Source organism: Homo sapiens, chromosome X (assembly GCF_000001405.40).
Source record: "Homo sapiens chromosome X, GRCh38.p14 Primary Assembly".
NCBI lineage: Eukaryota > Metazoa > Chordata > Mammalia > Primates > Hominidae > Homo > Homo sapiens.
Window position 1 is genome coordinate 47,444,656 of NC_000023.11, and position 255,729 is coordinate 47,700,384.

The 255,729-nt window shown below is 45.4% G+C and overlaps 7 protein-coding genes, 4 long non-coding RNA genes, 1 other non-coding gene and 2 pseudogenes across 64 annotated transcripts, besides 31 other annotated features; 6 read left to right on the top strand and 8 right to left on the bottom strand.

Moving 5' to 3' along the window:
* On the bottom strand, positions 523–38,567 carry ZNF41 (zinc finger protein 41). 44 transcript variants are annotated; one of them, NM_001324150.2, is made up of 6 exons: positions 38,440–38,567; positions 25,090–25,187; positions 22,755–23,105; positions 11,617–11,743; positions 11,266–11,361; positions 523–4,819 (listed from the first exon to the last, which is right to left on the bottom strand). In NM_001324150.2, the coding sequence occupies exons 3-6, from the start codon at positions 22,824–22,826 to the stop codon at positions 2,775–2,777; spliced, it is 2,340 nt and encodes a 779-aa protein (NP_001311079.1). In that variant the 5' UTR covers positions 22,827–23,105; positions 25,090–25,187; positions 38,440–38,567; the 3' UTR covers positions 523–2,774. The 44 variants fall into 44 exon arrangements, with proteins under 44 accessions (NP_001311079.1, XP_047298438.1, XP_047298434.1 ...); XM_047442482.1 differs by lacking the exon at positions 25,090–25,187 and having other exon boundaries at positions 22,755–23,015; positions 38,469–38,567; XM_047442478.1 differs by lacking the exon at positions 25,090–25,187 and having other exon boundaries at positions 11,617–11,759; positions 22,755–23,015; positions 38,469–38,567.
* Positions 30,954–31,125, top strand: LOC124900499 (uncharacterized; annotated as a pseudogene).
* Positions 38,002–38,301: an enhancer, noted in NCBI's record as "active region_29593". NCBI's record gives its function as "activates an Ori minimal core promoter by ATAC-STARR-seq in GM12878 lymphoblastoid cells {active_cell/tissue: GM12878}" and the evidence as "EXISTENCE:reporter gene assay evidence [ECO:0000049][PMID:35858748]".
* Positions 38,061–40,572, top strand: LINC01560 (long intergenic non-protein coding RNA 1560). Its single transcript, NR_126059.1, has one exon. It is a non-coding gene; the product is annotated as a long intergenic non-protein coding RNA 1560 (long non-coding RNA).
* Positions 38,292–38,581: a silencer, noted in NCBI's record as "silent region_20804". NCBI's record gives its function as "represses an Ori minimal core promoter by ATAC-STARR-seq in GM12878 lymphoblastoid cells {active_cell/tissue: GM12878}" and the evidence as "EXISTENCE:reporter gene assay evidence [ECO:0000049][PMID:35858748]".
* Positions 52,281–69,206, bottom strand: LOC124905183 (uncharacterized). Its single transcript, XR_007068224.1, has 2 exons — positions 69,047–69,206; positions 52,281–52,525 (listed from the first exon to the last, which is right to left on the bottom strand). It is a non-coding gene; the product is annotated as an uncharacterized LOC124905183 (long non-coding RNA).
* Positions 65,140–69,005, bottom strand: NUS1P1 (NUS1 pseudogene 1; annotated as a pseudogene).
* Positions 68,115–68,616: an enhancer, noted in NCBI's record as "H3K27ac hESC enhancer chrX:47372169-47372670 (GRCh37/hg19 assembly coordinates)". NCBI's record gives its function as "activates a minimal SCP1, AML or CMV promoter by ChIP-STARR-seq in naive H9 embryonic stem cells {active_cell/tissue: H9 hESC(naive)}" and the evidence as "EXISTENCE:reporter gene assay evidence [ECO:0000049][PMID:30033119]".
* Positions 68,617–69,116: an enhancer, noted in NCBI's record as "H3K27ac hESC enhancer chrX:47372671-47373170 (GRCh37/hg19 assembly coordinates)". NCBI's record gives its function as "activates a minimal SCP1, AML or CMV promoter by ChIP-STARR-seq in naive H9 embryonic stem cells {active_cell/tissue: H9 hESC(naive)}" and the evidence as "EXISTENCE:reporter gene assay evidence [ECO:0000049][PMID:30033119]".
* Positions 71,721–71,921: a silencer, noted in NCBI's record as "peak7378 fragment used in MPRA reporter construct". NCBI's record gives its function as "represses an SCP1 promoter by STARR-seq MPRAs in K562 erythroleukemia cells {active_cell/tissue: K562}" and the evidence as "EXISTENCE:reporter gene assay evidence [ECO:0000049][PMID:32103011]".
* Positions 79,003–79,072: a silencer, noted in NCBI's record as "silent region_20805". NCBI's record gives its function as "represses an Ori minimal core promoter by ATAC-STARR-seq in GM12878 lymphoblastoid cells {active_cell/tissue: GM12878}" and the evidence as "EXISTENCE:reporter gene assay evidence [ECO:0000049][PMID:35858748]".
* Positions 79,133–79,182: a silencer, noted in NCBI's record as "silent region_20806". NCBI's record gives its function as "represses an Ori minimal core promoter by ATAC-STARR-seq in GM12878 lymphoblastoid cells {active_cell/tissue: GM12878}" and the evidence as "EXISTENCE:reporter gene assay evidence [ECO:0000049][PMID:35858748]".
* Positions 96,535–96,829: an enhancer, noted in NCBI's record as "tiled region #9461; HepG2 Activating DNase unmatched - State 12:CtcfO". NCBI's record gives its function as "activates a minimal TATA promoter and a strong SV40 promoter by Sharpr-MPRA in HepG2 cells {active_cell/tissue: HepG2}" and the evidence as "EXISTENCE:reporter gene assay evidence [ECO:0000049][PMID:27701403]".
* LOC124905184 (uncharacterized) lies at positions 111,281–116,784 on the bottom strand. The gene is made up of 2 exons (XR_007068225.1): positions 116,429–116,784; positions 111,281–113,892 (listed from the first exon to the last, which is right to left on the bottom strand). It is a non-coding gene; the product is annotated as an uncharacterized LOC124905184 (long non-coding RNA).
* Positions 111,391–111,892: an enhancer, noted in NCBI's record as "H3K27ac hESC enhancer chrX:47415445-47415946 (GRCh37/hg19 assembly coordinates)". NCBI's record gives its function as "activates a minimal SCP1, AML or CMV promoter by ChIP-STARR-seq in primed H9 embryonic stem cells {active_cell/tissue: H9 hESC(primed)}" and the evidence as "EXISTENCE:reporter gene assay evidence [ECO:0000049][PMID:30033119]".
* On the top strand, positions 116,550–127,253 carry ARAF (A-Raf proto-oncogene, serine/threonine kinase). Of its 3 annotated transcripts, none has more exons than NM_001256196.2 (16): positions 116,550–116,596; positions 118,254–118,408; positions 118,571–118,674; positions 120,142–120,244; positions 120,330–120,484; positions 120,588–120,695; positions 121,984–122,125; positions 122,229–122,256; positions 122,331–122,476; positions 122,575–122,777; positions 124,063–124,239; positions 124,332–124,378; positions 124,884–125,002; positions 125,238–125,369; positions 126,223–126,357; positions 126,668–127,253. In NM_001256196.2, the coding sequence occupies exons 2-16, from the start codon at positions 118,313–118,315 to the stop codon at positions 126,800–126,802; spliced, it is 1,830 nt and encodes a 609-aa protein (NP_001243125.1). In that variant the 5' UTR covers positions 116,550–116,596; positions 118,254–118,312; the 3' UTR covers positions 126,803–127,253. The 3 variants fall into 3 exon arrangements, with proteins under 3 accessions (NP_001243125.1, NP_001645.1, NP_001243126.1); NM_001654.5 differs by having other exon boundaries at positions 120,597–120,695; NM_001256197.2 differs by lacking the exons at positions 121,984–122,125; positions 122,229–122,256; positions 122,331–122,476; ... (5 more) ...; positions 126,223–126,357; positions 126,668–127,253 and having other exon boundaries at positions 120,597–121,320.
* Positions 116,617–116,916: a silencer, noted in NCBI's record as "silent region_20807". NCBI's record gives its function as "represses an Ori minimal core promoter by ATAC-STARR-seq in GM12878 lymphoblastoid cells {active_cell/tissue: GM12878}" and the evidence as "EXISTENCE:reporter gene assay evidence [ECO:0000049][PMID:35858748]".
* Positions 119,175–119,469: an enhancer, noted in NCBI's record as "tiled region #4668; K562 Activating DNase matched - State 5:Enh". NCBI's record gives its function as "activates a minimal TATA promoter and a strong SV40 promoter by Sharpr-MPRA in K562 cells {active_cell/tissue: K562}" and the evidence as "EXISTENCE:reporter gene assay evidence [ECO:0000049][PMID:27701403]".
* On the bottom strand, positions 127,246–175,202 carry SYN1 (synapsin I). Of its 2 annotated transcripts, none has more exons than NM_133499.2 (13): positions 174,697–175,202; positions 162,486–162,543; positions 162,290–162,381; positions 160,568–160,724; positions 160,323–160,412; positions 132,784–132,846; positions 131,843–131,985; positions 131,677–131,751; positions 131,476–131,578; positions 130,473–130,619; positions 130,033–130,120; positions 129,347–129,935; positions 127,246–128,306 (listed from the first exon to the last, which is right to left on the bottom strand). In NM_133499.2, the coding sequence occupies exons 1-13, from the start codon at positions 175,071–175,073 to the stop codon at positions 128,279–128,281; spliced, it is 2,010 nt and encodes a 669-aa protein (NP_598006.1). In that variant the 5' UTR covers positions 175,074–175,202; the 3' UTR covers positions 127,246–128,278. The 2 variants fall into 2 exon arrangements, with proteins under 2 accessions (NP_598006.1, NP_008881.2); NM_006950.3 differs by having other exon boundaries at positions 127,246–128,344.
* Positions 130,145–130,652: an enhancer, noted in NCBI's record as "H3K27ac-H3K4me1 hESC enhancer chrX:47434199-47434706 (GRCh37/hg19 assembly coordinates)". NCBI's record gives its function as "activates a minimal SCP1, AML or CMV promoter by ChIP-STARR-seq in primed H9 embryonic stem cells {active_cell/tissue: H9 hESC(primed)}" and the evidence as "EXISTENCE:reporter gene assay evidence [ECO:0000049][PMID:30033119]".
* Positions 130,653–131,159: an enhancer, noted in NCBI's record as "H3K27ac-H3K4me1 hESC enhancer chrX:47434707-47435213 (GRCh37/hg19 assembly coordinates)". NCBI's record gives its function as "activates a minimal SCP1, AML or CMV promoter by ChIP-STARR-seq in primed H9 embryonic stem cells {active_cell/tissue: H9 hESC(primed)}" and the evidence as "EXISTENCE:reporter gene assay evidence [ECO:0000049][PMID:30033119]".
* Positions 131,252–131,752: an enhancer, noted in NCBI's record as "H3K4me1 hESC enhancer chrX:47435306-47435806 (GRCh37/hg19 assembly coordinates)". NCBI's record gives its function as "activates a minimal SCP1, AML or CMV promoter by ChIP-STARR-seq in naive H9 embryonic stem cells {active_cell/tissue: H9 hESC(naive)}" and the evidence as "EXISTENCE:reporter gene assay evidence [ECO:0000049][PMID:30033119]".
* Positions 132,795–133,089: an enhancer, noted in NCBI's record as "tiled region #5152; HepG2 Activating non-DNase unmatched - State 10:DNaseD, and K562 Activating DNase matched - State 8:EnhW". NCBI's record gives its function as "activates a minimal TATA promoter and a strong SV40 promoter by Sharpr-MPRA in HepG2 and K562 cells {active_cell/tissue: HepG2 | K562}" and the evidence as "EXISTENCE:reporter gene assay evidence [ECO:0000049][PMID:27701403]".
* Positions 134,791–135,311: a transcriptional cis regulatory region, noted in NCBI's record as "genic|chrX:47438845-47439365 region (GRCh37/hg19 assembly coordinates) targeted for CRISPR interference". NCBI's record gives its function as "negatively regulates HDAC6 gene expression in K562 cells {active_cell/tissue: K562}" and the evidence as "EXISTENCE:mutant phenotype evidence [ECO:0000015][PMID:31784727]".
* Positions 134,925–135,098: a silencer, noted in NCBI's record as "fragment chrX:47438979-47439152 (GRCh37/hg19 assembly coordinates)". NCBI's record gives its function as "represses an EF-1alpha promoter that drives an FKBP-Casp9 reporter gene in an ReSE screen in phorbol 12-myristate 13-acetate-treated (for megakaryocytic differentiation) K562 erythroleukemia cells {active_cell/tissue: K562(+PMA)}" and the evidence as "EXISTENCE:reporter gene assay evidence [ECO:0000049][PMID:32094911]".
* Positions 137,429–137,578: a silencer, noted in NCBI's record as "silent region_20808". NCBI's record gives its function as "represses an Ori minimal core promoter by ATAC-STARR-seq in GM12878 lymphoblastoid cells {active_cell/tissue: GM12878}" and the evidence as "EXISTENCE:reporter gene assay evidence [ECO:0000049][PMID:35858748]".
* Positions 137,639–137,738: a silencer, noted in NCBI's record as "silent region_20809". NCBI's record gives its function as "represses an Ori minimal core promoter by ATAC-STARR-seq in GM12878 lymphoblastoid cells {active_cell/tissue: GM12878}" and the evidence as "EXISTENCE:reporter gene assay evidence [ECO:0000049][PMID:35858748]".
* On the top strand, positions 137,781–142,134 carry TIMP1 (TIMP metallopeptidase inhibitor 1). The gene is made up of 6 exons (NM_003254.3): positions 137,781–137,819; positions 138,753–138,881; positions 140,281–140,360; positions 140,550–140,676; positions 140,888–141,012; positions 141,866–142,134. Exons 2-6 carry the CDS (start codon positions 138,761–138,763, stop codon positions 142,034–142,036), a joined length of 624 nt encoding a protein of 207 aa, NP_003245.1. The 5' UTR covers positions 137,781–137,819; positions 138,753–138,760; the 3' UTR covers positions 142,037–142,134.
* Positions 142,635–142,929: a silencer, noted in NCBI's record as "tiled region #5754; K562 Repressive DNase matched - State 18:Pol2". NCBI's record gives its function as "represses a minimal TATA promoter and a strong SV40 promoter by Sharpr-MPRA in K562 cells {active_cell/tissue: K562}" and the evidence as "EXISTENCE:reporter gene assay evidence [ECO:0000049][PMID:27701403]".
* On the top strand, positions 142,774–142,850 carry MIR4769 (microRNA 4769). Its single transcript, NR_039926.1, has one exon. It is a non-coding gene; the product is annotated as a microRNA 4769 (primary transcript).
* Positions 175,215–175,509: a silencer, noted in NCBI's record as "tiled region #11481; HepG2 Repressive DNase matched - State 12:CtcfO". NCBI's record gives its function as "represses a minimal TATA promoter and a strong SV40 promoter by Sharpr-MPRA in HepG2 cells {active_cell/tissue: HepG2}" and the evidence as "EXISTENCE:reporter gene assay evidence [ECO:0000049][PMID:27701403]".
* Positions 175,216–175,425: a silencer, noted in NCBI's record as "silent region_20810". NCBI's record gives its function as "represses an Ori minimal core promoter by ATAC-STARR-seq in GM12878 lymphoblastoid cells {active_cell/tissue: GM12878}" and the evidence as "EXISTENCE:reporter gene assay evidence [ECO:0000049][PMID:35858748]".
* On the bottom strand, positions 178,627–185,650 carry CFP (complement factor properdin). 2 transcript variants are annotated; one of them, NM_002621.2, is made up of 10 exons: positions 185,474–185,650; positions 185,114–185,254; positions 184,869–185,019; positions 183,447–183,622; positions 182,816–182,986; positions 182,486–182,677; positions 182,118–182,291; positions 181,673–181,864; positions 181,403–181,514; positions 179,558–179,785 (listed from the first exon to the last, which is right to left on the bottom strand). In NM_002621.2, the coding sequence occupies exons 2-10, from the start codon at positions 185,187–185,189 to the stop codon at positions 179,620–179,622; spliced, it is 1,410 nt and encodes a 469-aa protein (NP_002612.1). In that variant the 5' UTR covers positions 185,190–185,254; positions 185,474–185,650; the 3' UTR covers positions 179,558–179,619. The 2 variants fall into 2 exon arrangements, with proteins under 2 accessions (NP_001138724.1, NP_002612.1); NM_001145252.3 differs by lacking the exon at positions 185,474–185,650 and having other exon boundaries at positions 178,627–179,785; positions 185,114–185,275.
* ELK1 (ETS transcription factor ELK1) lies at positions 190,865–205,949 on the bottom strand. 3 transcript variants are annotated; one of them, NM_001114123.3, is made up of 7 exons: positions 205,768–205,908; positions 205,266–205,371; positions 196,577–196,820; positions 194,240–194,683; positions 193,096–193,527; positions 192,358–192,459; positions 190,866–192,272 (listed from the first exon to the last, which is right to left on the bottom strand). In NM_001114123.3, exons 3-7 carry the CDS (start codon positions 196,784–196,786, stop codon positions 192,174–192,176), a joined length of 1,287 nt encoding a protein of 428 aa, NP_001107595.1. In that variant the 5' UTR covers positions 196,787–196,820; positions 205,266–205,371; positions 205,768–205,908; the 3' UTR covers positions 190,866–192,173. The 3 variants fall into 3 exon arrangements, with proteins under 3 accessions (NP_005220.2, NP_001244097.1, NP_001107595.1); NM_005229.4 differs by lacking the exon at positions 205,266–205,371 and having other exon boundaries at positions 190,865–192,272; positions 205,768–205,949; NM_001257168.1 differs by lacking the exon at positions 193,096–193,527 and having other exon boundaries at positions 190,865–192,272; positions 192,358–192,397; positions 194,624–194,683; positions 205,768–205,949.
* Positions 205,371–206,351: a transcriptional cis regulatory region, noted in NCBI's record as "promoter|chrX:47509425-47510405 region (GRCh37/hg19 assembly coordinates) targeted for CRISPR interference". NCBI's record gives its function as "positively regulates PLP2 gene expression in K562 cells {active_cell/tissue: K562}" and the evidence as "EXISTENCE:mutant phenotype evidence [ECO:0000015][PMID:31784727]".
* Positions 205,683–206,092: a silencer, noted in NCBI's record as "silent region_20811". NCBI's record gives its function as "represses an Ori minimal core promoter by ATAC-STARR-seq in GM12878 lymphoblastoid cells {active_cell/tissue: GM12878}" and the evidence as "EXISTENCE:reporter gene assay evidence [ECO:0000049][PMID:35858748]".
* Positions 207,141–214,525, bottom strand: UXT (ubiquitously expressed prefoldin like chaperone). 4 transcript variants are annotated; one of them, NR_045560.2, is made up of 8 exons: positions 214,460–214,525; positions 214,175–214,281; positions 213,127–213,208; positions 212,917–212,984; positions 212,528–212,635; positions 209,374–209,438; positions 207,426–207,489; positions 207,141–207,240 (listed from the first exon to the last, which is right to left on the bottom strand). NR_045560.2 is itself a non-coding variant. In NM_004182.4 (7 exons), the coding sequence occupies exons 2-7, from the start codon at positions 214,270–214,272 to the stop codon at positions 207,187–207,189; spliced, it is 474 nt and encodes a 157-aa protein (NP_004173.1). In that variant the 5' UTR covers positions 214,273–214,281; positions 214,460–214,525; the 3' UTR covers positions 207,141–207,186. The 4 variants fall into 4 exon arrangements, 2 of the variants coding, with proteins under 2 accessions (NP_004173.1, NP_705582.1); NM_004182.4 differs by lacking the exon at positions 209,374–209,438; NM_153477.3 differs by lacking the exon at positions 209,374–209,438 and having other exon boundaries at positions 214,175–214,525.
* Positions 213,869–214,372: an enhancer, noted in NCBI's record as "H3K27ac hESC enhancer chrX:47517923-47518426 (GRCh37/hg19 assembly coordinates)". NCBI's record gives its function as "activates a minimal SCP1, AML or CMV promoter by ChIP-STARR-seq in naive and primed H9 embryonic stem cells {active_cell/tissue: H9 hESC(naive and primed)}" and the evidence as "EXISTENCE:reporter gene assay evidence [ECO:0000049][PMID:30033119]".
* Positions 214,097–214,176: a silencer, noted in NCBI's record as "silent region_20812". NCBI's record gives its function as "represses an Ori minimal core promoter by ATAC-STARR-seq in GM12878 lymphoblastoid cells {active_cell/tissue: GM12878}" and the evidence as "EXISTENCE:reporter gene assay evidence [ECO:0000049][PMID:35858748]".
* On the top strand, positions 214,178–215,456 carry UXT-AS1 (UXT antisense RNA 1). The gene is made up of 2 exons (NR_028119.1): positions 214,178–214,525; positions 215,240–215,456. It is a non-coding gene; the product is annotated as a UXT antisense RNA 1 (long non-coding RNA).
* Positions 214,357–214,616: an enhancer, noted in NCBI's record as "active region_29594". NCBI's record gives its function as "activates an Ori minimal core promoter by ATAC-STARR-seq in GM12878 lymphoblastoid cells {active_cell/tissue: GM12878}" and the evidence as "EXISTENCE:reporter gene assay evidence [ECO:0000049][PMID:35858748]".
* Positions 214,357–214,874: a biological region, named in NCBI's record as "H3K27ac hESC enhancer GRCh37_chrX:47518427-47518928".
* Positions 214,373–214,874: an enhancer, noted in NCBI's record as "H3K27ac hESC enhancer chrX:47518427-47518928 (GRCh37/hg19 assembly coordinates)". NCBI's record gives its function as "activates a minimal SCP1, AML or CMV promoter by ChIP-STARR-seq in primed H9 embryonic stem cells {active_cell/tissue: H9 hESC(primed)}" and the evidence as "EXISTENCE:reporter gene assay evidence [ECO:0000049][PMID:30033119]".
* Positions 214,455–214,794: a silencer, noted in NCBI's record as "fragment chrX:47518509-47518848 (GRCh37/hg19 assembly coordinates)". NCBI's record gives its function as "represses an EF-1alpha promoter that drives an FKBP-Casp9 reporter gene in an ReSE screen in K562 erythroleukemia cells {active_cell/tissue: K562}" and the evidence as "EXISTENCE:reporter gene assay evidence [ECO:0000049][PMID:32094911]".
* Positions 217,496–217,939: a transcriptional cis regulatory region, noted in NCBI's record as "candidate enhancer chrX.881 targeted for multiplex CRISPR interference". NCBI's record gives its function as "positively regulates ELK1 and UXT gene expression with high confidence in K562 cells {active_cell/tissue: K562}" and the evidence as "EXISTENCE:mutant phenotype evidence [ECO:0000015][PMID:30612741]".

Below are 255,729 nucleotides of genomic sequence, written 5' to 3' on the forward strand. Positions count from 1 at the left end.
TGGCCTGGACAAGTGACTTTTGACAAAAGTCAAAATATTGAGAAAGGGTAGTATTTTTAAACAAATGGTGTGGAAACATTTGAATATCCATAAGCAAAAACAAAACAAAACAAAACAAAAACATAAAAGAACTTGGATCCATATTTCACACCATATAACTCAAAATACATGCTAGATCTAGATGTAAAACTTAAACCTTTAGAAGAAAACACAGGAAAAAATCATTGTAATCTTTGGTTAGGCAAGGATTTCTTAGATACAGCACTCAAAGCACAACCCAGAAATGAACAAATGGAAAGAACGGACTTCATCAAAATAAGCAGTTCTGTTCTTCAAAAGACACTCTTAAGAGAATGAAAAGACAATCCAGAGACTGGGAGAAAACCTTTGCAAGGATAATGGACTGATAGTGAAGTTACACCCAGAATATATTTTTAAAAACTATCAGTGCTCAACAATAAAAAAACCCAAATAACCCAACTGATAATGGGCAAAAGATTTAAACAGACACTTCATCAAAGATTCTCAATAAAAGATGATCAATATTATTAATCATTAGGGCAGTGTAAATTAATATCACAATATAACTTCACATGTACTAGGATAGCTATAATAAAAAAGACTAATAATAATAAGAGTTGGTAAGGATGTGGAGAAACCGGAAACCTCATACATTGATAGAATGTAAAATGGTGCAGTCATGTGAGGAACAGGCCTAGGTCTCAGGTCTCAGCCATCACTCATCTATCCTGGGGAGATACTACAATGGTTTGGAGGACAAGAAAATAAAACCGAAAACTAAAACTGACATATCACTATATGCCCACCACTAATGGCTATAGTAAAAAAGATGGAAAATGCCAAATGTTGGCAAGTATGTGGAGCACTAGAACTCGCATACTGGGTTGGTGGGAGTGTACATTGGTACAACCACTTGAAAACTGGTTTTATAACATATAGCTGAACATATGGATACACTTAGGTACATACCTAACAGGAATACATACATATGTTCACCAATACACAGCAACACAATTCCTAATAGCCCAAGCTGCAAACAACCCAAATGTCTACAAACAGTAGAATGGATAAATTATATTGCAGCATATTCACAGAATGGGATACAACATGACAATGAAAATGAATTATCTACAACTATATGCAACATATGGATGACTCTCACATACATAATGTGAATGACAGAAGACAGATGCTAAAGAGTATATGGCTCAATTATATGATATATAATTGACTCAATTTATATAAAATACAAAACAGGCAAAATGAATCTATGCTGTGAGAAGCCAGGATAATGTATACCCTTGGGGGCTTGCCTGGAAGGGAAAGTGGGGAAGGCTTCTGGGGTGCTGGTCATGTTCTGTTTCTTGATCTGAGTATGTTCAGTTTTTGAGAATGCACTGAGCTGTATGTTTATGATATATGCATTTTCTGTATACATTATAGTTTAATAAAAAGATTTTAAAATAAAATAAAAATACAATTGCATGCTAGAAAGAAAGTTCCTTTTTATGAGTATTGTAAAAAATGTTTAAGGGAAAATGAGAACGTGTCTATATATCAGTGTTAAAAAAGAGCAGTGCTCTTTCTTGAGAAGTCTTCCAGTTATTCAACTATGATAAACTGTAATTATGTCTTAGAATAACTAATTGCAATGCAACATGACTTTATCACATAGCAGTCTACACAAAACTACCCTTAATGTGCATGTAGGAAATGAATATACCTTAACCAAATAGGAAGAAAAACAAAATATTAGGAAGTGAAACTCAATTTTTCAACCATTCTTTTTCAGGAAATCCCAAGGAAAGCAGGGGTGTTGGTGGGTTAGCCTGAAAATCTAGAGTGCCGTGGATCAGTTCCATTGTCGTAGGGTCAGTTACTGAGGGAATCAGGAATCTATGGCCTGCAGCTTATGCAAATGACAGCTTTGGGGACATAGGTTAGAAGGCATGCATACTTCTTATAGGGTATGACTCATCTGCTCTCCCAGCAGGGAATTAATAATGAGACAACTACTACCTTTATATGTCTGTATCATTCAATGACTATATTTCTGTAACATAGCCTAGAGCTAGGCCTAATTTCTCAATTCATAAAGTTATATCTTTAAATTTAAAAATTCCATTGCACTTAAAATATATATACCATGAGGACTTCCCAAGGGAAAAGAAAAAAGTTTTTCATGGAAATCTTTTCTATGTCTTAAGTGCCAATGATCACAAAAACAGATATCTGCATTCCCAAGTAGGTTTTCTGCCTTGATGTCAGTGCCCTGCCAGTGTTTGGACAATGAAAACTCTTCTCCTCAACCTAGAAATTTGAAAAAGTTTTTCCCAGTAGTGAGTATTTTTATGTCCCAGGATATGCTGAACCAATCAGTACTGAATTTAAAAAGTTCTTTATCCAAAAAGTGAAGCATAAGAGATGACGAGTCATCTCCTCAGGTCTTAATTCTACTATTTCCAGGAGCTCAAGAGGTCTGTATGAATCATGTCACCAAACATGACTTTCGCTCAAATGCTTTCTCTAAAGGCTCTTCCTATGCATAGAATTGCATATACACTGTGGTGATGCAGGAACTTGTCTTTCCAGTGGACTGAAGGATACTTGGCTCTGTTTGCCTTCAGTTCACTCAAGCCTCAGTCTCTCATACCCATTTCCCCCTGTACAATGATTGCAGCAACAGGCCTTCCTCCTCCCTGCTATTAGATACCTGATGCATACCCAGTTGTGATTTCCAGGTGAAGACTTTCTCAGTCACTGGCTTTATAGCGTTTTTCTCCACTATGCATTTTCTGGTGTTTAATGAGATTCGATCTGTCAGTAAAGGCCTTCTGACATTCTGTACAAGCATAAGGTTTCTTTCCTGTATGAATTATCTGATGCATACTTAGTGTGGCTTTCTGGATGAAAGCTTTCCCACATTTACTACATTCATAGTGTCTTTCTCCAGTATGAGACTTCTGATGTATATTGAGGCGTGACTTCCAGGTGAAGGTTTTCCCGCAGTCACCACATTCATAGGGTTTCTCCCTAGTGTGGATTTTCTGATGTGTTATGAGATTTGATCGGTCAGTGAAGGCCTTTCCACATTCAGCACATATATTGGGCTTCTCACCTGTGTGGATTTTCTGATGCACACGGAGTTGTGACTTCTTAGTGAAGCATTTCCCACAGTCGCTGCATTCATAAGGCTTCTCTCCAGTATGGATTCTATGATGCGCAATGAAGTGCGATTTCTGGATAAAGGCCTTCCCGCATTCAGGACAAACGTACGGTTTCTCTCCTGTATGGATTCTCTGATGCACGCTTAGTGTTGATTTCTGGATGAAGGCTTTCCCGCAGTCCTTGCATTCATAGTGTCTCTCTCCAATATGAGATTTCTGATGTATTTTGAGGCGCGACTTCCATATGAAGGCTTTTCCACAGCCATTGCACTTATAGGGTTTCTCTCCAGTGTGAGTTTTCTGGTGTTTAATGAGATTTGACTGGTCAGTAAAAGCCTTTCCACATTCAGCACACATATAGGGTTTTTCCCCAGTATGAGTTTTCTGATGTGTGGTGAGGTTTGTCCTGTGAGTGAAGACCTTTCCACATTCTGTACATATATAGGGTTTCTCTCCGGTGTGAATTCTTTGATGCACATGGAGTTGTGACTTCTTAGTGAAGGATTTCCCACAGTCACTGCATTCATACGGCTTTTCTCCAGTATGAATTCTCTGATGTGTGTTGAAATGTGATTTCTGGATGAAGGCCTTCCCACAGTCAGCGCATACATAAGGTTTCTCTCCCGTGTGGATTCTCTGATGCATCCTGAGTGCTGATTTTCTTGTGAAAGCCTTCCCACATTCATTGCATTCATAGTGTTTCTCTCCGGTATGAGTTTTCTGATGTATACTGAGGTCTGAGTTCTGGGAGAAGCCTTTTCCACATTCACTGCATTCATAAGGTTTTTCTCCTGTATGAATTCTCAGATGTCTAAAGAGGTCTGATCTCTGGAAAAAGGCTTTTCCACATTCACTGCATTTGTAGGGTTTCTGCCCGGTATGAATTTTTTGATGTGTAATGAGGTTTGATTTGAGGGTAAAGACTTTCCCACATTGAGTACACAGATAGGGTTTTTCTCCTGTATAAACACTTGGATGTACATCAACCTGGGGTTTCTGGGGGAAGACTTTGTTGCTTTTGTCACATTCACGGGACTTTTCTCCAGCATGAATTCTCTGATGCTCAAACAGATGTGACTTCTGAGTGAAGCCCATTACACATTCAGTACACACATAAAGCTTCTCCTCAGGATGAATTTTCTGATGGTGGGTGGGAGCTTGTTTGTGGCTGAGATGTTTTTCATAGTGGTCATGTTCACAGGAATTTGCTCCTGTTTTAGCATTCTCATTCTTAGTAGAGGAAGGGCTATGGGGGAAATTGTTACCATTTCCAAAAATCTTGCCAAGGTTCTTTGTTGCACTGTTTCTATTATGATTATGTGAGTTTAAAGTATGCTTCAAAATTGTGTCACAGTTATGGAGTCTTTTAATTGAAGGAACAAGCTTGGTAGTCACATGAATTATTTTTTCAATGTTTTTATGTTCATAGCCCCTCTCCTTAATCAATACTTTCACATGACTTAAAAGGTTATTCTGGTTTTCCTGACGTTGCTCTAGCTGGTCATTATCTTGCCACAGTTCTTCTAAAATAGAACATAATGAATCTTCTCCTATGGGTTGATCAAATCTCTCACAGTGGAAGAAAATTCCTCCAGGAATTCCCTGTTGCTGCATTTTCCCAATAGCCTCACCTAAAAAGAAAATGAAAGAAATGAAAACGACACAAAGAACAATCAGCAGAGGCTAGAGGGGACATGTAGTTCAGACAGGATGAACACAGATAAATGGAAGAGCCCATAGGACAATATAGTAGTAATAATGTAGCAACACAACATTCTTATAGAACACTTAATAAATGCAAAACAACTGTATACCATTTATGATGCACAGAGACTGTTACAAGTGCTTTACATGAAACAGCTCATTTAACTAACCCTATGAGGTAGCTAAACCCTATGAGGTAGCTACGATTATCATTTGTTTTACAATTTAGAAAACAGAGGCACAGAGAAGTCATGCAACTTGCTGAATATCGAATAGCTAAATAAGTGGGAGAGATGGGATTTGAACTCTGGGAGTCCAGCTCCACTATGTAAGAGGCCTGGATTGTGAGTAGAGTAACCAGAAGAAACTGCAGCCTGTGAGGGGAAGCTTGGCATGGAAGAAATATTTCAGAATTTATGTTCTTAATACATATCAGCTCCACCACTTTACTAAGCTCTCTGCTTCTTCTTGCTTTTCCCTCTATACCATTATGAGTGGAGCCCTTCAAATTTAATGTTAATTTGAACATTAAATCTATATGCCTCAAACACCAATTCCTTTATATCTATAGGAAAACTAGTTGCAACATGCCATCCTGACATAGACAAACAGTAAATAGACATTTGCACTCCAACTTTATAACCAGCTGCAAGTTTCTTTCTTTCTTTCTTTCTTTTTTTTGAAATGGAGTCTTGCTCTGTCACCCAGGCTGGAGTGCGGTGGTGCGATCTCGGCTCACTGCAACCTCCGCCTCCCGGGTTCAAGTGGTTCGCCTGCTTCAGCCTCCCGAGTAGCTGGGATTACAGGCATGCACCACCACGCCCAGCTAATTTTTGTATTTTTAGTAGAGACGGGGTTACACCATGTTGGCCAGGCTGGTCTTGAACTCCTGACCTCAAGTGATCTGCCCACCTCGGGCTCCCAAAGTGCTGGAATTACAGCTGTGAGCCACCGTGCCGGCCCCAGCTGCAGTTTCTATTGGTTCCAGGAATACATGCTTATAACAAGGCGTGTAAAAGAGGAAAGGGAAAGCTATCTGTGGCAGAATCTGCAGGCCCTCCCCTGAGATCTATTCTCCCCTTCTTTTACAGGAATAGAATGTAGCTGGGCCTTACATCCACTGGCCTCGCTATGTTCTCAGCAGTGGAATATGAGCAGAAGTGATATATGCTACTTGCAGGCCAGCCTTAAGACAGTGGGCAAATGTCCTCTATTTCCTCTTCCCTCTTCCCACTGGACTACACAGTGACCCATCATTAACCAGGCAGGTGACAACAATGCCCCAGGAGATGCCAGAGGAGTGACTTAGAACATGGTCCCTGAATGACCCATCAGGATTAGAGTTGACTTGTTGAACTGGACCCATTCACCTCAGAATTATCATGTAGGGGAAGACATACATCTATATTTAGCCTCTTGTTTTGTTCCTCTGTGCATATCCAAAATGTATTGTCTTTCTAAATATTAGCTCTAATTTTGGTATACCTCTAGGGAGCTTATGTTTGCTATGAATTTGTAAAGCAGACACTGTACCATTCATATTGATACTCAGTTTGGCACAGTTTTATAACAGAAAGGACAAATACACAAAGGGTGAGAGTGTTAACATTTCATGCAGTCATCTTCCCTTTCCAAATATAATGTATGTTCCTTTGAATTCCTCTGAGCAGACACTTGAAAATTTCATCTGAAAGAGGAAAAATCTCCTCCTCTGCCTATATCCCCAAATTCAATAAATTCATTTACTAAATATTTTCTACATGCTCCACTTCAGGAAACTGAAGAATAAGTATGCTGGTTATCAATGTTTTGCCTCTCAGTTCCAAATTCACCCTTCCTTGCCTGCTCAACAAAAACGGATCTGGCCCCAGTTACCCTGATGTGATTATTACACATCGTATGCTGTATCAAAATATCCCATGCAGGCTGGGTGCGGTGGCTCATGTCTGTAATCCTAGCACTTTGGGAGGCTGAGGTGGGTGGATCACTTGAGGCCAGGAGTTTGAGACATGGCAAAATCCCGTCTCTACTAAAGATACAAAACTTAGCTGGGCATGTTGGCATGTGCCTGTAATCCCAGCACTTTGGGAGGCCAAGGCAGGCGGATCACCTGAGGTCAGGAGTTAGAGACCAGCCTGGCCAACATGGCAAAACCCTGTCTCTACTAAAAATACAAAAATTAGCCAGGCATGGTGGCATGCACCTGTAATCCCAGCCACTCGGGAGGCTGAGGCAGGAGAATTGCTTGAATCCGGGAGGTGGAGGTTGCAGTGAGCCAAGATTGCACCACTGCACTCCAGCCTAGGTGACAGCGAGACTCTGTCTCAAAAATAAAAAACTCCAAAACTCCCAAATATCCCATGTACCCCATAAATATATATACCTATGTACCCATAAAAATTAAAACTTTAAAAAGTGGATCTCGATCTCTTTAAATATTTTTTTCTTCTGCCAGCTGGCACGATATTAAACTTTGTCAGTGTAAGATGCTAGAGAGACACTGCAGGATGAGGAGGGTTTGCTTCCTGGTTCTAGGGGGCTCACTCAGCAGGCTCATCCAGCAGGGGCAGGCTGTCTAGCACCAGGCTCATGTAGTGTGGGCATCTTTGCCAACATCTGGCTCCTGACGCACATGTAGTGTCCCCAGTACCCAGGTCTCGCGGTCTTCTCTAGAGCTCGGCTCCTGCAGTGTGGGTGACTTCTCCAGCACCCAGCTCCTGCAGCTCATATGGCTTCCCAAGCACCTAGTTCCTGCAGGCCCCCGCAGTGCTGTACAGTCAGCAGCACCCAACACCCCCCAGTTTACTCTCAGACGATTTGTAGTGGAATAGCTCCAGTGAGTCACCTCCGCATCAATAGCTTTCCCTGGAATCCTAGAGGGCAGGTTTCCAGCAAGTTCCACCAGCACAGCACCACAGCAAGTATTCTACCTGCCTCGAGCCATGGTTGTGCCCTCCCTACAAGGTCTGAATTTCATCCCTGGGAAGTAGGGAGCCTCTTCCTTGGATGCTTGCTCACAACCCTAGAAGAACCTGCTGTGCTTTCTATCTGCTATTCCTTTATTCTTCAGAGTTTCTTTTTTTGCTAGCAAATCCCTCATTATTCCAGTCCCATGGCTCACTGCAACCTCTGCCTCCTGGGTTCAAGCGATTCTCCTGCTTCAGCCACCTGAGTAACTGGATTACAGGCGTGGGCCACCACACCTAGCTAATTTTTGTATTTTTAGTAGAGACGGGGTTTCACCATGTTGGCCAGGATGGTCTTGAACTCTTGATCTCAGGTGATCCACCTGCCTTGTCCTCCCAAAGTGCTGGGATTATAGGTGTGAGCCACCACGCCTGGCTGCAAAGAATCTTTATGTTAACCATTCTCTGTTCACATTAGTCTGTGGTTTCTCCCTCGGTAAGACCCTGAGTTATACTACAAGAAATAGGCTCTTCATGTATACATATTTCAAAACATCATGTTGTACATGATAAATACATACAATTCTTATGTGTCAAATTAATAGATTTTTCTATAAAAAGAAATAGGCTCTTTTTTCTTAAATTATTTTTTTGAAATAGAGATGGAATCTTGTTGTGTTGCCCAGGCTGGTCTTGAACTCCTGGCCTCAAGTGATCCTCCCGCCTCGGCCTTCCAAAGTTCTGGGTTTACAGACATGAGCTACCACACTCAGCCTGAAACAGGCTCTTAATTCCGGAGACTTTCTAAAAACATAGAGGTAAAAGCCTCAGTTACCCTATACACTAAAATCCTGTGATTTTCTCAGAATTCTTGTGGGATGGAGGATGAGAAAAAGGAAAGAGCCATACAGACTAGAATAATTAAAAGCCATTTTGTGAGACAGGTGAGAACTGATCACAAGGTGGAAAATGTCTCATCTGAATAGACAGAGCACAGAATAAACAGATTCAGGGAGGACTATCAGATATGGTCAACATTAAGAAAATATTAAAAATGGAGTTGAGCAGAGGTTACAGAAAATATACAGATACGAGTTGAACTGGAAATATGTGGCCATGTTGTTTATTTCTTTGAAAGAAGAGTTTAATTGTCATATACTAGGTAATGGAGAACAATTGTAGGTTTGTTTCATAATGCTCATGACAAGAGAAATAGAATGTTTTAGGTAAAGATATCTGTCATTAGCATTTAATATGAACTAGTAAAAACAATGGAATCAGCAAATAAAATCAGGAATAGAATAATTACAATTCAGGCAGCAGAAAATATGGAGCTGGCCGGGCGCGGTGGGTCACACCTATAATCCCAGCACTTTGGGAGGCTGAGGCAGGCAGATCACTTGAGGTCAGGAGATCGAGACCAGCCTGGCCAACATGGCAAAACCCCATCTCTACTAAATATACAAGAATTAGCAGAGTATGGTGGTGCACATCTGTAATCCCAGCTACTCAGGAGGCTGAGGCAGGAGAATCGCTTGAACCCAGGAGGCATAGGCTGCAGTAAGCCGAAATGGCACCGTTGCATTCCAGCCTGGGTGGCAGAGTGAGACTCTGTCTCAAAAAACAAAAAAAGAAAAGAAAAAGACTGAACAGGAGAAAAGGTCCCTAGGGAAACCTTGCTTATGGGGAAAATGAGGAAGAGAAGGCTGAAAAAGGGGCAAATAATAAATGGGATGCAGATCAGTAAGAAACAGACAATTGAGGAGGCACAATTGAAACCAGGGCAATGTTATGAACAAGGTAATTCATAGGAGGGAAGCTCAAAGAGGTATCAGGTAAATCATGAAATGTCCAAATTAAAAATTAGATACCCTACTGTTGCATCACGAGGTTAAAAAAAAAACAGAGAGCTACCCCTTTATACCCACTATTGACCAAAAAATGAGAAACTCTGGTACTACTAATTGTTAGCAGAAACACTGGGGAAGCCAGAACACTTGTACAGTGCAGCTAATCTGAGAATAATATGGTGGTACTCAGTCCTATTCTGGATGAGGTACTCCATGATTAGGTGCAAATCCTCTCTTCTCTACACATCCCTGAGAAATTCTCATACCCTGTAAGGAAACATTTATGTAGAAGTTGATTGCAGAATTGTTTGTATTAGATGGGACTTGGACACAATGATCAGCCTCCATGACTAGGTGAGTGGTTAAGTATGATGTGGTGCTGGGGACATTGTGAAATACTATGTAGCAATTTGAAGAACAAAGCCAGACAAACACACTAAAATATGGAGAGACCATAGGAATGAGTGAAAAAAAAAGGAACAGAATTGAGAAACATAGTACAATATGTTTAATATATAATAAAAATACATACTCATAAACCAATACTTCAGGCTTTAAGAGAATATCACACAATTTCAAGGTTCAAACACATTAGATCAGCTGCCCATGGGAGGAGGCATAAAGAATGGATATGGAGAATTGGAATAAAAGAAAAGACCTGGCCAGGCGCGGTGGCTCATGCTTGTAATCCCAGCACTTTGGGAGGCTGAGGCGGGCAGATCACCTGAGGTTGGGAGTTCGAGACCAGCCTGACCAACATGGAGAAACCCCATCTCTACTAAAAATACAAAATTAGCTGGGTGTGGTGGCGCATGCCTGTAATCTCAGCTACTAGGGAGGCTGAGGCAGGAGAATCGCTTGAACCTGGGAGGCAGAAGTTGCAGTGAAACGAGATCGTGCCATTGCACTCCAGCCTGGGCAACAAGAGCGAAACTCTGTCTCAAAAAATAAATAAATAAATAAAAATAAAAATTAAAATTAAAATTAAAAAAAAAAAAAGACCCATAATCCCAGCAAAGACCTGTAATCCCAGCACTCTGGGAGGCCGAGTCAGGCAGATCAGTTGAGCCCAGGAGTTCGAGTCCAGCCTGGCCAACATGGTGAAATCACGTCTCTACAAAAAATACAAAAATTAGCTGGGCATGGTGGCATGTGCATGTAGTCCCCACTACTTGGGAGGCTGAGGTGGGAGGATCGCTTGAACCTGGGAGGTGGAGGTTGCATTGAGCCAAGATCATGTCACTGCACTCCAGCCTGGGCCACAGAAATTTTAAAACACTTGGATGTATAAGAAAAGACTAAGATGGGGGGCAGGGGTAGAGTAGGAAGAATAAAAAGGTCCTAGATAAGACAGGGTGGTATGTGATACAGAGTACAGAGACTAGAGACAGCTCTCTTGCCAAAAGGCCAATCAAAGAAGACAATAATGTGGCAAGGGTCATACATGGAAATGGCATTTAGGTATTTGAGGGCTATTGTCAACTATCTCCAATTGACTCCAAAAGTTTAGAACTTTCAAGATGGGTTATCTTCAGAGTGTTTCAAAGGCATCGGGCTTTCCTAGGGAAAGTGATACTGACTTCCATGTCCCCATCTGTCTGGGTCATGCTCACTCACCTGAACAGCTCTGATGTGGGGCTTCCCCCTCCAGCATCCATGGCCCCTCTCCTTGCTCCAACTTGAAGGCAGCCTCTGACTTGGGAATTTGGTACCCTGTTAACAGGACATGATACACGATTGGGTCCAGCTGATTGGGTTTCAGGGGCCTTTCAGTGACACTTTCCCTTTGCTTTTCAGAAAAGTAAACACATTTCACTGGGAACAGAGTAATAATCACAGAGGTGAAAAGGAACTGAATCCCAGACAAATCCAGGATGACACCATCACATAGGTTAGGTGTCGGGCAGCACTCAGCAGCCAAGAATGGAAATACCCTCATTAGCAGATGCATAGGGCGGCCGTGCTTACCCACTGAGAGCAGGTGGCTGTAGTTCTCTAGTGTCACATCCCAGTACAGGCGTCTCTGGGCAGGGTCCAAGTGCTGCCACTCCTCCTTGCTGAAGTCCACAGTCACGTCCTCAAATGACACTGAAGCCTGTAACGACACAATGCTGTTCAAGGCAGCATGGTCAGCACTGGGGGATGGAAGAAGGTAGATAGCAAGTTGTTTTTAATGCTTTTTACCATAATGTATCATGTAGGGTTTTCACTAAGTACTTAGTTTTGTATTTTATTTTGTGAGAGCTAAAAAACTTATTAAAGTATCTTGACATTTGTTGTGTACTACATTAATTCATTTATTCATTCATTCTCTTTTCAAAATGAGGATTTTAAATGGGCTCTCTTTAAGTCCTCCAGCTAACTTAAAAACAAGATACTGGCCGATTATGTGTCAGATGATGTGCTAGGCAATGGTGATAAAGAGTTGAGTAAAATATAAAGCAACTTAAAGACTTGGATAACCAACAGCAGACACAAAGGGAGCTTTAGGAATTTGGAAGAAAAGTATAGGAGGTATAAGGTTAGATTTCATAGAGACAGTGGGGCGAGAGTTATCTAGAAGGGAGAAGCATGAGCAACAGTGTGGAGAAAGGAAAATAGAAAAATACATGGTGGATTCTGGGAACTGCAAGTAGTACCATATAAAGGAAAGGAGTCTGTATAGTATATTGAGAAGGTGACTATGAGGAAAATCCAGTAGAGATATACTAGCATCAGAAAAAGGAACAAGTCTTTTTTTCTAATAGAGAATGGACTGCAATTTATATGCAGGAAAAGACATGATGGTAATTGTGTGATTTCAAACAGTATTCAACATACATCAGGCTGGGCATGGTGGCTCACTCCTGTAATCTCAGCCCTTTGGGAGGCTGAGGCAGGTGGATCACCTGAGGTCAGGAGTTCGAGACCAGCCTGACCAATATGGTAAAGCCCCGTCTCTACTAAAAATACAAAAGTTAGCTGGGCGTGGTGGCGCACGCCCGTAATCCCAGCTACTTGAGAGGCTGAGACAGGAGAATTGCTTGAACCCAGGAGGTGGAGGTTGCAGTGAGCCGAGATTGTATCATTGCACTTCAGCCTGGGTGATACAGAGTGAGACTCCGTCTAAAAAAAAAAAAAGGATTGATCACGAGGAATGTTTGAAATGGGTGAGTCCAGATCAGTCTGGAGATGCACTACAGAGTTTATGTGAGAGAATAAGACAATCTGGACTTAAGGCAGTGGTTGTCATGGGCAAGTAAAAGAAGGTGTTGGCTGGGCGCAGTGGCTCATGCCTGTAATCCCACCACTTTGGGAGGCTGAGGCAGGCGGATCACCTGAGGTCAGGAGTTCGAGACCAGCCTGGCCAACATGGCAAAAACCCCGTCTCTACCAAAAATACAAAAATTAGCCGGGCACGGCGGGTGTCTGTAATCCCAGCTACTCGGGAAGCTGAGGCAGGAGAATTGCTTGAACTCAGGAGGCGGAGGTTGCAGTGAGCTGAGATCACGCCACTGCACTCCAGCCTGGGCGACAGAACGAGACTCCATCTCAAAAACAAACAAACAAACAAACAAAAAGAAGGTGTTCATGCTGTGTTTTAAAGAGCCTGAATTATGGGAGTGAGAAAAAGAATTCTAGGGCAATTCTCAGTTATCGGTTTTGTACAACCATGCAGACAGTGGTGTTATATACTGAGAGGGGCTAGTAGATTAGGAAGGGAGTGGGGAAGAGAATGAAACATAATGTTACATTTTGTCCATGTTGAAATAAAGGTGGTAAAACATGCAGGGAGTTATACAATAAGCTTTTGGGCTATTATAGAGGTAAGATTTGGGAGTTCTCATATAGAGCTGGGAAACAGATGAGACGAACCAGGAAGGGCACACAGATAGAGACGATACAGAAACCATCTCTTACAGACCATCTCTAAACCAAGTGTATTTAAGTCAGAAATCAGTAATAAGACGAAACTTTTCTGAAATCATCATTTTAAAGTTTAAAAATACAGTTCAAAATAACTGATCGTCTAAGAAGATACACTCAATATCAATGTAATCAGTACATGTAAGAATTTATTGGATTAAGAAATGGTAACTAAAGTGGAAATTAGGGTCTCCAGTGCTCATATTACAAAAGAATAAAGTCCAAAATTCCATGCATTAAGCATTGAAATAAAGACATTATAAAAATAACAATAGAGTAAAGCCCAAGAGAAAAAATCTTTAAAAAGCAGAAATCAATACATTCAATGCCATCCCAATTGAAATCACAACAGGATTTTTGTAAAATCTGACAAACCAATTCTAAAATTTCTGTGGAAGTGCAAATGGCCAGGAATAGCTAAGGCGTTTAAAAAAAATTATTTTGTATCTTGTTTTCAGAGACATGGTCTCACTTTGTCACCCAGGCTAGGGTGCAGTGGCGCAACCACAGCCCACTGCAGCCTCAACCACAGGCATACGTCACCATATGCTGCTTCGTTTTTTTTTTGTTTTGTTTTTTTTTTTTGTATTTTGTAGAGACAGGGGTCTCCCTATGTTGCCTAGGCTGGTCTAGAACTCCTGGCCTCAAGTGATCCACCTGCCTCAGCCTCCTAAAGCACTGGGATTGTAGGCGTGAGCCACTGTGCCCGGCCTGCCAAGACACTCTTGAATAGTTAAAGCAATGTGGGAGGACATGCTTTACAAGACCTCAAGACTTACAAAGCAATGGAAATTTAAGACATTGTTGTCCTGGTGCTAGGATAGACAAATAATCCATTGCAACAGAATATAGAGTACAGGCCGGGTGCAGTGGATCAGGCCTGTAATCCCAGCACTTTGGGAGGCTGAGGCAGGTGGATCACTTGAGGTCAGGAGTTTGTGACCAGCCTGGCCAACATGGAGAAATCTCGTCTCTTCTAGAAATACAGAAATTACATGGGCATGGTGGCACGTGACTGTAGTCTCAGTTACTTGGGAGGCTGAAGCAGGAGGATCACTAGAACCTGGAAGGCGGAGGTTGCAGTGAGCCAAGACCGGGCCACTGCACTCCAGCTTGGACAACAGAGTGAGACTCAGTCTCAAAAAAAGAAAAAAGAGTACAGAAACAGACCCACATATACAGTCACCTGATTTATGCCAAAGGTGTCCAGGCAGATAGTGAGGAAAAATATTTTCAACAAATGTTGCCAGGGCCTGGGCGTGGAGGCTCACACCTGTAACCCCAGCACTTTGGGAGGCTGAGGCAGGTGGATCACTTGAGCTCAGGAGTTTGAGACCAGCCTGGACAACATGGCAAAACCCCATCTCTACAAAAAACACAAAAAATTAGCCAGGCATGGTTGCGTGTGCCTGTAGTCCCAGCTACTCAGGAGGCTGAGGTGGGAGAATCACCTGAACCTGGGAAGCTGAGGCTGCAGTGAACCATGACTGTGCCACTGCACTCCAGCCTGGGTGACGGAGCAAGACCCTATCTAAAAAAAAAAAAAAAAAAAAAAAAAGAAAGAAAGAAAAGAAGACAAGGTTGTGTATAGAAAAAATAAAGTAAAATCTGAGCTCTATTTCACATTACATGCCAAAACAATAACATTGTTTGAACCTGGGAGGCGGAGGTTGCAGTAAGCTGAGATCACGCCATTGCACTCCAGCCTGGGTGACAAAAGCGAGACTCCATCTCAAAAAAAAAAAAATCAATTCCAAGGCCAGGTGCAGTGGCTCATGCCTGTAATCCCAGCACTTTGGGAGGCCAAGGCAGGAGGATTGCTTGAGTCCAGGTTTAAAACCAGCCTGGGCAATATGGCGAGACTCGGTCTCTACAAAAAAATAAAATATATAGCACACATATAAAAATTAGCTGAGTGGGGTGGCAAGCACCTGCAGTCTCAGATACTCAGGAGGCTAGGCTGGAAGATCTCTTGAGCCTGGAAGGTGGAGGCTGCAGTGAACCATGTTTGTGTCACTGTACTCCAGTCTGGGTGACAGAGTGAGATCCCATTTCAAAAGTATATATAAATTCCAGATGTATTATAGACTTAAATGTGAAAGGCAAAAACTATAAAGCCTTTAGAAGATAATACAGATGGCTATCTTCATGACCTTGAATTAGGAAAATAGTTCTCAAACATGAACCATGAAAATTGATAAGTCTTTCTACAACAAAGCTTAGAACTACTATTCATTTAAAACACAGCATTAAAAGAGAACAAAGGGAAAGTCACAGAGTAGAAGATATCTCCAACATACATTATCAACAAAGGGCTCAGCTAGAAGATGTAGAGAACTTGTACAAACCAATAAGAAAAAAAGAGACCACCTAGTAGAAAAATGGGTGAAGCATTCATTTTACAAAAGAGGAAATCCAAGGCTTTAATAAACATAAAAAAAGGTTTAACCTTCTTAGTAGCCAGGGAATACAAATTAAAACCACAAAGGATAGCATTACACAACCCCTAGAAAGTCTTAAATGAAAAAGACTGATAATACCAAGTGTTGAAGAGAATATGGTGCAAGAACTCTCATACTGCTGATGGAGGAGGTGGGAATTGCTACAACTGTGCTGGAAAGTATTTTGGCCCTAACTGGTAATGTTGAAGACATGCAGGCAATATGACACAGTGAGTCCACTCATGGAAATATATATGCCCACGTGGAATATGTGCACATGTACAACAGGAGATGCATTCAAGAATATTTATAGTGGCGTTATTCAAAATATGTATAATATTTCATGATAAAAAGGTTTAAAAACAGTGATTTTAAAAAATCAGTATTCAATATATGTACAGTATCAACTGTCTTCGTAAAAAAAATTAAGGATATTTTCTTTTCTTTTCTTTTTTTTTTTTTTTGAGACAGGATCTTAACTCTGTCGCCCAGGCTGGAGTGCAGTAGCTTGATCTTGGCTCACTGCAACCTCTACCTCCCGGGTTCAAGTGATCCTCCTGCCTCAGCCTCCCTAGTAGCTGGGATTACAGGCACCCACCATCACGCCTAACCAATTTTTGTATTTTTAGTAGAGACAGGGTTTCACCATGTTGGCCAGGCTGGTCTTGAACTCCTGACCTCAGGTGATCCACCCGGCTCGGCCTCCCAAAGTGCTGGGATTACAGGCTTGAGCCACCGCGCCTGGCCAGGATATTTTCTTTTTTTCCTTTGTTTTTTTGAGACAGAATCTCACTCTGTCGCCCAGGCTGGAGTGCAGTGGTGCAATCTTGGCTCACTGCAACCTCTGCCTCCCGGGTTCAAGCAATTCTAGTGCCTCAGCCTCCTGAGTAGCTGGGATTATAGATGCCTGCCACAGTGCCTGGCTAATTTTGTATTTTTAGTAGAGATGGGGTTTCACCATGTTGGTCAGGCTCATCTAGAATTCCTGGCCTCAAGTGATCTGCCCAGTCGGCCTCCCAAAGTTCTGGGATTACAGGTGTGAGCCACTGTGCCTGGCCTCTTTTTTTACTTTTTTGAGATAGGATCTTGCTCTGTTGCCCAGGCTGGAATGCAGTGGTGCAATCACGGCTCACTGCAGCCTCAAACTCCTGGGCTCAAGGGATCCTTCCCGCCTCAGCCTCCTTAGTAGCTGAGACTACAGGTGCACACCACCATGCCCAGCTAATTTTTAAATTTTATTTTTACTTTTTTGTAGAGATGGTGGTGCAGGAGGGTGTCTCACAGTGTTGCTCAGGCTGGCCTCAAACTCCTGGGCTCAAGCAACCCTTTCACCTCTTAAGTAGTTGGGATTACAGGCATGAGCCACAGCACCCAGCTGTAAAAACTTTTGCCCAGGCTGGAGGGCAGTGGTGCAATCATGGCTCACTGCAGCCTCAAACTCCCGGGCTCAAGGGATCCTTCCGGCCTCAGCCTCCTGAATAGCTGAGACTACAGGTGCACCCCACCATGCCCAGCTAATTTTTAAATTTTTAAATTGTATTTTTACTTTTACTCCTCCCTGTCCATCTGAGTGTTTCCTGTTCCCCGGGACTGTTCTCTGTGGCCCTGCAACTGCTCTTCCCTCCCTCTGGCTTTCCCCGCTTCCCTTGCTGCTTCCTGTACAGCTGTTTGCTGCCTGCCCAGATCTGTCCCTGCTCCCTTTGCTGGTCGTTGTTCCCTCTGACTTTTCCTTGGTCCCTCTGTTTCCTATTCCCTCTAAATGTCTCTTGTTCCTTCCGAGTACCCCCGTTCTTTTATCGCTTTCTTTGACTCTACCTGGATCGCTCTAACTATTCATGCCTCCTGTTTCCTGTTCTGACTGTCCTGTGTTCCCTTTGTTGTCCCTCCAGCTGATCCTTGTTCTGTGGCACCATTCTGATTGTGTGCTAGTCTACCTGACTGTTCCCTGGTCCCTAAGGGCCTTTCTTGTTCCTTCCAGCTGTTCCTGGCTCACACAGACTGACTGCTGTTGGATTCTGCTGACTAATCTCTAGTCTCCTGATTCTTCCCTGTCCTTGGACAGTTCCTTGAGTACATTTCTTTCTTTCCATTCTTTCCTTCTTTTTCTTCCTCCCTTCCTGTTTCTGAGACAGGGCGTCACTCTGCCACCCAGGCTGGAGTGCAGTGGCACAATCACGGCTCACTGCAGCCTCCACCTCCCAGGCTCAGATGATCCTCCCACCTCAGTACCACCCTACCCGGCTGATTTTTTTTTTGTATGTATATATATATATATATCACACACATATATATATATACACACACACACACACACACATATGTGTACACACACACACACACACATACACACACATATATTTATTTATTTTGTAGACATGGGGTTTCACCATGTTGCCCAGGCTGGTCTTCAAACAATCCTCCCGCTTTGGCCTCCCAAAGTGTTGGGATTACAGGTGCGAACCACCGTGCCTGGCCATTGAATACATTTCTACTATGCTCTCCCGTGATGTTCATGCATCTGGTCTGTGGACCACACTTTGAGTAGTACCTAACTAGCTAGCTTATGCCCTTACCCACTAAAGTGCACTATTGCGTGTTCTATGCCACAGCTGGATTCTGTACTTCCACTGCCTCCATTACTCAACATTACATCTAACTATTGGCTGGTTCCTCTGATTGCTTCCTGGGTAGGGTGACCAAGTGTCTCAGTTTGCCCAGGAATGTTCCTGTTCTAGCACTGGAAGTCCCATGTCCCCTCAGTCACAGGCAAACCAGGATGGTCCTGGGAACTCTGGCTGTTTCCCAGACTCTCCAACTGTGCCTTCACCCCAGTAACTACTGCATGGGCCCTCGGGCTGTTAACTCGCTTCAGTTATACCATTCTTTCTGGCTCTCCTCTAGTCTCTCTAGCTGGCCACTGGTCAATCAGGCTGCTACCCACACTGGATACATGTTTAATGCTCACTTGACTTGTTCCCTAGTTCCTCTGGTTACTTCCCAGGGCCTCTGGTGGACCCTCAGCCCCAAGCACATTTTGGCTGCTCCCTCTGGCTGCCCCCCAGCCTCAGTGACTGTTCCTTGCTCCAGGTGTTCCACAGTACTCTAGGCCATTCTGCAGCTTCAGAGGCTCTTCTCTCATCTTTCCACCTGTTCCATGGGCTCTGTCCCTTCCCTGATCCCTCTGCCCATTCTACAGCCTCAGCAATTGTCTCCTGCTTCCTCTGACTGCAATCCATTCTCTGGGTCGTATTTCACATTTCTTGTTCCCTGGTATCACTGTCTTTTGCCTGTGCCCTCAAGCTCTCTTCTAAACCAAGGAACTGCTTCCTGGTTCCTCGGGAAGTTGCTTGTCCCTCAGGCTCATACCCAGTTCCTTGGATATGTTTGCCTTTTCCATTTTATCTGATTCTTCTGCTTCCTCACCCCTCTGGATACTGACTGCTCCGTCTGGCTGCTATTTGGTTCCTCTATTTCCTGATACCTCCTCCTATTTCATGATCCTTCTCACTGTTCTTTAACCCTCGGCTCTTCCCTGCTCCTCAGTGATCACCACTTCTCCAGCCTCAGAAACTGTTTCTTGGTCTCTGGCTCCAGCGTCTGACTCATGTCCTGTTTGCTTCATTATTCTTCCACCTATACCCTGGACCCCTTGGCTATTCTTCATCTCTAGTAAGTGCACCATGGTACCTGTTCCTTATTCCGTTGTGACTCCTCCCAGCCCTCTTTACCTTACTGATCCCTCTGCTTCTTCTCCATCTTCAGCCACTGTTTCTTGGTACAACTGGCTGCTCCTCAAACCCTGGGGATATTTTTATTGGTTCCTAGGTATCTCTGCCTATACCCCGCTCCCTGATGTTTAATGAAAAAACCAAGAACCTAACCAATAAATAAGTCAATAAATAATATTCCCCCCAGGGTCTCGGTCATTTCCATCTCTTGAGGTGGGTCAGAGATCTGTGGTTGGGAAAGAAGAGATGAATGGAGAAATGTGCCTTGCAGAGCCCAGAATCATTCGTCTAGAAATCCCTACTATTGGCTGGGCAAGAGGCCATGTGCAGGAGTGGGGAGGACCACATTGTCATGGCCCTAACCTGTGGGTCCGTGACTGACATGATTGAGCAGAGCTTAGACAAGGTTGAAGTGTACTACTGTCAAGCATTGATTCCCTTGCTATTTAATGACCCTATACCTTTGACTCAAAAACATAATTTCAATGACTTGACAGAAAGATTTATTTATTTACTATTTATTTTGAGATGGAGTCTCACTCTGTCACCCAGGCTGGAGTGCAGTGGTGTGATCTCGGCTCACTGTAGCCTCAACCTCCTGGGCTCAAATGATTCTCCAACCTCAGCCTCCCAGGTAGCTGCGACTACAGGTGCACACCACCACACCTGGCTAATTTTTGTATTTTTGTTGAGATAGGGTCTTACTATGTTGCCCAGGCTGGTCTCAAACTCCTGAGCTCAAGTGATCTGCCCGCCTTGGCCTCCCAAAGTGCTGGGATTATAGGCATGAGCCACCATGCCCAGCTGGCAGAAAGATTTAAATGTAGGAATTTTATCATAGCAGTTTTAATCACAATAGAAAACTTGAAATACCCTAAATGCACATTATTAGTGGACTGGTTGTGGGGGGATGGGGAGACATTGGTCAAAGTATACAAAGTTTTGTTAGAGGGAATAAGTTTTTGAGATCTATTGCAGTTTGGTGGCTATAGTTAATAATGATGTAATGTTATTTCAAAATTGCAAAGGGAGCAGATTTTAAATGTTCACATCACCAAAGAAATAAGTCTTTGAGGTAATGGATATGTTAATTAGGTTGATTTAAATATTCTACAATGTATACAAATATCAAAACATCACATTGTACACCATAAATATACATAATTATTATTCGTCAATTAAAAATAAAATATGCAGGGTATGGTGGTGACTCAAGCCTGTAATTCCAGCACTCGGGGAGGCCAAGGCAGGAAGATCACTTGACCCCAGGAGTTTGAGCCCAGCTGGGTGTGGTCCCATGTGCCTGTAGTCCCAGCTACTTGGGAGGCTCAGGTGGGAGGATCGCCTGAGCCCAGGAGGTTGAGGCTGCAGTAAGCTGAGATTGCACCACTGCACTCTAGCCTGGGCAACAGAGGGAGACTGCCTCAGAGAAAAAACATTAAAATAAATAAATAAAATTAAAAAAATAGTGAACTGGCTAAATTATGGACATCATAAGTGTATGAAGAAAAATACTTGCTGCTTAGCAAATTATGTTAAACTGCCCAGTTAAAAATGAGGTAACCAAAGAGTATGATTCTGTTTTAAAACTTTAGCTATATATGTGTATGTGTATAGTATGTAGCACACTCTGGCCCCACACGTATACTCACACACATGCACACATGCACATACAAAGGAAAAAACAACTGAAAGGAAATACAGCTAAATGTTAACACTGGTTAACTTTGGGTAATGTTGGAACGACAAGTAATTTTTTAGTTTCTTCTATTTGCTAACGTATACTTTCTAATATTTTATTATGAAGTTATAAAATGACCAAAAAAAAAAATTTAAAAGTTTAATATTATCCTAATGACTGCATGACCCTGAGTCCCTGAGATAATGAACCCTTCCAGAGCCAACAGCATCCACAGGTAGGTCTGAAAGGAGGGAGCTGTCGGGCAGGGTCTGGCTCGCTCGTGGTCCTCCTCGGCTTATAGAATCTCAATGGGAACTCTGATCTGAAAGGGAGCTCTGAGCGGGAAACCTGATCTCAGCTGTGGTGCGGTGAGGGTGGAAGACACAGTCAGGAGACCTGGCTCCAGTCTAGTGTTGTCACCGCCAACTTGAGAGGCCTGGGCGAGTCATGTGTCTTCTGGGGCATTTTATTCATCTTTTTTTTTTTTGAGTCTCACTCAGGCTGGAATGCAGTGGCATGATCTCAGCTCACTGCAACCTCCACCTCCTAGGTTCAAGCCATTCTCCTCCTGCCTCAGCCTCCCAAGTAGCTGGGATTACAGGCATGTGCCACCACATTCAGCTAACTTTTTGTATTTTTAGTAGAGATGGGGGTTCGCCACGTTGGTCAGGCTGGTCTTGAACTCCTGACCTCAAGCAATCCACCCACCTCGGCCTCCCAAAGGTGCTGGGATTACAGGCATGAGCCACCGTGCCCGGCCATTTTATTCGTCTTTGAAAGAAGGGACAGCCAGAACGGCCCCAGAGACTGTGGTGGCCCTACTACCCTGCCAGTCTCTAAGTTCCAAAGAAAAAGGATTTTTCTCTACCTAAATCAGGATAGAGGAGAAATCGCCAGATCCCCAGAGACCTGGGGGAAAGGGGCACTGGTGGGGATCAGCCGACATCTGTAAAGAGCCGATGGAGAGGGAAGGGTTGGTGCTGTGGTGGGGGATGGAGGCTCCCTGGCTATGGATAGTGGCTGCTTCTACCTGGACCTCACCCTCATTTGCCCTGCAGGGAGCTGCCCCCACTCCCTAGGCTGTAGGGCTCACCTTCCACATTCTCCCTCTCCTCTAGTGTAATCAGCCACATTACACTGTCCACTGAAACACACGGGGCTTTGGATGTGGCCTCATCAGCCAAGTGGTGCTCACTCTCAGCAAGAGGACCCTGATCTGTCTCCAGGGTGGCAGGTCCGGAATCTGCCACTTCCTCTGACTCACCTGCTTCTGCCCTTAGGCCCTGGGGACAGGTCAGGGTATCTCTTCACTGAATGAATTCTTGCCTCTGGGGTCCTCTCCCTCCTCACCTCACATGAGCTGCCACGTCCCTCTGCAGCCAGGGCCGGGGACCATGGGGGAGAGTCCCCATTAGCTGCCATGTTCACGCTGGGCCTCAGCCCTCAGGCTCTCCTGCTGACAACCCCACTCTTCCCCAAGCTGGAAGCTGAGCTGGCATCTGTGGACTCAACCGGAGCTGCTGGGGCGAGGCAAGCAGGGGTCAGAAGGAAGATCCTGCAGTTTCCACTAAGAAGCCTGGCCCCCAGACTCTGCAGAGGCTCCAAGAAACCCTGGAAAGACAGTGTCCACATGGTCATCACTCCACGTTCACTCACAAATGTTTTCTGGTGGTGCCCAGGGGCCGCTCACTGTGCTGGATGCTGCGGAAGAGAAAAGTTCGGTAAAACCCACACCAAGTATTAAAGCAAAACATGGGGAAAATTCACAAGATCTGGTGTAAAATGAATGAGGGTTTGTATTTAAGCTCTTCTATGTTCTAGCTAGAATTTGGGGAAGTCACTTTATGTGAAGTTTCTTCATCTTTAACAGGATGAAAATACCTATCTCATAGGGTTGTTAGAATTAAATGAAATGATGCTTCTACGCACACCTACTTGGTACCTGGAACATGCTCAACTCATATTAAATAGTGCTATTATTACAAGGTGCGAGGCATGTTTTATTAGGTACCTCATTTAATTTTCACACTCATCCTGTGGACTAGGCATTACTATTATTACTAATCCCATTTACCATCAGATAGAGCTGTTCAGAAATATTAAGAAATTTGCCCCAGGATCACTCAGATAAGGGGGAAGGACAAGGATTCAAACCCAGGTATGCCTGGCTCCAAAGCATACTTTCTTAACTATTGAGCCATTTGGTACTCTATACATGGCAGAATCACAATAAACACTGTGGTTCCTGCTACCTTCAAAGTGCTCTGGCTGAGGGGTGACCATGCCACTTGAGCATAAACTGAGCTTCTGTGTAATTCAGTGTACATTCTATGCAAAGGATAGAGCCCATCTTCTTCTGTCAAAGATGAAAACTCATACTTATCCCTTCCCATCAGGCCCTGAAAACCTGCAGGTCTGCACAGGCTCCCAAATCCCTATAGCCCACACCGTTGACAAAAAACTGTGTCCCAAATGGTGTCATCAACTGGTTTCCACAGGCTCCTCAAATTATCACCAACCCAGGCAGCACACCATCAATAGGATCAATGACTCCCATAAAACCCTCAGTAATAGAAGTTCTAGTCCATTACAAAGCAACTCACACAGTACTATGATAACCAATGTCCATAGGTCCCAATCCAGGACTGCTACAGGCCCCCCAAAACTGACTTGTAATCCCTGTGAATCCCAGACTTGCAATCATTCACCACCTTAGCACCCCAATCAATAAACTCTCATGGACTGAATCGATGACCTCAGATACTGACATTTCCAACACTTCCAGGCAGAACCAACACGTCATTTACAAGGAAAAGGGATCACAATGGCACTAGATTTATTTGCAACAACAGAAGCCATGTTAGAAGAAAACTCTACAAATCATTGAGACAGAAGGACTGACATCCAAGAATTCTAAACCTGCCCTAGCTAGATACCATTCTTTTGTCAGAGCAAAAGAAAGACAATTTTAGCCGGGCGCGGTGGCTCACGCCTGTAATCCCAGCACTTTGGGAGGCCGAGGCGGGCGGATCACGAGGTCAGGAGATCGAGACCATCCCGGCTAAAACGGTGAAACCCCGTCTCTACTAAAAATACAAAAAATTAGCCGGGCGTAGTGGCGGGCGCCTGTAGTCCCAGCTACTTGGGAGGCTGAGGCAGGAGAATGGCGTGAACCCGGGAGGCAGAGCTTGCAGTGAGCCGAGATCCCGCCACTGCACTCCAGCCTGGGCGACAGAGCGAGACTCCGTCTCAAAAAAAAAAAAAAAAAAAAAAAAAAAAAAAAGACAGACAATTTTAGATATAAAAGCATTTCTAGCATTTTATGCCAATATTCCAATCTCAGGAGAACACTCAAGGGAATAGTCTAAACAATGGTAAATGGAATAGAAACAGAAATGTCAAAACAGGAAAGCAGTTTTGAGAAAGGATTCTTGCAATTGATATATAATTATATCTGGATAAAGAAAAACAATGTAATTGGGCATTTGTAGTAAATAAGGCTGTTACTATTAACTATGTGGAAATTTAAAAATTCCCTGGCCGGGTGCCATGACTCACGCCTGTAATTCCAGCACTTTGGGAGGCCAAGGCGAGCGGATCACGAAGTCAGGAGATCAAGACCATCCTGGCTAACACTGTGAAACACTAAAAATATAAAAAATTAGCCAGGCGTGGTGGCACGCACCTGTAGTCCCAGCTACTTGGGAGGCTGAGGCAGGAGAATCGCTTGAACCTGGGAGGCGGAGGTTGCAGTGAGCCGAGATCGTGCCACTGCACTCCAGCCTGAGTGAGAGAGAGAGAGAGACTGTCTCAAAAAAACACAAACAAACGAACAAACAAATTCCCTGGAAAATTTACTGAGTGAAATGAGGAGAAGGCAAATTACAAATTTCCATGGGCAGATATTGGTACCATATTATTTGGATTTAGTAATATAGAAAATATATACAATCATATTTGTAAGGAAGGTAAAGGCAACTACTAGCAGAAATTGATTAAAAAATAATCAAAATTCCAAACAATCAAAATTCAAAAGTAATAAAAACCTAAAAGGAAAGAGAAACATGACTGAGGCCGGGCGCAGTGGCTCACACCTGTAATCCTAGCACTTTGGGAGGCCGAGGCAGGCGAATCACGAGGTCAGGAGTTCAAGCCCATCCTGGCCAACATGGTGAAACCCCGTCTCTACTAAAATTACAAAAATTAGCTGCGTGTGGTGGTGTGTGCCTGTAATCCCAGCTACTCAGGAGGTTGAGGCAGGGGAATTGCTTGAACCCAGGAGGCGGAGGTTGCAGTGAGCTGAGATTGTGCCACTGCACTCCAGCCTGGGTGACAGAGCGAGACTCCGTCTCAAAAAAAAAAAAAAAAAAAAGAGAAACACGACCGGCCAGGCACAGTGGCTCACACTTGTAATCCCAGCACTTTGGGAGGCTGAGGCAGGCAGATTACCTGAGGTCAGGAGTTTGACACCAGCCTGGTCAACATGGTGAAACCCTATCTCTACTAAAAATACAAAAATTAGCCGGGCGTGGTGGCAGGTGCCTGTAATCCCAGCTACTCGGGAGGCTAAGGCGTGAGAATCGCTTGAACCCAGGAGGCGGAGGTTGCAGTGAGCCGAGATCGTGCCACTGCACTCCAGCCTGGGGGGACAGAGTGAGACTCTATTTCAAAAAAAAAAAAAATAGTAAACAAAAAATAATAGGAGAAAAAAAGGAAAAAAAATAATAGGAGGCATAAAATCAAGTATGTTATAATGCAAAGAAATTGAAATGAGTTGAATTCTGCTACAAAAGACAAAGATTATGGGACTGGGCTAAAAAACAAAATATAGTTGCAACATGTCTAAAACAAAATGATGAAGATGTGAAATGAAGCATTTGATAGAAACACACCATATCGTTGATCATTCTTTCCTTAATGGTTGGCTTGTTAGGAAACCTTCACCTACCTCAGGGTCATGTAAAAGTTTTATCATTTTAGCTTTCACATTTAGGTCCACAGTCCATCTGGGAAGGATTTTAGCATGTGGTATGTGTTAGAGTCAAGATTCATTTCTTTCATATGGAAGCAAGATGATCCAGCACCATTTATTGAAAAGCCTACGCATGGCCGGGCACAGTGGCTCATGTCTGTAATCCCAACACTTTGGGAGACTGAGGTGGGTGGATCACCTGAGCTCAGGAGTTCGAGGTCAGCCTGGCTAATATGGTAAAACCCTATCTCTACTGAAAATACAAAAATTAGCCAGGCGTGGTGGCAGACGCCTGTAATTGTAGCTACTCGGGAGGCTGAGGCAGGAGAATTGCTTGAACCTGGGAGGCGGGGGTTACAGTGAGCTGAGATCTCACCACTGCACTCCAGCCTGGGGGGATAGAGTGAGACTCTGTCTCCAAAAAAGAAAAAAAAAAAGAAAAGACTATCCTTTCTCCACTGCTCTGTAGTGTCTCCTTGTGATCATATATGTGGGGGCCATTCCTGAACTCTGTATTTCCATTGGTTTATTTGTCTATTCTGGGACCAGTGTTATAGTCTTAATTAATGTGCTTTATATTAAGTCCTGATAAAGGATACCTAAATTGGACTACATTAAAATTAAGGACTTCTGTTCATCAGAAGATAAAATTAAAAATGTAAAGGCAAATCCTACAGTGGCAGAAGGTAATTGTAATACCTATATTTGACAAATGATTAATATCTCAAATATATCAAGAATGTCTAGAAATCACTAAGAGCCACAGAAAAAGGGCAAAAGGAACAGGCATTTCACAAAGAAAATATCCAAACAGCAAATAAGTTTATAAAAAGATGCTCGACTTCACCAGTTGGCAAGGAAATAGAAGTTAAACTACAATAAGATAATCCTCCACATAATCCTCCATATCTACAATAAGATAATCCCACCAGAAATTGCCAAAATGAAAAAGATGGGAAATAAACAAGAGTGGGCAAGGATGTGGAGCAGCCAAAACTCATAGATTGCTTGTTAGGATCATAAACTAGTACATACACTTTGAAAAACTGTTTGGTAGTATCTATTAATGGTGAATACATGCAACATCCTATGACCCTGCTATTTGACTCCAGTTCTCTCTCACTCAAGAGAAATGCAAATATATGTTTACTAAAAGAGATGATAATGCTCATGGTAGCTTTATTCAAAACTAAAAATTATGTAAATGCCCATCAACATCAGAATGGATAGACAAGTTGTGTTATATTTATACAAGGAAATACTACACAGCAATGAGAAAGAATAAATTGCCATACTCAACAAGCATGAGTCTCATCCCATGAACACTCTGTTAAACTAAAGAAGCCAGACTCAAAAAAGCAATGAAGCAATGCCATATGATTATGTTTAAAAACATGGCTTCTTTTTTTTTTTTTTTTTTTTTTTTGAGACAGAGTCTCACTCTGTCTCCAGCCTGGTGTGCAGTGGTGAGATCTTGGCTCACTGCAACCTCCACCTCCAGGGTTCAAGCGATTCTCCTGCCTCAACCTCCCAAGTAGGTGGGACTACAGGCGTGCGCCACCATGCCCAGCTAATGTTTGCATTTTTAGCAGAGATGGGGTTTCGCCATGTTGGGCAGGATGGTCTCAGTCTCCTGACCCCATGATCTGAGTGCCTCAGCCTCCCAAAGAAAGACACATGGCTTCTTTAAAACTTTTTTTGTTTTTTTTGAGATGGCATCTTGCCCTGTCACCCAGGCTGGAGTGCAGTGGCATGATCTTGGCTCACTGCAACATCTGCCTCCTGAGTTCAAGCAATTCTCCTGCCTCAGCCTCCTGAGTAGCTGGGATTACAGGCGTCTGCCACCACGCCTGGCTAATTTTTACATTTTTAGTAGAGACGGGGTTTCACCATATTGGTCAGGCTGGTCTCGAACTCCTGACCTCGTGATCCGTCTGCCTCGGCCCCCCAAAGTGCTGGGATTACAAGCATAAGCCACTGCGCCTGGCCTACAAAAAAAATTTTTTTTTAGAGACAGGGTCCTGCTCTGTCACCCAGCCAGGAGTGCAGTGGCATGATCACAGCTCACTGCAGCCTCAAACTCCTAAGCTCAAGTAATCGTCCTGCCTCAGCCTCCTAAGTCGCTGGGACTACAGGTGCATGCCACCACACCCAGCTAAAAAACATGACTTCTTGAGAGCTAGTAACATTTCTTCATCTAGGTGGTGGCTATGCAGGTTTGTCTGGTCTGTTAAAAAATCATCAAGCTAAATATGCACAATGTGTGTACTTTTCTGTATTATATTTCAATGAGGATTTAAAACTATACAATTTACTAGGCAAATACCAAGAAAATGAAAGAAGATCTGAAAATACAATTATCGTGGGGGAAATTAAGGTCCAAAGCACTCAACAGATTAACAAAAAAGGGGAATATCTTTTAATAATAAAAGAAACAATAAAGAAGTACTAACTGGCATAAACCTTCAGGATCATTCAACGCATACAAATAAAACCAGCACAAATGCATTAAACCACATGAAGTCTTAAAAATCATAATTGTTTTTGTATTATATTTAACAAGTGTTGCTATTAAGGTTATGCCAGTTTTCAAAAGGAACTCAGGAAATTTATTTTTATGTGTTAAAATGGCATAGATATTATCTTCTTTAAAGTTCAGCTATAAACACATTTAGAACTGGTACCTTTTAAAAATGGTACATTTTAACTATTTTCCTTTCTTTGAATTTTGGTCTTTACCAAATGTTGGAGAGGATGCAGATAAACTAGATCTCTAACATATTGCCAGCAGGAATGTAAAGTGGTACAGCCACTCTGGAAAATAGTTTGGCAGCTTCTTTAAAAACTAAAATACTTATCACTTGATCCAGCAATTGCAATTCTGGGCATTCATACCAGAGAAAGGAAATCTTATGTGTATACAAAAACCTGTACAAGACTGTTCGTTACAGCTTGATATGTAATAGCCTCAGACTGGAAACAAGCAAAATGGCCCTCAATAGGTGAATGGCTAAACAAACTGTAGTAAATCTATAATATGGAATACTACTCAGCAACAAAAAGAAATGAATTATCGTTCTAGCAACAGTTTGGATGGTTTTCAAGGACATTATGCTGAGTGAAAAAACCAACCTGAAAAGATCACACACATTGGGCCAGGCGCGGTGGCTCACGCCTGTAATCCCAGCACTTTGGGAGGCCAAGGTGTGTGGATCACCTGAGATCAGGAGTTTGAGACCAGCCTGGCCAACATGGTGAAACCCCATCTCTACTAAAAATACAAAAATTAGCTGGGCATGGTGGCAGGCACCTGTAATCCCAGCTACTCAGGACGCTGAGGCGGGACAACCACTTGAACCCAGGAGGAGGTTGCAGTGAGCCAAGATTGTGCCACCGCACTCTAGCCTGGGTGACAGAGTGAAACTCCATCTCAAAAAAAAAAAATCACAGACTGTATGGTTCCATTTATATAACATTCTCAAAATGGCAAAACTAGAGAAATGAGAAACAGATGGTTGGTTGCCAGGGGTTAGGGATGGCAGTGGGAGTAAAGACTATAAAAGGTCTGGGTACAGTGGTTTGTGCCTGTAATCCCAGCACTTTGGGAGGCCAAGGTGGGTGGATCGCTTGAGGCCAGGAGTTTGAGACCAGCCTGGGCAACATGGTGAGACCCCCATCTCTACAAAAAATTTAGAAAGTAGCCAGGCATGGTGGCATGCGCCTGTAGTCTCAGCTACTCAGGAGGCCAAGGCGGGAGGATCACTTGAACCCAAGAGTTGGAGGCTGCAGTGAGTGATGATGGCCCTACTGTACTTCAGCCTGAGCAACACAGTGAGAACCTGTCTAAAAAAAAAAAAAAAAAGAGTAGGCCGGGCACAGTTGCTCATGCCTGTAATCCCAGCACTTTGGGAGGCCGAGGCGGGTGGATCACGAGGTCAGGAGATTGAGACCATCCTGGCTAACATGGTGAAATCCCGTCTCTACTAAAAATACAAAAATTTAGCCGGGTGTGGTGGTGTGCGCCTGTAATCCCAGCTACTCGGGAGGTTGAAAAAAAAAAAAGAAATTAAAAGAAGACAACAAAATATTCATGAGAACCCTGATCAAGGTAAAAGAGAAAGGAAAAAAAATATATATATATGTATATATACACCCACACACCTCACAAGCATGCACAGTTTTAGGAGTGAAAAAAGAAGCTATTGCCACAGGTATGGAAATGATCAAGGTAAATTAATGAAGCATTATGCACAGATGCACAAAAACATAACATCTCTAGCAAACATACACTACCAAAATTAATCCCCCCCACCAGAAATCTGTAGAGCAATAATCAGAGAAAATAAAATAGTTAAAATTTGCCATTTTAAAAAAGGCATCAGTTCTAAATGTGTATATAGTCGAACTTAAGAGAATGTCTATGCTATTTTAACACATAAAAAATGGAAATCTCCTGATTTCCTTTTAATAACTGGCATAACCTTAATACCAACACTTGTTAAATATACTAAAAACAAGAAAACTATAAGCAAATTTTTTATAGTGGCAAAAATTCTAAATAAAATATTACTAACTCAGGCCTCCTGGTGCTTACCACAGGCTGTGTTCTTACACTGACTGTATAGAAAAAGAAGTGGGCCTGCCTTCTCTGTTCTTGTACTGACTGTATAGAAAGAGAAGAGCTCCTACCCTATATACACCTCTGCCCAGGCTCTAGTCCTGGTCTGAATTGTGAATGGAGGGACATGGAGTTGAGGAAAAAGAAAAAAATACATTACTAACTCAAATCTGACCATGACTCATAAGGAAAATTGCCTTTGACCAACAGAATTATCCCAGGAAGGCAAGGATGGATCCACATTATATATCAATATCATTCATTACAACAACCAATTTAGGAAAATAACACCATTAGGCTATTACATCAAAAAGGCATCTGACATAATTCAAGAGCCATTCCTAAGAAAAATACAAATCAAGATAGGAACATATGAAAACTATAAGGACACCATCAGGAAAGTGAAAAGGCACAGAGGCTGGGCTGGGCACAGTGGCTCACATCTGTAATCCCAGTACTTTGGGAGGTCGAGGCAGGCGGATCACTTGAGGCCAGGAGCTCGAGACCAGCCTGGCTGAAGTGGCGAAACCCTGTCTCTACTAAAAATACAAAAATGAGCTGGGTGTGGTGATGCGCACCTGTAATCCCAGCTACTTGGGAGGCTGAGGCACGAGAATTGCTTGAACCCGGGAGGCAGAGATTGCAGTGAGCCGAGATGGCACCACTACGCTCCAGCCTAGGCAACAGAGCGAGACTCTGTCTCAGAAAAACAAACAAACAACAACAACAACAAACACCCACAGAAAGAGAGGAAATACATGCAAATCGCATATGTGACAAGGGACTTCTATCGAGATTATCTAGAGAACTCTTACAACTTGATAATACAAAGACAATTCAATTTAAAAATAGGCCAAGGATTTGAATAGATATTTCTTCAAAGAAGATATACAGATGGGCAATAAGTACAGGAAAAGATGGTCAACATCAGTGGCCACTAGAGAAATGGAAATCAAAACCACAAGATACCACTTCACACCTACTAGGAAGGATAGAATTAAAAAGACAATAAGCATTAGCAAGGATGTGATAAACTGGAACCCTCATACATTGCTGCTGGGACATAAAGTGGTGCAGCCGTTTTGGAAAATGGTTTGGCAATTCTTCAAAATGTTAAAAATAGAAGGCTGGGCGCAGTGGCTTATGCCTGTAATCCCAGCACTTTGGGAGGCTGAGGCGGGTGGATCGCTTGAGGTCAGGAGATCGAGACCAGCCTGGCAACATGGTGAAACCCCATCTCTACTAAAAGTACAAAAATTAGCTGGGCATGGTGGTGGGTGCCTGTAATCCTAGCTACTTGGGAGACTGAGGCAGAAGAATCCTCAGCCTCCTGAGTAGCTGGGACTACAGGCACGCGCACCACACCCAGCTAATTTTTGTATTTTTAGTAGAGATGGGGTTTCACCATGTTGGCCAGGCTGGTCTCGATCTCCTGACCTCATGATCCGCACGCCTCGGCCTCCCAAAGTGTTGGGATTACAGGCGTGAGCCACAGCACCCGGCCTTTTTTTGGAGACTGAGTCTCGCTCTGTCACCCAGGCTGGAGTGCAGTGGCACGATCTCTGCTCACTGCAACCTCTGCCTTCCGGGCTCAAGCGATTCTCCTGCCTCAGCCTCCCAAGTAGCTGGGATTACTGGCGCCCGCCGCCACGCCCAGCTAGTTTTTGTATTTTTAATAGAGATGGTGTTTCACCATGTTGGCCAGGCTGGTCTCAAACTCCTGACCTCAGGTGATCCACCCACCTCGGCCTCCCAAAGTGCTGGGATTACAGGCGTGAGCCACCGTGCCCAGCTGGAATGCCACATTCTTACTATCAAGGCCAGGAAATTGAGAGCAAGAGAATTGTGTACAGATCTTATGAAAAATAACTTTTTTTCTTGGAGAAATAAGCCAAAAAAATTTTTTAAAACTCTTATGTTTTAAGCCTCCCCACATAACTGAGTTGCTTTTTCACAACTTAAGTATTCTTTGTCCAATCCAGTATATAAGTGATTGACTCTAACTACTACTTTGGGTCTTCATTTCTTTATGAAGGCTCCTGTGCCACATAAAACTTGTATTAAATAAATCTGTACACTTTTCTCTGTTGATCTGTCATATGTCAATTTAACTTTCAGGCCCAGACAAAAAGAAATCCTAAAAGGGAAGAGGTAAATTTCTACCTCACTCCTTATACCAGTCATTCCACTCCTGGGTATCCACCCAAGAGAAATGAAAACATATGTCCATACAAAAACTTGTACGCAAATGCTCATAGCAGCATTATTCATAATAGCTAAAAAGTGGAAACAACCCAAATGTCCATCGACTGATGAATGGATAAACAAAATGTGGTGTATCCATACAATGAAATATCATTCAGGAATAAAAAGACATGAAGTACTTCTAAAATAAACTGATAGAAACAGATAGTAGAATGGTGGTTGCCAGGGGCTGAGAGGAGGGGGTAATAAGAAGTTGCTATTCAACGGGTTAAAATTTCAGGTATACAAGAGGGAAGTTCTAGAGATTGGCTGTATATTGCACCTATAGTTAACAGTACTGTATTGTGCACTTAAAAATTTAAGAGAATACGCCACATGCGGTGGCTCACACCAGTAATCCCAGCACTTTGGGAGGCCGAGGCAGGTAGATTACTTGAGGTCAGGAATTCGAGACCAGCCTGACCAATATGTTGAAATCCTGTCTCTACTAAAAATACAAAAAATTAGCCAGGTGTGGTGGCACGCACCTATAGTCCCAGCTACGTGGGAGGCTGAGGCAGGAGAATTGCTTGAACCTGGGAGGTGGAGGTTGCAGTGAGCCGAGATCATGCCACTGCACTCCAGCCTGGGTGACAGAGCGAGACTCTGTCACAACAAAACAAAACAAACAAACCAAATTTAAGAGGGTGGCTTTCATGTTAAGTGTTCGTACCACAACAAACAAAATAATAAAAGGAATAAGGTCCTAATACATACTATAACACGGATGAGCTTTGAAAACATTAGGCTAAGTTAAAGAAAACAATCATGGCCGGACACAGTGGATCATGCCTGTAGTCCCAGTACTTTGGGAGGCTGAGGTGGGCGGATCACCTGAGGTCAGGAGTTCAAGACCAGCCTGGCCAATGTCTCTACTAAAAATACAAAAGCTAGCCGGGCGTGGTGGCAGGCGCCTGTAATCGCAGCTACTTGGGAGGCTGAGGCAGGGAGAATTGCTTGAACCCAGGAGGCGGCAGCTGCAGTGAACTGAGATCCGGCCACTGCACTCCAGCCTGGGCGACAGAGTGAGACTCTGTCTAAAATAAATAAATAAGGCAATCATAAAAGACCACGTTTTATGATTCCATTTATATAAAATGTCTAGAATAGACCAATCTATAGAGACAGGAAGTAAATTAGTGGTTGCCTGTGGCTAGGGGTGAGGGTTGGGAATGAGGAATGATTGCTAATGGGTACGATGTTTCCTTTTGGGATGATAAAATACTCTAAAATTAGATTGTGATGATGGTTGCACAATTCAGTGAATATGCTAAGAACTGCTGAACTGTAAGCTTTAAATGGGTGAATTTTATGGTAGATGAATGATACAATAAAGCTGTTAGAAAAAAAAAATCATAGCTAGTAAGTGCCAAGCAGGGTTGCAAAGCCAATGTCTGGCAAGGGGTAGGTATTCAATAAATGTTTATTGAATAGATTAATGAATAAACACCTTTCACATTCAAATAAAAAATGCCCAAGTTATTTTCATTAACATTAGCAACAAGATAGCAAATACCCTCTATTAAATGTCACTCAACATTGTTCTGAAAGCTCTAACTAGTGCAACAGAAGATGAGGTGATCAGAATAAATATTTGAAAGGAAGAGACAGTATCATTTTTAATTGGATGGAATACGATAGCTAGGAAAAGTAAGAGACTGTAAAAAGCAACTACATTCATATGATAATTTGGTAATTGGATTGAATATGAAATAAAATTATAAAAATAGATTTTCCCTATGGAAATAGAAAAAAAATATGCTATTCACAATGATGATAAAAACAAAGGTAAAATATCTAAGGATGAACTGTTAAAAAAAAAAAAAGGTGTTGGACCCATAAGAAAACTATAAAAATTATAGTTTTAGTGGTTATTTTTGAAACTAGATAAAATAGTTTTAACATTTACATGGAAGAATAAGGCTGGGTGCGGTGGCTCATGCCTGTAATCCCAGCACTTTGGGAGGCCGAGGCACGCAGATCACGAGGTCAGGAGTTTGAGACCAGTCTGGTCAATATGGTGAAACCTCGTCTCTACTAAAAATACAAAAATTAGCTGGGCAGGGTGGCACGCGCCTATAGTCCCAGCTACTTGGGAGGCTGAGGCAGGAGAATTGTTTGAACCCGGGAGGTGGAGGTCGCAGTGAGCCAAGATTGCGCCACTGCACTCCAGGCTAGGTGACAGCAGAGCAAGACTCCATCTCAAAAAAAAAAGAAGAAGAATAAACGCACAAGAAAATTAATTAAAGCAACCAAAAAGAAAGCAAGGGGGACTAGTTCTACATGATGTTAAAACTATTTCTAAAGTCAATATGATTTTTTAAAAAGGAGTAGATACATATATCAGAAGAACTAAACAGAGTTCAGAAATAAAACAATACACATTTGGGAACTTATGTGACAAAAGTGACATTTAATTGAATTAGAAAAGGGTATTCATTTAACGACTGGTGCTGGAAAATTAGCTATCCAAATGGAATATACGAACTGATTCCATCTCATACCATACACCAAAATAAATTCCAGTTAGATTAAAATTTAACTTTAAAAAATTGAAATAAATATATTAAAAATAAATTTAAGGCGTATTTGTTTGAACATGAAATGAGGAAGTCACTAGGCAAGACAAGACACTCAGAACCTGTAAAGGAAAAAGGCAGATATATCTTAATAGATGATTTTTTAAAAATCAAATGTGAAGACACCTTTCAAAGTCAAAATATAGAGATAGAGGAAATATAGTTACAATATAGGTTAATATTCACAAATTAGTAAGAAAGACAAACCACCTAAAGGAAAAAAAGGGCAAAGGATATGAAAAAGTTTAAATATATATTTCAATGGCCAATAAGAATGAAATAATGTTCAGTCACTAGTTGTCAGGAAAACGCACATCAAGGCAAACTAGATACCCTTGTGTTTGGCCCTCAGAATGGGGTAAATTAAAAAAAAATCCAATGTGGAACAGGATTTTGGAAGAAGCCTTCTCATATGTTGCTGGTGGGAGTTCCAATTTTACAAAAGTTTTGGAAAGTAGTTTGGTGGTATGTATTGAACTTAAAAGCATCATTCCTGCACGTAATGATCACTCAGGTGACAGCCTCTAACCACAATTTAGAAATCAATAACAAAAATGTCAACGTTTTGGGAAATCAAAATCTCATATCTAAATAACCCAGTGGTAAGAGTGAACATTGCAACTGCAATTAGAAAACATTAGAAGGAAACTATAGTGGAGATGCTACATATCAAAACTTGTGGGTCAGATGCTCACGCCTGTAGTTCCAGCACTTTGGGAGGATGAGGTGGGAGGACTACTTGAGGATTGCTTGAGGCCAAGGAGTTCAAGACCAGCCTGGGCAACATAGCAAGACCCCAATCTCTACAAAAAATTTAAAAATTAGCTGGGCAAGCCTGCCTGTAGTCCTAGCAACTTGGGAGGCTGAGGTGGGAGGGTCACTTGAGCCTAGGAGGTTGAGGCTGCAATGAGCCATGATGGTTTCACTGCACTCCAGCCTAGGCAACAGAGAGAGATTCTTGTATCTTTAAAACAAAAATCAGCCTGGGCAACATAGTGAGACCCCGTGTCTACACAAAATAAAAAATTAGTGGGTGTGGCAGCACATGCCTATAGTTCCAGCTACTTGGGAGGCTAAGTTGGGAGGATCGACTGAGCACAGGAGGTTGAGGCTGCAGTGAGCCATGATCGTGCCACTGCACTCCATCTCTGGGCGACAGAGTGAGACCCTGTCTCAAAACAAAATAAAACCGAACAGCAGCAACCACAACAAAACATGTGACACGGAGCTAAAGTGTTCTTAGAGAAAAATTTATAAACTGAATGTTTATATTATAAAATAAAATGACTGGATAGTAAGATAAGCATTAAATTCAGGACTTTAAAAATGAGAACAAAATTAAAAAACAGAAAAGAAATAACGAAGTTAAGGGCAGATATTAATGACAGAGAAACAAAGATACAGGAGGACCAACAAAGTCAAAAGTAGGTTTTGAAATAACCTCATCTCAGACCTAAAGACCACCTATCACTGACCCCAGGAAGCTGCATATCTGATTCCACAGCCCCCCATCACTAGTCCCAAAGAAACGCATCACTCACCCAGCAGGAACCTTGGTCAATCACCCAATAAACCCCATCCCACACCTCACAGACCTCCAGTAGTCACCCCGCACAGCCCTTTCTTACCCCCACGGACTTCTCATCACTCATCTCACATATACCTTATCACTCACCCTAGAGACCCTGTATCACTCACCCCACAGACCCCCTTATTATTCACTCCGGTGTCCCCAACACTCATCCCACAGGCTACCCATCAACTTTCTCTAGTGACCCATCACTCACCCACAAACCCCAATCACTCATTCTGCACCTCCCTATAAATGACCCCAGAGAAGCCTCCTTACTCATCCTACTGAGCATCTTCGAGTACAAAATCCATGTCATAACATCCCCATAATTATCTTAATGCTTGATCCATGTCATAACATCTCCATATTTATCTCAATGCTTAAGTGGCCCTAAGTCCGTCTGTTAAACTCACTCCCAGAGCCTTAAGTCCTGAAAACTGCTTCGAGGAACCCCGGCGCTTCTGGACTTGATCTGCACATGCTTAGTGTCAGCTCCGAAGCGGCCGCTCGCCCACAATTACACCTGGTGGGTGCCCTTACACCGCGCCGGTGCGTGCGTGCGCGTGCGCGTGTGCGTCGAAGGAGAGGCGGGCTTTCCAATTTCCTTCAGTGACTCTCAGGCAAGGAACATGGCTGTCTCCTTGGGAGTGTCTCTACGGGAGCCGCCATCTTGGAAGGGCGGTCATTTCTGCCGCGGAGCCCGCGGTCCCCTACTCGATATACCCCTGTGGGATTTTCCAGTGGCCGAGGCACTGGGCCATGGAATGTACCACCAGGCTTCTCCCCTCCGCCGCAGCCTCTAGGAGTTAGTCACCTCCGAGGCCCCGGCGGGCGAGGCGCTTTGCCTCTTCCGCCCTCAGGGTGCCCTCGGCCTCAGGCCGTCCCTACCGGGGAGCCTCCGCCTCTTTAAATATCGCCCAGCCCCCACCCCCAGGAGCAGGTCGCGAGACGCACCCGCCCCCGCCCCTGCCGCCGCACTGCTCTGTGGGACGCGGCGACCCCTCTCCCGCGGCGGCCGGGACCCCGCGCCCACCGCGTCTGGAGCCCACCTGGCGGCCCCACTGGCTACATTTCCGACCTGGACCCCGGCCGGCTGCGGGAAACACTCGGCGTCTCGGCTGTCACCGAACCTGTGCAGTTGCCGCGGGGGGAGTCGTGCGTGTCAGATTTAGGCCAGGAAGCGGAAGTCGCCAGCAGCGAGAGTTTAACCTCTGTGGGCGCAGAGGGTTGCGGGGATTCAGCGCCCGGGACCGTGGATCTGTGCAGGGAGTCATAGGTGTGTGTGACATCAGTGGTGGAACATTTTGGCTCGTTTTCACAATTCAGTCATTATCCTTTCTGCTTTCCTCCTGGAAGCATTAAGGTTGAAGTTTTCTTCTAAAGATCAAAGTTTTGATTTGTTATATTAGTTCGGATTTGTTTGATTTTTGTTTGTGTTCGGTTTCAAGTGCTGATTTGTAACTTTTCTCCCCCCCCCACACACGCCTTTTGACCCCTGAATTATTTAAAAGTCCATTGTTGGAGTGGCAAACATCCTCCGAGACTCAAAGGGCAAGGCCATGGGCGCTTTATTCCGGCTGCTGCTCCAGGAACGTGGGAAAGCAGCGGAGTTTTATTCTAGGGGAAGGAAACAAAGGCGGCCGAGTGCCAGCTGCACGTTTGGTGGGATTTGGTCATCAGGGGTGGACATGCTGCCCAATGGAGCTGTCGGCAGTTTGACCCAGCTTGGTCCGTCGCGTCCTGTTCTAGGAATCGATTATTCAAAGAAGGAATTTAGAGGGACTGCAGAAAATGTTACAGGTCTTAACACCATTTTGCATTTCCGCAAACGAACAAGAAGTTAATCCCTGTGTTAGTGATTTCTAAGCCCATTTGCCTTGTGGCCCAAGAACGTTGAGTTTGAAATTTGATGAAACTTGCCTTAAGGCTCAAGTACGAGGCCAGCTTTCAAAAATGGTTTTGTGCCTTGATTGAAAACACTGTATCTTCTAGTTGTTGGATTTATCGTACTCTGCGGCTCTATTGGTTCAAGCTTGTGCGTTGGGCCTTTTAAAATGTGTGTTTCCTGATAATTCCCTTCAGCTTGTCAACTGGGGGTGATGTGGCAGGGAGAAAGAGAGAGAGGAGAGAGAGAGACTGTACTGGCAGGTTTTCCTTGTGCTATTCAATTTTTGCTTCCTATGTTTTGAAGTTTTATTATTAACTGCAGGTTTCATTACTGAATAGATATAGCCAAATTCCTTCCCCCAAAAGATTATAAAGTTTCCTAGTCCTACCAGCAAAATCATTAAGTTCATTAAGGCAAATCCCCTCCAGCGCTGGATGTTGATGCTGTCTTTAATTTTGTATTTTTCTGACTACTTTGTGCAATTGAGGATTGTTTTGGTCTATTGGCCATTTGGCTTTTCTCTTTTGCAAATGTTCATATCCTTTGTCCAGTTTTCTTTAGGGTGATTTTTCCTTTTCGTATCAATTTGTAAACAGTGTACAAATTACATTGTACATTAGGGATATTAACAGTCTGTCAGTTACACTGTACATTAGGGATATTACATTAGAGATATTAACATCTTTGTCCATTAAGGATATTAACCATCTGTCAGTTACATTGCAGTATTTTTCCCTAAACTCTTTTTGTCTTTTGCATTTTATGTTTTTTTAAATGTGCAATTAGAAAAATTTTATATGGGCTGGGCACAGTAATCCCAGCACCCATCTCTACTAAAAATAAAAAAAAAAATAGCCAGGCGTGGTATCTCAACTAAAAAAAAAAAAAAAAATTGCCGGGCATGGTGTTGGGCGCTTGTAATCCCAGCTACTCGGGAGGTTGAGGCAGGAGAATCGCTTGAACTTGGGAAGTGGAGATTGCAGTGAGCTGAGCTCGGGCCACTGCACTCCAGCCTGGGTGATAGAGCAAGACTTCATCTCAAAAAAAAAAAAGAAAGAAAAATTGTATGTGTAATATGTAACTAGTGAAATGTAGCCTCTGATCAGATATGTCTAAACTTTCTTTTATGGCTTTTGTATATCCCATCTTGCCTAGTTTCACTTCCCTATTCCAGATAGAAAGATAATCTTAACATGTATTTCAGTGTTTTTATTGCTTTAATTTTTTCTACTTTAATCTAGTTGGAATTTACTCTGGTATATGGTATGAAATCAAGATCAAGCTTGAACAAGAAGCCTGTGTCACACTTTTTTCTGTGTCAAATAAAAAGAGACTTTAATTAGAAAGACAGACTATTGCAAAAGGGAGAATGCTCCCATCTCAGAAACCTGAGAGCATCTTGAAACCAAACAGAAAAAGGCTTTTCTTGTAGAGGGTAAGGAGGCAGGCAGAGATAAGCAGAATCTGTGGAAAGGAAGCTGCACAAACAAGGGGGAATGGCCAGTGGGGTCTGCCAGGAAATTGTCCCACAGTGGTGCGCCCATTCCCAGGAGAAGCTGAGAAGCAGGGTCCATTGGGAGGGGAGGAATTTCGACTTTTTTTGATGCTTGCCCAGGCTCGGGGGCAAGCAGAGTTAGGAGCTTGTAGGAAAGAAGCCTGGTTCAAGTTTGGCTAAAGAGCATTTTGTTCCAATTGATCAGTGGAGACAAGCAGTTAGGCTTGTCATCTATGAGGCAAAGAATGGGAATTTGGAGAGTGGGTGTCTGGCCTTCTCATAGGTAAACAGGGGACATCCGTGACTTCTAAGTCATATGGGGAAGGATGGTTCTTTGCAGTAAGCCATTTTCCAGAAAAGCCATTTTCCCTTTGGAGTAAGGGGATTTCTTGACCTGCACTGCTCACCAGGATGAGGTAAAATTCAGTATTGCCAGTTGGCACCATTTATGAAACACACCACCTTGTAACCACTGAATTAAATATTGCTTCTGTCATATAAGTTCACAAATATGCTTAGCTTGACCTGAACTCTATTTTGTGTCTGTAGTCTATTTGATTTCAAGGGATTTTTGTTCTTGCAAATTTATTTTCTAGGAATTCTCTGAAGTTTAAAATCATTTAATCAAAAATGAATGCTACCAACCCGTCCCCCACCCCCCGCAAAAAAAAACAAAAACACAGCAAAACTAAATTGTTGTGACTGGGCGAGGTGGCTCATGCCTATAATCCCAGCATTTTGGGAGCCCAAGGTGGGCAAATAACTTGAGGCCAGCAGTTGGAGACCAGCCTGGCCAACATGGCGAAACCCTGTCTTTACTAAAAAATAAAAAAATTAGCCACCCGTGGTGGCAGGCACCTGTAATCCCAGCTACTTGGGAGGCTGAGGCAGGAGAATTGCTTGAACCCAGGAGGTGGAGGTTGCAATGAGTAGAGATCACGCCACTGCACTCCAGCCTGGGCAACAGAGTGAGACTCTCTCAAAAAAAAAAAAAAAAAGCAAACCCTCAACTATTGCTGGGTGAGGTGGCTCACACCTGTAATCCCAGCACTTTGGGAGGCCCAGGCAGGCAGATCACTTGAGGTCAGGAGTTTAAGACCAGCCTGGCCAACATGGTGAAACCCCATCTCTACTAATAATACAAAAATTGGCACAGTGACGCACGCCTGTAATCCCAGCTACTCGGGAGGCTAAGGCAGGAGAATTGCTTGAACCCGGGAGGCAGAGGTTGCAATGAGCTAAGATCGTGCCACTGCACTCCAGCCTGGGTGACAGAGCAAGACTCTGTCTCAAAAAAAAAAATAAATAAACTATTATGATTTTATTGGAATTATATTTATATGAATATAATAGTTGGGGAGATTTAATGTTTTTATTACATTAAGCCTTTCTTTGTATCTAGGGATTTTATGTGTCTGTTTGATTACGTCTTATATGCTGCAATGATATTTATAATTTTTCTTCTTATAAATCCATCATCTTTTTATCTTTTTTGGTTAAATTTATTTTTTGCATATTTATATTTTTGTTGTCATTAAGACTTATTTTTGCTAGTCCCATCTGGTTACTGCTAGTATAGGAATAACCTATTTTTGTACTTTTCTCTTTTATTTTTATTTTTTGAGATAGGATCTTGCCTTGAAGTTCACTGGCATGATCACAGCTCACTGTAGCCTTAACCTTCCAGGCTCAAATGATCCTCCTTCCTCAGCCTCCCAAGTAGCTGGGACTACAGGTGTGCACTACCAGACCCAGCTAATTTTTAAATTTTTCCGTAGAGATAGGTTCTCCCTATGTTGCCCAGGCTGGTGTCAAACTCCTGGACTCAAGTGATCCTCCCACCTCAGCCTCCCTAATGGCTGGGACTACAGGTGATAATTTTATCTTGTATCCAACTCCTTATCAAAACTATCTACCTATTCTGGTAGCTTCTTATTACAGTTTTTTCCTAGGTTTTCTAATTGTACAGTTGTATCAGATATAGATAATATTTCCTATCTGACATTTGATATATTTCTTCTTTTTTCACTGTATTAGCTGTCTAATAAGGTAGCGTCTAAGCTCATTGGCTATTTATTTTATTTTTTATTATTATTTTTTGAGACAGGGTCTCACTCTGTCACCTAGGCTGGAGTGTAGTGGCACGATCTCTACTCACTGCAGCCTCTACCTCCCAGGCTCAGGTGATCCCCTCACCTCAGCCCTCCAAGTAGCTGGGACTACAGGCATGTACCACCACGCCCAGCTAATTTTTGTATTTGTAGAGACTTGATTTCACCATGTTGCCCAGACTGATCTCAGACTCTTGACCTCAAGGGATCCACCTGCCTTGGCCTCCCAAAGTGCTGGGATTACAGGCATGAGCCACCACGCCTGGCCTGCTGTTTAAATTTAAGTTAAATAAAACTTAAAATTCGGTTTCTCAGTTGCCTAGCCACATTTCAAGTGCTCAGTACCCACATATGGCTAGTGGCTACTGTACTGGATGATGCTAAATATAGAAACATTTCCATCATTGCAGAATGATGGACAATGCTGTATTGGACAATGCTGAAATAGAGCCTCAGTTGTATTGGACAATGCTGAGATAAATCCTTCAAAATAATGTTGAGTAATAGATGTGATAGAAAACATCCCTATCTTGTTGCCAGTGTTCATGGAAATGATTTAAACATTTTACCGTTTAGTATAAAGTTTTCTGGCAAATTTTGGAAAATAGTGTTGTCCATTTTAAGTAGTTTTCTTTTTTTTTTTTTTGAGACAGAGTCTCGCTCTGTCACCCAGGCTGGAGTGCAGTGGTGACATCTCAGCTCACTGCAGCCTCCACCTCCCGGGTTCAAGTGATTCTCGTGCCTCAGCCTCCTGAGAAGCTGGGACTACAGATATACATCACCATGCCAGGCTAATTTTTATTTTTATAGAGATGAGGTCTCAGTCTGGTCTCAAACTCCCAGCTTCAAGTGATCCTCCCATCTTGGCCTCTCAAAGTCCTGGGATTACAGGCGTGAGCCACCCTGCCCCTCCAGTCTCTTTATTTTATTATTATTGTTATTTTTAGACTGAGTCTCACTCTATTGCCCAGGCTAGAGTGCAGTGGCGTGATCTCAGCTCACTACAACCTCCGCCTCCTGGGTTCAAGTGATTCTCCTGCCTCAGCCTCCCAAGTAGCTGGGATTACAGGTGCCTGCTACCATGCCCAGCTCATTTTTGTATTTCTAGTAGAGACAGGGTTTCACCATGTTGGCCAGGCTAGTCTCGAACTCCTGACCTCAGGTGATTCACCTGCCTCGGCCTCCCAGAGTGCTGGGATTACAGGCATGAGCCACCACACCCAGCCCCAGTCTCTTTATTTTAAATGTGCTTCTAGGCTGGGCATGGTGGCTCATGCCTGTAATCCCAGCACTTTGGGAGGCCGAGGTGGGTGGATCACCTGAGGTCAGGAGTTCGAGACCAGCCTGACCAACATAGAGAAACCCTGTCTCTACTAAAAATACAAAATTAGCCGGGCATGGTGGCGGATGCCTGTAATCCCAGCTATTTGGGAGGCTGAGGCAGGAGAATTGCTTGAACCCAGGAGGCGGAGGTTGCAGTGAGCCGAGATCACGCCATTGCACTCCAGCCCGGGCAACAAGAACAAAACTCCATCTCAAAAAAAAAAAAGTGCTTCTAGTAAATAACACATAACTTTTGTTTTATAACCCAATGTTACAGTCCCTCTCTTATAGGAGAACCCAATCCATTCAGTTTATCAGTGATATGCCTGTTTTTGTGTGTTCCATCGGACTTTGTTTCCTTTTTTCGATTTTGTTATTGTTTCCACCTTTTCAATTTTCTTACATTTGTTGGCTCTCTCAAGCTTCTGTTTATTCCCCTTCTCCCTCCCTTAGTAATTTGGAAGTTCTACTCTGCTTATCAATTCTTCTGATGATTATCTTTCCATTCCTTATAAGCATAATTCACATTTTCTCTATTGGTAGATTAAGCACACACATGGGCGCACACACACACACACACACACACACACACACACACACACAGGTGTGTTACTGGCCTTTACTCCTAATTTCTCAGGAGAATGAACCATTTAGAATGTTTTTACCTCTTCATTCTGCCCTCACCCAAAATTTCTGTTCTTAGAAAAGAACAGATCTTTTTTTTTCTGAGTTTTTTTTTTTTTTAATTAGAAGAGACGCTGGAAGCATGATGACAGCAGCGTAGTTTTCACTCTCTTGTTATGCCAGCATACAGACAGAGCAACCAGATGACAAAATCAAAACCCATGGGTAATATTTACGGTGAGGCCAGTAGACACAGTGTCCCCAGTGTGGCAGATTTTCTGCAGATAGGGCTGCCAGCTGTATTTCCAACCCTGTATGTGTTTGCCACCCTCCCATCAAGACATGGTGCCTATTTTTTCATCCTTTGTGTCTGGGCTGGCCTTGTGTTCCATTTGACCAATAAGGTATGGTAGAAATGGCATTCTGGGACTTCTGAGCCCAACCTTAAAAGACATTGAACTTTTGCTTTAGTGAGAGGGGAATCAAGATACCCTGTAAAGAGGTCTGTGCTGTCCTTCTGAAGACAGAGGTCCTGGAAGATGAGACACTTTTTAAAAATAGGTCATGCAGCGCTGTGGCAGCCACCCAGCTAGCTCAGTTGGTAGAGCATGAGACTCTTAAATATAGGCCATGTACATAACTGAGGCCCCAGCTGGCAGCTAGCACTGAGGTCTCAGTCGTATCATGAAATTATCTTGCATCCTCCAGTACCATTCCAGCTTCTCCAGGCATCATATAGAGAAGAAACAAGTCTGGGCGTGGTGGTTCACACCTGTAATCCCAGCACTTTGGTAGGCCGAAGCAGGCAGATCATCTGAAGCAGTGAAGCAAGGAGTTTGAGACCAGCCTGGGTAGCAAAGCAAGACCTCATCTCTACTAAAATATATTAGTCAGGCACAGTGGCACATGCTGGTAGTCCCAGCTACTCAGGAGGCTGAGGTGGGAGGATTGCTGTGCCCAGGATTTTGAGGCTGCAGTGAGCTATGATCGCACTACTGTACTCCAATGGTCAACAGAACAAGATCCCACCTCTTAAAAAAAAGAAGAAGAAGAAGAAACGAGCCATCCCCACTGAGCCATGCCCAGATTCGTGAGCAATAAAATAGTTATTAATCCACTAAGTTTTGGTGTGGTTTACTTACACAGCAATAGATAGCTGAAATATCCATGAATATCAAAATACACATGAGTAAGCCCAAGTCACCAACAGCCACAACAACTTCATGGTACAATTATCTGTATAGGAAAAAGCAGGGGGAAGTAAGCAGTATTTGCCAGACCTGAGAACACAATACCAAAACAGCCAATGGGCATGGCAGACCAACTTGAATTCAGCAGCTGAAACTGGGAGGAATTTTGCAAAATTCAGCAACGAGTGAGAGGGGTCTGCAGGAAGGTTGGAAGGGGTTGGAGCAGACTATAATAATTCCTAGGAACTCTTTTTTCTTTCTTTCTTTTCTTTTCTTTTCTTGGATCATGGCCGGAGTGCAGTGCCATGATCTTGGCTCACCTAAGCCTCAACCTCCCAGGCTCAAGCAATCCTCTCCCCGCAGCCTCCCGAATAGCTGAGACTACAGGCACATGCCATCACACTGAGCTCATTTCTTAAATTTTTAGTGGAGACAAAGTCTAGCTATGTTGCCCAGGCTGGTCTTGAACTCCTGAGCTCAAGTGATCCTCCTGCCTCAACTTCCCAAAATGCCAGGATTACAGGCATGAGCCACCATGCCCAGCCTTCTATGAACTCTTAAGACGGACTGTGCTTGGGGGGTTCCCAGGACCAACCTCAGGTTCACTGATTGACTATGAAGGACTCAGAATTCAGCAATGGAAAAGGGCACATAGGGCAGAGTCCAGGGGAAACAAGGATCAAGCTTTGGGTTCGCCCTTCTTGGTGTAGTCATACGGCCAGTGCTTAATTCTCCTAGCAAGATGTGGGGTAACATACATGAAATATTACCAACCATGGGCTCTCACTTTAGCCTCGGTGTCTGTGGTTTTTATTTGGAGTCAGTTTCAGGCATGGCCAACTACCTGTGTGGTTGACCTTACTCAGTCCTTCCAAGGTTCACGCTGATACTGCACAGCCCAAGACTCACCAAGAATCACAGCTATCTGGCATGGCTCATGCACTCAAGTAAACAAAGATTTCTTAACAGGCAGTATATTCCAAGGGTTTAGAGCAGTGGTCCCCAACCTTTTTGGCACCAGGGACCAGTTTTGTGGAAGACAATCTTTCCATGGACATGGAGCGGGGTGGAGGGGGATGGTTTTGGGATGAAACTGTTCCATCTCAGATCACCAGGCGTTAGATTCTCATAAGGAGTGTGCAACCTAGATCCCTTGCATGCGCAGTTCACAATAGAGTTTGTGCTCCTATGAGAATCTAATGCTGCCACTGATCTGACAGGAGGTGGAGCTCAAGCAGTATCGCTCCCTTGCCTGCTTCTCACCTCCTGCTGTGCGGCCCAGTTCCTAACAGGCCTTGGACTCATACTGGTCTGTGGACTGGCAGTTGGGGACCCCTGACTTACAGGTTATATCCCAGGAGCTGGGGCAAGGGCCAAACCTTTCCTTGGAATGCACAAGGTTTAAACAACCCAGACCTCCTAAGTTAATTCTTTACTGTATGATGACATACCAGGGCTGTCTTCTAGGACAGCAGACCACACTAAGAAACTACTGGGAGTGAAACAAAAATTAAGCAAGATAGGGCAATAGTAAATGTAATTTTTTTTGTTTTGTTTTTTTTCTGAGATGGTCTTGCTCTGTTGCCCAGGCTGGAGTGCAGTGGTGCGATCATAGCTCACTGCAGCCTCATCCTCCCCAGGCTCAAGTGATACTCCCACCTCAGCTTCCTGAGTAGCTGAGACAACGGGTGCATGCCATCACAGCTGGCTAATTTTTTGTATTTTTTTTGTAGAGATGGGGTTTCACTGTGTTGCCCAGGCTGGTCTCAAACTCCTGGGCTCAAGCAGTCCACCCACCTCGGCCTTTGAAATTGCTGGGATTATAGGCATTCGCCACTGCACCCAGCCTCTCATGTTTGTTTTGTTTTGTTTTTATTATTATTTAATTGACAAAGAAAAATTGTATATATTTATGGTATTAATAGAGGTAGAGGGAAAAAACAGTCTTTCTTTCTTTTCTTTTTTTTTTTGTTTTTTGAGATGGGGTCTTGCTCTGTCTCCCAGGCTGGAGTGCAGTGGCGTGATCTTGGCTCACTACAACCTCCACCTCCCGGGTTCAAGCGATTCTCCTGCCTCAGCCTCCTGAGTAGCTGGGATTACAGGCACCCGCCATCATGCCCGGCTAATTTTTGTATTTTTGTAGAGACGGGGTTTTACCATGTTGGCCAGGCTAGTCTTGAACTCTTGACCTCGGGTGATCTGCCCACCTCGGCCTCCCAAAGTGCTGGGATTACAGGCATGAGCCACCACGCCTGGCCGAAACAGTGTTTCTCTTACCCTAACACAGCCAACATAACACTTCTGACATTAGATTCTCCAGTGGATACCACCTGGGTGTCCTCCAATTCAATTCTGACGCTACCTGAAAATACTGCCATTAGAGGGCTCAATACCACAAGACTGCCCCCACTTCAGATGCCAATTGTAAGTCCCAGGTTGTGACCTACACGTCTGACCAACCAGCTATAAATCAATGACCCCCTCTTTGGGTTCAATTAATTTGCTAGAGCAGCTCCTAGAATTTAGGGAAACATTACTTACATTTACCTATTTATTATCAAGGGTATTACAAAGGATGCAGATGAATAGCAGATGGAAGAGATGCATAGAGTGAGGAATGGGGGAAGGGGTGCAGAGCTTCCATGCCCTCTCTAGTCATGCCACCCTCTAGGAATCTCACTGTGTTCAACTATCTGGAAGCTCATCCAAAGCCAGTTCTTTTGGGCTTTTATGGAAACTTCATTATGTAGGCATGATTGGTTATGTAATTGGCCATTGGTGATCAATTCAACATTTTGCCCTTCTCCCCTCCCCAGAGTTTATGGTGAGTCTGCAAGTCTCAATCCTGTAATCATGTCTTGGTCTTTCTGGTGACCATCCACCATCCTGAGGCTATCTGGGGGCCACCAGTCATCATCATCTCATTAGTGTAAAAAGTCACTCATCACTCTGGAGATTCCAAGGCTTTTAGGAACTCTGTGCCAGGAAATGGGGAATGTATTAGACTGTTCTTGTACTGCTATAAAGAAATACCTGAGACTGGGTGATTTATAAAGAAAAGAGGTTTAATTGGCTCACAGTTCCACAGGCTGTACAGGAAGCATAGCGGCTTCTGCTTCTGGGGAGGCCTCAGGAAACTTACAACCACGGCAGAAGTCAAAGGGGAAGCAGGCATGTCTTACATGGCCAGCGCATGAGGGAGAGAGGGTGGAGGTTCCATACACTTTTAAACAACCAGATCTTTTGAGAACTTAGCACCAAGGGGATGGTGCTAAGCCATTCATAAGAAACTGTCTCCATGATCCAGTCACCTTCCACCAGGGCCCTCTTCCAATACTGAGGATTACAATTCAACATGATATTTGGGCAGGGACACAGATCCAAACCATATCAGGTGATGAAGACCAAATATATATATATCTTATTATAAATCATAATATCACAGGAGCACAACATGATGTTATGAAATATGTATACATTGTAGAATGGCCAAATCAAGCTGATTAACATATACATAACCTCAAATATTTATCTGTGGTGAGAGCCCTTAAAATCTATTTTCAGCAGTTTTCATGTATACAATACATTGTATATTAGCCTGTTTTCATACTGCTATAAAGAACTGCCTGAGACTGGGTAATTTATAAAGGAAAGAGGTTTAATTGACTCACAGTTCCGCATGGCTGGGGAGGCCTCAGGAAACTTACAATCATGGCAGAAGGTGAAGGGGAAGCAAGGCACCTTCCTCACAAGGCGGTAGGGAGAAGTGCTGAGCGAAGGGGGAAGAACCCATAATAAAACCATCAGCTCTTGTGAGAACTCACTCACTATCATGAGAACAGCATGGAGGAAACTGCCCCCATGATTCAATTACTTCCACTTGGTGTCTCCCTTGACACATAGGGATTATGGGAATTACAATTCAAGATGAGATTTAGGTGGGGGCACAAAGCTTAACCATATCAATTGTTATTAACTATAGTCACCATGTTGTACAATAGATCTCTTGAACTTGCATATACATTTCCTTTGGCTACTGTAACAAAATACCTTAAACTTGGTGGCTTGAAACAACAGAAGTTTATTTTCTCATGGTTATAAAGGCCAGAAGTCTGAAATCAATATCACTGGGCCAAAATCAAGTATCAGCAGGGCTCTGCTCCCACCAGAGGCTGCCAGGATTCCTTGGCTTATGGCCACATCACTCCAGCCTCCGCTTCTGTAGTCACATTGTCTTCTCTTTTGTGCCATCTCCTTCTACCTCTCTCTAATAGGAACATTTATGATGGCATTTAGGGCTCATCTAGATAATTCAGGTGATCTCCTCATGGCAAGTTCCTTAACTTAATCACATCTGCAAAGTCCTTTTTTTGGCCAAATAATATAGCCAAATATGCCAAATTATGGCCAAATACTATATCTTTTAGGGAGTCATTATTCAACCTACACAATCCACTCTGTGGTTCCCAAACATTGATGTTCATCCCACCTACAAAGTACATTCACCCTATCCCAGCACCCTCAAAAGTGTCAACTCATTACAGCATCGACTCAAGTTCAAAATCTTAGCTAAATATCATCAGCTCAGAAGTCTCAAATCTTATCATGTAAATCAGGTTTCAGTGAGACTCTATGGCAACCCAGGGGACAATTCCCCTTCATTTGTGGACCTTGTGAAACAAGAAAATGAGTTATCTATTCCCAAAATGTAAGCATGGGACAGGCATCAGATAACAGTTATAGACATTCTCATTCTAAAAGGGAGAAAAATTGAAGGAATTAAGAAGTCATAGTTACCAAGCCACTTTGAAACCCAGCAGGGGAGATTCCATTAGGGTTCAAGGCCTTGAAATAATCCTCAGTAGTTCATGAATTGACACTATGGGCCCAAAACTCCATCCCTTTTATTGAAGGGTAGCTCAGGTTTGAAGCTTAGTAGTTTTATTGCCTGCAGAATTTTTGGAATCTGGAAGCCTTCCTTCATTTCATTCCATCTCTGTCTCTCAGTATAAGCTGGCAATGTTTCTGCTGGCATAACATTCTTTGAAAACCTTGTGGATCTCCTGTATATGTCACAGGGATTCACACTATCAGGCAGGAGGGCCACAGGCTTTTCCTCGTTAATCTCATCTCTACTCCTGGCTTCTGCTGTGAAGATTGAGAGGATCCATGAATTACATGCCTAATCTCTTCGGTAGTAGCAAAAAGTTACCCAGCCATACCTTTGTTCTCTCCAGAGCATGCTTTCCTAAAAGCAAATGTCCTAATTTTAGTAGCTTTGGCAACCTGGATAGGCTAAGAATTTCCCATATTATCAACTCCTGATTCTTTCTTTTTCTTTCTTCTTTTGTTTTCCTTTTTTTTTTTTTTTTTTTTTTTTTTTTTTGAGACGGAGTCTCACTCTGTCACCCAGGCTGGAGTGCAGTGGTGCAATCTTGGCTCACTGCAATCTCTGCCTCCGGGGTTCACGCAATTCTCAGCCTCCAGAGCAACTGGAATTACAGGTGCGTGCCACCACACCCGGCTGATTTTTATATCTTTATTAGAGATGGGGTTTTGCCATGATGGCCAGGCTGGTCTTGAACTCCTGACCTCAAGTGATTCTCCTTCCTTGGCCACCCAAAGTGTCAGGATTACAGGCGGGAGCCACCGCGCCTGGCCCTGATTCATTTTTGCTTAGCAGTTCTTCTCTCAGTTTATCACTTTCCTCTCATCACATTTTACCATAAGCAGCAAGAAAAAACCAGGCTGCACTTCAACACTTTGCTTGGAAATCCCCTTAGCTAAATAAGCAAGTTCACTGCTTATAAGTCTGCTTTCAGCATAACTGTAGGACACAATTAACTTAATTGCTAAGTTTTCTGTCACTTTATAATGAAGATCACCTTTCCTATAGTTTCCAATAAGATTTTCCTTCTTAGCCCTCACCAGCAGCACTTTTAATGGTCATATTTATACTAACATGCTTATGATGATACATGTCTTCTCTAAGATGATATAGACTTTCTCTACCATCTTCTTTACTTCTTCTGAGTCCTCACCAGCAGTGCTTTCAACATCCATATTTCTACCAACAGGGTGTTTTGGGTAATCTAGGAGTTTTCTATAATGTTTCTCAACATTCTTCCAGCCTCTACCTATTATCTAATTACTCTATTCCAAAGCCACTTCCACATTTTTGGGTATTTTTTACAGCAACACCCCACTTTCGCTACCAAACGTTTCCTATTGCTAGTGTAACAAATTACCACAAACTTGGTGACTTAAAACAACAGAAATTTATTTGTTCACAATTCTAGAGGCCAGAAATCTAAAATCAGTATGGCTGGGCCAAGATCAAGGTGTTGGCAAGGCCGTACTCTCTTCATTCCTTGGCTCTTCCAGCTGCTGGTGGCCGCTGGCATTCCTTGGCTTGTGACCACAGCACTCGAATCTATGCCTCTGTATTCATATTTTCTTCTCCTATTTGTGTCATCTTCCTCTGCCTCCCTCTTATAACGACACCTGTGATTGCATTTAGGGCCTATGTTAATAATCTAGAATAATCTCTCCATCTCAAAATCTTCAACTTAATCACACCCCAAAAGTCCTTTTATCATATGGTAACATACACAGGTTCCAGAGATTTCTCTTGGGGAGTCATTATTCGGCCTACCTCAATAAGGGAAGAGACTGTCTAAATAAAAGTGGGGAAACAGAGCCAAGAATCTCAGAAACAAGCTTCCATAATTTTTAGCACTATGCAAAAACAACAGAAGAGGGAGCTCTGACATTTGAAAAGCTACCCTGAACCCCCACCTCCTTCTGAAAGTTCAGGAAAACTAATTTGATATAAAGAAGAATATACAGAGGACAAATCCCATACAATATTGCTGTAAGAATAAAAAAATAAGGGGTAGAATACCATTCTTGGACACAATGAAAGAATGCCGAAAACACATGCTCACAGAATGGATCAAAATTATAGCCAACTATTTTGAACAAGCTAAACAACATTAAGAAAATGATGCAAGACAATGAAAGAATAACATAAATAAGAACTAGAAAAACTCAATTTATGATAGATCTCAGAAAATATTTGGAAATAAAAGAAAAAATCTTTCAGAATAGAAAATTAAACTGCAAGGAACACAGAGCAAATAAACATAACACATGATGGCTTAAAAGAAATAGAAGGTGGAAAGGATGAACATATTTTTTAAAAAGCAAAAGAATAGTATTTGAGGACAAATGGCAAATATCAAAGTTATAAAAAGAAGATCCAATTCATATACCCTAGGAGTCCTTGAAGAAAACAAGGGCAAAAGGATGAAAACAAATACTAAAAACTATAATTCAAGAAAACTTCCTGGAATTAAAAAAGAATTGAAACTACATATTGAAAGAGCACATCAGACTTCCTTTTCCTTCTGGCCAAGATAGAGTTACAGGAACCAGATTTACTCTTCCACTTGAAACAACTACAAAAATGATAAAATATATGAAACAATGGGGCCGGCCGTGGTGGCGCATGCCTGTAATCCCAGCACTTCGGGAGGCCAAGGCGGGCAGATCACTTGAGGCCAAAAGTTTGAGACCATCCTGGCACATAGCAAAACACCATCTCTGCTAAAAATACAAAAAATAGCCGGGCAAGGTGGTACACACCTGTAGTCCCAGCTACTCGGGAGGCTGAGGCATAAGAACTCCTTGAACCCAGGAAGCGGAGGTTGCAGTGAGCCGAGGTTGCAGTGAGCCGAGATTGCACCACTGCATTCCAGCCTGGGTGACAGAGTGAGAGCCTGTCTCGAAAAAAGGAATTAAAAAAAAAAAAAGAAAAGAATGCAGGTCTGAAAAATATCTCAAGCACCAATCTTAGGTTTTACAATAGTGATGTTATCAAAAGGAGCAATTGTGGAGGTTAGGAATTTTGTGACCTCCGGCCACATGACTTCTAAACCAGAATTTCTACTCTTGTGGCTAATTTGTTGGTTTTACAAAGGCTGTTTGGTCCCCAGGCAAAAAGGGGGTTTGTTTTGGGAAAGGGCTGTTACCATCTTTGTTTCAAAGTTGAACTATAAACTAAGGCTGGGCACAGTGGCTCATGTCTGTAATCCCAGCACTTTAGGGGTCGAGGTGGGTGGATCACTTGAGGTCAGGGGTTTGAGACCAGCCTGGCCAACATGATGAAACCCCGTCTCTACCAAAAAATTAAAAAATTAGACAGGCATGTTGGCACACGCCTGTAATCCCAACCACTCAGGAAGCTGAGGCAGGAGAATTGCTTGAACCCGGGAGGCAGAGGTTGCAGTGAGCCAAGATTGTACCATTGCACTCCAGCCTGGGTGACAGAGTGAGACCCTGTCTCAAAAAAAAAAAAAAATTAATATATATATACACTAAATTTTTCCTATAGTTAGCTTGGCCTATGCCCGGGAATGAACAAGGGCAGTTTGGAGGTTAAGGGCAAGATGGGGTCGGTTAGCTCAGATCTCTTTCACTGTCATATTTTTTTCAGTTATAATTTTTGCAAGGGCATTTCAGTATTGTTATTCAGAGACTGGTTAACGTGGGTGCCTAGAAAGGGATTAACAGAGCAGGCCTGAGACTGTTATGCTGAGAAAAGCTTGTTCTCAAGGTTTGCCCTTGGCTGGTGTCTGGGAACTTGGATTTCTGGAGGGTTCCCACTTTTCCCTAACTGATAAGGGTGTCTCACTGTGTCTACGTTGTGCTGACAATCTGGTTTATGCTGGCCATCTGCCTCTCTTCTAGGAGTCTGGAATATTAGTGCGTGCTAGGCAGAGGGCACCTAGTGCCTAACTCCCAATAAAAACCTTTGACACTGAGTCTCTAATGGGCTTTTCTGGGCAGAAACATGACACGCTTGTTGCTGCATTTTTGATGCTGGGGGAGGGTGCACTATGTGGGAGCCTTCCTGGGAGGGAAGAAGAGGGAAGATGGATGAGTAAATCATGCCTGGGTCACTATGGAGTTACCTATGGTGTAAAACAGCAGCTGACCTGCTTGCTATCTCTTATGAGAGGTAGAAGTTACCCGTGGCATTTGAAAATGATAAATCCAGTCATAGACAGTTGGCTTGCTGGATCTCCTGGCTGCTTTTGGCCATGCTGGCTAAAGATAGGAAGAAGTGCAGCTCAAAGGATGACTTTGGTTTTTGTTCTCTCCTCCAATTGGGAGGAAAAAGGGCCCAGACATTCCCCCCAGTGAGCTTCCTATGCACTAAAGACAGGCCAGGTGCAGTGGCTCACGCCTGTAATCCCAGCACTTTGGGAGGCCAAGGTGGGCAGATTGCTTGAGGTCACAAGTTTGAGAACAGCCTGGCCACCATGGTGAAATCCTGTCTCTACTAAAAATACAAAAATTAGCCGGGTGTGGTGGCATGCACCTGCAGTCTCAGCTACTCAGGAGGCTGAGGCAGGATAATGGCTTGAACCGAGGAGGTGGAGGTTGCAGTGAGCTGAGATCATGCCACTGCACTCCAGCCTGGGCGACAGAGCGAGATTCTGTCTCAACAAAACAAAACAAAACAAAACAAAACAAAACAAAACAAAACCAACGAAAAGACAATAACAGTTAATTGGAGTTGCTCTCTCTCCTAGGTGGGAGGGGGAAGGGTCAGAAAATTTCTGAAGGCAGGTTTTGGGTGAATCAAGAACGTTCAAAGTTTGCATTGCTCGCTCCTCCAAGTGGAAGAAAAATAGTTAAATCAGTTCCCAGGGCTGGAGCAAGGCTTTAGATAAACCAGAGGTGGAGAAAGAGTAAAAAACATTCCCCCCAAACAAGAAAACCACTCTAGCCTTTTCTACAGCTTAGTAGCTGCCTCTGCAACTCAAAGCCCTCCTTACACTGCAACCTTCATCTCCAGCAGCTGTAATGTTAACCTTGTAAATGCGGTGTGGAAACTAAAGCAACTCCATCTTGGATGCTAATCCACGATGTTGACTTCAGATTAACTCCAGTGCCAGGAAGGCCTCTCAGATTTCCAGTCTAGCTATCTTTCCTTGTGTAAGAGCACATACTTACCACAAATCCTGCCCTTAGGTCTAAATAACCTCAATGTGATCGTTCTTCAATTCTACACATCACTTCTGAATCACCCCTTCCCTATGGTATATAAGCCCTGAGTCTGGGGTTGATGGCACAGGGATCCACTTTCTCCTCTTACCGCTACCTGAGACGCAGACATGGCTTCTGTTTGCAAGTCCCTATTAAATGTTTCCTTCTAAGAAATTGGATATGTCAGCCTCTTTCTTTGGCCTCTCAGCTTCCTGGGACTTTGGGGGTAGTTTTGTATAGACCTGCTCACTGTGGAACATGCTGATTTTACAGCTAGGGGTTTGGGGAAAACAGAGGGGAATGTTTATTCAAAGGCTTTGTATTTTGTGGCTGTCGCATCTGGGTGTATGATAAAATTTAATGTAAAATGTTATCTGCTTTATTTCATCAACATTAGACAAATCATCCTAATAGGGAAAGCTGCAAAGAAAAAAAAACAGTGTTTGTGGAATCAGAGCTCCCTTGCTTTTTGCTGCCTGTGGGTGGATTGCAATTTAAACTCTTTGAGGATTGGAAACAGAACAAGTCTCCATAACCACTGATTTTTGCCCATTGGAGCCTCTGGAAAAAGGGAGAGAACATAAAAAGAGAGGCAATCTCCGGGTAGAAACATGCTTTGGGAGTTTTCAAAAACAGCTTTTAGTTTGCTAATGTGCTCTTGCTGCCATGAACTGCCTGACCCATAGAGGCTAATGGTTTTCAGCCTGCTGTGCATATGTTTGAGTAGGTCTATTTGGCCTCTAAAATGAACAAGATAAAAAGGACTTTTAGAAAAGTCTTGTTTGTCACTTGGGCTTGGTATACAGCTGTCTGGCTCTTCCTTGTATCAGCTTTGCTGCTACTGAAGGAAAGCCAGGGGCTTTTTAAAAATCCCAGATTCACAGATCCTAATTGCCTGTGCCTGCCTCTGAGCTGAAACTTGATGCTGTCTTCTGCAGCTGTTTCGGCCTTGCGGTGAGCTGTGCGGAACTGAAGGCTCATCTCAAAGAACAGGACTCAGATTCTGAATTGTTGCCCATTTAAGACAGCCTCTGTGGGGCTATAAATGACGAAAATACAGATGCTGACCGGATTGTCTGGGTCACATAAAAATGCCAACAGGAAAGGGTGTGGTCTCATGAAACCATCTAAAATTGGGTGGCTGAATGGCTCTAGATTTCTGATACAGAGACTAATTGCATTCTTAACTTGTGATTTCTCTTGAAAGCTTCAGGTTGGGGACGGACACATAACAGAGAATGTGACCCCTTCACCTACTTCACACAGATTGGACTGGTGCCCCTCTTTGAGATGTCTCATTGCTGTTGACTTGTTGCATCATTCAGCTTTCAGGATTAGATGCAGTTTGTGCCAATGGACTGATAGCCTGACTCTATTTCCCTCACCTTTCTTTTCTTTCTTTCTTTCTTTCTTTCTTTCTTTCTTTCTTTCTTTCTTTCTTTTTTTCTTTTTTTTTTTTTTTTTTAGACAGGGTCTCACTCTGTCACCCAGGATGGAGTGCAGTGGCACGATCATGGCTCACTGCAGCCTTGATCTCCCGGGCTCAGGTGATCCTCCTACCTCAGCCTCCCAAGTAGCTGGGACTACAGGCTCCTGCCACCCAGATAATTTTTTTTTTAAGAGATGGGGTTTCGCCATGTTTCCCAGGCTGGTCTCGAACTCCTGAGCTCAAGCAGTCCGCCCACCTTGGCCTCCCAAAGTGCTGGAATTACAGGCGTGAGCCACTGAGCCCAGCCTACTACCCTCACCTTTCTCCTAGTGCACACATCTTAGTGAAACAGTTTGATTATTCAGTGCAGCTGTCCCCAGCAAGAGATTGATTTTTTTTTCCCTAGGCTGCTCACTGGGTAAATGATGAGGAGGAAAGGAATGGGAAGTTAATGGAAACCCATTTTGAAAAAATTGGAAAGTTCCGGATTCTTCCTGACCTATTTCTGGACATGATATGTCTTTCTGGTTAAATTGCATAAAAATATTTTCCTGGAAAAATGTTTCTTTCCTTCTAGCATATAACCCTTCCAGACAAATGGTCTGGATGAGAGTAAAATGATTGGGAAATATGAAGTCATATTTCTTCAGTAAGTCATGAAGTCTTACTGAATGAGACTCACTGATTTTGTAACAATGGAGAAAAAAGAAAAGCCTATGGAGGTGCCGGGGTGTAGAGAGTGTATTAATGATCTTTGTTTTTTCAGAACTGCTCCTGGCAGCTTTCCCCTCTTTCTGTAGAAGAATGCCCCATGTTTCATTTCCAAGCTGCTGTGAGTGCTTTGAATGTAAATTGGCTGCTGAGCCTCTGATCACCCCTGACAGCACTGACTATGACACAGCAGGGGTGGCACCTGCTCCTGTGATTTGCCGGCAGAACACCTGCAGATGCCATCCACACACATGAGAGGGATGAACTGATGTCACGGATAAGCAAAACTGAGGGAACCTGACTACCTCTGGGCAGTCCCGCTGAAACCAAGGACCAAACTGAATTATTTGGATTAGACTCGGTGGGAGTTTTCCCCGTGGGAGGCCACACTGGGAACCCTGTTAACCTGCCCTGTCTGACTAATGTATGCCCTGCTCGGGGTACCTGAACAATTGTAAACTCTTGGTTTCCAGGGCTATCACGTGTTCCCTCTGGGATTGTACTTGCATGTGCACCCTAACTGTCCTGACACTGCCTCAGCCTGGAAGACATTGACATCAGCTTCAGTTTACTGGCCAGAGTGGTGCTGAGCCTGAATTGATGTGGCAGGCTGGGCAAAAAGGGGATAATACAGAAATTTAAGGAAGAAGCCCCCTGACTTTCAAAGATGAACTTTTCTGGTTAATGGATTTTTTTTTCTTTGTGTGTGTGTGTGTGTGTGTGTGTGTGTGTGTGTGTGTGTATTTTGAGACAGTGTCTCACTCTGTTGCCCAGGCTTTAGTGTAGTGGTGTGATCAGCTCACTGCAGCCTCAAACTCCTGGGCTCAAGTGATCCTCCCACCTCAGCCTCCCAAGTAGCTGGGACTACAGGCGCATGCCACCATGCCCAGCTGAATTAAAAAAAAATTTTTTTTTGTAGAGATGGGGGGTGTATTAGGGTTCCCTTAGAGGGACATAACTAATAGGATATATGTGTATATATATAGGCTGTCTGCAAGCTGAGGAACAAGGAAAGCCAGTCTCAATCCCAAAACTGAAGAACTTAGAGTCCGATGTTCAAGGGAAGGAAGCATCCAGCACAGGAGAAAGATGGAGGCTAGGAGGCTAGGCCCATGTTGTTCTTTTCTCATTTTTCTGCCCGCTTCATATTCGATGGAAGCTGATTAGATTGTGCCCACCAGATTAAGGGTGGATCTGCCTTTTCCAGCCCACTGACTCAAATGTTAATCTGTTTTGGGCAACACCCACACAGACACACCCAGGATTAATATTTTGTATCCCTCAATCCAATCAAGTTGACAACTCAGTATTAACCATCACAGGGGGTCTCACTATGTTGGCCAGGCTGCCCTCCAACCCCTGGGTTCAAGCAATCCTGCTGCCTTGGCCTCCCAGAGTGCTGGGATTACAGGTGTGAGCCACTGTGCCCCACCTGGAATTTGTTTTAACTGGCTAAATCCAGGACCCCTGGAGGGTATAAGTGAGGTTAAATCTGCAGGGTGGTCTCACCTGGCTGCATGGGGTCCTACTGATAATTTTGCTGTGAAGATGCCAGGACCAAGGGGTGGACTAAGCAGAAGGGGGTTAACATAGCAGTCCTGTAACTATTGTCCTTTGAAAGTCCTGCTTACAAGCTTGGCCCTTGGCTGGCAATTAGGAACTTGGATTTCGGGAGTATTCCCAGAATTCCTTAACTGATAAGGATGGCTTACTCTTCCCAACCTGTTTGTGCAAACAGTGGTTTCTGCTGATCACCGGCTTTCATTCTGGGAGCCTGGAATTTTGGTAAGCACTAGGTAGAGGGTGCCTAGTGACCAGCCCCCAGTGAAACCTTTGGGCACCAAACCTCTAATGGGCTTCCCTGGGGAGAAGCATTATACATGTGTTCCTGGATTTTTGTTGCTAGAAGGACAGCTCTGTGCAAGCCTCCTGCGAGGGGGAGACAGCATGAGGAGGCCTGTGTACAGCATCCTTCACATTCTGCCTGTGTCTTTTTACCTTGACGATTCTGTCACATATCCTTTTGCTGTCATAAACCTTAGCTGTGAGGACAATTATATGCTATGCTCAGTGCTATGAGTTCTTCCAGCAAGTCACTGAACATGGGGGGTGGCCCTGGGACCCCCCAACAGAATGGGATAAATTAATAATTATGAGATATTCCAATTCTATCATCCCTGCGTCTATGAGAACCTGTAATTTTGTTGTGAGAGAAATGGAATGCAGGCCGGGTGTGGTGGCTCATGCCTATAATCCCTGTACTTTGGGAGGCTGAGGCGGGTGGATCACCTGAGGTCAGGAGTTTGAGACCAGCCTGGCCAACATGATGAAACCCCGTCTCAACTAAAAATACAAAAAATTAGTCAGGCATGGTGGCGGCTGCCTGTAATCCCAGCTACTCGGGAGGCTGAGGCAGGAGAATCGCTTGAGCCCGGGAGGCGGAGGTTACAGTTAGCTGAGATCACGCCACTGCACTCCAGCCTGAGTGACAGAGCGAGACTCCGTCTCAAAAAAAAAAAAAAAAAAAAAAAGAAATGGAATACAGATACAATATAAAAGAGAGCTTAAGGAAAAAAAAAACCTATATTCCTGAATTTGAGTTGGACATATCAATATGATCTCACAACAGTTTATTTTTAAAAAGAATGTGCACACACACACACACACACACACACACACACACACTTCATAGCTCTGTCTGCTGAAGAGGCCTACAAACAACGACCAACACAGCAGTAATGAGCAACCCTGGCACCCAAATTGTGGCCTTGACATTCCATTTCCCATGAAAAGGAATCAGTACCAGATCTGGTACTGGAAATGTACAAGATAATCCTGGAATCTTGTCATAAGAGCCGATAGTGAGAAAGCTGTTAATATCTATTAGGGTCAAGTCAAAAGGGTGTGGGAGCCAACTCCAGGAGTCTCTCACGGGCCGCAGATGAGATAATTTGAGCTTCAAGAAGTTAATAAATGCAATTTGACTGAAACCTGCCTAATATGCTTAAATTCATGAGTTCACAATGATCTTTTTAAAAATAGTTACCTTTGGGGAATGATAGGGAACCAAATCATTTTCTTGAAAACTGATAAAGGGACAAAGAATAAAGCATTTATGTTGCCTTTCCTAAATAAACTGTAGTATCAGTAACCAAATGATAAATGAACAAAAGCATCTCTATAAAAGTGTTGCAATTAATAAATGAAAAAGAATTGTTGGTTGGAATTTGTATATCACCATTTTGCAACCACCAATCAATTTCATGGATCTTCTAGGCATTGAAGCATCTCAGCTGCTAACATCACAAGAGTGACAACCAGACATTCTGTGCCCCCTGATGAGAGCACATGTAGTCTTGCTAAAGGAATTAAGCTTGAACCAGATCTGGCCCCTGCATTGACCTGCCAATTTGCAGGAAACATGGAGTACAGAGAAATATATTGCCATGCACATGCAATCACCCAAATCCAGGCTGTGAAAAATCCAGATTTGAGTGAGGACCTTGAAAGTAAAAGAGACTTAAAAAACAAATCATTTTTTTTTCATGAGCAAGACTAACATGTAATGTTTGAGGATGTACACTTGGGTGATATAAAGAAATGCAAGGAAGTAATTACTATAAAGTCAAGGTCAAGGTTGGTGAGTTGAAATTGGATGGGGCTTCTGGGTTGGCTGGCAGAGTTCTTTCTTGAATTTGGTGGTTGTTACTAAGGTGTTTGCCTTGTAAGAACCAGTTAAGCTACACTTTGGTGTTACACGGCTTTATGTAGCTATATTTTATTTTACTTTAATAAAAATAAAGTCCTGAGCTATTACTGTTTTTTTCCTTATGGTAGAAAATATTTATTTCAAATGCCCAGTCATGGCTAGGCGCAGTGGCTCACGCCTGTAATCCCAGCACTTTGGGAGGCCGAGGCGGGAGGATCATTTGAGGTCAGGAGTCTGAGACCAGCCTGGCCAACATGGTGAAACCCTGTCTCTACTAAAAATACAAAAATTAGCTGGGTGTGGTGGTGGGTGCCTGTAATCCCAGCTACTCAGGAGACTGAGGCAGGAGAATTGCTTGAGCCCAGGAGGCAGAGGTTGCAGTGAGCAGAGATCGCACCATTGTGCTCCAGCCTGGGCAACAAAGCAAGACTCCGTCTCCAAAAACAACAACAACAAACCCAAATGCCCAGTCATCATCCATTTAGATTCAATTTTATGCATATGTTGCAGGAGTCACTGCTTGATATTATTTTATTACTCGTTTGAGATTTCTCTTCTAAAGTGAGAGAACTTTGTTGATTATTTGCCTTAAGTCTAGAACATTACTGGTAACTTCTCTATACAGTATTCTTTGTCGAAAAATATCTTTGCATTGACTGATAAGAATTTTCATACTTATTTTTAAGATGAAGTGAAAATGAAGCAACTTTTTAATATTCTCATGCCTAAAAAGAGGAAGAGCTGGAATTGAAACTGTCATTAATTCTACCCAGATTGTCATTGGTATTTCCAGTATTCCATCATGACTAAAATCTAGAGTTAATTCTCACTGAACTTTGTATACTGTATTGTATGTAGCATAGTGGCCTATATCAAATTTACCAGGCAAATATATCTTTTAAACATTTTAATTGTGGTAAAATATACACAACATTAAATTTACCATCTTAACCATTTTTAAGTATACAGTTAAGTAGTATGAAGTATGTTCACATTGTTGTGCAACCAATCTCCAGAACTTTTTCATCTTGCAAAACTGAAACTCTGTACCCCTTAAACAACAACTATTCATTTCCCCTCCCCAGCCCCTGGTAACCACCATTCTACTTTCTGTCTCCATAAATTTGACTACTTTAGGTACTTCGTATAAGCAGAATCATACAGTAGTTGTCTTTCTGTGACTGGCTTATTTCTTTTAGCATAATGTCCTAAAGGTTCATCCCAGTACAACTTTTATTTTATTTATTTATTTATTTTATTTTTTTGAGATGCAGTCTCACTCTGTCACCCAGGCTGGAGTGCAATGGCAGGATCTTGGCTCACTGAAACCTCTGCCTCCCCAGTTCAAGCCATTCTGCCTCAGCCTCCCAAGTAGTTAGGATCACAGGCATCCGCCACCACACCCGGCTAATTTTTGTATTTTTAGTAGAGATGGGGTTTCACCATGTTGGCCAGGCTAGTCTCGAACTCTTGACCTCAAGTGATCCGCCCGCCTTGGCCTCCCAAAGTGCTGGGATTACAGGCGTGAGCCACCTCGCCTGGCCACAATTTTCTTTTTTTTAGAGATAGTCTCACTATGTTTCCCAGGCTAGTCTCCAACTCCTGGCCTCAAGTGATCCTCCTGCCTCAGTCTCTCAAGTCATTGGAATTACAGGCATGAGCCACCATGCCTGGCCACAAACAATTTTATGGGGCCACTTTACCAAGTTCTTCCCTTCTGGGAGGGAAAGAGGCCCCACCTTCCTGGAACCACAGCTCCACAGATGGCAGAGGAGGGTTCCCCTCCCTCAGAGTTGTGGCTCCTATGAGGTGCCATTTGGCCACTGCCAAGGCTACCATGAGATTGCTTAGGGGCCTGGACACAGGAGACAAGAGAAAATAAAATAGTGGAGGATTTTCATACTGTCTCTGAGCTCTAGGAGTTCTCTTTCCTATTTCTCAAGCCAGAGCTAGAGGGCTTCCCTAGATCTCTGTCTGCACCATAGTGCTCACTTCTGGGCTTCAATCTGCCTTAAGTTCAGGCTGGAGAATACTGGAGGGGGAAAAAAGGATGAATACTACATTTTAGTGCTACTGCAAATGTTGATCTTCTTCCTCAGTCCTCCTGCTATTTACTTTTCTGAGCCCTGAAATAGCTGGTTCTGGTATTTTGTCCAGATTCTACAGCTGAATGAAATCTGTGAAGTCTGTCTCCCCTGCAAGGTACAGCTGCTGATGTCTCTGCTCAGTGATTTTTTCTTGTTTTGTATCCTTAAGGCTGGCTTTCTAGGGGTCATCCCCTGTCTGTACAGCTTGGTGTTCAACCGAAGGTTGATCAGAGGTTGTGTTCAATCATGTCAAGCCATCTTTGACTTGCTTTGCCCCGGGGAGCACATTCAAACCTCAGGCCTTTTACAAGCCAGACCTGGCTTTTACTTTCTGACAGGCTTGCTCATGTCTCCTCTGTGCATCCACAGGCTCAGAAGGTCACGGATATGGGGGTGGTTTGGGTCTGCTGTGATCCCTGCTACCCATGTGCATGGTCTCCAGTCTGCCCAAGATAGAGGGAGACTTTGTCAAGTCCTCCATGGATTGCTTACATTCCAGATCTCCATGTTCAATTCCCAGCAGATCAGTCCATTGCTTGCCCCAAAAAGGCTGTAAGGTGAATCTAAGGGTGCTGCTGGCCCTCTCCATTTGCTTGCTGTGGAGACAGTTACTTAAAATGACCATGCTCCAAATGCGGTTAGCCATCTCCAGCAGCGGCAGTGAAGCCTGTTGTTTTCATGGCCTCCCTTGTCCTGGTTGAACCATGGCACTGACAAAGCTGGAGGAAGGATAGGAGCCACACTGGGAAAAAGCCCACCATAGACTCACTGTTCTGAGCCAAAGTTGAGTCGTTTCGATGAATAAAACACCTCTCAGCTTGTACTTATGTGTTCAGCTGAATTCCAGAATACTGAAAGGGTTGCTTTTGACACTTTTCCCCAGCTTTTAGAGTTGCTTTCCAGGGAGAGGACTTGCCAACCTCCTTACTCCCTCATGCCAGGAGCACAATCTGCCTTATGTTTTTTCTTTTCTTTTTATTAAAAAAAATTTGGTTCGGGGCGGGGTCTCACTATGTTGCCCAGGCTGGACTGGGCTGAAGCGATCCACCTGCCTCAGCCTCCTAAAGTGCTGGGATTACAGGCATGAGCCACCGCGCCTGGCCATGCCTTCTATTTTTTTTTTTTTTCAATGAAAAGAGTATATTCTTTTATTGGTTTTTGTTCATACATGTTAAGTTTCAACTTTCAATAATAAAATTCAATAAATTTGATTCCTTAATCATAAAAACTGGCTTTACACATTATTTACATGTTGTCAAAGTCCATACAAAACATCACAAGGATTTGATTGACTCTATGCATGGTACCATCACACAGGAGGAGGGAGCTAATCCAGTAACATACATTCAAAGATTAAATTGCAGATATGCACAGTGTATTTGGCACTGTTCATTAATATTATAACACCTTCCTCTCAAAGACAGGCATTCTTAAGCGTTAGTCACGATATACCAGAATTTGCTATTCACATTAAAACCACCTTTTAAACTTTATAACAGTAACCGATTATTATAGTTTTAAGAAACAAAACACAATGAGAACTGGGAATGGAATTCAAATCCTCCAACTTCTTGCTATGCTCCAAGCTGCCATCCATAAAACAGGTTTAATTCGGTAATTTTTCCATTGTGGGGAGTGTCAACAAGAAACAATTTAAAGACAGTATTTTCCAATACAAATAAAGACACATACTTTTGTTTAAAATTACCAGTTCTTCTTGGGAGTGCAAAGGGAGCCTTGATGATGTACAACTTGTGATGCTTGTGGCAGGAATTATAGAACAACCAATGCCATTCAAGTTGTGGAGATTGTACTAGCAGGTGAACTCATAAAGAGAAGGTTCTGGAATGACTACATCTGAAATCAGAATCCTAGTAGTTTGTAGTTTGCCTCTTCCTAGAACTTCAATAGACTCAAATCATAGGCTACAGATGTACTTTCAAGTATATACTTATGAATGGAAGGAGAAAATAAAAGCATGAAAATGCAAATAATAAACCTTTACTGGCTTGGGCTATATTCCAGTAGGTAATTTATTTGACTAACTTAACTTTAACAACGATTAAATCCCTTCATTTTAATCAGGTCCATTAAATTTCATTCATTAAAGCTATACATACTCCAGAATGTTTATAAGACATTTATACCTATCATGTTTACAAAAGGCATAAATTCAGTCTTCAGCGGCACTACAAATGCCTCAATATAATATAATCACAGTATAAGGAATCAGAAATTCTCTGATTAGATATGCTGTAGCTTCACACAAAACTCTCAGTAATAAATTAAAACAAAAAAAAAAAGTCGTACAATGTATAATGGATTATGCAGTGCAAAGTAATGTCACTGGACCAAAATTTAGTTTAATCATTTTTATTTCAAGTGTATTTAAAAAATCATAAATGGGGTTTCATAATCCAAAGTTGAAACATTTATTCTTCATAGCTTCAGAATTTAACAACCAATTGTAGACCATGCTTTCCAAATCCAGTCTTCTTTGCTATTTTTCAAAACTTCTGAGATCTAGTATTAAACTGCTCCATTCTAAATGTATAGTTTTAGATAAGTATTGTACACTTGTTGATAAGGGTTTTCTGAAAACAGTCTATCAAATATAAAGAATGGTTTCTATCTAAGAATCAGCAGTGAGGGAAGAAATATTAAACACCTATCAAGAAATCAATTATTCATTTTAAAAATAACAGAACCAGTGCTGCTCTCTGTCATAAAAGAGAACATGTAAAATTTATTTTTATAGACTTTGGTAATATTTTATTTCCCCACAGAGGCCTTCAATCCTACTTAAAGATATTTTACACACAGTAACCATCAGGATTTACTGAGTAAAAATCTCAGGTATTAACCATGCCCCTAAAATGTGCTATTCCAAAGAGGAACAGGTTACTTTTGAGGAAAAAAGCTGCCTTGGTAACTTCCCTCAAATGTTTATTTTAAATAAAAATGGTTGATGGAAATATTTTTTAAAAGAACTTTGGGTATAATATGGCATACTGCCCATCAAACAAAAAAGGAAACCAAAACTTTCTTTCCATTTATAATAAGTTTTCCACCTTTACTATCAAGATTACAACTTATTGACCTTTTATGCTTGCTTGGTTTTTTTGACTGCCTAATCCAATGTTTAAATTTTTAAAAGTCTGCATTTCAATGTAGTAGGAGTTATTTTTCAAATAATCTTCAGAACCCAGAATACAGAGCAACTCTCAGAATACCAGAGCAACACTCTCAAGTCATACTTTTGAACCCAGAATACCAGAATACCAGACTTCAGAACCCAGAATACCAGAGCAACACTCTCAAGTCATACTTTTGACTACAATTAAGAGATGAAAATGGACGGATATCTGAAGATAGGTATTCCCTCTGCTCTGAAGGTGAGCAAGATTTTAACATGTGAGCAACACAGAACTCCACTCCTCTGGAGCTCCTTTCAACTCAGAATGCTTCAGTTCAGTAAGTCAATATATTATTCTTAAAAATTAAAGTTTGGTCACTAAGAAGGACTGAACAAAAATTATTCCCCTCCCGCCAAACACAACCAGAACAGTTCTAATCAGGCCCTCTTCTCCCCACAAAAATAGGGAAGTAGCTGGGCTGAAGACTTTAAGTGTGACATTTCAGTTCCTAAAACATCACTGCTATTTGCTCAAAGTTGTAGGTCTATGTATTTCCTTCTCCAATACGTCCCCATTTATAAGTTTATTTCCATGCATACAAACGTGCACATGTGTGCACGTGCACACCCACACACACACACTCACTCTCAAGTAAGACACTTTTTTGTGTTTGTTGATAAATTATGAGGATTATGAACCAGGTGTGTACAGGGTTTCATAGGTGCTTTGTAAACATCAGAGTCACTTGGGTCCTTTCCTCCACAAGCCTCAAATCAAATTACGCAACCAATGACCACTACTTTCCCAGACGCTGTTCACAGGCTGCATATTGACGAAGGGCAGAGAAAAAGTCCTCATAACTGATGTTTAGGTGGGAAGGCAAAGAGACAATCTCAGTCAATCTGATGTGCCAGGGAAGAAAGCCTAATGTGCTGTCCACAGGACCGAACTTCAATACTAAATCAGGATCAGGACAACCATTTGAACTAAGTAAACTGCCTAACGTATCTACATCCAAATCTGTGGGTCTCTTTTGCTTCTGGGCCACTAACTGGCAAAAGTCCTGAGCAGCTCTTACAATATCTGCTTTTCCATCTTCCGGAGACAGCACCTTCACTGCCAAATGGCAATTTAAAACTTGATCGTCTTTGTCATTACTATTTGCAAATTCTGGTGAGTATTTTGAACAATCTAGGCCCAGAAGTTCTTGCTGTTGTTTTAAAATTTCATCCATCAATCTGGAATTATTTCTTTTGAAAATACCTTGGTGGTCGTAGACGCTAATGTAGGAGATGCCCACGGCCATACACCACACCACGAGGCTCGCGATGTCCGAGAAGCTGGGTTCCTGCTCCACCTCGGTGATCACCAGGCCCATATGCACAGGCAGCTTCTCCAAGGAACGACCGTCCGCGCGCCAGCGCATCCGGTGGTGTGCGGCTGCCAGGCACGACCCCCCGCGCGGGTGCCGGTGGTGACGGCGGTTCCTGCCGACTGCCGGGGGCTTGCGGAGCGTGAAGCCGAGCGGCGCTAGGACCGCGGCAGAGGCGGCTCGGCAGCAGCGCCGCCAGATCCAGTTCCAGGTGCCGAACCGAACGCGGAGCCAGGAGGTGAGCGTGCGGTGCAGACAGAGCAGCGCGTGCAGCACCCGCCACACCAGCTCGTACAGCCCCGTCATACTCTTGTGGCCCTCGGACAACCCCTCTCCCTCCCGCCCACTCCCGCAGCGCGACGGCTTTTTATCCGCCCCTGCGGCCGCGCGGGCCATCGCTCCGCGTCCCCCCGCCCCCCGAGCCCGAACCCCTTTCCACTGCCAACATCTCACCTCGCCCCCGCCGCCATCTTCCCATGCCTTCTATTTTATACAAGCAAAAAGAATAGAAGAAAGCAGCTTACCTGCCACCAGCCCCAAACCTCACTTTAAAATCAAGTCAGTCCACATGGCCAAGGATGCTTGTCTTTTCACAGACATCCTCGAAATGAAACATCTGCTGCCTGCTAACAGCATGATGAAGACTCCAAACTTTCCCATCAACCACACGCTCTCCTGGAATACATCACTCCACCGTTATCTTCCTCTATATTCCAGAACTGAATTCTCATGACCTTTAACCTCCAGTCACTTCCCCAAATTGGAATGTGTAGGGCAGCAGTGAACTGCATAACCGGACCTAACATGCTTACGAAAACGTCTCCCACTTTTTCATTTTCAACCTCTCCATTACAAGTATTCCCATCCTTAAGCTTGGATATAGCTCTATTTCATTCATATATCCAATCTGAGATCCTCTTTCATTATTAGGTGAGTTAAATCATTTATATTCAGTGTGAGCTTTTGGCCTTCTCTCTAAAGCAGTGAGTCTTTTTTTTTTTTTTTTTTTTTTTTTTTTAATGGGACAAAGTCTCGCTCTGTTGCTCAGGCTGGAGTACAGTGGGGCGCGGTCTTGGCTCACTGCAACCTCCACCTCCTGGGTTCAAGTGATTCTCCTGCATCAGCCTCCCGAGTAGCTGGGATTACAGGCATGCACCACCACACCTGGCTAATTTTTGTATTTTTAGTAGAGACGGGGTTTCACCATGTTGGCCAGGCTGGTCTCCAACTCCTGACCTCAGGTGATCTGCCCGCCTCAGTCTCCCAAAGTGCTGAGATTACAGGTGTGAGCCACCATGCCAGGCTGAGCCGAGAGTCTAGCAGTGAGTCTTAACAGGGGGTGGTCTTGCCCCCCACGGGACATTCAGGAATATCTGTAGACGTTTGTTTTGATTTTCACAATGAGGTGCTATCAGCATCTAGTTTGTAGAAGCCAGAGATGCTGCTAAACATCCTACAATGCACAGTCTGCTCCACCCACCACGAAGGAGTTGTTATAGATGTTCAAGAGTCATATATTCTATTTCTTAATAATTATCTCCTAGAGATGCAATCGTTGACATTTCTGGGCTGTGAATCACTGGCCCAGTACACACGCTATAAATCACCTCCATAGAACACCCTGTTTTCTGACTTCCAAAGGCTCCTAATCACTGCTTCACACGCTCAGCAACACTGACCCCAGGATCTGGTGTTGATTAACAAACACTGATCCATAATCACTTCCATCTACTGTCCCCCCAAAACTCACTTACTTCATCCCCAAACCCCTTAATTACAAACACTTAATCACTAAGAAGCATAGATTTCATAAGACTAAGGCCCCACCCAGACCACATGGAACAAAAGCTACCCCACAGGCACCAGTCATATGGCCTCTAACCACTGACCCCTAGAGCACCCATATCCCAGAAGCCCACCAGTCACTATCTTGTAGCTTGGAAGTTGTCACTCCCATCCTCACAAGAAAAAGAGCTGAACAAACGGAAACAAAACAACTCTTCCCAGATTTGTCAGAGAATTGAGGGCACAGGGCAAACTGATGCCCTGAAAAAGTGGAAAGACAGCAATACAGAGAATCACAGCTTATCAGGAGCAGGCATGAGTAGGAAAAGGTAAACCAACAGATCAACTATTGGAGTCTGAGCTGCTCTCAACTACTGGACATGAAGTTCCTCTGTCCCCTCATCCCTGCCAAAACATGGCATGATCCAGCTCTCCAATTTATGGCAGGTGTAATGGGGCAGGTGTAAATAAGTTGATTACATCATGTTTCCTTTTATTTATTTATTTTTTTGAGACGGAGTCTTGCTCTGTTGCCCAGGCTGCAGTGCAGTGGCGCAATCTCGGCTCACTGCAACCTCCACCTCCCTGGTTCAAGGGATTCTTCTGCCTCAGCCTCCCAAGTAGCTGGGATTACAGGCACCCACCACCATGCCCGGCTAATTTTTATATTTTTAGTAGAGACAGGGTTTCACCATGTTGGCCAGGCTGGTCTCGAACTCCTGACCTTAGGTGATCCGCCCGCCTCCCAGGCCCGGTCCAGTGTTTATCTTTTTGTGACTGATTTATTTCACTTAGCATAATGTCCTCAAGGTTGATCCATGTTGTAGCATGCATCAGAATAGCTCCTTTTTAAGGCTGAAGAATATTCCATTGTATGGATAAACCATTTTTTATTTATCTATTCATCCATTGATGGACATTGCTTCCATCTCATGGCTATTGTGGATAATGCTGCTATAAGGCTGGGTGCACTGGCTCATGCCTGTAATCCTAGTAGTTTGGGAGACCAAGGCAGGAGGATTGCTTGAGGCCAGGAGTTTGAGACCCGCCCGGGCAACATAGCGAGACTCAGTCTCTATGAAAAATGAAAGAATTAGTCAAGCGCACTGGTGCATGCCTGTGGTCCCAGCTACTAGGGAAGCTGAGGTTGGAGGATTGCTTGAGCCTGGGAGTTTGAGGCTGCAACGAGCCATGATCATGCTATTGTACTTCAGCCTGGGAAAAAAAACTGCGGCTATGAACATGAGTGTGCAAATATCTCTTCAAGACTCGGCTTTCAATGTTTTTGATATATGCTCAGAGGTGAAATTGATGAATTATATTGTAGATCTATTTTTATTTTTTTGAGGAAGCTCCAAACTGTTTCCTATCAGTTGCACAATTTTACAGTCCCACCAAAAGTGCACCAGAGTTCAAATTTCTCCACATTCTCACCAACACTTGTTATTTTCTGTGGCTTGTCTCCTGCCCCTCCGCAAGCAACAGGAAATACTAGAGACAGAGGCCCAGCCATTGACTAGCACCTTAGTCAATGCCAGGCCCTGACTCATCCCTCCATTTATTCCAGTCACAGTGACAAGATGAAGGAGAAAGGACACATAGGTGTGGAGAACACAGGAAGAGAGGTCCTGACTGGGGAGGACAGTGAGGGGAATTGAATTGGGGGAGCTTCCATTTCTCACCTCTACTCTCTCAGTTTCACTGTGAGACAGAGTAAAACCCTGTCTTAAAAACAAAACAAAACAAAAACAAACAAACAAACAAAAAACAGGCGGGGGCGGGCATGATGGCTCATGCCTGTAATCCCAGAACTTTGGGAGGCCTAGCTGGAAGGATCACTTGAGCCTAGGAGTTCAAAGCCAGCCTGGGTAACATAGTGACACCCTGTCTCTACAAAGAATTAAAAAAATTATCCGAGTGTGGTAGCGTGCACCTGTGGTCCCAGCTACTCAGGAGGCTGAGGCGGGAGGATCGCTTGAGCCCAGGAGGTCAATGCTGCAGTGAGCTGTGATTGTGCCACTGCACTCCATCCTGAGCAACAGAGCAAGGCCTTGTCTCAAATAAATAAATAAATAAAAATTAAAAGAGCTCAAATAAACTGAGACAGAGGTTGAAAAATGGTTACAATGGGTAGGGGTTGGAGGGGAGATGAAGGTCTGAGGATACAAAATAGCAGATACCTACGATGAACAAGTCTGGAGGCCAATGTACAACATGAGGACTAAAGTTGATACAATTGTATTAGGGATTTTTGCTAAATAAGTGGATTTCAGCTGCTCTCCTCACAGAAAGTAACTGTGAGATGATAGATACTATGCTAATCTGCTTCGCTATAGTAATCATTGTACTATCTACATGTATCTAGTCATGTACGTATCCCATGACATTATGTTGCAAACCTCAACTATACACAATAGCATTTATTTAAAAATAAAATAAAAATAGGCTGGGCGCTGTGGCTCATGCCTGTAATTCCACCACTTTGGGAGGTTGAGGTGGACAGATCACTTAAGGCCAGGAGTTCGAGACCAGCCTGGCCAACATGGTGAAACCCCATCTCTACTAAAAATACAAAAATCAGCTGGGCGTGGTGGCGGGCGCCTGTAATCCCAGCTACTTGGGAGGCTGAGGCAGGAGAATTGCTTGAGCCCAGAAAGCAGAGGTTGCAGTGAACCAAGATGGTGCCACTGCACTCCAGCCTGGATGACAAAGTAAGACTCTGTTTCAAAAATAAATAAATAAAAATAAAAATAAAATATACACTTAATTTCAAAGTGTGTGATATACTTTGTAGTCACTTCCAGGCACTGCCTAGGCTAAAAGTCACTTCCACTTGGTTATATTGGACCCAGGATGGTGAGGAATTTGCATTCAGCCCTGACCACGTGCTCCCCACATGGGTGCAGGAGGACAAATTTGTCAGGCAGCACCACTGGATGAAGACTTGGCATCTTCCGGCCCAATGTGGAGACAACTCTGTCTTCATCCTTCTAACTGACTAGGGTAGGAAGAGTGATTTACAGCTCTAGCTACCATAGGCCTGAGACATATCTCATAACAGAGGTGCTGGGAGAGCCGCCTTTTCCCCCCAGAACCCACCTGCCTGCCTGGCCCGGGGACCGTGGGGACCTGGGCTCCCTGGGGGATGGGGCAGAAGTGGCAGTAAAATAAATGGAGCGAGTAGAGGTGAGAAATAGAAGCTCCCCCCATTTGATTCCCCTCACTCTCCTCCCCAGTCAGGACCTCTCTTCCTGTGTTCTCTGCACCTGACGTGTCCCTTCTCTTCCAGCTTGTCAATGTGACCGGAATAAATGGAGGGATGAGTCAGGGCCTGGCATTGATCAAGGAGCTGGGAGGGAGGGTCTGGGCCTCTGTCTCTAGTACTTCCTGTTATTGGCAGCAAGGCGGGAGATAAGTCAGACCCCTGCATTCAGTTGCTAGAGAGGTGGCTGAGAGGAAGTCACTGAAGGGACCAAGAAGTGACATTTGTCATTTTCTCTCCTGCCTCCAGCTTTCTTTGGCTCACATTTCCACCCTATGCCCTAGGCTGCCCTGACATTCAGCCCTGCTGCCCCAGTGCCCTCCAGGACTTGTATCCCCACCCATCCATTGTACAGCAAATTCTGATCCAGAATATATTAGGATGTGAAACCCCATGTGTTCTTGATCTTCGATCTCTAATTGCCATGGTTAAGATAGAAATGACATTCTTGAGGTTCATCTATTTGAGAGAAAGAATCTAATCTACAGCTGACTGTGGCTCTGCCCTTCCCCATCTCCATTTCTTGATCCTTGTTAAGATAATGTAGAATTTGGGATTCATATAGTTATCAATATACTGTTTTATATAATAATCTTTTGGTTCAGCCTGGGCAACATGGTGAAACTCCATCTCCACAAACAAATATAAAAATTAGCTGGGTGCAGTGGTGTGTGTCTATAGTCCCAGCTACTCAAGAGGCTGAGGTGGGAGGATCACTTGAGCCCCGGAGGCAGAGGTTGTGGTGAGCCAAGATCACACCACTGCACCCTAGCCTGGGTGACAGAGGGAGAGACCCTGTCTAAAAATAACAACAACAGCAACGAGAATAATCCTTTGGTCATATGTTGACCAAAGGTTACAGTTTTATAACTGGATGGATATATATATATATATATATATATATATATATATATATATTTTTTTTTTTTTTTTTTTTTTGAGACAGGGTCTCACTCTTTTGCCCAGGTTGGAGTGCAGTGGCGAAATCTCGGCTCACTGCAACATCCGCCTCCCGGGTTCAAGCGATTCTCTTGCCTCAACCTACTGAGTAGCTGGGACTACAGGCCTGTGCCACCACGCCCAGCTAATTTTTGTATTTTTAGTAGAGATGGGGTTTCCTCATGTTGGCCAGGCTGGTTTCGAACTCCTGGCCTCAAGTGATCTGCCCGCCTTGGCCTCCTGAAGTGCTGGGATTACAGGCGTGAGCCACCGCGCCTGGCCTGAAGGCATAATTTTTAAACCATAATTATGTTTTTGTTTTGTTTTTGTTTTTGTTTTAAGAGACGGGGTCTCACTCTGTTGCTCAGGCTTGTCTTGAATTCCTGGGCTCAAGCGATCCTCCCACTTCGGCCTCCCAAAGTGCTGGGATTACAGGCACGAGCCACTGCTCCTGGCCTCATAATTATGTTTAACCTGCTTCATTTTTCACTGCCAGGCTCAGCAGTGTCCAATAGAAATATAACGTGAGCCACCTATGTAATTTTAAATTTTCTTGAAACCACTTTATAAAAAGTAAAAAGAAACAAGTGAAATTAATTTTAATCATATATTTTATTTAACTCAATAGCTCCTAAATTGCATCATTTCAGCATGTAATCAATATAAAAATATTAATGAAATATTTTACAATCTGACCCAACAAGCTGGTAGATCTGACATGAAAACGTGTCTACCCATTAGGATGTCTATAATTTAAAAAAAACATAGAAAATAACAAGTGTTGGTGAGAACGTAGAGAAATTGGAACCCTGGTGCACTGCACTGTTGGTGTGATTGTAAAATGGTGCAACTGATATGAAATAGTTTAGAGGTTCCTCAAAAACTTAAAACTAGAACCACCATATAATCCAACAATTTCATTTCTGAGTATACATCAAAAGAATTGTGCCCGGCATGGTGGCTCATGCCTGTAATCCCAGTGCCCTGGAAGGCTGAGGCGGTGGGTGGATCGCTTGAGCCCAGGAATTCAAGACCAGCCTAGGCAACATGGTGAAACCCTGTCTCTACCAAAAAAAAATTAAAAAGTTTGGCAGGAGTGGTGGTATGTGCCTGTAGTCCCAGCTACTTGAGAGGCTAAAGCAGGAGGATCTCTCTCTTTTTTTTTTTTTTTTTTGAGACAGAGTCTCACTCTGTTGCCCAGGCTGGAGTGAAGTGGCATGCTCTCGGCTCACTGCAACCTCGCCTCTTGAGTTCAAGTGATTCTTGTGCCTCAGCCTCCCTAGTAGCTGGGATTACAGGTGCGCGCCACACACCTGGCTAATTTTTATATTTTTAGTAGAGACGGGGTTTCACCATGTTGGCCAGGCTGGTCTCAAACTCCCGACCTGAGGTGATCCGCCCACCTCAGCCTCCCAAAGTGCTAGGATTATAGGCGTGAGCCACCACGCCCCGCCTTGGGAGGATCTCTTGAGCTCAGGAGATTGAGGCTGCAGTGAGCCAAGATTTTGCTACTGCACTCCAGCCTGGGCAACAGTAAAACCCTGTCTAAAAAAAAAAAAAAGAAGAAGAAGAAGAAAAAGAATTGAAAGCAGGGTCTTGAAGAGATATTTGTACACCCGTGCTCATAGCGTTATTTTTATTTGAGGCAGGGTCTTGTTCTATTGCCCAGGCTGGAGTGCAGTAGCGCAATCTTGGCTCACTGCTACCTTGACCTTCTGGGCTTAAGGAATCCTTTCACCTCAGCCTCCTGAGTAGCTGGGACCACAGCCACACACCACCACATCAGACTAATTTTTAAATTTTTTGTAGAGACAAAAAGTCTTACTATGTTGCCCAGGCTGGTCTCGAACTCCTGGGTTCAAGTGATCCTCCCACCTAGAGCTCCCAAAGTGTTGGGATTACTGGTACGAGCCACTGTGCCTGGCCCTCCCTCACTTTTTTACAAGACAGTGTCTCATTCTGTCTCAAAGTGAGACTGAGGGAATAGAGGTGAGAAATGGAAGCTCCCCCCATTTGATTCCCCTCACTCTTCTCCCCAGTTAGGACCTCTTTTCCTGTATTTTCTGCACCTGACGTGTCCTTTCTCTTTCATCTTGTCCCTGTGACTGGAATAAATGGAGGGATGAGTCAGGGCCTGGCATTGATCAAGGAGCTAGGCATTGATCAAGGAGCTAGAAGAGAGAGCTGGGCCTCTGTCTCTAGTACTTCCTGTTACTGGCAGAAGGGCGGGAGACAAGTCATAGAAAACAACTTTCCCAAAATAAAGTGTTGACGAGAATATGGAGAAATTGGAACTCTGGTGCACTGTTGGTGGGATTGTAAAATGGTGCAACCAGGCTGGCGCAGTGGGTCATGCCTGTAATCCCAGTACTTTGGGAGGCTGAGGTGGGTGGATCATTTGAGGTTAGGAGCTTGAGACCAGCCTGATCAATATGGTGAAACCCCATCTCTGCTAAAAATACATAAAACTAGCCAGGCATGGTGGTGGGTGCCTGTAAGCCCAACTACTCGGGAGGCTGAGGCAGGAGAATCACTTGAACCTGGGAGGCAGAGGTTGCAGTGAGCGAAGATTGTGCTACTGCACTCCAGCTTGGGCGACAGAGCCAGACTCTATCTCTAAAAAAATAAAATAAAATGTGCAACCAATAGGAAATAGTTTGGAGTTTCCTCAAAAAATTAAAAATAGAACTACCATATAACTCAGCCATTTTACTTCTGAGTATATATAAAAAAGAATTGAAAGCAGGGCCTTGAAGTGATATTTGCACACCCACATTCAGAGCAGCATTATTTTTTTCTCAAGCTGGAGTGCAATGGTGTGATCATAGCTCACTGCAGCCTCAAACTCTCAGGCTCAAGTGATCTTCTTGCCTTGGCCTCCCAAGGTGTGGGGATTACAGGTGTGAGCCACTGTACCCAGCCTGAGCTCTTTTAAAAATATTCTACATATAAGTGAAGTCATGAAATATTTTTCTGCCTGTGTCTTAAGCAAAGCTATCCTTCAAAAATGAAGGAGAAATTAAAGTTTTTCCCTGACAAGAAAAAGCTGACGGAATTTATCACCACTAGACCAGTCTTAAATGTGGATTTCTAAACCTTGCTAGTCAGTTTGCCAATATTTTAACTTATACCTGTAGCATTTTAATGTCTATTTTATTCCATAAAGATGTATTGGGTACCAGATGTGTGCTTGACACATGGTTACCTGTGGGTCTTTTTATTTCAATTTCATCTTTTACACCAAAAGCTTCTAGGCCTGCCTCCACTATCCAGGTGCCCTGCACTCTCCATTAGGGTGCTGGGGCTAGGGCTCAGATGCCTAGATTCTCCTGAGAACCATCAGCCAGGGAAGAGGAGTTGGGAATGGAAAGCTGCCTTGTTTGTCCGGTACATATGCATATGTAGTTACTGGGGAATTGTAGTTACTGGGAAATTAAATCAGGGCCAACATGTGCATGTTTCTAACGTGGGGATAGATTTCTTCAATTCATTAGATCAATTGAGAGATTCTTAACTGTTTTGAACAGACAAATGTTGACAGGAGTTTATTTCCAGAGGCATATGGACTAAGAGTTTAGGTCTGTGGTGTATATCAGGGTGGGGATTGTTAAGGAAAAGGGATATCTGGGTATTAGGGGAAGGGGTGCACAGATATGTAGGACCGACCCACAGGCCTGGGTGACATCTGGACATCGCCTTACCAAGGAGCCCCGGTGCCCTCCTCAAGCCCTGCCCAGCTCCTTTTCCTGCCTGGCCACAGCCTGGGATGTACCTGGCTTCCCTTTATCTATAAAAAGGAAAGGCTTCCATTTATTTTAATATGAATTTATGCACATTCTACAAAGGCATTACCACACCTGCAGAAAACCATTGTTCGTACTTGGAGGGAGTTTTGATGATCATTCCTGTTCTGTGTATAGTTCACATTTTTACATGGAGATTTCTGTGTGTGTATCCTGCCTTTTTTGCTTTAATAGTACATGAAAATAATTTCCCATGATGTTACATAGTATTGATAAACAATTTTTCAAATGGTTCCATAATATTTTTAAAGAGACTGTCTACCTGAGTTTCTTTAATTTCATATTCCCTGTGGCTTCAGATGTTTCCTTTTTTAAGGATAATGCTTTGATAAGTATCTTTACACGCGTACGCGCACACACACATCCATCTCTGATCCATCAATCTATCAAAAGAAGAGGAGGATGGAGAAGATGGAGGAGGTGAGGGAAGAGGAAAGGAGGAGGGCTGCTCCTTCACGTCGTGAGCTCTGCGGGTGGTTGCGGAGCCTGGGTGAACACGACCGTGACCGTGGCTGCGAAGGCGGGCCCCGCCCTCTGACTGCGGACTACGCGGCGGCGCCTGTGCCGCAGTAGCGCTGGACCTTGGCCTCTGGCGGTCTCTGGCGCCCCCTCCCGTTCGCATCGTGAAGCTGGGCCGAGCCCGCTGCCCGCCGTTCCTCGCTCCTGTCTGCACCTCCTCCTCCGTTTTGCTTCCCTGCAGCTTTTGCCCCGCCCCCCTTCCCCTGCCTCCCCCTGGCCCTCCGCGTGTTAATTTAGGGGCCCCAACCCGGGGAACCCCTCGCAGAGCCAGCTGCTGTCGTTAGGCCCGGGTGAGTGAGCAGGACGAGAGGGCACGGCTGGCGACGGAGCCCCTCCCAGCGCTGCGGCGGGAGAGGGGGCTCAGCTCGAGTCGCCACCCGGACTCGCCGGACCCAGAGCTCCTCTTTGGGGTTCCCGCTCTCCCGCTCCCCGTGCTCCTGGGAAGAGGTTCTGGAAACGACCGAATCTGGGTGCAATCGGGGTGGCGCACAATCGCGCCCCTCCAGTCCCCTCTGCGGGCAGAGGAAGTGGGACTCGAGGACCAGAGCTCTCGGGCCTCCTGATCCAGGGACCTGCCATTTCCTGGCCCAGGACCCCGGGAATGCCCGAGCATGGCACCTCGACGTGGCAGGAAAACTGTTCAGGAGGCGGCAGAGGAGCCTGTGGGGGACGGGAGGCAGCCACCTCCCCGCGTCCTTCGAACCCTTTGCTTGGGCTGCCGGGCATCAATACCCCAACTCACCCAGCACCCCCTCTTCAGAATAACCTCAAAACCCAACCGGGCTCCTGGCCACAGGGCCTTCTCTTAGTCCAACCACCAGGCTGAGTGAATCCTCGTGGAGCCAGGAGGGTCCTCAGTGACCCTGCACAAACCCGTTATCAAGTCACCCCAAGTGGGATCCAATTAGCATCCTGTCTCACCCAGAATCGCCACTTACCACACCTCTACCTGCCTCTGTGTGCTTGGTCCCCACCATTTCTCCTGCAGTCCCAGACTAAGGAAGGACTGGACGGCCCGACCCAAGCCTCCCGCAAATGATTTTAAGGAAGGAGATGCCCCTCGGCAGCCAGACATGAGGATTGATTCCAGGACTCACCCAGCTGCTGCCCCAGGGACCCCACAGACTTCCCAAGCAGAGCCAGTTCCCTGGGAGGGCTGCATGGAGGAGGAGACCTGCCAACACTGGAGCCGAGGGGTTTCTACTGATTCATTCACAAAGCTTAGATCTCAGATCTTGGACACATGACTGAACTTCACAAAGTCTCAGGATCCACACACATTTTCCATTTATTCTTCTTATTTTATTTTATTTTTTAGACGGAGTCTTGCTCTGTCACCCAGGCTGGAGTGCAGTGGTGCGATCTCGGCTCACTGCAACCTCCACCTCCCGGGTTCCAGCAATTCTCCTGCCTCAGCCTCCTGAGTAGCTGGGATTACAGGCGCCTGCCGCCACACCTGGCTAATTTTTTGTATTTTAGTAGAGACGGAGTTTCACCGTGTTGCCCAGGCTGGTCTCAAACTCCTGAGCTCAGGCAATCCACCCGCCTCGGCCTCCCAAAGTGCTAGGATTACAGACGTGAGCCACCAGCCCAGCCTCCATTTATTCTTCTATCCACACATTCGCCAAGTACAGTCATCCCTCAGTATCCAGGAGAAATTGGTTCCAGGACCCCCACGGATACCAAAACCCACGGATACTCACACCCCAGATATTAAATGGTGTAGTGGTTGCATGTAATGCACACATATCCTCTTGTACACTTTAAACCATCTCTAGATAACTTATAATACTTCATACTATGTAAATAGTTGCTATACTGTATTATTTGTATTATTTTTATTTTATTTTTTTTCTGAATATTTTCTATCTTTGGTTGGTTGAATCTGAGGATGCAAAACCAGGCATAGGGTGGACTGGATGTTGGTCCTGGTATTTGGGATGAAAGGAGAGTGAGAGGGCGTTCAGGGCAGGAAAGAAAGAAGCTGGCATTACAGCCGAGTGCAGTCAGGGACCTTGGGAGGCCTGCCAACAGCACATGCAGAAAAGCTGGGAGCACTGGGGCGAGTTGCTCAACTCCACCTGAGGGGCAGAAGGGGGCCCGGAACGCTGCTGCCAAGAAGTCGCCTTAGAATTAGGCTGTGGGGCTGGGTGCTGTGGTTCACGCCTGTAATCCCAGCACTTTGGGAGGCTGAGGCGGGCAGATCACTTGAGTTCAGGAGTTCGAGACCAGCCTGGTCAACATGGTGAAACCCTGTGTCCACTAAAAATACAAAATTAGCCGGGTGTGGTGGTGGGCACCTGTAATCCCAGCTACTAGGGAGACTGAGGCAGGAGAATTGCTTGAACCAAGGAGGCGGAGGTTGCAGTGAGCTGAGATCTTGCCACTGCACTCCAGCCTGGGTGACAGACTGATACTCTGTCTCAAAAAAAAAAAAAAAAAAAAAAAAAAAAGAAAGAAAAAGAGAAAAAAGAATTAAGCTGTGGGAGGTGAGAAGGGATTTGCCAAGTAGACAAAGAAGGCTGCCTGGGAGCAGGGGAGGTGGGTGGGGGGCAGTAGCTGGATCACAGAGGACAACAGGAGGAGCGGAGGAAATGTTTGGTCAGACTGGTGTTTGGGAAGGTTGGCCACTGGCAGTGTGTATGCAAGGGGGGACCTCAGGGAGCGAAGGTGGGTTAAGGGGGAGCTCAGACTGGTGTGGAGCCCTAACATGGACATCTATGATCTTTCTGCCTTTAGAGGGCTAGTTTTCACCAAGTTTCCACCCGCACTGCAACCCAATGACAATGTTTAAATATTCTGGGTGAGTCATTTGCTAGGATTTCTGCAAAAGTATTTGATTCGATCCATTTATGAATCAAGTTGATCCTTCCTTCCTTCTTTCCCTCCCTCCCTCTCTCCCCCCCCCTTCCTTCCTCTTCCTTCCTTCCTTCCTTCCTTCCTTCTTCTGTCTTCATTTGTTGCTCAGGCTGGAGTGCAGTGATACAATCAGAGCTCACCGCAGCCTGGATCTCCTGGACTCAAGCAATCCTCCTAGCTCAGCCTCCTGAATAGCTAGGATTACAGGTGTGCGCCACCATGCCCAGCTAATTTTTTTATCTTTTGTAGAGATGGGATCTTGCTATGCTGCCCAGGATGGTCTTTTTTTTGAGACAGAGTCTTGCTCTGTTGCCCAGGCTGGAGTGCAGTGGCACAACCATGGTTCACGGCAGCCTGAACTTCCTAGGCTTAAGTGATCCTCCCATCTCAGCCTCTTGAGTAGCTGAGACTACAGGCATTCACCACCATGCCTGACTAATTTTTTATTTTTTGTAAAATAAAAAGGTAGATGGGGTCTCGCCATGTTGCCCAGGCTAGTCTCGAACTCCCAGGCTCAAGCAATCCTCCTGCCTCAGCCTCCCAAAGTGTTGGGATTGCAGGCATGAGCCAGCATGCTTGGCCACCAGACTGGTCTTGAACTCCTGACTTCAAGTGGTCCTCCTGCCTCGGGATTGCAGATGTGAGCCCCTGTGCCAGGCTAAGTTGGTGTTCTTTCTTTATGGATTGTTATACCCCCAGGAGAGGCTGATAGCTACCCAGAGTTCTGCCTGTCAGTTTCGAGGTCTCATCTCAGTGACCCACAATCTCTCCAGCTCCCCAGCACTGCTGAGTGGAAAGAGTCTTCCTGTCTTTTCCCCTGCCCCGGGCCCAGGCAGCATCCAGGTAACTGTGGGGCTGAGGCTGGAGCAGGCCAGGCCCATGAAGCAGGTTGGCACCTCGAGAGTTTCTGCTTTTCCTCAGAATCTGAGGTACTTCTTGGTAATGAGGTAGAGCCCAACCTCCTTAAAAGTGACATGCTTGCCAGTGCAGTTTGCTACCATTTGTGTGTTTGAATACAGTTAAAAATTCTGTAACTTTGTCTATAAAGACAAATAGACAAAACCAAGATCTGGAAGCAAAGAAAACAGTTAGGAAATGAAAATTATAATCCAGGTGAGAGGGGATGAAGACTTGAATCAAGGCAGGAGGCGTGGGAGGCAGATGCCATATACTCTTTTGCAAGCTTCTTGTGAACATCGAATTCGATAAGCTGCAGAAAAGCAGCTGGCATGGTGCCTAGCATACAGTAGGCATCAAATAAGTGCTGGGTTGCCACCCACCCCCTCCTTGAGGCAAGTTCTGTCAGAAAGCAGGCCCAGGGGTGTTCTCTGCAGAGAGAAGCCAGGATGAAGGCCTTGTTCCAGCTCCTCGGAGACCTGTGGGTCTGACCCCACATGCCTGGCAGAAGTGCCTCCATTTTAACTGCCTTGGGCCTTCTTGACCACAGTGTGAGCGACCACAGCCCCGTCACAGGCTGGTACTTGGGGCCTCTCCCCTCCTCTCACTTGTGGAGAGTAGGCCCAAAGTTGGGCCTATGTGGCCACATAAGCACTCCATCCTTGTCTTCTCTCCTTGGTTCTTCCCTACTCACCACCACCCCAACCAACAAGAAAGGAAGAGAAAGGTCCCACCCCACATATATTGCCTGTCCCAGTGTTTGATAGGGAAGGAGGTGGTAACACTCGGTGTGACCCCCACGGAAAGACAGTCCCCTCACACCCTGAGTTGGTGCCACACCATCAGCTCTGCAGCGGGCACTTTCAGCTCCTGCTGCTCCTTTGCCACCAGGTCTGGGGTTTCACTGTTCTGGGGCTCAGTCCCATGCCTGTCTTGTGAGGCTCTGGAATCACAGGAAAGAAACAGCGGGCTTCTCTGTGCTGGAGGTCCCCATGTCACAGTGGCCCAGGGCCAGGCCACGACATGAACACTCATGCTGCAGCTAAGAGTAAAGGCTCATCATTTCATCTGGAAACATTGACCTGTTTCTCCATTTTTCCCTTTAACTATCTGGCCACAGCAGGATTCCTGGGCATAAGGGCATAACCCTCCTTGAGGTTTTGCTTTCCAAGTGAGTTGTTTTATTCTAAAAATCCTACATTATACTCCATTTTAGCATTGAGTATCATTATTTCCTTTCTTTTTATTGAGACAGGGTCTCAGCCTGTCACACAGGCTAGAGCACAGTGGCACAATCTTGGCTCACTGCAGCCTCAGCCTCCCCCAGCTCAAGTGGTCCTCCTACCTCAGCCTCCTGAGTAGCTGGGAATACAAGCGCCACCATGCCTGGCTAATTTTTTGTTTTTTGTTTGTTTGTTTGTTGGTTTTTGGTAGAGACGGGGCTTCGCCATATTGCTCAGGCTGGTCTCAAACTCCTGGGCTCAAGCGATCCTCCCACCTCGGCCTCCCAAAGTATTGGGATTATAGGCATGAGCCACCACACCTGGCCAAGTATCATTATTTCTAAAAGAGACTAGCACTGAGGCCAGATTCAGTGGCTCATACCTGTAATCCCATCACTCTGAGAGGCTGAGGTGGGAGGATTGCTTGAGCCCAGGCATTCAAGACCGGCCTGGGCAACATAGGGAGACTTCATATCTAGAAAAAAAATTATATATATAAACTTAGCTGGGCACGATGGTGCATGCCTATGGGCCCAGCTACTCGGGAGGCTGAGGGCTGAGGTGGGAGGATCGCTTTAGCCCAGGAGTTTGAGGCTTCAGTGAACTATGATTGTACCACTGCACTCCAGCCTGGGCTACAGAGCAACCTGTCTCTACTACAAATAAATTTTTAAAAAGTTGCATTGAAGGAATAAGGATGAACCAATTGAAGGAAACACAGAGGAATTTTACAAACAGAGAGACCAGCAGGAATCAAGACCCAGGGACATAAACCAGCACCAGGTGGTGAAGAGACCATAAGCAGATCAGTGAAAAGGCTGAAATGGGAGGGGGCTTGAAAGATGGGACAGTTAGGACGGACCAGGATAGGAACAACCTTGACTCCACTTGAAGGTGCATGGGCCACTTTTTGGAGGTGAGGAAGAACCACTGAGTGGGTTTCAGCAGGAGAACAGGGGAATATTTCTCTTTGGATCTGATTTCCCTGGCTACAGTGTTGAATGACTGGGAGACAAACCAGCAGAGAAGGATGGATTAATCTGCTCAGGCTGCCATAACAACCTACCACAAACTGGGGCTTCCATGACAAAAATGTACTGTCTCACAGTTCTAGAGGCTGCAAGTCTGAGATCAAGGTGTTGGCAGGGTTGGTTCCTTCTGGGGGCTGTGAGGGAGAAGCTGTTCCAGGCCTCTCCTCCAGCTGCTGGTGGTTGCTGTCGATCTTTGGCCTTCTGTGGCCTATAAAAGCATCACCCCATCTCTGCCTTCATCTTCGCATGGCATTCTCCCTGTGTCCGTGTCTCTGAGTCCAAAGTTCCCCTTTTTATGGCCAGGTGTGGTGGCGCACAAGTAATCCCAGCACTTTGGGAGGTTGAGGTGGGCAGATCACTCGAGGTCAGGAGTTCGAGACCAGCCTGGCCAATATGGAGAAACCCCATCTCTACTAAAAATACAAAAAGTAGCCAGGCATGGTGGCGCACGCCTGTAATCCCAGCTACTCAGGAGGCTGAGGCAGGAGAATCGCTTGAATCCGGGAGGCAGAGGTTGCAGTGAGCTGAGATCATGCCACTGCACTCCAGCCTGGATGACAGAGCCAGACTGTCACCAAAAAAAAAAAAGGCAAAAAATGAAAAAACAAAGTTCCCCTTTTTACAAGGACACCACTCAGATTGGTTTAGGGCTCACACACCACTGACCTCATTTTAACTTGGTTACCTCTGTAAAGACCTTATCTCCAAATAAGGTCACATTCTGAGGCACTGGGTATTAGGACTTCAGCATGTGAATTTGGCGGGGGGAGGGACACAATTCAACCCACAACAAAGGGGGAGAATAGATTAGGAGCATATGACTTGAACTACAGCCACGAAAGACGGACAAAATAGAGGGCCTAGGCCAGGCGCGGTGGCTCACGCCTGTACTCCCAGCACTTTGGGAGGCCTAGGTGGGTGGATCACTTGAGCCCAGGAGTTCCAGACCAGCTAGGCCAACATGGTGAAACCCTGTCTCTACTAAAAATACAAAAATTAGCCGGGCATGATGGCATGTGCCTGTAATCCCAGCTACTTGGGAAGCTGAGGTGGGAGAATCACTTGAACCCGGGAGGCGGAGGTTGCAGTGAGCCAAGATCTTGCCACTGCACTCCAGCCTAGGCAACAGAGTGAGACTCCATCCAAAAAAAAAAAAAAAAAGAGGGACTAGAACAGAATCATTTGAGGATGTAAAATCCACAAGTCTTGTTATTTCATGAAATGTGGGGGAAGGAGAGTTCAACTTCTAGGTTTGGAGTACTTGCATTTCAGAGTTATTTAAGTGTTAGGACCAGAGGAGGAAAATGAGAGAGGAAGGTAGAGGGGACAGATCATTCTAGATACATCGAGCTTGAAATATCTGTGGGACATTCCCATAGATGAAACAGGAGAGAGATCAGAACCCTAAGACATGTTCGGTAGTGAGAAGTGTGTAGATAGAAGTTTAAAACAATGAGCAAGCACTGGACACAGTGGCTCACGCCTCTAATCCCAGCACTTTGGGAGGCCAAGGCAGGTGGATCGCTTGAGCCTAGGAGTTTGAGACCAGCCTGGGCAACATGGTAAAACCGTGTCTCTACAAAAATAACAAAAGTTTAGCTGGGCATGGTGGTGCATGCCTGTGGTCCCAGCTACTTGGAAGGCTGAGGTGAGAGGATCACCTGAGCCCGGGAGGTCGAGGCTGCAGTGAGCCAAGATCGTGCCACTGCACTTCAGCCTGGGTGACAGAGTGAGACCCTGTCTCATAAATAAAATAAAATAAAATAATGAGCAAGGAGGTAATTGCCCAATGAAAGCACGCAGAGAGAAGGCAGAGGGTCAAGAACCAAAGGCCAGGGAACCCTCAGGTATCAGGGCTGTGCTTAGTATCAGAAGTTTACTTAAAAATTCCAAGCCAGGCACAGTGGCTCATGCCTGTAATCCCAGCACTTTGGGAGGCTGAGGCGGGCGGGTCATTTGAGGTCAGGAGTTCGAGACTAGCCTGGCCAACACGGTGAAACCGCATCTCTGCTAGAAATACAAAAATTAGTTGGGCATGGTGGGATGTGCCTGTAATCCCAGCTACTCGGGAGGCTGAGGCGGGAGAATCACTTGAACCCGGGAGGCGGAGGTTGCAGTGAGCTGAGATTTCGCCATTGCACTTCAGCCTGGGCAACAAGAGTGAAACTCTGTCTCAAAAAAAAAAAAAAAAAAAAAAAGGCCGGGCACGGCAGTGGCTCACACCTGTAATCTCAGCATTTTGGGAGGCCAAGGTGAGTGGATCATGAGGTCAGGAGTTCAAGACCAGCCTGGCCAAGATGGTGAAACCCATCTCTACTAAAACTACAAAAATTAGCCAAGCATGGTGGCAGGCGCCTATAATCCCAGCTACTTGGGAGACTGAGGCAGGAGAGTCACTTGAACCCAGGCGGCAGAGGTTGCAGTGAGCCAAGATGATGCCACTGCATTCCAACCTGGGCGACAGAGTAAGACTCTGTCTTAAAAAAAAAAAATTCCAAAGAGGAGCCAACTTTCCATAGGAATGTTAGATCTGTGAGAACACGAATGCTGTCTGATTTGTTCACTGCTAAGTACTCAACTACCTAGAACAGTGCCTGGCACAGAGTAATAGTTCTATGATAATAATAATTGTAATTATTATTTAAGATGGGGGTCTCGCTGTCACCCACGCTGGAATGCAGTGATGCAATCACGGCTCACTGCAGCCTCCAACTCCTAGGTTCAAGCAATCCTCCAGCCTCAGTCTCCCAAGTAGCTAGGACCACAGGTATGCACCACCACGCCAGGCTAATTTTTAAATTTTTTGTAGAAATGGGGTTCCACCATGTTGCCTAGGCTGGTCTTGAACTCTTGAGTTCAAGTGATCCTCCCACCTTGGCCTCCCAAAGTGCTGGGATTACAGGCCTGAGCCACTGCACCTGGCCAATTCCATAATTATTTGATGAATAAAATGTTGAATGAACTACTCAGAGAGAGGTGTATGAAAAATCAGGAGTTCAGTGTCCTGGGAGCCATGGAAGTGATATTATCACCTCTATCATGCCTCACTTCAAAAATATCATTTTATGTTACTGATTTTAGTGACTTTAAAATCAGCTACTCCTAAAAGGTTTTTTTTTAAACTTGCTTTGTAACATCATCATAAAAACTTCAGCAAAAAGCCCAGGCAACATAGTTAAACCCTGTCTCCACAAAAAGTTTTGAAAAATTAGCTGGGCATGGTGGTGTGCACCTATAGTCCCAGCTACTTGGGAGGCCAAGATGGGAGGATCACTTGAACCCAGGAGTTTGAGGCTGCAGTGAGCTATGATTGCACCATTGCACTCCAGCCAGGATGACAGAATTAGACTCCGTCTCTACTAAAGAAAAAATAAAATAAAAGCCGGACATGTGGCACGGGCCTGTAGTCCCAGCTACTCAGGAGGCTGAGGCAGGAGGATTGCTTGAACCCAGGAGTTGGAGGCCACAGTGAGCAATGATTCCACCACTGCACTCCAGCCTAGGCAACAGGGAGAGACCCTGTTTCAAAAAAAGACAAAAAAAATTCAACAAAAAATATTTGTGCGTGGTGTTGGAATAGATGTTATTAATATATTAGATACTGTTCTTCAAATGTAGTCTTACATGTTAATCCACAAAAATGATCAGATAAATAAAATTACTATATACTGCTTTACATGAATTGTTCATAGCAGCTTTATTTGTAATAGATGAAAACGGGAAATGATCCAAATGTCCATCAACAAGTGAATGGATAAACTGTGGAACAGCCATACAATGAAATACTACTAAGCAATAAAAAAGAATGAATATTGACATACACAATGACATTGATGAATCTCAAAATAGTAATGCTGCATGAAAGAAGCCACACAAGAAAGTGCACATACTGTATGATTCCATTTATACAGAATTCTAGAAAGTGCCAGTGAATCTGTGGTGACAGAAAGCAGATTGGTGGCTGCCTGGCAGACAGCGGGGACAGAAAGGGGCAGAACGGATTACACAGAACCAAGGAAACTTTTGGAGGTGAAGGATATGCTCGGTATCTTTTCTTTTTTTCTTTTTTTTTTTTTTTTGAGACGGAGTTTTGTTCTTGTTGCCCAGGCTGGAGTGCAATGGCGCGATCTTGGCTCACTGCAACCTCCGCCTCCCAGGTTCAAGCAATTCTCCTGCCTCAGCCTCCCAAGTAGCTGGGATTACAGGCATGTGCCACCACACCTGGCTAATTTTGTATTTTTAGTAGAGATGGGGTTTCACCATGTTGGCCAGGCTGGTCTTGAACTCCCGACCTCAGGTGATCCACCCGCTTTGGCCTCCCAAAGTGCTAGGATTACAGGCATGAGCCACCACGCCTGGCCATGTTCACTATCTTGACTATGGTGATGGTTTCACTGATGTGTACATCAAACTTATCAAAGAGTAACCTTTAAATATATATAGTTTATCATATGTCAAGTATACCCCAATAAAGATGATTTTTAAAATGCATTTACCCAACAAAAGATGCAGGCAAAATACATTTCAGAAAATATAGTCAGAGCAAGCTTATTACCAACAGACTATCACTAAACTAACTTCTAAATGGTGTACTTGAGGCAGAGTGACAGTTATACCACAAGAAAGGTTGGAGACGAAAGGAAGATGAAGACCAAGAAATTGACAAGCATGTGGGTAACCATTATCACCTATTCTGTCCAATATTTTACTGGAGGCCTTAACTAGGGCAGGAAGAAAAAAGGGGGATATAATGGGTGTAAGGATAGGAAAAAAGGAAAAAATACTGTGATTTTCAGAAGTTATGATTGTCTATACACAAAAATCAAAGACTCTACAGAGAAAGTTTTAGAAATAAGACACTTCAGCAAAGTTGCTGTAATACAGACTAGATATCTCAAAATCCATTGCATTCCTATACACTAGAAATAAACATTTAGAAAATATAGTTGAGGCTGGGAACAGTGGCACACGCCTGTAATCCTAGCAGTTTGGGAGGCCAAGGCAGGAGGATTGCTTGAGCACAGGAGTTCCAGACCAGCCTGGGCAACATGGTGAAACCCCATCTCTACAAAAAAATACAAAAATTAGCTGGGTATGGTGGCACACACCTGTGGTCCCAGCTTTGGAGGTCAAGGCAGGAGAATTGCCTGCACCCAGGAGTTGGAGGCTGCAGTGAGCTGTGATCATGCCACTGTGCTCCAGCCTGGGCGACAGAGTCAGACCCTGCCTCAAAAAGAAAAAAAAAGATCAGTGGTTGTTAGGGGCTGGAGGGAGGGAGGGATTAATAAACAGAGCATGGAGGACTTCTAGGGCAGTGGAACTCTTCTGTATGATACAATAATGGTGGAAACATGCATTATACATTTGTCCAAACCAAACCCAAACCACAGTAATCAAGACAGTGTGGTATTGGAGAAGGGATAGACACATAGACCAATGGAACAGAATAGAGAACCCAGAAATAGACCCATACCAATGTGTCCAACTGATTTTTTAATTTTTATTTTTAATTAATTTATTTTTTTGTTAGACACAGGGTCTCACTCTGTCACCTAGGCTGGAGTGCAGTGGCATGATCACAACTCACTGTAGCCTTGACCTCCTGGACTCAGATGATCCTCCCACCTCATCCTCCCAAATAGCTGGGACTACAGGCGTTCAGCAGCACACCTGGCTATTTTAAAAAAATTTTTGGTAGAGATGGGGTCTTGCTATGTTGTCCAGGTTACCAACTGAGTCTCACTCTGTCGTCCAGCCTGGAGTGCAGTGACATGATCATGGCTCACTGCAGCCTCGACCTCCAGGACTCAGGTGATCCTCCCACCTCAGCCTCCCAAGTTGCTGGTACTACATGCACACACGACCGTGCCTGGCTGATTTTTGTATTTATTGTAGAGACAGGGTTTTGCCATGTTGCCCGGGCTGGGCTGCCAACCGATTCTTTACAAAGGGGCAAAAGCAGTTCAGTGGAACAAACAATGCTGGAGCCATAGGACATCCAATAGCAAAAACAAACAAACAAAAACCAAAAAAGGAACCTGGACCTAAATCACACTTAGTACAAAAATTAACTCCAAATGGATGGATCATTGACTTAAATGTGAAGTGTAAAACTATAATGCTTCTAGGGAAAAACCTAGGACTATATATTTGGGATTAAGACTAGGCAAAAAGAATTCAGAAGATAAAAACCACAATTCATAAACGGGAAATTTGATCATTAGAAACTTTTGCTCTGTGAAAAGACAAGCTATAGGCTGCGAGAAAATATTTGTAAATGACATATTCGACAAAAGGCTAGTATCTACAATATAAAAAGAACTCTCAAAACTCAACAGTAAAGAAGCAAACAATCCCTTTAGAAAATTGGCAAAAGATGCGAAGAGACATTTCACTGAATGGGATGTACAGATGGCAAATATCCACATGAAAAGATGTTCAATATCACTCGCCATTAAGAAAATGCAAATTAGGCCAAGTGTGGTGGCTCACGCCTGTAATCCCATCACTATGGGAGGCTGACGTGGGCAGATCACCTGAGCTCAGGAGTTCGAGACCAGTCTGGCCAACATAGTAAAACCCTGTATTTTTTTTCTACTAAAAATAGAAAAATTAGCCCGGCGTGGTGGTGCGCACCTGTAGTCCCAGCTACTGGGGAAGCTGGGGCAGGAGAATTGCTTGAGCCCAACAGGCAGAGGTTGTAGTGAGCCGAGATTGCACCACTGCACTCCAGCCTGGGCGACAAAGTGAGACTCCATCTCAAAAAAAAAAAAAAAAAAAGAAAGAAAGAAAGAAAGAAAAAGAAAAGAAAATACAAATTAAAACCACAATCAGCTATCAGTCATGAATATCAGAATGGCTAAAATTAAAAAAAAAAAAACAGTGACAATACGAGATGCTGGCCAGGATGCAGAGAAAACGGATCACTCATGCATGGCAGGTGGGAATGTAAAATGATCCAGACAGTCTGGTAGCTTCTTACAAACTAAACATGCAATTACCATATAACCTAGCAATTGCACTCTTGGGCAGTTATCCTAGAGAAATGAAAACCTATATTCACATAAAAACCTGTACATTAATGTTCATAGCAGCTATGTTAGAAATAATGAAAGACTGGAAACAACCCAGACATTCTTCAATAGGTGGATGGTTAAACAAACCATGGTACATCCATACTGTGGAATACTATTCAACAAGAAAAAGGAATAAGATGGGCTGGGCGCAGTGGCTCATGCCTGTTATCTCAGCACCTTGGGAGGCTGAGGTAGGTGGATCACTTGAGCCCAGGAGTTCGAGACCAGCCTGGGCAACATGGCAAAACCCCGTCTCTACAAAAAATACAAAAATTACCCTGGTGTGGTGGTTTGCACCTGTAGTCCCAGCTATCTGGGAGGTTGATTGAGGTGGGAGGATCACTTGAGCCCGGGAGGGGGAGGTTGCAGTGAGCCGTGATCGTGCCACTACACTCCAGCCTGAGTGACAGAGTGAGACCCTGTTTCAAAAAAAGAAGAAAAAAAAAGGTACAAGATGTTGATACATGCAGCAACTTGGATGAATCTCCAGGGAACTATGCTGAGTGAAAAAAGTCAAATCCAACAGTTCACATATTGTATAATTCAAGTTCTATAACAGTCGTGAAATGACAACATTCTAGAGATAGAGAACAGATTAGTGTCAGGGATTAGGAACCTGGAGGGGATACACGGCAGGCACTAGTGTAGCAGGTGTGGTTGCGAAAGGGCAGCAGGAGACATCCCGGGGTTGTGTCAATGGCCACATCCTGGTTGTGATATTGTGCTGTTATTCTGGAAGGTGTCACCATTGGAGGAAACTGGGTGAAGGGCACATAGGATCTCTCTGTATTATTCTTGCAATTGCATGGGAATTGACACTGATCTCAAAATCAAAGTTTAATTTTTAAAAATGTGCAGCTCACCTAGGATGATTGTATAACTGGTTTAGACCATGGCTACATAGAATTAACCAGAGAGTGGTGAGAACAAGGTGGGGCAGGAAGGAATCTTCTGGACACAGAAGAGAACAACAAGCAAGAACGTGGTGGTGGGAGCCACACTGCCTGGGTTAGAATCTTGGCTCTGGCCCACACTCGTGCTGTGTTCCTGGCTAAGTTACTGCCTTCCTCCAAGCCTGTCTCCTTATCTGTGAAATGTAGGTGAGTTCATATGTGGAGTCGCTTAGGGCAGCACTTGATACAGAGCTAGCACTCAAGGGTTTGTTATTCTTTCTATCATTTCACCTAGGAAGGATGTGCTCAACTGGAAATGCTAGGTGGACTTACAGTAACACCGTAAAATCCATCATGTGAATGTTTAGCTCATGAGAATTTCACTCTTCATGCTCTGGGGTAACTAACATATATTCTACATACTCACTTGTATGACTATTCAGATCTGCTGCAGTACTTCATTCTTCTCCATCGCTATCCCAATTTATGTGATGAAAAGAATATAAATTTTTTAAAATAAAAAATAACCTATAACTCATAGAATAAAATAGGGAACCATGAGTCCATACTGATATAAATAAATGAATACATTGAAAATTTGATGAGGAACAGAATGTTTACAAGATCTCAAAGTGCCTTTCCGCAAACTACTGATTTTTTAAAATAATTTAATATATTTTATTTAATCCATTATATCCAAAATGTTATCATTTCACCATGTAATCAATATAAAAAGTTGAGATAAGGCTGGGCGCAGTGGCTCACATGTGTAATCCCAGCACTTTGGGAGGCCGAGGCAGGCGGATCACCTGAGGTCAGGAGTTTGAGACTGGCCTGACCAACATGGTGAAATCCTGTCTCTACTAAAACTACAAAGAAAAACCGGCCAGGTGCTGTGGCTCATGCCTGTAATCCCAGTACTTTGGGAGGCCAAGGCGGGCGGATCATGAGGTTAAGAGATCGAGACCATCCTGGCCAACATGGTGAAACCCCGTCTCTATTAAAAGTATAAACATTAGCTGGGTGTGGTGGCGGGCACCTGTAGTCTCAGCTACTCGGGAGGCTGAGGCAGGAGAATCGCTTGAACCTGGGAGGCGGAGGTTACAGTGAGCCGAGATCACGCCATTGCACTCCAGCCTGGGCATCTTTAAAAAAAAAGTGCAAATATTTATTTTTACTTATTTACTTACAAATTTTTCTTTAGAGATGGGGTGATATAGTTTGAATATATGTCCTTGCCAAAGCTCATGTTGAATTGTAATCCTCAATGTTTGAGGTAGGGCCTGGTGGGAGGTGATTGGGTCATGGGGGCAGATCCTTCATGGCTTGGTGCTGTCCTCGCTATAGTGAGTGGGTTCACTTCACGAGATATTTGGTTGTTTAAAGTGTGTGGCACCTCCCCACCCTTTGCTCTCGCTCTGCCATGTGAGATACCTGTTCCCACTTTGGCTTCCGTCATGAGTAAAAGCTCCTTGAGGCCTCCCCAGGCTCCTTCCTGTACAGTCCTGTATAAAACTGTGAGCCAATTAAGCCTCTTTTCTTTATAAATTACCCGGTCTCAGGTATTTCTTTATAGCAATGCAAGACTGACCTAATTCACGGACAGGGTCTCCCTCTGTTGCCCAGGCTGGCGTAGTGGCTTGATCTCGGCTCATTGCAACCTCTGCCTCCCAGGTTCAAGCAGTCCTCCTACCTCAGCCTCTGGAGTAGCTGAGATTACAGGTGCTAGCCATCATGCCCAGTTAAGTGCAATATTTAAAGGGTTCTGAAAATTTTCTTCCTTTGAAAGCTTTCACTAACTGAGAACTTCAAAGTGCTATTTTCCTGAGAAATTCAAATAACTTTCAATTATTTCTAGGGTCCCCTAGCAGTTACTTGGGGAAATAAAAAAGAAAATTCAATGTCTATCTTACTCCTCATGCCAAAATAAATTTCATCTGGATAGAAGCTTTGAATGTAAAACAAAAAAAATAAATAAATAAAAAATAAAACCAATCAACAAACTTGGGAGTATTACGTTAAAACTAGGGGAAAAAAAATATATATATATATATTTGGAAACGGAGTCTCGCTCTGTCGCCCAGGCTGGAGTGCAGTGGCTCAAGCTCGGCTCACTGCAACTTTGGCCTCTTGAGTTCAAGCAATTCTCCTGCCTAAGCCTCCCAAGTAGCTGGGACTACAGGTGCCCACCACCACGCCTGACTAATTTTTTTTTTTTGTATTTTTAGTAGAGATGTGGTTTCACCATGTCGCCCAGGATGGTCTCATACTCCTGAGCTCAGGCAATCCACCTGCCTTGGCCTCCCAAAGTGCCAGGATTACAGGCATGAGCCACCACGCCCAGCCAGGGAAAATATTTTTATAATTGACAAATTAGAAGTCACGAAAAAAAAGCAATGAATTAGGCCCCCCAAAATTTTAATTCTTTGCATGTGCTTTGGAACATTTTGCTGATCTTATACCAAGATAATTTTTTTAAGGAAAATGAGATCAGTGAGTACTTACTGCTCTGCAAGCTATTTTTATTCACTTGGCAGTAAAATAATGGCATCTTTCCAAGTGAGTGCATTTGTTTTAATGGATGTATTAGTATCTCATTATATAAAAGTCTATATTTAGATATTACCCTCTTCTCTTTTGTTAATATCTTAACTAACTAGGTTATATGAGGAGCAAAGAATGAGCCTACACCCAGCACCTAAACCAATGGTTTCATGACATTCTCTGCTCCAACATGTGGCTAGAGACAAGTGATTCTGAGAAGAAAACTGCCAAATCACAGAACAAGTTTACACTACTCCAGGTGGATAGGAAGTTTAATATTTAAAAAAAAAAACAGGCTGGGTGCGGTGGCTCATGGGTGTATCCCAGCACTTTGGGAGACCAAGGACAGAAGATGACTTGAGCCCAGGAGTCTGGGACCAGCCTGGGCAACATAGGGAGATCCTCGTCTTTACAAAGATAATAAAAAATATTAGCCAGGCATGGTGGTGCACGCCTGTAGTCCCAGCTACTGGTGGGGGAGCTGAGGTGGTGGTGGGGCTGCAGTTGGTGGGGGGGATGATGAGGTGAGAGGATGGCTTGAGCCTGTGAGTTCAAGCCTGCAGTGAGCTATGATAGCGCCACTGCACTCCAGTCTAGGTGACAGAGCGAGATCTTGTCCCAAAATAATAATAATAATAATAATAAAAACAAATAAAAAACAAAAGTTCATTTAGATTTTGAAGATAATAAACGTATGAATATTTAAAATTACACAGTTTTGCTTTCCAGAGTGATGATAAAAGTGTACCATTTGAGTCACTAACTCTTTTTTTTCTTTTTAAGAGAGTCTCGCTCTGTCTAGCAGGATGCAGTGCAGTGGCACGATCTCAGCTCACTAAAACCTCCGCCTCCAGGGTTCAAGCAATTCTCTTACCTCTCAACCTCTCGAGTAGCTGGTATGACTGGTGTGCACCACCACCCACCTCAGCCTCACACAGTGCTGGGATTACAGGCGTGAGCCACTGTGCCCGGCCCATTTTAGTCATTAACTTTTAAAAATAAACTTCACACAGCAGTACATCTCAGATGTTTATAACAAAAAGGAGGGTGGATGTGTGTGTGGGGGGTGAGCTTTCTAATTTGACCACGTCAATATTGTATCTGCCAAGCAGTTTCCAACTTGTATCAAGTCAAATGAGTACTTAGTTGTTTTCTTTAGTTCTTAGAATATTTCCCCTACATTCTCCATGGCTCGGTTCTTTCCAGAAAATTCCCTGGATGGAATTTTCCACATAGCCCAGCAGAGGGCCCTGTATTCTGAGCCACAGTCAGGCATACACAGAAGACACTGCAGACACCAATCAGCAAATCAGGAACGAGAATTCCTCTCCTCCCACACTCCAGCCAAAGGGCTCTCAGGTTCCAGTTGCAGCCGGTCAGCTAACAACTGACGGTGTCTGCACTTCCTTTTAGTCTAGGCGGCGGTAGAAATGGTTTCTAAGAATACCCAGTGGCTCTGGAAAACATTTCCATCATGTGAATGAGCCTGCGCGTATTTTATATTACAGCTTTTATTCCCCTCAGATTCCTATTCTCATTTTAAAATGTATTTAAAAGATATAGAGACATATAAAGCCTTCAGAGGAAAATGCATTAAAAAGGAATATATCACAATGGTAAACCATGATTACTACTAAAGAGATTATGGCTTATTTCACTCCATTCTTTAATTTCCCAGATTTTACACCATTATCGTGTTTCTTTTATTTTGAATATTCTCTTTTCAGAAAGAGAAAATATAGTTTGAAAAAGCGGCTGGGTGTGGTGGCTCATGCCTTTAATCCCAGCACTTTGGGAGGCCAAGGTGGGTGGATTATTTGAGGTCAGGAGTTCGGGACCAGCCTGGCCAACATGGTGAAACCCTCTCTCTACAAAAATACGAAACTTAGCTGGGTGTGGTGTCGGGCGCCTGTAATCCCAGCTACTCGGGAGGCTGAGGAACGAAAATTGCTTGAACCCGGGAGGCGGTGGTTGCAGTGAGCCGAGATCGCGCCACTGCACTCCAGTCTGTCTCAAAACAAACAAACAAACAACAACAAAAAGGCAAGAGACAGGAAGTAAATATATGCCCATCAAAAAGATTAAAAACACTTGGAGCAATTTTTAAAAATCTGTATTAAAAGAATTTTTAGAACATAAGTGGGTGCTTATGTGTAAAATAATATACAAGAAAGTAATTTATTTAGCCTATATATATATAACTGATCATTTTAACCCTTGTAGCCAAAAAGTAGAAGCACCCACTTATGTGCAGAGGGTACAGATATCTTTTCCAGAAAGAAATGAAAAACACTGCACCATGAAGTGCCGTTATTTTTATCTTGATTTCAAGGAAGAGAAGACCCTGTCTGATGACTTTCTGTCATTAAAGTATATTTTGAATGAAAGGATCATTTACCCATTTATTCCACAAATATTTAGAGATTCAGATACTTTTCATACCATGAACTCCCCAACCCTCCGAAGAAAAAGGGACCTCATCTAGATCACAAGCCCCTCTTCTTAGGAAACTGGAACTGTTACTATCACTCCAACCCCAGCTGTCACTTGGCTAAGCCCCACTCATTCTTTAGTCCTCCAACTATTCTTCAGGGAGACCTCATCTCCTTGGACCTTAACTGGCCTCTGCCCTCTGGGCATTGCCTTCCTCAGTACCCGTGGATGGGCCCAGTCATCAAACCCATTGCAGACACGGAGGGCTTCTCTAAACTGTGAGTACAAGGAAGGGCCAGGAAACCCTTGAGCCAAACCTGCTGACATGGAAGTCCTATGTACATATATGTAGACATACAGAATAAGTATGTTTGTAGGCATTCTTTAGTTCCAAGATAGGGGATTTCTTCTCTTTTCCACCATATTTTGTTTTGCATTTTAAAATGCTTATTTTGTGCTGAGCGCGGTGGCTCACGCCTGTAATCCCAGCACTTTGGGAGGCTGAGGCGGGTGGATCACTTGAGGTCAGGAGTTTGAGACCAGCCTGGCCAACATGGTGAAACCCCGTCTCTACTAAAAATACAAAAATTAGCCAGGCATGGTGGCAGGTGCCTGTAGTCCCAGCTACTTGGGAGGCTGAGGCACAAGGATCTCTTAAACCCAGATGGTGGAGGTTGCAGTAAGCCAAGATCGCACCACTGCACTCCAGCCTGAGCGACAGAGCGAGACTTTGTCTCAAAAAAATAAAAATAAAATAAAATAAAATAAGGCTGGGCGCGGTGGCTCACGCCTGTAATCCCAGCACTTTGGGAGGCTGAGGTGGGTGGATCACGAGGTCAGGAGATCGAGACCACCCTGGCTAATATGGTGAAACCCCATCTCTACTAAAAATACAAAAATTAGCCAGGCGTGGTGGCGTGTGCCTGTAATCCTAGCTGCTTTGGAGGCTGAGACAGGAGAACTGCTTGAACCCAGGAGGCGGAGGTTGCGGTGAGCCAAGATTGAGCCATTGCACTCCAGCCTGGGCGACAAAGCGAGACTCTGCCTCTAAATAAATAAATAAATAATAAAATAAAATGCTTATTTTGAAATAATTTCAAACAGAAAACTTGTAAGAATAGAACAAAGAACTGTATATCCTCTATCCAGATTCCTCACTTGCTAAAATTTTACCCTGTATGCTTTTGTTTAGAGATAGTCTCCCTGTGTCATCCAGACTGGGGTGCAGGGGTGTGATCACAGCTCACCGCAGCCTCAACCTCCTGGGCTCAAGAGATCTCACCTCAGCTTCTCAAGTAGCTGGGACCGCAGGCGGGCAACCACCACACCCAGCTAATTTTTAATTTTTTTGTAGAGACGGGATCTCACTCTGTTGTGCAGGCTGGTCTTGAACTCCTGGGCTCAAGCAATCCTTCCACCTTGGCCTCCCAAATTGCTGGGATTACAGGCGTGAGCCATTGCACTTGGCTGCTAGTTTTCTCAATCAGAAGTGGTCGAGGTAACCTGTAAATAAGGATTAAAAATTTAAGATGTTCTAAAATAAAAAGAAGAAATTAGCTATTAAGCCATGAAAAGACTCAGGTGATATTTAAATGAATATTGTTAAGTGAAAGAAGCCAGTTTAAAAGGTTACATACTGTGATTCCAAGTATATGACATTTCTGGAAAAGGTGAAACTGATGAGGGAATAAAAGATCAGTGGTTGGCTGGGCATGATGGCTCATGCCTGTAATCCCAGCATTTTGGGAGGCTGAGGCGGAAGGATCACTTGAGGCCAAGACTTCAAGACCAGCCTGGGCAACATAGTGAGACTCCATCTCTATAATAAATAAATAATTGGTGGTTGCTTGGGGTTCCAGGGAAGGGATGGAAATTTTTAGTTTTATTAATAATTTGTAAATATTAATATATGTGGTGTGTGGCTTCTATTTGGATTCTTACTTTAGGACCTGTGAGGGGTGGGCTTAGAATATTGCATAGATGGGCCGGGCGCTGTGGTTCACGCCTGTAATTCCACCACTTTGGGAGGCCGAGGTGGACGGATCATGAGGTCAGGAGTTCAAGACCAGCCTGGCCAACATAGTGAAATCCCATCTCTACAAATACAAAATAATACAAATACAAAAACACAAAAAAATTAGCCGGGCATGGTGGTGGGCGCCTGTAGTCCCAGCTACTGGGGAGGCTGAGGCAGGAGAATCGCTTGAACCCAGGAGGCGGAGGTTGTGGTGAGCCAAGATCACGCTACTGCACTCCAGCCTGGGCGACAGAGCGAGACTCTGTCTCAAAAAAAAGAACACTGTATAGATGTTCTTCTTAAAGAAAAGCAAATTTGGAAGAACTTGTTCCACCAGATGTCAGAGCACATATAACTTAGCACAGCATGGTACTGCTGCAGGGATAGACAAGCAGATAAATGAAGGTGGATGGAAAGCACAGCAGCATGCCCAGCATGGACCCTTGGTCTATGATCAAGGTGTTATTACAGATCAATGGGGAAGGGCAGACCTTTCAAAACAGTGGTTCTGAGCTGGGTGAGGTGGCTTATGCCTGGAATCCCAGTGCTTTGGGAGGCTGGGGCGGGAGGATTGTTTGAGGCCAGGAGCTCAAGACCAGCCTTGGCAACATGGTGAAACCCTGTCTCTACAAACAATAAGAAAATTACCTGGATGTGGTGGCGTGTACCTGTAGTCCCAGCTACTCAGGATGCTGAGGTGGGAGGGTCACTTGAGCCCAGTTGTTCAAGGTTATAGTGAGCTATGACTGCACTACTGCACTCCAGCCTGGGTGACAGAGTGAGACCCTGTCTAAAAAAAAAAAAAAAATCTGAGCCCAATTGCATATCTATAGGGAAAAATAAATAAATAAAATTGGTTCCCTATTGCACACTATCCACCAAACATCAACTCACAGGATATTATAGATCTGAACATGAAAGGCAGAACTAGGCCCAGTATGGTGGCTCATGCCTGTAATCCCAGCACTTAGGGAGGCTGAGATGGGGGGATCACTTGAGCTCAGGAGTTCAAGACCAGCCTGGGCAACATAGTGAGACCTCATCTCAACTGAAAATTTAAAAATCAGTTGGGCCTAGTGGCATGCACCTGTAGTCCCAGCTACTCGGGAGGCTGAGGCACCAGAATCACTTGAACCTGTAAGGCAGAGGTTGCAGTGAACCATGGCTGCGCCACTGCACTCCAACCTGGATGACAGAGTGAGACAGTGTCTCAGAAAAAAAAAAAAAAAAGAGAAAGAAAGAAAGGCAGAACTAACTGTAAAGCCTTTAGTAAATAATGGAGTTTTGTAAATCAATATAAAAAGAAGAAACACAATGGAAAAGAATAACTATCAGCAACTCACAGTGAAGGAAGTTCAGATGACATCTAAACATGTGAAAAAGGGCTCTGTCTCACTAGAAACAAGGAAATTGCACATTAAAACCACAATAAGATTGTCAAACATGGCCAGGCGCGGTGGCTCACGCCCATAATCCTAGCACTTTGGGAGGCCGAGGCTGGCGGATCACGATGTCAGGAGATTGAGACCATCCTGGCCAACATGGTAAAACCCCGTCTCTACTAAAAATACAAAAATTAGCTGGGCGTGGTGGTAGGCGCCTGTAATCCCAGCTACTCGGGAGGCTGAGGCGGGAGAATAGCTTGAACCAGGGAGTCAGAGGTTGCAGTGAGCCAAGATCGCACCACTGCACTCTAGCTTGGTGACAGAGCCAGACTCCATCTCAAAAAAAAAAAAGATTGTCAAACATGTAAAAGTCTGATGGAACTGTCAATAGGTGTATTGTCATTGGAAATAGCTTGGCGATATCTATTAACTTTAAGGATACACACTCTCTATCAGCCAGAGATGCAAACACATGTCCACAGAGCCTAAGGAGGCATCTCTTTACTATGTGGGTCATGCCAGTGCAGGATTTCTCTAAATATTTTAGTTGGTGCACAGATCTTAAACCCCAGTGATTTGACCCGTGGGAGCCCATTTCTAACATCCACAAGCTAATAACAAACACTAATGTTGCAAATGAAAAGACATTTAAAATGCTCATTTTACAAATTATCAAAGCCTCCAGTGTTGCATGGTAGATAAACAACTATTAGTAGCCTTCCACAGTGACACCTTTCTTTTTTTTTTTTTTTTTGAGACTGAGTCTCACTCTGTCACCCAGGCTGGAGTGCAGTGGCATGATCTCGGCTCACTGCAACCTCTGCCTCCCGGGTTCAAGTGATTCTCATGCCTCAGCCTCCTGAGTAGCTGGGATTACAAGCATGGGCCACCACACCCGGCTAATTTTTGTATTTTTATTAGAGACGGTTTCACCACGTTGGCCAGGCTGGTCTCGAACTCCTGGCTTCAAGTGATCCACCCGCCTGGGCCTCCCAAAGTGCTGGGATTACAGGCATGAGCCACTGCGCCCAGCCCACAGTGAGACCTTTCTAATCAAATGTCAGCTCACTGTGCATGGTTAGGAACTCCCAATTAGAATGACTTGTTGTCCTCAGGTGTCAATTAAGACCAACCTACCTGAGGCAGACACTCTGATGTGCCTCCTGGATCCCACTTCAAGCAGGGGCTTGTTTTTCCAGCACTGGCAGTGCTGTGAGCAGATAGCTCTCAATTGCCAGCCCCTTCAGGAGTGGCCTCAGCTGCGGAAAGCCTCCTTGTGCAAGGGCATACCCTTCCCAGGGCAGTCCACATCCACAATTGATCAATGAGGGGATACGAAGGCCTGGTCATCTTCAGCCAGCTCGAGAAATCTCTGATGGACCAACGTAGCTCCAGAACTTTCCTGCAGGATCATCCAAGGCTGTGCTAGGGACTGTATCATAGCTGTATGGTCCCTCTGTCCAATCCTACCTCTTCCGCTTTCCTTCACATGCATTGATAGCAAGTAAACAGTCTGTGCGCTCAACTCCATCTCAGAGCCGGCTGGTTAGAAAAACCAACCTCCCAGCACTTTGGAAGGCCGAGGCGGGCGGATCACTTGAGGTCAGGAGTTCGAGACCAGCCTGGCCAACAGGGTGAAACCCCGTCTCTACTAAAAATACAAAAATTAGCTGCGTGTGGTGTTGAGTGCCTGTAATCTCAGCTACTCAGGAGGCTGAGGCAGGAGAATCACTTGAACCCAGGAAGCAGAGGTTTCAGTGAGCTGAGATCATGCCACTGCACTCCAGCCTGGGTGACAGAGCGAGACTCCATCTCAAAAAAAAAAAAAAGAAAAACCAACCTGCAATATCTCCTTTTTATCTTGCTGCCTATGCTGTAAGGTTTTAAAGGAAATGATAAACATTGTGACTACCTGATTAGATGGATGAGTCTTTGGCTTCAAGGTACATGGTTTCAGAGCTGGGCGTGGTGGCTCATGCCTGAAATCCCAGCGCTTGGGGAAGCTGAGGTGGGAGGATCACTTGAGCCCAGGAATTTGAGACCAGCCTGAGCAACACAGTGAGACCTCATCTGTACAGAAAATTAAAAAATTAACTGGGCCTGGTTGTGCACGCCTGTAGTCCCAGCTACTGAGACTCCAGAGGCTGAGTTGGGAGGATCCCTTGAGCCCAGCAGTCTGAGGCTTCAGTGAGCCGTGATCATGCCACTACACTCCAGCCTGGGTGACAGAGCAAGACCCTGTCTCAAAAAGTACATGGTTTCAACAAACTTATGTATATAATATAAAGTTAATATTATATATCTAGATTACACCTCAAGTTGCAAACTTTCAGCCTACTGTGAAATGTGTGCATTTTGAATGAAGATACAAATGGAAAAAGTTATTTAACTCAGCTTGGTTTTCTATTAGTTTGCACAAATACAAAGTCACTCAGACTGTTGGATAAAACATGAAAACCTGCCCTCTAGTTGTAAAAATATATATATATTGCTCTAGAAATTGAGAATTGTATCTGAATTAGAACTTCGTATTAAGAGCCAGGCATGGGCCAGGCACGGTGGCTCACGCCTGTAATCCCAGCACTTTGGGAGGCCAAGGCAGGTGGATCACCTGACGTCAGGAGTTCGAGACCAGCCTGGCCAATATGGTGAAACCCCATCTCTACTGAAAATACAAAAATTAGCTGGGAGTGGTGGTAGGCACCTGTAGTCCCAGCTACTTGGGAGGCAGAGGCAGAAGAATTGCTTGAACCCAGGAGGTAGAGGTTGCAGTGAGCCGAGATTGTGCCACTGTACTCTAGCCTGGGCAACAGAGCCAGACTTCGTCTCAAAAAAAAAAAAAAAAAAAAAGATGTCATTTCTCACAAGAGCTCCACTTTTTAAACAGGAAGTTTAAGTGAAACTCACTCTTCTGTGGCATTCTCAATAGATTCAGTACCATGTTTTTAGCATCAATCAAAATCATTCTAATATTATAATACAGATGACATTGTTTCAGGAACAAGATTGGGATAAAAGAGTAAACACAGATTTAGAGGAGCTAGGGTAGGCCTGCTGTGAAAGACAGATCTAGGACCCCTCATTCTGTCCCTACCGAGTTCAGCTTTCTCATCCTTGGGACCAGGGAGGGAGAAAAGAGGTTCTTATTTTCCATATCTGCTGAACCTTGACTTTGTCAGCTTTTGCCTGGACTGATCCCAACTTCAGACACCCCACTCTACATTTGTGCCACAAGACATCTCTTTTTCCTTCTGTATTGAAAAAGAGTGCTCATGAGATAGAGTAATGTTTAGACTTAGGCCAGGGGCAGTGGCTCATGCCTGTAATCCCAGCACTTTGGGAGGCCGAGGTGGGTGGATCACCTGAGGTCAGGAGTTCGAGACCAGCCTGGCCAACATGGTAAAACCCTGTCTCTACAAAAATACAAAAATTAGCCGGGTGTGGTGGTGGGTGCCTGTAATCTCAGCTACTTGGGAGGCTGAGGCAGGAGAATCACTTGAACCTGGGAGGCAGAGGTTGCAGTGAGCCGAGATCGCACCACTGCACTCTAGCCTGGGTGATAAGAGCGAAACTCCATCTCAAAAAAAAAAAAAATTTAGACTTGAAAATTAGGCATCGCCTATAAAATGTCAAAGGTTGTCAGGTGAGTGCATTTGCGGATATCAGTAACTTATTGTTTTTTAGTGATTTCCCAAGGAAACATAAAAGACATTTGAATATTTTCCTTCCATGCCCCTGGATAACATCATCTTTGATCATGGAGTTATTGAGAACTTGAATCTGAGACAAAAAATGTTGTGTAATCTAGAGGAAAGAAACGTTCCCAGATCAGTTTTTTGTTTTGTTTTGTTTTGTTTTTGAGACAGGGTCTTGCTCTTTCACCAGGCTGGGGTGCAGTGGCCTGATCATAGCCCACTGCAGCCTCAATCTCCCATGCTGAAGCAATCCTCAGGCCTCAGCCTCCCAAGTAGCTAGGACTACAGGTGTGTGCCACCATGCCCAGCTAATTTTTTGATTTCTTGTAGAGATGGGGTTTCACTTTGTTGCCCAGACTGGTCTTGAACTCCTGGGCTCAAGCAGTCCTCCTGCCTTGGCCTCCCACAGTGCTGGGTTTACAGGTGTGAGCCACCTTAAACAAGATCCCATCCTTGAACAAGAAATATGGTGTATTACTTGCTTGGGCTGCCATGACAAAATACACAGAGACTTGGGGGCTTAAACAATAGACATTTATTTTCTCATAGTTCTGGAGGCAGGTACAGGCAAGGTAGATTTATTCTGAGGCTACTTGTCTGGGTTTGTAGGTGGCCGCTCTCTCGCTGTGTGCTCAGGTGACCTCTTTTTTGGGCATGAGAGGGGACGAGGTCTTGGTGTCTTTTTTTATGAGGACACCAGTCCCTCAGATCGGCATCCCACTCTTATGACCTCATTAAACCTTAATTGCTTCTTTAGAGGCCCTATCTCCAAATATAGCCACACTAGGGGTTAGAGTTTCCCACATATGAGTTTTGGGACTCAAACATTGAGTCCATAACATGGTTAAGGTGCCTTCATTCTCTACCATAAATAACAAGCTAAATGTACTAGACACACCTGTTCCCCATAAATATATTGGTAACATTTCATTAGATATTAAAGCTGAGGATGAAATTCTATAGCATAGTACTTTTTATTCCAGAGGGCTCAGAGAATATTCTCTCTATGCCTAAAGATATTTATGTTTCATATAAAAGAGGTGACTGGTGCCAGGTGCGGTGGCTCATGCTTGTAATCCCAGCACTTCGGGAGGCTGAGGCAGGCGGATCACGAGGTCAGGAGTTTGAGACCAGCCTGACCAACATGGTGAAACCCCGTCTCTACTAAAAATACCAAAATTAGCCAGGCGTGGTGGCGCTCACCTGTAAACCCAGCTAATCAGGAAGCTGAGACAGGAGAATCGCTTGAACCCGGGAGGTGGAGGTTGCAGTGAGCCGAGATTGTGCCACTGCACTCCAGCCTGGGGGATAGAGCGAGACTCCGTCTCAAAAAAAGAAAAAAATAAATAAAAAAAAAGAGGTGACTGACAGAAATATTGTGCTGAAGTATATTGTGTATCTAGACTGTTTCTTTTTGAACCAGAATAGGTTCAGAGAGGCTTCTTGTAGACTATTTCTACACCAAGCATTTAACTGCTAGTCTAGAATTAATTAAACCCAGGGTTGACAGACAGTCCTTCTCAAGAGAAAAGATACTCTGTGTAGAGAAACTTCTCCTGCCAGTGTGAAAGAAGCCAAAAGTTTTGGGGTAAACAGCAGCTTTTAAACAGACTTTGGGGCCGGGCACGGTGGCTCATGCTTGTAATCCCAGCACTTTGGGAGGCTGAGGAGGGCGGATTATTTGAGGTCAGGAGTTTCAGACCAGCCTGGCCAACATGGTGAAACCCTGTCTCTACTAAAAATACAAAAATTAGCCGGGCCTGGTGGCACGCACCTGTAGTCCCAGCTGCTCAGGAGACACAGGTTGCAGTGAGCCAAGATCATGCCACTGCACTCCAGCCTGGGCGACAGAGCGAGACTCCACCTCAAAAAAAAAAAAAAAAAAAAAAAAGAGAGAGACTTTGGGGCCAGATGCAATGGCTCACGCCTATAATCCCAACATTTTTGGGAGGCTGAGGTAGGAGGATAGCTTGAGCCCAGGAGTTTGAGATCAGCCTGGGCAACATAGGGAGACCCTGTCTCTATGAAAAAAAAAAAAAGTAATCGTGGTGGGGGGTGGCACGTGCCTTGTAATCCTAGCTACTCAGGAGGCTGAGGTGGGAGGATCACTTGAGCCTAGAAGTTTGAGGCTGCAGCGAGCCATGATTGTGCCACTGCACTCCAGTCTTGGTGACCAGAGTGAGTCCCTATCTCAAAAAAGAAAGAAAGAAAGAAACTTTGGCCAGAGTTATATCATTACTTTGAGAAAAGCACCCAAGGTATTGGTTTTGCAGATTGTGCGGAGTCATTAAGAAAAGGAACAGGCACTTCTGCTTCTAGCCAAAATCAATTAACAGGGACCAAATGTAACTTCCCATCTGAAACAGCCAAAAAATCCCAGACTATGTAAGTGAAACAAAGGTTTTAAAGACACTGGATATCAGGCAATGTAGGACAGTGGCCCCTGAGAAATGGGAAATAAACAAGGTGAGCCCTATGACTGTCGCAGCTCACTGCCGTGATAAGGGATAGAGTTTCCAGGCCATAGCACAGAGAGGAGGAATTGAGGTGAAATCTGGTAGACTCCTTGAATCGAATACATTTCTTTGTCATAATATTGTACTATAGTTTTGCAATATGTTATTATGGGGGGAATTTGGCAAAAGGATACACTAATCTCTCTGTGTTCTTTTCTCTTCTTTTCTCGATGGGAAGGTGGGGGTGGGGACAGGGTCTGTTGCCCAGGCTGGAGTACAGTGGTGTGATCACACCCATTGCAGCCTTGACCTCCTGGGCTCAATTGATCCTCCCACCTCAGCCTCCTGAGTAGCTGGGACTACAGGTGTGTGCCACGGGGAAAAATACACTGTATTAACACCGGTGAAAAGAAAGCTGGGGTAGCTATACAAATATCACACAATTTAGATTCCAGAGCAAAAAATATATAATGGAAAAGAAGGCCATTCCATAATGATAAAGCAGTCAATTAATCAAGAGAACATAACAATGCTAAACACTTATGTACCTGGCCAGGTGTGGTGGCTCACGCCTGTAATCTCAGCACTTTGGGAGGCCAAGATAGGTGGATCACCTGAGGTCAGGAGTTCGAGACCAGCCTGGCCAACATGGTGAAACCCCGTCTGTACTAAAAATACAAAAATTAGCCAGGTGTGGTGGCGCATACCTGTAGTCCTAGCTACTCGGGAGGCTGAGGCAGGAGAATCGCTTGAATCCGGGAGGCAGAGGTTGCAGTGAGCCGATATCACGCCACTGCACTCCAGCCTGGGTAACAGAGTGAGACTCAGTCTCAAAAAAATAAAAAATAAAAATAAAAAAAACAAAAGACACTTATGCACCTAAAACAGAGCTTCAAATTACATGAAGCAAAGCCAACAGAATTGCAGGGAGAAATAGATTTCAATTCCCCTCTTTCAAAAGCTGATAGAGCAAGTAAGCTAAAAAATATCAACAAGGATTTACTTGATGTGAACAACATTGTATTAGTTTGCTAGGGCTACCATAACTAAATACCACAGACTGAATGGCTTAAACAACAGAAATTTATTTTCTTCTCATTCTAAAGCTGGAAGTTCAAGATCAAGGTGTCAGCAGCTTTTGTTCCTCCTGAGCCCTTGCTCCTTGGCTTACAGATGGCCACCTTCTTGCTGTGTCCTCACATGGCCTTTTTTTGTGCACTCGTGCCCCTGCTGTCTCTTTCTCATCTTTTTTTTTTTTTTTTGGGGTGGGGGGTCAAGTTCTTACTCTGTCACCCAGGCTGAAGTGCAATCATATCTCACTGTAACCTAAAAGTCCTGGGCTCAAGTGATCCTCCCACCTCAGCCTCCTGGGAAGCAGGGACTAGAGGTGCACACCCCAATGCCCAGCTAATTAATTTTTTTTTTTTGTAGAGATGGGACCTCACTATGTTGCCCAGGTTGGTCTTCAACTCCTGGTCTCAAGTGATTCTTCCACCTCGCTGCCCAAGGTGCTGGGATTACAGGTGTGAGTCACTCCACCCCACCTCTTCCTCTTCATTTTTTTTTTTTTTTGTTTGTTTTTGAATTTTGCTCTTGTCGCCCAGGCTAGAGTGCAATAGCGCGATCTTGACTCACTGCAACCTCTGCCTCCTGGGTTCAAGGGATTCTCCTGCCTCGGCCTCCCAAAGTGCTGGGATTACAGGTGTGAGCCACTACGCCCAGCCTTCCTCTTCTTACAAGAACACCAATTCTATTGGATTAGGACCCCACCATTATGAACTCATTTAACCTTAATTTCCTCTTTTAAAGGCCCTATCTCAAAATACAGTCACACTGGGGGTTAAGGCTTCAACATGTAATTTTTGGGGAAACACAATTTAGTCCATAACAAACACTACTGGCCAGCACTGGCTGACCTGGGTACCTGCAGGCCACCAGGATTGCTAAAACATCTGTCGATGCTGTGACTGAACCTTCTGAAATGAAACTAGACTTCATTTTGGATTATTGGGGTGTTTATTCTTGTGTAATCTTATCAGTGTCCTTGAACTTGGATCATTCAATAAGTACTGCCAAGGGACATAGATATTTGCTTTGATACTTTAATAATTTCAGTGGTGATGACAGTGATAACAGGAACAGTTAATAAGTACTACACAGTCACTATGCATCAGGCATTCTGTAAAGTTTGATGCAGATTAGTTCACAGAATCTTACAAGAACCCTATGGTGAAAATACTTTTAGAAAATATTAAAGATGTTAAAGCCTATAATCAGTTGACTTAAAGTTAAAAAAAAATTAAAGATGAAACAGACACCAAGAGAAGAAACAGCTTGTCCAAGATCGCACAGTTATTAATACATAGCAGGACCTGAGGATATTCACACACACTAACTAGATAAGTGGTCAAGTATTAAGGCATTCTGGGTAACTTCAGAATTGATTTTCTCATACCACATCATGGTAGGCAACATTTACATGGGTGACAAAAACTATTGCAAGCTATTTTATACTATATACAGAGAGGACTACATGTTATATTATATCAATAATGATATAGCAAAGACAACATGTGGTTCACTTATCCAGAAAAAATGAAAATTATTTGGAGTATATTTGAAATTTCATTTACAATAATTTTATAAATTGAATCAAAATTTATTAAATATAGATGATGTAAACCAACAGATATTACACTTTTTTTTCTCCTATGATGGGTGGTGAAATCTACTGTGGGTCAGTGTATATGTGCTTGGAATAAATGTGTAAACCTTGAGAAAATTTTTACAAAGTGTATTTCTGATTGAAACCAAAAGAAGACATTTCAGAATTCCTTGTTTGGTGGAAATGCTTTTTGTTTCTTTGTTTAATTAATTACACTTTAAAAATAATTGCTGACCATACTGAATTGCAATCCCTACCAAGGGAGCTACCAGGGAGGGAGAGAGGTGTCTGTCACTGTCCATGGCATCTTAAAGGTTGCCCCCACTGCTCAGTGTTTGTTTATGGGTTCATATTGATCCCTTTGCTTAACTAGTAAATATTTTCCTATTTGAGAAATAATCATACTTAGCACAGAATGTCCTCATCAGAGTAAATCTTTAATAATAAAATTATACGACTGTTATTTGGTTTAATCATGTTTTTCCACTCATCTGATCCTTGGGTTTGGAAGTGGAAAATATATCAGCCTGCACTTTTTTTTTTTTTTTAAAGGAGTCTCGCTGTGTCGCCCAGGCTGGAGTGCAGTGGCGTGATCTTGGCTCACTGCAAACTCTGCCTCCCGGGTTCACACCATTCTCCTGCCTCAGCCTCCTGAGTAGCTGGGACTACAGGTGTCCACCACCATGCCCGGCTAATTTTTTTGTATTTTTAATAGAGAAGGGGTTTCACCTGTGTTAGCCAGGATGGTCTCGATCTCCTGACCTCGTGATCCACCCGCCTCGGCCTCCCAAAGTCAGCCTGCACTTTTGTTTAATTTTATGAAAATATGGAGGTACCCTATATAACATATAATGAACTTAAAAAAAATAATTAAACAGGCCGGGCGTGCTGGCTCACGCCTGTAATCCTAGCACTTTGTGAGGCCAAGGTAGGCATATTGCCTGAGCTCAGGAGTTCGAGACTAGCCTGGGCAACATGGTGAAACCCCGTCTCACTAAAATACAAAATATTAACCGGGCGTGGTGGCGCACGCTGTAGTCCCAGCTACTCGGGAGGCTGAGGCAGGAGAATGCTGTGAACCCGGGAGGCAGAGCTTGCACTGAGCCGAGATCTCGCCACTGTACTCCAGCCTGGGCGACAGAGCGAGACTCTGTTTCCAAAAACAAACAAACAAACAAAACAAAAAAAAAAAAAACACAAAAAAACCCCCAAAACTCTGTCTGTTAAATGGTGTGTTTTTCATAGGGATAGCAAATTGAAATTACTACTCAATGAATTTTGCTAAGAAAGACTTTTTAATAAGAACAGTTAAAAAGTCATGGTTAAATTCACTTACTTGTAAATTTCCTACACCTCTCCCCCCAGGGTTGTATATTAAAAATCCCTTCTAGGAATGTACAGAAGTGGAAACTTCCACACTCTACTTTTATTAAGGATTTCGATGGAACAATTACTGTTGCCTCATCACTGATTTAAAAGCAACATTAAGTTCCTTGTTTGTAGCCGGTCTCAGGCCCACACACCTCCCATTGGCCACCTCCTGTGCATAGCTATTGGTCTGTCAGTGGCTCCGTGGTGAAGTAGAGCCTATCAATGCCCAGGGTATCCCAAGGCCCGCCTTCTACTGCACTGCTATTGGCAGATCTCGCTGCCTGTTGGGGGGGGCCTGTTGCGGAGAGAGGCTCCCTGGGTTGGCAGAGAGGAGCTGGTGGTTGAGGGGCCTGAGTCAAACCTGTGTTCCCGGTCTCAGAGAAATGTGCATGCACGGTCAACTCCCCCGAAATGAACAGCTGAGAGGACGGCGGTGGGAGGGGGTCCCAGAGATGGCGCTCTCCAGGCCGCAGCAGGGGCCGGTGAGGTCGGCGGCTTTGGAAAATGAGAGTCGCACGTTTTAGAGGAGGTCCCCAGGCACGCAGGACTGCTGGGTGGATCTGGGATTCCTTAAGGAGGTGCCCATGGCCCGCACCCTTGTTAAACACTTTTTATCAAACGAAGTCCTGGAGCACTCTCTCCTTTTCCCCTCTGGTTAGGGCAGCCTGAACCTTAATGTCCTCAGCTATAAAAGTAGCATTACAACGGCAGTCGGTGAACACTTCAGATTTTAAAAAATTTTCAGACATATTTCTGAGACTTTAAAATGAACAACAATAAAAACCAACAAGTACTTTGATAACTTTACATTTTTTTCCAGATGGATAATTACAAGGGGGATGTCAGAAAACTATAATCAACTAGTTTGGGTTTTAATTTTTGTCTTAATACATGGTACTTCTAATGGTTTAAATATGGTGGTGATGATAATGACAAAAAGTCAAAAAGGCCAGGCGCTGTGACATGCGTCTGTGGTCCCAGCTTTCTGGGAAGATGGCTTGAGCCCAGGAGGTCGAGGCCGCAGTGAGCTGTGATTGCACCACTGCACTCCAGCCTGGGTGACAGAGCGAGACTCTGTCGCAAAACAAAAGAAAACCAAACCTAAATCACTTTAAAGGACTTCATGCTTTAAAGTGTCAGGTACCTGTAAGGTACTTGGCTGAAGTGCCAGTTGAGATGGGTGTGAAGTGAGTCTATGAGTCCTTGGGGGAGAAAGCATTGCCTTTGAGTGGGCTATGTCCCCTACCCTTCCCCTCCTTCCCCCATCCTGCAAAAGCAATGAGCTTTTGCTGGCATTTTTCTCATCTTTTTGTAAACGTTGAACGATGGAGCCAGAGGTCTGTCTTCAAATACTGCCTAGAAATTAAAGTTTTTAAACAAATTAAATATTTAAGTGAATTGAAATGTAAAATGCACTCCCCTATTCCCCTCCCCAAAGCCCCTCACTGAGCTCCAAACAGGAGTTGTTCCTGACCCCACTGGCACTGAGGTGTTTGCCAGGGCTCCTGCAGTGGGAGATGGAGATTCAGGGTCTAGGGATTTAATTTCAGAAAAAAGAATTTTTTCAAAATAATTTCTCTAACCAATAAGAATTTCTAAGAAACAAATGTTTAGAATTATGTTTGTGGCCTTCTTCTTTTTTTTTTTTTTTGCCATGCAGTTCTTATTCTGGTATATTACACATAAAGCAAAATATATCCATTTTCAGTGTAGAGTTCAATGAGGCTGGGCAAGGTGGCTCATGCCTGTAATCCCAGCACTTTGGGAGGCCGAGGTGGGAGGATCACTTGAGCCCAGGAGTTTAAGAACAGCCTGGGCAACATAGTGAGACTCCATCTACACAGAAAATTTTAAAAATTAGCTGAGTGTGGTGGTGCATGCCTGTAATCCCAGCTACTTGGGAGGCCGAGGTGGGAGAATTACTTAAGCCCAGGAGGTCAAGGCGCAGTGAGCCATGACCGTGCCACTGCACTCCAGTCTGGGTGACAGAGCCAGACTCTGTCTCAAAAATAAAAAAAGATAATAATAAAAATAGAGTTCAATGAGTTCTGACAAATGCATACAGAACATTCCAATCACCTGCAAAAGTTCTTTAATGCACTTCTCAGTCATTCTCCCTCAAAACAACATCTAATGTGATTTCCTTCACTATAGATTAGTTTTGCCTGGTTTAGATTTCATATGGGTGGAATACAGTATTTCTCTTTTGTGTCTGGCTTTTTTCATTTTGCCCCATGTCTACGAGATTCATCTATGCTCTTCCTATATGTCAGTAATTTATTCCCTTTCATTGCTGAGTAGTATTCCATAATCCCATTGTTGTATTTTTTTGTCAGTTCTGTTTCTGGACACCTGGGCTGTTTCCAGTTTTTTGCTATTAAGAAAAAGCTAATCTGAACATTTGCATACAAGTTTTTGTGCAGACATATTGTAATAGTAGCATGTTGTAGCTGGCTCACCAGAGCGGATTTTGTGCATCTCTTTTAAATCTGGTTCAGCGACTGTCATATTGGTAGCCTGAAATAAGCCATGGGGACAGTACAAATTAGAGCTGTTTTCTTCCTGGAGCGTTGGTTGTCAAACATTTACCAGCACACCATTGGACATGTGTTTTCATTTCTCTAGAGTAAATACCTAGGAGTGAGATTGCTGGATTGATTGCATGGCAGGTCTATGTTTAATTTTATATGAAACTGCCAAACTGTTTCTAAAGTGCTTGTGCCACTTTACACTCCCAATAGCAATGTATGAAAGTTCCAATTGCTCTACATTATCATCAATACATAGTATTGTCAGTCTTTTTAATTTTATCCATTGGAGTTGGGCATGGTGGCTCATGCCTGTAATCCTAGAGTGTTGGGAGAACGAGGCCAGGAGCTCGACACCAGCCTGGGCAACATAGTGAGATCCTGTCTCTAAAAAAAAAAAAAAAATTTTTTTAGCCATTAAATGGTGAAGATCCGAATAGAAAAGTGGAGTTGGGGCCAGGTGTGGTGGCTCAAGCCTGTAATCCCAGCACTTTGGGAGGCCGAGGTGGGCAGATCACTTGAGGTCAGGAGTTTCAGAGCAGCCTGGCCAACATAGTGAAATCCCGTCTCTACTAAAAATATAAAAATTAGCCAGGCATGGTCGTGGGCGCCTGTAGTCCCAGCTACTCAGGAGGCTGAGGCAGGAGAATCACTTGAACCCAGGAGGCGGAGGTTGCAGTGAGCCAAGATCTTGCCACTGTACTCCAGCCTGGGTGACAGAGCAAGGCTCTGTCTCAAAAAAAAAAAAAAAAAAAAAAAAGAAAGAAAAGAAAAGAAAAGAAAAGGGGAGTTGGGAAATGGAAATTATATGGGAGGCCAGTAGGCAGAACTTCTGTCTTCCTTCTTATAGACAGAGAAAGCCATGTGATAAATACAGATTGAAATATGTTGAGGCCCCCCCTCACCTATGACCTTCCTCTGATCTTTCCCATTACATTGCCAAAGGATGCTAAATCTCCAAACAGGAGAATGCAGTCACTTGAAACACAACAGGCCATTCATGGTGTTGGGGAAATAATTAAAAAGAGAATCTCGTGCCAACCCAATGAATCCTCTCCACAAAGTAGACAAGAATGAAAAGTTTTTTTTTGTTTTTTGTTTTATTGAGACAGGGTCACTCTGTCACCCAGGCTGGAGTGCAAGTGGCAAGTGGCGTGATCTCAGCTCACTGCAATCTCTGTCTCCTGGGTTCAAGTGATTCTCCTGCCTCAGCATTCTAGGTAGCTGGGATTACAGGCGCGCGCCACCGCGCCCAGCTGACTTTTTTTTTTTGCATTTTTAGTAAAGACGGGGTTTTGCCATGTTGGCCAGGCTGGTCTCGAACTCCTGGCCTCAAGTGATCCGCCCGCCTTGGCCTCCCAAAGTGCTGGGATTACAGGCATCAGTCACCGCACCCGGCAGGAATGGAAAGTTTTATAACTGAATAAGCATTACACCAGACTGTGATGCACATCACAAACAATCTGCTAAAGAGGTTTCAAAGACAGAAAGAAATCTCATCCGTTTATGTAGCAGGCAGATACAGCCCATTACAAACATATTCTCAAACAATAACTTGTGCTCAAGAAACTTGACGGCACCATTTGGTACACATACTTCATCCCAAATTCACCTGGTAATTAGGGTGGCTATCTGTGTTAGTTAATTGCCTTTATCCAAAGGAAAACGAAAACTCATATCTCTATGACAAGCAGGTAATAACTTGAAGCCAGGCACGCAGATCAAATTCCCACGAAGACAGGGAAAGACAGGGGTGCTATTTTCATTGATGTTTACATTTCAAAGAGATGGCTACAAGGCTCTTAAGAAAAACATTCCGGGGATGTAAAACTGGCAAGAGATTTAGCTTTTAAAAGGACTTACATACATCTCAAAGGGACAGAGAAAATTTTACAGTTACAAGTTTTCTAAAGGAAATGCTCTAAGAGAGACGTCTTTCTCTTTTGACACCAGGGAAAATTCGATCTTTAAAAATTTGTGTTTACCCCACAATACCTCCACACATTGACTGGCATCGTGCTCCCTTCCAGGTCCGCACTTCCCTCTTCACCTGGCCACCTGTGACTAGTTTTTCATAGTCCTAATCAACCCCATTCCTAAAGGAAGCCTCCCAGACAGCAGGCCGCCCCTCCTAGGCCCAGTCCCCCAGCCCCCGCCACACCAGAGACCCGCTGTCCTCAAAGGCTATGAACTACAGTCTCCTAGAGCTGGTGAACATCGCCGATCATTGGTTCTGATTCCAACCCATTTCAAAGATGGTAAAAACTGAGACACGGGAAAATCATAAAAGGGTGCTTAGGGCACTGGCCCAAAAAGGGTACTTAAGGATTTCTCCGCCCAGATGCCAAAGCCCTAAGGTCAGCCCCAAATGACCTGTGTTCTGCTTTATACGTCTATGCCACTGTTGGGGTTAAAGCCCTAGGCACGCAGGTCTTGCCTCAACTGCGCCTGCGCGAGTCAGGACGAGCGCTTGCCCCAGATCTTGACGTTTCAGGCGGCCCCTCCTAATCCGGAACACGACTCACATTCCGTTGGTCTTGCCTTGACAGACGTGACCCTGACCCAATAAGGGTGGAAGGCTGAGTCCCGCAGAGCCAATAACGAGAGTCCGAGAGGCGACGGAGGCGGACTCTGTGAGGAAACAAGAAGAGAGGCCCAAGATGGAGACGGCGGCGGCTGTAGCGGCGTGACAGGTGAGGGCGGGCCCGGGAGGGCTCGGTTTCTGGAGCGGCTGCCGGGCACGGGCAGGGAGCCCGGACCGAAAGCTCAGCTCCAGGATGGCTGCGCCTGGGCCCCGGCGTTCCCTGCCCGGAACCGGAGGAGTGGTTTGACCCGGGGCGAGACCATCGTCGACAGCGGGGGTGGGGTGGGTAACAGGAATAGGCGGGCAAGGCTGCGGGTGATGGTTTCGCCCGCTGCTAGTGGTGGTGCGCCTGCGCAGAGCCGGAAGCCCTTTGGTAGGCGGGACCCGACCGAGTGGTGCCGGGATTCCGTCTTAACCCCCGCTAAGGTGTCCAATGACCTTTCCTTACCAACTGCGGGGAGTGTGTGGAAACGCGGTTCACTCCCCGGTTTCCTTATTCTGGATCAGTGTCTGACCGCCCCCGCCGGGAGAATGTCAGGATTCTCGCCTCTGTAACCGCCTTCCATGATCCCTCATTCAGTTTAGACCAGTAATATGCCTGTGACCCCTCACAGGTTGTCAAGGAGAATTTTGGAGCTCCCTCTTTACCTCCATTTTTCTCCCCGCAACACCATACCTTCCTTCTCCTTTTGCTATGACAATGTCTGGTGGTCCACCATTACCTCCCCAGTTCGGCTCAATGTCTGGTCATTTCCATTTCCACCCTTCTCCCCATTACAGTCCCTAGTGACGCCTGTTACATCTCCCTTCCGCATAGTATGTAGTGACCCCCCCCCCCCATGAATTCCTCATCATAGAGGCTTGGGACTTCCATTAGCCACCTAACAACGGTGTCTGTGGTCCTAACATCAACATTACACCCCAGGGCTTAGGGATGTCCACAGTGCCCTTTAAGGACATGTTTGGTGCAACCTCCATCTTCCCCAAACTAAGGGCAGTATCTGATAATCCTCTCTTTCCCATCACCGTGCCTGCGACTCCTCCCTCACCACAGTAACTGGCATTTCCCCCGTTCTCTGTTAAAAAACCAGGACACTTTGGGAGGCTGAGGCGGGTGGATCATCTGAGGTCAGGAGTTCGAGACCAGCCTGGCCAACATGGTGAAACCCCGTCTCTACTAAAAATACAAAAAATTAGCCGGGCGTGGTGGCACACGCCTGTAGTTCCAGCTACTCAGGAGGCTGAGGCGGGAGAATGGCTTCAACTTGGGAGGTGGAGGTTGCAGTGAGCTGAGACCATGCCATTGCACTCCAGCCTGGGCAACAAGAGCGAAACTCTGTCAGAAAAAAAAAAAAACAGAAAAAAAAAAAAAAAAAACCCAGGACATTCTGTTCGTGCTTCTTATGTACCTGACGGCTCAGTGCAGTGTGTACTGACTTCCCCATTGGTCCCCAGCACAGAGTCTTGTGTGCTCCTCTACCCTCCAAGACAGTATGCTCTGTCCCCCTTCCCTGTTCTCTCCCCCGCAACCCTGTGCAGTGAAGCTGAGACCTTGGCACTCAAGAGTGAGACAAGCAACAGGAGGGCCTGAGCAGAGAAGGAACTGGAAGGACTTCAGATGTGAGCAGGATCTCTTGGACTGTCGTGTGAAAATTAGGCTGCAGGGGGCGACAGGAGCCTGGACTTTGAATTTTATTTTGTCCCCTGCCACTTTGCTTCTAGACTATCATTATTGGACCTCTGAATTCTTGTCTGCCTTCTTGTAGGAGCCCCATGGCACCTGCCCAGCCCCACCTCAGCCCATCTTGACAAAATCTAAGGCTCCATGGAGCCACCACGGGGCCCCCCTGCCAATGGGGCCGAGCCATCCCGGGCAGTGGGCACCGTCAAAGTATACCTGCCCAACAAGCAACGCACGGTGGTGAGTCATGGAAGCGAAATGGCAGGGGCTGTGGATGGACCCAGTTGTAACTCTGGGATCAAAAGGGTGACAACGGTTGGGGGAGGCCTTTGCAGAAGGATGGGAACATCAGCTGCGCTTCTGTTGGGCATTGAGGACCCCTACATCTGCACATACACACAGGTGACTGTCCGGGATGGCATGAGTGTCTACGACTCTCTAGACAAGGCCCTGAAGGTGCGGGGTCTAAATCAGGACTGCTGTGTGGTCTACCGACTCATCAAGGGGTGAGTGTGGCAGCCCCACGCCCACCCACTGGGTGTCCCACCTCCCATCCCCTCCTCAGTCATTTGATTCCTTCTGTACTTTATCACAGAGTCTTCCATTAGTCTTCCCTTAGTCTTTAGTCCCCCCTTATCTGCAGGGTACATGTTCCAAGACCCCCAGTGGATGCTTGAAACCATAGATAGTACCGAACCCAATTGCTATCAGTCGGAACATGTTTCTATTCTTGTCTTCTACCCATAAATGTAATGCCTTTTCCGTCTTAACTAAGCACGTATCATGCACTCCGGCCATCACTTTTGCAGTTTGAGGTATGACATCAAAACTAGCATGAATTTATTTTTCCTTCTTCACAATTCCAAAGATGGAAGATTCTTTCTTACAGTAGATCTCAGCAACCTCAGCATATGATTTTCTTTTAAGTCAAGAACTTTTACCTTTTTGCTTAAAGGAAGCACATTACAGCTTCTCTTTGGCATGTCCGAATTGCCACCAACACTACTCTTGTGCTTTTGGGCCATTATTAAGTAAAATGGCGGTCACTTGAAGACAGCCACTATGATATTGAGTCAGTTGTTTGATAACTGAGCAGGCTACTAAGTGATGGGCGGTAGCGTAGACAGTGTGGATCTGCTAGATAAAGAGGTGATTCACATCCTGGGTGGGATGGTGCAGGATTTCATCACGCTACTCAGAATGCACGTAATTTAAAACTTATGAATTGTTTATTTCTGCAATTTTCAATTTAATACTTTCCCACCCGGTTGACCACAGGTAACTGAAACCATGGAGAGTGAAACCACAGATAAGGGAGGACTACTGTAGTTCAAGTAATCTATGAGTTCATCCATCTTTTGTTTTGTTACTTCATTGGTTTATTGGCCTGTAAGGTCAGCAACTCATTCTCCCCTGGCCCCCAAGTCCTCACCCTGGTCCATCACTTCTGCCCAGATTTCATCTATTTTGTCCTTTCACGATGTCATGACTTCATCAGGTCTCTTCTTCCTCATTTTCCCCATTCTCTGTCTGCTGAGTTGGGTCTTGCTGACTTTATTTATTCCTCTCTCGTGGGTTTCCTTAATTTATGATGCAGTTCACACACTGCACTTTATTTGTTGTTTCAGTGCCTCCTCAGCCCCCTTTTCAGGGGCTGGCTTAGCGCTTCTAAGATGTAGTTGTTTAGTTTCATTTGCTTCTCCCCTTCCGTTTCAGAGCATGGACTCTTCACACCGTCATGCCTCTCATTACCCTTGTGGCCCAGGGCCAGTCACTTTATCCCTCTGAGCCTGTTTCCCCATCTGTAAAGTTGGGGCAAGGATAGTGACTAATTTCTAGAGTTGCTGTGATGAGAATTAAACATGCCAGACATGACCCTGTGGGTAGCAGGCTTGGAGGGACTTGTGGGGGTTCCCTGCCTCCCCATGGCCCCTACCCAACCTCCCACTCATTCCTTTCCATGCCCCCTGCAGACGAAAGACGGTCACTGCCTGGGACACAGCCATTGCTCCCCTGGATGGCGAGGAGCTCATTGTCGAGGTCCTTGAAGATGTCCCGCTGACCATGCACAATTTTGTGAGTGCAGGGTGGACGGTGGGGGTGGACCATGGTTGGGGGTGTCCTTGACCAGGTCTCAAACTTCCCTGCTCTGTGGCATCAGGTACGGAAGACCTTCTTCAGCCTGGCGTTCTGTGACTTCTGCCTTAAGTTTCTGTTCCATGGCTTCCGTTGCCAAACCTGTGGCTACAAGTTCCACCAGCATTGTTCCTCCAAGGTCCCCACAGTCTGTGTTGACATGAGTACCAACCGCCAACAGTGAGCCCAGCCTGGGGTGGGTGGGGGGATGGGGAGCACAGAGGCCCAGCCACGAGGCCCTTACAGACAGCTGACCCGTGTCCCCTTGCTTTATACCCTTCATGCCCTCAAGGTTCTACCACAGTGTCCAGGATTTGTCCGGAGGCTCCAGACAGCATGAGGCTCCCTCGAACCGCCCCCTGAATGAGTTGCTAACCCCCCAGGGTCCCAGGTAGGGATGCCTTAGCTGAAGAGCTGCTGGGGGAGAAAAAGATCTTGGGGCTCTTGTAGACCACGAGCCATACTTTATTCATTTGTTTACTTGACAAACATTTATTGAGCACCTACAAGTGTGAGTAAGGGCATGAAACTGGGACCTTGGGCAAGTCACCTCATTTCTCTGGGCCTCAGTTTTCTCATCTGTAAAGAGGGGATGATGATACTTTCTACCATATAAAGGTTCTGGTGAGGCTTAAATGAGTTAAGACATGTTCAGTGCCTAGAACAGGATCTGGTACAGTGTAAATAATCAATTTTTTTGTTATTAATTATAAATATATTTATAAGCATCTAACTACTTTGCTAATTCTAGTATAATCATACTCAAGCCTTTCCATTTTGAAATACGTATTATTTTATCATAAATTACTTCCCTTTTATTGCTTTTTTATGTTAAATATTATATAAAACTATAGCTATATTAAAATATATTATTGCTCTAATATATATTTTATGATGTGCATATTTTATGGTATATTTATGTTATTGTATCATGTTGTATTACATAATTTTATATAATGTAGAACATCATACATGTTTATATGATACATAAAATAAAGTTAGGGTATTATTTTAAATTATGAGTGTATGTGCATTAATTACCTTTGAGTTTCATTTCAGGATAGTGAAGGGAACATTAACATATTTTTGTAACTTTACAATATGTTTAGCATATATCATATGTATAACATGTATGTATAACAATATGGTAATATGTATATTTTAAAACATTGCCATTTTTATATAGATGATACATATTATATAACATTTGAAAAGTACATGTAATTATAATATATAATTATAAAATATGATACATTACCCTTTCCCCACTATCTGTGTGGCCTGCTATCCTGCCTTTAGGCGTTTACTCCATTGTCATCTCCTCCTCAGAGAAACCTTTCCTGACACTTTCTAGGAACACTTTGTGTCTCCTTATTTTGCTTTACTATTTTTCTTTATTGCACCTATCACCATCAGGCATATTATATATTTGTTTTTTATTTCAGCCCCACCAGGGCAAGAACTGTTATTTTGTTTTACAGTTTTATCTCCACCACCTAGAATGGTATCTGGCACACAGCAGGCACTCAATAAATGTTTCTTGAAGCAATGAATAATAGTACTGCCAGTGGACATTCGCTCTGTGTGAGCCAAATGCATGTTTATGGCTGGGGGTGGGGTGGGGGGCTTTCTCGGTTCTCTGATTCCTGGCAGTGATTTCACAGCCTTTCCCCTGGCAGCCCCCGCACCCAGCACTGTGACCCGGAGCACTTCCCCTTCCCTGCCCCAGCCAATGCCCCCCTACAGCGCATCCGCTCCACGTCCACTCCCAACGTCCATATGGTCAGCACCACGGCCCCCATGGACTCCAACCTCATCCAGGTTGGTGCTGTGGGGGACAATGCCGGGGACCACAGGGCAGAGGGTAGAGCCATCCCTGTTGGCCTCCATGCCCTCTTTTTGACTCCTGTCCCTCTTCTTCTAGCTCACTGGCCAGAGTTTCAGCACTGATGGTGAGTCCCCTGTGCCTGCACCCTGACCCCCGCTGCCCCACTTACCTCCACTCACATCCTCTCTGCAACTGCAGCTGCCGGTAGTAGAGGAGGTAGTGATGGAACCCCCCGGGGGAGCCCCAGCCCAGCCAGCGTGTCCTCGGGGAGGAAGTCCCCACATTCCAAGTCACCAGCAGAGCAGCGCGAGCGGAAGTCCTTGGCCGATGACAAGAAGAAAGTGGTATGCTCGAGGGGGATCCTTTTGGGGCCACCAAGGCTGAGTGACGTGGGATGAGGGATGTGGGCAGGCCTCTTAGATGCCACCCATCTGGCCCACAGAAGAACCTGGGGTACCGGGACTCAGGCTATTACTGGGAGGTACCACCCAGTGAGGTGCAGCTGCTGAAGAGGATCGGGACGGGCTCGTTTGGCACCGTGTTTCGAGGGCGGTGGCATGGCGATGTGGCCGTGAAGGTGCTCAAGGTGTCCCAGCCCACAGCTGAGCAGGCCCAGGCTTTCAAGAATGAGATGCAGGTGCTCAGGTGAGGTGGCATGTGTGCGTGGATGGGGGTGGCAGGCCCGGCCTTGGCATCTCTCTGGGAAAAGGCCATGCTTGGAGTGCTTCCTGGACATCACCTGTGTTTGTGTTGTTAAACCATCATCAGAAGTTGTTTCTCTCTGAAGGGTGTCCCTTTCCCCTCTGGGAAATGAGTATGTTTAGAGGACCTGTGATCATGCAGTTGTTTGTGTTTGGGTTATTAATGAATGGTTCTGCCTCCAAAATGTGGGTCTTCTCATTTGCCTGCTGCGAACTGGGTCTGTGTGTGGGCCACCATTCTTGTTACTGCATTGCCAGGAAGGCTTCCATCTTTCCTTCCCCTCTGCTTGGGCTACAATGGTAATGTTCTGTTTATAGTGTTGGTTCTTGTTATTCATTAATTCTAATACCTTGATTTAAACAATATTATCATCATCACCATAATCTAATCATTGCTTAATTATTATAATTGCTGTAATATGTAATCAATACAGTATTCATCTAGTCACGCTAAGAAAGCCAGGTGTCTCCTTTTTGCTGCTATAGTTACTATGTAGCATAGTACTGTATACCTATATACTACAGGTAGTACTGGATAGCGTCTACCAACCCTGGGGATGTTGGCATTGGCTTTTCCTCTGTGTCAGATGGGCACAATTATGTTACAGAGAATAAGGTAGCTAATGCAATGATCAGTTTTACAGTTGAGGAACATGAGGCCCAGAGAGGTTAAATGTCTTTCCCAAGGTTGTACCTTGAGTACCTGGTGAGGCCTAGATTTGAACATGAGTCCAGACTCCAAGCTCTTTACCTCTAAGCTTCTCATGCTGCTGAACAGGCTCTAATCATCATATATCACCAATGTTTTAATCCTGCATCTATCCATATTATATTGATACATCAGTGAGGAAGGTTGGCATTCTGCTTTCTCATCTGTGAGATGGTCACAGACCCAGGTAATGGTCAGAGTCAGAGGGGTGGGGGATGTTAATGATTAGAAATGCTGCTGTAGGCAGGGAGGGGGAGGGGCAGCAATTCCTCCCTCCTGCTTTTGTTGGGAGACTCGGATGGGGAAGCTCCACATATGAGCCCACAGCACAGAATCATAGCCCAGTAAACACATCTCACAAATTCATGGAATCTGGCAATGCTTTGGTCCTGAGTGCCCCAAAAGACAGGGTGAAAATAAATGACCGAGGAAGGTAAAGAACAGTGCCACTCCTGATGCTCGGTAAGTGACAGTTGCTATTTTTCCTCCCCACCTCTGACACTGCCCTCCCTGCCTGCAGGAAGACGCGACATGTCAACATCTTGCTGTTTATGGGCTTCATGACCCGGCCGGGATTTGCCATCATCACACAGTGGTGTGAGGGCTCCAGCCTCTACCATCACCTGCATGTGGCCGACACACGCTTCGACATGGTCCAGCTCATCGACGTGGCCCGGCAGACTGCCCAGGGCATGGAGTGAGCCTCCCAGCCTGGGGAGGGGTGGGGGGAAAGGGTGGGGGAAATGAGGTAACCCCCAGCCAATCCGCCACCTGCCTCCACCCCCACAGCTACCTCCATGCCAAGAACATCATCCACCGAGATCTCAAGTCTAACAGTATCTATCTGTCCCTGGGCTGGGGTTGAGTGGGGGTGTCAAGGGCTTAGAAGGATGCCTCTTGTGGGGGTTCTGGGAATTACAAGGGAGGGGCATGTGTCCCAGAGCTCCTTGCCAGGTGGCAGAGCTGTGGCCAGCCAGGGGGCTTTAATGGCAGTCTCTTAGAAGTCAGAGGTGTGGCTGGTTCAGGTACTATTCTTGGGGACTCTGGTTAGAGTCTGATGTCTGACAGTTGTGGAGGGCATTATGGTCAACATCAGAGGCATAGTGGGTTCGGATGCCCTCCGAGGGGCTTCCTGTTCAGGAGTCACAGCGGGGCTGAGTGTGGGGGGCATTAGCAGGCGTTCCCTGCCCACGTCAAGGTTGTGGATAGTTTGCGTGATATTAAGGGGCTCCTGGTCAGGATCAGAGGGATGAGTGGTATAGGGGCACCAATGGGAACCTCCCAGGCAGGGTGAGAGGCATGGCTATTAGGAGTCCCTGTAGTGGTCCTTGACCCTGGCGGACATCTTCCTACATGAGGGGCTCACGGTGAAGATCGGTGACTTTGGCTTGGCCACAGTGAAGACTCGATGGAGCGGGGCCCAGCCCTTGGAGCAGCCCTCAGGATCTGTGCTGTGGATGGTGAGTTGGGCCAGGCTGGATGGGGGGCACATGGGGACGTGGGCTCCGGGATTGGGGTGTGTGGGGCCAAGTGGGGACGGGGATGCCTGTGCCAGATGTGGGTGTCTGGACTCCTCATGTCCCACCTCGTGTGGGTGGCTCTGAGTTGTACCCTGTGTGGCCAGTGGGATCTGGGACTGTGGACCAGCCATTTGCTGACCTCCGTGGTCCCCCTGCCTGGTCTGGCCTGTTGTAGGCAGCTGAGGTGATCCGTATGCAGGACCCGAACCCCTACAGCTTCCAGTCAGACGTCTATGCCTACGGGGTTGTGCTCTACGAGCTTATGACTGGCTCACTGCCTTACAGCCACATTGGCTGCCGTGACCAGGTGAGCCCCACACCTTACCCACAGTTCCCTGGGCTGAGGGATCCCCTCAGGCATCCATACCCCACATCCCCTCCTTTGCACTGATAAATGCCACACTTTCCCCAGAAACCTAAAATTTTCTAGGATAAGGACTCCCAGAATCCCTTGGGCTCCAGACACTTACAATAAATTCTCTGGGTCTCCCCTACCCCAACTTCCCTCTTCTCACATCCACAGCCCTCTGGGACAAAAATCTTTGAAGTCCAAAATGCCCCGAATCTCTATACCTAGAATCCCCTGAGGCCCCCAAATACCCCAAAGCCCTCTGTATCCCTAGACGCCTATAGTCGTCTGCTCTGGGTACTCAAAATCCCCCAGATCCTCAAAGCCCAGATCTCATTTCTCCCAGCATCCCATTTTTCCCCAGAAACAGAACCCCTTTGTGCTTCTGGAATAGTCATGGACACCCACAGTCACCTAGGCCTTGGGTATCTAGCAGGCCCCAGGGCCGGGATACCTAGAACCCTCTAGGCCCCAGACCCCCACAGAAGTACAAGCTCCCCCAGACCCAGAACTCCATGTTTTCCCGAGACTCAGTACTTTCCAGGTCCCTAAGCCTCCTAGAAACCCGTGGGCCTATAATCCTCTGAGCCCCAGATACCTACAATCCTTGACAACCCCAAATTTAAATCCCTCTGTTCTGAAAGCAGAGAATCCTCCCAAGTCCTCAAGGACAGAGAATCCTCTGGGCCTTGATACTGACAGTACCCCAGCTCGCTAAAAATGAACCTTCCAAGTCCCTCAATACAAAATTCCTTGGGCCTCCCAGCCCCTGACCCCAGATCACCCCTTTCCTGCCCCCGTCTGCCCCCAGATTATCTTTATGGTGGGCCGTGGCTATCTGTCCCCGGACCTCAGCAAAATCTCCAGCAACTGCCCCAAGGCCATGCGGCGCCTGCTGTCTGACTGCCTCAAGTTCCAGCGGGAGGAGCGGCCCCTCTTCCCCCAGGTGGGCTGGGTAGGGGGCTGGACACCTTGGGTGGGTGACTCTGGGATAGAGGAAGACTGAGATGGAGGCAGATGTGAATATGAAAGCTCAGAGGTATAGTGTGTGTGTGTGTGTGTGTGTGTGTGTGTGTTTCACCATGAGGCTGGGACTGTTGGGGGTGTGTGTGTATGTGTGTTTCGCCATGAGGCTGGGACTGTTGGGTGTGTGTGTGTGTGTGTGTGTGTGTGTGTGTGTGTTTCGCCATGAGGCTGGGGCTGTTGGGATGCCCACAGGGCTCTGGACACCCCTCCTCACCCCCACCTGCCCTCAGATCCTGGCCACAATTGAGCTGCTGCAACGGTCACTCCCCAAGATTGAGCGGAGTGCCTCGGAACCCTCCTTGCACCGCACCCAGGCCGATGAGTTGCCTGCCTGCCTACTCAGCGCAGCCCGCCTTGTGCCTTAGGCCCCGCCCAAGCCACCAGGGAGCCAATCTCAGCCCTCCACGCCAAGGAGCCTTGCCCACCAGCCAATCAATGTTCGTCTCTGCCCTGATGCTGCCTCAGGATCCCCCATTCCCCACCCTGGGAGATGAGGGGGTCCCCATGTGCTTTTCCAGTTCTTCTGGAATTGGGGGACCCCCGCCAAAGACTGAGCCCCCTGTCTCCTCCATCATTTGGTTTCCTCTTGGCTTTGGGGATACTTCTAAATTTTGGGAGCTCCTCCATCTCCAATGGCTGGGATTTGTGGCAGGGATTCCACTCAGAACCTCTCTGGAATTTGTGCCTGATGTGCCTTCCACTGGATTTTGGGGTTCCCAGCACCCCATGTGGATTTTGGGGGGTCCCTTTTGTGTCTCCCCCGCCATTCAAGGACTCCTCTCTTTCTTCACCAAGAAGCACAGAATTCTGCTGGGCCTTTGCTTGTTTATTTTGTTTCCCGACTCTTCTCTTGGGGTTCAGAGCCGCTGAGGGGTGGGGTGAGTCCAGGCAAGGAGTGAAGGTCAGGGGGAGGTGCGGACCACATAAACAGCGTCACTGCACGCATCACCACAGGCGGCACGATGAACGAGGACCACATATGCCAAGCACGGCACAAAAGGAGGCCACGTCAGTCACAGACACAGACACCACAGCAAAGGTGGGGAAGCGGAGACCACTGGCCTTCCGTGTGCAAAGGATTCTGGGAAGATGGGTGGAGTTTGCATATTTAAAGACAGCTGTCAGAGGCAGGAAACTGGGGAGGGGGTCCCTGGGGGAACCGAGGGGTCCTGGAAGTGGGAGGGGCTCCCAAGGTATTGAATGAGGTTGAGGGGAGCTGGTGAAGGGAAATCCTTGTGGGGCTAGGTGTTGGGTGGCATTTGAAGATGTGGATCTTCAGAGGGATGGAAGATCCATGGGAAGGGGCTCAACAGTAGGGGTTTCTTGAGGATTTGGAAAATTATGATGGGAAATAGGTGTGCTGGAGAGATTTGGGACCAAAAATAGGGTTTTCCAGGAACTTCAGGGCTCCAGGAAGGGATTCTGCAATGGGTTGCCTGGTATTTGGGCACTTCCAGGAAGGAAAACGCCCTCTGGGGAAACCAGGGGCGGAGGTCTTCAGGAATGTGGAGGTTCTAAAACAGAAGTAGATCCTGAAGTGACCACGAGTGGGGTTCTAAAAGGACTTGGGGATTCCACATGTGAGAACCGGATTTAGGGCCAGGAGGAGTCAGGTTTCTCAAGGTACTCGGGGATCTTGAGGAATGAGAGGTGGAATCTTGGAGAACCGGGAGATGGGTTCTCAAGGGATTTGGAGACTCCAAAAGTGAGAAATGGATTCAGGGCCCAGAGAAGGGTTGCCCAGGGATTTTGGGGTTCTCAGAGTGGGGTATCAGTCGGAGAAGAGGCTGGCGAAAGACTTCCTCAGGCTGCGGATGGTCTCAGCTTTCACCTCGTCCTGGCTAAGGCTGGGCCTGGGCGGGGCTGGCTCTGGAAGGTTGAAGGCATTGGTCAGAGACTGGGATTTGCTAGAGAGAGACAAGGTGGAGGCGTGGGAGGAAGGGGGAAGAGGAAGGGGAGGAAGGGGAGAGAAACACAACGTTACCCCAGGCCCAGCCCCAGCCCTGCCCCTCTGATCCTGGGGCTGTGCCTGTGACCTCCCCACCTGCCACCATGGGCCTGGACCCTAACAGGTTCTCAAGGCTGGGAGCACTCAGGTGGAGTGGGTGGAGTCCTGGGCCAGGGAGGCGAGATCTGGGACAGGCTGGGAGGACTTGGATCCAGGGTGAAGTGTGGGATTCGTGGCAAGAGTCCTGGGCAGAACCTTCTCTGTGAATTCTTGGCTAGTTTGATACAAAGGGGAAGATGAGCAGGGAAGTTTCCAATCTAAGGGTGAGGTGTCTAGGAGGGCATAGAAAGGGCTTGGACCAAGGACAGGCTGTTGGGCAAGTCAGCCTAAGGCAGAGCAGCTGGGTGGGGCAGGGAGGACGTCTGAGCTGGGATGGGAGTTGGAATGGACCAGAAAAGGCAGATGGGTGATGATTCGCGGGGAGACTGAGATGGGCCAGAAGGATGTGAAGGAGGAGGAAAAGTATGAGGATGGAGTGGGAAGAGCCAGATGATAGGAGGACTAGGACTCGGGCCAGGAGTTTTAGGGATGGGTTGGTGGCGGGGGGGCGAGTTTGGCAGGGAAGGCTCTGGGCTGGGCAGGAAGTTGCAGAGGGTGGGTCAGCCAGGTGCCTGGGAGGCCCTGGAGGAGGAAACTTTCCCAGGGCCTTTGAGGAGGAATTCGAACTGAGTGCAGTTTCTCTGGGATTCTGGCACCAAATTCCTGGGGTGGGGGTGCGGAGCCTCTGGTGGGCCGGGAGGAGCGAAAGCTTGGGGGAAGGGCTTGGCTCAGGCTGGAGAGAGTTCGTGGGACCCCTGCATAGGACCTGGGTCTGAGGAGCAAGGGAGCTAGGGCTGCTCTACTGGGGCAGCGGCCCGCTTTGTGAGCAGCAAGGCGAAGGCTGCTGTAGGGGTCCCCTTACTTGAGCTGGGGGTGCGGAGGTCCCCCTGCAGCGGCGGTGGCGGGTGGCGGCACGTCCTGGCTGGGTTTCTGGGCCAGCTGTGGTTTGGGACGTCCAGCGGGGCCCGGGCCGCTGGGCCGAGGCTGCTGCGTGGTGGGTGGCCCAGTGCGGGGCACGGGACCCGCCTGGCTGGCCTGGCGTGTGGGGCCGGCTGGGCCTGGGGGTTTCTGGGGCGGGCCCTGGCGCTGCTGCCCGCCCGGTGGGGCCCCAGAGGCCTTTGGCGGAGCCGGGCCAGAGACGGATGTCTGACGGGTAGCCTGTGGGGGGCCCGCCTGGCGCTGGGGAGACGGAGAGGCGGGCGGGCGGGCTGCTGGAGGCGCCCCGGGGCCTCCCGCCACTGGCCGGGATTGGCGGCCTTGACCCTGGGTCGGCGGCGCGGCCTGGGACGCGGGCTGCTGGGGCGCTGAGGTGGGACTTGGAAGGCGCTGGGGCAGGGGGCTGCCAGCTGGGGGTCCAAGGCCTGAAAGGTGCTGCTGGCCCTGCGGGGGCGGGCGCTGCTGCAATGGGGGTCCCTGGCGCTGGGGGCCTGGACCCGGCTGTGGAGGGCCGCCTGGGGGACAGAGGGAGAGAAAGAGCACACGTGAGAGTGAGCGGGTAAGAGATGGCGGGCTGAGGGAGGGGACTGCGACCGCCAGCCTCTCGCTTACCCTGTGGTGGGGGTCGCTGCTGAGCCGGGGGCCCTGCGGGCTGCTGGGAGGTCTGGCGGCCCAAGGGCAGGGCCCCTGGGGACGGAGTCTGCGGCAGAGGAATGGAGCAGGAGAGGTTAAAAATAGTTACCAGCCAGTGGAGCATCAGCCAGTGATGACACAGGTTCCCTGTGCGCTGGGTGTTGCCCCACTTGTGGCTGAGCTGAGGGTACTCTGGGTTGTGGGGTGGGGGACCTGTTCCCAGGGGCGGGGCAGGGAGGTGCTCAGGGAAGTCAGGGCAGCAGCTGCTTATCAATGTTTTAAACAATTGGCAATCGCAGCCACATGTGTGCAAAGGTGATGCTGTGAGCCTACAGATTATCAGCTTCATGGCACAGCATGACCCAGGGCCGGCCTCCCCACACTAGCTCAAGCCACTAGCTCAGCGCCAGGGGCCTGACCTGGCCATGGGAGCCCCTGCCAGGGGAGGCATCCCGCTGTCGCTGCCGGGGCAGGGCCTGAGCCATCTTGTTGACCACGAGCTCTACGATGAGCTGTTTGTCTTCATCCTGGTGGTCACCAATGAGCGGCATGGAGGAACCCACCACCTGGGGGAAGGAAAGGATCCGTGAGGGGAGAGGCAGGCCTCGCACCTGAGGCGGCAGTAACACCGTGCTTTCAGTTGGCCAAGGGCATGGCCGCCGCTGAGCCCCAGTGTCTGAGGCACTGATTGTGCACGGTGAGGAAGGCTTGTCTGTTCCAAGGTACCTTACAGCTTAGAAGGTGCTTCAGAGCAGGGCTCAGCAAATTAGGGCCCATGGGCCCAACCTGGCCGACCACCTGGTTCTGTATGACCCAGAGCTAAGGATGGGTCTTTAAATTTTGTAACAGTTGAAAAAAATCGAAAGATTTTATAACATGCGAAAATGGCATGAAATTTAAATTTCAATGTCCATAAACAAAGTTTTATTGGAACACAGCCACACTTATTTTTTTAACATATCGTCTATGGCTGCTTTTGCAGAGTTGAGTAGTTACGGCAGAGGCTACGTGGCCTACAAAGCCTAAAATATGTACCGTCTGCTCCTTTACAGAAAATGTTTGCCGATCCCTGCTTCACGGTTTTCTAGGTGCTTTGTCCTTTCCAAAATGCTTTGCTGTCGGTCCAGTTCGCAGAATACTTTAAAGGTTACTAAGTGCCTCGCCATTCACCAAGATGTCTCGATTCGCAGAGCACTAAACAATCTAATAAGGGTTTTGCTAGTCACCAGGGACGTGCAAGTTCAGTCTAGTGTTCTGCCATTGCAAGGGATGGCCCCTTCGAAAGTTCGTCAGGCACCTTACAGTGTACTAAGCACATTGCTGTTGGCTGAGGACCTCTGTGCCATGGAGTGCTTCAGTTTGCACTGCTGCTGCCTGGCATCTGTTCCTCCCTCTACCCCACCTACCCCTGGGTGCTCATACCTCAATGATGTGATCCCTTCCGTCCTTGCCATGTAGCGCTTCCACTGCGCAGATGTCCAGTCCCCCAAAAATCTCTGAGCACGTGTCCACCCACAGCTTGTATCTGCCAAGACAAAGGGTGGGGAAGCCTGTCAGTCTCTCACCTGAGCTGTCGTGCTCCCACCCCCGCTTCCCCTCACACCCTGAGTTCGGGCTGCCCACCTGTCAGACATGGCAATTTGCTCCAGCATCGCAGAGCCAGTATTGGTCTTCCAGTTCCCTGACACTGACGTCCTCCTGGGGGACAAGGGGACAGAAGCTCAGGGGTGCCTCAGCTGCATGAGGCAAGGCAGGGGACCCCTTCCAGGGCTTTGGTCTCTCCACTCACATGTAGGCCTTGTAGTTCTGCCCAATCTTCTGGACACGCACGTCATATTTGGCATCGATGAAGGGCTCGGCAGTGGCATACGTCTTGGTCAGTGCCACGACACTTGCGATGTCCTGGAAGTCATGCTGGTTGTCAACCTTGACCTGTGGAAGTGCGGGCAAGGATCAGGGCCTGGTCAGGATAGGGCAGCTGTGGGGAGTGGGGGTGCCTGGGGGAGCATGTATACATGACACACAGGTGAGGCGAGTACACAAAAATTAGGTGGACATGCCAAGGCGCTCAAGCAGGCACGATCATGGGTCTCCTGTTTTGTATGTGAGCACACAGGCACAAAGTTGGGTGTGTAGAACACTGAGCATACCAAAATGTATTGGATTGTCTACTTTAAATGGGTGAGTTGTAGGGTGTGTGAACTATCTCTCACTAAAGCTGTGAAAAAACTGTGTATGTACAATATACTAATATAGGCATCCAGACACAAAATCAATTGTACACACAACATGCTAAGATACAGAAACTCGGACACAAATTACAAGTCTACTTTCTACGTACACAGAGACAAAATCAGATGGATGTAAAGCACACAGGACCCCAAGACTTTGGAACATAAAAGATCACACCACATCATGTGTGTTCGGCACAGGCATGCATGTACACACAGACACGATGCTGGAGACAAGCAAAATAACAGGACACACAAAATTGGCTGAATGCAGGAGGAAAAAGGGGTCGATGAGGTCAGCTGAATGTGAGAAAACAAAAATCTATTAGGTTGGTGCAAAAGTAATTGTGGTTTTTACCATAAGAACTGGCAAAACCCGCAATTACTTTTGCACCAACCTGATAGATAACGACACCCCAGGAGACGCGATCACACAGAATGACTGGTGTGCATTGCACAAATACACATCTACCTATGCACAGCCCAGCCAGAGACTCACCTTGCCCATCCCAGAGTGTGCGTGCCCCATCTTCACAACCACGGGGTACGTTGTACTGCTGAGCTGGTGGGGAAAAGGCAGAGGAGACATGCTCAGGGCAGAAAGGGTGACCTCCAGGGGTGGGGCGGCACTGAGGGGATCCCAGCCAGTGGGAACTGCATTATGAGTCACTTCCCAGGACACACAGGTCAGAGACAGGCAGGCAGCAGCTGGGGGTCACACAGTGTCTCCACCTCCGGGCCCAGAATTGAACCCAGAGCCCTGTCTGTCTGTCCCTCACTCCACCCCACCAACAAGTTCCAGACGTCCCGCCCCTGCTTTCCCGGGCAGAGGCATGGTATGAGCGTGGGGGACTGTTCCAGTAAAAAGAAAGTTTGTTTTTACAGTGGATGGATGATAGTGAGGCAAGTGTGTGCCAGTGCGTGTGTGTGGGGGTGGGGGGGGTGGGGAGTGGTGGTGAGCATGTAGTGACTGAACCCCTCAGCCAAACCTTGTATGTAAGCCTCACCTGCACACATAAACTATTGAGAGGCATGAGCCCTTGGAACTCAGATGTACATCGCCAAACCCAGAGATGCCAGTGACATTGAGACTGACAGCCAACACAGGCTCAAAGCACATGAGCTCTGGAGCAGCACAGACACCCACACAGTCATTCAGCCAGCCAGGTGCCCATAGCGTGGGTCAGCAGCCAGCACTCCAGGGCAGCACACACTGGACACCCTTAGGCACACAATCAATACTTGGGCACACACCCAGGTTCCCTCCCCTCACCCAAACCCACATCACCATCAGGGGAACACACACAACACAAAAGATTACCCGTCCAATCAAGAGACACACAACTCCACAGGCACACTCCACAGAACCGGGCACATACTCAACACACAGGCACACATAAAACACCCCTAGGCAAATGCACAGCAAATAAGGCCCTACACAACACACAGAGGTGTATGCACTTCTAGGTATTCACATCACCACTGGGACCCGTAAGAGACCCACGCCACATTCCTGGGCATACAAAAAGTATATCTAGACACACACACAACATGCCTTGCCACATATACAATACAGAGAGGCTACACACAACCAGAGACACCCACAACTCAGTTTGCAGAAAACATTCCTGGGCACTCCCACCCCAACACACATACAGTCACACATTCAGGCGAGAGGGATACCTCAAGTCTCCCCCGCTCCTGGATGGGGTAGAGGAAACCAGGTTGGACGGCCCTAGGCTCCCCGCTCCCTCCACCCCCACCCCCACAGCACAGCTGCACAGTGCCCCTCTGGTGGCCCTCCCTCTCGCTGACAAGGTAGAGAGATGGCATTCCCGGAGGGGCTGCTGGGGCGGTGGTGGTTCCCAGTTCCCGACAGGCACAGGAAGCCCGCAGACTCAGGGTGACCGATTGACCTTAAGGCCTCCCTCTGCACACCCCCCCTTCCTCATTTCCCAAATGACTGGCGTCATTATGAGGTGGGCTGAGAGGCACGATGTTGGGACGGGGGTTTGGGGCATCTCTGGGCAGCGGGCCAGGGAAACGATGCCGAGGCGGATGCATACAGTACCACCCAGGTGTGCGCACAGCACACAGAAGTGCATAATGCACTCAGTTACATATGCAACCCAGATCCGCTTTGCCGAGGCTGGTAGACAACTCCCAGAAGTAACACACAAAACACACAGGCACATGCTCGACTCTTAGCAATGGACACACAACACACCAGAGAGCTGTGCGTACACACCCATACCTCCCCCAACAACCCTGAGGTTTCTAGGTGCCTCTTTTCGTTAACTGTCCTTGTTTTCTCTGGACTTGAGCCTGAACACAACGCTCTGTATATGTGTGTGTGCCCATACATGTGTGCATGCAGAGTGCTTTGAACTCTGACTCTGGGAGCTCCTGGAAAGCCCTAGGTCTGAATTTTGGCCTTTCTTCTTCCTAAGGCCATGAAGGACACAACCTCTCCCTGAGCCTCAGTTTCCCCATCTGCACAAAGAGCACAATGAGGCCCAAGCACCTGGTATGCTGTGGGCATTGTCAGGTGTCCGCTTTGCACATGCCTCCTGGACCCCCATGGGCCCCCACACCCATCCAGCTCCCCAGATGGTCACACACCCCTCCATGAACACCCCTCCCACTCTCCATTTCAAAACTGCACAATAACCGGATCCACACGACTCCTCATGTAAACAGTCGGCAACACTCTGTGCTGACTCAGGTTTCAAAGAGTTGGCGTCAGAACCAGAGTCAGCGAGGGGCCAAGGCAGGACTTCCCCTGCCCTCACTTCTCCCTCGGAGGCACCAGGTTACTCAGCCCCGTCTCATTCACTCTCACTGTCCCACTTTCATAATCAGCTCCTACAGATTTTTTTGGTTTACTTCCCTTCCTCCCTGTTTTTGTCGCCCCCCCACCCTCCCCCCACCACCCCGCAGCAGAGCCATTTCTTCATTCTCATTCCTGGGTAGGTCACTCAGCCCTTTTGTGTCTAAGTTTCCTCATCTGTATAATGAGAACATGAGCTATATCTAACTCACAGGGATATTGTGAGAAATAAGTTAGTTATTTTGGGAAAAATGCTCTACATGGTATCGGGCATACAGTAAGCCTCGATCCTCAAGAAGTGTTGGGTACTCTTATTATTGGCTTAACATCTCTTCCTTAACTAACATTAATGAACAAAGAGGCAATCGGGATTGATTAAATGAGATAATGTCTGTAAAAAGACTTTAGAACAGTGCTTTTTTTTTTTTTTTTAAATAGAGACAGGGTTTCACCATGTTGCCCAGACTGGTCTTGAACTCCTGAGCTCAAGCGATCTGCCTGCCTCAGCCTCCCAAAGTGCTGGGATTACAGGTGTGAGCCACCATGCCCGGCCAAGTGCTTTCTTAAAAAATAGATTTAGGCTGGGTGCCGTAGCTCACGCATGTAATCGCAGCACTTTGGGAGGCTGAGGTGGGCGGATCACCCGAGGTCAGGAGTTTGAGACCAGCCTGGCCAACATGGTGAAACCCCGTCTCTACTAAAAATACAAAAATTAGCCAGGCGTGGTGGCGTGTGCCTGTAACCCCAGCTACTGAGGAGGCTGAGGCAGGAGAATTGCTTGAACCCAGGAGGTGGAGGTTGCAGTGAGCCAAGATCTTGCCATTGCACTCCAGCCTGGGAAACAAGATCGAAACTCTGTCTAAAAAAAAAAAAAAGATTTAGAAGGCCGGGTGTGGTGGCTCACGCCTGTAATCCCAACACTTTGGGAGGTCGAGGCAGGTGGATCACCTGAAGTCAGGAGTTCGAGATCTGACCAATATGGTGAAACCCCCGTCTCTACTAAAACTACAAAAATTAGCTGGGGGTGGTGGTGGTGTGGCTGTAATCCCAGCTACTCAGGAGGCTGAGACAGGAGAATCTCTTGAACCCCGGAGGCGGAGGTTGCAGTGAGCTGAGATCGCGCCACTGCACTCCAGCCTAGGTGACAGAGCAAGACTCTTGTCAAAAAAAAAAAATAGATTTAGAGGGTACAGCTGCAGTTTTGTGACATGGATATATTACATAGTGGTGAAGTCTGGGCTTTTAGTGTCCCCATCAACCAAATAGTGTACATTGTACCCATTAGGCAATTTCTCATCCCTCACATTCCTCCCACCCAGAATAGTGCTGGATACGCAGTAAGCACTCCATAAGGGCTGCTGGTAGTTTTTGTTGTGTTCTTGTTATTGGGCTATCATCCCTGAGTTAATCAAACTTAATTAGCAAGGGAGTATGGTGAGTGAATGAGATAATTTATACAAACACTTTAGCACATAGTACACAGAAAGTGCTCAATAAGTGGCTGCCATCATCACTACAATTATTATTATTGATCTATCCTCCTCGAATTAAGGATGTTAATCAGAACCCCAGGGAAGGTTCCTGCATTGTCAGAAAGCTGGTGGGCAAGGATTGCCCCACCCCACCCCCCACCAGGGGTACAGGTCCATGGGGAGGGGGCAGGGCAGGATGGGGTGGGGATTAGTTTTCTACTGACCCACTCACTTGCTTCTTTCACCATCATTCATGGCCACCCCCTTCCCAATGCTCATTCATTCACCCGCACCATTCCCTGCTTGCTAGGACGGTGCCACTCCTGAGTTACAACCCTGGTGCCAGGTAGCCTCTGTTTGAATCCCGGCCATGCCCTGTGATCTTAGGAAAATTCTACAGTTCCTCTACGCCCCATATTTCCTCATCCGTAAAACGGGAATAAGAACCGGTACCCATCTCAGAGATTTGTTGTGAGCTTTGAGTGAGATAAACTATGCTGAGTGCCTGGTATACAGTAGGTGCTGTATAAATGCCGGCTATTTGCCTGTGTTATTTGAGACCCTGGCTTTGGCTCCTGGCCACCTGAGTTCCAGTCTCAGTTCTGCCATGTATTGACTCTGTGATCCTGGGTAAGTCACTTAACCACTCCGTGCCTCAGTTTCCCCATTTTGTATTCCTCCCCTTTCACCTGCCTTATCTCCCTCCACTGCTGCTACTTAATTTGTTTCCTCTCTGCCACCCCTCACCAGCATGTCAGACATACAAAACAAGGGATTTTTGTGTGCTTGGCACACAGTAGATGCACAATAAATGTTGAAGGGCTGAACTAATTTGGGTTTGAGTCATAGGGAGCTTGGGGGATGTGGGTGATTGGATAGATTCTGGAGACTTTAGGGGACTGGGCCGGGGGAAATGCGGCCTCTAAGCTCTCCGCTGAGGCGGCTTGGAAGGAATAGTGACTGACGTGGAGGTGGGGGAGGTGGCTGGCCCGGGCGAGGCCCAGGGAGAGGGAGAGGAGGCGGGTGGGAGAGGAGGAGGGTGTATCTCCTTTCGTCGGCCCGCCCCTTGGCTTCTGCACTGATGGTGGGTGGATGAGTAATGCATCCAGGAAGCCTGGAGGCCTGTGGTTTCCGCACCCGCTGCCACCCCCGCCCCTAGCGTGGACATTTATCCTCTAGCGCTCAGGCCCTGCCGCCATCGCCGCAGATCCAGCGCCCAGAGAGACACCAGAGGTAAGCAGGGCCCGGGGTGGCCCAGCAGGGACCGGAGCTGGGCTGCAGCTTGGGTGCTGGCCACCAGGCCCGTGCACTCCCGTGCCAGATGCCTGTCTACTCAGCTTGGCCTGCGGGTACCAGGACCCTGGGCTAGTCTAGGGGGAAGAGGGTCGGAGGCTGGAACTGCTTTCCCAACCCCGAGGCTCCAAACTCCCTAGAACCCCTGACATCCGCCCCCAATTCCCCCAAACCCATGACCCCCTAATATCACAAATGCTTTCCAAATCCCCCCGCAAATTCCTTCATCCCGAAATTTCCCTCATCGCCCCCTAAATACCCACCGCTAACCCCTGCAGCTCCCTAAACTCCCCCAGCTCCCCAATCCCCAGTTCCCCAGCTCCCAAACTTCTTTTGCCCTCAAATTCCTCAAGTATCCCCATTGCCTTAAGCCCCCAAATTCCCCCAACCCCTTCAACCTCCAAACTCCCCCAGCTCCCTAAACCCCCAACCTCCTCCAAATTCCTCAACCTCCCTAAATTCCCCCAGCCTCTTATATCTCTTAATATACACAACCCCTAAACTCTGCCGTCTCCAAACTCCTCCAGCCCCCAATCCCAAATTCCTCACCCCCAAACTCCTCAACCTCCAGAATTCCCCAATCCCCTCATTCCTCAAACTTCCTCAGCCCCCTTCTCCCCCAAGTGCCACAACCCCATAACCCCGCAACTCACTCAGTCCCTCAATAATTTAAACTCTCCCAACTCTCTAAACCCTAAATTCCTCTGCGCTCCCCAATCCCCTTAAAATCCCTAAGCTTACCAACCCCTCAAGCCCAAATCCAGCCCCCTAATCCCCCCCATAGGCTGCCCCGGGGCAAGATGGGGTGGATGACCTGCCCAGGTCAGCAGATCAGCTGGGCCGGGGCCTGCCTGACATCCCCCTTCCCCACAGAACCCACCATGGCCCCCTTTGAGCCCCTGGCTTCTGGCATCCTGTTGTTGCTGTGGCTGATAGCCCCCAGCAGGGCCTGCACCTGTGTCCCACCCCACCCACAGACGGCCTTCTGCAATTCCGACCTCGGTGAGTCCTCACCCCACTCAGCCCACACACTCTGCCTTGGTTTCCCTTTCAGTCCAGTGGGGCTCACCATGGCACTTACCTCTAGAATGATTCCACTCGCCCCTGCACTTCCTCTGCTTTAGCCACACTGGCATCCTCACACTTCCTTGAGTACTCTGTGCCCAAGCCCACCACAGGATCTGCATGCTGGCTGCTCCCTCTGCCTGGTACACTTTCCCCCCAGGTATCCACATGGGTGGCTGCCTCAAACGTCACCTTCTCAGGATGGCCTTCCCTGGCCATCCTGTTTAAAATTTTAACCCCTGCCCCTTAGTACTCCTGATCTCCTGTTAAACAGAAAAATATTCAGTGATACTTGTTATAACACAGTAAGGAAGACCATATTCAGGACCATGGTGATGGGTATAGGAACCACTGCAATGGGATCTTGCAGTCGGTGGGAGAGATTGGGCTCAACACTGAATATAGCATGGGCCAGTGGGAATGTGTAGCTAAGGAGCAGTGTGAGGGTCTGTGGGTGGAAATTACTAAGAAGAAACATCAGGGGTAAGGGGGATTCTGGCTAAACCGACGTAACAGGATTCTTGCTGAAGGCAGGCCAAGGGGAATCAGACATCACCTGGGGGATGGTGGAAGATGAAGAACCCAGTCAGATAGCAAGGATGATCAGGTATTGAGGATGATCAGAGATTGAGGATGATCAGAGATTGAGGATGATCAGGTATTGAGGATGATCAGAGATTGAGGATGATCAGGTATTGAGGATGATCAGAGATTGAGGATGATCAGGTATTGAGGATGATCAGAGATTGAGGATGATCAGATATAGAATATAGGGGTTCTTGCTAAACTGACTTAGCAAGGCTCTCGGCTAAAACTGGATTTTACAAGGAAGTGCACAGATGGGCCTAGGAGGAGGTTCAGGAGCCTGAGTAAAGTTTGGTCAAGCAAAGAATCTTTGTCAGCCCCTTACCCAGGTCTGTAATTCCCCATTATACTTAATGTCTAACATTCCATATCCTTATTTTGTTTGTTCTTAGCCTGTCTCCTCCTGGCTAGAATGTGAACTCCACAAGGAAAGGGATTTCTGTGTTTTGTTCACTGTTGTGTCCCTAACACCCAGAACAATGTCTGGCACACAGTGGGCACTCCCAAATATTTGAGGAGTAAATGAACAAATCAATGTATGAAAATGGCTTAAGCAGTGCCCGGCAAAGAGAGACACTCAACATACAGATGAATCAATGAACAAATGTGTAAATCACTTTGTGTGCTGTCTGGCATCCAATAACCCCTATTTATGTATGCGCTTTGCTGGTATGATGATGATGATGATGATGATCTTATTTTTATTGGCTCATGCAGTCCATTTGACTCATATTTCCCTCCTCTCCTGCAGTCATCAGGGCCAAGTTCGTGGGGACACCAGAAGTCAACCAGACCACCTTATACCAGCGTTATGAGATCAAGATGACCAAGGTATCCCCTGCCCCCGCCTCTTTCCCAGCATTTTCTAACATCTTCCTCCTGGTCAAAACAGAAACTTCTGGCCACTGGTTGGTGCGAGAAAGTTGGCTGTGATCTTGGGATGCTATATGACTTCAGGGAAGAACCTGGAGTGGGAGGATTATGTCAGTAAAAGAGACACTTCCCCTCATCCATCAACAGATGTATAAAGGGTTCCAAGCCTTAGGGGATGCCGCTGACATCCGGTTCGTCTACACCCCCGCCATGGAGAGTGTCTGCGGATACTTCCACAGGTCCCACAACCGCAGCGAGGAGTTTCTCATTGCTGGTGAGGCACCGTCCCCGCGCCCTGTGCCACACCAACCAGTCCCTGGGGCGCGGCCTAGCAACCACGAGGGGGCGAGGCTCTGATGGGAATGGTCCCACTGGAAATGGGGACCACCCCAATTTCAGTCTATCAGAAGGCCGGGCCTTTGGCAGCTTGGCAGCTCAGCCAATCACAAGCTGCTTGTCGGTCCCCGCCCCGCCTTTCTCCTTAGGAAAACTGCAGGATGGACTCTTGCACATCACTACCTGCAGTTTTGTGGCTCCCTGGAACAGCCTGAGCTTAGCTCAGCGCCGGGGCTTCACCAAGACCTACACTGTTGGCTGTGAGGAATGCACAGTGAGTGCCTGGACCCTGACCTCCAACGGGAGATCCTTCCCGGGGCCATTCCCTAAATCGTGGGCTTGTTTCTTGCTCCCTCTGGCTATTCTGTGTCCCTGTGGCTGCTCCCCAACCCTAAGGGCTGTCCCTGATCTCTCTTGCTATTTCCCCAAGCCCGAGACTGCTCCCTTACAAATTCTGGCTGCTCCCTTTCCCTGTGTCCAATACCGTGTGATCACCTGTCCCTCCCTGGTCCCTCTAATTCTCCCTTGTGACTATTCTGTAATCCCACTCCCCGTTCCTGAGCCCCCGGGATTGTTTCTTGGTTCCCCAGAATGTTCTCCAAGAACCCAAAGTGCTGTTCCCTAATCCCACTGACCCTTCCTCAGCACATCTGCTTGTTGCTCTGCAGCTCTGACTATTCCAGACACCAGAGGGTGTTACACTGACCTCCTGGCTAGTCCAAGCCTGTTCCCTGATGGCTCCTGATGGCCTCTGAGCCCAGTGACTATCTTGAAGCCCCACTGGCTATTCCTGTGCTTAAACTCCTTAGCCGCCAACCGGGTGGGGCCCCTTACTACTGCCAGTTTTTCCCTGTCCTTTGGGACAATTCCACAGGCGACCTGCCTGACTGACCCCCAGGGCCTATTCCCCAGCCACCATTCCAGGACACTGATTTACTGGCTTACTGTTACCTTTCAGGACCCAGTGACATTTCCCTCAATGGGAGGGGCTGTCCTGGGGTATGTACTTAGGTGGGGTGAGAGCAAGTCTCCCCAGCGGCTCAGTGTTGAAAGCTGAGGAGAGGAAGTTCTGCTCCACGGGGGAGGCAGGGAGAAGCCCTCAGAGATGTTTCCCTCCTCCCTTCCAGGTGTTTCCCTGTTTATCCATCCCCTGCAAACTGCAGAGTGGCACTCATTGCTTGTGGACGGACCAGCTCCTCCAAGGCTCTGAAAAGGGCTTCCAGTCCCGTCACCTTGCCTGCCTGCCTCGGGAGCCAGGGCTGTGCACCTGGCAGTCCCTGCGGTCCCAGATAGCCTGAATCCTGCCCGGAGTGGAAGCTGAAGCCTGCACAGTGTCCACCCTGTTCCCACTCCCATCTTTCTTCCGGACAATGAAATAAAGAGTTACCACCCAGCAGACACTGTTTCTGTGTAGTGCCTGGGAACAAACCCATGTTGCTGATGACCTGGTGTGAGCACCCTGGGACCAGTGGGGATGAGGGATGCCAAATGTTGGGTTTTTATATTTTACTTAAATTCTGATGTACTGGTAGTAATTCTCAACATTGGCATTAGCACTGATGATCTGCAACAGCAGCAATGGTCACTGAACCTGCATTATCAACCGTAACCTCTGAATAATTTCTCCAGCCAATACTTTAAAACATTTTCCTATACTGATTCCTAATTGCTATTTGCCCAGGGCTTTCTAGTTATAAATTATCCCACAGCTGACAAATCACTGCCTTACTGGAAATTCCCCATTCACACATCTTGCCAGCTGACAGAGTCATTGACAAATGCCCTACCAATTGGCAAATGACTATCATTGCCTCAAGCACAGTCCTGATGTTGTCCAGTGAGGATGCCCCATCCAAACACGTGGGTGTTACTGTCCTCATCCTCAGGTTTTGTACCATGAGTCTGACTTGAGTGAAAGGGGACCCAGGGCACCCAGAGTCCCACAGTAACCCAGCTGGGGACTTGGGAAGAAGGGGTGGCCCTGGCTCCCCAGCCATGGCTGCAGGACATTCCTTGGAAGGGACTGTTTGGGGCAGAGGAGAGGTGGGATGGAGAGAAGGTATGAGCTAAAAATCCCCAAGCTCTGCCATCCTCCCTCCCCTACTTCTCCCCTCACTCCTCTGACCAACTTGGAAGGAAATACTGACAGCAATGAAATGCAGGTAGGGTTCAAAATTAAGACCAGCCAGATATGCTGGCCCATACCCTCCACACACCTCCCTCAACCCAACTGTCCCCTCACCCAAACTAGGGTCTCTAGACTCGACCCTCACCTTTATGAATCATCCTTTCTCTAGAAAAACTGAGTGAGAGAACCTCCAAATACTCCCCTCTGAGGCCTTCCTGCTTCCACAGCGGGGTCCAGTCCCTGGCTCCTGCCCCTCATACTCCAAAGGTCTTGACTCAAGTGAGGCCCTTGGGAACTAGAATTTCAGACTGGTGCAAACATTCAATGGAGCACCTGTGTCCTCCTGACCTGAACGTGCTTGAAAAGGGCCCCAATATATCTCCTTTGGTAAAGAAAAGGACCCCCAAATTCCCTCTCATCAGAGTACCCACTGCTCTTACCAGTAAGAACCCAGGTCTCCTCCAGGGCATTCTAGGTCACCAAGCACAGCCCCCTGGATCTTCTGTGGTCCTGTCCCAGAGCCTTTTACACTCCTGGGAGGTTACCCCACGGCCCAAATTATGTCCCGGATGGGAATGGGCAGATTTTGAACACACAGTACTCAGCCACTTAAGCAGGGAATGCGCATGCAGCAACAATTTCTACATCAACATCTACACCTTGGTTACGCCCTCGGAGGGTCTGAACCTTGTCCACCGAAGGGGCCAACCGCAGCCTTTGCTGATGGGCACAACTGTAAGGTAAGGGCCCGAGCCCTGGTTCATCCCTGGTGACCTTGTCAATGTTCCCTCAGCTGCCTGCAAGAGGCTGACCGCTCCTGGCAATTCGCCAAACCTTAGTGTCAGCTACCTGCACTCTTAAGCTGCTCCCTGGCCTCAGGGCCCATTTCCTAAGTCCTCAGCTCTTCCAAGCCCTAGGGGGAAGGTGAAGTAGCAGGGGAAGGATGGAACCCAGCGTGGAGGTCGTTCTCCTGCCGACCTGTCTACCCTGCAGGTCAGCCCTTCGCCAAGTGCAATGCAGAATGGACAGGGAGGACCGGAGACCAGAACAGGTCTCAGGGGACACAGAGCCCAGAACAGCAGACGAGGCTACCTCCACCAGAGACCTGGCATGAGCTCCTGGCAGGATCTGTAACCCTGGGCTCATTACATCCCCCATTGCTCTTGTAGAACATCTGTTAAAATAGGTCAAGTGAGCATCCTCCATCCCCAGCATTCGGGGTGTCTGTGGGTGAATCTCTGGGAGAGACTCTGTGACAGCTGAGAGGAAGCTTGTAGGGGTCACAGCCATGTGGTATTCAGCATGGGACCCAGCTCAGTGGGGAGCCTGGGGGGCCAGTCCTTCTCTCACCTGAGCCTCAGTCCTTCTCGCCATGTTTAAACATGGACGTCACAGTCCTGGCCCAGAATCCTTCAGAGGTCTGTGGTGGGGTTGGAGGATGTTTACGGGGTGTCTTTGCCCCTTGGATATTTTTGGGGGGGTCAAAACACAGGAAATGGGACAGTCATGGTGGCTGACGCCTGTAATACTAGCACTTTGGGAGGCCAAGGTGGGCAGATCACGAGGTCAGGAGTTCAAGACGAGCCTGGCCAACATGGTTTCCATCTCTACTAAATATACAAAATTTAGCCAGCTGTGGTGGCGCATGCCCTGTGGTCCCAGTTACTTGGGAGGCTGAGGCACAAGAATCGTTTGAACCCAGGAGGCGGAAGTTGCAGGGAGCTGAGATCATGCCACTGCACCCCAGGCTGGGGGATAGAGCAAGACTGTCTCAAAAAAAAAAAAAAAAAGGCCGGGCATGGTGGCTTACGCCTGTAATCCCAGCAATTTGGGAGGCCAAGGTGGGCAGATCACGAGGTCAGGAGATCGAGACCATCCTGGCTAACAAGGTGAAACCCTGTCTCTACTAAAAATACCAAAAAAAAAAAAAATTAGCCGAGTATGGTGGTGGGCGCCTGTAGTCCCAGCTACTCGAGAGGCAGGAGAATGGCATGAACCTGGGAGGCGGAGCTTGCAGTGAGCTGAGATCAAGCCACTGCACTCCAGCCTGGGCAACAGAGCCAGACTCCGTCTCAAAAAAAAAAAAAAAAAAAAAGCAGGAACCCTGGAGCCAGATCATCTGCATTCAAATCTTGCCCCTGCCATGTCTTAGCTCTGTGTCCTTGAATAAATCATATTGCCTCTTTGAGCCTCAGTTCCTGCATCTGTAAGACAGGGATAAAAAGAAGGCCTAACTCATAGAGACAATGTCCATATTAAATGAGGTTGTATATGTGAAGTACTTGGAACAGTGCTAGGCATATAGCACTTACAAGCATTAGTTACTAGAAGTAGTTATGATAACTATAACTTATAACTTTAGTAGTGATTATTTATAATATTGCAAACAATGTTTGATATTAGGCATGATAATATACGATATTGGAAATAATGTGTATGATTAGTACCAATAATTTAATGTCCATTTCTCCCCCACACCAGTCTCCTCACCAAAATACAAGCTCCTGACCCTGCTCTGCCTGAAGGAATGGGGTAGGTCTCCGAGACCCAAAAGCTCCTGATGTGATACTAAGATCCCAGCTCTTTACGCCATAAATGTTCCTCAGTCCCAGTGTCCCTCTCTCTTTTCCCCCTCACAGACAATCCAGTTTCCTAGTGGAGTCCTGAACCTGTGGCTCACAGAAGCACCTGAAAATAAAGAGCAATGTGGTTAGATCCTTCTACACGCCCACCCACAACAACTGTGGCGACACCATGAGGAGAGGTTCCCCTTTAGGGATTCCTAACGGCAGGCCAGCCAACCTGTCCCCACCCTGTGTGGACTCCTCACCCTCAGGTCTCCCTCTGCACCACCCTGGAACAAAAAGTCCCCATCCCTGGAGCATTCTCCCCACGAAGAACCCCCGCCTCACAATACTATGTTCCCAACTTCAGCCCGTCACAGCAAATTCTGTCCCCAGTCCGTAGTGTTCTGAGTCTTTGAGACTTGGGGATCATAGCATGTCCTAGCCAAGGGACATATGGTCATGCTACACTGGTCCTTGGGACATGGCCTCTGTCCCTCCAGGTCCTTTGAGGGATAGAAGTCTGCACTCTGCGAGATGGGGGGTGCATCCTTGGAAGGGGCTCAGGGAGGAGCCCAGAAAGGGCTTCCTGACTTTCTATAGGAAAGGATGCGATGGGGCCTTGAGTGAGTCCCTCAGGGACTCCCGCAGCCACAGGCGTCCCCTTTGTGTTGTGGCTCACCCCTGTTCTTCCTGCCTCTTGCTCCCCTACTTCTTCTTCCTATTCCCTGCTCCTTGTCCCCGTTGCCTACTTCCTATCCCTTGGTCCTTCTACATATTCCCTACTCTTTTGTAAAATGTTTTATTTTATTTTATTTTATTTTTGAGACAGAGTCTCACTCTGTTGCCCCAGCTGGAGTGCAGTGGTGCAATCATGGTTCATTGCAACCTCAACCTCCTGGGCTCAAGTGATCCTCCCACCTCAGCCAGCTAAGTAGCTGGGACTACAGGCACATGCCACCATGCTCAGCTAATTTTTTGTAGAGACGGGGTTTCATCATGTTGCCCAGGCTGGTCCGGAACTCCTAGGCTCAAGCGATCCTCCCAGCTCAGCCTCCCAAAGTGCTGGGATTACAGGCGTGGGCCATCAGGCTCTGCCTGCATGTTCCCTGCTATCAAGCCCTGCTCCAGCTCCTGTTCCCACTCTTCGTGGTTCCCTTTCTGTTTCTACTCTTGTCAGAACTACATAGTTACAAAACAGCCAGGAGGTGCTGCTGCCCTACCAGGCACCAGGAATTAATGAGAAAAGTTGCTGTTAAGGTAGTATGGCTTTGGTACAGGTTTACAGAAAGTGGCCAATGGAACAGAATAGAGTTCTGAACCTGCAGGACAGAGATATGAAATGTTAGTATAGGCCGGGCGCGGTGGCTCACACCTATAATCCCAGCACTTTGGGAGGCCGAGGCGGGTGGATCACCTGAAGTCAGGAGTTCGAGACCAGCCTGGCCAACATGGTGAAACCCCGTCTCTACTACAAATGCAAAAATTAGCTGGGTGTGGTGGGATGCCCCTGTAATCCCAGCTACTTGGGAGGCTGAGGTGGGAGAATTGCTTGAACTCAGGAGGCGGAGGCTGCAGTGAGCCAAGATCGCGCCACTGCACTCCAGCCTGGGCAACAGAGAGACACCCTGTCTCAAAAAAAAAAAAAAGTTAGTATATATATGACAGAGGTGGCATACAAGCTCAGTGGGGGACAAGGGCTTACCTATAAGGAAAAAGATGAACTCAATCCCTACCTCCTTCACACTGTATATGAAAAGGAATTTCAGAAGAATGAAGAATTTAGATGGCAAAAACGAAACTTTACTAAAAAGTCCCTCTTTGCTCTAGTGACTTGAGTCACTACTTTGATCATACACTAAAGTTCCATATGTACATGGATCTATAACTGGACTTTTGTTTTTCTTCCTTTAATCTGTCAGCCTGTCTATTCATGGGTCAGCATCACACTATTTAAATTATAAAAGTTTCAGGCTGGACATGGCGGCTCATGCCTATAATCCCAGAGTTTTGGGGAGGCCAAAGCAGGAGGATTACTTGAGGCCAGGAGTTTGAGACCAACCTAGGCAACATAGCAAGACCGTGCCTCTACAAAATAAACAATAAAAAAATTAGCTATACATGCACCTGTAATTATAGCTACTCAGGAGGCTGAGGTAGAAGGATTGCTGGAACCCAGGAGGTTGGGGCTGCAGTGAGCTACAATCATGCCACTGCACTCCGGCCTGGGCAATACAGCAAGATTTTGTCTCAAATAAATAAATAAATAAATAAATAAATAAATAAATGAAATCTTCGTAAAATGTCTGGTGGCAGAGGCATCAGACTCCCTGTGGGCTGGGAGTATGAGTCCTTATTATCACTTTTCTTTTTCAGGGTTTTCCTAGTTTTTCTTGCATGTTCGCTTTTCCATATGAACTTTACTATCAACTCATTTAGCTCTAGATATAAGTTTGTAGGTATATTTTTGGGAACCACATTAAATATATAAATTAAATAAGGACGTGAGAAGGTGAACTGCCATTTTCATGATGTTAATTCATTCTACCCGAGAACAAGGAATGTCTTTCCATCTGCCTAAGTCTACCTTTGTGTCTTTCAGGAGTGTTTTAAACTTTTCCTCATATCACTTTGCACATCCCTTGTTGATCTTATCCCAAAATATCTTATTTTTTTTGTTGTTATTGTATATGTTTTCTCTTCTATTATACCTTCTATCTGGTTATTTGTGTATATAAAAACTACTGATTTCTGCATGTTGATTTCATATGCTGCTGTTACTGCATTCTTTTTTATTTTTATTTTTTGAGACAAGGTCTCGCTCTGTCACCCAGGCTGGAGTGCAGTGGTGGGATCATAGCTCACTGCAGCCTCAAACTCCTGGACTTAAGTGATCCTCCCGCCTCAGCCTCCCGAGTAGCTGGGACTACAAGGGTGCACCACCATGTCTGGCTAATTTTGTGTTTTTTTTGTTTTGTTTTGTTTTTTTGATAGAGATGGGGTTTCACCATGTTGACCAGGCTGGTCTTGAACTCCTGGGCTCAAGTGATCCTTCTGCCTTGGCCTCCCAAAGTGTTGGGATTACGATGTAAGCCACCGTGCTCACCCTTAATGTGGTTTTGAATTTGTTTGCTAATATTTTATTTAGGATTTTTGCATTGATATTTATAGTAAAAATGGTCTATGCTTTTTTTTTTTTTTTGAGACAAAGTCTCGCTCTATCACCCAGGCTGGAGTGCAGTGGCATGATCTCAGCTCACTCAACCTCTGCCTCCTGGGTTCAAGTTATTCTCCTGCCTCAGCCTCCGGAGTAGCTGGGACTACAGGCGCACACCACCACGCCCAGCTAATTTTTATATTTTTAGTAGAGATGGGGTTTTACCATGTTGGTCAGGCTGGTCTCGAACTCCTGATCTCAAGTGATCCACCTGCCCTGGCCTCCCAACATGCTGTGATTATAGCCGTGAGCCACTGCACCAGGTCTATGCTTTTCTTTGTGCTATTAATGTTATAATTGCTTTAGAAAGGTAATATGGAAGTTTGTCTTCATTTTCCATTCTGTGGAACAATTTATGTGGCCATTGGGATTAACTAGTCTCTAGCATTTCAGTGGAATTCCCCTGTGAAATCATCTGGGCCTGATGATTTTTTATGGGGAAGTTCCTTAAAAACTTTCTCTATTTCTTTTATGGAAATTGGTTTGTTAACCTCTAATGGGGTCGATTTTGGTAAACTGTGTTTCCCCAGGAAATTACTTATTTTCATCTAGGTTTTCTATTTTATCTGTGGATGCCTTTTTTATATTTTGACTTTTAGAACCACGCTAACGTCTTACATTTAAAAATATAAAATTAAATCAGCATTACCAGGCGTGGTGGCTCATGCCTGTAATCCTAGCACTTTGGGAGGCCAAGGCAGGTAGATCGCTCAGGCTCAGGAGTTTGAGAGTAGCCTGAGCAACATGGTGAAACCCAATCTCTTATAAAAAATACAAAAGAATTAGCTAGGCATGGTGGCACGCACCTGTGGCCCCAGCTACTCAGGAGGCTGAGGTGGGAAGGTTGCTTGAGTCCAGGAGGCGGAGGTTGCAGTGAGCCAAGATTGCGCCACTGCACTCCAGCCTGGGCGACAGAGTCACGGACTCTATCTCAAAAAAAAAAAAAAGGCTGGGTGCAGTGGCTCACGTCTGTAATCCCAGAACTTTGGGAGGCAGAGGCAAGTGGATCACCTGAGGCCAGGAGTTCAAGACCAGCCTGGCTAACATGGTGAACCCCATCTCTACTAAAAATACAAAAATAATTAGCTGGGTGTGGTGGCACACACCTGTAGTCCCAGCTACTTGGGAGGCTGATGCAAGAGAATTGCTTGAACCCGGGAGGCAGAGGCTGCAGTGAGCCAAGACCACACCACCACACTCCAGTTGGGTGACAAAGTGAGACTCTGTCTCAAAAAAAAAAAAAAGAAAAAGAAAAAAAAAGACCTCCCTTTTAGAAGGGGTCCTGCCCAATACCCAGAAGGAAGGGATGTTGCAGAGAGAGTCTAAGGCTCTGAACAGACAGGCCTTGCTGGGTTTCCCCACTCAGTCTGTTAGTACAAGATCACACCCTTTTTGTCCCATCACATTTCTTTCTTTCTTTTCTTTTCTTTTTTTTTTTTTTTGAGACAGAGTTTCGCTCTTGTTGCCCAGGCTGGAGTGCAATGGTGTGATCTCAGCTCACCGCAACCTCCGTCTCCTTGGTTCAAGCAATTCTCCTGCCTCAGCCGCTCGAGTAGCTGGGATTACAGGCATGCGCCACTGCCCCTGGCTAATTTTGTATTTTTAGTAGGTACGGGGTTTCTCCATGTTGGTCAGGCTGGTCTAGAACTCCCGACCTCAGGTGATCCGCCTGCCTCAGCCTCCCAAAGTGCTGGGATTACAGGTGTGAGCCACTGCGCCTGGCTGTCCCATCACATTTCTATACAGTTATAAATCCTGCCTATGCAATGAAGTCTCCATGAAGGGCTGAAGAGGATGGAGTTGGAGAGCTTCTGGATAGCCGAACATGTGGGGTTCCTGGAGGGTGGCTACCTGGGGGTGGGGCATGGAAGCTCTGTGCTCTTTCCCACATGCTTCGTCCTCTGCATCTCTTCATCTGTATCCTTTGTAATGTAATACTCTTTACAATAAACCGATCATGTAAATAAGTGTTTCCCTGAGTTCCATGAGCCACACTAGCAAACTAATTGAACCTGAGGAAGGGGTTGTGGACCCCGATTTATAGCTAGTTGGTCAGAAGCACAGGTAAAATAACCTGGGGCTTGCCATCAGCATTAGAAGTAGGGCTTAGTCCTGTGGGACTACACCCTTAACCTGTGTGATCTGATGCTATCCTCCAGGTAGATAGTGTCAGAATTGAATTGCAGGACATCCAGCTGGTATATTAATTTGCTGCAGAATTAATTGCTTCTTGGTGTGTGTGTAAAAGCCTCCACACATGGTATTGTGAGAGCAGAAGAAAAAACAGTTTGATTCTTCTACTCACACACATATAACAATTTTATATATACACATATATGAAATTATATATATATACATAAAGAAATGAAATGTCCTAGCTGTGTACAATGAGAGGGCCTTGAAGCAAGAACATTCCAGTAGCAATGAGTAAATCTAGTTCCCAGATCTTGGCTTTGAAATACTATTATCTTTGGGCTGGGGCCGGGAAAGAACAAGATATGCCTGGAGGTGATGTCAGCAGAAATGTAAGAGCCTGTCTTCTCCTCCTTAAAATTGCTTAAAAGCAATGAGAACACTGGCAAAAATTGTCAAAACAAACTTATCAGAACTCTGGAAATTGACCAAGGTTTACAATTCAGAAAGCATTTTTTCAAGAAAATGGCTGAATCTTGGTAACAACAGGAAGCTGTGGCATTTGAACTTCTCTTGTACACATCCCCTTCTCCTCACCTCCACAAGAGCCTTGAAAATCAACAGCCCTGCAATTCCAGTGAAAACCAGCAGACTAGCAACCATTGGAGGAGGCAGAACAGGGTTGGAGTTCCTCCAAAATCTCATTTCCAGAGAACTGTCTTTATTTGATCTGTCTGGCACTATCCTGAATACTCCACTCATGGGGCTCATCTGGTATAAACAGCTTTCTCTGGGGGTGCTTTTCAGAAACAATTAGCAGCAACTGTTTAACACAGCAGTGATAACATTTAGGAAAAAACAACAAGCTTTTCAAGAAAACTTAAAAGGAAAATCTAGGTAATTATATATCCATTATCAGTCCATTATTAGGCTTTAAAAAGCTCTGACATATGCCTGGGAATCTAGAAAACCACAAATACGCATAAGGCTGTATGTATGCCTAGGATCTCTGGCTGACCTCAAAACTCTGCACAAGCAGGAAATGAAGGATAAGGCAAAGTTGTAAACAGCCTGCCTTTGCATTAAAGGCACACCCTGACATGCACATAGAGCCCATCAGCAAAGTCTGGGAGACTTACTGGTTTCAGGTGATTTAAAGAAATATCTGTCCAATCATTAGCTGACCACTAAGCTAACGGAGCAGAGACTTGGGTAGCCACATATGACAAAGAACACAGGCTTTACAGAATTAGTTCAGGAAGGTCACTAAAAACAAAACAAAGCAATAAAAACAAATCCTGAGGAGGGGAGAGAACCTGATTCCCAGAGTTGCCACATTATATTATTTAAATGTCCAGTTTTCAACAAAAATGTATGAGAGATGCAAAGAAACAAAATTAAGTGTGGCCCAAACACAGGGAAAAAAGCAGTCAAACACTATCCCTGAGGAAACCCAGATGTTAGACTTAATAGGCAAAAACTGTAAATCAGTGATTTTTAATATTTTCAAAGAACTAAAGGAAACTATGTTTAAAGAACTTAAAGGAAAGGATAAAATGATATCCTAATAAGTAGAGAGTATCAATAAAGAGAAATTACATGAAAAAGAAATTCTGGGCCGGGCATGGTGGCTCATGCCTGTAATCCCAGCACTTTGGGAGACTGAGGCGGGTGGATCACCTGAGGTCAGGAGTTTGAGACCAGCCTGGCCAATACGGTGAAACCCCCCTCTCAACTAAAAATACAAAAATTATCCAGGCATGGTGGCGTGTGCCTGTAATCCCAGCTACTCGGGAGGCTGAGGCACGAGAATTGCTTGAACCTGGGAGGTGGAGGTTGCAGTGAGCCGAGATTGTGCCATTGCACTCTAGCCTGGGTGACAGGAGTGAAACTCCATCTCAAAAAAAAAAAAAAAAAGAAATTCTGGAGATAAAAAGCATAATAACTGAAATGAAAAATTCACTAGAGGGGATCAACAGTAGCTTTGAGCTGGCAGGGTAAAGAATCAGTGAATTTGAAGACAGGTCAGGTGAGATGATCCAATCTGAGGAACAGGAAGAAGAAAAGTAAACAAAATGAACACAGTCCTAGAGGTCTGTGGAACACCATGAAGCATATGAACACCCACATAATGGAAGTCCCAAAAGGAGAGAGAAAAGAGAGAAAAAAAGGTGCAAGAAAGACTATTTGAAGGAATAATGGCTAAAAATCCCCCCAATTTGATTTAAAGCATTAATCTATGCATTCAAGAAGTGCACTGAACTCCAACTAAGATAAATTCAAAGAGATAGGCACCCAGACACATCATAAACTTATAAAAGCTAAAGACAGAGAGAATCTTGAAAGTAAGAGAGAAGTAACTCATCATATACAAGGAATCCTCAATAGGATTAGCAGCTAATTTCTCATTAGAAATCTTGAAGTCAGAGGGCAGTAGGACAACATATTCAAAGTACTGAAAGAAAAAGACTGCCAAACAAGAATTCTACATCCAGCAAAATTATCTTTCAAAAATGAAGGAGAAATTAAGACATTCACAGATAAACAAAAACTGAGATAGTTCATCACTAACAAACTTCTACAAAAAATGCTAAACGGAGTCCTTCAGGGTGAAATAAAATGATACTAGCTAGTAATGTAAATCTACATAAAGAAATAAATAGCACCTGTAAAGTTAACTACATAGGTAAATATAAAAGACAGTATAAATGCATTTTTTTGCGTGTAACACTTTTTTACTCCTGATTTAAAAGACAACTGCATAAAGCAATAACTATAACTATGTTCATGGGCACACAATGTGTAAAGATGTAATTTGTTTGACAATAATAGCACAAAGGAGGGATGAAGGAATAAAGTTATATAGAGGCAATTTCTTTGTATTACTGAGCTTAATTTGGTATTAATTCTAATTGGAGTAATATAAATAATGATGTTAATTGTAATACCCAAGGAAACAACTAAGAAAAAAAAAAAACAGGCTAAGTGCAGTGGCTCATGCCTGTAATCACAACACTTTGGGAGGCCAAGGTGGGTAACTTGAGCTCAGGAGTTTGAGACCAGCATGGGCAACATGGCAAGGTCCTGTCTCTACAAAAAAATTAAAAATTGGCCAGGTGCGGTGGCACACGCCTGTAATCCCAGTACTTTGGGAAGCCAAGGTGGGCAGATCACAAGGTCAGGAGTTCGAGACCAGCCTGGCCAACATGGTGAAACCCCGCCTCAATTAAAATACAAAAAAATTAGCTGGGTGTGGTGGCAGGCACCTGTAGTCCCAGCTACTAAGAAGGCTGAGGCAGGAGAATTGCTTGAACCCAGGAGGTGGAGGTTGCAGTGAGCCGAGATCGTGCCACTGCACTCCAGCCTGGGTGACAGAGTGAGACTTTGTCTCAAAATAAATAAATAAATAAATAAATAAAAAATAAAAAACTAAAAATTAGCTGAGCATGATAGCACATGCCTGTGGTCCCAGCTATTCAGGAGGCTGAGGCAGGAGGGTAGCTTGAGCCCAGGAGGTTGAGGCTGCAATGAGCCATGTTCCTACCATGGCACTCTGGCCTGGGTGACAGAGCAAGACCCTGTATCAAAAAAAAATAAAAATTTTTTAAATTAAAAAAATGAATAAAAGACATAGGGAAGAAATAACAGAAAAATTAAAAATGGTACACTAGAAAATATCTGTTTAACTTAAAAGAAGGCATTACTAGAGGAATACAGGAACAAAAAATAAGATATAGAAAACAAATAGCAAAATTGCAAACATAAACCCTACCTTATCAGGAATTACAATAACATAAGTTAATTAAACACTGCGATTAACCCTTTTCCTGTTTAGGAAAAAAAAACGTGCAGCTTGCTGCCTGTGCTCACTAGATTTTATATAAACATGCTCTTTGAGGCTGAAGCAAAGCTAACTGATTTTCAATGTCAAAACAAAATATAAAAACTATTCTTGGAGTTATTTCTAAGCTGAACTAACATCAGAATCATCTGAATCATCAGAATCATCTGAATCATCAGAACCATCTATTTTGGAAAAATCAGATTCATCAAATGATTCTTCATCCAACGACTGTTCAAGAACGATGTTAACATCATTTGTAGGGATGTTACATTTTCTAGGATTTGACATTTTCAATGATTGAGAATTACTATATTTTGTAAGTGGAAATACCACTCCTAAAAACAGAATGCTATAAATAGAATGATGTCTTTTGTTTCCAAAGTCGATATACTAGAGTGATGTGAAAATAATAATAAAAATGAGACAGTTTGTGGCAAAGTTATCTCAGGGTAAACACTGCAGCCGCAAGTGCCATCAGAGAGTGTTCTCAGCACAAACGGTAAAGGGTTAATAGGCACAGTGGATGAAAAACGTGACTTAATTATATGCTATCTGTAAGAGGCACATTTTAGATTCAAAGACCCAAATAAGTTGAAAGTAAATGGATGGAAAAAGATTTACCATGCAAACAATAGCCAAAAGAGAGCTGGAATAGCTATACTAATATGAGGTAAAATAGAATTTAAAACAGCAATTGTTACTTGAGATAAAGAAAAATATTTTATAAGCATAAATGGTCAATCCATCAAGAAGATTTAACAATAATAAGTATATGTGCACCTAACAACACAGCACAAAATATATGAAATAAAAACAGGCAGAATTGGAGACAGAAATAGACAATTCAACAATTATAGCTGAAGACTTCAATATCTCATTTAAAGAAATGGGTAAAACAACTAGACAGGGAACCAAAAAGGAAGTTTTTTTTTTTTTTGGAGACGTGGTCTCACTCAGACTGGAGTGCAGTGGTGCAATCTCAGCTCACTGCAACCTCCACTTTCTGGGCTCAAGTGATCCTCCCACTTCAGCCTCCTGAGTAGCTGGGACTATAGGCGTGTGCCACCATGTGGCTTTTTGTGTGTGCATGTGTATTTTTTGCAGAGTTGGGGTTTTGCCATGTAGCCCAGGATGGTCTTGAACTCCTGCACTCAAGCAATCCACCCGCCTCAGACTCCCAAGGTGCTGGAATTAGAGGTGTGAGCTACTGTGCATGGCCAATAAGGAAGATTTGAAAAATGCTATAAACCAATTAGACCTCATAAACATCTATAGAACACTTCACCCTACAATGGCAGAATACACATTCTTCTTCAGTGCACATGGAACATTCTTCAGGACAGACTATATGTTAAGCCAGAAAACAAATCTCAGTAAATTGAAAAGGACTGAAATTATACAAAATATGTTCTCTGACCACAATGGAATGAAATTAGACATCAAAAACAGAAGAAAATTTGAAAAATTTACAAATATGTGGAAAGTAACACACTCCTAAATAACCAATAGGTCAAAGAAGAAATCACAAGTGAAATTAGAAGATACTTTGAGATGAATGAAAATGAACACACAACATATCAAAATGTAAGGGATGCAGTTAAAGTGGTGCTTAAAGGAGAATTCATAGTTGTAACTGCCTATATCTAAAAAGAAGAAAGATATCAAAATCAGTAACCTAATCTTCCATTTTTTTCTAGGAAATTAGAAAGAAAAGAGCAAACTAAGTCCAAAGCAAGCACAAGGAAAAACATAATAAGAGTAGAAATAAATGACATAAAGAATTTTAAAAATAGAGAACTAATAAAACAAAAATTTGGTTCTTTGAAAAGATCAATAAAATTGATAAACCTTTAGACTAAGAATAAAAAAGGGCAGAAAATTCTAATTACTAAAATCAGGAATGAAAGAGTGGACATACTACTGACCTTACAGAAATAAAAAGTATTATAAGAGAGTATAAGAGAGTACTGTGAACAATTATGTGCCAGTAAGTTAGAAAACCTAGATGAAATGGACAAATTCCTAGAAAGACACAAACTACAAAAACTGACTCAGTAAGAAATGGAAAATCTCAATAGACCTATAACAAGTGAAGAGATTGATTTAGGAATAAGTAAAACTTCCTACAAAGACATACCCAGGACCAGATGTCTTCACTGGTGAATTCTACTAAACATTTAAAAAGAATTAATACCGACCAGGCATGGTGGCTCACACCTGTAATCCTAGCATTTTGGTAGGCCAAAGCAGGAGGATCGCTTGAGCCCAGGGGTTCAAGACCAGCCTGAGCAACACAGCAAGACCCTGTCTCAAAAAAAGAAAAAAAATTAATGCCAATCTTCACAAAATCTTCCCAAAAATAGAAGAAGGAACACTGTCCAACTTATTCTATGAGGCCAGTATTATCCTGATACCAAAACCAGAAAAAGACATCATAAGAAAACTACAGAGCAATGTCTCTTACGAATATAGATACAATAATCCTTAACAAAATAATCACAAACTAAATCCTACAACATACAAAAAGGATTTATACCAAGGCCAAGTGAGATTTAGCCTAGGAATGCAAATGTCTACACCTAGACACATCATAAACAAACTTATGAACGTATCAACTTGCATGAAAATCAATTAATGTACTACATACCATATTCATAGAATAAAGGACAAAATTCACACAATCATGTCAATAAACACAGAAGAAGCATTTGACAATGTCCAACATCCTTTCACGACAAAAATACTCAACCAACTAAGAATAGAAGGAGAAATTTGTCAACACTGAGGTAGCAGTTAATATATGCCAGATGCATTGTTCTAGACACCTTACATTTACTAAGTAATTTCATTCTCACACCAACTATATGAGGCGGGAACTATTATTACCTACATTTTGCAGATGAATAAACTGAGGTACAGGGCGTTTAAGTAACTTTTCCTGTGTTAAGCAACTAATAAGTTGTGGAGGTAAGATTCTTATACAGAAATTCTGGCTACAGAGTCCATGCTCTTAATCACATTCTGCTCTACTGTCTCTCAAAGAATGTAGACTAATAATAATGATAAACAAATTGGGTTTCCTTAAAACTAATGATTCAAGCCGGGCATGGTGGTTCATGCCTGTAATCCCAGCACTTTGGGAGGCCGAGGCGGGCAGATTGAGACCATGCTGGCCAACATGGTGAAACCCCTTTTCTACTAAAAATACAAAAAGTAGCTGGGCGTGGTGGCACGCACCTGTAGTCCCAGCTACTCGGGAGGCTGAGTCAGGAGATTCGCTTGAACCCAGGAGGCGGAGGCTGCAGTGAGCTGAGATTGTGCCACTGCACTCCAGCCTGGCGACAGAGCGAGACTCCTCCTCAAAAAAAAAAAAGAAAAACTAATGATTCAATCTTTATCTGTAAGTAAACTTAACTTACAACACTGTTGACGTATATCAGTGATCATAATTTGTAGTACTGGTAAGAATTGCTAATATTAGTAGCAATGTTTATTTAATCAAGTTGATAGTGTTGGGTCAATATTTATATTTAATTGTAATTTTAGTCATAAAATTGGTGATGATCATTTATATGAGTAAACATAATTTGTAATATTGGTAAAAATTGACAAAATTACTTATACAATTTGATTGCATTAGTAACAATTATTTAATTTCTATTTGTAACTAAAATTTGATTCATAACTGTGGTACTCATAATTTATATTAGTAATCAAAATTTTAATATTAGTGATTTTTTTTATAATAGCAGTTAGAATGTTAACCATATTAGTAATTATTTCTATTAGGAACTACAAGATAATTCAAAACACAGGTACTCATGGGTTATATTAGTAATCTTAATTTGTAACACTGGTAATAGTTATATCTGTAAAAATTTTTACACTGTTTGTACTAATGGTTTAATTTTATTTACTTATTTATTTAATGTTTTGAGACAGGGTCTCACTCTGTTGCCCAGGTTGGGATGCGGTGGTGCTATCATGGCTCACTGCAGCCTCAACCTCCAGGGCTCAAGCAATCTTCCCACCTCAGCTTCCCAAGTAGCTGGGACTACAGGTGTATGCCACCATGCCGGGCTGATTTTTAAATTTTTTGTAGAAATGGGGTCTCGCTATGTTGCCCAGGCTGGTCTCAAACTCCTGGGCTCACGAGATCCTCCCACTTTGGGTTTAAATTTTTAAAAAATAATTATAACAATTTACAACATAAGTACTAATCATTTATAGTAATAAACTTAATTTGTAACACTGTAATGCATTGTAATATTAGTTGTTATATTTGATGATATTAGCAATGATAATTCAATTTCTATTATTTAAACGTTCAGCATATTTTATTCTGGCACATTGTAGCCCAATGACCCAACTGTGGTAGTCTCCACTGCATGCCATGTTTATGTAAGTCAAAACAGGTACTTATAATTTATATTAGAGCATAATTTGTAATAGCAATAATCATTTGTAATAACAGCAATAATCTTTGATGCTATTAGTAATGATTATTCAATTTCTACTAGAAACTATAATTTAATTCATGACATAGGTACTCATAATTTACAACAGTAAAAATAATTTATAATATTAGTGATAATTTGTAATATTAGTGATTATATATATATATATATTTTTTTTTTTTTTTTTTGAGATGGAGTTTCGCTCTTGTTGCCCAAGCTGGAGTGTAATAGCGTGATCTTGGCTCACCACAACCTCCGCCTCCCGGGTTCCAGCGATTCCCCTGCCTCAACTTCCCAGGTAGCTGGGATTACAGGCATGCACCACCACGCCGGGCTAATTTTGTATTTTTTTAGTAGAGACAGGGTTTCTCCATGTTGGTCAGGCTGGTCTCAAACTCCCGACCTCAGGTGATCCGCCCACTTCGGCCTCCCGAAGTGTTGGGATTACAGGCATGAGCCACCGCGCCCGGCCAGTGATTATATTTCATAATAGTAACCAAAAGTTCAATTTCTATTAATTAATTAATAGGAGGGAGGCTGAGGTGGGACTCTGTTGCCCAAGCTGGAGTGCAGTGGCGTGATCTCTGGTCACTGCAACCTCCAACTCCCGGGTTCAAGTGATTCTCCTGCCTCAGCCTCCCAAGTAGCTGGGACTACAGGCACGCACCACCATGCCCAGCTAATTTTTGTATTTTTAGTAGAGACGGGGTCTCATTATGTTGACCAGGCTGGTCTTGATCTCCTGACCTCATGATCTGCTCACCTCAGCCTCTCAAAGTGCTGGGATTACAGGCATGAGCCACCGTGCCTTGCCAACAATTTAATTTATAACATTATTATTGATAAATGTTATTGGCAATCCTAATTTGAATATAGGTAAAATTTCTATCAGAAGGAATATTTGATAATGTTAGTAATAATGACTTAATTTCTATATGTAATATATTCTGATTCATTACATTAATTCTGTCAATTCACATTAGAAATAGGTTTTTAATACTGGCAAAAATAGACAACATGAGTAACAGGATCTGATACATATTAGAATGGATCATGATTTAGTTTTCCTTGTAAGCATAAGGAAATTCACGGTAGACCCTATCACAAAGCAACTTCATGACTCCACGTGCACACAGCAGCCACACTCTTGATATCGCACTGCTGATAATATACCAATATTTAATATTATTGCAGTAGTTATGACTCTTCCCTCCTGCCCACTCTATTTTCCCCAAACTCACCATTTCTTTGTGATTGGGGTAGAAGGTCTGATCAATTAGAGGGAATTCTTCTGTCCCCAGTTTCTTATGCAGTCGAACCATCTGGGCAAACTATGAGAACCAGGAGAGCTGGGTCAGTGAGTCCTTCACCACGAATCTGTAAGTTTCTGAACACCCTCACTTCCCCAAATCGCAGACTGGTTTCAAGCTCCCACATACATGCATGAGCTGTTCCCTCTGCCAGTGGCACCCTTCCTGTTACTTACCACCCAGGGCTTGTCACAGAAGTTGTAGACAGAATGCAAGGAGTTAACACTGGGGATTCCAGCATACTGCAGCCCAATGACCAAACTGCGGTAGTCTCCGTTGCGTGCCATGCTGAAGGCGTGCTGGCGGATCAGCACAAAATCCGGCTTCAGAGACCTAGTGTGGCAGGGGTAGGAGTGTTGAGAGTTCCCCCAGAAGCTCCCAATCACTCTCGAAACAAAGACCAAGTTTTTAAATCTCCATAGCTCCCAGAAATTGCAAAGTGGTTTCTCACCTCTGCACACATGTGTGAGCTGTTCCCTCTGCCTAGTGCACCCTTTCTACCCTCTGCCCACCTGGTGATCCCCTTTAAGCCTCTCCTACCTGTTCCCTTCTCAGCAAGGTCAGCTTGCAGCTTACCGACACAGCTCTGACAACTCCCTGGTCACCATCTCTCAGACTGCAAGCTGTCTTCAGTGTTCTGCCCAGAATAAATTCTAACCTTGGGACCTTTACCAAGGCTGTTCCATCTGCCTAAAGCACTTCCCCCCTAGATATCTGCATGGATCACTCCTTCACCTCCATCAGGTCTTTCCTCAAATGTCTCTCCTGCAACCAGGCCACCCTATCCCAACTGCAGACCCCACCATCATCCAACAATTGCTACATCTGCTTTAGTGCTATATATATATTTTTTTCTTTTTTTTTTTTCTGTTGAGACGGACTGTTGCTCTGTTGTCCAGGCGCTGGAGCAATCATGGCTCACTGTAATCTCCGCCTCTCGGGTTCAAGCGATTTCCCTGCCTCAGCCTCCCGAGTAGCTGGGATTACAGGCACCTGCCACCACGCCTGGCTAATTTTTTTATTTTTAGTAGAGACGGGGTTTCACCATGTTGGCCAGGCTGATTTTGAACTCCTGGGCTCAAGCAATCCACCCACCTTGGCCTCCCAAAGTGCTGGGATTATAGGCATGAGCCACCACATCCGGCCACTGTTATGTTTTTTCTTAGCACTTTTACATTTTCTTATTTATTTGTGTATTGTGTGTATCTCACAGTAGAATGTAAGTTTCATAAGGCCCAGGTTCTTTTTCTTTTTTTTTTTTTGGCCTTTCAGCATGTAGAATATCTCCTGGCACACAGTAGGTGTACAATAAATATTTATTGAATATGAAGTCCTGAGAGCAGCATCTGGCATGCAGCAGATGTCTAGCAAATGTTTATTTAATTAATAATTGAAGGCTGGGTGTGGCGGCTCATGCCTGTAATCCCAGCACTTTGAGAGGACAAGGCAGGTAGATTGTTTGAGCCCAGAAGTTTGAGACAAACCTGGGCAACATAGTGAGGACCCCCCCCATCTCTACAAAAAACATAAAAATTAGCTAGGCATGGTGGTGCGCACCTGTAGTCTCAGCTACTTGGGAGGCTGAGGTGGGAGGATCACTTGAGCCTGAGAGGTTGCAGCTGCAGAGAGCCATGATTGTGCCAGTGCACTCCAGCCTGGGAGACAGAGCAAGACCCTGTCTGAAATATATATATATATATATATATTTTTTTTTAAAGTCTGACTTGTGGCATCCTGGGGTCCCTGGCTCTTTTTCTGAAGAAAAGTTGTCTCCCCACATTCCATGCCTAAGTTCTTGCCCACAGAAGGATGGGTGGGGAGGTAGGAACTTTCCCCCAGCTCTAAGGGAGAGTTCTTATGCCTTGCTCATAACACCAAGGTACCCTTCTTATACTCACCGCACGACCTTCACCCCATTCCGAAGAACTTCCATATCCACAGAGAATCCACCATTGGCATGGGCCACAAGGTTGAGATCAGAGAATTCGGCCTGGGAAGGAGAAAAAAACTGGTGATTCACCTACATCACACAAAAATGGCCACTCAGTTTGCAGTATGGACAACTGACCCCCAGGTCCAAATGTCCCAACTTACCTGTTCTACTTTAATGTCAATTTCTCCATGGATCTTTTTCCCTTTGAAGTATTTTGCCCTGGAGAGGAAAAACAACACATCTGTCAATGATGAAATCTCAGAAGGGAAGACAAAACACAGGCCCTTGACCCTTTTGCCCCTTCAATGCTACTAAAGAAACCACAAAGTGCCTTATAATTATTGAAATATTTTGAAAAAATCAAGAGTGCTTTGTGAATAATGTCTGTTGTAATCCTCATGGAGTTGCAAAAATATTAAAGGACATTGCAAACTGTAAAATGTGGCCTTACACTGCAGAGAGCAGGTATTTCCCAAAATTTAGTCTGCTCATCACATTGTCATTGTAAATTTTTTAAAAAAACTTCACAAAATTAGCAGCACTATGTAAATTAGAACATACTTTGAAATTGCATGGAGACCGGTAAACAGCAAAGAACCTTAGAAAACACCTATCTGGCCAGGTACGGTGGCTTACGCCTGTAATCTCAGCACTTTGGGAGGCTGGAGGTAGGAGGATTGCTTCAGGCCAAGGGTTGGAGACCACCCTGGACAATATAGAGAGACCCCCATCTCTACAAAAAAAATTGAAAAAAAAAAAAAAAAAACAAAAGCCGAGGGCTGTGGCTCACGTCTATAATCCCACAACTTTGAGAGGCCAAGGCGGGTGGATCACCTGAGGTCAAGAGTTCGAGACCAGCCTGACCAACATGGTGAAACCCCTTCTCTACTAAAATACAAAATTAGCCAGGTGTAGTGGTGCATGCCTGTATTCCCAGCTACTTGGGAGGCTGAGGCAGGAGAATCACTTGGACCCAGGAGGCGGAAGTTGCAGTGAGCCAAAATGGTGCTATTACACTCCAGCCTGGGCAACAAGAGCGAGACTCCATCTCCAAAAAACCCAAAAAACAAAAACTAGCCAGGCATAGTGGTGCATGCCTGTAGTCCCAGCTACTGGGGAGGCTGAGGCAGGAGAATGGCTTGAGCCCAGGAGGTCGAGGCTGTAGTGAGCCGTGATTGCACCACTGCACTCCAGCTTGGGGAACAGAGCAAGACCTAGGCAAAAAAGAGAAAGAAATAAAGAGAAAGGAAGGAAGGAAGGAAGGAAGGAAGGAAGGAAGGAAGGAAGGAAGGAAGGAAGGAAGGAAGGAAGGGGAAGGAAGGAAGGGGAAGGAAGGAAGGAAGGAGAGAAAGAAACTACATTTCTCTGAAGCGTGCCTGTTTTTGTGTATTTTTTAGTGCCTGTGTATATGTCAGTGCCTGTGTCTGGCTGTGTGGCCTGAAGCATCTCTCTGCTCTCTGGCCCTTTCGCAAGGAGGAGCACATTCACCATGTGTGGTTGTGTGCTGTGAGAAACACAATGGCCATAGGTGGGCAGCTGCATCCGATAAGGAGGAGTGGATTGAGTGGTGCAGGCTGGGTGGCTCTAGAGAAGCCAGTGTAGCTGGCAATGATGGGGGGCAGGGAGGAATGCAGCTGAGGAGGAGAGGGAGCAACAGGAGGGAGGGGGAGTGGGAGCAGCAGTAGGAACATCACGAACTGCTATGTCATTGTCCCCGGGCCCGTCCCCAGCTGGGCTTGGTTTCCGGTGGCCTCCTCCCCCAGGCTCAAGATTTCTAGCCAACAGGCTGCTTGCTCCAGGGATGGAAGCTCATCCTCAATCAGGTTTATCATGGAAGGGGGATGAGGGGGAGAGACACTTTCAGGGCTACTGGTCACTGACACACATACAATCAGGGTCTTGGACAGACACACACACACACACACACACACACACACACACACGGCACAAATGGACCCTGGTGACTTGACTGACATATGCAAGAGACCCCAAGTACAGCTACTTCTTTTTCCTTGCTCTCTCTCTGACACACACACACACACACACACACACACACACACCATCGCTGACACTATCCCCTCAGAAGTGTTGAGAGAGAATCTCTCTCAGCCCTGCACATTTTTCATCTATAAACTGATGAGTGGGGATGATGAGGGTGTATCACTGTTTCTAAAACTTTTCTGACCATAAGTGTAGTTGGATACTGTGGTGGTCTGCTCAGGCCTCCTCTTCAGGGACAATGTACCTTGAATGGCAGCTACTGACAGCTCATGGCTGTGTCCCCACTGGGAATTGTCTTGTCACAGGGAACTGCCTTGTCCAAGGTTACACCTACTTCATGAGGGCATCCCCATGGTCTGGTCTATGAAGGGAAAGAAAGGCCAGCCTCCTTGCCTCAATCTGGGCTGACTCTGAAGGACCCTCCCAGCCCCAGGGCTCCCCCTAAGAGCAGCGGAGGCCCCTAAGGCAACTACATCTTGAGCCAGCCTCTTCCTCTGCTCAACCCAACCCTCCTCACAAGTGTTGATCCCAATGGCACACTCCAGTAAGCCTCCTGCATGCAAATCTCCACCTCAAAGTCTTTTTCCAGGGAACCCAACCTAAAACAGTGGGCCATGGAAGTCAAACTACAAGGGTGGTCTAATGCAATTCTGGAGCTGGGTTACCCAGCAGCCAGATGGCAGTGAGGACCCATCAGTAGTGGGAGGTGGGGCATAGATAGCCTCCGATATGCTGTAGCAACGCAAAGTGCTCTGCAGCAGGTCCGGGCTGTGGTGCAAGCAGGATGTGACTTAGGCCATATGATCCAGCAGATCCTATGACACTGGAGGTGTCAGTAGTAGGAAAAGATGCTGTGTGGAATTTCTTCTCCCAGGTGGGAGAATACAGCGCAGGCCCCCAGGGTTTTGGAGTAGCGGTGACTTTTCCTGATGGTGGGCTGTAATGGGATTCTGGTGGAAGGGAATGTACTGGATGGTGAAATATCCCTGGAACTTGAGTGATGTCAGGGAAATGGTAACCAGACTTGGGTGACTATTCCCTAAACGCCATTGAGTAGCTGAAGAAAGACCTGACATGCTCAGGGTGAATTCAAGGCAAAATGTGAAAGCCAGAGGATCTCCCTGACTGCATTTAAGGAAACCCTCATCTCCTGCAGTCAGAGGGCAGACAGAAGGGAGGGCCAGGCTCAGAATTTAATTCTACGTGGTGGCGGAGCTTCGGAGAAAGTTGACTTCTCAGGCCCAGCACATCTCCTGGGCCATGCTCATGTCCCTAATAGGACAGGAGTAGGACTCTGAGATGGGGATATCTGGGCAGATGCAGTTAAACACCTTGAACTTACAGACTCACCTGCATCCACTGGGCCTGCTGAAGTAGACTACTCCCCTGAGTTAGAATATAGACCTTCTGCTTGAAGATAATGCAGAGGCCTCGGATGATGCAGGTGCTTTGTAAGACAATGCCTGCCCCCCTCAGAGTCTACCCCCCACCTACCCTCCTGGAAACCAGACCAAAAATTAGGGTGAAATCCTAGTGAAACCTGACTGGACAGGTTCTAGGCTTGCAAAGGGAGAGAAATGATCTGTAGAAGAACCTAAAGAATCTGGCTAGTACGTATTGGCAGGAGCTGGGAAGGTATGCATGAGACTGGATCCTGAGGACAATGGGCGAAGGAGGTAGAACAGGAAGTTGGTGTGCTCTCCCAGGATACGGAACTTAAAACCCTGGCGAGGACTCTAGGAAGTGTTACTAACACACTGGTATTTGGAAACCTGGAGTAAACAATGGCCCACACTAAGTGAAGCAGAACTTCCATGGCAGATTGCACAGGGAAGGATTAAAGGGCTCAAAGAAGCAGACATGTTGGAGTAGATATACTACTGAAGTCTGGAAAACCCACCAGCTGATTAAGGCCTGGAGGATACACTCAACTTATGAAATTAATAAGAAACATGCTGGTGAGGGTGGTACCAGTCACGCTGAGAAGCACAGTAGTGGTAAGGTGATAAATGAGTCCTGGCCCAGGTCCTGCTTACAGTGGGTCTGGTGGGTCTAGAGACCCACCCAGTGGTCACTTCCTCAGTTCACAAATGCGTAATTGCAATGGCATACTTTGTAGTTGTCAGAACCCCTACATGGGCTCCTCAGCCTGTGGGATAAGAGCTGTTTCAGTAGGGAAGTCCAAATAGAAGCTTCTAAAATGGCGCACACCCCCATGCCCTGAACAAAACAATAAACCACAAACAATATTGTGTGCATCCTATGGGTGATGATGGAAATCAATGCCACATTGAAAGATCTAAAGGATGCAGGGGTGTTGGTCTCATCTTATCTCCATCGAGTTGAGCAGTCTGGCCCCTGGAGAGGTCAGATGGGTCCTGGAGAATGCTTGCAGATTACTGCAAGCACAATCAAGTAGTACCCTTAGTTATACCTGCCATACTGGACACGCTGTCATTGCCAGAGCAGATTAATAAGACCTCAGGTACAGCAGGTGGCTGCTGACTTGGCAAATGCATTCTTTTTTATTCTGATTAGAAAAAAGGATCAGAAACAGTTTACACTCACATGAGACTGATGATAATATTCATAGATGGTCTTGCTGTAGGGCTATGCTATCTCTCTCACCTGGTGTCATAATATAGTCCAGAGAAACCTGGACTATCTGGACATCCCATGGAATAGCACACTGGACCACCACATGGATTACATCATACTGATTGTGCAAGATGAGCAAGAGAGGGTGAGCATATTGCCCTGGTAAGACACATCCACTACAGAGGGTGGAGGATAAACTCCACAAAGACTCAGGGGACCGATGCATTAGTAAAATTTTTAGGAATCCAGTGGTCCAGGGCAGTAAACCAGGACAGCCCCTCCAAAGAATAGAGCAAAGCATTGAATCACGCACCTTCCACCATGAAGAGGAAAGCACAATACCTAGGAGGCCTCTTCCCATTCTGGAGGCAGCATGTCCCCCACACACAAATAATGCTCTGACCCATATTCCAGGCGACATGTAAAGCTACCAGCTTTGTGTGAGGGCCAGAGCAGAAAAGGGCTCTGCAGCAGGTCCAGGCTGTGGTACAAGCAGTCCTGCCATTTAGGCCAGATGATCTGGCAGATCTTATGATACTGGAGGTGTCAGTAGTGGGGAAAGATGCAGTGAGGAGCTTATGGGAAGCCTGAGTGGGAGGCCCTTGGGGTTCTGGAGCAAAGCCATGCCATCTGCAGCAGAGAATTTTACGCCTTTTGAGAAAGACACCCCATTGAGGTGCTGGGCCCTGATAGAGACAGAATGCTTGACCAGGCACCAAATGATTGTGCATCCAGAAGTTCCCATTATAAGCTGGGTCCTGCTGGGCCCGCCAAATAATAAAGTCAGGTGGGCCCAGCAGTCAGGATTGAGCCCAAGCAGAACCAAGCAAGGTGCATGAGCAGGTAAGTAACCCTGATCCCCATGTCTTCCACACTGTTGTGCTAGTGCCTGTCTCACTAAGGGGACTCCTTAAAACTAGCTGATGAAAGAGGGAAAGGTCTAAGCTTGGTTCACAAATTGGTTGTCTTAGTATGTGGGTGGAAGCCAAAAATGGGCAGTGGTTGCACTATAACCCAACTGGAATGGCCTTGAAAGACAGTGGCAGAGCTCCCAGTGGGCAGAGCTTCAGGCTGTGCACCTGCTCATCTCCTTTGTGCAGAAAGAGAAGTGCCTCAAGATTAGAATACATATATCCACTTATGGGCAGTGGTAAATGGTTTGGCTGGTTGGTCAGGGGCCTGGAAATAAAAAGACTGGAAGATCCAGACAAAGAGGTCTGGGATACAGAAATGTGGGCAGACACCTAGGAGTGGGCAAGAAATGAGGAGTGAGACTGGGCGCGGTGGCTCACGCCTGTAATCCCAGCACTTTGGGAGGCCGAGGTGGGCGGATTACCTGAGGTCAGGAGTTCAAGACCAGCTTAGCCAATGTGGTGAAACCCCATCTCTACTAAAAATACAAAAATTAGCCGGGCGTGGTGGCGCACGCCTGTAATCCCAGCTACTCGGGAGGCTGAGGCAGGGGAATTGCTTCAACCTGGGAGGTGGAGGTTGCACTGAGCCAAGATCGTGCCACAGCACCAGCCTGGGCAATAGAGCGAGACTCCGTCTCCAAAAAAAAAAAAAAAAAAAAAAAAAGGGAGGAGCGAGGATCTTTGGATCGTGTGTTAACACCCACCAGACAGCATCTGCCATGGCGCCATGGAAGTGACACTAGGCAACCAGGTAGACAGCATGAGTCAGCCCGATGATGTCAGCCAGGCTCTAATCAGCCACCCCAGTGTTAGCAGATGGGCACATGAATAAGTGGCAATAGCAGCAGAGAGAGAAGCTATGTGTGGGGGCAGCAGTGTTACTGCTGAATGTCCAATCTGCCAGCAACAGAGACTAACATTGAATCCCTGACACGCCACCATCCCTCCAGAAGGCCAACCAACCACTTTGTGGCAAGCTGATTAGATTGGGCCCCTTCCATCCTGCAAAGAACAGTAATCGATTTTGACTGGAATATTCCATATTTGAGTTTGCCTTTTCTTACTGCAGGACCTCAGCCAGCTCACTGTCTAAGGGCTTACATAACGTTTGATCCACCAGCACGAGACCCTGCATAACACTGCGTCAAACCAAAGGACACACTTTATAGCAAAGTAAAGGAATGCAAAGCAAAGGAGGTGCAAAAGTGGGCCCATGACCATGGAATTAACTGATGGTATTACACACCACGCCACCCGGGAGCTGCTGGCCTGATGGAATGATGGAACAATTTGGTGCAGCCACAGCTAAGATCCCAGGTTGAAGGTGAGATCATGCAAGAATGGGCACCATCCTCCAAAACAGTGTCAACCCTAAATCAATGGCCATTGTAGGTGCTGTGTTCCTAACAGGTAGAATACACCGGTTTGGGGACACAGAGGTTAGGAAGGAGTGGCCCAGCTTACCAGCAATCCCAGTGATCCACTTTTGAAATTGTGCTTCCTGTTCCCTCAGGGCTCTGCAAGGTTAGAGGTCCTGGTTCTCCAAGGGGGAACACTGCTACCAGGGGACACAGCAAGAATCCCATTAAACTGTAAGCTATGATTGCCCTCAGGGCACTTCGTGTTTCTCATGCCAAGGGACATAAAAAGGAGCCATTGTCTTGGCAGGGGACGTGACCAACCTTGCTCCTCAGGAGGAGGTAGAGCTGCTGGTACACAGTGGAGGCAGGGAGGAGTATGTCTGGCACCCAGGGGATCCACTTGGGCATCTGTTGGTACTCCTTGCTCAACTTTGATAGTAAATGGGAAATGTGGTTGTTTGTACAGCAGCTACAGCCTGAGAAGGGCATGGGGACCAAAGGCTCAGGGATCTCTGCAGGATGGGAGCCACCCAGACCAAGAGTGGTGCTAGCTGAGGGTGGGGGGAATCTAGAATGGGTAACAAAAGAAGGAGAGGATGAATATCATTTATGACGTTGAAATCAACTGCAGCAGCAGAGACTATGGCTCATCTCACTACCGTGCTCTTTCAAGTGTCCCTGAGAAAACAAGACCGATTAGAATTCTGGAAATGCCGTTCCCCAATGGGGTGAACTTACTATAAGAAGGAAGTGGATCGGAGCAGTGCAAGGTGTGGACTATATGCTCCCCCCAGATCCTTACCTCCTTGTTCCAGACCTTTGCATCTATCCTCAGCTTCTGGAATTATCCGCTGCTGATGGCTCATAGGTGTCCCTCACTGGGCATTGGCCTCTGCAACAGGGATTTGCCTCACCCAAGATTACGCCTCCTCCCAGGGGGCAGCCTACAGCCAATGACTGACATAGGAATTCAAAGCCTGGCCACCCCGCTTCAACTGGGACAACTCTGAAGGGTCATTCCAGTGCCAGAGCTCCCCAGAGGATTGGCCGAGGCCTCTTTTGTGGTTGCATCACAGCTCAACTTTTCCCTCTGCACAATCCTGCTTCCCTCACAACCTCCCCCACAGGTGTTATTCCCAAGCGCTCTCCCCAGTAAATCTGCATGCAAATCTCAGAGTCTCGGGGTCTGCTTCCAGGGAAATATATCTGAGAAAAGAAGCCACAGTAAGAAATAAAGCTTATATAACCCACTATATATGTATTTGCATAATAACTCATCCTATATATGTATTATATAAGACACATATGTTGTACAGCAAATATGAGAATATAGAATGTCTTATATATTATGTAACATATAAAATGTTGTATATTACATATTATGTGTATATGTATTTAGAATGTATATAAATACATATGCATAACTGGAATTAAAGTTTCAATAGATAATTACCTTTACTATGTGTAATGCAGTCTGATTTTTCTATGCTATTTTATTTCATTTCATGAAGAAGAACATATACATATAGATGTATTATGTACTGTAAAGCCATTGTATAACACATGTATTACATACCGTATGTCATATATAATATACATTACAGATTGTATATCTTAATGGAATAACATTATATGTTTTGCTAAACAACAACTCCATTTACTATGTGCAATATGCTCTGTTATTCTCTATTTTTATTTATCCTACTTCAAGAAGAAAGTGAAATGCTGGTCATAAGCCAATAGGTGACCCATAGTTTGAGAAACACCAGAGAGCCGGGCACGGTGGCTCAAGCCTGTAATCCCAGCACTCTGGGAGGCCGAGGTGGGTGGATCACGAGGTCAGAAGTTTGAGACCAGCCTGACCAACATGGTGAAACCCCATCTCTACGAAAAATACAAAAATTAGCCAGGCATAGTGGCATGTGCCTGTAGTCCCAGCTACTCAGGAGGCTCGCTTGAACCCAGGAGACGGAGGTTGCAGTGAGCCGAGATCGTGCCATTGCACTCCAGCCTGGGCGACAGAGCAAGACTCCGTCTCAAAAAAAAAAAAAGAAAGAAAAACACAGGACAAAATTACCCACAAAATGGGGGAGATGAGTCTCAACTTAGAGTTTTCAACTTTAAACCACAGAGGAATTGAGACCCAGGAAGGAATGAGGGTGGTGAGGTTTGGTGGAAAAGGCGTCAGACTGTATTTCGGTGTACATTCCATCACAGAGTTTGCACAACTCCTGCTTTATTTGGGGCTGAAATCCCTGAAGCTAGTGTGGTTCTGAGTGTCTGCAAGTTGGTAAAACAGGTCTCTGTTCCCCACACTGAGCCTGGCGTACATACATAGGCTCTGTCCCTTTGTCCACCCCACCCCACATATAGTAGACACTAAATAAATATTTGCTAGATTGCCTGGAAGAAAAGACTGGAGGGGATGCTGGGATAAAGGGGGGCTTCTGAGATGCAGAAGGGGAAGGGATGGATCTTTCACTGAATTCAGCAGGTGCTCAATAAATGTTTTCTGGACAAAGAAAAAATGGAAAACATTGAATTTGTGATTATGGAAAGGGGAAGGGACTTGTCAGTATTCCATAGATAATAAATGCTTGATGGAAAGAAGGAAGCAGACGCAAAGGACCTGCATGGAGGGCTGGAGTGGAGACCGGAAGTCTAAAGGAGGGTGATTACCTATATCCAGCAGAGGCCTCATTGATGTTTGCTGACTTCAATGGAGCAAACTTAACCAGGAAGATAACACGTTGGTGAGTGGACGTTGGTGAAGGAATTACAGCACGTGCTCCATAAATGCTTTACAGATTGATAGAGAAAAAAGCGGAGAAGCCTGCTGCAGGGATGATAATGTGGCTGTTTGAAAATAATACAGTAAGAGATTAATAAGTGTTTTCTGGACTAATTCGGGGAGAAAAAGGCAGCTGGGGAGATGGCTACTAAGTGGAGGAAGAGGCCTAGCTAGAATAAATGGAAAACAGTGCACATTGTGAGCTTTCAGGATTGTGTTGTGTAAAAGGCAGGATGGAGATTGTTGAAGGGGGAATTGGGACTACAAAAAGGGGAGAAGAGGCATTTAACGCAGGGTTCTCAGTAGTATACGATAAATGCTCATTAAATGATTGTGGGGTTGCATGGAGGAAAAGGTATAGCAAGGCCAGCTGGCAGGTGAGGATTTCAAGCACACCTGCATTTAGAAAAAAAAGAAGGAAGGGGAGCTGAAGAAGGGTTATTCCTAGTATATAATGGTGCATAATAAATGCCTCCCACACTTTCATGGAAAGGATGCAATAAATATCTGCAGAATGAATAAATTGCTCTGAATGGAGAGAAAGGCTACTCGGTAAAGGCTCCTGGGGGAGAGGTAATCTAACCAGTAAACAGCTGGTACTCAATACATTTAGGCTGAAGTAGACCCCTAGAGAGAGAGCTCTTGAGGCAGGGTCAGGGATTTCCAGAGACTTGGAAAGAGGAAGTTGAAAGTGACTTATACAGTAAGTGCTCAATAAGTGTTTACTTAAATAGTAAAACTATTAAGTAAATAGTAAATTTAGTAAATTTACTAAATTTATTTAGTAAATTAAGTCAATAGTAAAACTATTAAGTAAAAGTGTTTACTTAAGTAAGTGTTACTTAAATAGACTAAAAGCCCTTTGGGGGTATGAATTAAAGTTGGTAGAGGGAATCCTAGGGGTACTGAAGGGAGTGGGAAAGGGGTGATCATTATAAACTCAGCTCTGGATTTATCACAGGAAAGGACCTTGGGAGAGGCCTTGTGATTGGAACAGGCTCTCCTAGGGGTAAGGAAGAAGAATGTACTCCCCAAAACAACAGGTCCTGCATATGTGCTCACTGGATCTACTGTTAAGAAAACAATTCTGGGGAGGAGGTGTGAATATACAGAACACACAGAAGACACTCCATAAATGCTCAGGGGAGCCATTGGAAGAAAAGGTCTTTGGGGGAGGATGATTAAAATGGAGCACATGACAGACAAGGAATAAATGCTCACTGGATCCATTAGAAGAAAAGGCCTTTGGGGAGTGGGGCTGGGGATGGACATATAGTCACCTGATCAAGGCTCACTGCATCCCTGAAGGAAAAGTCCTATGGGGAGGGGAAATGGGAGTGCAGAAAGTTGATCTATGGGAGCTCGATTCTTCATCCATAGGAGAAAAGGCTTTTGTGAAGAAGGCACACAATCAGGTACACAGCAGGTGCTCCATAAATACTCCAAGGAGTGATTAAAAGAAAAGGTCTTTGGAAAGAGTGACTGGAATGGTACACACAGCAAGTGCCAGATATCTGAGCACTGTATTAACTGGAGGCACAGGCCTTTATGGAGAGGTCTAAGGTTGGGTCATGCAGAAAGTGCTCAATACATGCAGACTGAAGCCACTGGAGGAAAGGGTATTGCAGAAAGGGTTTGAGGGTGGGGTATACAGCAGGCACCAGTCAATGCATGCTTGCTGAATACACTGGAGGAAAGAACTTTTAGAGAAGGCTCACACTGCAGGCAGTTGATAAATGCTAGATGGATCCACCAAAGGAAAGGTCTTTGAAGAAGTAGCTGGAGAACGGGGGATACAAGAGGCACTCAATAAATGTTTTCTAGATCCACTGTAGGGAAAGGTCTTTGAGGAGACGGTCTGAAGATGAGTCACACAAAGAAGGTTCAAAACTGCTCATGGAACTCACTGGAGGAAAATGATTTGTTTGAGAAGGGGTTTGGGGGTGCGGCACGTATCAGGCACTTAACAAATGCTTCCTAGATCCTTTGGAGAAAAGGCCCTCAGAGAGAGGGCTTGGAGTTGGGGCACAGAGAAGGCATCCAATCAAAACTCACAGGATCCATGAAAGGCAAAGCTTTTGGAGAGAAGCTGGGGTGGGATACACAGCAGGTACTCAATGTTTACTAAATAGTTTAAAAGGGCTTTAAGGACGGAGCTGGGGTGGGACACATAGCATAGACTGGACACATGCTCACAAGACCCATTAGAGAAGGCCTCAGGGCAAGGGTTGAGGAGAACAGGACAGTATCAGGCTCTCAAAGAATGCTCACAAACCTCATTGAAATCAAAGGCCTTGGGGAAGGGCTCTTGGATGAGGCATACTGCAGGTACTAGATAAGTGCTCACAAGATCCATTAGAGGACAAGGCCTATGGGGCAAGGGTTGGGGAGGGTAGGAAGGACACGTTCGGTTTTCGAAGGCTCATAGGATATATTGAAGCCAAAGACTTTTGGGGGAGGGGTAGTAGGGAACAGGTACGCAGCAGGTGCCTGATAATTGCTCCCTGGATCCATCAAGGTTTAAGGGGCGGAGGGGGGCGACAAGGGCGGGGCACAGAGGAAGCATCCAGCTTAATAATTTAAAGGAAAAAGATTTAGGTGAGAGGGCCAGGTGTCAGGCACACAAGCGGCGCTCGATAATTGCTCATTCGCAGAAGAACGATCTGGGGACCCAGGCCCACGGGAGACGTCCGCGGCAGTGGCTTACCAGTCGGTGTGCGGCTCGTCGATGACCAGCAGCACCCTGGAGGCGGCTCCCCCGCGGCCTGCGCCCCCAGAGCCGCCGCCCACCTGCTCGCTGAAGGTGGCAGCTGCCGCCGCCGTGGTCTGCTTGACCGCGTTGGACAGCGACGAGAAGAAGCCACCGCCCCCCGAGGACCCGGGGCTAGGGGCGGCCGGAGAGGCCGCTGGGGCGACCCCGGAGGACCTCTCGGCAGTGGCGGTCCCGGGACCGGGCGTGGCTCCGGGGCTGTGGGCACCGGGCGGCGGTGGGGGCGGCTGCGGACGCTGCAGGTCTGTCATGTACCCATTTGGCAGATTGGCCATAAAGTTGCTGTCCGACAGGCGGCGCCGCAGGTAGTTCATGGCTGCGACTTGGGGCAGGGGGTCCTAGGGGTGGTCTGGCCAGGAGCCGCGGGGGCGGACTGCGCGGTGCCCAGGAGCACAGCTGCGCTCTCAGGCACGACACGACTCCTCCGCTGCCCACCGCAGACTGAGGCAGCGCTGAGTCGCCGGCGCCGCAGCGCAGATGGTCGCGCCCGTGCCCCCCTATCTCGCGCCTCGCGTGGTGCGGTCCGGCTGGGCCGGCGGCGGCGCGGACGCGACCAAGGTGGCCGGGAAGGGGAGTTTGCGGGGGACCGGCGAGTGACGTCAGCGCGCCTTCAGTGCTGAGGCGGCGGTGGCGCGCGCCGCCAGGCGGGGGCGAAGGCACTGTCCGCGGTGCTGAAGCTGGCAGTGCGCACGCGCCTCGCCGCATCCTGTTTCCCCTCCCCCTCTCTGATAGGGGATGCGCAATTTGGGGAATGGGGGTTGGGTGCTTGTCCAGTGGGTCGGGGTCGGTCGTCAGGTAGGCACCCCCACCCCGCCTCATCCTGGTCCTAAAACCCACTTGCACTCATACGCAGGGCCCTCTGCAGATACTCGGTTTGTAGTGTTGATATTCAACTCAGAAGGCATTTTTTGGGGGGAGGGGGGCACTGGAAGCACACTCAGAGACACGAAAGTAGAGAAATAACCCCCTCACAGAGGGGGGTGAGGTCACACGCAGTGCCCGCGGGGAGATTAGTCTCCCACATCCACACAGGCTCAGCTAGGCAGAGAGCGGGGGCGTCACAGACAGCATCAGACAAGCGGAGGTGGACACTTGGGTGGTGTACACACCCTTGCCCAAGGTGGCAAGGGGGGCCTGGAGGCACACAAGAAATGACACACATATAAACACACACAAAAGTGAGGAAACATACGAGGGCATGTACAGACAGAACACACGCCAATCTAGGTATACATACAGACATACAAGTCCAGAGTAACACACATGGGCATGTTACATACATGCATGCATACACCCATACCCCCACACACACAGGTAACACACTGACACACAGAGACCCAGGGAAACTCATATGAGCATACACTTGCAGACAAAACACATTCCCACCGATGATCATGGAGAAACCTAGATCTGCAACACAGACATTCTCTGCAGCCCTAGCCCTGGTGCGTGTCCACCCCCACACCAGAACACACTTGGTATATACGCCACCATCCCTTTGCTCTGGACACCGCCAAAACTCACGATAACTACCTGATGTCATCAGTGCCCATGGCTGTCTCCCCCTGCACCCAAGAACTTTCCACAGAGGCAGGCCCATCCCATGGTGCACACACAGTAGGTACCAAATAATGTTTGCATATGAGCAAATGAGGTAGTCCAAGCAGAGGTGGGATATGGGAACCTGTCAAATCTTTATGATTCTGACTACAATAAAAGCACTAATTCATAATCATTTGTTCACTGATTGTACCCAACTCTTAACTAAGCTGTTTACATGCATCATTTCATCCAACCCTCACAACAATCCAGTGGGGTGGATAATATAATGTCTATTTTACAGATGAGGGAATACAAGAACTCCAGTTAATTCCCAAAGGGTCATGTTCACTTTATGATCAACACATTTTTTTAAGAATGTGCCAGGAAGAGGAAACATCCAGTGCCAATGTGGCTGGAACAAGCTGAAGGGGGTTGTGGTAGCAGGGGCCAGATTGGGTAGGACCTTGACCATAGTGAGCAGTGATGGTGGACTAGGAGAGGTGGCAGAAGATAGGCAAGAAGTAAGTAGATATGGAGTCTCTTTTGCCTGCAGAATTTTCAGGTGACTCATCCACTTATTCATTTGTTCATCCTTTATTCATTAAATCATTGGCTGGTTTAAACAAGGCAGTAATAGTGTGGGGTCTGGAGACACAGTGCCTGGGTTCAAGTGGGGCCTCCACCATACACTTGGGAAAGTGACTTAATCTTTCTGAGATTTGGTTTCCTCATCTGTAAAAAGGATACATCTCTAACCCACCTCTAAGGAGAGGGGTAGGAAGGGGGCAACCTCTGTACCTTTGCATGTGTTGTAACTTCTGCCAGGAATGTCCTCTCCTTCTCTCTCGAGGGCTGCCTTTGGCCACTGTCTGCAGGAACCCCTCACCCCCAGGTCTCAGATTCTATCCCCTCCTCCCCTAGGCTTCCACAGTACCCAAGTCAAACACTTCCCAAACCATCCTCTACTCCCTCCTCCAACCCAGCCAGCTTCAGTCCCACCTCCAGGCCTTTGATTTGGCCACTCTTTTCTCCTCCCTTCAGGATTCCTTCTCTGGCATTCCAAATCCTAGTGTTACCCAGATGGGGATCTCCCCGCAAATCAGATATTTTCCAATGTCTTGAAGTATGTGCTCCCTGGTTTTTTGCCCAGTAACGGAAGCAAACAAGCTGTGCAGGGCGCGGTGCCCTCTTTGGGGACAGGAACAGCTGCAGGTCTACAGATCTTTCTGACTCCTTTAGGTCTGAATTCAGGTTCCTCGGGAATCTATCTCCAGGCTGCGCCTCTTCCTGGGGTCCCCATTCCTAGGTTCCTAGTACTTGTGGCCCCAGCACCATTTCATTTTTCCACGTGGCTCAATTTCCAGAAATTAATTTTTTGTAGATTGTTTTGTAGAGGAATGAGGATTCACCTCAGGAGTGCCTCAATTCACTAAGGCAAAGGTTAGGCTCCCCCAAACTGTCTCCATCTTGTTCAGCAGGAATAGGCGTACAAAAGGGGCCCCAATAATGATTTTGCTGTACATTGGTGAGCAACGACTCTCAAACACACACCCCTGACATATGTTCACATTCAGTATTGTACCCATGTTTGTGACTCACACATACATGTCCATGGCACCTTAATGTGTATGTGCACACACGGGACTCCTGCATTGTTATGGCATACATACATTTGTAACCTCACACACATGCCACATATCAATACATCCTTAATTCTTGCACAGGCCCAAAGGTCTGCATCTCTCTCTCACACACACACAGCTGAATTCCCACTTTCTTGTAAACGTATACCTCTCTCATACCCTGTAGTAGCAACCAGAACCCCTCACTTTGGCTCAGTCTTCCCAAGATGACCAAGTAAGTACTCATCAACTTCATCTTCACTTCAACTCATTGACTGGTCCACTTGAATAAGGGGAAAACGAACCAGAGAAGTCAAGTAAGTGTACCAATATACTCTGGGTGTGCATGTCACAAACCTCCTACCCGAACCTTCCCACACAGACGGGTCCCCTCCACCCACAGCACTCTTGACATTTAAGACCTCATCACAATCCATGATGCTTCAAAAATGTCCAGCCTACTACCTTTCTGTGCGTGTTTCCTTTGTAAAATGGGGATAATAATACTTACCCACATGGGTTTGCTGTGGACGAAATGAGTTCATGCTATGGAAAGCCTTAAGACACTACTAAGCACACAGTAAGTACTTTCTAAGTAGTAGCTATTACCATGATTATTATGATTCTTATGATGCGTCTCTTCACAAGGGGCCCGGCATTCAGTAAGTGGTAAATGAATGAGCAAATGCTAAAAGCACTGGTGTCTGGCTTTGTTCCCTTTACTGCGGAGACACGTAACGCTCTGATTCCTCTTCTTCTCTATTCTCCGTGATGTCCAGCACTATTGTTAGTATACAGTAGGCGTTAAGTGTTGAATAGATGTTCACACGAAAGGAATACCTTCTGAGTCTGTTCCCTCACTCAGATGTCCTCTTTCTACCAGCCCTCCTCCACCCTAGATGCTCAGACTCAGCTTTAGCATACAGCAGGCGCTAATAAGTGTTGAATGAATGAACAAATTACCAGAGGAAAGTGTCTGGATTTGTCTTGGGGGCTCCTCCGGGCGGATACTGACTCTAGCTTCTTTGCCCCTCCTCAGCTCAGAGCGCAACACAGGCACTTCCTCGGCCCGCCCCCCGCCTCGCCGAGCTATTTGTCGCTGGTAATTGTGGCATTGGAGCTGGGCTGTCGGGAGTGGGTGGGTGCAGGTGCTCGGGCGGCAGGGTGCCAGCCTCGGCCACGCCTCTGCCGTTCATCCTCGACTGACGCGGAGTCGGAGTCGGCCGGCAGAGGCTCCTCCAGGGTTCCGGCTGGTGGGAATCTAGGGAGGTCCAGGAGACGGGGAGACAACGAACAAGCACGCCGGCCAATCAAGAAGTGCCTGCCAGGACAAGTAGCCAATCAGGAAACCCGTAACGCGGAGCTCTGCAGAGGAACGTGCCGGGCGGCCCTGAGGCTCTAAGGGGGCTGCGCAGGGCCCAGACATTGGGGTTATGGCAGCGGCGGGGAGAGGCTGGGACTGCACACTCGCTTTCACTCCTGCCAACCTGCGACCACAGTGGAAAATACTGTTTTCCGCAACAGGCTGCTGTGTCTTGGCCCGTGCTGTGCTGTTTGCCCTATGAGATGCTATCACCCTACTTTTGGGGAAGGGGATAGGTTGTTTTTCCTCCTTTAAGGAATCGTAGACGAACTCGAAGAGGCTAGTTTATTGAGGTTTGGAAGGTCAGGGGGCTCAGAGTGGAGGAGAGAAGTGTTAGAGTTCCTCTTCCTCAGGGTCTTTGCAAGCAGGCACGTGTAGACATGGTCGTTTCTCCTCCACCACCAGCTTCTGCCCTTGTAGCTCCTCACACCGTGGCAGCGGTCTCCCCCAGAAGGTCACGTTCTTCTCGCCCTGACCTTCGACCATGGAAACGGTGGGCCTGAGGCATTAGGGGTGGGGAGGAACGGAAGGGAGAATCTCAGGGAAGGCAAGAATGCATTCAATTCTTATTGAGTGCCTGCTATATGCCGAGGGCTACTTTTTTTTTTTTTTTTTTTCCTTTTTTTTTTTTGAGGCAGGGTCTCACTCTGTTGCCCAGGCTGCAGTGCAGTGGCACAATCATAGCTCACTGCAGCCTCAATCTCCTGGGCTCAAGTGATGCTCCTGCCTCAGCCTCCCAAAGTGTTGCTGGGATTACAGGCGTGAGCCACTGTGCCTGGCCTCCCAACACTACTTTTTAGCTATAGGATATTGGGCAATTTCTTTAGCTTCTCTGTGCCTCGGTTTCCCTCATCTGCAAAATGAGAATGGTAGGAATAGTAATATTAATACTCACCTCACGGGGTTGAATGAGGATAAATGAGTTAATTCAGGTAAAGTGCTCAGAGCAGTGCCTGGCACACAGCAAGTGCTCAATAAATGCTGGTGAATGTTACTTGTTGGCATGAGCTACTTTCTTTTACCTCCGAAATATATACCCTTTATATCTCTTTCCACTGCCTCCAGGAAAAAACCCAATGCCTTGTCCTGACATTCAAGGCCTTATTGTTGGGCCCAAATCCCTGCCCCAAGCCAATCTCTCTCTCTGTCTCCTCCACTTTATTCAAGCTCAGTCCCTGTCCAGAAAGGTCTTTACCTGGGTTATTTGTCCCACTAGGAAAGCCCTCCATTCACTCCCATCCCAGTTCTCTCAATTGCTTCTTCCTCCACTCAGTCTCTCGCTCACTCAAGTCCTTTGTGCCTCCATTCAACACCTCTAATCTTCAGGCCCCACTCTAACCCCCTCAGCCGGGAGATCCCTTCCCAGATGGCAGCCCTTCCACGAGCTGGGAATAGTTCACTTAATCTAGTAGCTTGATGTATGTGGAAGGAAGAAAAGGGATGAACATTTTAACCCTCTCTAACACCTGGGCCCCTCTGGCACCTGGAAACACTTATAGCGGCTAATCACCTAGCTCCAAGGCTCCGTTCACAGTCTTGATGCCAGGAATGCCTTTCCCAACCCCTACCTGCCCTGGGAGGCCCAGTCAGCTTCCTGGACCTAGGTTGAGGTGGCAGCACCTGTTGCATGCACCAGCTGTTCCTCATATGCCTCCTGTCAGGGGCTTGCTCAGCTGGGTCCCTTGGAGGATCCACAGGATCTGGGCTGTGTGTATCTGCAACTGTTGCTGAAAAAGCCTTGGAGTGCCTTGGCTCAGTGAGATGCTGACAAAGTGGATGGAGGCATGAGTGACTGTGGGAGGCAGGCAGTGAATGGAGGCCTGAGTGATGGCAGCTAAAAGCATGGGTAACTGAAGGTCGGAGTCAATGACACATGAAGGACTAAGTGGATGAGTGACTGAACAGGTGACTGAGGGGCACAGAGGCTACGAATTATCCTCCAAGAACTTCTTTCTCATCTTCTTAGTTTCTCCCCACTTCCTGCAGCTGGGAGGTGGCACTCGGCAAGGCAGATACCTTAGATTCAGCAGTGGAAACCCTGGTTTCCTGGGGTAGCCGACTCTCCCGCCTGTAATATAATGACCCCCTCCCAGGCATACTTTGCCCTCTCACTCACGGGTACTTGGGGAGCAAGGGTGTGCAGAGGCGCTGGCGGGCACGGGTAGGATTAGGTCCACAGGGGGGCATGCACAGCCCCCAGGTACTCCACTCTGACCATGATCCTTTCACTGCAATGAGGGGTAGGGGTCACAGAGTCAGAACTGGAGGTCTTGGTGGGAAAGTGAGAGGGAGGCTGCAGAGACGTGAGGTCCACAGCAGAGAGTTGGAAACCCCTTATCCTGCATGGGCCACCCCACCCTCAGAGCACAGTCTGTGGGACACTCACAGGGGCAGTGCTGGATGCTGTAGCAGTGCCGGATATCCTGCTGTTGCCCGGCACATCGATGTCCGTCAAACTTGCGGCCCCTGCAGGTCCTCCCGCGTGACTGCTGGCCCGGGATTTCTTGACAGCTGATGGACTTCATGTTCCGTCGGATACAGGGGCTCCACTCCCCCCACGAGTCCCACTCCCCATCCACTGCAGAGACAGGGCAACAGGGGATTGGACCAAAGCAGGGAATCAGCAAGGGGGTTCAGAGGAAGGAATGAGGGCGGTAGGAGGGAGTAGAGGTGATCAGATGTGTGAATGGGGGACCAGGGGTGGAAACAAGGTATCAGGGCCAGGAAAGGAGGAATCAGAGACAGGAACAAGGCCTCAGCAGCAGGAGCTGGGCAGCAGAGAAGGGCAAGGGGGACTTAGGCATGCAAATCGTGAACCCTGAGATGCTGACCAGGGCAGGGCACAGCTGTGTTGCAGATGTGGGTCCGGGTGGCATCGCCAGCACAGAAGGGGCCCCCATGCTGGGGCACAGGGTGATTGCACGTCCGTTGTTCCATGGTCTGGCCCAGGCCACAGGTCACAGGGCAGGGGCTCACAGGGCCCCAAGGCCCCCAGCCCCCAGCCACTGTTGGAGGAGGAAAGGGAGTGAGGAGAAAGGCCTCCTCAATCCTTCCTCTCAGCCCCTAGACCCTTGAAGCAGACTGTCCCCAAATGAAGGGCTGCATGGTCACATGGCCTAGGAACTCTAGAAATGGCAGAGCATCTCTGCCCTCAATCAAGAGCCCCACCAGCAACATCAGCAGCCTCATCCTGGTGTACCTGGGCAGGGTGGCAGGCCGGTGCACCTCCGCTGCTCGTAGGCTAGCCCCGGGCAGGGCTTCCCAGGAGGTTTCTGGGAGGGCTCAGGTGCAGAACACTTGCGGCTTCGTGTCTCCTTAGGTTCGTGGGGTCCACCGTGGCAGGAGGCTGAGCAGGGGGTCCAGGGGCCCCAGGTGGCCCAGGCCCCGTGTGCTGTGGTGGGGTGGGAGGTGGAGGGATGCAGGTGTGGTCATGCATGCTAAAGTCCTCTCAGCCTGGCAGTTCCCTGCTGTAACCCCGCAGACCCACGCTGGGTGCACCCATCAGCATCCTGTGGCTTCCCTCACTCACTGGGGCAGACCTGCTGGGTGTCACAGGCCTCTGATTCCTGTGCCTGTCCTGGGCAGTGGCCCCCACACTTGGGAGCAGGGTGATTACAGGCTCGCCTGCGGGTCCGGGTCCCTTTGGAGCAGGTGACAGAGCAAGGCTCCCAGGGCCCCCAGCCAGACCAGCCGCCCATCTCTGTGGGAGAGAAGAGAGGGTAATGGGATGGAGGTGGGGTGTCATTCAGGGCTCTTTGCTTCCTTGAGTGCCCCACATGAGCTAATCCTGTCCTTATATCCTCTGCCACCATTCTGGGCCCACCATCCCCGCTCACCGGGCCTGCCGCAGCAACCTTCACATGGGTGCCTCCGCTTCCCCTCTCACCCTCACCGTGCACAGTCTGTTCTCCTCCCAACCCCAGTCAGATCACGTTCCTCCTCTGCCCACAGTCCAAATTACTCAGATGAAAAGCCAACGTCCTCTCTGTGGCCCCCAGGCAATGGACCCTCCTCACCTCTCTGACCTCACCTCCCACCACTCTCCTCCTTAGGTCCTTACAAACACTGGGGACGGGCCCACTCTGAGGACCTCTGTACCGATCGTTCCCACCAGTGCTGGGTGACAGGGAGTGCTTGCCCGCCTTGCTCATCCTCCTCACCAGGACAGCACTGCTGGTCCTCACAGGCCTGGAGCTGCCACTCCAGGGTCCCAGGTGCCACCTTTCCAGAGCACTGCCCATTCCAGCCCACACAGCGCCGGTACCGCAGCTGGGAGCCCTCAGAGCACGTCACCGAACAGGGGGCCCATGTGGACCACAGGGACCATCGTGGGGACCTGTGGAGAAGAGCACACACATCCCATCCTGGCATGAGCTAACAAGAATGGCATGTGGGACTCCAGAGTGTGGGCAGACACGAAGGGTTGCTAGGCAAGTGCGTGTGCGATGGATTGATAAGTCCTTACCTTTTAGGGATATTGGGATACTGATGGGAAGCAGTGGATATACAATAAGTGCTTGATAATGTCATTTACCTTCACAATCAGGCATCTGGAGTTACCATTGGAAGGCTGCATGGCCAACACCAGGTCCGCAGTAAGCAAAGGTAAGGACTAGAAACCAAGGGCTGCTGTCAGAAACCCACCAGATCACCACACTACACGGTAGTAGGTAAATAGAAAGTGCTTAATAAACCTGAGCCATCATCCCTATGACCTCAGAGGCCTCCTCAGAAATAACCCCAGATCTATCCCCAACCCACTGCATAGCCCTAGGTATGCTGTTCATGCCAAATAGATGTGATGAACTGTTGACATGACTTGGGGCCCAGAGCTGCCCTCAAAAATCCCCAAGCTCCCCATGCCCACGGTGTATCTGGGATATATAGTAAACAAGTAGAAAACAGGTCTGGCATACGGTAAGGGCTCAATCCATGCAAGCTGGAAATCATGATCAGGAGACTAGAGCTACCCTCAGAAATCCTCAAGCTCATCTCCCAACCCTGCCATGCAGCTGGTATACAGGGAGTGCTCAATGAATGTGAAGTGTCATCATAATTAGGGGCCTAGAGCTGCCCTTTGAATTCCCCAAACTTTCCCGCCCCCACAGTGTGTCCATATACAGTAAGCACTCAATAAACATGAGCTGTCATCAAAATTAGGGAAATACCAAGCTGCACCCCACCTGCAATGCTTCCAGTGTGCAGGAGGTGCTCAATATGTGTGAGCTATGTCAGTGGTTCTCAATCAGGGGTGATTTTGACCCCCAGGGGACATTTGGCAATGTCTGCTGACATGTTTGGTTGTCACAGCTGGTGGGGAGAATTGCTACTGGCATCTAGTGGAAGGCTAGGGGTGTTACAAAACATCCCACAATACACAGGTAAGCAATCCCCTCCCCCAGCCAAGAATTTCCAGCCCCAAATGTCAATAGTAACAAGGTTGAGAAACCCTGAGGTATGGTCACGATCAGGGCCTCAGGGCCACCCTTGGAAGTCCCAGAGAAAGAAAGTGCCCAGTTTTGGGTGACCCCCACAGACAGTCCTTCCCTCCCCCCCATCCCCCACCCCAGGCTCCCCCTAACCTGCAAGGCTGACAGAGCCCACCACTACGTTTCTGGTAGGCAAAGGCAGTGTTGAGACAGCAGTCTTCCACGCTGACACCACCCCCCAGGAGGCCCTTGCACTTGCCGGAGGATTCTTCATACTGGGTGAAGCAGAGCACGGGGTCTGAGCCTGTAACAGGGCCAGGGGATGGGTGGGTGGGGCTCGGTCAGGGATGTGGTGGGCCTGGACACCCCTGGGGCCAGCTGGGCCCTCACCCCCTCACCTGTGGCTGGCAGGGTGAGCAGCAGGAGCAGCGGCGGCAGCAACAATCGAGGGGCCTGCGCTCCCTCTGTGATCATGTTGAGTACTGCCCCCTGCACCTCTACCAGAGAGGAGGTCCCGCTTTATCTGGGTTGATAGGCTCCTGGAATCAGCAGGGAAAGAGGAACCTAGAGGCAGGAGGAACTGGGAGGGCATCCTGCTTTGACCCCACCCTGTCCCCTCTGCCTCCTTCTCTACTCTCCCCTCCCCATTTCCTGTCTTACTCTTGGTCTTGTTCTGTTTGTTACTATATCCCCAGCACCTCGCGCTCCTCCCAGCAACCTCACAGTGTTCAATAGAAGCTCCTAGGACAAATTCTCACCCAGAGGAAATGGAGCATAGGAGCGTGCAGCAACTTCCTAGCCGTGTGACCTTGGGTGAGTCACTTAACACCCCTGAGCCTCAGTTTCCCTATGTGGAAAATGCATAATCTCTAACATAATGACGGGGTCAACCTCGTGGGGGTGTTGAACCAGGGTGAAGTGAGTGTGCGGTGCTCAGTATGTTCCTGCTCGTGGGGGTGGAGGGAGCATCGAGTCAGTTGCTCCACCTTCCACCCTCCCTTAACCTCGGCCCTCCTTTCCTGAGAGGTTCCCTGTGGTCAGCTTGTGGTCGGGGAGGTCAGCACAAGGGAAGTGAGAAAGGGAAGTGGCAGGAGCCTGGGGAGGGATTCAGGAGGGGAATGGGGTCTATCCATTGTTCCATGGGCCCAGCTGGGGACAACACCAGGGTCTGGGGTGATTAGGAGGGAATAAGCTGGGCCATATTCCATCAGAGAACCCTCAGGCAGATAACACCCCCCTTCTGGAGCCTGTTTCCCCTCTGTAAAATGTGCTCACAGACAGCACCTACAACATAGGTAGGGTGTGTTGCAAAGATTGCGAGTTAAGCTTTTGTTTGTTTTGTCGAGATGGAGTCTCACTCCGTCGCCCAGGCTGGCGTGCAGTGTCACGATCTCGGCTCACTGCAACCTCTGCCTCCCGATTTCAACCAATTCTCCTGCCTCAGCCTCCTGAGTAGCTGGGATTACAGCCGTGTACCACCATGTCCAGCTAATTTTTGTATTTTTAGTGGAGACAGGGTTTCACCATGTTGGCCAGGCTGGTCTCGAACTCCTGACCTCAGGTTATCCACCTGCCTTGGCCTCCCAAAGTGCTAGGATTACAGGCGTGAGTCACCGTGCCCGGCCAGGAGTTAAGCTTTTGGAAAGTCTTTAGAACAGTGCCTGGCATATAGTAGGTGCTCTGTGTTTGATAAATTTATTCAACATTTATTGAGCACCTACTGGATGCCAGATGCGGTTCTTAGCATTAGAGCAGAGAATAGGACAGACAAAAATCCTGGCCCTCGAGAAGATGGATAACAAATGTTGCCCCTCCTCACAGAGGCCTTCCCCATACCCTTGTCTGGCATCCCTGTCACTCTCTAGCCCAGTAGCTTCCAAACCTGTTTTTTTGTTTGTTTTGTTTTAAAGAGACAGAGTCTTGCTGTCACCTGGGCTGGAGTGCAGTGGTCTGATCATAGCTCATTGCAGCCTCAAACTCCTGGGCTCAAGTGATTTTCCCACCTTAGCGTCCCCAAGTAGCTGGGACTACAGGCACACACCACCACACAACTAATGTTTTTATTTTCTGTATAGATGGGGTCTCGTTGTGTTGCCCAGGCTGGTCTCAAACTCCTGGCTTCAATATTTTCTCCCAACCTCAGCCTCCCAAAGTGCTGGGATTACAGGCATGAGCCATCACACCAGCCCTTCTTTTTTTTTTATTTTTTTATTTTTTTTTTATAAACCCTAATGAAACTCCAGGGCCCACTTTAAAATTTTTATTTTGCTTTTAATTAACAAAAAGAAGCACAAGAAAGATAGGAAGGCAATGCCTAATTTCCTCTGCTCTCAGGGAGGCAGAGGAATTCTGCAAATTCAAATGTAATAATTTGGTCAGCTGTTAAAACAGAAGTTCTTCAGGAACACTTGTTTTATGGGCAGTAAAGTATGTGTTAATATCTGTATCCATTACAGACATACTCTGTTCTCTGATAACATAAGGCTATCCTTGAAAATGTGCTTTGAACAAAGGAGTCTTATTAAGATTCTACGACTTCAAGACAATCATTGCTGTGTTATCCTGTGAAAACACTCTCCAAGAGACCTGAAACTGGCCAGGCATGGTGGCTCACGCCTGTAATCCCAACACTTTGGGAGATTGAGGCAGGTGGATCACCTGACGTCAGGAGTTCGAGACCAGCCTGGTCAACATGGTGAAACGCCGTCTCTACTAAAAATACAAAAATTAGCCAGGCGTGGTGGCGGATGCCTGTAATCCCAGCTACTTGGGAGGCTGAGGCAGGAGAATCGCTTGAACTCGGGAGGCAGAGGCTCTAGTGAGCTGAGATCGTGCCACTGCACTCCAGCCTGGGCGACAGAGTGAGACTCTGTCCCAAAAAAAAAAAAAAAAAAAAAGAAAGAAACCTGAAATTCTGGCTGGCTTCTTTATTTAACCACCTGTTGCCCTGGTAATAATATTAACAATATTTCCTTTGTTTCTAAACTGTATAAATACTCATAGGATTCCCTGTGGAAGAGGACTGTCAGCACTCTATCTTTTCCCACACGTTTAGGCAATAAAATGACTGCAGATTCCTTAAACAAAGAGTGAGAGTCTTGTCTTATTTAATTATTACATCCCTACCTGCTACTATGTATTTGCCTGCTTCTTGTTATTCTCACTCCCTAAATATCAGTTCCACAAGGGCAGGGATTTTTGTCTGGCTTGTTAACTGCTGGGTCTGCAGGGCATTAGATAGGCACCAGGAAACAGTGGATGCTCAATAAACATCTGCTAAATGAATCAATCAATGAAATAAACAAAACTTTAGAGATTACGATAAAATGCCAGAAGGACAGTCTGAGTTAGAGGTAAAAATGTGGGCATCCCATGGAGGATAAGTAGTATTTCAAGTGTGAAGACCTGGATAAGATGACCTAGAGAGGATGCGTGAGAAGAGAGAAGGGAATCCCAGGGCTTTGCCCTGGGGAACCCCAGCATTTCAAGTTTTAGAGAAGTAGGAGAAGCCAGCCCAGCGGACTGAGCAGGAGGGGCCTGTGGAGGAACAGGAAAAACAGAAGAGGGTTTTTCTCCAGGGCCTGGAACATTCGAGGGTCTGCAGGGCATTAGACCTCTCACACAGTCTCATTTGGTCTGTTATTTTCTCTCTCTCTCTTTTTTTTTTTAAACCTATCTACACAGTTATGTTTTTCTTTTCTTTCTTTTCTTTTCGAGACAGGGTCTGGTTCTGTTACCCAGGCTGGAGTGCAGTGGCGTGATCGCAGACTACAGCCTCAACCTCCTGGGCTCAAACCATCCTCCCACCTCAGCCTCCCGAGTAACTGGGACTACAGGCACACGCCACACCTGGCTAATTTTTTAAACTATTTGGAGAGACAGGGTTTTGCCACATTGCCCAGGCTGGTCTCAAACTCAAACTCCTGGGCTGAAGCGATCCTCCCAACTCAGTGTCCTCAGTAGCTGGGACTACAGGCATGCACCACTATACCTGGGTAATTTTGTTTTTTGTTTTGGTAGCGGCAGGGTCCTTCTATGTTGCCCAGGTTGGTCTCAAACTCAAAATCCTGGCCTCAAGTAGTCCTCCCACATCAGCCTCCCATGTAGCTGGGATTACAGGTGCACAACACTACGTTATGCTAATTTTTTAAATTTTTAGTAGTGACGGGGTCTCACCATGTGGCCCAGGCTGGTCTCAAGCTCCTGGCCTCAAGTGATCCTCCCACCTTGGCCTCCCAAAGTGCTGGGATTACAAGCATGAGCCACCGCACCCAGTCCGGATTTACAGCCTCTACTATATTCTCTTAATCACACAGCCTCTCAGACATTCTGTCACTCATAGTCATTTTCTGTGTCATGGATTCCAGCCTTACTACAGTCTCCTAACAGTTTCACACACACAATCATGTTTAACAGCCTGTCTCATTCAGTCAATATTGCCAATAGTTTCTCTCACCAGTCAGTTCCTTACATACACGTGCAGTCACACAATCTCATGAAACGTTTAGGCACTCATTTGGCCTGTTACTTTCTCACATACACAAATAGTCACTGATTTATAGTCACCACTAACTAGTCTCTCATGAAGTTTCCCACACATGCACAAAAATCACCTCTCCTACCCCTTTCTCACTCAAGCCACTTTTTCACACACCCACGATCCCTGATTACAGCCTCTCCCACAAAGACATTCACACGCATACACAATCACACAGTATCTCAGACACTGTCGTCACCTAGTCTCACGTTTCTTCTCAATCAGCTTCCAGTACCCTCAGTCCTTGATTTACAGCCTTTCATAAAGTCTCTTGCAAAGGGTTTACCCATGGACACACAATCCGTTTCTCAGCCACTGTCTCAGTCATCACTGTCCCTCAGTCAGCTTCTGATATACTCGGTCAGTATTTCACAATCACCACTAGGCCCTCGATAAGTCACCCACAGTCACCCATGCCCTCTCAGTCGTGCACACCGTCATTTTCTTCATATGGTCAGCTCATCACGGACACACGTGCACAGCTTTACAAGTTTCTCACACACTGTCACGTGGTCACTTGGCATGTCTCATTTGCTCAGCTCTTTTGTATGGCCCCTGATTTATGGTTTCTTATGAACTGTTTCACAGACCCCCTGGTGCTCTGACATCACTCAGTTGTCAAGTTCCTCTCCCACAGTTTCTGACTTCCAGTTACTGCTACTGCCAAGTCTCTCATAAACAGTTCCTTGTCCCTCTCCCTTGCATGCCCAGTGATGTGGTCTCTCACACCATGTCAGTGGCTCCGTCCGGCTCACCGTCATTTTCTCTCCTACTTTCTCACAGTCCCTGAACCTGTGGGATAGACTGTGGTAGTAATGGTAAATCGATTTGCAACTAGTTTCAGGTGTACACACACACACACACAGCCTGTCACACTCTCCCAGTCACAGCCATTCGTTTTTCTCAGTCTTTGCTGCAGTCTCTCACGCCTGCTTTCGTACACACAATTGCACCTTCTTGTATCTTTGGTCTCGGTCACTGGTTTGGTCTCCCAGCCATTCTCTCCCGTACAATCAAGTTCGCACCCATACAGTCTTACAGCTTTAGCTGACACTACAGCCTCAAGTAAACAGTTTTGCACATCATCTATTTCTCAAACGTTGAGTCGCCTACAGTGAGGTTTGTCACCTACACAATCTTTGCCACAATCCCTGACAACCTCTACTGTAGTTTCATGCCCACGTAGTCTCTCACATGTGGTTTTGGTCACCCAGTCTGTCTTGCTCGCCATCAAACAGTGACAGGGCTGCAGTCCCCGTTCCCTTCTCGTAGACATTATTTTGTGCATACCATCACAGGTTCTTGTACAGTACCTTGACTATTCATCCAGGCTCAGTTATTTTCTGAAACACAGCCACAATTTCCCACATAGACACACCATCAAAAGTCTGTGGTCACAACTTCTGCACACTCTCACACACAATCACAGCTTTCCACGTCTCTGACACACACATGGTTACCGATATGCAGTCCCTACTATTGTTTCTCACACACGCCATCACACCGTTTCTCTCACAATCGACCTCTGCCTCACACCCTCCACACACAGTCATGCGTGTCACGCTCAGCTAGTCCTGACAACATCAGAGAAAAAGTGCCAGCAGCCTCCAGCATCACTTTGAAAAATATATATTTACAGGAACAATTCCCCATTCTCTGGGACTCTTTAGAAAAAAAAAAGGTCCATTTTGGGGAAGTAAAACAAACAGTGGAGACGAGTGTAGCACTGTCCCCCAAATCACCAACCCCCAGGTCCCAAGGCCTGGGCTGGGCCAGCGCTAACAGGTGAGCCCAGGAGTCTTTTGAACCCACTCTCTCTTGCCTAGAATAGAGACAGGACAGGCTTTATGTCCCCCATTCCTCCCTCCCAACTCCAGGGACATTGAAAGGGTCCTTTGTACCCGCCCGCAGGAAATTGGGGGGCTGGGAGGGAGGGAACTGAAAATTCATGTTTGGTATCAAAAATAAACACTTGGAGTGGGGGAGGCGGCAGGAAGATTCCCCCCCAAATCCCTTCCTTCCCACCCACCCCACCAAATATAGGAAGAGATGACTCCCTCTCCCCTATTGAAAAGCCCCATTTAAAAATAGATTATACTATCAAAATGGCAGCGGGGGAGAGACAGGGAGACCTGGAGTACTGGCTGGAGGGGCCCCCCAGACGGGGACCACCCCCCAAAAAAACCCTCCATTGGGAGGAAACAGGCAGGACCCCAGGGAGGTTGGCAGACAAAGGAATGGCTTCTCAGGGGGAAGAACAAAAGGGACATTCCTCCCTGGCCAAAAAGTTGGTTGAAAAGGATAAGCTGTCTGAGAGAAAGGTTGGGGAGGTGGAAATTTCTATTCCAAGGGTGTGATTCTTCCTTGGCCAAGACTCCCAACCCATTAAATGGTACAAATTCTTCCTGGACCCCTGAGTATGGCCAGGAATAATAAAACAAAACAAACTAACTCTTCTACTCACATCCAAAAACGCAGACAGGGCTCCCTCATCTCCCCAAGGGCAGGCTGAGAAATAAAGAAAGAAAGGTCGTTCTCAAGCCAGACCTCGATTGTCTTGTCTTGGGGAAAAAAGTGGGGAGGTGGGGGAGATGTCCTAACCACCCTAAAAGGTTAGGTCAGGCTCCTCCCAGTGGCCTTCAAAAAATAAATAAATAAACCGCCCCTACCATTGAAGTAGGAGACGTGTAAGGGCGGCCACTGGGGGACTGACAGAAAACAGAGAAGTTGTGGAAGCTGTGTGTTTTCTGTGGAGGAGATAATGAGAGTTACTCTTGGGAGTAATTCTTCCCAAGGATCCCCACCCCACCACAATCAGAGCATGAGTCTTTCAGTTGAACTATGTTTCTCCTTGAGATGGCTGGCTGGAGAGAGCATGGATGGAGTGACCCCAGAAGGGGTGGTGGTGGTGGTGGTAGTAGTCATGGCTTCTGGGGCCCTGGGGAGAGCACCACGGGGGTCGAGAGGCCATCCACGCTGATAGAAGGGATGTGCACCTGGGCGCTGCCACTGGATGGAAACTGGGGGCAAAAAGAGGGAGAGGTCACAGATGGGGGCCATTCTTGGGTCTCTCACCCTGTCCAAAACGGGGAAAGAGGATCCTACCTGGAAGGAGAGCTTGGCCGGGCTACGGGGCGCAATGGGACTCAGGGTGCTCCAGAAGTGAATGCTAGGAGGCAGCGAGCTGGGTGTCAGCAGCACCGGGGTCTGTGGGGAGAGGGTGGTCGGAGCTCAAGTGAGTAGAAAGTAGATGTGGGATGCTGGAAGGGACTTGGTCCCGGCCCCACCACAGATTTCCCACTCACACTCCCAGGGTCACTCCCCAAAGTGCACACACCTAGATGGTAACCATGGAGGCCATGCCTATGATCTCTCAAACTCTGCAGACACCCCCCACTCCCCACTCCCGAGAGCCCACCCTCAGTTGCTGAGACCTCATTGGTCAAGACCACCCACAAGACCCTATCCAAATGCTGCTCTCAAACCTCTCAAGTCACCATCCCAACAGCTCAGGGTCAACTTCCAACTCATGTCCCACCCATGAAACCCCATATGCACATCCCAGACCAAAAAGCCCTGCTCAGGTTCCTTAAGCCACACCCCAACCTAGAAACAGTCCCACAGAAAGACCCTCGGTCCCACCCACAAAAGTCCCCAGCCCTGCCCTTCACTAATCAAACCCCATCCCTCCAGCCAGCATCAGCCCAGTCAATCACACTCAAAGGCTCCACCCTCTTCAGGAACAACCACACTCACCCTCCTCTGATTCCTGTCAGTCACCCGCCACATGCCAATCCCATTGGTGCTGGCGCCCACACACCCCACCCCTCCGCAGGCACTCACCAATGTATGCGTAGGAAGCAGGGATGGGGTCAGCGCCGGCCCCGGAGCCTGGAGGCCGGAGCCACTTCCCGATCCTGGGGTCCGTTCGGGTCCCGGCCCACCTAGCAGGCTCGGGCTGAGTGGAAGCTCTAGGTCCCGGGGCTTCCGGCCCTTCTGCGGCTGGGAGATCTCAGGGCTGGAAGCCGCATGGCCGCCCGCCTGCCCTGCGGTGTCCATAACAACCGCGGGCAGCCGGGCTGGCACGCCCTCCTGTGGAGGGACTTCTGGCTCGGCCTTGGTGGTTTCTGGCACAAACCCTCTCTCCCCCGCAACTTCCAACTCTTCCTTGGGCCCTTCTACTTTCACTTCTGGGGGCAAAGCCCGGCCCAAACCCGGCTCCACATTAAGCTCTTCCGATTTCAGGTTTGGGGCCTCGGGCGGGGTCAGGATGACCTGGTAGAGGAGCAGGCACAAAGAGGGTGTGTAAGGATTGTTGGGACCACAGGATTCTCCTGTGGGCCACCCAGTGATTTCCCCGGGAAGGTGGCACTTGGTACTCAGGGCATGACTGCACATCAGAGCAAGTCCTCCAACAGGACATAGGACTTCGTCAAGGAAGTAGGGCTTCCTCTGGGGCAGGTCCTCCTATGGGACAGGGGACTTGGGGTGAGACAACCTGAAGCGGGTAGGAATCTGAGGGATACCATCCTCATTCATTAAAACAGTGGTTCTCAAAAATTTACCTTCCTCTGGACCAGCAATATCTGCCTCATTTGGTAACAAGTTAAAAATGCAAATTATTGGGCCCCTCCCCAGCCCCACAAATTCAGAAACTCTGGGGGTGTGCCTGGCAATCTGTGGTTTAACAAGACCTACAGGTGATTCTGATGAGCACTAGAGTGCGAGAACCAGTGCATTAAACATATTCCAGGCACCTACATGTTCGGCAGCTACTAACTGTAGCACAGTATTCTCCCCTTTCTGTCTCAGGATTTGTGTAGCTCTCTGCCCCACCCCTCCTTCTAAGAGGATGTCTTCCTTCCACCATTATCTCCTTTAACGGGACAGCTATGTCTCTTCTACCAGCCTCCCTCGTCATCCGGGGATTACACATCCCTCCTCTTTACTGCCTCCTCTTACTGAATTTCTATATTCCAGTCCTTACCTGCAGAGGCAAGCCGGCCTCTTCAGCCTCCAGACAGGCCTCCAAGGGGCTTGGACTGGTGCTCCTGCTCCCCGAGGGGGGCGCTGCTGCCCCTGCAGGAGCTGCACTGGGGAGCACCACAGCAGGCCGAGGATGAGGGGGTGGCTGCGGCTGCAGAGACTGGATGGTGAAGGTGGAATAGAGGCCCGAGCGCATGTACTCGTTCCGGCTGCTGCGTGCCAAACCGCCTGGGCCTGCCATTCCTGCACCCTTGGGTGTGCCTGGCTTTCCAGAGACAGTGTCCCCTGGGGCGGCATGTATAGCAGCAGGGGCCACATTTGGCATGGTGGAGGTAACAGACACCTCTGGCTGGGGCGGGCAGTCCTCAGTGGAGCACCCTGCGACCTCAGGGTAGGACACAAACTTGTAGACGAACTTCTGGCCGCTCACCTTGCGGATGATGTTCTAGGAAGGGAGGAGAGGAACAGAGGGCCTTAGAGGAAAGGGGCAGGCTGGAGGCAGGGTGTCAGGGGGGAGGAGGGGGGTGGAGTGGCATTTCTCTTCTCCTAGTGGCTTTCTTCCCACTTGCTCCTCTCCGGCTTTCCCGTCCCTCCTCTGTAAGTTTCTCTCTCAGCCCATTTCCTCTCCCATTGGTTTCTACCTCTTTCCTCTCCCGCCAGATTCCCCTTATCTATATCCCTCCCCAGTTCCTCCCCTTTCTCTCTTCTCTCCACAATAATTTTTTCTTTAAGCCCCTTCCCATCCACCCCTTTCCAAGCCTCCCTTTGTCACTCTCCAGGTCCGTCTATCTGATTTTCCCACTCCCTCCACACTGTAGCTCCTCTTCACAATGGGGCCCATGAAGGGCAGTAGGTGTGGGAGCAGGTCTTCTTCCTGGCTCCAAGAACCAGAGGTTCACAGGGCCAGGCCTTGTGGGTGACTGTCAGGACACAGTTTTGGAGACTAGCAAATGCAATAAGACAAGAAAATGAAGTAACTGATATAAATGTTGGAAGAAAGTAAATTAATGTAGATGGATGGGGTGATGAATTATTAATACAGAGGATTATTTGAAGCTAATGATACAGAAGTGGAACAGGGCAAGGTCACTGCAGAGGAGAGGGTGAGGAGGCCTCATTATTAATACCACTGTGGAGGTTGAAGCTAAAATGGTAAGAAAATGAAGTAACTAACAGCAATTAGACAAGAATATTAAAAATACTGGTATAAATATTGGGAGGGGGCCTATATCAAGGCTGGCTTTGCTGGGTCACAGAGCATGTTTGGGGTTTTTCAGGTCTGGTGGGTCTCAGAGATGACCTAGTGTTCCCAGAGGGCAGAGTGAGATAGCCTCATTACTAATATTGTTCTGGAGGGTTGAGCTCAAGGAATAAAATATGAAAATGGAATAAATGCCATAAACTATGAAGGGTGTGCAGCATATGACCAGGGCAGTTCTGGGAGTGTGGAGGCACTAGGGCATTCTGTGGAAGTCTTAGTGCTGGTCAGATATGTCACAGGGTGGGCCTGTGTTTCTCGGAAGAGGAATAAAAAGGGATATTCATGAATATTGTTTGGGAAATTTCAGTAGAAGGATTAAGAAAATGAAATAACTGGTATAAATATTGGGGGGAGGAGAAACCCAGCAGTGGCCTGGGGGTCTGAGAGGGCAGGATGGGGGAAATTTTAAATTTTAGCTGTAGGAATAAGATAATGAAAACAATTGATATAAATATTGGGGTAGACCAGTGCTCCTCTGGGAATTTAAGAAGACAGTGTGTGGAAGTTGGCATTAAACATGTTGTTTCAGAGGTTTTAGCTTAAGGAATAAGAGAAGAAAATAATTAGTTAAAAATGTTGGGAGTCCCAGAGGACGAAGTAAGCAAAAGTTGGTATAATACTGTCAGGGAGGTTTTGATTCTAGGAATATGAAATATTCTGGAATAAGAGAAGACTATGAAATAACTAGGGAAGCCCAGCACTGGTCCAGGGGTTTCAGAGGACAGAATGAGGACCAGCCATTATTAACCGTGTTTTCAAGATGTTGGCTATAGGAATACGGCAGGAAAATGAAACGTTGTGCATGGCAGGGCAGCATCACTTTGGGGATCTCAGAGTGGGAGTAGAAAGAGTCAGTATTAATAATGCAGTGGTGGTTTTCGCCAAAGCAGTAAGACAAGAAAGTAGGTGAGATAGTGTTTAGGGGCCCAATACTGGTCTTAGGGTACCAATGGATGGGTTAAAAACTGATAAATTTTAACATTGCTTTCAAAGTCATAGCTATGGCAATTAAAACAAAATAAAATCTCTGATATAAATGTCAGGGGGGGGTTCCAGCCCTGGTCTGAGAGACTGTACCTTGTCATAGTAGTACCGCAAGGCCCGGCTGAGCTTGTCGTAATTCATGTTGGTCTTGTTCTTGCGTAGCCCCCACAGCCGGGCCACCTCCTCTGCATCCACCAGCTTGAATTCACCACCATCCCGTGAAGTCCAGGAGATGATGTGGCCATTGCCTTGCTCTCTCAGCAGCTGCAGCAGAAACTGCCACAGCGTCACAGATGGGTCCATCGCTGGGGGAGTGCTCACGCCATCCCAGGGGTACCTGGAGAGCAAACAGCTGAGTTGAGAGGCTGTGGACATAGGAGGGGCAGAGGTCAGCGGGAGGAGGATTCCTTTTTTTGTCATCTTTTCTCCATCTCTGTCTTCAAACCCTACCATCATTCCCTAAACCTTCCCAGACTAACTTCTAGCTCCCCAGTCTTGCTTGGGATGCTCCCTGTGATGGGATACAACTCATGGGTATCTTAGGATGGTGTGAATGTATTTTGAATGTGAAACAAATGTGAATCTGTGGGGGTCAGAGGGCAGACTGTGGTAGGCCAAATGATGCCAACCCTGCTCCGCATCCTAATCCTCGGAACCTGTATGTTATTTACACTACATAGCAGAAAGGAACTTTGCAGATGAAATTAAGGTTACAAACCCTAAGACAGGGAGATTATTTCTGGATTATTTGATGAAATTCAATCTAATCATATGAGCTCTGAAAAGCAGATGATGGAGAAAGAAAGGTAGCTCAGAGATGTGATGACAGAAGAGGCAGGGGAGATTCAAAATGTGAGAGGGACTCAACCTGCCATTGTTGGCTTTGAAGATGGAGGAAGGAGGCTCAGAATCAAGGACTGTGGGCAGCCTCTTAAAGCTGGGAATGGCTGTCAGCTGACAGACAGTAAGGAAACAGGGACTTCAGTCCTACAATCTCAAGGAATTGGATTCTGCCAACAACTTGAATGAGCAGGAAATGGATTTTCCCCTAGAGCCTCCAGAAGGAACGCAACCCTGCCAATACCTTGATTTCAGCTGAGACCAGTGTGGGACTTCTGACCTACAGAACTGTAAGATAACAAATGTGTTGTTTTAAGCAGCTAAATTTGTGATTATTTGTTACAGCAAGAATAGAAAACTAGTTCCATCCTCCTCATTTGAATATTATCTGTATCTTCTACCATATCAATGTCAAGTTTTTCAGGAGGTTTTTTTTTTGCCAGACCCTTGCAAAGGCTGCTCACTCCACGTGGGGCTTCCTTCTTTCGCCTAGCAGTCTTTCTTATCTTTCAAGTCCCAGCCCAAAGGTCCTTTCCTTTATGAAGCCGTCCTAAAACTGAATGAATGCCTGATCTCTCTGTCCTGTTACTGTCCCTGAATGTTCTCGTTCTTTTTTTTTTTTTCTTTTTTTTTGAGATGGAGTCTCTCTCTGTTGCCCAGGCTGGAGCGCAGTATAGTGGCACAATCTTGACTCACTGCAACCTCTGCCTCCCAGGTTCAAGCGATTCTCATGCCTCAGCCTCCCGCATAGCTGGGATTACAGGTACCCACGACCACGCCCGGCTAATTTTTGTATTTTTAGTAGAGACATGGTTTCACCATGTTGGCCAGACTGGTCTTGAACTCCTGACCTCAAGTGATCCACCCACCTCCCACCTTGGCTTCCCAAAGTGCTAGGATTACAGGTGTGAGATACCGTGCTCGGCCCTGAATATTCTCTTTCTTGATGACAGCAATAATTAACATCTATTGAGAGCTTAATACACATCAGGCACTCTTCTAAGCAGAGAGGCAATATGGCCTGCTGGACAACTGCCCAGGCACTAGGGCCAGATTGCCAGTGTTTGAATCCTGGTTCTGCCACTTATTAGCTGTGTGACCCTGGGCATATTCTTTTTCTTTTTTTAAGAAATGGGGTCTCACTATGTTGCCCAGGCTGTTCTTGAACTCCTGGGCTCAAGCAATCCTCTCTCCCTGGCCTCCTAAAGTGCTAGGATTACAGGCATGAGGCACCACGCTTGGCTGATATTCTTTAACCTCTTTGTACCTCAATTTTCTCATGTGTAAAACAGGGATAATGATATGCCCATTAGTAAAATGGGGATAACAATACCTAGTTCACAGAGATATTGTACAGATTAAATATTATATGCCTGAGGTGTATGATAAGCTCTAAATATTAGTTTCTGATTTGTTCATAGTCCCTTATCTGCCATTCCAACATCCAAAATGCTCTAAGGGCAGAAAGCTTCTTTTAACTCTTTTGGTGGCAAAACCTGATTTGAAATGAAACAAGGCCCTTTCTGGTCTTTATTGAATCTCACTTATTGCGAGTGTTCATACATTTTGCTGCAGAAATATGAACACAGCCGATTACAGAGCTTACTAAGGGGTGTTATGTAACATCGTATATGCATCATGTTACCTTTCTGAAATGTGAAGAAATGGAAATTCTGAAACACATCTGGCCCCAGGGGTTTTGGGTAAGGGCATGTACACCTGTACTGTTATTTTTTTTTTTAATGGGCATTGACTTATTTATCCCTGATCATGCCTCTGAGAAGTAGGTAGTCTTCCTGTCATTAACTTATAAATGAGGCAGCGGAGGCACAAATGTCTACGTACCTTCCACAGGCCACATGTGGCAAAGCCAGCATTTGGAGCCAGGCAGTCAGGTTCCAGTTGACTAAGCATTTCACCATTAGGCTAAACGGCCCCTCACACCGACTATTCCCTCTCAGCATGTCCTTCAAAGAACAGGATCCTCCCTGTCACCCCATTACTGCTTTCTTTCCTGAGAGCAAACTGGAAATAAACATGAGCTTCCTGTTCAATTATACAAGTCACAAAGCCATGAAGTGTCCGATTAGAGAGTCCTGTCACCAGAGACCTCACTGAATTTGTTTTGCAGGCAGGCTTGTTTCAGAAGTCCAAAGAGTTCAGAGTGACTCCTGGTGGCAAAGACAGGCAATTTTACCAGTTCTTCTTTCAGCTGCAACAGAACCTATCAGCTGAGTGAAAGGTGACGGTGGGCTTCCAGCTTCAACAGCACACAGGGCTTTGTATTTTGTTATTTCTCCCACTTGACCCCTCATAAGAGTTCTAGTAATCTGCCTTGCTTAGATATGTTTACTTCTTTCCATCTCCTTCACTTAGCAAGCATTTGGTGAGTGCATACTGTGGGCCAGGTGCTGCGGATACAGTCGAGAACGCAACAGACAACAATCCCTGCTCCAGAGGAGCTCACATCTTAGCAGGAAAGGCAGATGAGAAAAAAGGCAAACATGTACAAGAGTGCGTCAGATGGTGGTAAGGGTTATGGGAAAAAAATCAAGCAGGGGAGAGCTGTTACTTTTACATGGAGAGTCAGGGGAGAGTAGTCGCCAAGGAGGGGACAACTGGGCAGAGACCAAAAGGAGGTGAAGGAACTGAGCTCGTGAGTATCTGAGAGCAGCAAGCCAGGTGGAAGCGGCAGCCGGTGTGAAGGGCCCAAGGCTGGAGAGTGCCTGGCAGGTGACATGGGGAGAGGAGGCTGACATGGGTTCGGGGGAGAGGAGGGAGGCAGCGGGAGAGGAGAACAGAGTGACGGGGGCCAGACTGAGCCAGGCTTTTTCGGGTGCTGTCAGGATGTTGAGTGAGACAGGAGCCACAAGAGGGTTGTGAACAGAGGGATGACAGGCTGTGACTGAGATTTCAACAGGATCCCCCTGGCGGTTGTGAGAAGAACAGACTGTTGGGGCTGAAGAAGCCACTGCGGTAGATGATGGTGGTAGCAGTGGGGCTGGCGAGAAGTAGCTGGGGTCTGGAGAAAGCCTGAACACAGAATAGGACTTGCTGACAGATAGCATGCCCGGGGGAGGTGAGAGAAGGGTCCAGGGTGAGTCTAGGTTTGTGGCCTAATCACCCACAAAGACAGCATTGTGGTCAGCTGAGGTGGGAGCCTTGCAGGAGAGTAAGTTTTGAGGGGGGTCACACCAGTTTTGGAGATGGTCAGTTTCAGAGGCCTGTCAGACATCTACGGGTATGCTATGAATACATTTTAATAATTTAAAAATGCAAGCCAGGCATACGATCCTTACCGTGGGCTGCACACTCTTTGAATCATTTAACTCATTGAATCCTCAAACCACCGTTAAAGGGTGGGGATTATCATTTCCCCCATTTTCCACATGAGGCAATGGAGGTACAGAGAAGTAACCTGCCCCAAGTCACACAGCTGGAAGTTGGCAGAGCCGGAATTCAAAACCTAAGTGGTTTGGCTCTAGTGAGCAATCGCCTTACACCACCAGTTCTCCATGAAGAGAAACAGAGAAGGGTAAGATCCTAGAGAGTGACAGGAATGCTGTTTTTACACAGGGTGTACAAGGAGTTCTTCCCCAAGGAAGTGACACCTGGCCTGAAGGAGGGGAGGTAGCAAGCCAGGCTGCCCTCTGTGGGGGAGGGCCTTCAGGCGGAGCGAACGGCGTGTACAAAGGCTCTGAGGCAGCCACCCTGAACTATCTACCGTTCCCGAGACAGTTCCAACCTCTGAGGGTAAGCACGGGCTGCTCTCCCCGCAGGGAGAGCTCTTCCCTCACTTCATGGACTCAATTACACAATCATCGCATTCCAGGAAGAATTCATTCTTCCTCTGCGTGATCAAAGGTGCCAAATAACCTGCCTGCCCTTGCAAATCTGTTCTTCTTTCTGAGTCTTCAGCCTTATGTTCCTCTGCCCCTGTTCTGGCTATTCTGGCTCAAGGTTACCCTGAGCAAGTTACTCAGCCTCTCTTTGCTTGTTTCCTCATCTGTAAAATGGGGATATTTTACTCTCAAAGTCAAATATTCTCAAAAGTACACCTACCCTCCAAGGCTTCTGTGAGGATTAACTGTGTCAATTCTGTAAAATACTTCTGTAAAAGACTTGAGGGGTTGACTTTTTTTTTTGTTTTTACAAGTAGCATTGTTAGGAACTTCTTTTTTATACATGTGCCTTTGTATAGTATATTCCAAGCACCATAGTGTTTAACAATGAATATTTACTGAAATAACACTACCCAGGTGCCAGAAAATCAAATCACTCTTAGAAACATCTTTTATGCCTGTGCCTTTAGGAGAGTGTATTATGCACACCACAGTGGTTATTTTTTGGGTTTTTTTTCGGAGACGGGGATCTCACTATGTTGCACAGGCTGGCCTGGAACTCCTGGGCTCAAGTGATCCTCCCACCTCAGCCTCTGTGCCCAGCTATACACCACAGTTTTGTGAACACATTCTTTCAATGCAACAACACAGTCCTTATTCACATATACAACTAGCACTCTTAGAAACAGCTTTTATACCTGTGCCTCCATAGAGCATATTACATACCTCAGTTTTGTGAACATATCCTTTTGAAAAGGAGGAAAATCCTTATTCATATATAAACTGGCATTCTTAGAAATATCTTTGACACATGTATCTTTTTGTAGTGCATTCCAGGCACCACCGTGTGGTAAACATCCTTTGGGGGTTGGTATTTGAACAGAAAAGTGCCTCTGATGTGTGGCAGATACTCCACAGATATTAGCTATTAGCTAGTGTGTCATCCTTCTCCCCCTGCCCCTGCAATCCTATCCTATGTATCACCTGCACTATCTGGCTCCCATCACCTGTGTGACCTCACCTTCTACCCTTCCCCGCACTCTGCTCCAGCCACACTGGCCGCCTTGATGTTCCTTGAACATGGCAGGCACCATCCCACCTCAGGGCCTCTGAACTGGCACTTCCTTCTGCCTGGTATGCTCTTCCCGTAGACATTAAGGCTCTCTCCGTCTCTACCGTGAGGCCCTAATTCAAGAGTCACCTTCCCTATGCCTAAGATTTCAACCACCCCCAATACTCGATTCCTACCTGCCCTATTTCATTATTTCTTCTCAGCATTTGTCTATTATGCTAATTTTACTTATTTATTTTGTTCACATAGTCTGTCTCCCCAGCTTGGGTTTTTTTTTTTTTTTTTTTGAGACAGAGTCTCGCTCTGTCACCCATGCTGGAGTGCATGGTGCAATCTTGGCTCACTGCAACCTCCGCCTCCTGGGTTCAAGCAATTCTCCTGCCTCAGCCTCCCAAGTAACTGGGATTACAGGCGCACGCCGCCACACCCAGCTAATTTTTTTGTATTTTAGTAGAGATGGGGTTTCACCGTGATGCCCAGGCTGGTCTTGAACTCCTGAGCTCAGGCAATCCACCCACCTCAGCCTCCCAAAGTGCTAGGATTACTGGTGTTAGCCACCGTGCCCAGCCTCCCCAACTTTTAATAAATGTCAGCTCCACAAGCACAAATATTTCGCCCTGTTTCGTTCCTTGCCATATTCCAGCACCTAGAAGAGTGCCTGGTACTCACAAGGGGCTCAGTAAAGGTTGGTTGCAGGAACAGTCCCAACTAATTAGCTCTCATATCCCTTCTTCTTCCTCATGTGACCCCTACACTGGTGTCTCAAATTATCTTTTTCCCATTTATTCATGGGATAAATTCTTATTGAGCATCTGCTGTTTACCTGGTACATTTTCAGTTGCTGGAGACATAGCGGTGAATGAGCAGACAAAAACTGAGTCCTCATGGGACTCACATTCTAATGAGGAGAGACAGACAACAAACAAGTAACCCACACAGTGTGTCAGACAGTGATAAAGGGCAACGGGACAAATCAGGGACCTGGCTTGAGCCCTGCTGGGTGTGCAGCTTCAGATGGTCAGGGAGGGGTTGACTTTTTTTGTTTTTACAAGTAGCATTGTTAGGAACTTCTTTTTTATACATGTGCCTTTGTATAGTATATTCTAAGTACCATGGTGTGACAATCAACCTTTAATGAAATAACACTACCCAGGTACAACAAAATCAAATCACTCTTAGAAACATCTTTTACGCCTGTGCCTTTAAGAGAGTGTATTACACACACCACAGTGGTTGTTTTTTGGGTTTTTTTTTTTCAGAAAAAGGGATCTCGCTATATTGCCCAGGCTGGCCTGGAACTCCTGGGCTCAAGCTATCCTCCCACCTCAGCCTCCCGAGTAGCTGGGACTATAAGTGCACACCCCTGTGCCCAGCTACACACCACAGTTTTGTGAACACATTCTTTCAATGCAACAACACAGTCCTTATTCACATATACAACTAGCACTCTTAGAAACAGCTTTTATACCTATGCCTTTACAGAGCATATTACGTACCTCAGTCTTGTGAACACATCCTTTTGAAAAGGAGGAAAACCCTTACTCATATATAAACTGGCATTCTTAGAAACATCTTTCATACATGTATCTTTTTATACTGCATTCCACACACCACAGTGTGGTAAACATCCTTTGGGGGTTGGTATTTGAACAGAGTGCTGAAAGGAACCATGCAGAGATCTGGGGGTGGTGTTCAAGGCACAAAGAACAGCCAATGCAAAGGCCCTGAGGCTGGCCCATGCCTGCTATGTTTGAGGAGCTGTGTGGTGGAACCAGTGTGGTTGGAGCACAGTAAGGGGGTGGGAAGGTATAGGCGGTAATGCTAGAAAGGTTACTTGTTTTACCATTAATTCACAGTTAATATTTATTTACACTGGAAGGGATTCTAGTTCTGATCCCCCATTTCACAAATGAAGAAAAAGGCACAGAGAGGAAGTGGTTAAATCACTCATCTAAGGTCACACAGCTGCTGGGATTGGGGGGTGGGTGGGTGCTGAGAGAAGGTGAGGAATGAAGACTGCTCTGCAGGCAGAGGGAACAGCAAGAACAAAAGCTTGGAGGTGAGAACTAATTTGGTTTTTAAGGACTGAGGCCTCACGTGGGGTGGGATGAGATCTAAGAGGGGAGCCTCAAAAATTATCCTGTGTCCTGAGTACTTCCTGGGCCACCTTTGAGTAAGGAATTTAACCTCCCTATGGCCCAATTCCCTCACTACCTATCTCATGGGGTTGTGGTGAGGATTAAAGGAACTCATTCATATGAAACACTCTGCCTGATATACGGCAGGTGCTCAATAAACGCTAGCTCCTATTGGCATTACTATCATCACTGGCGCTAATGTATTCACTTATTGTAGTGAGGCAGAACGTCTTTGTGGTTACGAGTGTGACCAGGCTGACCCACTATTAAGAGGTGGAGGACAGGGAAGGCCGTACAGTGCTCCATCACAAGGAAAAGAGGATCAGCACGTTCTCTTCTGGGAAGGGAAAAAAAAAGAGAAGGAAATTGAAAGTACACGGCCGATCTTCCCCCAATTACAAAGCACTGGACTCACGGGAGGGTATGCGGGGGACTGTGCAAGCATACAGGGGTGTGGGGGAGGAAGGCCAATGAACAGATCCACTGCAAAGGGAGGGGTGATGAGGCTCATCGTCTGAGGGGAAGGGGAGCAGAAAACCTTACAGACTCCTGCACCACAGTGAGAGGAGAGAAAAGCCATCACACAGACTGATTCAAAGCAGAGAGGGAAAAGGCTATGGACTGAGCTACTGAAAATAGGGAGATGTAAAGCACTAAACTAACCCACTATTAAAAAGGAGAGAACCCCAAGCGCTAGAGCGACAGTCTACGAAAAAGAGGAGACAGGGCAATGGACTGATAGCTAAAGGGACGTGAATCCAAACATGAAGACTGATCCACTATAAAATGGTGGTGGTGGTGGTGGGGGGGGGGGGTGGTTTTGAAAAAAGCCATGGACTGATGCATTGGGGGACTGGAGGAGGCAGGAATACAAACTCAGGTAGACTCACTGTTAAAGAGGGATGCGGAGGAGTGCGGCGCCACGGATTGATTCGCTACGATGTACAGGAAGGGTGGAATAAATAAGGCCACGGACGGGTCTCCTGAAAGTTGAGGCTAGGAGAAATCCAAACACTCAGATACACCTACTATTAAGGGGGCTGAACACTGTCACAGGCTAGCTCCCTATAAGTGGGGGTGGGTGGGGGGCGGGTGGGGGTAGGGGTAGGGGGAAAGCCTATGGACGAGTCCACCCTAAGTTGGCGTGGGGAAAAACATAAGCACGCAGACCGATCCATTATACAACGGGAGGGGGAGGTTAGGCCACGGTCAGATCCACTATAAGGGACGAAGGGCTTGAGCAATGCCACACGCAGGTCCACCAGCCGTGGTGGTGGCGGCGGGGAGTCGAACACCAGCAGGCCACCGGCCAAGCCACATCCTCTGCGCGGGGGCGGGAAGGATACGTGGGGTCACGGACTGGGCCCTCCACCCTCCAGGCCCAGAGCTCACCTGTGTGTAGCGTGGCGGTGGCGTTGGCAATGTTGGCAGCTCCGGGGGGCGGGGGCTCCATACGCGGCCCCACCGCCCCCCAGGCCTGGGTTCCGAGGCGGCGGTGGAGGTGGTGGTGGCGGTGGCGGCGGCAGCACCTAGAAGCCGCCCCTGCGTTTCCCTACAGCTCACGTGGGCCCGAGGAGGAGGAGCCCAATGTCCCGCCGCTCGCTGATTGGCCAAAGCGCTATTAATCGGCCGCAAGGCCTCGAGGGGTTGGGGGACGGGCCCTTCCCTACAGAGCTGTGCCGTGATTGGCGTAAGGGGAAATGATGGAACGCTCACGGCCCCTGGAGTCCCGAGGAGGCGCGTTCGGCCTTCACGGTGCTCCACGCCGATTGGCTCAAGGACTGACGGACTGTGAGCAACTGAAAAGGCTCGGGGCCTGTGTCGGGGGGGCGGGGGTCTGCCTCACACTGATTGGCTTACATGGGATTGATGGAAGACAGCCCCCAAGGACGGGGGTGGGTGGCCCTGTTTTTCTCTGATTGGCGGACGAGGGACTTCTAGACCCCTGCCAAAACACCAAGGGGGCGGTGTCGCACGCCATGCTGCTCAGCGGAAGCAGGGCTTGTATAGAAATGGGCGTAGCAGCCGGCGGGAGTGGGTCGGACTGGGCTCCGCGTAGGCGGGCAGGGCAGCTCTACGGTTAGACAAGACCATAGAGCTGGGTAAAGACGAATTTAGAACACAGCGGAGGTAGGAGGGCAGGATGGCTGTCAGGCACACGAAAGAGCATTGAGTGGCAGAAACGAAATGCTTTCAGAGGGCAGGGTTGAACTGCGGCCAGAGTTAAAAAGGGGAGGAACCTGGCTCTGCATTGATTGGCGGTGGCTGGACTCAACCTAGAATAGGGGCCCGACTAGGGAGAGCGGGATCCAGGTCTGTGCCCATTGGAAGCTGGAACACTTACAAGCAGGGGCTAAGACAAGGTAGGGCTGAGTTAGGGTTTGGGTGTAATTTGGGGTACCTGGGGAATGATTGGGTGTGTGAAAGCGTAAACCTTAGGGCCCTTTGATTGTTGTGGGAATGAACAAACCTCCACCATGAATTGGCCCATTCTCTATGGCAATTCAAAGGGTGGCGTCTAGGAAAAGGAATGGAAGAAAGGGTGAGGTGGGGGGCCCAGGTTGCCAAGATGACAGAAGAGAGGGCAGTGCATAAGGTCAACTGGCAAATACTGCCAGGCAACAGGCTGGAGGCAGGACTGCTGGGGCATTTTGGAGGTTCCACAGAGAGACTGGATCTCTGGGTCTCTCAGTAACTTTGTGCCCTAGGAACAGGCCCCCGTGGCAACTAGCAGGGTTTATGGGGAAAAAGAAGGGCCATGTGACTCAAAGGCATTCAGGCTCTTTAATGTCTGAGGATGGGGGGAAGAAGTCAATGGTGAGGCTTCTCTGGGAAATTCTGCAGGCCTTGTAGTTCTCTAAGCCCCTGAAAAAGAGGACAGAAGAGATTGAACAAAGACTGGGTCTGGGTTACGCCCCCAGGCTTGCTCTGACCTCCCTCCCTTGACTCCAGTTTAGAGGGAAAGATGGTCCTTCCCTTCTTTCGCTCTCTTCCTTCTTCAGGTCACCACCCTAAACACAGAGTCTGGTAGTGGGGTGAGCTGCTCTCACCTCTAGCAACATGTGGATATGGGCTTTGATATTCATGGAGTCCTTGGTGAGGCTGTTGCTGAGCCTAGAGAAAAGAAACAAGAAAGGGCAAAATGGGCCCCACATGATTATGATGACCCTTCCTTATCACTTCAAGATCTACTTATATCCTGGATGATTTCCACCTGGCTCATTCCTATGTGGAAATGCCAAGCCACCATCTGGTTTTCACTGATTCAAAGATTATTAAATGCCTACTGTATGCCAGGCAATTTTAGGCACTGGGAGATAGCAGCAAACACAACAAACAAAACTCCCGGCCTGATGGACTTCAAATTCTTGTAAAGAAAGACATAACAAAAAACCAATGGAATAAAAGCTATGTGTCAGATGGTTCTAACTACAATAACAAAAATTAAAAATGAGAGACAATAAGGAGTACAGGAGTGGGGGGCTGCAATTTTAAAGAGGGCTCAGGGATGGCTTCACGGAGAAGCATTTGAGTAAAGACTTAAAGACAGTGAATTTTGAGTAGTGTGGCTATATGGAGGATGTGTTCCACACACAAGGGGCAGCAAACACAAAGGCACTGAGGTGGGAGTGTGCCTGGCATGTTTGAGGTGCAGCAAAGAGGCCACTCTGGCTGGAGAAGAATAAGTGAAGGGGGAATGTAAGAGGTGAGGTCAGAGAGGTAATGAGGGAGACAAACTGTGTGAAGCCTACAAGGCCATGGTAAGGACCCTGGCTTTGACCTTAAGTGAGATGGGAGCCAAGGGAAGGTTGCAGCAGAGGAAGGAGGTTGAATTACATGAACCAGTCAGTTGACTCCTTTTCTCTAAGCCAGTTTGGATCAGATCTCGCCCAAAAGAATCCTAATTGATATAAAGGGTCAAGGAAGGCCTTTCTCAAGAATGAAGAATGAGAAGGAATCGAAGAATGCCTAATGGTTAAGCAGTAGGAAGGCCTTTTCCACAAAAAGGACAAGAGGCAACAAAGAGCTGTTTGAGAAGCAGTGAGGTCAGAGTGTTAGAAATTGAGTGGGGAGGGAAAGTGGCCTAAGACAAGGTCCAAGAGATAGGAAGAGGTTAGATCACACAGGGTCTTAATATAATAAGGAATGTGGATTTTATTGTGCTGTCAATGTAGGAGTCAGTTTGAGGGGTAAATGAAACTAAATACTGTTGGAAAAGCAGAGAGCAATAAGATAGGATGTTAAATTGGAAAAAAAAGTAGTATGAACCCATGTATATACCAATATCTCCCACATTTTTATTTCTAGCCCAGAACTCTCTCCTGAACTTGACTAGTTTTAATGACATCTTCTAAAAATCCACTTCAGTGTTTAATAAGTGCCTCATACTTAACAGGTTCCAGACTAAATTCCTGACCTTCCCCTCCAAATCTACTCCTCCCCTAACTTCTCCATCTCAGATAATGGCAACTCCATCCCTCCAGTTGCTCAGCCAAAAACCTGGGCTCCTCTCTCTCACACTTCACATCCAGTCAGCCATTCTTCTTAAAATCATGACTGTTCCATTGCAGGTAATGCTTCTGATCTCCATGATATGCTTTCTCCATAGCACTGTCAACATCTGACATACTACATCATTCATTTGTTTATTGTTTGTCTCCCCTGACTAGAATGTCAGCTGTATGAGGGCAGATTTTGTTTTTTTTTGTTTCCTGCTCTATCCCCAGGGACCAGAACAGTGTGTGGCACAGAGGAGGCACCCAACGTATGTTGAATGAATAAGTGACTACTCCATTAAAAGGAACCTGAGGTTGGCTGAGTGTATGTTTAGGGACAGGAAATAAATGAAGTATGGGTGTTGTTGCCAGAGAGCAAGAATACTTTCAAGAATATTCTGGGGGTAATGCTTAAAGAACAGAAGAATGAACCTGATCAGCTCCTAAGGGACAATTTTAACATCAAAAAAGAGAACAAAATTAGTTAATGGTGTAAGCTTACCTTATGAAAACCTATGAGTTCAACACTTTAAAAGGGAGAAAAATACAGAGTTCACCAAATGCTAGCTGTAACACAAAAGGGATATGTTTATTACTGCTGATTTATTTTTATTTGCTATGTGAGAAGCAAATTACTACTGATTTAGTATGTAAGGCAGTGTGAATAGTCATATGGTTATGCTTTTTTTTTTTTTTTTGAGATGGAGTCTCACTGTGTCGCCCAGGCTGGAGTGCAGTGGCGTGATCTCGGCTCACTGCAACCTCCACCCTCCGAGTTCAAGCGATTCTCCTGCCTCAGCCTCCTAAGTAGCTGGGATTACAGGCGCCTGCCACCGTTCCCGGCTAATTTTTTGTATTTTTAGTAGAGACGGGGTTTCACTATCTTGGACAGGCTGGTCTTGAACTCCTGACCTCGTGATCCACCCACCTCGGCCTCCCAAAGTGCTGGGATTACAGGTGTGAGCCACCGCGCCCGGCCGTTAGGCTGTTTCTTCTATAATTACATGTCTATTCATGAGATGTGGATGTGTACTCCTTTCTGTGTCATCAGGAAAGAATATAGAGATTTCATCCCTTCCACTTCCCAAACAAAGAAATATACTAAGAACAGGAAGAACTGACACTTTTGATCACATAAAATGACCAGAAAGTTAGTTCAAAGTATATCCCAAGTAACCAAATATTTTTAAAGGACAGCCAGCTACATAGACTCAAATCTTCATCTCTTAGAAAAATTAAACTTCTAGACAGTCCTACTAATTACAATAAAGCAGTAAGACTCAACCATATTTTTCATCACACTAACAGACCAGGTCAGTACATCAAAAAGACCAGGCAAGGGGGCAGGCACTGACAATTTAAATACTTCATTTTGGGGAAGTACGTGGAGTCTCAAAACATTAAAATCTATTTGATAGGCTCAGGAATCCTGTGACATAACAAGGAAAGCCTTCTTATACAAACTAGACTTTAGCTGGGCGCGGTAGCTCACACCTGCAATCCCAGCACTTAGGGAGGCTGAGGTGGGCAGATCATCTGAGGTCGGAGTTTGAGACCAGCCTGGCCAACATGGCAAAACCCTGTCTCTACTAAAAATACAAAAATTAGTCGGGAGTGGTGGTGGGTGCCTGTAGTCCCAGCTACTTGGGAGGCTGAGGCAGGAGAATCCCTTAAGCCCAGGAGGCAGAGGTTGCAGTGAGCCAAGATCGCACCACTGCACTCCAGCCTGGGCGACAAGAGCAAAATTCCGTCTCAAAAACAAAGTGGACTTGGTCTAAATGACCACCAGTTCAGAATTGTGTTGACCATGAAAGCAGGCCGTTTAATTAAACTATTTGCTAATTGGTCTGAACACCAAGAATCAGAAATCTCAGCAGGTCTGAGGTTCTTTTGGGTCCACTAGCACCTGCTAGTCCTTCCCATGGCTGGAAAGGTTTGAAAAGATAAAAATTACTGAAACTCTAAGGGAGGCAACTCTGGAAAAAATGAATGTAGAACAGACATAAACACAAAACACAACCAACAAAGAAGTTTAAATCAATGGTACTCACACTTGTGAGATGTTGTTAATCTAAGTGTATTGCTCAGTGCCCCCATGCTCATTCCATTGAAACCAAGCTCACCTCTCTTGGTAGTTTCACTAGCATACCAGGCACACTATTCCTCTTGCCAGGAATGCTCTTCGCCAGATAGCCCCATGGCTTTGTCACTCAGTCAAATGATTCAAATGTCCCTTCCTCTGGGAGGCCTTCCCTAGCTACATTTCAAATCCCTCATCTATGCTCCCAACTGCCCTTCCCTGCACAAAACCGTAAATCAAGCTTGTCCAACCTGCAACCAGTGGGCCACATGCGGTCCAGGACGGCTTTGAATGCAGCCCAACACAAATTCATAAACTTTCTTAAAACATTATGTGATTTTTTTTTGCAACTTTTTTATTTTAGCTCATCAGCTATCATTAGCATTAGTGTATTTTATGTATGGCCCAAGACAAATCTCCCAATGTGGCCCACGGAAACCAAAAGATTGGACACTCCTGCCTTAAACTCAACTGGAGCCCACATTTTCTCTCCCCATCACCCCCAACACAGATCTGCTTCAATAACCACTTTAATATGCTTCCAGCATACCCTTTCAAATTATTTCAACAAACACAAAGCCGGGTACAGCAGTGCGCCTGTAGTCCCAGTTACTTGGCAGGCTGAAGCAAGGGGATTGCTTGAGCCCAGGAGTTTGAGGATGTAGTATGCTATGATCGCAGCTGTAAACAGTCACTGCATTCCAGCCTGGGCAACACAGCGAGACACCATCTCTTAAAAACAAAAACACAGAGTGTCTACTATATGCTTGTACTACTCTAGTCACCTGGGTATAAGGGAATAAACCAAATCTCCCCCTTTGTAAAACTTACATTCTAATTGGAGGAGACAACATGAGAAAGAAATTACATAGTAAATATTAGGGGGTGATAAGTGTTAGTAGAAAAAAAGTAGAAGGAGGGGAATCAAGCATGCCAGGGGCTGTAATTTGAAAGTTAGGTTACAGAGGGCCTTGTTGAGGAAGTGACATTTAAGCAAGACGAGTGAGTGAGGAGAAAGGAAGCCATGTGGGTACTGGGGGAAAGAGCAGTGCAGGCAGAGAGAACAGCTACAGCAATATCCCTGGGGTGGGATCATTCTTGGGGTGTTGAAAGAAGCATGTGAAGGTGAGTGTGGCAGGAACACAGTGAATGAATAGTAAAATTAGCAGGAAGTGAAATCATAGGTAACTAGTTTTCTTGTTACCAATTCTAACAGGCTGAGACCTCATGGATCTGGTCATAATTGTATTTATGTATAACAGTATAGTCCTTCTAGATTGTAAGCCTTCAAGGAACTCTTCTGTCTTGTTCACTGCTGCATTCCCACTGCTAAGCACAGTGCCTGGCATACAGAAGATGCCCAATAAATGTTTGCGTGAATGAACAATACAAAGATCATTTTTTGAGTGCTTATTATGTGCTACACATGGGCTTTGCAACCCCATTTCTTCAGCCCCAGCTCTGAAGAGGAGGGGAGATGAGTCCTTAAGTATCATTCCAGGCAGCCATGGGTAAAGGGAGAAGAGTGTTGGAAATGGTGGTGTTTTTACACACTATCCTCATGGAATGGACTTACTCTGTGAGGAGAGAGCTCTTACGATCAATGAACTTGAGAGCTTCTGCCAGTGTCAACTCCAGGAAAAAACCATATCCCAGGGCCACATAGATGCGTGAAGTATCTGGGCTGAGGAAAGAGAGGTTAGAGGAAGTGGGGAGAAGTCCTTATCACTGTTTAGCATAGTTTATGTTTTGCTCCCCACCCTTCCCCAAATTGAGGCTCTGGGAAGGCAGGGATTTTGTCCTATTTTATTCACTGTCACATCCCCAGCACCTAGCTTATATCCTACTGGGATATAAAACCTCGCATAGTGCCTGGTACATAGAAGATACTCAAAAAAATATAAGTTGCATGAGGGAAGGGGTAAGCTGAACCCTGTGGGCTCAGAGGGGCGGGTAGACACTCACACCACTGTGTCAACGAAGAAGTTACAGCCCAAATCCACCTGCATATATAACTCCGAGTGCTTAGCTTCCTGTGGGGCCAGGGAAAAAGAGGTAGGGGTCAGTGGTGAACTCTTAGGTCAGGTGACAGGGTTGGGTCTGGAGTCTCTCTTCCCATTTCCCTCCCTTGCCCACACATACCAAAAAAATGGTACCCAATCCCATAGTCTTTACCTGGAGTCGCTCAATGACATTTCTCAGTTGAAGGTATTTGGCCAGCTGCTCATATACCTTGTCTCGATGGTCCAGCACCTTTCTGATGGGACGAAAGTACAATGGTGACCAATAGGCAGCCCCATTCCTCCTAGTATACCTCATATCATGACCCTCTGAGACTCTCATGTCACCATACACTGAAAAGGCTTTTTAGTGCATAAGTTAATTTTCGGCTCTGGGTCAGACTGCCTGGGTTTGGATCTGGGCTCTATCCTTTATAGATGTGTGACTTTGGCAAGTAAATAACCTGTTTGGGACTCAGTTTCCCCATTTATAAAATACAGATGACAGTATTACCTTGTAGAGTCATTAGGATTAAATGAGCGTTTACTACAAAGCATCTAGAATAATGCTTATCAAATGGTAAACTCTCTATATACATGTTAGTTATAATTACTATTATTATACTCCCAATACTGAACTCCAATCATAATGTCCCATCCTCACCCTAGAAAAATCCTCCATCCCTTTTAGGATGCTCATAGGCCTAGTTCTGAACACCTTATTTCCTGCTTAGATTAACAAAGATTGCAATAATATTTCTTCATACTCATTGAACCTCTACTATGTTTCAGGCATCCATGCTAAATTCTTGACAAAGATGGGACACATCAAAAACTCAAAACCACTGCATGGGGAAGGTTCCAGAAAACTCCCCATTTCACAGAAGAGTAAAGTTTATAGGGCACAGAAAGGCGAGGTAGGACGTATTCACAAGGATGAAGAATGGCCGAGCCAGGATTCGAACCCGAGAACTGTGGCTCCAGAAAACAAGCCTTAATCTGTTAAACATCGGAGGCCGCGCATGCGCTGACACGCCCCTGCTATGAACGCCACGTCCCAGCCAAACTGCACCCCGGATGTCGTCCCCACTTCTCGCTCCAAGGAGCGCGGGGCCGGACTCTGAACGCCTCGCCCGCCAATTCAAAGGGTTGGCCCTAACTTTGAACGCCCCACCCACCACGTGGAATGTTCCAAACGCCCCGCCCCCCGCACTGTCACTCACCGCAAGTCCCGCTGCAGCACGTCACTGATGAAGGTCTCGTAGCGCAGCACTTTCTCCCCCGTGGCCTCCACCGCCCGCCGCTTAGGGGGCGTCGCCATGATGGGCTCCTGGGGAGTGGGGAGGGGGAAGACCATGTTGACCGATCCAGTTTGGCCTCACACACAGTTCATCTCTACCCTCTCAACGCTGGGAATCGGCTTGTCCGGCTCAAGCTGGAGGTTCAGCCTTCCGCCCCTCCCAACTCGGGGACCCGACCACCCAGGGACACCCAAGCGCGGCCTTTACCTCAGGCCGCCAGCAATAAGAACGGTTGGTAGGAACCGCGGCTTCCGGGTGGCGCGGGTGAATGACGTAAGTGGCAAGCGCGCTGGCCAACCAAATAGCCAGTTGGGGAGGGGCGGGCCTGAGTGGAAGAAGACGGGCCAAAGGGGAGAAGAGAAGGGCAGGGCTTCACGGAATCCGAGGAGATCAAAGAAGACTAGGGCGTGCGAGCAGGGGCCGTCTGGCAATAAACCGGCCAATGGGGGACTGCAAAAGCGGCGCCTGGAGCCTATGGAGACCGTGTGTGGCTGGTGGGGGTGGGATTTAATGGGATTTGGCGGGTTCTAAGGTAGGCGCGACGCACAGGTGGAGGTAGAGGAAGTGAAGAGTTTAATATTTAAAAGGACCTAAAAATTGACTATGGTTCTGGTCTATAAGGAAGATCCCGTGTGATCTGTCGGCCTGGATATTGATTTTTCACACGGGAGGTTTGGATTTCACTCCTGGCAATGGGACTGAGTATAAGCATTTAAAAGGTTTTAAACAGAGACAGGTTTTCTAAAATTCATCTTTGATAACTCCAGCTCTGCACTCGCAACCCATAAGTGAGGCTCAAGTGGAAATTGACAACACTCTCTGTCTAATCACCTCGTTTGATAGTCAAATGGAGAGGGTGGCTGAAGTCCTCTGCCGAAGATTGGCCATCTTGTAGTTAGGCATAGTTCCCATGTTTTTATTTAAATGGTAAGGTTTTTGTGAATTTATTCTTATGCACTAGAGTGACTGAGTGAATTTATTTTTCAGGTTAGATTTTCAAACAAGAACTTATAACCCAGCAAGAATGGGCCTTTGCCTGGAGAAGAATCCAGACCATGGGATGAATCCCCAAATGCTATTTCCATCTGTAGAGCCTAGAGCACCCACCCCTACCAAGGAAGTCTTCCCAGATAATTTGTGTTTCATATGTAAAAGCAAGTTTTTTTTTTCAAATGCTCAAAACCCAAGCAAGTTAAGCCCTTCCTTCCTTCCTTCCTTCCTTTCTTTTCTCTCTCTCTCTCTTTCTTTCTCTCTCTCTCTCTTTCTTTCTTTTTTTTCTTTTTTAGACAGGGTCTGTGTCCCCTAGGCTGGAGTGCAGTGGTATGATCATGACTCATTGCAGCCTCAACCTCCCAGGCTCAAGTGATCCTCCCGCTTCAGCCTCTGGAGTACCTGGGACTACTGGCATACACCACCACGCCCATCTAATTTTTAAAAAAGTTTTTGTAGAGACAGAGTCTCACTATGTTGCCCAGGCTGGTCTCAAACTCCTAGGCTTAAGTGATTTGCCCACCTCGGCCTCCCAAAATGCCGAGATTATAGGCATGAGCCAGCACACCTGGCCAAGTTAAGCTTTTCTTTGCCCTTAGAACGAGATAATTGTAAAATGAAAACATTGAGATTAGTTTTTTTGGTCTGTAAATCTCATGTTACATATAGTTTAAATTACATTGAGTGTGATTGGAATAGATACTAGGTAGAAAAATATTATCTAGTTAATCTATACCACTTTCCTGTGAAAAGAGAGAAAAGAAGACACATATTTATTTAACAGAGAACACAATTCTGATGGGCTGGAGATGAGTCTGTGTAAGTCTATTAACTTATATTTCACAAAAAAGAATTTTTTACTTAAAAATGTATTTCCAACTTTATTTTTACATTTCAAACCTACAGAAAAGTTGACAGTGAACACTCATATACCCTGCACTTAAGTTCGCCAGTTGTTTTATTTTGAATTTTTAAAATTTTTTTAGAGGCAGGGTCTTGCTCTCTTGCCTAGGCTAGAATGCAGTGGTGTGATCTCGGTTCACTGCAACCTCTGCCACCGGGCTCAAGCAATCCTCCCGCCTAAGCCTCCTGCATAGCTGGGACTACAGGCATGAGCCACCATGCCCAGCTAATTTTTTGTAGAAATGGGGTTTCACCATGTTGCCCAGGCTGGTCTCGAATGCCTGAGCTCAATCAGTTCGCCTAACTCGGCCTCCCAGGGTGCTGGGATTACAGGCGTGAGCCACCATGCCCGGCCTGGATTCACTCGTTGTTAATATTTGATCACATTTGCTTTCTTTCCAGACCATAGGATAATTGTTGACATGGCTGCATAGCATTCCATTCTTTGGATGGCCTCAGATTTTTGAGCCACTCCTCTGTCACTGGATATTTGAATGTGTTCAGATATTTTCGTTGTTATAACCAGGATGGGATAAGTCTTTGCTGTCAAATTTTTGTGCGGAGCCATGATTATTTCCTTGTGATAAATTCCTAGAAGTAGAATTTATAGATTTTTTTTGAGACAGAGTCTCACTTTGTTGCCAAGGCTGGAGTGTAGTGGTGTGATCTCTGCTCATGGCAACCTCTGCCTCCTGGTTTCAAGTGATTCTTCTGCTTCAGCCTCTGGAGTAGCTAGGACTACGGGCACACACTACCATGCCGCCTAGCTAATTTTTGTATTTTTAATAGACACAGGGTTTCACCATGTTGGCCAGGCTGGTCTCGAACTTGTGGCCTCAAGTGATCTGCCCACCTCGGCCTCCCAGGGCGCTGGGATTACAGGCATGAGCCACCTCACCCGGCTGAATTTATGGATTTAAAGGAGGTCACTGCATTGTAAATCAAGTGTTGAGTGACAGTGGTACGCATAACAGTGAACCTCCTCATCTAAGCTCTATATCAGGGGTCAGCAAATTATGGCCCCTGGTTTGCTGACCCTTTACAGTTTCCTATAGCCTGCAAACTAGGAATACTATTTACATCTTTAAAGGGCTTTAGAAAAGTAAAACTAATATTTTGTGACACATCAAAATTATATGAAATTTGCATTTTAGTGTCCATTAATAAAATTTTCTTGGAACACAAGTCTCACTCATGCGTTTACATATTGTCTGTTACTGCTTTCACGCTATAATGGCAGAGTTGAGTAGTTGCCAAAGAGACCACATGGTATGGACATCCTAAAGTATTTACTATCTGGCCTTTTACAGAAAAGGTTTGCCAACCCCTGCTCTGTACAATGCCTGTCACCAATACAGAGGTTGGGGCTCTAACCAGGTGGGTCTCCCTGGCTTCCACTGGCGACCTCTTAACCTGGCTTATGGGTGCACATTTTCAGGCTGGTGCTTCTGGGAGATATGAGAGACACAGTCAGCTTGTTTCCAGCTCCAAGATGTGAGATGGACTGTGTCTCTTATGTCTGCATTTGAATCTTCTCTCCTTTCCATCCAACTTCCTGCCCCCAGCTCTGACTCATAGGTCTCTGTCTTTGCCTTTTCCCAAGAAGAGCAAGAAATGACTAAGGCCCAGGGGAGGCTGCATTTCCCTGATAGCTAATGATGTAGAACATCTTGCCATGTGCTTATTTGTCATCTACATGTCCTTTATGGTGAAATGTCTCTTCACATTCTTTGCTCATTTACCAAATGGATTGCTTAAAAAAAAAAAAAACTTGAGTTTTGAGAGTTCCTTACATATTCTAGGTATGAGTTCTTTGTCAGATATGTGGTTTGCAAATATTTCCTCCCAGGCTGTAGTTTGTCTTTTTGTCCTCTTAACAAGGTCTTTGTTAGAGCAAACACATTTAATTTTGAAGTCTAGTTTATTGATTTAAAAACATTTTTTGGATCATGCTTTTGTTGTTGTGTCTAAGAACTCTTCACAAGCCGTAGCTCCCAAAGACGTTCTCCTGTGTTTTATTTTTAAAGTTTTTTAATTTTATGTTTGACATTTAAATCTGTGATCTGTTTTTAAAAAACAGCTTTATTGAGATGTAATTCACATACAATAAAACCCACACATTTGAAGTTTACAGTTCAGCAGTTTTTAATATATTCACAGAGTTGTACAAACATCACCACAATCTAACTTTATTTTTTTAATAATTTTTTTTTTTTTGAGACAGGGTCTCACGCTGTCACCCAGGCTGGAGTGCAGTGGTAGGATCTTGGCTCACTACAGCCTCAACCTCTCAAACGCAAGCGATCCTCCCTGCCTCACCCCCTCAAGTAGCTGAGACTATAGGCATGTGCCACCACGCCGGCTAAGTTTTGTATTTTTTGTAGAGATGGGGTTCCACTGTGTTACCCAGGCAGGTCTTGAACTCCTGAGCTCATTCGATCCACCCACCTCGGCCTCCCGAAGTACTGGGATTACAGGCGTGAGGCACCACGCCCAGCAATCTAGAGTATTTTCATCACCCCAAATAGAACTCCTGTACCCACTCCTCAGTGTGTTCTCCCCACCCCAGCCCTAAGCAACCACAAATTTAATTTCATCTGTAAAAATTTTTGTATTCTGCACATTTCAATAAATAGAATCATATACACTATGTGGCCTTTTATGCCTGGCTTCTTTCACTTAGTATAATGTTTTTAAGTTTCATTTGTCCATGTTATAATACTTATTAGTACTTTATTCCTTTCTAGGGCTGAATAATAGTCCCTTGTGCATATATGCCACATTTTGTTTATTTCTCTTACCAATTTCAGTAAAATGTAAAGTCCTTACTCCTTTTAAGTCCCTTTTCCTCCCCCTTTATAACATTAAATGTTAAATAAATATTTCCTCTCTCTATATTGGGAATCATCTCAATGTTGTAATTTATACTTCAACCATCAAGCACCATTTAATAAACTTGAGAGGGAAAATAAAGTCTATTTATTGATATTTTTGCTCCTTTTGTTGTTTTCCTTTCTGATGTTCCAAGATTCCTTCTTATATCATTGCCCTTCTGTTGTAAGGATTTTCTTTAGCCATTCTTTCAAGGTAAGTCTGCTGGTAACACATTCTCTTAGTTTTCCTTCATCTGAGAATGTCTTAATCTCACCATCATTCCTAAGGACATTTCTGCCAGCTAAAGAATTCTTGGTTGGTATTCCTTTTATGTCATCTCTTGAAAACTGTTGTGCCACTTCCTTCTGGCTTCCATGTTTTCCAATGAGAAATTCACTGTCATTAAAATTATTTTTCTTATGTAGATAAGATGTCGTTTCCTCCTGCTTTCAAGAATTTTTATTTGTCTTTAGGCCAGGCATAATGGCTTGTAATCCCAGCATTTTGGGAGGCTGAGGTGGGCAGAGCACTTGAGGTCAGGCGCTCAAGACTAGACTGGCCAATATGGTGAAATTCCCATCTCTACTAAAAATACAAAAATTAGCTGGGCGTGGAGGCACGTGCCTGTAATCCCAGCTACTCAGGAGGCTGAGGCAGGAGAATCGCTGGAACCCAGGAGGCAGAGGTTGCAGTGAGCCGAGATCATGCCCCTGCACTCCAGCCTGGGCAACAGAGCAAGACTCTGTCTCAAGAAAAAAAAAGAAAAAAATTTTCTTTGACTTTAGTTTTCAGAAGTTTGACTCTGATGTGCCTCAGCATGGATTTCTTTACGTTTATCCTGTTTAGGGTTTGCTTAGCCTTTTGAATCTGTATTCAACAGGTTTATATTTTTAGCCAAATATGGCAAAATTTCAGACATTGTTTCTTTGAATACTTTTTCAGCTCTTTCCTCTTTCTTCTCTTTTCTGGACTTTGATAACACAAATGATCGAATATTTGGTTCCACTAGTCCCTGAGGCTCTATTCATTGGTTTTCAGTCTACTTTTCTCTGCTGTTTGGAGTAATTTCTATTGTTCTATCTTCATGATTCGTGATTCTTTCTTGTGTCCTCTTCATTCTGCCTTTGAACCCATTCACTGAGCTTTCGATTCAGTTATTGTGAGACAAAGTACCATATGTAAGAAGCTATGTTTGCTCATTCGGCTTACCAGCAGAATTTCACAAAATCCCTTATCAGTGGAATTTTACAAAGCCCCTGACTCAGTGACTCAGCACCACCCACTGGAAGAATGTTCTGAAGATGATCAGCAGTATGGAGGACAGCCTGCCATGTCCCTTGTGTGAATCACAGCAGTTTTAGAAAGGATAAGTTCAGCGATCCTAATCCTGGCCTCTTCCTATACAGAAGATAACAGGATTATCTGACCGGATTAATAATTAGGCCTCTGTAGTCTATAACCAGATGTGCCCTCATACCCAAGCCTTGATGTGATTTTGCTCTAATGTAACTTCTGAGCACATTTGATGTAACTTCTAAGCTACATGCAGAGCTGCCACCACCTGTGTATAAACTGTGGCCTAAAACAGTTGGAGCAGTTTAACAGAAACTCTCTGAAAGACTCTCTCCGGTTGCAATCTTCAGTAAGAGTTCTGAATAAAATTAACTTAGGCCAGGCACAGTGGCTCACACCTGTAATCCCAGCACTTTGGGAGGCTGAAGTGAGCGGATCTCTTGAGTTCAGAAGTTCAAGACCAGCCTAAGCAACATGGCCAAACCCCGTCTCCACAAAAATACAAAAATTGGCCGGGTACAGTGGCGCATACCTCTAGTCCCAGCTACTCGGAAGGCTGAGGTGGGAGGATCGCTTGAGCCCAAGAGATGGAGTCTGTCTGCAGTGAGCCGACATTGTGCCACTGCACTCCAGCCTAGGTGACAGAGACCCTGTCTCAAAAAAAATAAATAAATAACTTTAATTCTTTAAAAGCCTGATTTTTTTCTTTAGTTGACAGTATTTTTCAGTTCTAAAATTTTCATTTGGAAATTTTATGATGGCAGAGCCCTCATGAACTAATCACCTTCCAAAGGCCACACCTCTTAATACTGCTACATTAGGGATTAAGTTCCAATCTACGAATATTGGGAGATACATTCAGACTATAGCAGGCCCCCTCCATTTTCTCCTGAACATGCATGCAGATTTGCTTATGTGCTGTCTTCCAGACCGCTTGGGGTAAGTAGGATCTTATCAAGGCCTTTTTTGCCTGTCTCATTCCCTGTATCTCCCTGTTAAATTTATTACTGAACTGTTGATTTATTACTTAACCCCAGTCAGTATGAAGACCTCAGAATGTCTCTGATATTGACCTTTCCTGGTTGTTAGCCACTGAGAACACTGTTGTTTTATTGTTTGTTTGTTTGAAGACAGAGTCTGACTCTGTTGCCCAGGCTGGAGTACAGTGGTGCAATCTTGGCTCACTGCAACCTCAGCCTCCCGAGTTCAAGCAATTCTCGTGCCTCAGCCTCCCGAGTAGCTGGGATTACAGGCGTGCTCCTCCACGCCTGGCTAATTTTTGTATTTTTAGTAGAGACAGCGTTTTACCATGTTGGCCAAGCTGATCTTGAACTCCTGACCTCAAGTGATCCACCCCCACTTGGCCTCCTAAAGTGCTGGGATTACAGGTGTGAGCCACCATGCCCCGCCTGAGATCACTGTTGTGTTGTGTTGTGTTGTTTTGTTTTGTTTTATTTTATTTTGTTTTGAGATTAAGTCTCTGTCGCCCAGGCTGGAGTGCACTGGCGCAATCTTGGCTCACTGCAATCTCTGCCTCCCAGGCTCAAGCGATTCTCCTGCCTCAGCCTGAGATCACTGTTGTTTTAAGTGTTGCTCCTGTGCATAGAATTTTCCTCACTGCTCTAAATAAAGTCAGCCCTCTCCTGCAGCAGAGCTGCTGGTTCTTTGGGTCTGCCCTTTCTTGGTGGAGCTTCTGTGCCTCAGAGCTGGAGGAGATAGTAACAGCTCTAGATTAAAACACCACAGGCACCTACTATTCTTACTGAGATCTGAGCTTCAGTAGATTTTCTTTTACTTTTTCCTATCAGAGCTTGTCAGAACACTTAATATGTTGATTTTTAAAAATATTTTATTTTTTGTGGGTACATAGGTGTATATATTTATGGGGTACATGACATATTTTGATACAGGCATACAATGTATAAAAATCACATCAGGGTAAATGGGGTATCCATCATCTCAATCATTTAGCCTTTCTTTGTGTACAAACAATCCAATTATAGTCTCAGTTATTTTGAAATGCACAGTAAATTATTGTTGACTATAGTCACCCTGTTGTGCTATCAAATACTAGATCTTATTCATTCTATTTAATTATATTTTTGTACACATTAGCCATCCCCACTTCTCCTGCAACCCCACTACCCTTCCTGGCCTCTGGGAACCATCATTCTATTCTTTATCTCCATGAGTCCAATCGCATTAATTTTTAGCTCCCACAAATAAGTGAGAACATGTGAAGTGTGTCTTTTTGTGCCTGGCTTATTTCACTCAATATCTTCCAGTTCCATCCATGTTGTTGCAAATGACAGGATCTCATTCTTTTTTTGTGGCTGAATAGCACTCCATTGTGCATATGTATCACATTTCCTTTATCCATTCATCTGTTGACAGACACTTAGGCTCCTTCCAAATCTTGGCTATTATGAACAGTGCTACAATAAACATGGGAGTGAAGATATCTCTTCAATATACAGATTTTCTTTCTCTCTCTCTCTCTCTTTCTTTTTTTCTTTTCTTTCTTTCAGACAGGGTCTCACTCTGTCACCCAGGTTGGAGTGCAATGGCTTGATCTTGTCTTGCTGCAGCCTTGACCTCCTAAGCTCAAACAATCCTCCCACCTCAGCTTCTTGAGTAGCTGGGACTACAGGCATGTGCCACCATGCCTGGCTAATTTTTATATATATATATATATAATATATATTATATTTATATAATAATTTATATATATAATATATATTATATAATATATTATATATATAATATTATATAATATATATTATATATAATATATATAATATATACAATATATACAATATATATAATTTATATATATATAATATATATATATTATATATATATATATTAGAGATGGGTTTCATCATGTTGCCCAGGCTCTATTTCTGTGAAGAATGTCATTGGTATTTTGACAGGGGTTGCATTGAATCTGTAGATTGCTTTCGGTAGTATGGTCATTTTAACCATATTGATTCTTCCAATCCATGAATATGGAATATGTCTCCATTTTTTGTGTCCTCTTCAATTTCTTTGTTTCACAGTTTTATTGTGGAGATATTTCACTTCTTTGGCGAAGTTTATTCCTAGGTATTTTATTTTATTTGTAGGTATTGTAAATGGGATTACTTTGCTGACTTCTTTTTCAGATGGTTTGTTGTTGGCATATAGAAATGTTATTGATTTTTGTATGTTGATTTTGTATTCTGCAACTTGACTGAATTTGTTTATTAGTTCTAGTAGTTTTTTGGTGAAGTCTTTTTTTTGTTTAATTTAATTTATTTGCCAAGATGATTAGTAAATTGCATAACTAAATTTGAAGTATACTTGAGCAAGTTTTCTAATTCCAAGTCTAATAATATTTCCGTTATACATGATAACTTTTGTAAACATACATGGCTTGATTTCAGCAAGTACAATAGAGAAATTAAAACCATAATCTACTGTTTATATGAAATGTCTGGAACAGGCAAACCCATAGAGACAGAAATTAGATTAATAATTGTCAGGGAATGGGAAGGAGGCAGAATTGAGAAGTAGCTGTTAGTGACTATGGGATTTCTATTTGAGGTGATAAAAAATTTCTGAAGTTAGATAATGGTGATAGTCACACAACTGTTTGAATATAGTAAAAAAAAAAAAAAACCACTGAAGCCAGGTGTGGTGGCTCACGCATGTAATCCCAGCACTTTGGGAGCTTGAGGTGGGAGGATCACTTGTTGCCCAGGAGTTTGAGATCAGCCTGGGCAACATGGTAAAACCCCATCTCTACAAAAAATACAAAAAAATTAGCTAAGATCACACCACTGCACTCCAGCCTGGGCAACAGAGACTGTCTCAACAGAACAAAACAAAACACACAACACTAAGTTGTATACTTTAAAAGGGTGAATTGTCTCTCAATACAGCTATTGTGACTACCATAATCTTCCAAGTTTGTCTTGATTCATTTTTAAAGTATAAAATGCTGTTTTTTATAGGTTAGAAACAAAATATATAGCAGACTGTTGTCACTTCATTCTCCAAATAGTTATTATGGAATCAGATCACCACAGGAGTTATTCAAAGCATCAGGATTGACACAGGTAGGAAATTGTAATAGTCTCTAATGAACTGTTCTGCTCTTCATTTTAAGTAAAACTTGACTTCTTCTGATTATATTCCTTTGATTTTTACAACTACTGTTCTTCCATTCAGACTGATCTTTTGAATTATCTTTTTTTTCTTTCTTTCTTTATTATTATTATAATTTAAGTTTTAGGGTACATGTGCACATTGTGCAGGTTAGTTACATATGTATACATGTGCCATGCTGGTGCGCTGCACCCACTAACTCGTCATCTAGCATTAGGTATATCTCCCAATGCTATCCCTCCCCCCTCCCCCCACCCCACAACAGTCCCCAGAGTGTGATGTTCCCCTTCCTGTGTCCATGTGTTCTCATTGTTCAATTCCCACCTATGAGTGAGAATATGCGGTGTTTGGTTTTTTGTTCTTGCGATAGTTTACTGAGAATGATGATTTCCAGTTTCATCCATGTCCCTACAAAGGACATGAACTCATCCTTTTTTATGGCTGCATAGTATTCCATGGTGTATATGTGCCACATTTTCTTAATCCAGTCTATCATTGTTGGACATTTGGGTTGGTTCCAAGTCTTTGCTATTGTGAATAATGCCGCAATAAACATATGTGTGCATGTGTCTTTATAGCAGCATGATTTATAGTCCTTTGGGTATATACCCAATAATGGGATGGCTGGGTCAAATGGTATTTCTAGTTCTAGATCCCTGAGGAATCGCCACACTGACTTCCACAATGGTTGAACTAGTTTACAGTCCCACCAACAGTGTAAAAGTGTTCCTATTTCTCCACATCCTCTCCAGCACCTGTTGTTTTCCTGACTTTTTAATGATTGCCATTCTAACTGGTGTGAAATGGTATCTCATTGTGGTTTTGATTTGCATTTCTCTGATGGCCAGTGATGGTGAGCATTTTTTCATGTGTTTTTTGGCTGCATAAGTGTCTTCTTTTGAGAAGTGTCTGTTCATGTCCTTCACCCACTTTTTGATGGGGTTGTTTGTTTTTTTCTTGTAAATTTGTTGGAGTTCATTGTAGATTCTGGATATTAGCCCTTTGTCAGATGAGTAGGTTGCAAAAATTTTCTCCCATTTTGTAGGTTGCCTGTTCACTCTGATGGTAGTTTCTTTTGCTGTGCAGAAGCTCTTGTTTTAATTAGATCCCATTTATCAATTTTGGCTTTTGTTGCCATTGCTTTTGGTGTTTTAGACATGAAGTCCTTGCCCATGCCTACGTCCTGAATGGTAATGCCTAGGTTTTCTTCTAGGGTTTTTATGGTTTTAGATCTAACGTTTAAGTCTTTAATCCATCTTGAATTGATTTTTGTATAAGGTGGGTGAAGTCTTTAGGCTTTTCTAACTGTAAGATCATATTATCTGCAAACAAGGATAATCTGACTTTTTCCTTTCCAATTCAGATGCCCTTTATTTCTTTTTCTTGTCTGATTGCTCTAGCTAGGACTCCCAGGACTATGTTGAATAACAGTGGTGAAAGTGGGTATCCTTGTCTTGTTCCAGATCTTAGAGGAAAAGCTTTCAGTTTTTCTCCATTCGGTGTGATACTAGCTGTGGGTCTGCCACATATGGCTTTTATTATGTTGAGGTATATTCCTTCTATACCCAGGTTTTTGAAGGTTTTTGTCATGAAGGGATGTTGAATTTTATCAAATGCTTTTTAGCATCAGTTGAAATGATCATATGGTTTTTGTCATAACCAACAATCGAAGTGAAAACTAATAAAATGCTACACTTTAACTTCATTCCCCAGCTTTTAAACTTTTTGTTGTTTCTATTTATAGCTTATTATACTGTCTCTATCTTGAAAAGTTGTGGTATTATTATTTTTGATAGGTTCATCTTTTAGTCTTTCTACTCAAGATAGAAGTAGTTTACATACTGCTGTTACATTGTTACACTATTCTGTGTTTTTCTGTGTACTTATTAGTACCAGTGAGTTTTGCACCTTCATGTTTGAAGGATATTGTTACTGAATATACTATTCTAGGGTAAAAGGTGTTTTTCCTTCAACACTTTAAATATGTCATGCCACTCTCTCCTGGCCTGTAAGGTTTTTTGTCTCCTCTGACTGTATATTTTCAAATAGCCTGTCTTCAAGCTCACTAATTCTTTTTTCTGCTTGATCAATTCTGCTCTTAAGTGACTCTGATGCATTCTTCAGTATGTTAATTGCATTTTTCATCTCCAGAATATCTGCTTGATTCTTTTTATTTCAATCTCTTTGTTAAATTTATCTGATAGAATTTCAAATTCCTTCCCTGGGTTACCTTGAATTTTGTTGAGCTTCCTCAAAACAACTATTTTGAATTCTCTGTCTGAAAGGTCACATATCTCTGCCTCTCCAGGATTGGTTCCTGGTGCCTTATTTAGTTCATTTGGTGAGGACATGTTTTCCTGGATGGCGTTAATGCTTGAGGATGTTCACTGGTGTCTGGGCATTGAAAAGTTAGGTATTTATTGTAGTCTTTGCAGCCTGGACTTGTTTATACCTGTCCTTTTTGGGAAGGCTTTCCAAGTATTCGAAGGAACTTGGGTTTTGTGATCTAAGTCTTTGGCCACTGCAGTCATATCTGCATTAGAGAGCACCCTGAGCTCAGTAATGCTGTGACTTTTGCAGAATGGTAGAGGTACCTCTTTGGTGATCTTGGGTAAGATCCAAGATAATTCCCTGTATTGCCAGGCAGAGACTTGCTCTCTTCCTTTAGTTTTCCCCAAACAAATGAAGTCTCTCTGTCTGTGCTGAGCTGCCTGTAGCTGGGGGAGGGGTGATACAAGCACCTCTGTGTTTACAACAACTAGGACTTCGCTGGGTCAGACCCAAAGCCAGCACAGCACTGGGTCTTGCCCAAGGTCCATGGTGTCCATTGCCTGGGTACCGCCTATGTTCACTCAAGGCCCAAGGACTCTACAGTCAGCAGGTGGTGAATCCAGCTAGGCTTGTGTATTTCCTTCTGGGCGGTGAGTTCCCCCAGGCCCCAGGCAGGTTCAGAGATGCCATCCAGGAGCCATGGCCTGGAGTCAGGAACCTTAGGATTCGACCTAGTGCTCTATTCTACTGTGGTGGAGCCGACACCCAAGTTGTAAGACTAAGTCCTTCCTACTCATGCTTCCCCTTTCTTCAAGCAAGGACATGTCTCCCTGTGGCTACCACCACTCTAGGCTTGCAGAAGGTACTGCCTGGCTACTGTTGATGTTCATTCGAGGCCCAAGGGCTTGTCAGTCAGCTTGTGGTGAATGCTGCCAGTCCTGAGTCTCTTCCTTCAGGGCAGTGGGCTCCCCTCTGGCCCAGGGCAGGTCAAGGAGCCAAGGCCTGGAATCGGGGACCCCAGGAACCTAGTTGGTGCTCTACCCCACTGTGGCTAAGCTGGTACCCAAGCTGCAAGACAAAGTCCCCTTCACTCTTCTCTCTCCTTTCCTCAAGCAGAAGGAGTCGCTCCCCATAGCCACCACAACTGGGAATGTGCTGGGTCACACCTGATGCCAACATGGCTCTGAATCTCATCCAACGCCCATGGTGAGTAGTGCCTGGCTATCACCTCTAAGTATTCAGGGCCTAATGACTCTTTAGTCAGTAGGTGATGACTCCTGCCAGGACTGGATCCTTCCCTTCAAGGCAGCAGGTTCCTTTCTGGCCTAGGGTGTGTCTAAAGTGCCTGGGAGCTAGGGCCTGGAATGGGGGCCTCAGAATTCTGCCTGATACCCTATTCTACTGTGGCTGAGCTGGTATCCAAGTTGCAAGACAAAGTCCCTTTAACTCTTCACTCTCCTCTCCCCAAGCAGAGGGTAAGAGTCTCTCCCAGAGCTCCAAGCTATGCTGCCTGGGGTTAGGAGAGGGGTGACACAAGCACTCCCTTGGCCACCCCAGCTGCTGTCTCACTAGGTCACATGCACCCCAAGTCCATTGGCTCTAAGCTCAGCACAGCACCAGGACTTGCCTAGGAATTGCAGTCCTTGTGGCCTAGACTGCCTTTCAAGTTTATTTAAAACCCCAGAGTTTTTATTTATATTTTTTATTTTGCTTTAAGTTCCAAGATGCACATGCAGAATGTGCAGGTTTGTTACACAGGTATACATGTGCCATGGTGGTTTGCTGCACCTATTGACCTGTCATCTAAGTTCCCTCCCCTTGTCCCCTACCCCCTGACAGGCCCTGGTGTGTGATGTTCCCCTCCTTGTGTCCATGTGTTCTCATTGTTTAACTCCCACTTATGAGTGAGAACATGCAGTGTTTGGTTTTCTGTTCCTGTGTCAGTTTGCTGAGGATGATGGCTTCCAGCTTCAACCATGTCCCTGCAAAAGACATGATTTCATTCCTTTTTATGGCTGCATAGTATTCCATGGTGTATATGTACCACATTTCCTTTATCCAGTCTATCATTGATGGGCATTTGGGTTGGTTCCATGACTTGGCTATTGTGAATAGTGCTGCAATAAACATATGCATGCATGTGTCTTTATAGTAGAATGATTTATATTCCTTTGGGTATATACCCAGTAATGAGACTGCTGGGTCAAATGGTATTTCTTGTTCTAGATCCTTGAGGAATCACCATACTGTCTTCCACAATGGTTGAACTAATTTATATTCCCACCAACAGTGTAAAATAAAACCACACATCTACAACCATCTGATCTTTGACAAACCTGACAAAAACAAGCAATGGGGAAAGGATCTCCTATTTGATAAATGGTGCTGGGAAAACTGCCTAGCCATATGTAGAAAACTGAAACTAGGCCTCTTCCTTACACTTTATACAAAAATTAACTCAAGATGGATTAAAGACTTAAATGTAAAACCCCAAACCATAAAAACCCTAGAAGAAAACCTAGGCAATACCATTCAGGACATAGGCATGGGCAAAGACTTCATGACTAAAACACCAAAAGCAATGGCAACAAAAGCAAAGAAATGGGATCTAATTAAACTAAAGAGCTTCTGCACAGCAAAAGAAACTATCATCAGAGTGAACAGGTAACCTACAGAATGGGAGAAAATTTTTGCAATCCACCCACGTGACAATGGTCTAATATCCAGAATTTACAAGGAACTTAAACAAATTTACAAGAAAAAACAAATAACCCCATCAAAAAGTGGGCAAAGGATATGAACAGACACTTCTCAAAAGAAGACATTTACGTGGCCAACAAAAATATGAAAAAAAGCTCCATATCAATGATCATTAGAGAAATGCAAATCAAAACCATAATGAGATGCCATCTCACGCCAGTCAGAATGGTGATTACTAAAAAGTCAAGAAACAATAGATGCTGGTGAGGCTGTGGAGAAATAGGAACCTCAGAGTATTTTAGCCAGTGATGGCAGAGCTTGCTGGAACTCAGGTTTTGATTGCTGGGATGGATGTCATCTGGTTAGGGCTCATCTAAATGCTCCCTCCATAGACGCCAGCTGAGTTCTGCCCCATGTTGCTTTTCGCTGTGACACGGCAGCACTGAGTTCCAATGCAAAGTCCCACATTCACTGTGTTCTCCCTTCCTCAAGCACACAGATTCTCTCTCTGCACCACATGGCCACTGCCAGATGGTGAGGGAAGGGTAGTGTAGGTGATTCAAGACTGTCTTTCCTACCTTCTTTAGTGCCTCTTTCCTTAAAATAATATTAAAACCAAGTACTGTGACTGCTTACCTGCTTTTTGGTTCTTATGAAGGTGGTTTTCTGTGTGTGTAGTTGTTCAATTTGGTGTTCCTGTCGGGGGACAATCAGTGGAAGCTTCTATTTGGCCATCTTGCTCTGCTTCCAAGCCTCAGTAGTTTTTCTTGAATAACCACTTCCCAATTTGTTATATTACCTTGGTAAATTTCCAGAGTCTTTAACTGGTTGTTTTTGGCAATTTTGTCCACTTTTGTCATGGCGTTTTGTGGAGAGGATTGCCAAGCTCCTTAGTCAACCTTTCCAGATGTCTCTCCCTTCCTTGTAACTAGAGTTTTGATTGCATCACTTAAAAAGTGTTAGTATGTTTCACAAAAATGTGTACCAGTATGAATTAGCAGTATATTTATTTATTTATTTGTTTGTTTATTTTTTAAGACGGAGTCTTGCTCTGTTGCTCAGGCTGGAGTGCAGTGGCGCAATCTCGGCTTACTGCAACCTCCGCCTCCCTGGTTCAAGCCATTCTCCTGCCTCAGCCTCCCAAGTAGCTAGGATTACAGGCATGCACCACCACGCCTGGGCAATTTTTGTATTTTTAGTAGAGATGGGGTTTTGCCATATTGGCCAGGCTGGTTTCAAACTCCTGACCTCAGGTGATCCGCCCGCTTCAGCCTCCCAAAGTGCTGGGATTACAGGCGTGAGCCACTGCTCCCAGCCTTTGCCCATTTTTTAGTTGGGTTATTTATTTATTTTGTTTTAGCAAAGTGTAAGGGTTCTTTATGTGTACTTTTTGTGCCATATCTGAGAAACCATTAAGGGGCAGGATTTGAATACATATCTGGCTCCAGCATTCATGTTCTTAACCATTACACCACGCTGCCTGTCTTGAATTAGCAGTTTAGATATAAATGATTTATGTATGTCGTGACTTAGACTCTTGATTTATTCCAAACATGCTTAGTCACCATGCAGTATCTGTATTTTCACATGTGTATTTGTATATATGTGATGATTGTGACACATAAGAATGGTTATTGCATTATTCCCAACAATAGAAGATAATGGTTTGAAGCAGCAATAAGTGAGTACTATTATTGCTCTCCCTATTAATGGTGCCCTTATTTCAGTGATGACGTTCTCTGTCTTTTTTGCCTATCACTTTTGTTTAATATTCTTTCCTCACTTCTAGAAAAAAATGTGTTTCTTCTTTAATATCTGATATGGTTAATGACAGAGCAGGAGCACCGTCATCTTGGACAAACACCGCCACTCTAAGTTCAAGCTCCCTTTCTAGCCTCATGCATTTCAAGGAAATCACTTCTTTTCTAACTACAAGCAGCCAGAAAAGAGCAGACAGTAAAACACAGATAAGACAGCTCAGGCACAGAGGGAGGCGGGGGGGAAGTCTCCTGGGTAACTGCCGAACTTCACCCTCATACAATGGACCCCAGTGAAACAGTGGGCCTTACTAAGCACATTCCTTTCCCTTCAGGTGCACTAAGATAGGGAAGCTAAAAGTAGACTGGGGGGGTATGCCTGCAGCTGCAGGAAGATGTATGGGAACAGACACAAAACTCTCCCTCCCAGATAAGCAAAATGAAGAGACACAGAAGCAGTCCAAGCCTCTGATAAACTCTCCCACCCTAAATCTTTAAAAACTCTTAGTCTGTAAGAGAGTGGGCTCTGATCTAACTTGGCCAGAATCCCCTGTCAGGTTTGTTTTCTCTAAAATAAACCTGTCCTTGACTGTTGAGCCACCTTTCATGTTTCTTTCCTCTTTCTTTAATTCTTAGAATTAGGCTTTGTGTTCCCCACCCAAATCTTATCTTGAATTGTAATCCCCATAATCCCCACGTGTCAAGGGAGAGACCAGGTGGAGGTAATTGAATTGAATCATGGAGGCAGTTTCCTCCATGCTGTTTTCATGATAGTGAGTGAGTTCTCACGAGATCTGATGGTTTTATAAGGGGATCTTCCCCTTTCACTTGGCACTTCTCCTTCCTGCCGCCTCGTGAAGACAGTGCCTTGCTTCCCCTTTGCCTTCTGCCATAATTGCAAGTTTTCTGAGGCCTTCCCAGCCATGCTGAGCTGTGAGTTATTTAAACCTCTTTCCTTTATAAATCACCCAGTCTCAGGCAGTTCTTTATAGCAGCGTGAAAATGGACTAATACAATATCCCTCATAGCAGATGAAATATTGCATCCTTACCATGGACATCTGTGGTTAATCCATTGGTGTAACTTGACAAACATAGTCAGATGGTGTTTAAAATATATTCACACTTACATAAATAGACATCACTTTAAGCTTACTGCACTACTTATTTCTTAGTTACCTTACATTACGTAACAGGAATAATTTTTTTGTTTTATTTTTCTATAACCAACTGAAAGAATAAGTCATATCCCATTCTAGTATGTTCTGAAATTTTTTAAGGCTTTAATGTTAAAAGTTGTCATTCCTTTTCTTTTCTTTTCTCGTTTTTAGAGACAGGGTCTCCCTCTGTTGCCCAGGCTAGAGTGCAGTGGTGCTATCTCCGCTTACTGCAGCCTTGACCTCCTGGGATCAAGCAATCCTCCCACCTCAGCCTCCCAAGTAGCTTGGGCCATAGGCACATACCACCACACTCAGCTAATTTTTAAAAAATAGTTATTTCTAAAATGATTTTGTCTAAAATGATTCTCCTACTAACATAGGTGATTTTTTTTGTTTTTATAAAAGTTAAATGTTCCCTTATTTTTGAGACAAGGATTTGCTCTGTTACCTGGGCTGGAGCGCAGTGGCATGATCATAGCTTACTGCAGCCTCTACCTCCTGGATTCAAGCGATTCTCCTGCCTCTACCTTTCAATTAGCTAGGACTAAAAGTGTATGCCACCATGCCTGGCTAATTAAAAAAAATAATTTTTTTTAGAGACAGGATTTTGCCGTGTTGCCCAGGCTGGTCTTGAACTCCTGGCCTCAAGCAATCCTCCTGCCTCAGCCTCCCAGAGTGTTGGGGTTACAGACATGAGCCACTGCACTCAGCCAAATATAATTCCTGTCACCACAAATATCTGGCTCAGATTTTCCTTATCTATCTTATAATATTTAAAATTCATAGCTAATGAATTTTAGAATCTTAGTTCTGTTTTCATTAAATAGTCTATTCAACATGTTTAAGTTCTGAAAATGCCTTGATGGACATTGATTGTATACAAATGTTTCAATTTATGGCCTTATAAATGATTTATAATTTGTTTCCTTTTTAAAATGTTGCCATCTGTAATGGTTATACACAAATTCTTTTTTGATTTATTATTTTTATTTATGTTTTTGTTATGTTTGAAACTAAGCACTTGGTTAATTCATCAAAAAATTACTTTTAAAAAAAGTCTGCCAGTGCACTCATTTGAAAATTTGATTTTGCCAAATGACTTTTAAAATTTAGTTTTTGTGCAAACACAAAAATAGCAATTATTTGACTTTATAAAGTAAAATATTTCAGATTACTGGCAAATATTCTTTGAAAGCACGTTTGCTTATGGATAATACAAATAGGATTATTTAGAACGCAGAACATACAATATAATGACCACATGGTTTAAGACATACGTGTAATTTACTGCTAGACATGTTAGAATCTTCTCTAATGACTATGAGTTGTTAAATTTTAAAAATAATTCTCTAGATAATCCTGATATCTTTTTCTTTATTTTTTTTGAGGCAATGTGACTAAATAAATAAAAGTTTAGACACTTTATTTCTTTCTGGTTAATTGTTCTTTTTATTCTTTTTTCCCTTTTTTATTTGTTCCTTTTATTCTTATGTAGCAATCATATTTTTACACTAGCAATAACTTTTCATTCATTCGTAGTAAGAAAGTATTTGCCAGGAACTGTTTCAAGGGCTTTCCATGTATTATTTCATTGAATCCCCTCAAAAACCCAATTATGATCCCCATTTTACAGATGAGGAAGATTAGGCAGAGAAAAATGAGGCAACTTGACTGAGGCCACTCTACTAAGTGATAGAGCCCAGATTTGAGCTGCGTTTCTAGCCCCATAGTCCATGCTCTTCACTAATGTGCAATTTGTTGAGCAATTCCTTTGTGCCAGGCACTATTCAAAGCAATGGATCTACAGTAGTGAATAAGACAAAGTCCTTGACCTCATGGTGCTTACATTCTAGTAGCAGGAGTGGTGGGGTGGGGTGGGAGATTGATGATAAACCAACAAGCAAGTGCAACGGAAGAGCATGTAGAGGGAGACAGAAAAGTGTGGAGGTTGGAGTTTCTATTCTGTACAGGTTGGGCAAGGAAAACCTCTCAGTTAAGGAATAGCTGAAAAGAGAGCCATGTGAGTTGAGAAAGAGCAAAGGCTCTGAAGCTGTGCGTGGGATGTTCCAGCAACTGCAAGGGCATCAGTGAGTCCAAAGTTGAACACATAAAGGCAAGAATGGAAGAAGGTGAAATCAGAGATGTAGCAGGTCTTGATCTGATAAGGCCTTATAAGTCATTGTAAGGACTTTACCTTTTTCTACCAACGAGGTAGGATGCATTAGAGGGCTTTGATCAGAGATATCAGTGATCAGTGATATCACTTATGCTTTTGAGGAATCCTTATGGCTATCATATTTAAAATTGGGTATAGAGGGATGAGGGCAGAAGCAGGAAGGCCAGTTAGGAGACTGCTAGGAAATCCAGATGAGAGATAATACTGGTTTGGACCAGGGTGGCAGCAATGGAGGGAGCAGTAAGTTGTCAGATTCTGGATATAATTTCAAGAGAGAACTGACAGTATTTTCTGATGGGTTGGCTGGTATATAAGGGGGAAAAAAAAGAAGTGAAGAATGAGACAAGGCTGGGCATGGTGGCTCATGCCTGTAATTCCAACACTTTGGGAGGCTGAGGCAGGAGGACCACTTGAGGCCAGGAGTTCGAGACCAGCCTGGGCAACATAGAGAGATACCATCTCTACAACAAATAAAACAATTAGCAGGGTATGGTGGCGCATGCTTGTGGTCCCAGCTACTCAGGAGGCTGAGGTGGGAGAATGGCTTGATCCTGGCCGGTTGAGACTGTAGTGAGTCTTGATCATGCCACTGCACTCCAGCCTGGGTGACAGAGCAAGACCATGTCTCTCAAAATAATAATAATGACACAAAAGAAAGGAGCCAAGTGTTTCTGACATGAGCAAATGAAAACATCATAGTTTCCATTGCCTTAGGTAGAAACACTGAGGAAGGAGGAGACTTGGCTGGTGGTGGGGAGAGGAATTTGGTTGTTGAGATATTAAGTTAGACATTGCCTGCATGGCATCTAAGTGGAAAATGTCTGTGTGCTGTTTTCCATGAATCTGGATGTAGAGGTATAGCTGCAGATATAAATCCGCGGGTATTGGGTATGTAAATCGTACCTAAAGTCACAAGACTGGATACTGTCACCTAGGGAGCGCATAGAGGGAGCAAAAAGAAGAGGCTGAGAACTCACCTCTGCGACACTCCCCCTTTTCCAGGTGGCAGAGATGAGGAGCAACCAGCAAATGGGATTGTGAGAGTGGCGTGTGAGGTAGGAGAAAGAAGAGAAGCGAATCTAGGAAGGCAAGTGATTAGTATGTTTCAAGAAGAGAGGGATCAATTCTATCAAATGCTGACAGGTCGGGTAAGATGAGGAATTACCATTGGATTTCACACCCTGAAGGTCACTGGTGATTGTCAAAAACCGATTGAATAGTGAAAGGCGCAGAATCTTCATTGGAGTGGGGCAGAGAGAAAGTGGAAGGATAATAATTGGAGACAGCAAGGATAGACAGCATTTCTTTTTGCCCTTACAGCCTATTTTATCTAATATTAATATAACTATACCAGCCTTTTTTGGGTCAGTATTTATTTGGTATATCTCTTTCCTTTTCTTTCTATCTTTCTTTCTTTCCTTTTCTTTTTTTTTAGACAGGTTCTTGCTCTGTTGCCCAGGCTGGAGTGCAGTGGCATGATCTCAGCTCACTGCAACCTCTGTCTCCTGGGTTCAAGTGATTCTCCCACCTCATCCTCCTCAGTAGTTGGGACTACAGGCATGCACCACCAGGCCCGGCTAATTTTTTGTATTTTTGGTAGAGATGGGTTTCTCCATGTTGGCCTGGCTGGTTTCGAACTCCCGGCCTCAAGTGATCCGCCCACCTTGGCCTACCAAAGTGCTGGGATTACAGGCGTGAGGCACTGCGCCTGGCCTGGTATGTCTTTTTCAATTTTTTTTTATTGTGGTAAAATATACATAACATAAAATTTACAATTTTAACCATGTTTACTTTTCCATTCTTTTATTTTTAACCTTCTGGGAACTTCGGTTTTTGTTGTGCCTTTTGTAAACAGGTGAAAACTCAGGACAGGATTTAAAATGCTCTAGTACTTTGCACTATGGGTAAAAATAGTTACAAATATTTATGTAGTTTTGGATGCTTAAAAGCTCAACTAGCCTTTACAAGAATAGATACAGAACAAATGAATTAGAGCAGGGAGAAAATGGAATGAGAGAAAATTAAAAACAAAAAATTTGACAGAGAAAAAGGCGACAAAGGAAGAAAAAATAAAAATAGAAAAGGTAGGACAAATAGAATACATTCAATAAGATGGGAGAAATAAATTCAAATATGTTAATAATCATAATAAATGCAATGGATTAAGCTCATCAGCTAAAAGATAAATATTGTCACTGGATTAAAAAATGCAAGTTATAGTCTGTTTTTAGGAGGCATCTAAAAGATAAGGTCAGAAAGGTTGAAAGTCAAAGGATGGTGTAGTTATATTAATAGCAGACAAAATAGATCTTAAGGCCAAAAATACTAAAAACAAGAATAACTACATAATGATAAAAAATTCATTACACTAAGAAGTTTTAATGCAAAAATCATATGCACTTAATATATAATGATCTCAAAACATACAAGACAAAAGTTGATAGAACTTCTAGAATTAAAAATGAGAAATCTATCATGATACCACAGAGCACTTCTACTTGCTGGGATGTAGGAGGACAACTCAGATTTTATGTTGCTAGTGAGTACCTTCAGGTATCACTACACCACTTACAGATATCATTTTCCAATCAAGGACAAAAGAGTAGAGTTGGGGCCAAAAAATCCAGGTTGTAAACTTGGTATGAACTCTACCACAGACTTTATACAAATCCAGGCATTGTAACCTAAACTCTTTAAGTCACAGTTTTCTAATCAGTAAAATGGCAATAAAAATCCCTACCCCTTTGAGATGTGGTGAGGAATAAATCATATAGTGCATGTGGTAGAAAGATCCCCTCCCCCATTGTTTCCCTAGCTGGCTCTGTCTGGACCAGATGACAAGGTACAGGGTAATTTCCCTTCCAAAGTGTCATTCCCTTCTAGGTGCCCAGAAGGTCACTGTTCTTCTATAAGGGATTTATGAGAGTTTTGGGCCATTGAAAATAGGGTTTTCACGTGAAGTTTTTACAATATGTGCAGTGGAATGACATATTTGTTTTAGCAGAATTTTAATACTGTGTTCACTTGTGGCCAACTATGTAGGATGAGATGCTCCAAATGTCTCCTCATTGTCACCTCCATGAGCTATGCCCCATAAACCCTGGGAAAAACTGGATATGAACATGCCCTCATTGGGACCTCAGCCCTCACACCTAGGTTCTCAGCCCCTTTGCCATTTCTTCTTCCTCCTCCTCCTGTTCTTCTCCTTTCTTCTTTTCCTCCTCCTCCTTCATCTTTCTTTCTTTCTTTCTTTCTTTCTTTCTTTCTTTCTTTCTTTCTTTCTTTCTTTCTTTCTTTTTCTTTCTTTCCTCTTTCTTTCTCTTTCTTTCTTTTTTCTTTCTTTCTTTCTTTTCTTTCTTTTTTCTTCTTTTCTTCTCCTTCTCCTTCTTCCTTCTTTTTCCTTCCTCCTCCTCCTCTTCCTCCTCCTTCTCTTCTTCTTTCTTCTTCTCTCCCTCTTCATCCTCCTCCTTCCTCCTTCTTTCTTTCCTTCTCTTCTTTCTTCTTTTTTTCTTTTTTTCTTCTTCTTTTATTCTCCTTTTCCCTTCTTCTTCCTTCTCCCATCCACCTTCTCCCTTCTCCTCCTTCCTTCCTCTTCTTCCTCTTCCTTTTTTTTTTTTTTTTTTTTTTGTAGAGATGAGGTCTTGCTATTGCTGCTCAAGCTGGTCACGAAGCCATTTCTAAACATTTTCTATTCTCATCAGCTGAACAAGAATCTGGACCTAACATTTCTCCCTGCCCAACCCAACCATAATGTATCACCTACCTAAAAGCCATTCTTTTTTTTTTTTTTTTCTAATTTGGTCTTGAGGTCTGTCTCATGAGAGTGGCCATAAACTCTAACCCCATCCTGTTGGGGCTCCAGGGAATGTGGTTGTGGGTGTTTACAATGGGCCTTCCAGAGAATTCTTTGTCCTGGTGGGCGGCTTAGTGCCTGTGTCTGACGCATGACCAGGTGTCCCTCTCCCAGAAAACCTGTTCATTCTGGCAGACGCCCTTGTGGCTCTTGTCTGACCTGAGTCCAGCTTATTCCCACCAAGATAGCCACTCTCTAGGAGAGCTCTGACCGGGAGAGAAGTTAGGTTTGGGTGTGTGGGGCAGGTGAGACGCAGAGAGGCAACTCAACAGAACACATGAAGTCATGGAGGCAGCGCATTCATTTCAGGTCCAGACGGAAGAGGGCAGCACACCTCACAGGGCCAAGGGGATGCAGAGAGCTGTCCACGACACACATGCTCAGCCAGCGAGTGGGGACAGAGAAGGGTATGTGGGGACGGACCTGTGGGGTGAAGCCTTTTTGGGGGCCTAGGGCATTACCTGAGCAGCTTTCCCATGAAGAGTTCTAATTGGTGGGTGTAGAGCAAGCAGGCGCAAGTTCCATGGAGTCACCCCGTCACTGGGAGGTGGTCACTGCGGCATATCTGTGCAGTCCACATGGGGTGTGGGGATTAGAGGGGCGAGTCAAGTGGGTTGCGTCTAGCTGTCCGTTGGGGGAGGTGGTCACCAGCAGGTGATTGTATAAGCAGTTATCTGGGTCGACCACATTGAGGAACAGGTGGAGAACTGGAGACTGTGTCAAGGGTGACTAAGCCCTGCTTCTTTCTTGTATGAGAAAGTCCAACTTATATTCAGACTGGATGTCATAAAATTCTAGGAATTCACTACAGCCTTGCTCTGTGGGGTGTAGAAATCCCTTCACATTGGCACTTGGTTTGGGGGAGCCTGTTTTGGAAAGTCCCCACTCTTCCCTCCTGAGGCTGCTAAAATAAACTGTTAAGCCATGTGGTTTGTTTGTTTGTTTTGCTAGCTCCGCTGTGTTAGCCACGAGGATCACAGCCAGTTTCATAACCATACCCCTTTCCAAGTTGCACTTTTCTTTCTCTTTCAGTGGCTTTAGGGCTTCTTGTTTTCCCTTCTTGACCATCTGTAATACAAGAAAGAAGTTGGGAATGGGGTCGTAATGTGTCTGGTAAATCTTATGATTCATTCATAATTGGGAAAATCAGGAAACAATCCAAATATCTCTCAACTTGTGAATGGGTCAGCACATTGTGATTCATCCATACAATGGACTTATTTATTACACAGCCATAAAAAGAAACAAAATTACTGACTAATACAATATGGATGAATTTAAAAAGCATTATGCTGAGTGAAAGAAGCCACACAAAAAATACTCTATTTTGTGTGATTATGTGACTCCATATGCATAGCTCTGTACTGTATGATTATCCAAAACCCTAGAACAGGCAAATCTAGTCTCTAGGGGCAGAAAGAAGGTCATTGGTTACCTGTGATGGGAGACAGTATATAGACTGAGAAGGGGCATGAGGGAGCCTTCTGGGGGAGTATCTATATGCGGATTTGAATGAGTTGTCAAAAACCAGGCATTACACTTATAATGTTTGAGCACACTGTATACTTTACTGTGTATTTTATCCCCCAATAAGAGAAAAGTTAAAATAAAAAACGTACAGATATACCATGGAATATTATGCAGCCATATAAAGGAACGAGATCATGTCTTTTGCAGGGACATGGATGGAGCTGGAAGCCATTATCCTCAGCAAACTAATGCAGGAACAGAATACCAAACACTGCATGTTCTCACTTATAAGTGGGAACTGAACAATACACATGGACACGGGGAGGAGAACAACACACACTGGGGCCTGTTGGGGGTGGGGGTGGGGGTGGGGGTGGGGGAAGGGAGAGCATCAGGATAAATAGCTAATGCATGTGGGGCTTACTACCTAGGTGGTGATGGGTTGATAGGTGCAGCAAACCACCATGGCACACGTTTACCTATGTAAAAAACCTGCATATGCTGCACATGTATCCCAGAACTTAAAATAAAATTAAATTAAAAAAAGAAAATATTGGACTCCAGTTAAGACAGGCTGAATCAGAAACTCTAGGGGTTGAACTCAGCAATCTGTGTTTTACCAAACCCATCAGGTTATTCTGATACACACTAAAGTTTGAGAATCGTGGCACTGAAAAACAAAAACCAAGAAACGTAGAACACAGGATTTACCTCAGAAAAATACCAGCCCATGCCTTTGCAAAGAAACATAGGTGTGTTTTTTCCCAAACTTATCAATGTTTTCACAGATTCTTTCTACTTTTCTAACCTTAGCACCTGCAGGGATCCTCCCTTGTGGCCCTCTCCCTGCTTGAAGTCCCACCCGAAAAGCTTGGGGACATAGCAGCAGCTGCCTCGGTACAGAGGACTAATAAATTTTGTTTGATGCTCTCTCTCCATACTACAATGCCTGGACCGAGGTTAGTGCCATAAATATGTGCCAAATGTATGAAGGTAGGTCTCCCTCAGCTTCCAAGAAGTCATTTCATCTCCTGGACTTTTTTTGAGGTGCGTGGCTCTTTATGACTTATTTGGTTTATGTGCAAGAAAAATCCTTTCTCAGGGAGGGAGGGCTGCAATAGGGTGGAGCAGTAGGGGCTGTTTGTTGCTCTGCTCCCTTAATTTCCATCTTTATCTGTTTCCTAGTGGACCTTTGCCAAGAGTCAGTGTCCTTGTGCATTTCACATAGACAAGCATACAAGTAACTATCTTGCTGGTACAAACTGATCTGAAATGCACATTCCCACAGTATTTCTGATTGTTTCCTTTATTGGAGCATAATTTATATGCAACAAAATGCTTCCATCTTGGGTATATAGCACGTTGAGTTTTTACAAATGTATAGACCCATGTAAATAACCTTCATCTCTACCAAGATACTTCTATTACCTCAGAAAGTTCCATCATAGTCTCTTCCCAGTCAGTCCTCTTCACCAGTCCTAAAACTTCATGTAAATGGAATCCATACAATTGTACTATTTTCTTTCTGGTTTCTTTTATTCAATACACACACACACACACACACACACACACACACACACACCACACATATACATATACATATATATATATATATATATATACTGAATAAATTATATATATTAGAGGGACAGGGTGTCGCTCTGTTATTCAGGCTGGAGTGCAGTGGTGCCATCATAGCTCACTGCAGCCTCAACCTCCTAGGCTGAAGCGATCCTCCCACCTTAGCCTCCCAAGTAGTTAGGACTACAGGTGCACCACCAAGCCCTGGTAATTTTTGTATTTTTATTTTTGTACAGACAGGGTCTTGCTGTGTTGCCTAGGCTGGTCTCACACTCCTGGGCTCAAGCGATCCTCCTGCCTCAGCCTTCCAAAGTGCTGGGATTACAGGTGTAAGCTACCACACCCGGCCTTATTGGGCACGTTGCTTTTGAGATTCCTCCATGCTGTTGCATGTATCAGTTTTTTGTTCCTTTTTATTCTGAATACTATTCCATTGTATGGATGTTCCTCAGGTTTTTTATCCAATCACCTGCCGATGGTTAGTTTGGGGTTATTATGAATAAAGTTGCTATGAACACTCATGAGGGCCACTGGGTTGATTCCTGGAATGGAAACCATAACTTGCTTCAGGAGTGGTCAGTGTTTCTCTTCTCCATGAGTCAGTTTCAGACACTATATGGATTAGTAATTGGCAATCTGAAAGATCAGTGGTTGAAGACCTGCTGGGGGCATGGCATTGGGGAGCCTGTGTTGGACATTATTCAAGGTTCTCATAAAAGGTTGCTAATGGCCCACTCTGGGACATAGTAATTGGTTATTACTGTGGATAAATGTTAGGAGGAACCTGGGCCATGCCAGTGATTGGGGGACCTTAAAATGCCCACTGCAGTCCCTGTAGTTCAGCCATGGGTGGATTCTGCTGGTCAGTGATTGGCAGCCAGAGGAATCAGGGTCATGGTTCCAGGGATTTGGGACCTGAGGTTACCAAAGATCAACAGTCCTAAGTTGGTCAGCTATAGGTGGACCTGATGCTCACCTGATGTTTGGTGTCCATCACCAAAAGAAGGGGATGGGGAAGGTAAGTTTGAGTTTTTTGTCTTTGTCAGAGAGAGCTGTGTAGATTTCCCTGAATGTGCACTGAAATATGTGAAAGATCTGTTTGTGTGCACGAGATATCATCCCTCAGCTGGAACGCTTGCTTAGAAGACGGTGGAAAATAGAAATACCATTTATTGGGAGCCGACTCTGTATGGGGTTCCATATGGCGTTTCAGCTGCTACTATTATATAATGGGCCAAATGATAATCATTGTTATCCAGCTGACAGAGTTGCTGTGATTAAATTAAATGAGGTACCTGACATCTGTCCCCAGAGCCTCAGGGCAGGAGCAGGTGAGTCAGAGGAAGCTGCAGATTCTGGACCTGCTGCCTTGGAGACAGATTAGGATCCTCCCACCAAGAGTGAGCGCCACATGGCTGATGCTGCCACGTCCAGGGCCCTGCGTGTTTCAATGGACTGTGTGACTCAGCTGGTGGAGAAGAGGGGATGTGGAGGGTCTAGCCCCATGGCCTAGGGAAGAAGGAAAAGGCAGCTCCCTGCAGGGTGTCTGAAGGGGAGGTCCGGGTGAGAACAGCCACTGGCCACAGCCAAGGAGATGCTATCCCCCACCCCAGCAGGGACCCTTCCCTTTCATCGGTTCTTTACAGACATCAGCTGATCCCCCCAGAGCCCCGTTCCCGCTCCCCGGCACAGTACTGTTAAATAAACTATAGACTTAATTCAAATTTCACCAGTTTTTCCACTAATCTTTTTTCTGTTTCAGGAATTCCTCCCATGTTTTGTTTCTCAGTCCTTCCTTGCCTTTCATGACCTTGACACTATTGAAGAATACAATTTAGGTATTTTGTAGAATGTCTCTCAATTTAGGTTTGTCTGATGTTTCCCATGATTACACTGAGGTTACACGTTTTAGCAAGAATGCTGCAGAAGTGTTCTTAGGGCATCTTACTGGGAGGTATGTGATGTCGATGTTAACCTTGATCCTTTGGTTAAAGTAATGTCTGCCAGTTTCTCCACCGTAAAGTTCCTATTTTTCCTGTTGTATTTAATAAATATCTTGGAAGAGATACTTTGAGATTATGCAAATATCCTGTTTCTATTCAAACTTTTGCCTGCAAATTTTAGCATCCATTTGGTAGATCATGCTTGCAACAATTATTACCGTGATGCTTGCCCAATAGCAATTTTATGTTTTCTCATTCCTTCTACATTTATTAATTGGAATTCCTCTATAAGAGAAAGCTATCCTGGCTGGGTGCCATGACTCACACTTATAATCTGACCACTTTGGGAGGCTGAGGCAGGTGGATCGCTTGAACCCAGGAGTTCAAGAGCAGCCTGGGCAACATGGTGAAACCCTGTCTCTACAAAAAAAAAAATGCAAAAATTAGCCAGGCATGGTCATGCACACCTGTGGTTCCAGCTACTCAAGAGGCTGAGGGGGAGGATCTCTTGAGCCCAGGAGGTCAAGACTGCAGTGAGCTAAGATTGTGCCACTGCACTCCAGCCTGGGTGCCAGAGCAAGACCCTGTCTCAAAAAAAAAAAAAAAAAAAAAAAAAAAAGCTACCCCTTCTCTTTCTCTCTGATTTATTTATTCAACTTTTAAATTTACATCACTATAAACGTGTGGCTATTTTATTGTACAGATTATTCTTCAATACTATCATTATTTATTGTGTTACTCAAATTATTCCATCTGTGGTAATTGGGAGCTCCTTAAGGTTGACTCCCGTGTCCTTTTAAAATATTTAAATAAACTTTTAATTTAGAAGAGTTTTAAATTTATAGAAAAGTTCCAAAGATAGTACAGAGAGTTTTCATATACCCCTTACCCAGTTTTCCCTATTGTTAACCTTCCATATTGCTATGGTATATTTATCACAAGTAATGAACCATCATTGGTACATTACTGTGGACTAAACTACACACATCCTTTGGATTTTGCTAGTTTTAAAATAATGTCCTTTTTGTGTTCCAGGATCTCATCCAGGATGCCACATTACATTTAGTTGTCACATCTCTTCGGTCTCCACAATCTCCTTTAGACTGTGACAATTGCTTATACTTTTCTTGTTTTTGATGACCTTGAAAATTTTGAGGAGTACTGGTCAGGTGTTTGATGGAATATTCTTCAATTTAGATTTGTCTGCTATTTCCCTCATTACTGGACTGGGGCTTTGGATTTTGGGAAGAATACCACAGAAGTGAAGTACCCTTCTCATCACTTCACATCAGGGGTACATGCCATCAACATGACTTAGCACTGACAATATTAACCCTGATCATCTGGCAGGCATTTGCCAGATTTCTCCACTGAACGTTCCTTGTTCTCCCTTTTTCATACTTTGCTCCTTGGAAGCAAGTCACTAAGCACACACATATCTGGGGGAGGAGTGGGAGGTTAACTACCACCTCCTGGAAGGGTGGTTATCTATTTACACAAGTTATTTGGAATTTTCCAAAGGATTTGTCTCATCTCTCCTGTTTATTAATTTATTCAATCTTGTGTTTACAACAGCACGGACTCATGGACATTTATTTTACTCTGTGGGTTATAAGCCAGTACTACCACTGTTTATTTTGTTCCTCAGATTCCAGCTTTGGCCATGGGGAGCTCCTTCATGCTGGTTCCTGCATCCTTCAGACATGCCCTGTCCTTCTGTGAGCACTGTCTTACTTTCTGACCCCACAAGATATTTCAGGCTCATCTTGTAGTTTCCCTGCTCCAGTCCTGGACTCAGCCACTTCTCCAAGAACCTCTGATTCTTTTTCTTAGAGAATGGTATTGAGAAGCCAAGATCTGGGGACTAAGTGTTCAACTTGTGTTCCACTGTTACTTTAATGTATCCCTGGAATCCAATCAAGAGATAGAAACCACATGGTAGTTTAAATAGAGAATGTTTAATATAACTATTAACTATAACAGGAGATTGGAGAAATGGGGGATTGGCTAGTAAGAGGTAAGAAGAACCCTCACTGCTCCCAAAACAAAGGAGGAATATCAGATTTAGGGAGTAGCCATTGTCCCCAGTGCCTAAGAAAGAGGCCACTCTCCATCTTTCCACCCCCTCTCAGAACCAGACCTCACTGGAAAGGGCTCCACTGTGACCTACTGGATGGCAGAGAAGATTGCTGGGGTGCTTTGGAAATCTGCCCTCTGTAATGCAGAAGGAAGCTGTCCATGGGCAGGAGTCATGCTTTGGAACTCACAGCAAAGTCACTAGAGGGCTGCCGGGGGAAGCTGTTCATAGGGATGTGCCACATGCTGCTGGCCACTGGGCACTGCTGGCCACCTAGAGATGCATTGTGTAAGCCGCAGATGCTGCAGGAGCCTGATGAGGGGAGCTCATGAGAACCAGGAAGAGAAATCTCTTCCTCTTCCAAAGTCTTTCTAGTGCCCTCTACTGATAATTGGAACATTTAGGTGAATTCTTCTGTTTCCCATGTTCTTCAGTGTCACTATGCTATTCATTTTTAATACATGTATGTTCATTTGTTAGTTTATATGCCATTTAGAGTTTCCCCCACATCATAGTCCATTTTGAATTTGATTTTTTTAGGGTATGTGAAACAGTATGGTTCCAAGAGAAAAAGCTGCACAAAAGGTCCCTTCAAAGAAGTGCCACTTATCTCATCCCTACTATCCTGTCCCTTTCCCACCATCCCCTTATAAGTAAGTAATCTCTTTAGTTTCTATTATAGTTTATTCACCTGTATTTCTTTTGCACAAGTGAGCAGGTACATGTATGTCTTCTTATATCCCTTCTTTCTGTGAAGGATAGCATACAGTAGATATTCTTTAGAGCTTTGCTTTTTCACTTACAGATATGTCCTAGAAATTTTTCTGTATTAATTCATGATATTCCTCTTTTTAACAGTTACCTAGTACTCCATTGTGTGTATATACCTTAGTTTGTTCAACTACTCTCCTATGTATAGACATTTATATTTTGTAATTACAATGCTGTAATGAATAACTTTGTGCATTGTATTTTGCTATTGTTAGAGATGTATCTTCAGGATATTGTTAAGTATTCTCCAATTCCCCTCCAGAAGGACTGTACCAGTTTTCATTCCCAACAGAAATATGCAAGAGTGACTGTTCCCCTACAGCTTCACCAACATAATATCTTATCATACTTTTAATATTTACCAGTCCAAAAGATGAGAAATGAAATCTCAATGTTGTTTTAGTGTGCATTTCTCTAATTATAAATGAGTTTGAACTTTAAAAATATGTTTGGTTGAATAATATTCCATTGTGTGTATATATATATATCACATTTTCTTGATCCATTTGTCCATTAATGGACAGGTAGGTTGTTTCCATATCTTGGCTATTGTGAAAAATGCTACAATGAACATGGGAGTGCAGATATTTTCACTAGGTGGTGAAATATTATTCAGCCATATAAAAGGAGGAGATCCTGCCATTTGCCACAACATAGATGGACCTGCAGAACATTATGCTAAGTGAAATAAGTTAGATACAGAAAGAAAAATATTGCATGATTTCACTTATGTATGAAATCTAACAAACAAAACTTAAAATATCCAGATATAGAGAATAAAACAGTGGTTACCAGGTGTATTAGTCCGTTCTCACACTGCTGTGAAGAAATGCCTGACTCTGGATGATTTATAAAGGAAAGAGGTTTAATAGACTCACAGTTCCGCATTGTTGGGGGGGCCTCAGGAAACTTACAACTGTGGCAGAAGGCAAAGAGATGCAGGCACCTTCTTCACAGGGAGGCAGGACGGAGTGAGTGCAAACAGGGGAAATGCCAGATGCTTATAAAACCATCAGGTCTCATGAGAACTCACTCACTATCACGAGAACAGCATGGGGGAAACCGCCCCCATGATCCAATTACCTCCACCTGGTCCCACCCTTGACACATGGGGATTATGGGGATTACAACTGGAGATGAGATTTGGGTGGGGACACGAAGCCTAACCATATCACCAGGGATGGGGTTGGGTGGGGAGGAAATGGGGAGATGTAGCTCAAAGACACAAAGAAGCAGATATGTGGGATGAACAAGTCTAGAGATCTAATGTACAACATGAGGACTATAGGCAATAAAATTGTGCTGTAATAGGGATTTTTGTTAAATAAGTAGATTTTAGTTGCTATTGTCACTAAGAAGTAACTACGTGAGATGATGGATATGTTAATTTGCTTCACTACAGTAACCATTTTACTATTTATATGTATCTCATAACATCATGTTGTAAACCTCAAATATACACAATAAAATTTATTTTAAAAATAAAAAGTATGTTTGGTGACCATCATATATCTTTTTTTGTGAATTGCCTGTTCATGTCTTCTTCCCGCTTGTCTGTAATGTTTTTAGGCCCTTGTCTCTCAATTTTAATAGCCCTTTATATCAGGGGTTAGCAAATGAGGGACCATAGGCTAAATCTGGCCCACCACCAGTTTTTTATTTATTTATTTATTTTATTTTTTTATTTTTGAGACAGAGTTTTGCTCTTGTCGCCCAGGCTGGAGTCCAGTGGCGTGATCTTGGCTCACTGCAACCTCTGCCTCCCGGGTTCAAGTGATTCTCCTGCCTCAGCCTCCTGAGTAGCTGGGACTACAGGTGCATGCCACCACACCCAGCTAATTTTTTGTATTTTTAGTAGAGATGGGGTTTCACTGTGTTAACCAGGATGTTCTCGATCTCCTGACCTCGTGATCCGCCTGCCTCAGCCTCCCAAAGTGCTGGAATTACAGGCGTGAGCCACCACGCCTGGCCCACCCACCAGTTTTTATAACCAAAGTTTTATTGTTGCACACACACACTCATTTGTTTACATATTGTCTATACCGTTTTTACATTATAACTGCAGAGTTGATTGGGTATGACAGAGATCATATGATTCACAAAACCAGAAATATTTACTATCAGGCCCTGCCTTAGTCTGTTTGGGCTGCTATAACAGAATACCCCAGACTGGGTAATGTATAAACAACAGAAATTTATTTTTCACAGTTCTAGAGGCCGGAAGTCCAAGATCAAGGTGAAGGCCCAGTCTCTGCTTCCAAGATGGTGACTTGTTGCTGCATTCCCCACATGCAGTGGGGAAGGTAGAAGGGCATAAAAGGGCCTAAGCTACTTCCCTCCAGCCCTTTTATAAGTCATGAATCCATTACTTTAATCAGTTCCCAAAAGGCCCCACCTCTTAATACCACCACAATGGAGATTAAGTTTCAACACATACATTTTGGGGAACATTTAGACCATTACAAAAGGCCCTCTACAGGAAAAGTTTGTTGATCCCTCCTTTATACATTAGAGATTAGCCCTTGTCTGAGGTATATATATTTCAAGTATTTTCTCCCAGTTTGTCAGTTGTCTTTTGACTTTGTTTATACTTTTCCGTGCACACTAAACAATTTTTAATGTAGTCAAATATATTCATCTTTGATTGCCTGTGGATTTTGAGTCATAGTTAGATACTTTCTCATGATGACTTGAAAGCCATGGTTTCATTCTGTTTGGGATGTTGATTTAGAATTTCCTTCCACTTAATGATTGTTGGGAAGAACTTTCCTTAGTTATGTATGAAATTTCATTTCCTGATTTTCTGCAACAGCTCTCTATGGACTGGATTTTTCTCTTGCCTTTTTGTTTGTTTGTTTTTTGTTTTTTTGAGATGGAGTCTCGCTCTGTCGCCCAGGCTGGAGTGCAGTGGCACAATCTCGGCTCACTGCAAGCTCCGCCTCCTGGGTTCACGCCATTCTCCTGCCTCGGCCTCCCTAGTAGTTGGGACTACAGGTGCCCGCCACCACGCCTGGCTAATTTTATATATATATATATATATTTAGTAGAGACAGGGTTTCACTGTGTTAGCCAGGATAGTCTCGATCTCCTGACCTCGTGATCTGCCCATCTCGGCCTCCCAAAGTGCTGGGATTACAGGTGTGAGCCACCGCGCCCGGCCTTCTCTTGCCTCCTTTTATGGCATTGGGTATTTAACAATAGGCCTAATTTAATGGTATGAAAAAAGTAGGTATAAAGGACAATTTGGGACAATTGCAAAATTTCATTATGGAATATGGATTCGGTAATAGTGTTGTATCAATGTTAAATTTCCTGCTTTTGATAATTTTACTGCATTTATCTTAAGAGAATATTCTTGTTATTAGGAGATACACACTCAAATATTTATGAATAAAAGGAAACAATGTTCCCTTTTTCATGGTTCAGAAAAAATTATACGTATATAAGCAAATGGGGTAAAATGTAAATTATTGGTAAGTTTGGTAAAGAATATATTGTAAGTTTTGTATACTATAATTGTTGCTTTTCCATAATGCACAAATTATATCTCCCTAGACAGGTAGTGAGGTTGGAATTTAGTTTTTAGAGCAACGGACACTTCTGTGCTCCGTGAAGCACATATAAATGTATTAACACATAATAGGAAAAATGCAAGCTTCATGGGGAAAGAGGATGTGTACTTAATACAGATGTTTCTCCATTTATGATGGGGGTTACATCCCTATAAACCCGTCATAAGTTGAAAATATCACTAGTTGAAAATGCATTTAACCTACTGAACATTGTAGCTTAGCCTAACCTACCTTAAATGTGCTCAGAACACTTATATTAGCCTACAGTTCAGCAAAATCATCTAACATAAAGCCTATTTTATAATAAAGTGTTGAATAGCTCTTGTAATTTATTGAATACTGTACTAAAAGTGAAAAACAGAGTGGTTGTATAGGTATTCAAAGTATGGTTTCTATTGGATGCATATCATTTTTGCACTATTATAAGGTAAAAAAAAAAATCATAAGTTGAACCATTCTAAGCCGGGGACCATCTGTACTGAATTTGGTAATGAACTAGATTTTTTTTTGAGACAGAATCTGGCTCTGTCACCCAGGCTGGAGTGCAGTGGCATGATCTCAGCTCACTGCAACCTCTGCCTCCTGGATTCAAGCAATTCTCCTGCCTCAGCCTCCCGAGTAGCTGGGACTACAGGCATGTGCCACCCCGCCTGGCTAATTTTTGTATTTTTAGTAGAGATGGGGTTTTACCATGTTGGCCATGCTGGTCTTGAACTTCTGACCTCAAGTGATTCCCCCCACCTCAATCTCCCAAAGTGTTGGGATTACAGGCATGAGCCATCGCACCTGGCCAAAACTAGATTTTTAAAGACAATTTTTTCGGTAATTTGTGGCTTCAAGCTCATATACACAATTATTTTTACAGGTTGATGACTTTTCATTTCTACATTTATGTGTTGCTTATTGAATCTGAGACAGGAGACATAGAAACAATTTTTAACTGAGGAGTGTAATTTTTGCATAAAACGTTGTTACTATTTTTGCTTTAAACAATTATTTTAAAAGAATTTAAACATGATAAAGATGTCTTTTATATTTACCCACTGCTGTGGAATGAACTGTGTTCCCCTAAAAGTCATGTTGAAGCCCTAACCTCCAGTATGTTGGTACTTGGAGATGGGGCCTTTGGGAGGTAATTAGGTCATGAGGGTAGAGATCTCATGCTGAAATTAACACCCTTATAAGAAGAGAGCTCCTCTTCCTCTCCTCCTCTCCTCCTCCACCACAAATAGAGCAAGAAGGCAGCCATCAGACAGAGAGTCCTCACCAGACACTGAATCTGCTAGTGCCTTCATCTTGAACTTCCCAGCCTCCAGAAATTGGGAATTAAATGTTTGTTTTTTAATCCACCCAGTCTATCTATGGTATTTTGTTATAGCAGCCCAAGTGAAGACACCCACCTATTTAACATATCCATTTGACATTTTCCTTCTGCCTTCTGATTTCACTTAATATTTCTTGTAATGCTGGTCATCTTAATTTATGACAGATATTTTTATGGGGCATAGAATTCTAGGTCGAGAGCTTTAATACTTTCAAGAAGTCCTCTGGCTTGCTTTATTTCTGATAAATAGCCTATTGTTTTTCTTATCTATGTTTCTCTGTAGATAGTGTATCTTTTTGCTTTGATTTCCTTAAATATTTCCTATTTTCAATCACTTGTTTCTACACTTTAATTATGGTGGGCCTTGGTGTAGTTTTCTTTAGGGGCCTATCATCCTCTTGGAATGAATAGATCTCTACCTCTGTATCTTTTAAAGATATAATTGACATATAATAAACTTCACATACGTAAAGTACATTCGATATATTTTTTCATGTGTATATATCTGTGGAACCATAACAGTAAAAATAAGAGCATATCCATCAACACAAAAAGTTTTCTCATATGCCTTTGAGATTCTTCCTATCTCCCCATATTTAGGCAACCACTGCCCTGCTTTCTGTCACCATGGATTAGTTTGCATTTTCTAGATGTGTGTATAAAGGGAGTTATATAATATGTAGTCTTTTGAGTCTGACTTCTTTCACTTAGCATAATTATTTTAAAATTCATCAAACTTGCGTACGTCAAGAAGTCATTCCTTTATTGCTGGGTAGTATTCCGTCTTATGGATATACCAGAATTTGTTTATCCATTTACCTGTTGATGGGCATTTGGGTTGTTTCCAGTTTTTGCTGTTCTAAATAAAACTACTATGAACATTTGCATGCATGCTTCTGTATGCATACATATTTCCTTTCCTTTCGGGTTAATACTTAGGAGTGGAATGGCTAAGTGATGTGGTAGGTATATATGTTAAACCTTTAAAGAAATTGCCGAACTGTTTTCCAAAGTTGTACTATTTTACATTCCCACCAGCAGTGTAGGAGACTTCCACTCCTCTGCATCCTTGCCAAAACTTGGTATGGTTGGTCTTTTTAATTTTAGCCATTCAAACAGGTATAGTGTTATCTCATTGTGGTTTTAATTTGCATTTTCCTAGTGACTAATTATATTGAGCATCTTTTCATGTACTTATTTGCCATCTGTATATTTTCTTTGGTGAAATGTGTGTTCAAATATTTTCTCTATATTTTAATTTGGCCTCACTTCCTATGAATTGGTGGCTCTATTCCCAGCTTATTTTACCATAAATAGGTATAGCTACCTTACTCCCTCCACCAAAGTTAGGAGAACATTATGACTTTAACCAAATAACTTTTCATGCCTCACTCTGACCTCCTTGAGACTACTCTACAGAACTCAGACTTAGAATTCTTTGTAGATGGGTCATATCTAAGACTGAACAAGGATAATTTCAAGCTGGATATGCTGTAACCACTTCCTAAGAGCCTATTAAATTCAATCCCCTTCCTGAAGTCAAGTCAGCAAAAGGAAGTGAACTTACAGGCTGGACTTCAGCCTGGAAGTGAGCAAGGGATAAAAGAGCTAACACATACACAGATTGCAGGTATACGTGTGGTGTGGTTTATGATTGCCACATGATATGGCAACAACAGGATTTCCTAACTGCTGCTGGTACTCTTAAGCATAGTGAGCACATTTGAGCATTTCTAGATGTCTTTCTCCTCCCCATGGAATTCATTTCACATGAATTCAGTTAGTTCACCAAATTAAAGATGACTTGGTAACTCCAGATTACTTCTATGAAATCTTCAGCAAATTGCAGTCACAAATAAGTAACAGATTCAGAAAAAAAAGATATTGGGAGAGAACTGGATGTGCTCTTTATGGAGACAGCAAAACAGTTGCTTGATTTCTCCAGAAGTTATCCATTCTCTGGGATGGGAGTTGGTAAAAATTTGCACACTGTGGCCCATCATAGTCAAGAAAATGTAAAACTATTCTGGGACAACATTGGTGGGGAAATTTTAATCAGGTAGTAGACGAGGTCTCCAATGAACATTCCGCCTGCCAGACTCACAGCCCTGGAAAAACTATAAAAATGGGACATAGGAACTACAGTCTTGAGGACTTTTTGAACATTGACAAATGGACTTTATATAACTTCCTACTGATAGAGGCAGGCAAGGTAGGGTCCTTGCCAAAAACTTCACCTTTGAGCTGAAAAGCCTGAAACCCATGGCCTAAAGTGAAAACTTCTATCCCTGTTCGCCCACTCTCTCCCAATTGGTTCTTTCCGAATAATGCCTTTTTACCAATCAAATATTGCTTTTTCCAAGATTAGCCATGGCCCGCCCCACCACCACAGTCCTGTGCCTATAAAGACCCCAGACTCAGCTGGTAGAAGAGAGAGAGACAATTTGATTTCAGAGAGAGGCAACCTGATTTCAGAGGGATGGCTGGACTTCAGAGAAGAGCTGGCCAGAGACAGCCAGACTATGGGGGAAGATTACCTGTCTGTCTTGTCCCCTTTTCAGCTCCCACTGAGAGCCACTTTCATCACTCAAAGCAATTCTCTGCATTCACTGTCCCTCAATTTGTCAGTGTGACCTCATTCTTCTTGGGCACTGGACAAAATCTTGGGACTCACCGAGTGCAGGTACCTAAAAAAGGCTGTCACAATGGTCCTTTGCTCTTGCTGGCAGAGGACAGCCACCCCATGTGATGAGGCAAAGGTATAACTGAGCTGATAACACACTGCTGTCCATGGATGACAGGGCTAAGAGAGCATTATAATATGCCCTCTGGGGCCTCAGGGGTTGCAGGCACTCCCACCTGGGTGCTGCCACAGGGCCCACATGGAGCTTGTTCCTCCTGGTGCCCAAAGCAGCTGGCCAGATCCCACACTCACTTGCTAGCATTCTCCCTCTCATAAGGGGTTGAGTGTGGTGGGCTGAGTAAGTGGGGCACCCCCGTCACAAGTCCAATGAAGGGGTCGAGAGAATTCCTGCATCACTACGTCATGTGGATCTGAATACATATTTACTGTTTTCTGCCTTTTCTTTGGTTGGCCAAAAGCTTCCCCTGGTTGAAAAGCAGTGGCTCTGTGGCTAAAAACAGTAGGTTTTGTCTTTCCTACTTGGGAATTCCCTGCTTACTTCTCTTACTGGCCGAGATACTAAATTTATGGGGACCATAATTAAGGAACTTTGTAAGGTGCTGCCTATTAGCCAAAAATTACACTTTCCTTACCATCCCTAATCCTCAGAAAAAACTGGAGAGGTACTTTAAAATTAAAACTTGCTAAACTCTCTGAAGACTTATAATTACCTTGGACTAAGGTTCTCCAATTGGCCCCATTGACCATCTGGTGTTCTTCTGGCAAACATAGATTGTTATCTTATGAACTTGTTACAGCCAGACCAATGAAATTGGACATCACATCCCTTATTTTAGACTCTACTTTGTTGCAAGCAGATATGGCTCAATACTATAAAGGACTAATGGGATATACTCAGATTCATCATCAAACAGGTTCAAATTGCCTTTTCAAAGGAGCCACCTTCTAAGCCTCTGCATGACTTACAACTAGAAGGCTTATTCTAATGGAAGAGACACGAGTGAAAAACTGCTCTGGAGCTCCACTGGAAGGGCCTCTACCAGGTCCTCCTTACCACAGCTAAGTTATAAGGAATAGATAATTGGGTCTATGTCTCCTAGATAAAGAGACATTGACCTTTGATGGACTGGACTTCTACTTTCACTGGAAACTGAGAGATCCCTGAAACACTTCTGAGGCAGACAATGGCATGAAGGAGACATTTCCCCAAGAATATAGGAACAAGCAGATGACCTTGAACAGTGCACACCTTCTGCTCAAGATGATGGAACAAAATATCTTTTTGATCTTTATTATTTTCCTTTTCTTCCTAGCCTTGTTTCTTATCCTTTACCTTTTAATTTCTGAATTTGTGCATCTCTATAGAATTACAGTAGTTCTCCCTTATCCATGAGAGATGCATTTCAAGACCCCAAGTGGATGCCTGAAACCACAGATAGTACCAAACACTATATATACTATGTTCTTCCCTACATATACATATCTATGATAAAGTGTAATTTGTAAATTAGGCACAATAAGAGATTAATAACAACAATAATAAAGTAGAACAATTATAACAATACACTATAATAAAAGTTATGTGAATGTGGTCTTTCTTTGTCTCTCCCTAAATATCTTATTGTACTGTACTCGTCTATTTTCAGACCACAGTTGATTAAGGGTAACTAAAACCATGAAAAATAAAATTGCAGATAAAGGGAGACTATTGTATCTCTAAGTGCTGGGCATAAAAATGCCCTTTCCTTTTTTTTCAGAGATAGGGTCTTGCTCTGTCACCCAGACTGGAGTGCAGTGGCACAATTATAGCTCACTGCAGCCTCGATTTCTCAGGCTCAAGCAATCCTTCTGCCTCAGCCTCCTAAGTAGCTGGGACTATAGGTACAACACCATGCCCGGCTAATTTTTATTTTTTTTGTAGAGATGGGTTCTCACTATGTTGCCCAGGCTGGTCTTGAACCCCTGGCCTC

What these genes read in the sequence shown, in the direction of transcription:
- CFP (NM_001145252.3), bottom strand. Translation starts at nt 185,189, where the DNA reads ATGATCACAGAGGGAGCGCAGGCCCCTCGATTGTTGCTGCCGCCGCTG. An exon ending in CACCCAGCAGGTCTGCCCCA is followed by an intron (nt 182,678 to 182,815) that starts GTGAGTGAGGGA and finishes ACCCCACCACAG; the next exon opens with CACACGGGGCCTGGGCCACC. An exon ending in CCCTTGCTCCCCAAGTACCC is followed by an intron (nt 179,786 to 181,402) that starts GTGAGTGAGAGG and finishes CTAATGCCTCAG; the next exon opens with GCCCACCGTTTCCATGGTCG.
- ELK1 (NM_005229.4), bottom strand. Translation starts at nt 196,786, where the DNA reads ATGGACCCATCTGTGACGCTGTGGCAGTTTCTGCTGCAGCTGCTGAGA. An exon ending in TGCGGTACTACTATGACAAG is followed by an intron (nt 194,684 to 196,576) that starts GTACAGTCTCTC and finishes CTCCCTTCCTAG; the next exon opens with AACATCATCCGCAAGGTGAG. An exon ending in AGGCCGGCTTGCCTCTGCAG is followed by an intron (nt 193,528 to 194,239) that starts GTAAGGACTGGA and finishes CTCCTCTACCAG; the next exon opens with GTCATCCTGACCCCGCCCGA.
- ARAF (NM_001256196.2), top strand. Translation starts at nt 118,313, where the DNA reads ATGGAGCCACCACGGGGCCCCCCTGCCAATGGGGCCGAGCCATCCCGG. An exon ending in CCGATGACAAGAAGAAAGTG is followed by an intron (nt 122,477 to 122,574) that starts GTATGCTCGAGG and finishes TCTGGCCCACAG; the next exon opens with AAGAACCTGGGGTACCGGGA. An exon ending in ACATTGGCTGCCGTGACCAG is followed by an intron (nt 125,370 to 126,222) that starts GTGAGCCCCACA and finishes GTCTGCCCCCAG; the next exon opens with ATTATCTTTATGGTGGGCCG.
- ZNF41 (NM_001324155.1), bottom strand. Translation starts at nt 22,826, where the DNA reads ATGGCAGCTAATGGGGACTCTCCCCCATGGTCCCCGGCCCTGGCTGCA. An exon ending in GGGCCTAAGGGCAGAAGCAG is followed by an intron (nt 11,784 to 22,668) that starts GTGAGTCAGAGG and finishes TCCATCCCCCAG; the next exon opens with TGCTGACCATGCTGCCTTGA. An exon ending in CCCACATCAGAGCTGTTCAG is followed by an intron (nt 4,820 to 11,265) that starts GTGAGTGAGCAT and finishes TTTTCTTTTTAG; the next exon opens with GTGAGGCTATTGGGAAAATG.
- SYN1 (NM_006950.3), bottom strand. Translation starts at nt 175,073, where the DNA reads ATGAACTACCTGCGGCGCCGCCTGTCGGACAGCAACTTTATGGCCAAT. An exon ending in TTGACATTAAAGTAGAACAG is followed by an intron (nt 162,382 to 162,485) that starts GTAAGTTGGGAC and finishes TCTCCTTCCCAG; the next exon opens with GCCGAATTCTCTGATCTCAA. An exon ending in CACACTCTGGGATGGGCAAG is followed by an intron (nt 131,986 to 132,783) that starts GTGAGTCTCTGG and finishes GCACTTCCACAG; the next exon opens with GTCAAGGTTGACAACCAGCA.
- TIMP1 (NM_003254.3), top strand. Translation starts at nt 138,761, where the DNA reads ATGGCCCCCTTTGAGCCCCTGGCTTCTGGCATCCTGTTGTTGCTGTGG. An exon ending in ATGAGATCAAGATGACCAAG is followed by an intron (nt 140,361 to 140,549) that starts GTATCCCCTGCC and finishes ATCCATCAACAG; the next exon opens with ATGTATAAAGGGTTCCAAGC. An exon ending in CGAGGAGTTTCTCATTGCTG is followed by an intron (nt 140,677 to 140,887) that starts GTGAGGCACCGT and finishes CTTTCTCCTTAG; the next exon opens with GAAAACTGCAGGATGGACTC.
- UXT (NM_153477.3), bottom strand. Translation starts at nt 214,308, where the DNA reads ATGGTCTTCCCCCTCCCCACTCCCCAGGAGCCCATCATGGCGACGCCC. An exon ending in TTCTTCGTTGACACAGTGGT is followed by an intron (nt 212,636 to 212,916) that starts GTGAGTGTCTAC and finishes CTCTTTCCTCAG; the next exon opens with CCCAGATACTTCACGCATCT. An exon ending in ATATCCACATGTTGCTAGAG is followed by an intron (nt 207,241 to 207,425) that starts GTGAGAGCAGCT and finishes CCTCTTTTTCAG; the next exon opens with GGGCTTAGAGAACTACAAGG.